Below are 288,358 nucleotides of genomic sequence, written 5' to 3'. Positions count from 1 at the left end.
CATTTCCTTTAATTTACTGGATATTGAAGGCAGATAAAACTAAATTAATAGCCCTGGCTGGTTTGAGTTAGCAATTAGAACATCAGTCCACGGAATCAAGGGTCTCAGATTTAACTCTGGGTCAAGTGTACATACCTCAGTTGGAGGTTCAATCCCTGGCCCCAGTCAGGGTCGGGCAGGAGGCAATCAATTGATCTGTCTCTCTCACAGTGATGTTTCTTTCTCTCTCCCCCCACCCTCTTCTACTCTATCTATAAAAATATCAATGGAAAAATATCCTTAGGTGAGTATTAACAACAACAACAAACTAAGTGCATAGGTCGACTTGTAATTATATCAAATGGTAAAAACTTACGTTTGCCAAAGAAAGCAAATCTATGACATAGAAGGACTAATAGCAATGCTTTTGGCCAAGGTAATTTTTGTAATGTACACTTTAAGACAATATCTATAATTATGATTGATCACATTACATGTCATATATTTAGAAATTTTATATAATGTGTGGAACATTTATATTAATAATAATATGCCTACACATACAACATAATTATTATTTCTTATTTCACAATGCTTATTCTGTAAGGTTAACATATTAAATAGTCTAATTAATTTAACATCCCTCTTTTATAAAGAGAGAGAGAGTGATCCTTTGAAATGTTCCAGGAACCCTTCTTGAAAATCTGAAAGTTATTTGCAGGTTAAGAAAGACTCTTTTAAAATTCAAATTTTTGAAAGTTTGTCAAAAACATCAAAGGTTTTAAAACACTTAGTCAAATGGAGTCATAGGTCATCGTGAGAAAATAGTTATTTGTTGAACCAGAGTAACAAAGACTTTATAGACAAGTACAGAAAGTTAAACAGTTATAAGCAAAATTTAACTCTTTTAATATTAAGAAGACTCAGTTTATGAAGTAATTAAGGAAACTGATAATAATGAGCACAGAAAATTATTTTAATAAAACAATCTCTGGATTTTTTTTTTTTTTTTTTTTTTGCAATCTCTTATTAGAAGCATACAGTAGTACAGAAAAACTTTGTCCTTTGATAAGATAGAATAATTTTAAATTTTAGTCTTGCATAAGCACACCAATGTATTAAAGCTTATAGCAAATTTACTTAATTTTATTGAGCTTGATCACACATAAAATTTATTATGATTCCTTTTCACAAACCTACGACTTTCTCTATTCATTTTAGTTCATCTCTAATTTTCTTACTAAGAAAGAATTAAGTTTATTTTAGGGCAGAATTAATTTATATCCCTCAAAATGCATCTCCATACCTTATACTTTCTTTCACCAAAAACATATAGGGTATCCCAAAAATGTATACACAAAAAAGTATAATTATAAAGCCAGTGTTTATTAAAATATATTTCATTTTCAAAATGTAATAGAATCTACAGAAACCCTGTAAACATTTTTGGGGAAACACTCTCTATATAAATTTATATGTATATTAATTAGAATTCTTAACCCTTAAAATTCTTAATTGTCCAGGCATAAATTCTACTGACAAATACATTTCATAATTTTTAAAAAATTATACTTCCTCAACAAAGTATAAAATATTTGTATTACTAGTTCCAAAGTTATCTTTTAATTTCTCTGTATTAAGAAGTTAAAAATAGGTCATCTTAGACCTATTTAGCAATAAATGTTTCAGGATTTTATTTGGAAATAATCTAGATATTCAATAAATTTTAATATCTAACTCAACTTAGCAAAAGTCTAAATCTTTAAGTTACCAAAAAGACTTTGAAGCTATTTTTAGCTATATACACCATAACACATAAATATTGCATCTCAAAACTTTTATCCCATTTACATTTATTTAATTTAGTTGTTTTCAACAATGAGGTTTAGGTAATTTATGTAGTGATAACTACACCAAGTTATTTCTCTTACTAAGAAATAACATAAACTTATTTGTTTTCTAGCACACCTAGATAAAATAAAATTATCATATTAAATTTTCATAACTCTAAAACATCTATTTTAAATAACACAACACATTTAAATTAACTCTAATGCTACATATTTTTCCAGAACTTGAAAAACATTTGGGTTTATTTTTATTATTTTCTTAATTTATATGTGTTTAATACCTTTAAGTTAATTAAACAGAGCTCTTTACAAACCAGTTTTAGTAATATCTTCCAGAATTAGAAAAATAGCACAGTTCTACAATGCATATATCTACATATATGACAATATAGAGACATAAGACTGAAGGCCTGAAAGTTTTGTTTTAAATTTTTTGCCATGAGACAGAGACAATAATGAAAACTCAATATTTTATCTTTATAAAGAACAATTGAAGTAAGCTAAGTTTATTCATTCAGATTGCTAACATTTTTACTATTTGTGAAGAAAATTTTCAAGATTAATATTTGTCCTTGAAAAACAATTTGAGGGGGAGGGGCTAAATTTAGACAAGAGAGCCTTTTCAGCCCCATATGCTTCTGAAACGGTCTCCTATTTTTGGTTTTCCTTTGGTTTCAGGTTCTACTGATTTAATTAACTGATCAGTTTCAGACAGCTGTGAGCTCTGTTTACTGATTTAGTAGATATTTACAGAACAAAGGTTTTGATCTATTTCCTGATTGTATATAAGAGAGCTTGGGGAATAGGTTTAGAGGTCAAAATATTTCTATCAGACTGAATATCAAGTCTGCCAAACATTTGATCATTTAGTGATTCCTGAAAGAGAAAACATAAATAACTAATTGGTTATTGATTAGCTTATTACTGCAAATCTTTCAATGAAACTATTTAAAAATATCAAAGCTTTATGAATACTATTGCTTTTAAGTGACTACCTTAAGGTTATTTACTTAGATGGCCAAAATGTTTTACTTATTTATTTTTTCCTTTTATTTAAAGTTGATTTTACAGACAGAGGAAGTGAGAGGGAGAGAGAAAGAATCATCGATGTGAAAGAACATCGATTGGCCACCTCCTGCATGCCCCCCACTGGGCATGTGTCCTGACTGAGAATCGAACTGGCAACCTCTTGGTGCATGGGTCAATGCTCAATTACTGAGCCACACTGGCCAGATGGCCAAAATGTTTTAAAATGACCCTTTTAGAGCTTTTTTATTCCATCTGTCATTTTGTCTTTTAGAAGCCCTGCATATCAATTAAATAATCTATTATCTCCAAGACATTTGAAATCCCCTCCTTTAAATTGTGTGTGTGTGTGTGTGTGTGTGTGTGTGTGTGTGTGTGTGTGTGTGTGTGTGTATGCTTTTGACCTACTGGATTCAGCTGCCTGGAATCCCCAGTCTATTTGTTGTCAAATGTACATCAATATGTGTACCGTCTAGATGGCAGTGACCAAATAATGTTTTCTCATGAGGCAAAAGCCAAATCCTCAAGACTAAAGGAAACACTTTATCCAATTTCTTATACACACATTAACAATAAAGAAAAAACTTTATCCAATTTCTTTAGCTAAGGCTTGGTTCTCTTGGAACTAACTGACACCTGAAGGGCAGAGTACCATAGGCGTGCTTGGGGACCATGTAATATTTTACCAATACCTCATTGTTTGGAAATTCACTTGAGGCTGGAAAATGACCTAATGTTAATCCAACCTATTCTGTGACCAACCTTTTCTATCACAACTTGTATCCATTAATTCTGTAGCTTTGGCTTTCAAGTTTCCTTTAGCAATTGATTTATCTCATGTACATATAACCCATAATGAATTTCCTTCTTATGACAAATGACACACAGACAAAGAAAATAAACAAAAGTGTGTGACAAGAATGAATGCTCTCCACCCATGCTGTTGCAAAGGGTATGCTTTTACTCCTTTTTACAGCAGAGTAGTATTCCATTATGTAAATGTGCCACACCTGTTTTTACTTATTTTCTTTATTTTTTCATTCATCTACTGATTAAAGTGTAATAACGCAGGTCAGAGAAAGACAGATACTATAGAATTTCATTCATATGTGGAATTTAATGAATAAACTGAACTACCAAGCAAAATAGGGATAGACTTAGAGAGAGCAGGCAGACAGCTCTGGGGGGATAAGAGCAAGGTTTGGGGTGCTGGAGGGATTGAGCAAAAAGGAAAGTAAAAGAGGGAGAACTCACGGACATGGACAACAGTGTGATGATTACGGGATGGAGGGGGATGGATGAAGGTGGAAGAGGGCATAAGAGGAATAAATGGTGATAGAAAAAGTAAGTTCAATTACATATTTAAAACATGAATGCTCACCCCTGCCCCCAGGGAACTTCTTATAAGCATGAGAGTCATGGAAGGAGCCCCTCCTGTGGAACAATCCCCATGCCCTAGCAAGCTCTTGTGGCAGAATTCAAATGCTGGCCCCGAGATAATAGTTCTTGGGACAATCAGTAACGCTGAAAGAAACGCCTTACCATTTTCTAAAAGGCACCTGACCTCAACCAAAAAAAGAGAGAGGTCTGAGCTTGAAAGACTCCCGGTAATGGGAGATGGTGGTCCCTGAAAGGGGAGAGTGAAAAAGAGTATCACCTACTTTCAGGGTCTGCCTGTCCTTGAAGGTGAGATCACTTCAGGCCCCCATTCTGATGCCATATATGTATGGGTGAAAAAGGGGCCACACACTGAACCTGACAAGCTCAGGGGAGGCCTGCATGGTGACCTTACAAACTCAGGGCCCTAAAGTAACCACACAGGATGGTCTGAAATGGAAACTTCTCAGCTAAAGGAGTCATGGCAGGTAGTCATTTTCTAGGCTAGTATTTTCCTTGCCCAAGGTCAGTCTTTACCTTAACCAAGCCTGTCTATTATCTTTTTTCATCTACTATAACATACCTTTAGAATGTCAAGGTAATTTTCTTTTTGCAGACATCTCAGGGCACAATCTCCCACCAGAAGAGGTGGCCATAGGACCCGTGATTGTTGTTGTTGTGTTAATTTTTGACAATTAACTATCCTGTATTCACCTATGTTTACTTTTTATCCAACCCCAGAGACCTCCCTGCTTTGCTTTCTCCCGCCTCCCTAATCTCCCGCCGATGGATTTCATGTAACCCCCTTACATCTTCTCCTTTTTTCTAATGTGTAAAATAAGGTGTAAAACTGCCATTTTCCATAGCATTCCCTCAATCTGTTGAGATTTTGCGTCTCAAAAATTGTCATCAGTTTGGTTCAAATAAACTAAAAAAAAAAAAAAAATTCTTACAAGTTTGAACATTTTTTATATCTATATCTATATCTATATATCTATATCTATATCTTAAACTTAAAATAAAAAGCCAAAGTGAGTCCTAGCTGGCTGGCTCAGTTAGTTGGAGAGTTGCCTTGTGCACTAAAAAGTTGAGGATTTGATTCCCAGTCAGAGCACACATGTAGGAGGCAGGTTCGATCTCAGGTCAGGCACGTACAGGAAGCAACCAATCAATGTCTCTCTCTCTGTGTCCCTTCCTCTCTCTGGGAATCAATAAAAAACTAACAAACAAATAAAAAAGGTTCTTAAGTGAGGATTTTAAAAAAGAAAAGAAAAGAAGCAACGTACTAAAAAAAATAAAAAGCCAAAGTGAAAGGCAACAAGCATTTATTTGAATAAAAAATAACTGCAATCCAGGGCCATAGATTCAGGTAGAACCCAAATTATGTCCTGATTTCAGGGTGAAGGTTAAGGAGTTTTTAGGAGAAAAGAAAAGGAAATAATTACATGAAAAAAAAAAAAAAAAGGAATTTCTATTGGTATTAACAACCTAAGTTACTCTTTAGCTATACATGGCTGATTACTGATTTTACCACATATTCATAATCATCAGTTTTTGTGGTCAGGGTGATGAGTTGTTTGTAAGACAATGTTGGTTTGGCCTTGCCCAAAGTTTATATCATCCAAAGACTCAAAGAGTAAGACGTGAAAGGCATTCTGGAAAAAGATTTTCTCTGGGATGTTTGCTCTCCTTCCTTCCTGCCTTCCTTCACGTATTTATTTATTTTATCCTCACCTGAAGACATTTTTTTCATTTTTTTGTTCAGATAGAGTAAGAGGGAGAGAGAGGAAGAGAGATAGAAACATCAACATGAAAGGGACACATCATGTGGCTGCAACCTGCACGACCAACCAGGGCCGGGGACAAACGGCAACCGAGGTACATGCCCTAAGCAGGAACCGAACCTGTGTCTCTCTGGACTGCAGGCCGGCGCTCTAACCGCTGAGCCAAACCAACCAGGGCACTCTAGCTTTATTTTTAAGTGGTCCCACTTGTGCCAGCTTTTTATGGAATCTTGTAATGCCCTAGGAAAGCAGCCATGCTTCTCACTATGAGGCAATAGTGAGCCCTCAATCTATTTTGTCTAAAGTTCTCTAAGCATGAACCTCAGATCAGCAGTTATTAGCACTACCTGGGAATGTGCTTGACATGCAAAATTTTAGCCTTAACCCTGAATCAAAACTCTGGGTTTTGGGCCCAGCCATCTATGTTTAAACAGATGATTTTGATGCATGTCAATATTTGAGAAACAATGGAGTAGTCGAAACAGATACCTGGTACTCAGGAGAAAGAATCCTGTCAAACAGCATGCCTTGAGAGGTACACTAATTTCTAACTGAGAAATGAAGCCCAAATTAGGCTGACTATAAGTGCAGGTTTGCCTGGGCCTGGTAAGGTTTATATCTCTTGTACATGTGTAACCATTAGTAATGCCTCTTTCACTTTCAAATATGTCCCCGTTTGGAAGAAAAATCCTATAGTCATCTCAACCTAAGTTGTATTCCAAGGTAAGAGCCAGGGAAACAAATATCTATTTTTTCTGCCTTTCCTCTCTCTAATCTTTTTGGCAGGATCCTCAGTGCCCAAACACGTTTAAAATCCCAGTGGCATATGAACTCTGGGGATATGATTCACAAGTCAACTAGAATGGACATAAAGCAAGATAGAGATGGTTAAAAAAATGGAACTGAGTGGCAATTGGAATCAATTTGTCACATCTGTTTTTATTTATTTTTGTATTAATTTCAAAGAAAAGTAAAAAAATAATGTATTCATTTATTTCTTACTTGACTTCTTTACTTGTTCTACTACTGAGTTCTCAATAATGCTACTTCATTTTTCTCAGATTGTAAAATATTCACTTCTAAACTTTCTTTGTTCACCCACTTATGAAACTGGGAAATGGAGACAGAATCAAGATAATACAATGTTTCCTAAGATGCACTTCTTATACATTAACTTTGTTTCACTTTAACTCTCATACCCTCCAAATTCAGACAGTACATTTCATATTGTTTCATAAAAGAAGACAAAAAATTGTAATCTCTTTACTACAGATGTCCACATCTTTGCATGGATTTGAATTAGGAACTGCAGTATATGACCTGATTAAGATTTTTTTAGATAAGTTATTTAGATACATTTATTCATTCAAATGTAGACAGTTATGTGTGGCTCCCTTGTCCCTTAGAAATATGGATAAAATTGGCCCAAACTTTATTTTCTAACCTTAGACCAATACAGAACGATGTCTATAGTTTCTATCCATTTCCATGATTGTTCTCTATTTCTTAACACCTCTTGCACCTTCTTTTGTCCTGTCTTCATTCAGTTGATAATAACCTTTGGTGTAGAACTCTGCTTTTATACTATCATTATTTTTTGTATAACTTTCATTCAATATTGAGAAGTAAGGAGATCACATATCCCTTCCCTCATAACATAATGTAGCCTTCCAGAGTATGTTCTGTCTTTTTCCATTGGACACAGCACAGCGCTATTTAAAATGATATTGTTCACTTACTCAATTTGTTTTATATATTTGTATTACTACATTGTAAGCCGTGATAAAAATCTTATTCTGTTTTGTTTATTGTTGTAGCTCCTGTGCCCAGCATATGGCAAACTGCAATAAATAGTAGTTGAACAAGTGGATGGATGATTGAACAATTGAATAAATATCTTCCATATTTGATAATCCTTTGAATGTTAGCTTCCACAAGACGTACTTATATAATTGTTCTAAAAGGGCTCTCATAGTTTACAATATAATAATATAGGGGGGATAAATGGTGATGGAAAACATAAAATAAAATAATAAAGAAAAAAATTAGAGTTTTCTCTAAATAGAATTCTCATGGACAAAATTTTATCTATCTCTTATGCAGCTAATAGTTATTATACCAGCTCTATGTCAGGGCTGTACTAGGTAATGGGGCTACCAGGAGGAGCAAAGCAGACGTAATCATCACTCATGTGGGGCCTCAACATGGTAGGAAGGAGAGATATTAGTCAAATAAATAATTATGCATTTGGATCATTATTGCAAACAGAGATTAGTGCTATGAAGAAAAGTGATAAGGAATCAGGAAATTATATTAAAGGGAAAGAAGATATAATCTAGAGATTAAAAGAAGGTTTCCCTAGGCAGTGCTTTTTAATTGAGAAATAAATAGGATACTTTCATTAAGAAAAAGAGGGTAAAAGCACATGCAAAGTCCCTGATGTGGGAAGAAACATGGTTAATTAATAAAAATAAAAAGACTGGTGGGGACTGAGAAACTGTGAGCAGTGTTTGACAAAAGCAAAATCACACCAAGTGTTGAGATCAAGTTATTTACTTTAATCTTATTGTCAGAGATATAGAAAACCATATAAGGCTCTAAATATAGACCTTTAAACTAAAATATTTATTCAGCTACAATATTGTATAAGGAATGGATTAAAAATGATCATAAATGGGTTCATAGAGACCAGTTAAGAACTTTTGTAGTTGCCCAGGTAAAAGCCGATGACAGCTGATGATTACAGAAATGAAGACATGTAAACATATTTCAGCAATAATTCAAAATAAAAATAAAAATGGCTAAATGAGAAATTTACCTCTGATATGGCTAGTTCCTCTGAATTGTGGATTCCAGAAAACATAATGTCGTTTAAAGCAGCTACCTTGAAAGGAACAACGGACTTTGTCAACCAAGGTTAGCTGCCAAAAAAGTTAGTATCATCAGGAGTCCCCAATCTCAGGGACAGTAAAGGGAGACTCTATTCAAGTGCTGCAGGCTCCAGTGTACAGTTTCAGTGTTACAGCTCAGGGTTTATAGTTCAGGTGTTACAGTTCAAGCCAGGAAGCAGAGCCCAAAGTGGGCTCCAGTGACAAAGAGAAGGCTGGGTTAAATTTAAAAAAGCCCTTCCCATCCCTGATTAGTCCATTTCTATGCAAATAAGTACTCTAAATCTGCACAATTTGATGGGTCCAAATAGCACTTTCCTGACTGGCCTCCTCCGCATGTTCTGACTGATGGTTGTGAAGCTACTCTGATTGGTCTGCAGAGATGCAAATGAGGATATGGTTGTGCTTCTCTGATTGGATGGAGAATTCCTTTAAAAGTGTTGGCTCAGATAGCAGGAGCACAGTGCAAGAGGCTTGGCAGCCTCTGTGCATGAGACACCTTTGTAAACAATGGCTACTGGGTCATGGTTATGAATTTTGGACCATTGGAAAAAAAAAAAAAAACACAAGGAGTTCTCCTTGGCAGGTATTTAGTTTCTGAGGTTGACTCCTTAGGCTGAAGGATGTGCCACCTCAACGCTACCTCACAAGGCCTAGTTTTCATGAATGGTGTTTGTTTTCCTAACATATTATAACTAAATATTTAAAAACATAAAAATAATACAGTGATTACACAAACCTGTCACTAAGATTAAAAGATAACTTATTGCGCCCTGGCCGGTTTGGCTCAGCGGTTAGAGCGTCCGCCTGCGGTCCAGAGAGACCCGGGTTCGGTTCCCGCTAAGGGCATGTACCTCGGTTGCAGTTTGTCCCTGGACCTGTTTGGTCGTGCGGGTGGCAGCCACTCGATGTGTCCCTTTCACATCGATGTTTCCCTCTCTCTCTCGTCCTCTCTCTCCCTCCTACTCTGTCTGTACAAAAAATGGAAAAATGTCCTTGGATGAGGATTAAAAAAAATAATAATAAATAACTTATTGCAAAAAAACCCAAAAAACTAAAAATAAAATTAGTATGCTAGAAGCATTTCATTACAGGTATAAACAATAATTACTTTTTTATGGTTTTCATGAGAAGCTTGAGGTTTTCTTTGAAAATAATATGTGTATAAAAATTATTTTCTATATCTTATGAAATGCATATATGAAGGTTTTAAGTTTTATACCTTGGTGCAGAATTGTTGGTGACAGTATGTATATACCTACATTCTTACTAAGTATTATCAATTTGTTTCTAAAACAGTTACACCAATTTGCCCTGTAGCAGTGTATAAGAGCACATGATGCTTTACATCTTCCTCTACCCTTGGAATTGACATTAAAAAACTAAATTTGCCTGGCTGGTGTGGCTCAGTGGTTGAGCATTGACCCATGCATTAAGAGGTTGCAGGTTCGATTCCTGGTCAGGGCACATGTCCAGGTTATGGGCCAAATCCCCAGTGGGGGCAAAGAGGAGACGGCCAATCAATGTTCTCTCTTGTCGATGTTTCTATCTCTCTCTCCCTCTCCCTTACTCTCTAAAAATCAATAAAAAAGAAAAACTATAAATCTAATAAGAATAAAATTATATTTCAGGTAATACTATTTTTTCATGACTAATTTAATTATTTTGTACTTGCATGTTTACTACTAAAGTTTTGAATCTTGACATGTATTTATTGGCCAACCACATTTCTTCTATGAATTGCTTATTTTCTATGTTTGTGTGTGTGTGTGTGTGCTTCTTATTGCTATGTAGTCTCAATATATTCTGGATTGGTATCTTTCTCATAACTGTGATAAATATTTTCTCCCCATTGTGAGTTGTATTTTCACTTTTTCTGTTATTTATTGATTAATGGCTTTTTTTCATTAAAATTATATGCATTCATCTAGTATCTTTCTAGGGAAAATAATTGTTATGCCCATAGGTAATAATGTTGGAGTCCACCTTTGCAATCTTCACATATTTATTTTACTTGCCTCCATTCACTAAAAGAATGTCTAGTATAGTAAGTACAAGTTAAAAATATAACATTAATAATTAAATATTATCTCATCCAATCAGCTGAATGCCTAAGTAGAAGAAAATGCTGATCTTTCTACAATTAAGAGATCATTCTTTCTGCCTAACTTCCTTTCAAATGGGACATAGGTTTTTCTTACCTTCAAGTTCAAACTGAAGCATTGGTTGTTCCTAGGTCTTGAGCCGACCTGTCTTTTGATGGGAACTACAATGGTTCTTCTGGTTCTCAGGACTTTAGACTCAGATGGCAAATGCACCCTTAGCTATACTAGGTATCCAGCTTGAGACTCTGTCTGCAGATTTGGGGATTTGTTAACATCCATTATCATGTGTGCCCATTCCTTATAATAAATCTGTTTCTTTCTTTATATGTATATGCCATTAGCTATTTTTTTTTACTGGAATACTCTGACTAATATATATAGCAACCTCGTCTGATTTTGGTATAGGTTTATACTTGCTTCATAAAACTAGTTGGAAAGAATTTTCATCCAGTGAAATCATTTGCATAATATAGAAATTATTTCATCCTAGAAATGTTGTGACACTGTCAATAGAACAAATTAGACCTTTAGGTGCTTTATTGTTTTTTTCTGTAAAACCCTCTCACCTGAGTTAGTGAACACTATACAGTCTTTCTTTGCTATAATGTTCATCTCATCTATATTTTCAAAAGAGTTTTTTAAGTTACATACTCTTTTATTCCCCTAACACTTATCTTTTTTAACTATATCTGAACTTTATAACAATGGCTATCAGAGTCTTCTTCTTATTCCTGATCAAACTGCCAGAAGCTTTTCTATTTAGTCATTTTAAAATGCAGACATATAACTATTTGAATTAGTTACATATCTGTTCTATGAATTATTATTATTTAATTACTATTTATCATTATCTTTTTTCTTATTCTATTTATTCTTGTATTTTTTACTGTTTTTATTTTTCTAACTTTTTAATCAGATGGTTGTTTCAATAGCACTTAAGCTAAAATTTCCTCAAAGTACTGCTTTGGCTGCAACTCATATATTTTGTTATATAGTATTTTAATTTTCTTTCTTTTTAAATTACATATATACATTTTCTGCAATAATATTTATTATCTAATCCAAAACTTATTTAGAAAGTACTTTTATAATTCTAAAATATAAGAACTTTTAAATTATTTTTTGATTCTGAGCATTTAATTTAATTATAGGTGTTTCTTCCAATTTATTGAGCTTTAACGGAGTACAACATGTCCCATTTAAAAAAATACATATATATATATATATATATTCTAAATAATTTATCTTTTAAGTATCTTATAAATTATCACTAAATATATAGAATCTATATTCACTTATCTTCTACTAGATGTATGCCATTTTGACAGATATGGGCATTTAAACACTGGAATATACTCTCTGGCATTGACGCCCTAACAGTCTGCTTGTTTAGGCAGTTTATGCATATGAAAATATATAATAATAAAATAATTCTTTAGACTTCTATATGGTAAGTTCCAAATAAGTGGTCCACTTAGAGAGGACATTAGCAGCCTTTTCTTCAAGCAGATATATATTTAATTTTTATAGGCCTTGGGGTTAAGTGTTTGTAGTTTTTCTCTATATTCAGCACTACTTTTGAATAGCTGGAGTAATGTTTAATATTTTTAAAAAAAAAAAAAAAAAAAGAGAGAGATTATCAATATCATCCTGCCAGCAGCTGGGTTATCTGTTAAAAGTGGTTAAAGTTTCAATTTTAGTTGATTTGAGTATATTAAATTCCAAACTAATTCAAGACAAAGAGTTTCTCTAAGTAGAAAAATATTTAAAATTTTATTACCTATAAAACTTAAAAGTAAAAGAATCTGTAGGAATAGTTATTTTTTAAGTAATGTGCTCTTTGATATTTTCAGTAGAATTTCAAGTTTCTTTACTTCTGATATATATTAACAAGTATAAGGCAAAAAAATGAGTAATAAATAGTAAATGAACAACAAGAACAAATTTTAAAGTTGTTCATTTTAATATTTATAAAGTTATTCTTTTAATCTATTTATCTGTTTCTTAAATAACATACTGTGATGGTTAATTTTATGTGTCATCTTCACTGAGCCACAGAGTGCCCATATATTTGGTCAAACATCATTCTGGGTTGTTTATGAGGATGTTGCTGGATAAGACTAACATCTGGATCAGTAGACTGAATAAAGCAGCTTGTTCTCCCTAATATGGGTGAGCCTTACCCAATCAGTTGAAGACCTAAACAGAACAAAAAAGTTTACCTTCCCTCCCTCAAGCAAGGGTGCATTTTTTTCTATCTTTGGAGTCAAACTAAAACAAGAGCTCTCCTGATCCTCAGGCCTTTGGACTCCGATTGGAATTACACTATCAGCTCTCCTAAGTCTGTAGCTTACTGATTCATTCTATGGATCGTGACACTTGTCAGCTTCCATAACCATGTGAACCAATTCCTTATAATACATACATACATACATACATACATACATCCTGTGAGTTCTATTTTTCTGGAGAAGCCTAAGTAATACACAGATACACAATTTAATGTTAAATAAATTGCCCCTTCTTCCTCAACATATACATTGTACAAAATAATTTACTGTATAACAAACTTTTTAGGGTCTACCAGATCATTCAACCTCCTATACAGATTTTAAAAATATAGCTATACATTTGGTAAGTCCTTTATGTCTACTCTGCCACAGAATTGTTTTTCTTAACAAGGTATGAGAACACTACAGCAATTGTCTCTCATTTTCTCATCCTGTTTACTTTTAATTTTCTTCTAATATTTTTGCAAAATAGGGCTTGGGTTTAAACATATTTTCTTGTGTTTTCTATCAAGCAATTTATTTATTTTTTTATTTTATTATTATTTTTTTAATCCTCACCCGAGGACATTTTTCCATTTTTTCATTCAGGTAGAGTGGGAGGGAGAGAGAGGAACAGAGAGAGAGAGAGAAACATCGATGTGAAAGGGACACATCGAGTGGCTGCCACCCGCACGACCGACCAGGGCCGGGGACAAACTGCAACCAAAGTACGTGCCCTTAGCGGGAACTGAACCCGGGTCTCTCCGGACCGCAGGCCGACGCTCTAACCGCTGAGCCAAACCGGCCAGGGCTATCAAGCAATTTATTAATCTTCCACCTTGGGATTTGCACAGTTAATTTAGTGTATGGATTTTCTTTACTTTCATTTCTTAATTTACTCTTTTCCATCACTTACTTCCAAACTCAGGGCACTGGATCCCTCGCTCTGTGAACCTGTCAAGTCATGTCTTTTCCTTTCACTGTCCATTTATTTTTCCCACATAAAAAACACTGAGAGGTAATATGGGGACATCTATTTGATTTCTTTGACATTTGGATTGTTCTTTTTGTTTTGTCTTCTACTCAATATTGGATTACTGAAAAAGAGAGTGACTGCCCATGACTCTACTCTTTAAGTAAGAAAAAAAAATAGATTGATTTGAACCCTAAAGAAACAATGGTTTTCTAGTGTCTTAGTTATTTTAGGCTGTTAAAATATTACAGATTCGCTAGTTTATTAACAGTAAAATTTTATTGTTCACAGTTCTGGAGGCTGGAATTCAGAGATCAGGTGCCAGCATGGTTGGGTAAGGACCCTCTTCAGAATCTCAGGCTTCTCTTTGTATTTTCACATGGTGTAAAGGTCTGAGGAGCAATGTGGGATCTGTTTTCTAAGAGCACTAACTTTATTTGTGAGTGTTCCAACTTTTTAATCACTCCTCTCCCCTCAAAGACCTCTCTTTCTAATGCCATCAACTTTGGGGATGCCATCAGCAAAGGGATTTTGGAAGGTCATAAACATTCAGACCATGGCACCTAGCTTCAGATAAAGCTGTTTCATTTTGGAATTTCCTCTTCTTTTCATTGCTTTACAATCAGTGACTCCTTTCTGTTTGCTATTATGCTGTTCATGAAAGGAAGACAAGGTGGTCATATTAATAAAGACATATGCCTCGATATCCTTGACCTGGCTTTCTTTCTTTGCTCAGAAGAGTTTAAAAACATTTTTAGAATAGGAATGCTCTGACTCAGATAAGCAGTTGACTACTGACCTCAGCACAGGATACAGTTGCTTCTCTAAAATCCACAAATAATACAAAAAGATTCAGGAAAAGACTATGTCTGTGAACAACTGTTGTTAGCATCAGAGGTGAGCAGAGGTTGAAATAGTTGGGAATAAAGATTATCCCTCTTCAAAAGCAAAAACAATACACAAAAGAAAGAGAATTTATGCCAGTATATGCATATGTGACAAGGCACCCAAAGTTCTATGTAATCAAGCACAGGTGCTGTATTTTACCCTGAAAATATAATTTTAAATGTATTTTCATAAAAATTATTGAAGCATTTTTTATTTTAAATGCATACTGCTCCTTTATTCTCATTAGATTTCCCATTGTTTCAGAAAGAAATATAGGCATCTTAATTCTGAAAATAAGAAGTCCAGGAGAAAATGATTACTTGAATTAGGTCAAGAAAAAGAGAAAGAAAATATATAGCATAAACTTCATCATAAAAATCCCAAGATGCCAGAGTAATTTTTAAAGTAGGTCAAATAAATGGGGTATTTTTATAGTGAGAAACAAAATTAGGATGCTTGCCATACCCAAGAGGTTGAAGAGTCTAGGGAAAAAAAATATCATTAAAGAAATACTTGGATTAAATATTTTAATGCATTTTTATTTAAAGCAATTTATGATTTTTTTTTTGCAATTTATCAAACAACTTCACAAAACATGTGCTTTACTTCACAGTCTTAGGTATTTCTATCAAAGATTATAATTGTCTTAATTAAGTAAATCATTTCTCACCAGCTTAATTTATTCTATGAGCACATTTTATCATTGGAAAATTAATAATTAGTTAACTAGATAATAATTTTATTAACTTGAAAATATATTTGATAGTTATTTGTAAATTTGGAAAAGAGTTGTGCACATTTGGTTGGAAAGGGAACAGACCTAAGACAATGGAAGCCAAGCATTGTATTGGTCAGAAGATGGACTTTGATTCCCACTAATTGACTGCTTTGAACCCTGGCTGGATGATTTAATTGCAATGATTAATATGACTGAGCATGTTTCTTAACCTTTCTGAGCTCAGTTTCCTTATCTATAAAGTCTGATAATAATAATACATGAAAATGTTGCTTAGCACAGTAATTCACAATTATTATGTGCTCAATAATATTACCATACCCAACAAGTCAGCCTTTTTTTATACTAAAGGTATTTATATCTCTCTAGCTTACTAGTCAATGAAGAAAATAATTCTGGTTGTAATCTCTAATTAGTCAAATTGCTGTGAATAATAACATACACCAACAAAGTCCTTTTTGTGACAGGGTTGTCTTAACCTTCTTTCACCTACATTTTACACCAAGTATTTAAAAAAAAAAAAAAAAAAACAAACAAAAAAAACTTATTCTGTTGTAAATCACTATCAATGTATAGTTATTATAACAAAAAGGTTGGGAAGAAGCATGACCTAACATTGCAACATAGTTTGGTGGGTGAGCCATCCCAATCCTTCCATACACAATTTCTTTGCTGGCAGAACCTACTGAGCTCCTAAGGAAGAAACCTGACTTATAATAAAAGTCAGCAAACATTGTCAACAAGGTTAGTTGAACTAGATCTGGGGCCTGCTTAGCTCTGCTCTGCTCCTGTCATCACCGGCCCAGTTCTCCTATCTTTAACTCCCTGGGTATTTCCTTCCAACCTTTTATTTAAACTCTGTAGACAATACTCAAATTATGTTACTCATCTACTCATACTTTCAAATGGCTTCCAAACTCACTTTCAATAAAGGCCCAGATCTTCATGGGGCTTACAAGGGTTTCTTCATGATCTCCCACCCACACCTCCTCCATCCTTCTGACCTTGTCTCTACCACACTCCATCTGCTCATTTCATCTACACAGGCTTCCCTGCCGAGCCCTGAGTGGTTTCCAACACAGAGGCATTTGTATGGATTGCTCATTTATTTATGTTTTAAGTCCAAATCTCCACATGGTTTAATCCCAGTAGAAGAGATTATTTTATTTCATCATATCAAGTGTGGAAAACAGAATAAAGCCCCTCAAGATATCCACCTTTATCCCAAACTGTGTATCTGTTACCGAATATGTCAAAAGAGACTTTGCAGGGTGATTGAGTTAAAGATTTGAGATGGAGAGAGTATTATAGATTATCCAGAAGGGCCTAATATAATTCTAAAGGATACTGATAAAAGGGAAGAAATGGGGTCATAGTTGGAGAAAGTCAATAACATGATGAAAGCTGAGGGAGAAAATACAATGTGATATAAAAGCTATAAACAGAGGAAATCAAGAGAGTTCCATAAGTTCTGAAAGTCAATCAAATGAATTCTCAAAGCTTCCAGAAAGAATACAACCGCCAACATTTAGACTTCTGACCTCCAAACTGTAATACGATACATTTGTGTTCCTATAAACCACTAAGTTTGTGGTCATTTGTTACAATAGTCATAGAAAATGAAAATCTCAAGTGTTTCCTGATAGTCCCTTTAGTGGAGGATGCAGCCATGTGAATCAGTTGTGCCCAACAGGCTGTGAGCAGAGGACATATGTATGACGTTGGGGCTAAACCATTTGAAATCTGATGTGTGACTGTCTCATCTCTCTTCCCACAGCACAAAGCTGCCCAAGGTTGTGAACTCCTGTGCAGTCCTAACAAGGTGGAGCTGCTATTAGCTTTGCTGCCTCATCGACTGTGTGAGGCATAGCACCTTGCCCACCCTCACTGAACATGCAACAAAAGCAAGGAAAACCTCTGGTTGCATTATTGCACTGAGAGTTCAGTTAATTAGTTACTGAAGCATAGACGAGCACCAATTGTCACCTCTCAGAAAGAAACTTCCTGAATATATAATATATATAAATTAACCCCTTGCTCTGGCAATAAATTTCCCTCTGTCCTTGGTTGATTTCATCATCTTTCTTTCTTATCCCCGCCCCCATGGCAGTTTTCATTGTCTTATACTCTACATGTTTCATTTTTCATACACCTAACATTTGTTAGTACCATTATATATAAATAAGTTTTAATCAGTGTACAATATGGTAAGAAATCTGTATATACTATAACATGTTCGCTACCAAAAGTCTAGTTCTATCCATCACCACACATTTGCCCGTTTTACCCTTCCCCCATCCCCTACTCCCATGTCCTCTGGGAACTACCAATCAGTTGTCTGTATCTATGAAGTCTTTTTTATTTTGTTTTGTTCACTTTTGTTTTGTTTTATATTCCACAAATGAAATCACAAGTTCCGTTCTTTTCCACATGACTTATTTCACTTAGCTTAATGCCCTCAAGGTCCATCCTATTTTAAGTTCTATTTTTATAGAACTTAAAAAAACAAACCAACAAACGAAAAAAAAGGTGAAAACAAAGAACAATGATATTTGGGTCAAAAACAATTTATATGCTACTAGAGATTGGGGTACAAAAATAAATGTAGCTCACCTTCAAGGAACTCATGACCTAGGGGGTCGTATGCAATTAAGTAAAAATTATAATTAGTGAGTAAATACATTTATTAACTTTTACTAAAATACTGAGCTTAGGACACTGCCTAAATAAAATTTTCAGGAGTATATGAAATTTAAATTGGGTAATTTGTCACTTATTCAGAAAACTTCGTAACTATTCACTCTGCAGAAGTCACTATAATAAGTGCTGGGAATATAAGAGTGAGCTCAGCCCTCACTATCATTGTCCTCATGTAGCCTATGGGATGTGTAGAGACTTGTGAAAAAAGGAAGAGTGACATTTGTTTTAGAGAAGATTGAAAGAGGAATTGCATGTGGGCCATAAGAAACTAAAGATGGTCTGGAATGTTAGGGGTCATCAAATCATTTAAACAGAAGAATGACATGTTTCTAAGTGCAACTTAGAAAGATTGTTCTGTAGCAAATGCAGTACGTAGATGAGAAGAAGACAAGGCTATATATAGGCAGAGTGTCCTTTCATTCAAATATTCAAGAAAAAAAAATAACATTTTTAAAAATCAGGCATGGCAGTGAAAATACCATAGAAGTAGTTGGATGACACGGCAACATTTAAGCTTTCACATCTCAAAGAAAAAGATTGATTCAGAAATAAAGTAAATTAAGACACTGAAACAAACACCTTATTTTGAATTATCCTTCTTGAAATGAGGCACGTGGCAATCTTAATTTAATTGGTGTTTTCTATGTGCCCTAATAACGATTTTCTTCCTCCTGAATCTCAGGCCATATGCTTAGTTTTAAGTGCTTTTATTTATTTATTTATTTTTCATGGCCTTCTTAGATAATGCCTGTTAATTTTATTAAAAGGTATTCCGTTTAAACCAAATCCAATTATTTCAGTCTAAAAGGAACTTAAAAACAAAACAAACAAACAAACCAAAAAACCTGTGAAAATCATAATGTGTGACAGTGATGGAAGTCTGCTTTGGTTTTAAATTAGAACATATGTATTTCCATTGATCACGTAACTTGCAAAGTTCTTATCCCACCACCACTTATTTTGCTCAGCAACACTTTTTTGTTTGTATCTCTTGATCATAGACGGAACTATACCGAGACTCTTTTCCAAAACTGAATTTTTGTTGAAATAAACAGTGATCTCACCCAACCTCAAGAGTGTCCTGAGAAAAAATAAAAGCAATTATTCAGAGAGACACTGAAACGTGACACTGAAACACTGAAATTAGATGCTCTTATCTTATAATCATGCTCATAAAATAGGCTTTGATTTAAAGAGTGGTTACTTGTGCCCTGGCCAGTTTGGCTCAGCGGTTAGAGCATTGGCCTGTGGGCCAGAGAGACCTGGGTTTGGTTTCCGCTAAGGGTGTGCACCTTGGTTGCAGTTTGTCCCTGGCCCCGGTTGGGTTGTGCGGGTGGCAGCCACTCAATGTGTCCCTTTCACATTGATGTTTCTCTTTCTCTCTCTCTCCCTCCTGCTCTGTCTGAATAAAGAATGAAAAAATGTCCTCGGGTGAGGATAAAAAAAAAAGTGGTTACTTGTGCTGGGCCTGCACATTTTCACAAGCCGTCTGCCTACTAGCCCTATACACATGTATTTCTATATTAACAAAGGGGGAAATAAACCTCACACAACCTAAATCGTGATACCCATTGAGGAAGTAGAAGAACAGGATTTGAATTCATATCTTTCTGACTCCTTCAATTAATCCCCGGCCTTGGTGGTGTGGCCTACGCTGGGTTTTAACCCAATGTGTATCTGATGAATTATTTCTTCTGCTCCCAGAAAAGGCTTTGAACTTTGCCTGTATCATTACTTGAAGGTACCATGATAACAAAGGATTGACATAACAAAAAGACCACCTAGCTGGTTTGTCAAGATAGGATTCCAAAGAGAGACAAAGATGAACTGAATTTGCCAGAAGTGGGTTGAGTCGGAAGGTGGTGGCCATGGGGGCATTCTCAGTAGAGGTCAGTATGGGCAAAAGCAAGGAGGCATGAGTTATTGACAGTCAGCCCTATTTTTCTAGGCCATATCTGCTGTGACTTGTGTTCCGAGCAGCTCCAGGACAGAAGCACGACAACCAACATCACAGGCAGGTGCTTGAATACATGGTGATGCATCCAAGGACGGTGGAGGACAGTCGGACTTTAGTACGTATGTGGACTGGGATTACGCCTTCTCTATACATGATGGGTGAACCACAGCTAGTAAATAGTCATTAAATATTTATCATCTGAATGGCATTGGATCCCAACTACAGCTGGGAAATTGCAAACAAAATTCAAAATTAATAAAATAACAGCCCATAAAAGAGCGCGTTTTGGGGTGCCAGGTAACAGCCGCAGCAAAAGATAAGCCAAATGGAGAAAAACTCAGTAAAGAAAACCGCCGGCAAGAGAAGAAAGGAAGAACAAGGAGGCAAAATAAGCAGGAAAACTGGCAGCACCTCAGAGATTTGTTTTGTTTTCTTTTCCCCTCAACTGAAAATAAAGTCCTCTTGTGCCTTCAATAAAATTTAAACTATGTGTCCTTCGACTACTATCATCCCCACATGAAAACGGTCATATCCTGCGACTAAAACTCATAAACGTTGTGGTCCAGAATGTAGGGGACTGTTGTATGTGTGCTTATCTGTTTCCTGAAATACCTTTATTTAATATTGTTTCTACATCTTCGTCTGGAGTCTTCGATATTGTTCTCTTCCACGGCCCATCTCACCATGAGGGCACCCAGACCGAATAGCTATGCTTGGAAGATGCCTGCTCTGACCTTTCCATAATAAAAGCCTTTCATAGCAACCTCATTTAAACTTCAAATTCACTTAATAGCGTGATTGCCTGTGGCTGCTAAGGTAAGCCACTGCATTTCCAAAGAAAGTGGAGGTCGGTATTGGTTGAATCAAACAAATCTAATAAGTAAAGCACCAAGAAACAAACAAATAATGAAACTTTTCTTTCATTGTGGGTAGAGGGACCATCGTGAGACCCCCCACCCCACCCGATAAAATTTACTTTGGCATACAGTCTAAGGGATGTTGAGAAATTAAGTAACATGATAAGAGTTATTTTTGCATGAGGATTTAAGGGGCATTTAAGGAAGAATTAGGAAGAATCATAGCAGATATGTGGATAGGCTCTGGACCAAGACTTTCCCAGATAAAACTTGAGAAAATATCTTTTTCCAGGGCCCAGAAATGGTCCCTTTGAAGTGCCTCCTAGGAGCGAGAAAGATGTTCTCCAGCATGGGACTACGGCAGAAAGTGTTTCTTTGAGACAATGTACGGTACCGATTTGATATTCTTTCCTAGGTGGGGATACCTGTTGAAAATTTATCCAGCAAAGTTGATCCAAAAGTGAAGAACCAAGGTTAACGTATATTTGTGATCCCAGAGGTTGTAGGGAAAAGAGAAAGAGAGGAGCTTTTTTTGAATCTTGGTTAAAGAATCCAAGAGAAAATACTCTCTCACTTCTGTGAGCATTTCTGCAGCTCTGGGGAAGCTAGTAAAATGTACAACATTAGCAGAGGCAGAGAGAGCGATGGCCACAAGGTAGGCATGATCACGAGGTTTAACTCTGGCGGGTGGGAGCAGGAATAATGTTGGCAGTGACTTGATCAGGGACCATTGGGGCTCTTAGCAATGACCATCAATGAGGCCTGTGGTTCTGCCTAGAGCTGCAAAAAGTGGAAAACAAGCCTGTGCCACCTGGATGGCACCAGCAAGAAGTGAGCTGCACTGTGAACACTGGATAGGGACGAAGTAGAAGGTAAGAGCTACCGTGCCACGGGGACAGCACAGAGAGCTGCCAGCGAGACAAAGCACATCCAGTCAATGGCTACTGTACCTGCTCTCTTTTTGTTCTCTTCCTAACTAGCCTGGGCAGGGAACCCACTGGTTAGTCTAATAAGAACAGCAAAGGAGATTAATCAACCCCAGTATTTATCCTCAGTATTTCATCAGAACCCCTGGGGTGTCCCTGTAAGGAAACCAGAGGAGTTTTTGTTGTTGTTCGTTTGTTCTTTTAGTTGAACGTTGGTAACAGAATTGCGCAAAGTAGAATTTTGGCTATTTAGTAACTATTGGATGTGGAACAAAAGTAACTTAAAATTCTGATTTTACATAAAAGCGGTCATACATAATATTCAGGGACATTCTGAGGATTAGGGTAGACATGTGTGGTAATATTTACATAATGTTTTATTCATCACATATATACACACAAAACTCATAGATTTTCTTTTTCCTTCCTTGTTTGAAAAGAAAGACTGGGTAGTAGCATTCAGATTAACAGTGGGAATAACATAAGAAGAACATTTGCCTCGGTGATTTGGTTTCTGGAACTTGTTTTGCTAATAAATAGTTCAAGGCTAATTGTAGATTATGTTTAATCTACAATTAAATTTAACAGTGCTATATACAAGGCCAAGGCTAACAGAACCCTTCCAGATTTCAGTACCTGTTTAATTGATGAATTAATTGAGGTGGACAGATGTCTTTGTTGTCACTGATGTTGGGATTGGTGTGAAGTAATTGTGCCATGGGATAGACATGCCCTCATGCCTACAGAGACGGCCCAGTATTCGGTGAGGCTAGTCTGCGCTAAAGAAAAGCTAAATGCTCTCACCAAGCTAGAATCGCCACATACTTTATAGATTTGTAGGCATTTAAAAATATATAAAAGCAAATATGTTGCCAGGCATGTAAAATTCACCATCAGGTATTTGCAGTTTCAAGGTTCTCTGGAGGAAATTGGTTGAATGCTACTCAATCATCACCCTGAATAAGAAAAGCACACATATGGTCGTCGATCCACAAAAAAACACGGGGCAAGAAATACGGGGCTGTGGGGGCTGTGCTTCAGAGCTTCAACAGACTGCTGACTGTGGTGAGGAAAACAAGTATCCCTTTTACATCTCACAGTAAAGTTAGTCCAGACTGTTCTGTGAACTCACTCATTTCTTTACAACATCTGGAAAGGAGGCGGAATATTGATCTCTCTGGACTGCTAGGTGTGCGGAGGGTACGGTTTCTACATTCAAGGGAAAGGTTATTTGAGAATAATGAAGACATTTCCCATAGCAAACCCCTATACATGTCTAGATAAAAAGCTGAATGCTGTTCTCGGGTTGTGCAAGTGAATACCAAAGGTAAAACTAAAAATGCAGTGATTACTGTTGCTCTGCGGCCAATGCATCAAAGAAATTCTGTGTCATGGCTGCGGGCTGGTATCATCTGTAACATTGTTATTTGCTGGAGGAGATGTACTCAGGTCAAAGCCAACAGCAAACCTGACTTGGCCCCTTGATGTCCTTTCTACACCATTTCAAGTGCATTGCCCTAGGGTTGTGTAAGCTTTTTGCTAACACTACATGTTCATCCCGTAGAATGCATGGTTTTAAGGACAGCAAATACTGTGTTATACTGCCGCTTTTTCCATTAATTAATCAGTTATAATTGAGAGTCAAGATTTACCCAGATGTGACTTTAGAATTATTCCAAGTACAAGACTGTCAGCACTCATCATTGATCAGTAGGCATCAGTGTGTAATTAGTCATCCATTTAAACTTTAATGCATCATAAACTATTGAATGACTAATAAAAGCCTGACCATTCTGTAAACAAAGATTTTAATTGTGCAGGCCTTACGTGACCAAATATTTGGACATTATATTCCTTTTTCCTTTCTCTTCCCCTTCAAAGCCATCATATCAGCAAGATCATTTTCTCTGCTGATTTTCACAAATCAAATACATTAATAACATGTTTCAGTATCTATCCAAATGTGATTATGTTATTGAAATTAGAGACTGAATGAAACTTAGAGTTACTATTAAAAAAACAATGATGCTTATGAACTCTAAGGTTCAAATGTCTAAATGTCTAGATGTAAAATATTATTGGTAAGGACAATCATTTTAAAGCACCTTATTTTTCTTCTGCTTTTGTGGACCCAGTACTTGAAAACTTCAGAATGTAGGAGATGGAGCAACTGCCTACTCTGTCTCATACATTCTTGTTTTTCATTAAAATTATTCAATGCATAACAAGAACAAATAGCATTATACGATGATTCAAATATACTACACAATATCCCATGAAACTGAGTAGCCATAGCATTTGTTTATTCATTCATTGATTTCACACAGATATGTTTAGCACCAACTATAAATATGATTCAGCTTGTGTGTAGCCTTTTGTTCTATGAGGTTATAAATATTTCTTAAATAATTACTTGAGATCTGCTTTAAGGATTCCCAGTTGCATCCTCACAATTTGATAAGTTGAGTGAAACACTCCTATCACCCAACCTCACTTCACTTGAGCAGTGATGGGCTTACATGAAAATACACTATCCATTCTAACTCAGGCATCCTCATGTCATTAGTCTTCAGATTTATAAAAATGAACTTCTCAAGTGACCCAGACCTCATTTAACTGCCAGAGTCCTTAGTTACTGGTTAGACAAAGCATTAGGATAAGTTCAATGAAGGCCACAGAAAAACTGGGGTTTCTTTATTAAAATAGAAAACACTGTTGTTTGTACATATATGCAACTAGGTCATGCTCCCCTCTCTATCCTGTACCCTCTTCACCATTTATATGAAGTAAAGAGGAGGCAATGATGTTAAACAGGCAGCATGTGTTTCCAGGTGTTCTCTCTTTTATTGTCCATCACACATCTTTTATCTCAGCTCTTAATTCAGGCCATAAGTACCCCTCGGACTCTAAAAGATTTGCTTTCTTGAAAAAAATAAAATAAAATCGAAGGTGTCATAGTTTTTAGGCCTTGATGTTCTAAAAACATTTTCTCCCTATTATTTCACTCTCTTTACATGACACTTTTCTCCAAAAAGTACTTTTGCATCAAATACTGACCTTAAAAAGCTGACATGAAGTGGTATTTTCAGGCCAAATAGCATCCTCTTGTTCACTCAATGATGGTAGCCACTTACTTTGCTTAGTTATATGGCTCACTCTGGCAGGGACTTGAGAGACCCAGGGTTAGAGGTAATCTCCCTTCCTCTGTTCTGATTGTATGTGAATGTGTGTTTACTAAATATTCAACCAATAAACAAATGAATACACACACACACACACACACACACACACTTTTTAATAAGAAATAGGGCTTGAATAAGCTAACTAGATAGTGAAAAGCTGCAGAACCACCAGTATTCATCAAAAAGCACAGTAATAAGTACAAGTAATTCTATTATGTCTGGTGCAACAAAATTTAGAGCTTTATTTATTTATTTATTTGAGCTCCTTAAAAAATTACATGGCTTTTCTGTTTTGAAATGAAAATTTCATCACCTTGGCTTTAAAGATATATATATATATATATATATGGACCTGGGGAAAGGAAAGCAATCAAAGCAAAACATAATTGCTTTGAAGAGGGTGTGAAAATGAAAATACATTAACATACTTTTTGACCAAAGTGAAGCAAACTAGCTGGATTTTCTGAGTCATAAACTTGAATACCAAAAAAACAAACAAGCAAACAAAAAAACAACAACAAAACCATACCGAGGTCAGTCTGTGGAAAGCAATTAAAATACTAGCAAATGTTTACTTAATGCAGAATGCTATACTAAAGACTTTAAATGTATCATGCATTTAATTCACACAGCATCCTGTTAGCAAGTACATATATAGTTCCATTTTAGAAATAAACAGATTAGTGAAGTTTGAAATATGCACTAAGTCACACAGCCAGCACATGGTGGGACTGAATTTATTTATTTATTTAAAAAAATTTTTTTAACTTACCTTTATTATTACAGATGTTTCTCCCTTTTTTCCCCATTGACCCCCTCCTCCCCATCCCCGCCCCCTCCTGCCTTCCCCACACTATTGTCGGTGTCCATTGGTTGTGCATATATGCATAGAAGTTCTTTGGTTTATCTCATCCCACCCTCCCTCCCCTTTCCCTTTGAGGTCCATCAGTCTAACAACCAATTTGTACTTCTTAATTCCTTTATCTTTTTCACCCATCCATCCAGCCCCTACCCATCTGGCAAGCAACAAAAGTTCTCTGTATCTATGAGTCTGTTTCTGTTCTGCTTGCTCATTTTGTTTGTGGATTCAATTGTTGATAGATATGTATTAATTGCCATTTTATTGTTCATATTTTTGTTCTTCTTCGCCTTCAAGAAGACCCTTCAACATTTCATATAATACTGGTTTGGTGGTGATAAATTTCTTTAGCTTTTTCTTTTCTGGGAAACTCTCAATATGGCCATCGATTCTAAGTGATAGCTTTGCAGGATAGAGTAATCTTGGTGGTAGATCATTGCTTTTTATCACCTTGATTATCTCTTGCCACTCCTTTCTGGCCTGCAAAGTTTCTTTTGAGAAATCAGCTCAAAGTCTTATAGAAACTCCTTTGTAGGTAATGAACTGCTTTTCTCTTGCTGCTTTTAAGATTCTCTCTTTGTATTTAACCCTTGGCATTTTGATGATGATGTGTCTTGGTGTGGACCTCTTTGGGTTCAACTTGTTTGGGACTCTCTGTGCTTCCTGGACTTGTATGTCTGTTTTCTTCACCAAGTTAGGGAATTTTTCAGTCATTATTGTTTCAAATAGTTTTTCAATTTCTTACTCTCTCTCTTCTCCTTCAGGCACCCCTATAATGCAAATGTTGCACGCTTGAAATTGTCCCAGAGGTTCCTTACACTATCCTCATTGTTTTGGATTCTTTTTTTCTTTTTGCTGTTCTCGTTGAGGGTTTTCTGCTTTCTTATATTCCAAATCCATGGTTTGCTTCTTGGCTTTACCTATTCTACTATTGATTCCCTGTAAATTATTCTTTATTTCAGTTAGTGCATCCTTAATTTCTGACTGGCCCTTTTTTATGTTGTTGATGTTCTCATTAAGTTCTTCAGAGGTCTCCTAAAGTTCCATGAAAGTCTCACTAAATCCCTTGGATGTCTCACCAAGTTCCCTGAGCAACCTTATAACCTGTGTTCTGAACTCTGCATCTGTTAGATTGCTTATCTCCATTTTGTTTAGTTCTTTTTCTGGGGTGTTGTTCTTTTCTTTCATTTGGGACATGTTTCTTTGTCTCCTTATTTTGGCTGCTTCTCTGTGATTGTTTCTATATATTAGGCAGAGTTGCTATGCCTCCTAGGCTTCGTAGGGTGGCCTGCTATTGTAGGTGTCCTGTAGGATCGAGTGGCACAGTCTCCCTGATCACCCCAGCTGGGCCCTCGTGGTGCACCTCTAGTGTGGACTGTACACCCTTTTCTTGTAATTGAGTCTTGATTGCTGTTGGCATATCAATGGGAGAGGTTTACTCAGGCTGGTCAGCTGCAAGGACTGGCTGTCCCCACTAGCCACTACCTTGGAGGATCAGCTATGTACAGAGCAAGACTTACTTCAGCAGGGCTCTGGTACCCACTGAGTCTACTCATTGAGTGTGTCACTTGTGGAGGTGGTGGGGTGGTGGTGTTTTGATGTGGTCTGAAGCTGTCCACCAGGTGTGCTGGCTCTGGGGCAAGGTCAGCATTGCCTGTGTTCTATCCAGGGCCACCCGGCATAAGCTACAAAGTGAACTGCAGATGGCTGCTTTTTGTGCTGGTCTTGGAGGTGTCCAGGAAAAGCCAAGTTGTGAACCAAGACTAGGTGCATCTAGTGCCAGGCCTGGGGCCACTTAATGAGAGGTATGGGGCTCGCTGAGACTGGTTTCTCTTGAGCCCCAGCTCCACACCACTCTTGTGGACCACTGGGTCACACAGGTCTATTCAGAACCTCGGCTCCACACCGCTCTTGTGGGCCGCTGGTTCGAATAGGGCCCTATGGGGTCCCCGGTCCTGCAGCTGGTGTCTGAGAAGTGCTGCTGCCCAGTGGGGCTCAGCTTCTGCTTAGCCTTTGCTATAATTTTTTTTGTGGGGAGGGATAGTTCTCTGCTGCTGGTCTGTGCTTCTGTTGCCTAGGGATGGATGTCTGCTCTCCAGCGTCTGTTACTGGGGGTATATCTCGACTCTGATCGGCTGCTACTGCAGGGGATGGTGCTGGGCTCCTGGCAGTTTGCAGTTTCTGCAACCGTCACCTTGACAGCTCTACTACTGTGCATTGGTCTATGTTAACACAGGATATCCACTGGCCCAATGGTGCCAGGTGCACAGGTGGGCTCAGGTACCATATGCTGCTTGTTTGAGTGATTTTAGGAAACTCTGAAGCAGGATCCAAGGCAGGCCAATCCTATGGTAAAGCCTTTGGAAACAGCTTGAGTGGGCCCGAAAGTTAAGTGGGACAGGGCCTCAGGGAATCACCAGGGCGGGGCCAACAGTGTGAGCTAGGTTGCTGGATTCCCAGCTGTGGCAGATGACTGCCTGCCCTGTGGGGGAAGGGCTCACCAAAGGAAAAACGGCCTCCACCAGCACATCTGTCCAGGAGAAAGCTGCCCCTCCAGCCCTCATCCGGAGGCCAACAGCTCAGTTCTTCCCTGTTCTCTGGTGCCCCTCAACCTGCCTCCCCTTGGAGCTCAGAGGGAGAGGGTCTGAGTAAGTCTGTGCATCGGGCCCTTTAACAGGAGCTGCTGGGGCTTCCACAGCTGCAGCCTCTGGCTGCCTTGGTTCCCGCTGGTTTTCCAGCCAGAAGTTATGGGGACTTTTCTTCCTGGCACTGGGACCCTGACCTAGGCACCTGGTGTGGGACTGTGACCCCTCACTCCTCAGGGAGGACCTTCCCAGCTGAGGTGTCCCTCCTGATTTTTATCTGACACATGTGGGTGTGGGACCAGCCCATCACGCCTCCGCCCCTCCTACCAGTCTCCATGTGGCGGCTTCTTTAATTTTGTAGTTGTGGGACTTCCATTCAGCTCGATTTCAGGTGGCTCTGAATGATGGTTGTGTTGTAGTTTTGTTATAATTTTGATGTGGTTGTGGGAGGACGGGATACCATGTTAACCTACGCCACCATCTTGACCTCGTTCTCCAGGACTGAATTTAGAACCTGCATCTCTCTAGCACCTAAAACAGTGCAAGACCCAAAGTAAGTGTTTCATGAATACTGTCAGTGCTATTTAAACATGACATTCTGCTTCTTTACACACGGCTGTAGCAGACCATGCACATAGACCTGGCTGCCACATAGCGATTGTGGTCTTGTAGGTTCTACAGGCTCTACTCTTCTGAGTAACATATTTGTGTCTCAAACTTAATTTAAAATACCACTCTTGGACTTCCGGTCAAGATGGCGGCGCAGGTAAACGCGGTATCGCGTCCTCCCACAACCACATCAAAGTTACAACTAAACTACAGAACAACCATCATTCAAAACCGTCTGAAATCAAGCTGAATGGAAGTCCTACAACTACGGAATTAAAGCAGCAGCCACATCCAGACTGGTAGAAGGGGTGGAGGCGCGAGGGCCGGTGGTGAGTCGGGCTGGTCCCACACCCACGTGTGGCGGATAAAAATCAGGAGGGACACCTTGGCTGAGAAGGTCCTTCCTGAGGACTGAGGGGTCCCCGTCCCACACCAGATGCCCCACTCAGGGTTCCAGTGCCAGGAAGAGAAGTCCCCATAACTTCTGGCTGGAAAAACCAGCAGGAACTGAGGCTCAGGGAGGCTGAGGCGGCTGGAGCCCCAGTCAGCTCCTTAAAGGGCCTGCGCACGAACTTATCCAACTCCTTCCCTCTAAGCTTGGAGGGGAGGCAGCTTGAGGGACACCAGAGACATACAGGGAAGAACTGAGCTGTTTGGCACTGGAGTGAGGGCTGGAGAGGGGGCTTTCTCCGGGACAAACCTGCTATCAGAGGCTTTTGTTCCTTTGGTGAGCCCTTCCCTGGGGCGGCAGACAGAAACCATATCTGGGATTCCAGCAACCCGGCTCACACTGGTAGCCCCACCCTGGTGACTCCCTGAGGCCCCGCCCCACCCCACCTCACCCCACCTCACCCCACCTCACCCCACCCCACCCCACCCAACTTTCAGGCCCACCCAAGCTGTTGCCACTTGCTTAACCATAGGATTGGCCTGTCTTGGATCCTGCTTCAGGTTTTTCCTAAATTCTTTCAAACAAGCAGCATCTGGTCTCAGCTAGCCCCATACTGCTCATTAAGTAATACACAGAAACAAACACAGGGAGGCAGCCAAAATGAGGAGACAAAGAAACAGGTCCCATATAAAACAACAGAACAAAACCCCAAGAATAGAACTAAGCGAAATGGAGATAAGCAACCTAAAAGACGCTGAGTTCAAAATACTGCTTATAAGGATGCTCAGTGAACTCAGTGAGAACCTCAGTGAACTTAGTGAGGGCCTCAAGAGCATAAAAAAAGACCAGTCAGAATTCAAGGAGGCATCAACTGAAATAAAGAATAATTTACACAGCTTCAATACTAGAGTACATAAATCCAAGAAGCAAACCATCGATTTGGAATATAAGGAAGCAAAAAACGCCCAATCAGAACAGCAAAAAGAAAAAAGAATCCAAAAAAATGAGAATAGTGTGAGGAGCCTCTGGGACAACTTCAAGCGTGCCAACATTCGCATCTTGGGGGTGCCAGAAGGAGAAGAGCAAGAACAAAAAATCGAAAACCTGTTTGAAACAATAATGGCAGAAAACTTTCCTAACTTGCTGAAGGAAACAGATATACAAGTCCAGGAAGCACAGAGAGTCCCAAAAAAGATGAACCCCAAGAGGCCCACACCAAGACACATCATCATCAAAATGCCAAAGGTTAAATACAAAGAGAGAATCTTAAAAGCAGCAAGAGAAAGGCAGCCAGTTACCTACAAGGGAGTTCCCATTAGGCTGTCAGCTGATTTCTCAAAAGAAACTTTGCAGGCCAGAAGAGAGTGGCAAGAAATATTCAGAGTGATAAAAAGCAAGAACCTACAACCAAGATTACTCTATCCTGCAAAGCTGTCATTTAGAATCGATGGTCATATAAAGAATTTCCCAGACAAGAAAAAGTTAAAGGAGTTCATCACCACCAAACCGTTATTATATGAAATGATGAAGGGTCTTTTTGAAGAAAAAGATAAAATATATGAACAAACAAAATGGCAATGAATACATATCTGTCGACAATGGACTCTACAAACAAAATGAACAGGTAGATCAGAAACATTCTCATAGACACAGAGAACATTTTGTTGGTTGCCAGATGGGAGGGGGTTGGGAGAATGGGTGAAAAAGGTGAAGGGATTAAGAAGTACAAATTCATTGCTAGACTGACAAACCTCAAAGGGAAAGGGGTTGGGGGGGTTGGAAGAAATAAACCAAAGAACTTATATGCATAACCAGTGGACACAGACAATAGTGTGGGAAAATGTGGGAAGGTGCTGGGAGTGGGGAGGAGGGGGTCAAAGGGGGAAAAATGTGGAATATCTGTAATACATTCTACATTCAACAATAAATATTAAAAAAAAAAAAATACCACTCTTGGATTTTATCCTTTTGGCATAATTCTTTAACTTGCAGAAAAGTTCAATTTACCCTTAGCAATATAAACCATAAACCAGAAGCTTCATTGAGACTATGTTGAAATTATGCTGGGGAGGTGGGAATCATGAGCATCTTAACAAGCAAGAAAACTTACTTTATAGATACATTCCAATCCCATGCCTCAACCTCACACCCACCAAAGACCAATAATAAAGAAGCCATAGTAAATAAGTCAATGTTCACTGATATTTCTATGAACATTAGTATTTCTCTAAGAACTACTAATACAGACTTTGTGAAAATTAACAATGCTTTGGGGATCCCATACAACCCTGTTCATCAAAAAATAAGAGGCAAGAAATATATAATGGGAAGTTGGTAAAAAAGAGACTGGAGAAATTAGAAACTAGAAAGTAGCTTGAGTGGGACAGGGAGAGGTATCCTTGTCTTCATTTTGGAAGTAAGTTTCTGCATAGCTAGATCATTGTCTAAGACTAAACCAGATAGTGCAATAGATGGGGCTATGGTTTACATGTTTCCCTTTGCCGCATAATAAAATATTATAATGCAATGTAGCAAAAATAAACATCAAATTGAAAAGTATAGAAAAAGTGAGATATCTAAAAGATATCTGATGTCGTGGTTTGGAGATTTGGCTGCCTATCACGTTGATATTGCCTATGGATACAAATTTCCTGGCCCACTGTTCTCACACCTACCACAAAGATGGTATTTACTTTGCATCTCGAATGTAAATGTGACATCTATCTTCACAGCTGTTGAGAATTTCCAAAGGAGTTTAGTTGAATACACATGAGAGGAACTCTGCAAAATTGAATCTATCAGACATTTTACATGAGAAATTCTACTGACCATTGATGTGTCTTATTCTTTTGTGCTTTTTAATTTTCCATGTTTTTAACAAAAAAATAGTACATTCTGATATAAATGCAAATAATTATTGAAATATAAAAAGTGAAGCTTTACTTCTTTCCTGAACATACATTGATCACAGATTTTTTGCATTAAATGTATTTTTACAAATGCATGCAAATATGTTTAAGTATTTTAAAGCAGGAATATACTATCACATCATTCCATAGCCTGATTTTAATTTTTTTTTTTTTAATTTATTTGTGGTAACATACACATAACAGCCTTTGATTTCAAGTCTGACATAAAAGGCTTGGAAGTCTTTTCACTCCATTCTAACAACACATAAAAAAAGCTGAACAAATTGAAAAATAAACAACTCTCAAATCTGTAAGTGAAGTCACAGGAAAAACTGTCTCTCCTACAATTAAAGAGACTAGTTAGGTCACCACAGAGAATTACAGCTTATTGAAGTAGAAAGCCACAAACAAAATATTCTGTTAAGGGAGAGAAGCAAGATGGCTGAAGCCTAAGGAAGTTCTGTGTGCTTGCCCCTACCTCTGGGCCAGAAAGTTATTAGGGCTAAAGAGGGGCATTACATAATGATAAAGGGTTCAAACCTTCAACAAGACATAACAATCCTTAACGCGTATGCCCCTAACAACAGAGCATAAATATATGTATTGTAAAAGCCAATAGAAATACAAGAAGAAATAGATGAATTCACTAGTATAGTAATAGATATCAACAACCACCTATTAGAAATGGACAGATAAAGCAGACAGAACATCAGTGAAGACTTAGGTGAACTCAAAAACATCATCAATCAACTGTGTATAATGGACATCCATTAACTACTTCATTTAACAAAGCAAAATATATGTATTTCTTAAGCTTACATGGAACATTCACCAAGATAGAATACATTCTAACCAATAAAAGACATCATAACTAATGTAAAAGAATACAATCATACAATGCTTGCTATCTGACCACAATGAAATTAACTAAAAATCAATAACGGAAAGATAAAGTATACGGAGGTTAAACACACACACATAAATGTGGTAAAATAAAAAGTCTCAGGAGAAATCCAAAGCCATTTTGAACTAAATAAAATTAAAAATACAACCTTGGCTGGGTGTCTCAATTGTTTAGAGCTTCGTCCTCTACACCAAAAGGCTGTGGGTTCAATTCCCAGTCAGGGTATGTGCTTATGTTGTGGGTTCAGTCCTGATCCGGGCACAAGACAGGGAGGTAACCAATCGATGTTTCTCTCTACATCAGTGTGTGTTTGTTTGTTTTTTGTCTCTCTCTCTCCCCCTTCCTCTCTCTACGAAATCAATAAAAACATATCCTCAGGTGATGATTAAAAAAAAAAAAAGAAAATACAACTTAATAAATTTTGGGGTAAAGTGAAAGCAGTGCTAAAAAAAAATGTATGGTATTAAATTCATATATTAAAAAAGATAATAGATCTAAAATTAACATTCTAAATTTTCCCCTTAGGAAACTAGAAAAGATCAAATTAAAACCTAAGTAAACAAAAGAGGAAATAATAAAAGTTAGAATACAAATCAATAAAATTGAAAATAAGAAATAAAGACTATCAATGAAACCAAAAACTAATTTCTTGAAAATAATACAATTGATATGTCTAAAGCCAGGCAAACTAAGGGAAAAAAAAAAAAGATGGCATCACAAATGAAAGAAAGAACATCACTGTATATCCCATGGAAATTGGCTGGATAGGAAAGAAATGCTATGAACAATTCCATGTCCACAAATTTGATAATCTAGATAAAATGAATAAATTTTTTGAAAGACACAGTATGCTAAAACTCACACAAGAGTAAATGGACAATCTGAATAGGCCTATAACTATTAAAGAAACTAAATCAATAATCAATATATTTTTTCCAAAACAGAAGTCACTAGGCCCAGATAAGTTCATTGGTGAATTCTACCAAACATTTAAGGAAAATGTTAAACCAACACACTCATGCTTACCATCTTTTTCAGAGTTAGAAGCAAAAGGAATATTTCCTAACTCATTTCACGAGAACAGAATTATCCTAATACCAAAACCAGGCAAAGTATAAAAAGTAAAATAAAATAAAACTATTCATCAGTATCTCTCATGAACCAAAATGCAAAAAATTTCAATGAAATATTTGCAACTTTAATTTTAAAATTTATAAAATTTGACCTAGTGATCCCACTTCTAAGAATATAACCTAAGAAGCCTGAAACACCAATCAGAAGGAATATGTGTACCCCTATGTTCATAGCAGCACTATTTACAAAAGGTAAGATCTGGAAACAACCCAAGTGTCCATCAGTAGATGAATGGATGAAAAAACTGTGGTACATGTACACAATGGAACACTATGATGCTATAAAAAGGATCTCTTATCATTTGAGAAGGCATGGAAGGACCTGGAGAGTATTATGTTAAGCGAAACAAGCCAAGCAGAGAAAGACAAATATCACATGATCTCACTTATTTGTAGAATATAATGAACTAAACAAACCGATGAACAAAATTGATCCAGAGACATAGAGGTAGGATGCAGACTGACAAACCCCAGAAGAAGGGAAATTGGGGGGGGGGGGGATAAACCACAGAACATATATGCATGTACGCATAACCAATGAACATAGACAACAAAGCTGAGGAAGGGGCAGGGGTGATGAGGAGGGTGTTGATGGGGAAAAAAGAAACATCTGTAACAAAAACAAATTAATAAAAATAATTTTAAAACAATAAATAAAAAATTATAAAAAGAATTATACACCATGACTAAGTGGGATTTATCATAAGAATGAAAAGCTGGTTCAACATTTGAAAATCAATTAATGTAATTTATCACATCAACAGGCTAAAAAAAAAAAAAAAAGAAAGAATTATATCAGTAGATGCAGAAAAAGTATTTGACAAAAACCCAATGCCTATTCATGATAAAAACTCTATAAAATAGGGATAGAGGAAAACTTTACCAATTTGATAAAAAAAAAATATGTAAACAAACAAACCTGATAGCTAACATCATACTTAATGGTGAGAAACTTGAAGCTTTTCATTTAAGAATAAAGCCCAGCCAGTGTGGCTCACTGGCTGAGTGCTGACCCATGAACCAAGAGATCACTGGTTCAATTCCTGGTCAGGGCACATGCCCAGGTTGTGGGCCCAACCCTCAGTGGGGGGTATGCAGGAGGCGGCCAATCAATGTCCTCTCTCATCGATGTTTCTATCTCTCTCTCCCTCTTTCTCTAAAATCAATAAAGAAAAAAAAAAAAAAAAACTTCTAGAACATACAACAATACCTAGATGACTTTGTATGTGTTGAATTTTTTTTAGAAACAACATCAAAGTAATGGCCAATGAAAGGCATAAAAGAATGGATAAGTTGAAATTCATTAAAATAAAAATGTTTGCTCTGCAAATGACACTGTCAATAGAATAAAAAGACAAGCTATAGATTGAAAGATAATATTTGCAAAAGGAATATCTGATAAAGGACTTTATCCAAAATATACAATGAACAATGAACTCAACAATAAAAATACAAACAACCCAATGGGGGAAAAAAATTGAGCTGAAGACCTTAACAAACAATCTCACCAAAGGAAATGTACAGAAGGCAAATCAACATATTTTTGAAAAGATGCTCCACATTATATATTATCAGAAACATGCAAATTAAAATGACAATGAGGAACCTCTATATAGATAACAAAAGGACCAAAATCCAGAACACTGACTCCAAGTGATAATGAGAATCGGGACTAACAAGACTCTCATTCATTGCTGGTGGAATGCAGATGGTACAGCTGCTTTGTAAGACAGTGTGGCAGTTTCTTACAAAATTACACATATTTTACCATACAATCCAGCAATCACACTCCTTAGTATTTGCCCAAAGGAGTTGAAAACTTATATTCATGGCAAATTCCTGCACATGGATGTTTATAACAGATTAATTTTAATCGCCAGAACTTGGAAGCAACCAAGACGTCCTTTAGGAGGTGAGTAGATAAATTATGGTACACTAAAAAATGGAATATTATTCAGCACTAAGAATAAATGAGCTTTCGAGTAATAAAGAGACATGGAGGAAACTTAAATGCATATTACTAAGAAAAAGAATCAATCTGAAAAGGCTACATATTATATGTCTGCAAATGCACGATATTCTGTAAAAGGCAAAACTATTGAGACAATACAAAGATCAGTGGTTGTCAGGGGGAGAGGGGAGGGGAGATAAATAGGTGGAACACTGGATTTTTAAGTAGGTGAAAATATTCTGTAAGATAATATAATGCTAAATACATGTTACTGTACATAGAACCCATAATACATGTTACTATACATGCAAACCCATAGACTGTACAACACCAAGAGTGAACACAAATGTAACTATGGACATTGAGTGATAATAATGTGTCCATCGATTGTAACAAATGTACTGCTCTGGTGGGGGATGTTGTAATGGGGAAGAGGTTGTGTTGAGTGTTGGGGGCAGAGACTTTATGGGAGTCTCTGCACATTCTGCTCAGTTTTGCTGTGAAACTAGAACTACCCTAAAAAATGATGACTATTTTATAAAATACAAATAACATAAAATGTTGTCAAATATGTGATTTGCAAATATTTTCTTTCATTCCTGAAGATTTTTTTTTTATTATTATTATTTTGTTGATAGTGTTCTTTGATCCACAAAATTTTTAATTTTGATGAAGTCTGGTTTATTTTTTTGTTGCTGATTTATGCCTTTGGTGATATATTTATAACCTACTTTTAATTTACTTTATAATACATTATAGGTATAATTTCTTACAACTTTATGTAAGTATATATCACTCTTTTCAATTGCTACATGGGGTTTAAAATATTCTTGTAAAATAATTTATTTTATTTATTCTTTTATTAAAGGGCACTTAGGTTACTTCTAACATTTTATTATTGTAAGCCTTGTTGTAATGAATATCATTTATACACATATCTTTTTTACATCTGTAAATCTTTCTATATACTATGTTATTAGAAAGAATGTCAGGGGATCACAGTAAAGTACATTGTTATTTTATTTTACTATATTCTACTAATTGTCCTTAAAAATTCTGCCACTTATAGGATAATCTATGTGCTTATTCCCTTGACTACAATAAATATTATCACTTCAATTTTTTAAAATCAGATGGGTCAAACATGATATATTATTGCTGCCTGAATTTGAACAATGATGATTATTGATGTCTAAATACTATTTTATTGGTATTATTTCAATAAACTGCTTGTTTATTTTTATTCTTTGTCCTTTTGATTATTTTTTTTACTTTATAGATTTGTAAAAGTTATTTTTATATTATGAATATTAGCTCTATTCTGCATATTCTTGAACTTTTTTTTTCAAATTCTGAGATTATCTTTTAACTTTGTTTATGGAAAAGGTTATGTTTACCTTTGTTTTGTCATTTTACCCATTAATGTTTATATATGTAGACCAGAGAATCAATATTTTGTTTCAGTTTTGTTTATAACTTCTAAAAACTCTCCCTACCTATAAGGTTAGAACAATATTTGCCATCCTATCATATGCTAATAATCATATCTACCAACCATGGAACAATGTGGGAGGGGATGCACCAGAGTACGAAGCCAAGATATGGATCACCAGAGCCATCCACCAGTCTGGGTAACGTGCTAATCCAAGCAAACCACAGGGCCATGGAAAAACTTTAACTGTGAACCACGCAGGTGCTGTGGTCTTCGCCCTGGAAGTAGCAGTCATCTACTCCTCTGTTTACAGTCTTCAGGAGAGAGCTCGCTTCCATCAGCCCTGCTAGGGACTCCGGGCTTTCTCAGACCTTCTAAGAATGTGCTGGCTCACACTTCTTGTTTCCTCCTGTGGCAGAATTCTTAAGTTTGCAAGCTCTTTCTGCTAACAGCCTCCCTATTGTTTTCCCAAGTGTGGTGCTAAATGCTGTCTAGTTTGTAGCCTGTCCTTGTCAGCAATTTGGGTGGCTTTGTGCATGTCCTCCAAAGCTCATCCTCATTGCCCTCAGGACCCTGCACAGGGAACTCGCCACTGGGTGAAGTGTACATGGATAAGGCATACAAAGTGTTGTGTGTGCCAGTGGGCCAGTTGGGGGGATCTGTAGACAAGGCATCCCGGAAGCTTGTGGGTGAGCCTCTGGAGGGAGTCAGTGCCTCAGTTTGTAGGAATAGGATCCTGATGCCTTTCCTGTGTCCCAAGCCCTGGCTGCTCTTCTCCCAGCTACTCATCGTGCTCCCCTGGCCCCACTTGTGCAGCTCGTCACTCAGTGCTCGGGATGGCAAGAGAAAGAACTGTTTTTGTCTGTTTGCTTGTTTGTTTTAAGCATAAATTTCCACGGCCGGGAAGCCAGGATTATTCTCTTTTCCTCACAGGAGAAATGGTGTGTGAGACTGCCTGTCTTGGTGCCTTCTTGAGGTAGGAGTGATGCAAGTGAATCACCCTGTTCCTTTGATTCTCCTCCAATGCTTCCAATCTTGCTTTTTTTTTTTTTCTTTCTCCATCCATGCATGGAAACTCGTCTGCTGGACTCCTGGACTTCCACAATGGCTCTCTTGCCTTTCGGTGATGCTCTAAGTCAGTGCCCTCCAGGGTTTCTCAGACGACCGCCCAGTAGGGCTGGAACTAGTTCCTGCCACTTCAGGGTCGACTGTCAGGACCAGGGTTACCTAGAGTATGAGTGGAGGAAACTGCCTGGAGCACCCTGGCTTCTGCCCCTGAATCCTCCGAAGGCACTTTTGTGGGTAGATGGCAAGTTGTTGACTTTGAGGGTGGGGCTTGACAAGGGGCATCTTACTCAGCCATCTGTCTGATACCACTTAGCCTCAAAATGTTGTTTGACCCTGGTTCTCCAGGAAATTGAAATCTCAGAAGATGCTGTAAATTGCCTGAACACAGGCAGTACCTGCAAGAAAATCCTTTTTGAAGGGATAAATTCTCAATCCAGACTTTTCATAATTCCCACAATAAAAGCCCTAGGAAATATGAGCTCAAACAGAAGAAAACTCACTGTATAAAAGGATGGAACATAACAAAGTAGAGAAACATTGAACAAAATTATTAGGCATAGACTATAAATAACTATGTGATCCAGGTATTTAAAAAAGAAAACATAAAAATGAAAAGCAAGAAATAAATAATAAAAAGATTGAGTTGTGTTTATAAAAAATATTTTTAACTAATTTTTTAGAGAAATATTTAGGGAGAGGAAGAGAGAGATAGAAACATTGATGAGAGAGAAACATCAGTTGGCTGCCTCTTGCACGCCCCCTACTAGGGATCAAGCCTGCAACCCAGGCATGTGCCCTGACCCGGAGGCCAACAGGGACCTCTCAGTCTATGGGATGAATTATGCAGTTGTGGAGGCTGGAAAGTGTAAAATTTGTATAGCAGGCAGCAAGCTGGAAATGCAGGCAAGAGCTGTGTTTCATATTTAAGTCCAGATTCTGTGTGGCACATTGTCAGGATTCCTGAGTTGTACTTTTTTTGTTTTTTCATCACCATTTATCCCCACCATACCCTCTTCCACCTCCACCTGCCCCCCAAGATCACCACACTGTCTATCATATCTATGAGTTCTTTCTCTCTTTTTTTTTCTTTTTTGCTCAATCCCTCCAGCTCCTCAACACCCTCCTACCAGAGCTGCCTCCCTGCTCACTATCTATGAATCTGTCTCTATTTTACTTGTTAGTTCAACTAGCTCATTAAATTTCACCTATGAATGAAATCAGATGGTACTTGTCTTTCTCTGGCTGGCTTATTTCACTCAGCATAATACTTTCCTGGTATATCCATGCTGTCACAAAGGATATATTTCTTCCTTTTTTATGGCCAAGTAATATTCCACTGTAAACGTACCACAGCTGTTTTATCCACTCATTTATTGATGGACACTTAGGCTGCTTCCAAATTTTGGCTATTATAAATACGCTGCCATGAACCTAGGGGTGCATATATTCTTTCTGATTAGTGTTTTGTGTTTCTTTAGATCAATTCCCAAAAGTTGAATTGCTGGGTCATGCGACAGTTCCATTTTTACTTTTTGAGGTAACTCCATACAGCTTTCCACACTGACTGCACCAGTCTGCATTCCCACCAACAATACACAAAGGTTTCCTTTTTTCCACATCCTCGCCAGCACCTGTTGCTTGTTGATCTGTGTTGCACTTTGGAGGCAGAATTTCTTCTCCTTCAGGAAACCTCAATGTTGACTGAACAATTAACTAGGTACCATAACCTCACCATTTTGACATGTAAAATTAACCATCACAACCACTTTCTAGTAAAAGCTTTCAAAGCCACAAAACACTGGCCCAGTCCAGTCCCTTTGTTAGAGTGATGGAAGAAACACATTTTGTGAGAACGCCTTTGTCCATCCAAGATCCTGACAAATCCATGTTGGACATAATAGAGAGTAGTTAGAAAGATATACCATTGGTTATTTGGGGATATTTATTTCTGTAGGGCAGTCTAGTCTATTCCATGTGACAAAAATTGCATACATGTGTGATATTCTGTACTCAAATTTTTAAAAATATACTTTAAAACAGAGGCATTCTAAGAGATGTAAAAAGGCCTAGATATACAACACTGTAGCAAATCTCATAATAATGAGATTTAGCCTGTAGTAAGAGTATATCTTAAACTATCCAAAGTTGTCCATGCCCTGAAATTCATCAGATTGTTCCCAGGTACATTTACTCAAGGGACATCTGAAAGACTATTTATTCAATGCAAGGATGTTTCACTTACATGAGTGTATGTGTCTAGGAAATATCACAGTAATATGAAAAACGTATTGTTGATTTTAAATATTTGGAGAGCATTAACCTACAAAATGAAGGAACACAGTATAAGGAATATATTGGACTAGGATTTAATTATTCAACAGTATTATTGGGAAAAGCAAAGATAAGTAAATTACATGTTCCTCTCCTATACATCTCAAAAATACTAATCCATCAGAACAGCAATGTTAAAGTCTGTTTGTTTTCAAAAAGAATAAGTCTTGGTTAAAATCTACCATTACAATAGACTTCCCTTAGGCCAGTGTTATTAATATTATTTTCTATGGCATAACAAAGATCTCCATACCAGGAATAATATGGAGTGTACTCCTGCTTATATTATTTTGAGAACTTTCTTATCTGGTATCTTACTTAAAATATACTTACAAGACAAAAATATCTGTGTAGTAGTTGAAGAAAGCAGGAGATATATCTGGGTAACTCAGTTCAAAAGGACTCAAATGCATCTTTTTATTTATTTATTTTTTAAATATTTTTTTCTTTATTGATTTTAGAGAGAGAGGAAGGGAGAGGGAAAGAGAGATAGAGACATCAATGAGAGAGAACATTGATTGGTCACCTCCTGCATGCCCCCTACTGGGGATCCGGCCCACAACTTGGTCATGTGCCCTGACCAGGAATCGAACTGGCGACCTCTTGGTGCATGGGTTGACGCTCAGCCACTGAGCCACACCAGCTGGGCTCAAGTGCATCTTGCAGGCAGCATCCATAAAGCCAGTCAAGCAGGAGAGGTCACTTCTTTTATGCCTTGGAACAGCATCACCACACACTAGTCAAGTGCTACACTAGCTTCCTTCCTAATATGGGGGGATAATCTGTGACAATTGCAGTAGGTAGTATGTAAGCCACGTCCCCCTTCTAGCATGTCTTGACTCCTCAAACTTTGCCTGTGGTGTAGAGAAATAAAAATGTTCAATTAACATAAAAACTCTTCAATATCATCAAAAATAAGGGATGTACAAATGCCTTGCTTTTAAGATTTGTTAGGATTTTAAAAGTTAGGATGAATGGGAAATTTCTTACACTACTGGTAAGAGTAGCATATCAATAAAATACTTCTTTCCAGACTATTTGGTAAGAAACAAACAAACAAACAAATAAATAAAAAAAAACATACTCAATTGTTAATTCAGAAATTCCACACAGTAAATTATCCAGAAAAACTATATAATCAGAAATAATAATGTATATACAAGGATGTATCACAGTATTGTTTGAAGTTGTTGAAAATGGGACAAAACTTAAATAGTTATTTATAAATATTAAATAAAATGTGATGTAACCTTTTTATAGCTATAATTGCAGGCATAAATTAGGTCATGTATATATGAGACCCCGTTTTGTCAGAACTCATTTGAATGTATAAGCATGTACACATAATATAGTCAAACAAATAGGTCACACTGACTATCAAAATGTAAGAGCATTAAATACAGGCAATGTGATAATATAATTATATATAATTAAAATGTTTGCTTAATTCAGTATTTTCTTTAAATGAGAATGTACTATTTTCAAATTAAAATAACATTCTTGGGCATATTACTTAAGTCACGCACAGGTCATATCTAAGTCAGGTTATATTTTATTGTTTTGTTGTGATAAAAAGGTGACTTATTCAAGAGTACAAACCTGTAAGCACTGTGAAACTAAGTTTAGATAATTATAACATAAAAGGTATACATTATTCTGCTGACTAAATACGTTTTCACCTAATTCATGTTTTACTCATAGTAGTACTATTCCCATTTATTTCAACAAGACTGAGTGTGGTGAAGATAAAGAAGATTTCCAAAGCAGGAAAAGGGTAATCACAGTAGCATGTCATTTTATTATTCCTGCCAGTTTCTTAATATATAATTCTGTGAGTTAAAAAACAAAAACAAAATGCTGATACACTCTATTCTACAATTTAATCTCCAAATATGTGGTGAAAAAATGCTAAATATAAGGATGTCAGGAAACACAAAAAACGATTAATAGTACCTATCACCAAAGATTGTTATTCAATTGAGATAAATGTTCTTGGTGATCTAATGGTTCTTTATTGCTCTTCCTCATCTTTTTAATTCTAGTAGGAAAAATGGGCTATGTAGCATTTTGTATTGTAACTATTCTGAACATTTAAAAGAGACTGAAAATTAATTTAGCAACTACAGTGATTGATGTAAAATCATTTTTATTGCACATTTATTCTCAGACACTTTTGGTGGTTTTATTAAATGAAAATTTTTGAAAGGTTGGGACTATTATGTTGATGATAGAGGTAGTACAATTTTGACACCTTAGGACATATTTGGTGGGTGTGCTTTTTTCTACTTAAAATGGGTTTAAAGGCCCATAGCAAACACATTCAAATTATTTCAGGCAGGAAGGAGAAAGCTAAGAAAATAAATAAATTTCTGGGTCAAGCCTCTACTTCAATGAAAACAGACCCAATTTGCTCTGATATTAGGCAAAAAAACAAAAGTTTGAAACTATTAGGACTCTATGTTCAACCTATAGTAGATAAAGGGTCATGCATTTTACTGTAGTTCCTGGTAGAACACATACAAGGTAACAGCATGACCATCTTCCAAGCACAGAGAACCTGAAAAACAATTGTATTGATAACAATGAATTTCATACTCAAATTAATACTTTTCCTTTAACCTACAATTCACTCATAACTAAAACGTGATAAAAATCTTAGAATAGTTTATTAAGTTCTGCAAGATTTTTATTAGATCCTTTATACCTCATGAAGTCCTGGTTCTAACCTCATGTCGTCAAAGCAGTAATTTTCTAAGATAACTCTCTTCCGAGCTGGATAGTACCGATCTTCATCTGCATGACATCTTTAATTGAATCACCCCTCAATGTGCACTGCTGGTGTAGTAAAGGAAGAAACACTGGCCTTCAAATTAAAATACTTAAATTTAAATCTTAGTTGTTATCTATGTATATTTGAGCAAATCTATTAACTCTCCCCAGTCTGTTTCTCAAAACAACATGTGAATGAAAGTATGTACACCACAGTTATAAAAACTTACTGAGAACTTCCGGTCAAGATGGTGGCGTAGGTAAATGCGGTATCGCGTCCTCCCACAACCACATCAAAGTTACAACTAAACTACAGAACAACCATCATTCAAAACCGCCTGAAATCAAGCTGAATGGAAGTCGTAGAACTACGGAACTAAGGAAAAAAAAAAAAGCAGCTACATCCAGACCTGTAGGAGGGGCGGCGGCGCGAGGGGGGGCGGCGGAGCGCGCAGCGGCCAGACAGGCTGGTCCCACACCCAAGCGTGGTGGATAAAAATCAGGAGGATCCCGCGGCTGGGAAGGTCCTTCCTGAGGACTGAGGGGTCCCCGTCCCACACCAGGTGCCCCGCTCAGGGTTCCAGTGCCAGGAAGAGAAGTCCCCATAACTTCTGGCTGGAAAAACCAGCGGGAACTGAGGCTCAGGGAAGCTGAAGCGGCTGGAGCCCCAGGCAGCTCTAAAGGGCCCGCGCACGGACTTATCGGACTCTCTCCCTCTAAGCTTGGAGGGGAGGCAGCTCGAGGGGCACCAGAGACACACAGGGAAGAACTGAGCTGTTTGGCACTGGAGCGAGAGCTGGAGAGGGGGCTTCCTCGGGGACAAACGTGCTGTCAGAGGCCTTTGTTCCTTTGGTGAGCCCTTCCCGGGGACGGCAGACAGAAGCCATATCTGGGACTCCAGCAACCTGGCTCACACTCGTAGCCCCGCCCTGCTGACTCCCTGAGGCCCCGCCCCGCCCCACACAACTTCAACAAGCTGTTGCCACTTGCTTAACCATAGGATTGGCTGGTCTTGGATCCTGCTTCAGGTTTTTCCTAAATTCTTTCAAACGAGCAGCACCGGGTCTCAGCGAGCCCCATACCTCTCATTAAGTAATACACAGAAACAAACACAGGGAGGCAGCCAAAATGAGGATACAAAGAAACAGGTCCCAAATGAAAGAACAGAACAAAACCCCAATAAAAGAACTAAGCGAAAGGGAGATAAGCAACCTAACAGATACTGAGTTCAAAATACTGCTTATAAGGATGCTCAATGAACTTAGTGAGAACCTCAGTGAACTTAGGGAGGGCATCAAGAGCATAAAAAAGGACCAGTTAGAAATCATGGATACACAGTTAGAATTAAAGGAGGCATTAACTGAAATAAAGAATAATTTACACAGCTTCAATAATAGAGTATGTAGATCCAAGGAGCAAACCATCGATTTGGAATATAAGGAAGCAAAAAATCCCCAATCAGAAGAGCAAAAAGAAAAAAGAATCCAAAAAAATGAGGATAGAGTAAGGAGCCTCTGGGATAACTTCAAGCGTGCCAACATTCGCATCTTGGGGGTGCCCGAAGGAGAAGAGAGAGAACAAGAAATTGAAAACCTGTTTGAAACAATAATGGCAGAAAACTTTCCTAACTTGGTGAAGGAAACAGACATACAAGTCCAGGAAGCACAGAGAGTCCCAAACAAGATGAACCCCAAGAGGCCCACACCAAGACACATCATCATCAAAATGCAAAAGGTTCAAGACAAAGAGAGAATATTAAAAGCAGCAAGAGAAAGGCAGCTAGTTACCTACAAGGGAGTACCCATTAGGCTGTCAGCTGATTTCTCAAAAGAAACTTTGCAGGCCAGAAGGGAGTGGCAAGAAATATTCAGAGTGATGAAAACCAAGAACCTACAACCAAAATTACTCTATCCTGCAAAGCTGTCATTTAGAATCGATGGACATACAAAAACTTTCCCAGACAAGAAAAAGTTAAAGGAGTTCATCACCACCAAACCGTTATTATATGAAATGATGAAGGGTCTTTTTGAAGAAAAAGATAAAATGTATGAACAAACAAAATGGCAATGAATACATATCTATCAACAATGGAATCTACAAACAAAATGAACAGGAAGAACAGAAACATTCTCATAGATACAGAGAACATTTTGTTGGTTGCCAGTTGGGAAGGGGGTTGGGGGAATGGGTGAAAAAGGTGAAGGGATTAAGAAGCACAAACTCATTGCTAGACTGACAAACCTCAAAGGGAAAGGGGTTGGGGGGGTGGGAAGAAATAAACCAAAGAACTTATATGCATAACCAATGGACACAGACAATAGTGTGGGAAAAGGTGGGAGGGGGGCGGGAGTGGGGAGGAGGGGGTCAATGGGGGAAAAATGTGGAACATCTGTAATACATTTTACATCCAACAATAAAGATTTGGGAAAAAAAAAAAAAAAAAACTTACTGAGATAGTTTACTAATAAATTAATTCAACAAATGCATATTGTGAAACTACTATGTGCCAAACCACTAGTAGGCACTGGGGATACAAAGTTGAACCAATCAGAACAAGGTGCAGTCATGTAGAAGAGAAAAAAAAAAATTATGCAAAAGAATTACATAGGATGCCACCATTAAGATAAAGAAAAGCTTGTATTAAAAAATGATACTTAAGCTGAGATCTGAACAGTATTATGACTGTCAGGCACACACTGGGAGGTAAAGCTATATGAGGCAGGTCTGACAAACTAAAGTGAGAAAAATAAATAAATAAAGTCAGAAATAACTAAAGGCAATTAAGATAACCTTCAGTAGGTGAATGGTAAGCTAATTGTAGTACATCTATACAACAGAATAACATTCGGTGATAAGAAGAAATCAAGCCACAAAAAGACATGGTTAAATCTTGAATGTATATTACTAAGTTAAAGAAACTTGTCTGAAAAGACTTCCTAAACAATGTAATTCTAATTACATGACATTCTGGAAAAGACAAAACTATAGAGACAATAAAAAATATCACTGGTTGCCAGGTTTGTGGGAAGGGGAAGTAGATTGGCTCAGTCAGCACAGGGGATTGTTTAGGGGTATAACTATCCTGTATGATACAATAATTATAAACATATTACATGATATATCTGTCAAAACTCATTGACCTTTATAGCAAATAGAGTGAATTTAAATATATGCAAATTTATACAAATATTTAGGAATTTAGTAAAAAAACAACGTTGGAATGTAGAAATGCAAAAAAACAAAATGAAACAAACAAACAAAAAAACTATAAATGTAAAGAAACAACCTCTTTGAATGGGGTCGGAGAAAAACCTGCTGACCTAAGTACGTTTGCAAAGTAGAGTCTGTAAAACTAAGAGCGAAAGATGTTGTACATAAGCACTGTACTCCAGTGGATAATGTTGCATGGATTAAAATTTTTGATGCTTTCATACATACATCCTGGAAAGAAACAATTAAGTGATTGGTTGGCCATGGTGGTAGGCAAGTGTGTTTTATTATTGTAGCAGGAAGTTAAAGATAAGCAAGGGGAGGAGGTTGTAAAAATCCAGGTAGTAATGAATTAGAATTGGAGACATCAGAACAAACTCATTTTTAGCTTAATGTAGATACTGATGGCATTAGATACACATAGATATAGATATATTAGTATATACACACACACACATATATATATTTTATCCTCACTCGAGGACATTTTTCCATTTTTTTTTCAGATAGAGTGGGAAAGAGAGAGAGAGAGAGAGAAACATCGACGTGAAAGGGCCACATTGAGTGGTCACCACCAGCACGACCCAACCAGGGCCAGGGACAAACTGCAACCAAGGCATGTGCCCTCAGCAGGAACTGAATCCTGGTCTCTCTGGACTGCAGGTGACGCTCTAGCCGCTGAGCCAAACCGGCCAGGGCATACACATATATTTTCATACTTTGTCAGCTGACAAAATTTAGAAGTAATGACACCCCAGTTTTGGTTTCGAATAATATTCTATAATAAAAAGAACCAGGGCTCCTTGGAGAAATTGCTGAGTCTAAGACAGTAGCACTAAACATACAAGATGAATCTGGAGCATCTTATGTACAAATAAATAAAGAAATGCACAGAATAACAAAAACAAAACCTCACAACAGTGGGGATATATGAAAGGGAAACAAGAACAGACAAAAAGAGCACCCCAAAGCCAAAGCTGGAAGAATTTGACCAACAAAATAAAAGAGCACTGCATTGAAACCTGAAGTATAAAATAAATATTCATGAGTCCATATTGATATAGATGCATGATTGATACATAGAGGAGAAGAGACAAATCTCCTAGTCAAAAAACTTTTTGAAAAATGAGAAAAAGAAGAGTAAAAAATGAGAAAAAGTTGAGTGGAGAATGCTGATGAACACTAGCTTAGTCAGGTTATGTTGAAAGTAGGTATCCTTGATATAATGTGATGAGAACATTTTATCTCTGTTATCTTTCTCCCAAAAACCCTAATTTCAAGTCTAATCATGGGGGGGGGGGATCAAACAAATCCCAATAGAGGGCCATTTTACAAGATACCTAACCAATATTTGTCAAATCATCAAGGTCCTCATAAACAAGATAAGTCTGAAAAGTGGTCACAGACAGACATGAGGAGCCTCAGGAAATGTGATGACTAAATCTAATGCAGTACCCTGGATGGCATCTGAAGAATAAAAATACCATGTCACAGAAACTAAGACAATGTTAAAGTATCACTTTAGCTATTAATAATGTATATTTAGTTCATTAATCATAACACATATATCATATTAAGGTAAGCTGTTGATAATAAGGGAAACTGGCTGTGGGTTTATTGGGACTTTTATATATTTCTCAATTTTTGTGTAAATATCAAACTATTCTAAAAACGAATGTTTATTTTAAAAACTGAAGGAAAAACACCTGGAATATAGTAAGTAATGGAGAAAATAATTACTTGGTAAAGCTGAAAAGTTAGTTAAGGGTCTGACGACACAAGGCTTTGCAGTCCATGGAAAGATGTTTGGAATTTCTTCGCAGTGTGATGGGAGGCCAGGAGATCATTTAAATCGGGTGTGTGACATGATCCCATCTTGGTTTAAAATACTAGTAAAACTCTAGCATTTGTGCAGAAAAATGGATAGGAATCGGGGGTGGGTGGGACAAGGGCGTGAGAATTAAAACAGGGTGGCACTAAAAAGTGTTTAATAGAACAAGACAGATAGGATAGTACCTGCAAAAATTTAGATGAAAGTACATTGAGTGTATTTTAAAAATAAAAATGGAAAGACTTGGTTATAGATTGAATATTAAGTTGGGGTAGAGTGAATTGCCAATAATGACATAGTTTTCTCATATTCTTGTAGGAGAAAATATACAGAGATGGATAAAAATACAGGAAAATGGAGACAAACATCTAGAATTTTATTTTGGACATTGAGTTTGGGAAGCTTTGGGCCATCTAAGTGCATATATCAAACAGTCTATTGAATATCCTCAGAAAAGAGGTCAAAATAAGAAAGAAAATGTTGGCATTTAATTGTATTCACAGCACAAAAATGAGTGAGGTAATCTAGGAAGATAGAATACAAAGCAAAGAGATGAAACCAGGAAGAACTCAAGCACTTGGATAGAATTGTACATGTTGGTGGGGAAAATAAAGAAGTATTGATAATCAGGGAACATGGAAATGTGTTTGAGAGGGGAAAATGTTCAACACTATTATATGCTGCGATGAGCTCTAAAAACAAGACAGAGAAAATCTTCTACTGGATGCTAATATACAGTTGTCATCTTTATGTCTTAAGGGCACTTTTTGTGTAATAGTGTGAACAGGAATCATGCACTGAAGAGTCAGTGGTAGATGTTGAAATATTTCTTTCATAAACTGAGTGTGATGTTGAACAAGATACAAAGCTATAGCTGAGAGAATATATGAAACAAATGTGAGATATTTTGTGATAGATAAACTATTAGAGATTTGAGGAGAATACTGGGTTCATTGAGAGCATTAGAGGTGGAATCTGGAACACATGTGAAGATATTAATATTTACAAAGAGAAATATATCCTTCATGGTAAGAAGGAAATTAATGAAAGAAGGCAATATTGATGTAGAGAATAATACTTAATTTGTTGGATACGAAAATTTCTTTTTTAATTGTTTCTATTTTATCCCAATAAAAAATAAGCTTATTAGCTGAATTTTAGTTTTGTGATTCAGATATGCAATAGCTATTTTTTCATGTGTACACACTAGAGAAATCAATTATGTTGGAATGTCAAGTACTCCTTTTAAGGAGGTAACCCTGACATTATAAAGACAACATTCAGATGGCTGTGTGTAAGAATAGAGAGTACAACCGGTTTATTGCATCTCAGGTTGAGGTTATGACAGAAAGAGAAAGAGATGGGGTTAATTTCCAATATATATAGAGTGCTCATACAACTCAACAAAAGGAAGACAAAGAACCCAATTAAAAAATGGGCAGAGGAGCTGAATAGACACCTCTCCAAACAGGACATTCAAATGGCCAAGAGACATATGAAGAAATGCTCAACATCACTAATCATCAGAGAGATGCAAATTAAAACAACTATGAGGTATCACCTCACACCTGTCAGAATGGCCGCCATCAACAAATCATTAAACAACAAGTGCTGGCGAGGGTGTAGAGAAAAGGAAACTCTAATACATTGCTGGTGGGAAATGCAGACTGGTGCAGCCACTATGGAAAACAATATGGTGTTACCTCAAAAAATTAAAAATTGAACTTCCATTTGACCCAGTGATCCTGCTTCTAGGAATATACCCTAAGAAGCCTGAAACATCAATCAGAAAGAATATATGTACCCCCATGTTCATAGCAGCACTATTTACAATAGCTAAGATCTGGAAACAGCCCAAGTGTCCATCAGTAGAAGAATGGATAAAAAGCAGTGGTATATATACACAATAGAGTACTATGCAACTATAAGAAAGAAAGATCTCTTATCCTTTGAGACGGCATGGAGGAACCTGGAAAGTATTATCCTAAGTGAAATAAGCCAAACAGAAAAAGACAAATACCACATGATCTCACTTATTTGTGGAATATAATGAACATAATAGTCTGCGGAATATGGTAGACCCAGAAACATGGAAGTAGGGCACAGACTGACATCCGTCAGAAGAGGGGGTGGGGGGGTGGGAAGAGATAAACCACAGAACTTATATGCATGTATACATAACCAATAGACATGGACAACAAAGCCGGGGACAGGGTGGGTGTGGGGTGGGGAGGGGGGTGCCAATTGGGGTAAAAAAGGAGAAACATCTGTAACAAAAAAATAAATTAAAAAAATAAAAATAAAAAATAAAATTCTGAATATAAGTATGTTCTATAAAATGGCAGCTGGGTAGAAAAGGAAGTAGTGTGTTAAATACTGCATAAAAGGTAAGGGAGTCACCCTGGCCTGTGTGGCCCAGTTGGTTGAGCATCATTCCATTCACAGAAAGGTCACTGGTTCTATTTCCAGTCAGGGCACATACCCAGTTTGCAAATTCAATAGCCCATCCAGGTGCATGCAGAAAAAAAACAAACTCTCTCTCTCCCTCTCCCTTCTCTCTCTAAAAAACACAAAAACAACAAATCTATAAAAACATATTTAAAACAAGATAAGGGAGTTAATAGTAAATGAGAGCATATTAGATTACTAGGGATAATTAACACTAGTTGCCACAACAAACAAACCCTCAAGTTCTCACTGACTAGGATATGACAAGGTAATTTCTAAGAAAAGTTTGAAATGTATTAGTGAGGACATTATTCCATCTACTGACTGGTTGGTTTAGAGTCCCTCCACTTTCGGATACTATCATCTCAGAGCATGGGTTCCAAAGTTATCTAAGCAGAAGAAGCAAGGAACAGAAGGTGCACACTCTGTCTTTCCTGTCTATACTTTCACCAGAGTTAACCACATGAACTGAATTATCTCCAAAGGAGTTTGTTTGGGAATATTGGACAGACACTTTGCCACAAAGGCCAAAGGTTGCTTTCAATGTCATCCTAAATTAGATGAGCTGGAAATATAGAAAGCTATACACTGAAAGTATTGTGTTAGCAACTTGCAGTGTTTATTATTAATTACACACACACACACACACAAAAAAAATTTGGCATGACCCTGGAGTTGTGTGGCTGAGATAGACAGGATACAAAGGACTTTGGAGATGAGGTTGTCAATAACCGAGCACAGACAAACATTTCAATGAAGAATGCCTATAGGTTTCAGCAACCTGATGGGGAAGCAAAGGTTTTTAGATATATGACATCAACTTGGAAAGAATTGAGAATTTTAGAAAATGAAGGGGAAGGTTATGACCTAGAAGAGATGCTGAGGAATGAGAATGAAGACATTCCCAGCTCCCGACCATCAGATATTGTGGGTGTGGGAAGATGTGAAGTCTCCTCTGAGAGGGGATTTGATGATTTATCAGAGGAGAGTCAGATTTTAGGTAAAGCAAGATAACTGAGGAAATGTTTCAGGAACATTTGAGAAATCTAGAGAGCTGGTATATGCACAAGCCAGCAGCTTAGAGATAAAATTTGGGAGAAAGGGTGTGGTAGAATCAGTTGCAATGATAAAGGTATGTATAGGTTGTTATGTGGATGAGATTTTAGCAAATAATGAATAACCAAAGTCTAAACTATCACTGAAGTTGCAGCCTTAAATATTGTAAAAACATATAAAAGAAAGTAAACTACTTTGACAATAAAATGCGCAGAAAATAAAAATATAAATGTATTCTGTGATTACTTTTTCTTTTCCTTCTTATACTTTTTATTCCTTTTTGCCTTTCCATTTAGTCCCCAAATTTCATTAAACAACTGATCATATTGTGATTTTTTCTATATTTTTCATAATAATTAGTGAATATTTCTGGACATATTATCTAATTCATTCTAGCACAGATTAACTTACCAAAGTAGTCATAGCTTATATTTACCAGGCCACTCTTGAATTAATAGGTCTTTCAGAGACTAAAGTAAAAATATAAAGGAAATGTCAATGTGATTATTTAAAGTTTATCATTTTTCTTAATAACTAAAGCTATTTTTTCTGTTCTTTTTCCCCTGCCTCCCCCCATTTTCTATACACAGTTTTGAAGAAACAAACCTTAAAATTTGGTATGTTTGGTATAGGAAATGAGGTATTGATATAGTTGATCAAGATGTTGTAGTCCAAAATAAAATTATCTTTGATTGCTCAAATAAGTTTTTTGAATTCTTTAACTCACTTGATTCATAACTATACACACACACATACACAATCTTTCTGCATTATATCTCCTTCATAGGCAGGAGTGGAGATAGAAAAAAGAGACTGTCAAAAATTTGATAGAACCCAAGATATATTACAGTAGGCTGTTAAAGAAATTAGTTAAATTAAACTGAAGCATAATTGTGAGATGCAGAAGAGCATTAATATTTCTGAAAATGAAAAAAATAAATAAAACTTGCATGATGAAAACTAACAAACAAGAAAATGTATGAACAACGTCTTCTGTCCAAGATTAACAGGCTTCCTATCCCACACTTAATCCACCTCCCAATCTAGCATTGTCAAGGATATTATTTTCACTGTTACTTTTCTGCCTGGAAAGTAAAAGAAAGCAAGTTTCAGTGAAATTGGAAAACATAGCTAAAGCTGTCCAAGAGTAGAAAGAGCTGTTTTTACCAAAACAGAGTCCCCCAGACCTGGAAATGGTAAAGTCCACATGACCATCTATTAGTTACCAAGTAGAATAAGGTGAATCTTCCTTAGGTTGATAGACCTCAGTGTTTTCCTCTTCTTTACTCCAAGGAGTTTAAATCAGTAACGTGACTACAGATGCATTTCATTTCTTCTGGATTTACTAGCCTGAAATATCAGTTTAACTGAATAATGGGTGATTGACACTTTCTTTGATTTAGTGTCAACACAACATATATCCAATACTCCCTTTTTTTCTGTCTGAACTTTGAAGGCTACATGTTGATGGTTTGCTTTGAGATTAGTTGCTGTAGAATTCATGCAGCCTCAAATAAATTTCTGTCTACTTATAGGCTTCAACCCAACCCAGGACTGCTGCTGATTGCTAAGGAGAAGAAGGAGACTCCATAAAATGATCCCCCATACCCCTGCCTCAGCAACCATCCTGCTGTTTCTATAGAAACATTCACCAGACAGATGCATGCTGCACTGTGCAAATGAATGAGAAGGCATGTCCTTTTCATCACCACATCTCCTAGACTTCAACCACTACTCAGAATGAAAATTGCTGAACACAATTCTTTATTCTGACAAATCCATTGTTCAGGAAGATGTGAGCTCTATTCAGAAATCATAAACTACTACTCATTTATTTGTTTCTTCAGAATGACTTATAGAAGATTAGGAAAAGGAGGAAGGAAAAGAACTCATATTCATAAAGTGCCTACTATGTACTAGACATTTTGCACACATTTATTTTAAACATTTCTCCAGGAGGAAATGGAGATTTAGAATTTACATGATTTGCCTTAAGCAGCAAGCATTCCACTTGGAAAGCTTAGATCAAAATCAATCTATGATCATAAAGTCCTGTGTGTTCATTGTACCTTAGTAGAAATGAAGGCCTCTGGGAAGCAAGCCGGCAGATAGTAGGAAAAGGGCACGAGTTTAGGATTCAAAACTCTAAAGCAATAAAAAAGGATCAGAAACGCAGCAGAGAGGAGTGGTGGAGTGGATTGAGAATGGGCTGAAAAGCTGGAAATAACGTCAGAGATCTAGGAACTGGTCACTCTAGAAGGTATTGGTATTGAAGTTCAAAAGCTGGTAGTGGGCATAGAATCCAGATGGTTTGGAAATAAGAATCAATGTGAGAGTTTTAAACTCATGTCATATATTTCAAGAATGCTTCAGTCTTTTGCTGCCAATCACCACTCACTCTGGGGACTCATAGAGGAATATCAACTATAATGCATTATTTTATTAATAGTAACTACTGTTCATCTCAGGCAAATGAGCTTAGGAAAGAGTCTGAGTTGACGCCTGGCCCCAGTGTGAAGCCTACGTAAGGCTTTAATATCAAATCTATACATTACTGGCACCATTCTCAAATTTTCTGAGAGGAAAAAATAGTGGTTGGTAAGTCAGACCAGCCATTCCCTGTCTTAGCTGCCCCTTTGAAGAATGAACAGAAGTGATTTATCACACTGTATTCCTGCCATTTCTGAGGTTCATATAGGTGTTCAATCTGACATCTAGTACCACACACATTATTTGTTGTCCTGGATTTCTGATGCGCCCTGGAATCAAGAGATCTCTGGGCCTCTTCTGCATTTCCTCCAATTTACTTCACAGAGTCTTCTCCAAGGAAAGTCTCAGCACACTGTTTGGGACAATGATAAGGTCATAATTACTATTATTGCCTCAGGTTCCCATGTCTAAAAAGCAGAAAACCTGTTTCAAACATCTGTGTATATTCTTTCTCTGTATGTGGGGGTTTGTCCTCTATCTCTACCCCTGTCCTGTCCTCTCAGCAAATTTCTGAATGCCTCTTCTCATGAGTCACATATTCACATTAGCCATTTAGCTGTCTTTTTAGGTAGATTGTAAATTCCTTGAGGCCAATGACTTTGTCTCATTCACACTTATATTCCCACAATCTGTCAAAGGACATGTGATGCCACAGATGTTTTTTTTAGTGACTTGTGAATTAAGTTGCACTATCCATGTCATTGAATTCTTCATTGCCCTCTGGATCTACATAAACAACTCTAATCCTTTGTCCACATGACAGCTTTTGCTATATATACATATAAAATATTTAATAGGTTCTCCATTATTAATCTTGTTTTTGGTACTCAGATCTTTTACTTCACACATTGTTTTCTTATTGCAAAGCTTTGAGTTTGTTCATCATGTTGATGTCTTGTTTTCAGTATTTGTTTAAGAGTTTGGCACCCTCATGAAGAATGATGAGGGTGGGCCACCAGTCAAATTCATTTTCCCATAAGCACGTGTGACTCTAGCTCTATTTTATGGAAGGCTGTTTCTCACAGACAGGTGCAAAAGCCGAAAATCTTCATGAGGACTGTCCTGTTCCTTTCACTGTGTCTCTATTGAACCATTTTCTTATGGATTTCAACTTTCTTCTTCCTTAAGATATCTTTATCTTTGGTGTCTGTATCCTCCCTTTATTCCAGTTTTCAGTTTGTTGGTTTTAACAAGAATCTTTCATTTTTAAATGCTGATGCGCATTCATTTTGTCAAGTCTGGATAATGCCTATTATTTGTTCATCCCTCTTCTCCTGGTCAGGTTACATGTGGCAAGCAAGACAGAAAGCAATTTTCACTTAAAAGCAGAGCTCAAACTAATCAGTTTTACATCTAAGGTTTTCTATCATCTTTCTCTAATGTATTTTTCTAGCCTACATCTAGATACTTCACCTGCCCCCATCCTGTGCTCCACACTAACTAAAAGTGATTTTCCTGTTCTTCCAAACACGTATACTTCCATTCGTTTTAAATACTCATGATCATTCTCTCTATAGCAAATCTAAATATGCTTGATAAAACCCTATCAAATCTTTTTGTTTTTACTTTTGCCTTTTCTTGCTTTCTATTGCCACCAAAATACGATAGATAGATAGATAGATAGATAGATAGATAGATAGATAGATAGATGATAGATAGATGATAGCTAGCTAGCTAGATAGATAGATGACAGATAGATGATAGATAGATGATAGATAGATAAGATAGATGATGATAGAAAGTTCAGGCTATAATAAAAGCAAATATATATATATTTGTTTTTGATTAACATATATATATATATATATATATATATATATTTATCAATGTTCTCAGAAATGTTCCTATCTGTACTTAAAATTTCTGGATAACAAAATATCATTTGTTTTTCTATCCCTGCAAGTCTGTGTTAGGTATCTAATATTGCATCACCAAATGCCCTAATTATAGCAACTTAAATTTAAAAAAAAATTATAATCTACCGTTTCTATTTATCGGGACTATGAGCATGGCTTATTTGGGTCCTTTGCTCAGAGTTTCTCACAAGAGTTTATTCCAAGTGTCTGTTGGAGATGAGTCATCTTAAAGTTTAATTTGGTTAGTACCTGCTTCCAAGAGCATATCATTGTTAACAGAATGCAGCATATCAGGAGTTGTTCGACTAGTAGACAGTAGAAGCTTCCCTCCATTCTGTGTGGACCACGTGGGCCTCTCCAATACAGACGTCTGCTTATCAAAGAGTATAAGCCAAGAAAACAGTAAGGAAAGAGTGGCAGCAAGAGTCATTATCTTTCAAACCTAATCATGGAAGTGTCAATTGTTTACCTTTACCACACAAAGGAACAGAATTAAATGCCAAGAGATGGTTATTGTCAGGGGGACATTATAAATCAGTCCACCACACAGGTTTTGGGTAGGATCCTATACCTTGATAACTTAGTAGTGTTAAATATAAGCTTTCTAAATTGAATTGATGTACTTTTCCACATGAATCTATTACTGGATGATCATTTAAAATGTGAAATTGTCAAAGTTATTTTATTTTTTTTTAAAAGACCCTTATATCAAAGCTTTAAATGATAAAGATGAGAGATTACACAGTTGTTTCATATTAATTTTATCTGATATCTGTTTCTATCAATCTATTTCTAAGCAGAGATACATTTCTGCATCAATTTATCCTTGCTGGTTCCCAATCATTTCTGTCCTTGCCTGTCTAAAACAGGGGAATAGTAAGAGCCTGTGGTGTATCCTTTCTTGACCTTTATTTGTTGCTATTATCAATTCTGATTACTTCTTAACCAGTTCAATTTCTAACTGCTTTATTTGCCTTAATTAATATTGTTAAAATGGTATTAAAAATCAACTTAAATTAGAATTCAGTGATAACAATACAGTATAGCAGTTTCTCATTAAGGTTTCTCACACTAATATGAGCTCCTGCATCTTTTAATTTACATACAACTGCTTCCTATGCTAAATCAAAATAGAACTCGTTATAGGCATTATAAAATGTTTGGTCATTCTGTATCTGAATATCTTCAAAGTCATAAATGATGCCCAAGTTGTAATGACCTACTTGGATTTTGCATGCCTGATTGCTCACATTCATATTACTAAGCTACTTAACCTCTATTCTAAGGTTTATTTCTATCCATCCCAAATTCTTGAGTTCAAAAGACTACTCAAGAAAGATCCTAAGGACTTGCATGATGTAAACTCAAGAATTCAGTATTACACCTTATAGCCTAGTATCTCAGTCCATGCTGACTGAGTTCTGTTATAATTTCTAAGTTTGCAATACATTTGTTCTATGGGTCTCTCCTTTAGAGAGAATTCCTGCACTGTACTTAGTCATTCAAGTTTCTACCCAATGAATCTCTACTTTGAATTCAGTCTTAGAGTCTCCAAGCTAGACTCTCTCAATGGCTGGATTTCTTATGTTGAATCCCAGTGTCCCTGTGACTAAGTTTCCAGCATCAATTTCCCTGTCACTTTTAAGTATCCTTTTTACTGGATAATTATCAAATTTTTTGCTAGATGGATACTCCAAATACAGGAATACATTTATGTCTTTGACGATATATTGATTTATAACTTGGGAAGTTCATAGTTCAATTATCTTAGCATATATTCTTTTTCCTCAAAGCAATAGAACATTCTTGCTTTCAATTTCAGGTCTCTGATGATAAGATATGCCTTAATTTCAATGCACTTTTTATTTTATGAATTTTTTATTTATTTTTTTGTTACAGATATTTTACCTTTTTACCCCATTGGCAACCCCCACCCCACCCCACCTCCGCCCCGTCCCCGGCTTAGTTGTCCATGTCCATTGGTCATGCATACATGCATATAAGTTCTGTGGTTTATCTCTTCCCACCCCCCCACCCCGCATCCCCTCTTCTGAGAGATGTCAGTCTGTGCCCTACTTCCATGTGTCTGGGTCTACTGTATTCCTCAGACTGTTATGTTCATTATATTCCATATATAAGTGAGGTCATGTGGTATTTGTCTTTTTCTGCTTGGCTTCTTTCACTTAGGATAATACTTTCCAGGTCCCTCCATGTCGTCTCAAAGGATAAGACAACTTTCTTTCTTACCACTGCATAGTACTCCATTGTGTATATGTACCACAGCTTTTTTATCCATTTGTCTACTGGTGGACACTTGAGCTGTTTCCAGATCTTAGCTATTGTAAATAGTGCTGCTATGAACATGGGGGTACATATATTCTTCCTGATTGGTGTTTCAGGCTTCTTAGGGTATATTCCCAGCAGTGGGATCACTGGGTCAAATGGCAGTTCAATTTTTAATTTTTTGAGGTAACACCATATTGTTTTCCATAGCGGCTGCACCAGTCTGCATTCCCACCAGCAGTGTATTAGAGTCCCCTTTTCTCCACACCCTCGCCAACACTTGTTGTTTGATGATTTGTTGATGGCGGCCATTCTGACAGGTGTGAGGTGATACCTCATTGTTGTTTTAATTTGCATCTCTCTGATGATTAGTGATGTTGAGCATTTCTTCATATGTCTCTTGGCCATTTGTATGTCCTGTTTGGAGAGGTGTCTATTCAGCTCCTCTGCCCATTTTTTAATTGGGTTCTTTGTCTTCCTTTTGTGGAGTTGTATGAGCACACTATATATACTGGAAATTAACCCCTTATCTGATACATCATTGGCAATGATGTTCTCCCATACGGTGGGTTGCCTTTCCATTTTGATGATTGTTTCTTTTGCTGTGCAGAAGCTTTTGAGTTTGATGTAGTCCCATGTGTTCATTTTCTCCTTTATTTCTGTTGCCTTAGGTGATGTATCAGTGAAAATTCTGCTCCATATGATGTCCGAAATTTTGTTGCCTACATTTTCTTCTAGAATTTTTATGGATTCATGGGTCACATTTAAGTCTTTTATCCATTTTGAGTTTATTTTTGTGTATGGTGTAAGTTGATGGTCTAGTTTCATTTTTTTGCATGTAGCTGTCCAATTTTCCCAACACCATTTATTAAAGAGGCTGTCTTTACTCCACTGTATGCTCTTGCCACCTTTGACGAATATTAATTGAGCGTATTGCCTAGGGTCCATTTCTGGGTTTTCAGTTCTGTTCCACTGGACTATATGCCTGTTCATGTGCCAGTACCAGGCTGTTTTGGTTACAGTCGCTTTGTAGTATAACCTGATATCTGGTATTGTGATCCCACCTACTTTGTTCTTCTTTTTCAAGATTGCTGTGGCTATTCGGGGTCTTTTTTGGTTCCATATGATCTTTTGAAGTATTTGTTCTAGTTCTATGAAATATGTCGTTGGTATTTTGATGGGGATTGCATTGAATCTATAGATTGCTTTGGGTAGTATGGACATTTTAATTATGTTAATTCTTCCAATCCATGAACAGGGTATGTGCTTCCACTTTTTTATATCTTCCTCTATTTCTTTTTTCAATGACCTGTAGTTTTCTGCAAATAGGTCCTTTACTTCTTTGGTTAAGTTTATTTCTAGGTATCATAATTTTTTTGGCGCGATGGTAAATGGGATAGTGTTTTCAGTTTCTCTTTCTGTGAGTTCATCATTGATGTACAAGAATGCCGTTGATTTCTTGATGTTAATTTTGTATCCTGCTACTTTGCCAAATTCATTTATTAAATCTAATAGATTTTTGATGGAGTCTTTAGGGTTTTCTATGTACAATATCATGTCATCTGCAAATAAAGACAGTTTCACTTCCTCCTTTCCAATATGGATCCCTTTTATTTTTCTTCTTGTCTGATTGCTGTGGCTAAGACTTCCCGTACAATGTTAAATAGGAGTGGCGAAAGTGGACATCCCTGTCTTGTTCCTGTTCTTAATGGAAATGTTTTTAGTTTCTGTCCATTGAGTATGATGTTGGCTGTAGGTCTTTCATATATGGCCTTTATTATGTCGAGATATGATCCCTCTATTCCCACATTGCTGAGCGTTTTTATCAGAAATGGATGCTGAATTTGTCGAATGCTTTTTCAGCATCTATTGATATGATCATGTGGTTTTTATTCTTCATTTTGTTTATGTGGTGTATCACGTTTATTGATTTGCGAATATTGTACCAGCCTTGCATCCCTGGAATGAATCCCACTTGGTCATGGTGAATAATTTTTTTGATGTATTTCTGGATCCGATTTGCTAATATTTTGTTCAGGATTTTGGCGTCTATGTTCATCAGGGATATTGGCCTGTAGTTTTCTTTCTTTGTAGTGTCTTTTTCTGGTTCTGGAATTAGAATTATGCTGGCCTCATAGAACGTGTTTGGAAGTCTTCCTTCTTGAATTTTTTGAAATAGTTTGAGGAGAATGGGTGTTAGTTCTTTTTTGAATGTTCGGCAAAACTCCCCTGTGAAATCATCTGGGCCTGGGCTTTTGTTTCCTGGGAGAGTCTTGATTACCTCTTCAATTTCCTTAGTTGTTATTGGTCTGTTCAAGTTTTCTATCTCTTCCGGGAATAGTTTTGGGAGACTGTGTGTTTCTAGAAATTTGTCCATTTCGCTTAGATTGTCGAATTTGTTGCCATATAGTTGTTCATAGTAGTTGTTAACGATCTTTTGTATTTCCGTGGTGTTGGTTATTACTTCTCCTCTTTCATTTCTGATTTTGTGTATTTGGGTTCTCTCTCTTTGTTTCTTGGTGACTCTAGCTAAGGGTCCATAAATCTTGTTTATCTTTTCGAAAAACCAGCTCTTTGTTTCATTGATCCTTTGAATTGTTTTTTTGGTCTCTATGTCATTTATTTCTGCTCTGATCTTTACTATTTCCTTCCTTCTACTTGCTCTGGGGTTTTCTTTTTGTTTGCTTTCTAATTCTTTAAGTTGTGAGGTTAGACAGTCAATTAGAAATTTTTCTTGTTTTTTTGAGGTAGGCCTGTAGTGCTATGAACTTCCCTCTCAGAACTGCTTTCGCTGCATCCCATAGATTTTGTGTTGTTGTGTGTTCATTTTCATTGGTTTCCAGGATGTTTTTAATTTCTTCCTTGATCTCCTCGGTGACCCATTCATTGTTTAATAACATGCTTTTTAGCCTCCATGTGTTGAAATGTCTTTGCATGTTCTTGTTGCAATTGATTTCTAGTTTCATGCCATTGTGATCTGAGAAGATGCTTGATATGATTTCAATCTTCTTGAACTTGTAGAGGTTTAGTTTGTGTCCTATCATGTGGTCTATCTTTGAGAATGTCCCATGTGCACTTGAGAAGAATGTGTATTCTGTAGTTTTGGGGTGTAATTCTCTGTAGTTATCTATTAAATCCATTTGGTCTAGTGTTTCATTTAGAGTCTCTGTTTCCTTGCTAATTTTTTGCCTAGAGGATCTATCCAGTGCTGTCAACGGGGTGTTGAAGTCCCCTGCTATGATTGTATTGTTGTCGATTTCTCCTTGGAAGTCCTCCAGAAGTTTTTTAATATATTTTTGTGCTCCTATATTGGGTGCATATATGTTTATCAAGGTTATATCTTCCTGTTGGATAGATCCTTTCAATATTATGTAGTGGCCGTCTTTTTCTTTAGTTATGGTCTTCATTTTGAAATCTATTTTATCAGATATGAGAATTGCTACTCCAGTTTTTTTTGCTTTCCATTTGCTTTGAAAATTTTTTTCCATCCCTTCACTTTCAACCTATGTGAGTCTTTTGTTGAGAGGTGGGTCTCTTGTAAACAACATATAGATGAGTCATGCTTTCTTATCCAATCAGCTACTCTGTGTCTCTTTATGGGAGCATTCAATCCATTTACGTTTAAGGTGATTATTGATATGGACTTATTTATTGTCATTTTTGTTCAGTGTGGTTCTATTTTTCTTCCCATTTCTCCTGCTAATTACAGCAGTCCTTTTAACATTTCTTGCAGTGCTGGTTTGGTGCTCATGTGTTCCCTTAGCCTTTTTTTGTCTGGGAAGCTCTTTATTTGATCTTCTATTTTGAATGATAGCCTTGCTGGGTAGAGTAGCCTTGGATTCAGATTCTTGTTTTTCATGACTTTGATTACTTCATGCCATTCCCTTCTGGCCTGTAGTGTTTCTTGTGAGAAGTCAGCTGAGAGCCTTATGGGGTTCCCTTTGTAGGTAACCTGTTGCTTATCTCTTGCTGCTTTTAGGATTCTCTCTTTGTCTTTAATTTGTGGCATTTTAATTACTATGTGTCTTGGTGTGGGCCTGTTTGGGTTCTTCTTACTTGGGACTCTCTGTGCTTCTTGAACTTGAATGCCTTCTTCCTTCACCAAATTAGGGAAGTTTTCTCTCACTGTTTTTTTGAATATATTCTCTATCCCTTGCTCATTTTCTTCTTCTTCAGGGACTCCTATGATGCAAATATTATTACGTTTCCAGTTGTCCCATAGTTCTCTTAAGCTGTCTTCCTGTTTTTTAATAGTTTTTTCCTTTCGTTTTTCTGATTGGTTGATTTTTTCTACCCTGTCTTCTAATTCACTGATCCGGTCCTCAGCTTCCCCTACTCTGCTTTTTAAACCTTCCAATGTGTTTTTCATTTCTGATATGTCATTTTTTAATCTCTTCTTGTTGGTTTTTAATTTCCATTTGGCTTATTTTCAGTGTCTCTATGTCCTTACTCATGCTGTTCAGCTTCCTCAAGATCATGGCTCTGAATTCTAGCTCTGTTAACATGACTAATTGGTCCACATTGATCTCATCTTCGGTGGACGGGTCTTGCTCTTTCATTTGGCTTCTGTTTCTGTGTTTCACCATTTTGGCTATCACTGTGGGCTTTGGAGCCTGTCAAGTTCTCCCTGTGGGTGTTGGTGTTCTGCTGTTTGTGGCTCCCTCTCCTGTGATTAGATGAGCGAGGGAGGACCCACGTTGAACACCACTGTCAAGTGTTACTTTCCTGGTTAAAGTTGCCAGCCCAGGAAATGTACTGTTATCCTCTAGCTTTTTGCCTGGAGGCTAGCAGTCTAGGTTAATTGATGAGTTTTGGGTTGTTAGTTGATTGAAAAACTCCCTCTGGTGCTCAGCCAATGGGCTTTCACGAGGGTGGGGCAGATGATGGTTGTTAGTGAACCTGAATTAGCACTTCAATGGCCTACAGGGTGGGGTTGGACCTCCGAGGGAGGGGCTGCTGCCTCTCCTCAGAGCCCTGGGAAGGAGCAATGTGGCCACCGTCCTGAGTGGCTGCACTCAGCCAAAGCTCTGAGAGCCCTCCAAACCCCGAGTGTCCTGACACAGTACCAGTCCAGTCTGCCCTCCCTCCGCCGGAGCCCAAGGTGAGTGGCTGTGGCTGTTTCAGCCTCTGTCCCAGCTGCACTGTGGAGCCGCCTGGGAGTGTGACCCGAGGGTGCAGCTTACAACTAAGGCCGCTGCTGAGCTGCGGACCGTGGGCTCCTAGCCCGGTCTCGCCCTTCGCAAGCCTACCGGGATGGAGTCAGTGTCCCCTAGTTATATGGTCCTCGCAAGCTGCTTTTCTGTTGCTTTTTCCCATCGATTTGTCTGTGTTATAGTTGTAATTCCAGTTTGGTTCTGGGAGACGGTCTGTGTAGCTTCATTCACTCCGCCGCCCTTTTTCGGTTTCCTCAATACACTTTTTTTTGAGAGACACATTGAGTGGCTGCTACCCACACGACCCCAACCGGAGCCGGGGACAAACTGCACGGAGGTACGTACGTGCCCTTAGCGGAAATGGAACCTGAGACACTCTGGACCGTGGACCAACACTCTAACCACTGAGCCAAACCAGCCAGGACTAAATGCACTTTCTCTTCCACTGTTGCCTGATCAAGCTCTACCCTAGCAGCCAACATGAAGGCCTGCTCTCTAAGATCCAGCCCTATGTCCCAAGATAATGAGAACCCAGCCTAGCATATTGAGAAATTATCTTCTACTAGTCAGGTGGAGTCAGGTCTAATTTTGCATAGTGAAATCTAGTTTACAGACCTTCTGTCGTTGATGAAACCCTTAGACAGTATATTTCTTACTTAAGCATTGTGTTCTGCTTCATGTAATGATGAAATGGAATTTGTTTTGTGTTTGTTTGTTTTTTATATTAGTCTAATTCCGCATATATAGTAGTTGCTGACATTGGTTCAGTGACTTGAGGAAAACAGGGCTGAAGTCTGAATGAGTTTCTTGGATTTTCTTGTCATTGTGTCAGGATGTTGTTTCTACTTTAGTCATCATAGGAAGAAAAAAATGCTAGATTGCACAATTTGCCCAACTTCCATTTCTCTGTTTCTTCTTTATTAAGAGAACTCTGATTTTGTTGGGGGGCAGCAATGTGCCCAACTTAAAAATAAACAGAAAAGCAAACAAATAAGCAAGGGATTAAAAATAAACAAACAAAAGCTCCATTTTTATATTTGTTAGACTCTCTTGTAGCTGGATTTTGTGATGCAACACAATTTGATCTATGAGATGTGTGCAGAAGTCACAAAGTATTATTTTGGAAAAAATTTAGAGTAAGTACTGATTCAATTAACACATGTTATTTTGTTGTTTTCTCTTCTTTTTTTCTACCAGAATCATTGATAAAAAATGTGAACTGCAGCCAGAGCTGATATTTAGCTGCTATATCCTGATGTTCAGATGTACTGGTTGGTTGTTTATGCCCAGAAACCATTTGATTGGCCAGGTATCTGTTCTGATTTTCTTCCAAGCCCATGCCACACTGGTAGTTGTGTATGTGAATACCACTGCTGGTTTTTGCCACATCTCTTGAATACAGTGACCAAAAGAAGTCCCATGAAAACTGCAGTCATCTCAGCTCTTAACTCTTGAGCCATCACACCAATTCTGTATTGTTTACCTTCCAAATATTCTGTCATCTGATTAAGATGAACCTCTTATCTTGTTTAAGTCTCTGATGTTTGTTGTTTCCATTGCATAAAGCTAAATGCAAATGCTGACTAATAGAGATAATTAGTTGAACGTTGACTCATTGTCTCTTTACAGACTCTTTCTGAGTATACATAATCTGTTTAAAATACCTATTGCCTAGAGTGCTAACATTCAAAATACATTCTGGGTTTAAAGTCTGACCCTGAATCCCAGTTTGGCCTGCTATGTAACTCTAATCCCACCATCCAGTTCTTGAGAAATATTCACATTGATCTCTGCATTTTACCTAAATCCCTTGTAGTCACAAGCAAGTTCCTTCATCAATATAAATATTTGACTATGCTCTTTTTCTGATGTCAATTTTTTTTTTTTTTTTTTGCTGCTCTGGAACTCTTTTTATTACATGTCCACTACTTCCTGATTTACCTACTTTGGACACTGAAAGTACGTTATGTCTCAGTAGTTTGCTAACTGAACACCTGCCTTATGTAATTTTCAGGTCTGACCCACAGTTAGCACACCGACAGACAGAGCAAAGCTTTCCATTCATGAATAATGCTCTTTTAAATATTTTGTTCCTGTCCTGGGAGTACCACAATTATCCTGTTGCATTACTTTGATGTAGCTTGGGTAGTTTTTATTATTTCTTTTATTTAAAAGAAGAGGAAACAGAAACCTAGATGGCTTGTTGAAGACTTGTCAAAGATAACACTGTTAACCAGTGACAGAGCTAGAATAAAAATCACAGCAATCATTCCATAAACTAGCACATGTTTACACTGAAGCATTTTGCATAATACAAAGTATGGTAACTAAGCCTATAAAATAGGAGATCACTATTGTATAGGGACTATAAGTAGTATAATATCTCTTGGTTTTAATTTCCTATTATTCAAAAATAAGTGGGTGAAATAAGCCATAATGTTTTCGTCTTGACTCAGTATGATGTTTTTTTAGTTCATTTGGTAGATATTTAGTAAATTATTAGTGATAATCTCTTGCACATAAAAATAATTTTCACATATTTAAATAGTGTATATATGTTGAAATATGTTACTGTGAATTGTATGTTGATTAAAAATCAACATCACATAAAATCCACAGTGACATATTTCAACACACATACATAACACACATCTACCACAAAAAGGGAAGAGGGCTTGTTTCTCCTAATTAAATCAGAGACATCTTGGCAGGAAAAGTTAACCTTTGAGCAGAGTTTTGGACAGACATTTTCTAACAAAAGAAAAAAACATGGATTGACCTTCCTTGTGGATGAAGCCACATTCAAAGAGCAGATGGTTAGAAGGAGGAAGAGGAGCCTAAGAAGGAAGAAAGAAAATAAGAAAAACAAAAGGCAGCATGCTGTCTTCAGAAGTTACACGTGTGTGTGTGTGTGTGTGTGTGTGTGTGTGTGTATTCCCATTCAATATACGGTGTTGCCATGAGGCTGACTGGAGTATATACCTTAATGCATCTTCCTCAAAGAGAAAGGTTTTGGCTATATGTATCTACTGATTATCCTAAGTCAAAAATCTGGGAATTATCTTCCATTAAAAGTATCTTCCTACTAATTGTAGTCACCCACCAACTCCAGTAGTTTTTGGTAAATATTGCTTCCAGTAACATTGTCATTATATCCTTCTGCTTCCACCTTTATTTGGATCCTTACCACATGAACCACTAGAACATGTCCCCTAAATATTTTCTCCTCAAGTTTCTTCTTTCTTCAGGCTATTCTTCACTGAATTGTATGAGTTGCTTTACTTAAACATAAATCAAAACCTTTTCCATAACTTAAAGTACTTCAATGGGACATTTCATTGCCAAATATACTCTGTGCACACTTTACACTATCTAAATACATCTGTGGCATCACATGTCCTTTGACAGATTGTGGGAATATAAGTGTGAATGAGACACAGTCATTGGCCTCAAGGAATTTACAATCTACCCAAAAAGACAGCTAAATGGCTAATGTGAATATGTGACTCATGAGAAGAGGCATTCAGAAATTTGCTGAGAGGACAGAACAGGGGTAGAGATAGAGGACAAACCCCCACATACAGAGAAAGAATATACACAGATGTTTGAAACAGGTTTTCTGCTTTTTAGACATGGGAACCTGAGGCAATAATAGTAATTATGACCTTATCATTGTCCCAAACAGTGTGCTGAGACTTTCCTTGGAGAAGACTCTGTGAAGTAAATTGGGGGAAATGCAGAAGAGGCCCAGAGATCTCTTGATTCCAGGGCGCATCAGAAATCCAGGACAACAAATAATGTGTGTGGTACTAGATGTCAGATTGAACACCTATATGAACCTCAGAAATGGCAGGAATACAGTGTGATAAATCACTTCTGTTCATTCTTCAAAGGGGCAGCTAAGACAGGGAATGGCTGGTCTGACTTACCAACCACTATTTTTTCCTCTCAGAAAATTTGAGAATGGTGCCAGTAATGTATAGATTTGATATTAAAGCCTTACGTAGGCTTCACACTGGGGCCAGGCGTCAACTCAGACTCTTTCCTAAGCTCATTTGCCTGAGATGAACAGTAGTTACTATTAATAAAATAATGCATTATAGTTGATATTCCTCTATGAGTCCCCAGAGTGAGTGGTGATTGGCAGCAAAAGACTGAAGCATTCTTGAAATATATGACATTAGTTTAAAACTCTCACATTGATTCTTATTTCCAAACCATCTGGATTCTATGCCCACTACCAGCTTTTGAACTTCAATACCAATACCTTCTAGAGTGACCAGTTCCTAGATCTCTGACGTTATTTCCAGCTTTCGAGCCCATTCTCCATCCACTCCACCACTCTTCTCTGCTGCATTTCTGATCATTTTTTCAAGCAGCCTCTACCAAACCAGCACTTAATTAAATGCCTAGTATATGGCTGGACCCTCCCAAAAGTGTTGACTAAATTTATGGAAAGATATCAAGGAGAAAGGAAAGACAGCTGCAAGGAAAGAGTTGCAAAGTCTTCTTTTATCAGTGAACTCTTCAAACAGAGTAGCTCACCAAACCTGTAAACCAAGTCTATGCAAGTAGAGCTACAGTTAAACATTTCTCAACCCCAGATATGATTCTATTTATCACAAACTTTTTCATATTGGGTGGTTAATATAGTTGGAATTTCAGAGACCCCAGGATGGTTTTCATACATTTCTGGATGGCATAGCAGCATTTTAATCTTTTTTAAATTTTTTTTAACTTTGTGATCAGAGGTATATTAAGTACAAAGGAAAGCAAGGTGCAGAATGGGAAGCACCATGTGCTATTATTTGTGTGAAGGAAAACTATATATGTTTCAATGTGTAAGTGTGAATGTCTTCATTTGTATATGCATAGAATAGCTTTGAACTGTGGTTACCTTTGAAGGGAATACTATATGTCCCAGGCCAGGAATAGGATGCTGATTTATTTTTCACAACTTTTACAATATGTTTACTAATTCTAAATATTATTTTATATAAATATGTACATAATTAAACATTTACTATGGAAATGTTTGTGATATAGTCTGCAAAATTATGTTGAAATACAAAGCATGGAACGCACTGAAGAATCTCAGAGAGAAAGGGGGCATGAAGAGATTAACCAAAGAATGTATATGCATATTTGCTTAACCCATGGACACAGACAGTTTAAGGCCAGATAGAGGGCATTGGGGAAAATGGGAAATATCTGTAATAGTCTCAACAATAAAGATAAGTTTAAAAAAATAATAATGAAAATATAATATATAATATAATAAAACATTAAATGAATGGATAGGTTTTTGGATTTTTATTGAGCAGAATCACCAGGGTTTACATTGAGTACCATGAATTTTAAGTCTCACTTAGGTTTAATTTTTATAGGACCACTGGACCTCCTAAACAGACCAGTAGATCTGTTTTGCTGATTTTTCCCCTCTGTAAATTAACTAAATTCATTCATTTACAAATTACTCTGTTGCCATGTACATGTAGTTCAAGCTTTCATCTGTAAGAAAAGTAAAGTCGAGTTTGTTGCTTCATTTAATTTGTACTGACAACTTTCATGGATCAGACCAACCAAGATAGTGGGAAATGTCAAAGGGAAGCAACATTATCCAGACTGAAGATGAAAAAGAAAAAAATACTTTGTGTTAACTCTTCTATCAGTGGCAGATTATTCCCAGCAGAGACATATTTCAATATGAACTTAAAAGTTAGCTTTTGAGATGATTCATAAAGCAGAGGTAGGTCATAGCTATCCAAAGTAAATCCATTGAGAAATATTGACAAAGCAACCATTGCCTACCCTTTCATCACATCCTTGTGCTAAAATGGGAATCTACTCTTCTCAGGAGGACACTATTGGACTGAACTGCTGGTTCTTTGAATGGAGTCATAACGTAGCTGGTGTGAACTCCTCCTTGACAAAAGTTTGCTGTCTGCTATGGATCTTCATTTACTCCAGAAAACCTGTAGTTGATGAAGTACCACACTACAGCTCAATGGGTTGCTATTGACAATGAATCTTTAGCAATAAGAATAAAATAAATAAAATTCCCCCAGGCATAATTATCACAGCTTAGATTAAGTATAATATTGAAATCATTAGTGGAGGCTGAGTGGTTGGGCTTCTTACCACACCCTTCCAAAAAGGACTAAATCACTGACACTTCCTTGGAGATTGGTTTCCTCCACAGAACTATCGATAAACTGACCCCCTATCATATCTCAGAACAGCTCCGAATCCCAGATATAGCATGACTTTTAGCAGCGACTGACCTCTAATTATAGCCACAAACAGAACATATAATATGGCCACAGGCTACCATAATGTACTCTTGCACATGATAACTGTGCTTAAAGACCAAAAAATAGCAATGGCTCCAAACCTACATACTCACATTCCTGAAAAAATTACTAAAAGACCATAAGCATTCTACAAAGTACTTGTTGCACAATAACTTTAGAAAATGTTTAATTAAATGAATTATTTAAAGATATTTAGAACATGAAACAGGGGCTGAAAATAAACTATGATCTATTGTGTCTATGAGCACCTACTTATTTTTAAAGTTTTATATTCACCCTTGCCTTCTTGAAATCTCATAACAAACTTGAAGACTCCTGGGTTCTCCAAAAGTGATTCTGAGACTACGTTTAATGATAGACATTTTATGAGAAGCTACCTCGTAATAAACACATCTGGAAGAGAAAAGACATCAAGATTGGACAAAAGAGAAGTCCAGCTGCATAGCAGGTCCAAACAATGATAGGAACCCCAACATAGCTCTGAAACTAATGTGTCCCATCAGAGTGGTCTCATATTGGCCTGAAATGGCCAAGGCTGTAAGTCCCTGTGTCCATCTGTCATTGCATATGGACTATCCTCAGAGGCATTTACATCTGGGTGAGGTGGTAACTGAGGCAATCATTGAAGGGGCTAATGGCTGAAGGCTGCCTGCAGATATCACTACCATCAACCAGGGCAACATGTTCTTCTCTGGAGAATAATCTTGGCAACATTATAACTTCTTTCTAAAATACAAATAAGAATAGAAGAATCAGAGAGATAAGAGAAATGAATATGTTTGAGACCTCATAGCAAGTGGAAGATCTAGAAATCACAAAAAGATTTTTTTATTCTAAGTCCGTAGCTCTTCCCAATACTCCCAAACTGCCTCTTCAGAACTTAAAAAAAAAAAACTGAAACTTTTTAATAGCATCTTATTTAAAACTACTTTTAGCATCCTATTTACAAAGCACCTTCCTTTCTTTCTATCCCAACAATTCACAGAATGTTCATCATAAAGACTTCCTTTGTCTCAGAATAATAGTCTCTGCTCCTTTTCGAAAAATCCACCACCTGAAAATTTTTGTTGTCTATTTTTTAATATCTCTGAAAACTTGCCCCATTAATTATTCCCTCTTCCTTACCTTCAGTTCGCCCACCCCGTGGTTCATTTTTCCCATCACATTTAACATGCGTTCAAGGTTTCTTGCTTCTAGAAGAGGACTTCCCAGAATGGCATTCTCGCTACACTGCTTCCACTTGCCTCTACTTGATGCCTGTTTCTAGAATCCCGGAAATCTAGCTTTGCCCCCATTTTTTATACTTAAAATCTATATGTAAATCTACCTATGTCCCCATTGTCTACTCTTTCTCAAAGTACACTGCAAATAAAAATTTGCGAATCCAATACCCCCTTTTTTTTTCCCTTTTGACTTCTTCCTGAAAATTAAACTTCCTTCCTGTGCTTTCCAAATCTGTGTACCTTCACGATGCCCCGTCACCTTCTTCTGCAGTTCTCTGGCTCTGGAAATTTAAATTCTCCTGGACCTCTCCTTGCTTGTGCTGCTCTCATGGTCATTCATTTTATCGACACCTCAAGCTATGATCACATGTTTTTTAGTTTAGGACAGGAATTTACAACTTTACTGTTATACAAATAGAGTTAATTTTGAAACAATTGATAGTGTAGTCCTCTTACTAGGAACTGACCCAGCAATGCACTTTAATTGTTTAATGTATTTAACTTTGTTGGGTCTTCTCCCAACATTTTATTTTTTACTTTATGAAATTTACCTTTCAAATGCTGTGAAATCCCAAGTCACTTATTTTATTTATATATTTTAATTTAATGTGTATGTAATCATCTTATACAGTCCCTGGAAACTCACTGTCTTGTAATTGCCAGAGTATATAGAATATAGAAGGCATTCAACATGTTTGTTTCATGACTTAGATAAATAGAACAACATTGATTCAGTGGCCATATGGGATGGTCCCCTGACTGAAGATGAACTTAAGCAATTCAACAAACAGTTTTAGAGTGGCTATTATGTGCCAGGCACTGAGCTAGTTGCAGAGAAGACAAAAAAACAAGGAGGTATTTCTACTTCAGGAATGTATGGATTGGATTGTGTGGAGACGGACATAAATCGTACATCATAGTGCAGTTCAATGGTAGAGTACTAAACAAACACAAGGAAGTATCTTATATTCCAAATGGGGTAGTCAGCAAAACTTGTATTTATTAAAAGAGAATAATGTACTACATTGCTTTCTAATTTTCCATTGTCTAATTTTGATTTTATGACCTTAGTTTTATAGTAGGCAGTTACACAGGCATGGACAATAGGCCGTGTACCATGGGGTTCTAACCCACATCAAATGCATCTAGGCCTCAGTAGTGTTTCAGCTCCAGGCCCAAAAGAGCAGCAAAACCAGACAAGTAAATCCATGATGACCCAGGGTCAGCTGCATTGACCAATGACCTCCTGCCTTGGTGCCTTAGAGACTGGGACCCTGATAGGACACATTGGGAGAGCTGATGAACATTCTATTGAGATCTTTCCCTGAGACCTCCAGAGGTACATGCCCTCAGCGGGAACCGAACCTGAATCTCTCTGGAATGCAGGCTGACGCTTTAACCGCTGAGCCAAACTGGCCAGGGACTTTCTGTGTACAATTTAAAGTATGTTTATAATCTCTGATGGTGAAATGCAAATGATTATATCCTCTTTTCAAAGAGAATAACTCAAGTAAGGGTCAGAGCTACACAGTGGGAGAACTAGCTTCACCTAAACTTCAGATGACCATAAATGAATGACGGAAGCATAACCATACCTTGCCAGTTAGTCTGTTTACTTACCTAGGCCAAACCTGTAGCTTTCCCCTAAAATTCTAGTTAAACTTTAACCATCTTTATTTGTTTGTTTTGATTGCTAAGAATCCTGAAACTAATACCATTGTAATTAACTGGTTATAACTAATAGAAAAAGAGAAAAGGGAAGGCCAAGCATTATAGGCATGTTCCCTACAAAACAGTGGGAGACAGATCCAACAAAGGGAAGAAAGATGCATGCCAAGTAAAGTTGGGATGACATGGGGTGTTGTCAGTCACACCTGGTAACAGAGGTCATTGGCCAAAATGGGCATGGCCACTGCAAAGGTGAAAACATCTGGGAATATATAATCCCCTAAGCAGAGAAGTTTGCTCTCTTGGTGCGTTGAACTTGATTTTAGACTTGCATGGCTTTTTCATTCTTGCTTTCCTGCATTCACCTTCATGGTCCACAGCCATAACACCCCACACACAATGGACTAATGGACTTCAGCTAGTCTGATGCTGTACTGAATCCTGCTCTAACATGGAATGGAAACTGGACACTGGCTCTGCTTCTAGCTCTACTGAAACCCCAGCTACAGTTCCATGACTAGACTAATGGAAACGAGACTTTGAAAACCTAGGGGTGTAATTCCATAAAAATACAGCTTTCTACCATATCTCATTCTCCCATAAGTTTCAGAAAATTCCTTTTCTTGAGATATGGCAAGAACTCCACCCCAGCAGAATCCAGGGGAGATGAGCCATGCTCCTCTATGGTATCAAAACCATGAGTTTGCAGTATGTCCACAATTCAAAACAAGTTTGCTACATGTCCTTAGGCCAATAATTCATGACCCACTGGTATTTTATTGTATTTTATTTTCATAGAAGGAGATATAAGAAAAAAAACCTTGAGGCAATGATTTGTGAGCCTGCTTTGCAGAAAATAGATACCACCCTATCTATGCATGTGATTATCCAAAAAAGTCCCAACTTCTACAAGTTGAGATCTTATCAGAAATCTGAAAACCATAGAAATTTACCCTAACTCCCTCTTCCATTCCCCATTCTCAATTTAAAAACCCTTACCTGTTACCGCACCAGTCTGTGTGCCCAAACTCAAACTGTCAGAGTTTAGAATAAAGAAAGGATTAATGCTTGAGAAGGTACCAACCAAGAAGGTGGGAGACTTAATGGTGCCTAAAATTCATTTTGCTTGCTGGACCAGGCCAAGGGTTTTTAGGGGGCTAAGAGAAACAGATATGCTGCAAAAGTGCTGGCAGGGCAAGATTCAACCGGAAGAGCTTGGAACTTGGCCATTTATGATAAGGGGTGTCAACACCAATCTTCCTGGACAATGGTCCTTTCACTTCTAAAAGGATTCTTGCCCGGCTGGATTGACTCAGCGGGTTAGAGCGTCCGCCTGCAGTCCAGAAAGACCCGAGTTTGGTTCCCAGTAAGGGCACGTACCTCGGATGCAGTTTGTCCCCGGCCCTGGTTGGTTGTGCGGGTGGCAGCCACTTGATGTATCCCTTTCACGTTGATGTTTCTCTCTCTCTTTCTTCCTCTCTCTCCCTCCCACTCTACCTGAACAGAAAAAAAAAAAAAAAGAAAAAATGTCCTCAGGTGAGGATAATAAATAAATAAATAAATAAATAAATAAATAAAAGGATTCTAGTGTTCAAGTTTCGATTATGTACTGAAAGGTCAGTTAGTTCCACATTGGGCGGGGGGTGAAGTAGAGTGGAGGGTGGGGGATGGGCACGGCACTTTGGTTCCAGGTGCAGTTAGAGGTCAAAGTTCACTTCTCTCCTTTAAGCATGTCCAAGCTGCAAGATTTATGGTTTTGGTCTATTGTCTCTGAAAAGCAACTTAGTGTCTTGTTAAATAAGATGGGACCATTTTGACCTAGTTCTGTGATTATAAACTAAGCCTAGCGAGTAAAATGGATTTGAGGCATTGTTATGTCTCCCATCTTCTTGTTCAGCACCTTTTTGATCAATAAACCTTTTGTGCCTGGCTGGTGTGACTCAGTGGTTGAGTGTCAACCCATGAACCAAGAGATCGCTGGTTAGATTCTTGGTCAGAGCACATGCCCAGGTTGTGGGCTGGATCCCCTATGGGGGACATGCAGGAGGTGGCCAATCAATGGTCTCTCTCATCGATGTTTCTATTTTTCTGTCCCTCTCCCTTTCTCTCTAAAAATTAATAAAGAAATAAAATAAACCATTTGTTACTCTGAATTTTGATACTTTGGGTTTTGGCTTTTTGAAGAATTGGACACAAGAACCAGAGTTTAATAAAAGAAGCCTCTATGACAGAAAGGAATTCAAAAACATATGTTGTATTTATGAGCTATTCTTGGTGCCAGCACAGTCATAGAACTAATCAATAGAGTATGTAATGGAACCAATAGCATACGAGTTGTGAACACTGCTCTCAAACTTACAAGTAAATATACACATAAATAAATCTGCTTGGAAACAGAAGACTAACATAATAAACAAACAGCACTCAGTTATTTTCAATGTTTTTTTGAGTGCTCACTGTAGTGATGCTCAAATTTTTTTACCAAATTACCAGTGATAGAAGAGTGGTACATATGAGACACACAAAGAGAGAAAACAATACTATTAAAGAGTATTTTTCCTCTTCTCTCTCTCTCTCTCTTTTTTTGGACAACATTGTTAAAAGGGTGTCCTGAGACACAGGTTGAAAGAATGGAATTGGCTTTTATAACCCCCTTAACACTTTTTATTTTATTACTTCTAAATTCTCCTCCACCAACCACCTGTAATTGCATATAAATCCATTAAGAAGCATGGCCTTCAGCATAAGTAAAGAAATGGAAATAAACACTGAAGAAAGGTGTGGTGTGAAGGTAACTTTTTTTCAATTTGCAGCCATGTCTGAAGTGGGAGGATGTCCCACAAAGCATAGATTGATGGGAGTGAAATTGGACAACAGAGGGTCTGGGCTGCCTGTCACTACTTGAGTTAATTAAGCAGAGACAAGGTTGAATCGTATATGAGTGTTTATTCCAATATTGCTGGCAGTATGGGAGAGCAGCAAGTCATCCTGCAAAAATCTGCTTTCCACTCCCTCCATATGTTGGGTATTACATGGGGAAGTAGGCAAAGGGGATAACAGTGGGTAAACAGTTACAGATTACAGGCATGGGGATGTAATGTGGGCTGGGGAATGTGGGCTGTCTCCAGTGTACCACCTCCAAGACTCCAAGGTTGTTAGTCTTTCCATGATGGAGGAGGGACGGTAGTTCTCCAGTAAGAAGAAGGAACAACATTCCCAAAGTAAACTCCCAGGATGTACAACTCCCAACCAGGTCAAAATGGACTGTCTTTAATCAGCACAAAGCAATCATGATGAACAGAGTAAGGATGTACAACATTATGTATAACTATGGCTAGCATCCCATTAAGATTAGTTCTTTATTCTATTATTCTCTCCCACCACCCCTTTCAGTAGATGTTAAAGAATGAAATAAATTAGATTAAAACTCTCTCTTTATCTTTATGCCCTGGAAATTTGGGTCAAAAAGTACATTAAGGGCAGCTTGATGGGTAATATTAATTACAAAAATTACCTCAATATAAATTGCAGCACTTGTAGATGGAGGGAGAATAATTGGAGAAAAAAGAAACAAAGAGGAAGAATGGAGCTTAGCAGAACTTCCTCCTTTTAATATGCTAATAGGTGGTCTGAGGTGCTGATTAATGCTAATACCCTAAGAGTAGTTGCCTCCACAGGCTCACATTACGTTTTCCTGAATCAAATGCAGAACAGGAAGTTCTCTCAATTCTTTACAATGCAGGCCTGGAGTTGTCATGTGTATCTTGGCTTAGAGTCATTTGAGTTTTAAAAACTACAGACATTTGGGCTCGACTTAGTTCAATAGTTGTGGGATGGAACCTAAGTGCCTAAGTGTCTGACATGTGTGATGCTGATGATCCTGGTTTTGGACCTTCGCTTGAAGGACAAATGCTCCTTGATTATTTTTGTTGCTATAAAATAGGCATATACCATTCCCAAATCCAACTGAAAGTTCCTTTTCCAATAAGACTATCTTTGTCCAGTTCCACAGACCAGTCTGCATTTTTGAAACTAGAATCACAGAATACTCATTTATTTTCTTATAAATACATACCTATTAATAATCACTTTATTTTTATTTATTATTATTATTTTTTAATCTCAAACTAAGGATATTTTTCAATTGATGTTGTTGTTGTTGTTGTTGTTGTTAATCTTCACCTGAGGATATTTGTTCATTGATTTTTAGATAGAGTGGAAGGAAAGGAGGGAGAGTAAGAGAGAAACATCGATGTGAGAGAGACATAAGGATTGGTTGTCTCCCAAACTACATCTGCCAGGGCAGGGGATGGAACCTGCAACCCAGATATGTGCCCTTGACTAGAAATCAAACCTGTGACCCTTCAGTCCTCAGGCCTATGCTCTAACTGCTGAGCCAACTGGCCAGGGCCAGCGTATCTTAAGAAGGTAACATTTATCCAATCTTGGACCATTGTCTTCATAAATAAGAAATAAATTTATTCCAGTAACCCATTGTAATTACCTGTCTTTGTTCATGCTCCTTCATACCCCAGGTCAAAATGAAAAAGTAATGAGGCCAATATGAAAAGTTCCTTTGTAAAAATCAACCAAATCAACCTCTGATCGTATAAGATTGAATTACGTTTATGTATCAGAAACATTCTGAAAATTGAGGGACACAGGTAATAAAGAATACAAATACTTGCATTGAGTTGCATTTTCTTTTTGGCAAAAACCTTGTTATATTACCTATCGGCATCTCGGCATCATTCTACCTGAACTCTGCCATCTTCTCTGTATTGCAGAGGCTGGAGTCCTAGAAAACACATTTTCTAGACTCCCTTTTCCTATAGAGCTCTGGTTTATATTGCATCAATGAGAGGTTCTTGCATAAAATTTGAGGAGGAAAATCATTCCTATTCCTACAGGGGCAGGGGAGTGTCTGGCCCACTGAACACAGGTATGAGGGCTTTGGTGGATGGTAGGTGTGTGAGCTTTTGTTAGCATAGGTAGCTAATTAGGTATTAAGAAAGGAGAAGGAAGCAAAACTGGCTATGTCTGATTAAGTTGTGAAGCTACAGCTTCACAGACATCAGAGTGGAGAACAGCGAACCAAAGGGACATTAATCCCCCAGCAAGCAGGAAAACCACTTTCCCATCATCCTTGAAACAACCAGCCCTTTGGCCAGGATTACCACATTAGCAGGGGGCAGAGATAAACAATAAGGAGAAATTCCTTTGCTGGGTTCTTGCCTGGTGGAAGCCAAGATAGCACAGGGGGAGGAGGTCCTTTTCCTGAGCACAGGCACACAGGAGAAGACAGATGAAGAGCAGAGCTCTGAGGCATGCACAGTAGACACCTAAATGGTGACCACACAGGAGAGGAGTCTTCCCTGGGAAACTCTGAAGAAAGGACTGGATAGGATAAGGGCATGAAACTCTAGAAGATCCAGGAAGGAGATTGATAGTGGGAGGACCCAATACAGTTCCAGGAAACCCCAGAAACAGGTTGGACAGTTTGGAAGACAGCCTTCTTGTTCCCCAAATCACGGAAATATTAACAAGGACCTCAGGACAGCTGTGACTAGAGACCGCCTGCCCTCTCCATCCCGAGGGCAGTATCATTTCTTCTCACCTCAGAAAATCTTGTCACTACACTTAAACTTTTCCCATGCATGTGTCTTTGAAAGTCTTTTCTTGAGACATCTGAGGAGCCTGTTTTCTCCTGCAACACTTTGATGAGGGTGAGGGATAAGATTTTATCAGTAATTTCCTCTTTTTTTCTTTCTTTCTTTTTTTTTTTTTTTTGTTTGATGCTCAGGCTATAAATCCATCTCTGGGTATTCTCTGCAGGTCCAGCATTTCTTTCATTCCTGCACAGGAGCAGAGTCTCTCTCCCATTCTCATGGTTATTGCAGACCATTTTTTAAATCATCTAGATTTTAATTTTGTCATATATTTCACTGTGAAGTCTATTGCAAGTAAAATTTTATGAGAATCTCCTTACTGACGCCTTATACCAATGAAAGCCAGCTACATACAGATAAGATGGTGTTGCTAAAAAACAAAAACCTACTGAGTACATTTCAGGGTCTAATTGGCTTTATTTAATGATTCATGAGTCAGGCAGCATCCCACCTAGTAAATGGAAGCCGAGGAGCTGTATAAAACAAGAGGTATCTAGAGACATAAAGAGGGCAGGAAAAGGAAGTTAAGAGAATGAATTATTTTAGGAAAGTTCACCTCTCCTTAAGGGGAAGGCAGGGATTTATCAGGCAGATTACCTCTCTAGTGCTGACCCTGAAATCCCAGATTGACTTCTTAAAATTACAATCCTGTGGGAGACTGCAATTGCAATTAAGTTAAGCGTTAAGCCTTGTTTTGGTGACTCATTTTGGGTCTATTGTCTCTTCTTTGAAGAGTATTAAATAAATTTGACTCTAGTGATATCTAAAGCTCATTGTAATCCTGGTGACATGAAAAATATACTAGTATTCATTTGTTTTCTTTGAAAAGTTTTAGGCACAAATAACCTATACTTGACTTTGACCCTTTCTAATTGCAACTATGTTTCCAATTTCAAATGTTCCTCTCCATCTCCTTAGTTGGTATGACTGGTTCATGCCAATGGATATACGTACTGGGGATAAGACTTTGGGACATTTACTGTCATAGAATCCTGAGTCACATTCATGGTTGATATTTCTTGTTTACTAACACTAACAGCCCCAGCCTTTTCCACCTTAGAATCTTTATTTGATTCCTGAGATTATGTCATGTTTAGTCCTCTGTTATGGGTCTCACAGTTTCAGAATGTCTACCACTAAAAATATTTCGCTTAAAAAACACATTTATCCCAGCAGGTGTGACTCAGTGGTTGAGCATCAACCCATGCTGGTTTGATTCCAGGTCAGGGCACGTGCCCAGGTTGTGGGCCAAATCCCCAGTGGAGGGCATGCAGGAGGCAGCTGATTGATATTTTCTCTCATCGATGTTTCTATCTCTCTCTCCCTCTCCCTTCCTCTCTCTCTAAAATCAATGAAGAAAAATAAAAGTAAAAAACATCTAGCAACTTATCTAAACCATTTCTAAAGCTACTTGAATACTATAATGCACAGTTTTTTGATATTTATAAACCTGATTGGTACTTTTAAAATTGTCCCAAATTAGATTCTTCTTAGACCTTGAGATACTTTTAAAATCTGATATCATGGATAGAGTATGATAGTACGTATTCTGAGATGATTAATCATAGATTACTTAAACCTGATCTATAATTCTTCAACAAAATGATTAGCTACAACTTCATTCGGTCTCAATGTTCTGTTCTGCAAAACAAAACTGCTTCTTAATTATAAAAAATATATATCACAACTATAACATTTTTAATACTTATAATAATTTCATAATTTCACTTGGTATAGCCTCATTTACTTTTAGAATTCTCTTTTTTTTTCCCCAGTTTAAACCTTTTATTTTTTTTAATTTAGTGTATTTTTTTATTATTATTTTATTTTATTTTATTTTATCTTTGTTACAGATGTTTCTCCTTTTTTACCCCATTGGCACCCTCCTCCCCATCCCCCCTGCCCCGTCCCCGGCTTTGTTGTCCATGTCCATTGGTTATGCATACATGCATATAAGTTCTGTGGTTTATCTCTTCCCACTAGAAATCTCTTTTAACAGAAATCCTGAATGTGATTCTATTTCATTGGAACAAACCTGTGCTTTTTTTGTTTTTATCCTCACCCGAGGATATTTTTCCTTTTTTTTTTTTTTTTTTGTTCAGATAGAGTGGGAAGGGGGGAGAGAGAGAAACATCGACGTGAAAAAGACATATCGAGTGGCTGCCACCTGCACGACCCAACCAGGTCCAGGGACAAACTGCAACCGAGGTACATGCCCTTAGTGGGAACTGAACCCAGGTCTCTCTGAACCACAGACCGACACTCTAACCACTGAGCCAAACCCGCCAGGGCCAAACCTGTGCTTTTATAAACGTATTCCATTATATAAATGCAATACGACTAATATTCAATCAAAGATAAATTGTTCTAAGCAAAAATCGTACTCCTATATGACAATTGGTTCATAGTGGTCCCTTCGTAATGGTAACATCACCAGTGATGAATCACTTTCAAATAAATACCGACTCTGTATGGAGTGTACATAACTGGGATTCACAGAAAGCTGTGCACTTGGAGATACCAACTTGCATTTACCATGACAGTTAGATTCAGAATTAATTGTCACATTTCCCCAGGTTTGCTTTGGACATAGCTGCAGAGCTTTCTGAAACATTCCTGTACATCTAAGACCAGTACAGAAAGCAAGCCATCTTTCACGCACTCTACAAATAATGCCGGACACCCTGGATTACACAACAGAGAAACACTGTCACTCAGCCCAGGACTGACTTTTATCTTTAGGGTGACCTTTTCCTTAAGACAGTGCCTTGATGGTTACTGACATTTAAAACAAAAACTTCAAAAAATAAAACAAAATCTAAAAAGGTTAAAAGTTTTCTAAAATCATGTTGTGTCAAATGTTTAGATCTTGCTAAGTGACAGCTGAAAAGAACTCCGGGTGCTGTTAAAAGCAAACATTCTCTTTCCCTTGCTTTAATGCAACATTAAGATGGTTTCAGTTAGAAACAAAAGTCAGAAATGCAAAGAGATATTGTTCCCATAGCAGCAATGTTTTTTGTTTGATTTTTTTTTTCTTTTCCTTCCATTCTCTGTAGATGGTTTGTGAGATTGGTAACCTGTCAGCTAAAAATAAATTCAAGTATCCAAAGGACTGTGGAAAGAGAATTGATATTGGGATGTAAATCCAAGTCTTAAGTGTCAGTTCTGTGAGACGAGGGATAATTTTAGTTCAATTACACTAAAGAAGGATTTTGTTTGTGCAACGGTTACTCAATATTTACCAACCCTAAGAGCAACACAAGGAAATATTTTTCTCCTGAGTTTGTCGTGGGGATCGTTCTCCATAAAAATCTATATACTTCTTATCTTCAGTACAAAAAATCACTAAAAAGGAATTGATTGATTTATCAGCTAGTCTATAAAGTAAACAACAAGTTTGATTTATGTTCTCTTCTCATCTGGGCAGCCAATTCATTCAGCAAAGTCAAATGGATTTTCTAGAAGACATGCATTCATTGGGTCATTCATTTGCTAGATGCTTAGAGGATAAATGAATAAATGAAAGAATGAGTGCCCCGAAGGGAAAGATTGGAAGAGCAGAGATTATGCACCATATGCCACCCCTATAATACCTTTGGCAAAGCACAATGTGTGCCCTCATCATGCTCAGGCCAACTGGTTCCTACCCTGCTCCATGAAGGCAGAGCAGTATGGATGCAAGGGAATCATCTGGGTGGGCAGACATGCCACCCCCAACAGGTACCAAATACCAGTAACGGAATGAAACCTAGAGATTACAGATGAGAAACCTGAGGTGCAGAGACATAATCCAGCTGATACAATGGCCAAATCAGCAACAGAAACCAGATCATTTGAAACTCAGGCAATTGATGAGACAAAATAAAGTGGGTGGAGGGGAAGTGGAATAAAAAAGTCAGGTTTGGTTGACAGGCCAAAATATTGAGCTGTGTTGGAGAGAAAGTATGGTTAGTGACTACTGGTTTGTTTATTTTCAAGGCCATTTTTCTTTTCATGAAAGTGACTAATATATACTGTAATAAGAGAGAGAAGGTGGCAAGAGAGATTAAAATGGAAGAAGATGCCAGTAGGCATAACGGAAATCAAGAAATAAGAAAGTAAATGCCACCTACTAGTAGTCTGATAGATCTTAAAGGGGTGATTTGAGATCAAAATATTTTATTCAGAGTTATGTGAATTAATCCAACAGTGGTGTTTGCTTGGCTTTTTAAGTTTATTTAACATCTTCTTTGCTTCTGAGTGAAAAGAAATAGAATGCACACAGAATCATCAAGGAGCAGTAAGGAAAGATACCTCTTTCCATTGTGATTCTTGATCTCAATTCTGAAGCTAATTTAATTCTTTGTTCATCAGAGCTCTTGGTAATATGCCTTTTTATTAGCCATTCCCTATATGCATTCATTCATGAAACAATCAGGAGGGATTCCCAGGCTTTTAAAGACAAGTGTGGAGAAGTTCAAAATAAATAACTCTCTATGTGAGTAATTTTTTATAAGGGAGGAAGAGTATCTGACAATCACCTGCTGAGAGTATTTTAAGTGTATATGGCATCTCCCCTCTGGCTCTTCTTGGGATTCTCTCCCCAATCAGTCCCTCCCCTGTCAGAGGCTGTGGCTGTCGCTTTCCTGGTGATCTGTTGCCTATGCAATTAGCTAAAGCTTTGAAGTCTATGGGCGAAAATATTTAAAACTGACCTGAAGTATACAGTTAAAAGTAGAAGCTTATTTTCTTTTGTCCTGAATTCAACATTCAAACAAACAAGTAAAAAAACATAACAAAACTTCACAATGATTGACTTTTTTTTTATTAAATATTTTAAACAATTAATGTACTTGTAAGACTAGCTTAAAGAGTTTTGGAAAAGGATGAAATGGAGGTATCTCTTATTAAGTCTTTTTTTTTTTTTTTTGGCCAAACCATTTTATTCTAGCTGATATGAAAAAATAATAATAATAACACAATATTTATTTGTTATTCTTAATATTTTGTTCTAGGAATAATACAAATGCATCCCACAGGACAAATTTAAGAGGTGATAGAAAATGGAGAGAAACAGGTCCAATGGGAAATGCATCCTGAATTGGACAGAGATGATTTTCTATGGTCTAGCTGCATTTGCCATGTCAGAGTATGGGTCCAACATTATTGAAAAAAAGCCAGCTATGCAAATCAATGTAAAATCTTACATTTAAAATACATATTAGTGTGAAATCTTACATTTAAAAATATTGGCAATTAAATCACAGCTTTAAAGGAACTTTGCTGTTACACAAAGTATACCTGTGGGTCATGTAGAAATTGCAGACTACTATTTTTTTAAATCTTTGTGTTAAAAAAAGTTTGTCTTTATTTTCATCTTATCTTGGCTCTTGCAAGAGGCTGCCTAATTTGAATTAGTTCCATGGCAATATGTGTGTATGGATCCCAGAATGCTACTATTCAAAGTTCACTGAAGGAGAAAAAGGATATACCTGCTCTGCTCTACCAATAGCAGCCCTGATTTTCAAGTATTGTTACCAAGCAAAGAAATTTCAAAATAAATTGTGAGAACTTGTCAAGGTCAAGAACATTAAATCAGAACAAGAACTAACTAAAATGCCAAATACAATAACCATAATTAAATTAAAGGGTTTAAATATCCTTCATTAGAAAAATGAGCCATCCTTTGAATGAAAAAAAAGGGGGGAACACTAACAATCATCACAACAAAAACTTCTCCTATTTCCTCTTGAAAACTTCTCTTATTTCCTCTTGTTTTTTGCATTTGTTTCTTTTTTTCTTTTTTTTTTTTTTTTTTTGCCACAGACTAGCGATAACTTGGACACCATGACTGTTCAGAAAACCCTGTTTTAAAACTTCCAATATCTCAGTTGAGATTGGTAGCTTTCCATCAGAAACCAATTTACCTCATGTACGTCCAGTAAAATCTGACCAGTGAGGAGGGTAGGTCGCTACTTATATCTACTCCTAATTGGTAGAGGCCAGAAATTCTACCAAATATCCTACAATGCATAGGACAGTCCTCCTTGAGAAGGAACTAAGTCAGCCAGATGACAATTATTGCTGAAGTTGAAATATCTGCTTACTCAGAATTGGTGTAGCATTGACAGGAAAGTTTAAACAGTGCAATTGCGAGTTTAGGAATACATGGATACACGTATTTCTGAAAAATCAATGTGCTTAAAAATTATATTTTTAAATTATAAATTCAAAATTAATAAATATATTTGAACAGTATATACTTGCTGAGTCTTCTGCATTATTGACATGAAATTCACATAACAAAATTAACCATTTTAAAAAGTGAACAATTTAATAGTCTATAGTATGTTCACAATATTGTGCAACCATTACCTCTGTTTAGTTCCAAAACATTTATCAACCGCAGAAGAGAACCTGTACCCATAAAGCAGTTACTCCGCATTTTCTCTCCACCACCCTCTCCCCAAGTCCAGGCAACCATCTAGCTGCATTCTGTCTCTATTCTGGATTTTTCACATAAATAGACTCATGTGTGACCTTCTATGCATGGTTTATTTCAGTTACCATGTTCTTGATGTTTATTCACATTGTCACATGTATCAGGACATCATTTCTTTTCACAACTGAACAATATTTTATTTTATGGATCTACCACATTTGTTTATCATTTCATCCATCAATGGAAAATGGGGCTGTTTACATGTTTTGGCTATTGTGAATGATGCTGCTATAAACGTGTGTTTACATGCATTTGTTTGGGTATTTGTTTTCATTTCTTTTAGTTATATACTAAAGATTGTAAATGCTGGTCATATAGTAATTTTGTATTCAACATTTTGAGAATATGCCAAGCTGTTTTCCACAGAGGCAAAACCATCTACACCAGCAATTTACGAGGGTTCCATTTATACCACATTCTTCCTAACACTTTTTTATTTCCTGTTAATTTGACCATACCCATGCTGGTGGGTCTAAATCATTATATTTTGGTTTGCATTATCTTAATGTCTAATGCTAATGTCTTTTCATGTGCTTGTTGGCATTTGCATTTCTTTTAATTGGATTGTTTATCTTCTGTTCTTGAGTTGTAAATGTTCTTTATATATTCTGTATAGTATACCCTTACCAGATATAAGATTGTAAATATTTTCTGCATTATGTAGGTTGTCTATTCACTTTATTTGTAACACTCTTTAAAACAAAACAAAAATACATAGTGATGAAATCTAATTTATCTATTTTTTCTTTCATTGCTCATGTTTTTGGTATGATATCTTAGAATCTATCACCAAAGCTAAGATTGCAATAATTTACTCCTATGTTTTTTTCTAAGAGTTTTATGGCTTCAGCTGTTATATGTAGGTCATTTATTCATTTTTAGTTAATTTTTGTATATGCTGTGAGGTAGGGGTGCAACATTATCCTTTTGCTTATGGATATGCAGTTTTTCCAGCAGCTAAAGAGACCATTTTTTCTTCATTGATAGGATGATCTCCTTGTCAAAACTTGCTGACCAGAGATGCATGGATTTACTTCTGAACTTTCAGTTCTATTCCACATATCTACCTGGTGCCAGTACCACACTGTCTTAATTTTTATAGATTTAGTGTAAATGTTGAAATCAGGAAGTATGAGGTGAATACTTTTATATAAACAGCACTGTACAAGGTACTGGGTAAAGGTTAAAAAAAAAATTTAAAACTTAACAATACGTTTCTGATTGAGGAAAAAGCTTTATAATAGTGAATAAAAAATATTAACACAAGATAGTATGTAACTTAATACTAAGATGTGTTGTTCATATAATAAGAATCTCAGAGTCAGAGAATGAGGAGATACAAGCCCAGCTGGTTGAAAGTGTCATGGACGAAGTGAAAGCTGATATCCCCTTTCAAGGAAAGGTTAGAATGTATACGCTGAAAGAGAGGAAAAATTTTAGAAGTTTACATTGAACTTTTCTTTATATATTTTCTAGTTCATCATGACCTGCTGTTACTCTAGATTTTATGTACTAAGAATGTGGCTACTAAGTAAGTAAGCTTAGGAAAACTAGCTTCTTTTGAGCTGTGTAGATCAGCAATTTTCAACCATTTTCATCTCATGGCACACAATTACTAAAATTCTGCAGTATACCAAAATATATATATTTTTGCCAATCTGACCCCCCAAAAAAAGTATAATTTTTTTTTTCTATCCTCACCGGAGGACATTTTTTCCATTTTTTTTTTTTGTTGTTGTTGTTGTTCAGGTAGAGTGGAAGGGAGAGAGAGAGAGAGAGAAACATCGATGTGAAAGGGACACATCGAGTGGCTGCCACCCACACGACCAACCAGGGCCAGGGACAAACTGCAACCGATATACATGCCCTTAGCGGGAACTGAACCCGGGTCTCTCAGACCGCAGGCCGATGCTCTAACCGCTGAGCCAAACCGGTCAGGGCAAAAAAGTATAATTTTAATTTATTCACCCTGGACAGCTATTTTTGTGTTTTGTTTTGTTTTGTTTTTTAATTTTTTTTTTATGATCTAAGGGAAAAGAAGTCAGTGCTCCTGACTAAAAAGTTAGGTATTGCCTGTTTTATAAATTCTTGTCACACACCATTTGAAAATCACTGATCTAAATTATGAGTAGTAATGAATTCTAGAAGCAAAAGACTCATGCATATTGTCAATATTGGTGGTACAGTCAAAAACACCTTTCTAGTAAGTCCTAATTTATTCTGAAAACCCTCATTGTGCTAAAAGTAACCTAGTTTGCTCTTCTTGCTTACCTGTAGCATATCTGTATTGTGCATGCCTTTCGATTTTACATGTCATAGGAAGAGAACAAGTATCTACATTCGCAAGCTTACATGGTCGGAGTATTTGGTAAAAATAATGAACAGCAATTCAGCCTCTCCCAGTTTTGTTTTGTTTGTTTTTGCCTATCAATACATAGTTAACTTATGGCTAGTTTCTTCTGTTAGCTTTGATTCTTCTTCCCTTCCACCATCCTTTCTTTCTGCCTTTCTCTTTCTTTCTCTTTATCTTTAGAATTCATTTGTCACCTCATGCACTCCCTGCTTCTACCACAACTCTAGGCTTTTTTCCTTTCTCACTATTTAAGGGCGGTTAAAGCTCAGATTTCATGTAAGTATTTCTTCCCTGTGTTTGCTGAAAATGTTATTAAGGAGGGTGGGTTTAAGAATTAGGGCATGTTATCCTCAATCAGTCACTTTGTGCCAACTGTCTAAGGCTGAGCAGAATTATTTTCAGTCTAGTCTACATCAAAGCCCCCATCTTCTCTTCTAAAAAAAATTGGAGAAAGGCATTGATGTTGGTTTGCCCTAACCCTGCAACATATCTGAGGTAGGTATGTTTCTGTAGGTAACTCATCGAACACAAAGAAACCTCTGAGTTAGACCAGACAGGGTCTCTCACTCTCAAAAGACAAATTGAAATAAAATTTAAATGCAGAAAAGTTTTAATCAATGGATTTATGACTGCCTATTCTTTCACATCAAGTTGAAAATCAGTCACTTGCTGAGTTTTTTTTTTTTTTTTTCCTGAATATTTTTTTTTTGATGAAGATTACTAGTCTATTTTCTATCTTAAGGGAGAAGTATGTATGGGTATTTGTGTGCATATATATCCACGCATGTGTGTGTTATACCTATAAAATTAGCTATTTGTAAGGTGAAGTTTTTTAAAAAAAAATTACTGAAGAGTCTAATTTTATTTATTTATTTATTTTTTATCCTCACCGAAGGACATTTTTTCCATTTTTTTTTTGTTGTTGTTGTTGTTCAGGTAGAGTGGGAGGGAGAGAGAGAGAGAGAGAAACATTGATGTGAAAGGGACACATCGAGTGGCTGCCACCCACACGACCAACCAGGGCCAGGGACAAACTGCAACCGATATACATGCCCTTAGTGGGAACTGAACCCGGGTCTCTCAGACCGCAGGCCGATGCTCTAACCGCTGAGCCAAACCGGTCAGGGCAAAAAAGTATAATTTTAATTTATTCACCCTGGACAGCTATTTTTGTGTTTTGTTTTTTAATTTTTTTTTTATGATCTAAGGGAAAAGAAGTCAGTGCTCCTGACTAAAAAGTTAGGTATTGCCTGTTTTATAAATTCTTGTCACACACCATTTGAAAATCACTGATCTAAATTATGAGTAGTAATGAATTCTAGAAGCAAAAGACTCATGCATATTGTCAATATTGGTGGTACAGTCAAAAACACCTTTCCAGTAAGTCCTAATTTATTCTGAAAACCCTCATTGTGCTAAAAGTAACCTAGTTTGCTCTTCTTGCTTACCTGTAGCATATCTGTATTGTGCATGCCTTTCGATTTTACATGTCATAGGAAGAGAACAAGTATCTACATTCGCAAGCTTACATGGTCGGAGTATTTGGTAAAAATAATGAACAGCAATTCAGCCTCTCCCAGTTTTGTTTTGTTTGTTTTTGCCTATCAATACATAGTTAACTTATGGCTAGTTTCTTCTGTTAGCTTTGATTCTTCTTCCCTTCCACCATCCTTTCTTTCTGCCTTTCTCTTTCTTTCTCTTTATCTTTAGAATTCATTTGTCACCTCATGCACTCCCTGCTTCTACCACAACTCTAGGCTTTTTTCCTTTCTCACTATTTAAGGGCGGTTAAAGCTCAGATTTCATGTAAGTATTTCTTCCCTGTGTTTGCTGAAAATGTTATTAAGGAGGGTGGGTTTAAGAATTAGGGCATGTTATCCTCAATCAGTCACTTTGTGCCAACTGTCTAAGGCTGAGCAGAATTATTTTCAGTCTAGTCTACATCAAAGCCCCCATCTTCTCTTCTAAAAAAAATTGGAGAAAGGCATTGATGTTGGTTTGCCCTGACCCTGCAACATATCTGAGGTAGGTATGTTTCTGTAGGTAACTCATCGAACACAAAGAAACCTCTGAGTTAGACCAGACAGGGTCTCTCACTCTCAAAGGACAAATCAAAATAAAATTTAAATGCAGAAAAGTTTTAATCAATGGATTTATGACTGCCTATTCTTTCACATAAAGTTGAAAAAGCAGTCACTTGCTGAGTTTTTTTTTTTTCCTGAATATTTTTCTTTTGATGAAGATTACTAGTCTATTTTCTATCTTAAGGGAGAAGTATGTATGGGTATTTGTGTGCATATATATACACGCATGTGTGTGTTATACCTATAAAATTAGCTATTTGTAAGGTGAGGTTTTTTTTAAAAAAATTACTGGAGTCTAATTTTATTTATTTATTTATTTTTTATCCTCACCCAAGGACATTTTCCTATTTTTTTTTTGTTCAGATAGAGTGGGAGGGAGAGAAAAGAAAAGAGAGAGGGAGAGAGAGAGAGAAACATCAACGTGAAAGAGACACATCGAGTGGCTGCCTCCCGCACGACCCCAACTAGAGCCGGGAACAAAACTGCAACCGAGGTACGTGCCCTTAGCGGGAACTGAACCTGAGTCTCTCTAGACCACAGGCCGACACTCTAACTGCTGAACCAAACCGGCCAGGGCAAGAATCTAACTTTAAAATGGTGGGTTCCAAAATAAATAGTTTTTGCCCCAGACTCAGATCATTGAAGAGAGGGTGTTCTAAAGAAGTGTATTTTAAAAACTCCATTCTGGCATGTACTTGAATTTCTATACTAATTATCACACAGAATTAGTCTTCCCATACTTGATGGATAGCCTTATGAATATCCAAAGACATCCTCATAACCACGAGCTGTGTAAAAGCATGTGCATTGGGTATGAAATATAAACATCTTGGGATGCTTCAGTCCTTAGAGGCTGTGGAGGGTTGATGGAACAGAGAGGGAGCACAGATTTATTGTAATGCTAAATAGTGTACCATGAATGTCTGTGACCCAACTCTGAAAATACAGAGCTAAAGTAAAGCATAGACCCCTGAGGATTGGACTCCAGCAGCAAACATGGAAAGCATTGCTGATGCCATCGGGTTTTCTATATTTCCGGCATCCAGGCATCCACACATAATTGAATGTCATGTTGGGCTTGTGGAGGCACAAGTGCATCCACACCTGTAGCAACAGGTGTAGCAACAGGTGATGTTACAACTGTGTCAGCACATCTGAGCAAACTCTCTGTGCCTAATCTCTCTGTGGAGTAGAGTGCCTAGTTCTGGGATAACTTTTCTCCATTGCAATGCACTTCTGATCTGAACTATCTGTGTGGGTTTGACAAAGCTGTTAAACCTCTCTGTTCTGTTTGCTTAACTGTGAAGTGAGATACTTCAACACGATGCTATTTACAGCCTAAACGCATGCAAAATCCTGTGTGTAACTGTTCCGTGACAAGGAAAATGAGAGAACGCTTGTGTTTCAAAGGACTTAATTACAATTTTGTTCAAAACCTACTATTGAGAATTAACAGCAAGGTTCTTCATGTACACAATGAAGCTGACTACCTCAAAAAGACATTCTAGCTCAATGCTGCTTCACTGAACTTTCTATAATGATGGATAGATACATATGTTGTTTCTGTGCTGTACAATATAGTTGTCACTACCCACATGTAGCTATTAAGCTCTTGTAATGTGGTTAGTATGAATGAGGAACTATTTTTTAAAATATTTTTTCTTTATTGATTTTAGAGACAGAGGAAGGGAGAGGGAAAGAGAGATAGAAACATCAATAAGAGACACATTGATTGGCCACCTCCTGCATGCCCCCCACTGGGGATTAAGTCCACAACCTGGGCATGTGCCCTGACTGGGAATTGAACCAGCGACCTCTTGGTGTATGAGTCCACACTCAACCACTGAGCCACATCAGCTGGGCAGGAACTATTTTTTTAAGGTTAAAAATGTGCATTTAAATAGAAGTAGCCACATGTGGTCAGTGGCTACTGTGCTAGCATAAATTCTAGCTTCTGTCTTAAAAATATTGATACTGTATACAATTATAAAGCAACTGCTTGTTTAGCATCTTCTTAACCACAGTTTAAAGAAACAGGTAGCCTCTCAGTTTACTGTTTTTATTCTTGCTATTGTTTTTAGTATCTCTTTGTGCCAGGGACTGTGGTAATGACTTGATGCAGTATGTTATTTAGGACATGGCCCATGGACCTCAGGTAGTGTATTGCCTAGCTGGTATAGGCATTAGAGATCCCATGATAGTCATATGTGGCTTATTGGGTGAACATAGGGTGCTACTGGGATCCAGAGAAAGTAGAAAGTCATTTACAGGGGTGATGAATGGTGATGGAAGGAGATTTGACTTGGGGTGGTGAGCACACAATACAATAAACAATTGATATATTATAAAATCGAACTCCTAAAACCTTAATGATTTTACTTTCTAATATCACCCCAATAAATTCCATTAAAAAAAAGTCATTTACAACTGACTAAAAAAGAAATGCTTCCAAAAAGAGGTGAAACTTGAATTGAATTTAAAGAATAAAAAGAAGTAATGGAATGCCGTTACTAGAAAAACTTCCAGCAGTCAACACTTAGAATTTCAGATAACATCAAACAAGATAGTTTTAATAGAATGACAGTGCTTACAAAAACAAAACGCTTTTCAACTTTTTAAAAAGGAAAGGAAAGCGATAACTAGGTGGGTAAATACATGAACTAAAACTGCATCTGACACGGGACTTCATGGACCCTGGAGGGTTCTGCTGTTTGTGGTCTAAAGGCTCGGGGTTTGTTCTCCCCAGGATGCTAAGCAAGGTCACGGCACTGGAGGCAGAGACCTCCATAAAGCCAGGGTCCTGTAAGAAAGGACTGCAGCCCAAGCTGCTTTTCTGTTGCTCTTTCCTGACATTTTGTCTTTATTTTCGTTTTAATTTCAGTTTGGTCCTGGGAGAGGGTCTGTGTAGCTTCCATTCACTCTGCTGCCATTTTGGAATAAGACTAACTTTTATCTTTTATTTCTAGGTTTTTTTTTTTTTTGGTAGAACATAGCTTTCCGTTGCATTGTTGCTAAGATAATTTTTCCATGAGTATTTAACAGAAAATTCATGGTATTTCAGAGAAAACAGGACACTTAGAACATATAGCCAGCCATCATTTATACACCTTATTAGTTTTGGGACTGTTTCTCTGGAGAACCCTAATGCGTATGGTAAAATGCATACTGGCTCTAATTCTCCGCTGTTTTCTATAGGCACATCATTTTGCGTTTGACTTCACAGTCTGTCCTGCTGCATACGGAAGGTATTTTCCACTCCATAAATTTGAACTTGGTCTAGTGAATTGCTTTGACCATAAGCTCTCAACAGACTAACTCTAGCAGAGGCTTAAAAACGTGCGTGCCTCACCGAATCTACTGTCCTGGGCCTCTACCATCGTCACCAAAAGGATGCATTCGGTGACGCACGCTCGAAGGGGGTGGAGACACATGGGATGGGACAGAGCTGACTCAGATCATTTGAGCCATAATGTGGATGACTAAAGTATAGATGAAGAAAATGATGGAAAGAGGACTGGGGCCTGTTCTATAAGTCACCCACGTGAATATTAAAGTCCTACTGATCTTGTCTGGGGGTTAGAGACATGATCGGCCTCTCCTGGAAAGAGATGCGAGTCCTAGAGGTCAGACGAAGGTAAAAGCATATTGTGTCAAGGATCAGAAAATAAATGTATGCTTTAATGATTTCAAATATTACATTTTAATTAAACAGTACATAGTTCATAAAATGATTAAAGTACTCCCTACTTAGTCATGCTGGCAATATAGTAAATAAAATTTATTGAAAATAATCTTGAATCTTTGTCTTTGAGATAACCCAGGGAACTTGATGAATATTAAATTAATATTAATCTTAAAATATTTTTCAAAATGTATATAATCAAGCAAGATTGGATTCTGAGAGCATTCCTGTCCCCAGAATACTTCAGGAAACAGAGCAGTAGATACATGTTTTTTTGTTTGTTTGTTTTTTTAATTAGAGAATAAGTCAACTAAGAAATATTAATTTTTGGCAAAGCCAGAGACCTTTATAATTTAAATGAATTATTTACTGTATGTTTTTTTCCTCTTTAACTCTCAAAATTTCCTGTGTTCCATTCAGATCCCAGACCTAATTGCAGAACTCTGGAATGAATCTGTCTAATGTTGGACACCAAATTTTCTGTGTATCAATTGTGTGACCCTGGGCACCTTATTTAATCTTCATAAAGCCCAGCTTGCTTATTTGGTAACATGATGGTAAAAACACAAGGTATGAATACGATCAGGTGCACATAAAAATCAAAAAGCATATCACAGAGCTTAGAGCCTGATGTGGGCTCAGATGTTAGCTATTACAATCCCAGCCTGTCACGTTGACTGAATCTTCATAAAGTCCTGGGAGGTGAGCATCCTCACTTTCGTTGTTTTCTACACACAACTTGGCATACAAAATGTGTTCAATAAATATATATTGACACAATGCCCCGCTGGTGTGGCTCAATGGTTGAGTATCAGCCTATGCACCAAGAGGTCACTGGTTCAACAACAACAAAATGCCCCATATGATGATTAGTGACATACCAGAAAAAATATATATACAAGATACAGTGAGGGGTAGCAAACCTCATCAGTAAGCAGATCTCAGAGGTCTTCTGAAAAAAGCCAGAGGAACTCCTTGAACAATAGCATGAAGGATGGACATAGACAGGCACAGGAATTATAAAGCCAGGAAGCATGGAGCTTAGGTTTTAAAAAAGGAAGAATGTGGTCTGCAAAAGAAATAGTAAATGCAAAAGCTTCTGGATGACCATTACAGATTTCAGGAGAGTTTCTCCAAAAGCAGAGTCCCATATACAGCATTTACAGATCATACTATTTACCTAGCTTAAAAACTAGAAAATTACAACAGCATTATACTCCATGAAAGTTAGAATTTATATGTGAGAAAAGAAGTAAAACATGCATATGAAACATACATATAAGCATCTGAAGTTGCAATGATTTGAGATCATTATTTCAGACATTTAAGGGCATATCTTTTCAGGCATTGTTCTATGTAGATACCTTTAGGGACAAAAAGAAGTGGATCAAACTTTTCCCCAATTTGTCAATGTCCTTTTAGATATCACAATATATTTTAAACATATCTCTCCAACTGTATTATTTTAGACAGCATATTTTGTATGCAATACTTTTTTATTCCATCCTTACTGTTGAACTACATTTTTTTTTTTTCAATTTGTTGTATCTTTAAAAAAATTATCTGTCTCCCATAAGTCCATAGATGTCTGGTTGTTGGGTCAGAGGAAACTATTAAACATATTTTTGTGTCTTTTAATAATTTCCCCACTGTATTGTTTTATAAATACAAATGTGATGCATAATACTCTTTGAAGTTGTATTTTTTTAATGAAAACTTCAACCCAGAAACATATAAAATAAAACATGAAAAAACTGCCATTCACAAACACACTCTCTCAAAGACTTTCTTTTCAGTCCAACCCCAGTACTGGTGTACTATTGTTTAAGTATTTGGTGTGTACTCTTGCAATCCCCTGATTGATTCTATGTACATAGGTATCTCTTTCTCTCATCGTATATATATTTTTCATATACGGGAGTGGGCAAAAGTAGCTTTTCAGTTGTTCATATGGAAATTAATATAATAATTTATAAATAATACAAGAATAAATTCTGTGTTTCATGTACCCATGATTGTAAACCTACTTTTGCCTTAATTGTGTATATATATATAGGTATATATTATTGCCTGAACATAATTTATCACTTATAAAATATTAATAATTGTCTTTCAAATAATTCAGATCATAGGCATTTTTATTTAATACCAGGATCTAAAACTGAAACTGATTATTTTTAACTGAGGGGCAGTATTCATGGTACAGATTGTCCAATTTCATTAGCTCCAACCCTGGTTCAAATAATCTGAAAGAAGTTTACATTGGGAGAAATTAGTTAAACTATTTTCCAAAGGTTTTAGACTTTAATCCTGAAGTCCACTCAGAAATTATATAGTGGATACATTTTCCCACTTTTACTTAAGCACAGAAATGATTAAAAATCATAAAAAATATAAAAATAGTACCAGAATGGCTGGCAATCTTAATATATTATAATGTTTCAAAATAGTAATATAGGCCCTGGCTGGTCTGGCTCAGCAGTTATAGTGTCACTCAAGGACCAAAGGACTGTGGGTTCGATTCCCGGTCAAGGGCACGTACCTGAGTTACAGGTTTGATCCCCGGCCTCTGTCAGCGTCGTGTGGGAGGCAACCAATCCATGTCTCTCTCTCACATCAATGTTTCTCTCTCTCTCTCTCTATTTCCCTCCCTTCCACTCTCTCTAAAAAAAATCAATAAAAAATATCCTCAGGTGAGGATTAACATCAATCAATAAATAAATACATAAGTAGCAATAATGTGAAAAATTAAATATGCTTAAGGTAAAAAATAACATGACAAGATGACAAAGCATTTCAATCATGGTCTCTCTGAGGAAGCACCCCAGACACACACACACACACACACACACACACACACATTTTGTGATTTCTATAGCTGTGGTGACTTTTTTTCTTTTTTTAATCCTAACCTAAGGATATTTTTCCATTTATCTTCAGATAGAGTGGGAGGGAGAGGGAGAGAGAGATAGAGAGAGAAACATCCCTGTGAAAGGGACACATCGAGTGGTTGCTTCCCGCACAACCCCGACCAGGGCTGGGGAAGAACTGAAACCAAGGTATGTGACCTTGGTGGGAATCAAACCTGTGACTCTTTGGTCTGTGGGCTGATGCTCTAACCACTGAGCAAAAACCGGCCATGGCCTGTGGTGACGTTGGAGATCCATTAGCAATAGTTAGAAATAAAAGACTGAGCTACAGTATTAAAGGGACTTCCACATACAAGCATTTGAAAGACTGCAATAATTCTGTAGAACTGCCTTCTTATTAGCAAATAATTTTTTTTCTTCTAATTTTCAATCTCTTTATAAAAGTGGAATCATAATAATAATAGTAATATTTGTTCTGTCTTATAGAACTGTTGTGAAGTTCAACTGTTAGGAATCTATAGGATAGTTCATATATAAGTTAACGCATTATCCAAGTATAAATCTTGCATTGAAAGTTGATATATGTTTGTATGTATAATAATTAACATATATGATTGTTAAATGATATAGATTATAGTAATGCCTTCACTATATTTAAGAGGGCAGGCTTCTTGTTAAACATTCTGTCCCAAAATTATGTGAAATACAAGTCAATCCCTGTGTTATGTTTTTGTTGTAATTTTTTGCTTCTACATTATAGTCACTTTAGCTAGAAAAATCTGAGTATTCAGAGGGTATTTTTTAAATTTGTTTTTATTGATCTTTTTAAAAATAAAGGAAGGAAGGAAGGAAGGAAGGAAGGAAGGAAGGAAGGAAGGAAGGAAGGAAGGGAGATGGAAACATCAATCTGAGAGACAAACATCCATTGGTTGCCTCCTGCACGCCCCCTACTGCGAATTGAGCCCACAACTGGGCATGTGCCCTACCCTGGAATCAAGCAGGGATCTCTTATTCCATGGGACATACTCAATCTACCTAGTCATGCTGGCTGGGCTCAGAAGGTATTATATAATGATACAGTCAAGGTTTCATATTTCATATGGTCAAGAAATATTAGTAACACATATTAAATTTCTTCCTCAACTCCAAAGCTTTGTGTTCCCAAGTAGGCAAAGACATATATGGGCCATTCATAAGATTATTTAGTAGGTGGAGACATGATTTTCAAATCATGACCTTTTCTTATTTGAGTTTTTGTTTCTGGTTTATTTGTATTTTTATTTTATTTTCGATAGCCCTAGAAAGTGTAATTTGCTAATTTACATATATATATATACACACACACACACATATACACACACACACATACATATATATGTATGTATATATATATGTGTGTATATATATACATATATGATGCTTTCTGCTTCCCTAAAATATGAAAAATTTTGAAAATATTTTTTGGTTATTCTAAAGAACAGGTCTGTAAATCATATTTGGTTATTCTTACTAAATCAAATTTGTAACAAAGCCAAATTCTATTCTCACCAACATCATTTTTTACTTTTAGATTAAATGTGTATATTCTCTGTAATAAACAGTCCTTACATACCTGGAAGTATTGGCATAAATTACAATAAATATAAAGTCAAAATGCAGAATAGACTATAAGAAAAACCATGACTAACAGTATAGAAGTAGCATTTACAACTACATATTTATTGTTTAAAAAATAAGAATAATAAATAAAAAAGGTGAGTAAGTAAGAATAGATAGAAAGAACAAAGTTTCTATAAAGAATAATAATAAGTCACAGGAAGAAAATATGCAGTGCCTTAATTATAGCAGCAAATGTCAGATCCAGTCTGCAAAAACAGGTAATTTCACATATTCAGCCGCAATTTGCCAAGATAGGCCAAACTATCATCCACAAACTGTTAAAGCAATGATAAAATGTGTGTGTGTGTGTGTGTGTGTGTGTGTGTGTGTGTGTGTAGGTTGAACCCTAGGAGACCCAGTATTTAGACAGAGAAGGAAATAAAAATAGTGTTCAAGTTTGGAGAGCTAATGAGCACTCAGAGGAGTGGATGTCCATGGGGGAGTTGGCCAAATCAATTCACTTATTGTGTATCATTTAGAAAATTTACATTAGGAGAAGATTAATTGTATGTTTCTCCTTTCTAATACCCAACATAGAAGAATAATAATGCATTCAAGAATTGAGTAATGTTTCCTCAGCTATTCATGTAAAACCATTTTAACAGTGAACATGGCAGAGAAAAACAATTCATAGATGCACAGGACAACTTGCAAAAATGCATATTAGACTCTACATTTAAAAGAAGAGCCATTTGGTCTGGTTGGTGTGGCTCTGTGGTTGAACATCGACCCAAGCACCAAGAGATGGCTGGTACAATTCCCAGACAAGACACTTGCCCAGGTTGTGGGCCCAATTCTCATTGGGGGACATGCAGGAGGTGGCCAATCAATGTTCTCTCTCATCAATGTTTCTATCTCTATCTCCCTCTCACTTCCTCTCACACTAAAATCAATTTTTAAAAAAGTTAAAAACAAAAGAAAAGAGCCATTTGGAGAGTGTACAGGTTTTAAGTTCAGAAAAATAGCATAAATGAGCCACATTCCATGTCTGCCTCTGTCCTTGATAATGTCACTTGATGTATACTCTCTGTACAGTGGCGTTATCAGTCATATTAATAGGCTATAGTAAATGGTTTGGGGTGAGATTAAATTATTTACTACCTTTGTGATAACTATGTATGATGCCAGGTGGGTACTGGAAATATCAAGGGGAACACTTTGTAAAGTATGTAATTGTTTAACCATTATGTTGTGCACCTGAAACTAGTACAAAATAATATTAAATTTAAACTGTAATTAAAAAATAAAACTCAATTTTTTAAAAAAAGTATATTAAAAATTAAAAATTATTTATTTTTAATTATTTTATCAAATTATTTTTGTTACAGATGTTTCTTTTTCCCCCACTGACACCCTCCTCCCCACCCCCCTGCAAAATTATTTATTACCAATAATAGTTCAAGCATTCATTCACTAAAAGTACATTACTCATTTCAAATGACTCAAGGTAAATTTACATTACACACTTGCATTTAGATACCCTTATTTGGAAGAAAAAGCAAATATGGAGTCTTTAACTCATCAGGAATTGGACCCAACTTTGAATAGAATAATCAAAAACATAAATACACTGGAACAGCAATAATAATGTTCTCAGTGACACTGCCATAAGTATTGCTCTCTCAGCCAGGCAGAATCCCTTATCGTTCTTTGAAATACTTTCATTCCTTAAGCCTTTCCTTTGTAGTAAATGTCTTTCTTTTTGATCTGTGCTACCTCCCATCAAAATATAATCATCTTGATGGGGATTGCATTGAATCTATAGATTGCTTTGGGTAATATGGACATTTTAATGATGTTAATTCTTCCAATCCATGAACAAGGAATGTGCTTCCACTTTTTTATATCTTCCTCTATTTCTTTTTTCAATGTCCGGTAGTTTTCGACAAATAGGTCCTTTACTTCTTTGGTTAAGTTTATTCCTAGATATCTTAATTTTTTTTTGCCACGATGGTAAATGGAATTGTTTTTTCAGTTTCTCTTTCTCTGGGTTCATCATTGGTGTATAAGAATGCCGTTGATTTCTTGATGCCAATTTTGTATGCTGCTACTTCGGCAAATTCATTTATTAAGTCTAGTAGATTTTTGATGGAGTCTTTGGGGTTTTCTACGTATAGTATCATGTCATCTGCAAATAATGACAGTTTCACTTCCTCCTTTCCAATTTGGATCCCTTTTATTTTTCCTTCCTGTCTGATTGCTGTGGCTAAGACTTCCAGTACTATGTTAAATAAGAGTGGTGAAAGTGGGCATCCCTGTTTTATTCCTGTACTTAAGAAAAATGCTTTAATTTCTGCCCATTGAGTATGATGTTGGCTATAGGTCTTTCATATATTTCACAGAACTAGAACAAATATTTCAAAAGTTCATATGGAACCAAAAAAGATCCCAAATAGCCACAGCAATCTTAAAAAAGAAGGACAAAGTAGGTAGGATCATAATACCGGATATCAGGTTATACTACAAAGATACTGTAATCAAAACAGCCTGGTACTGGCATAAGAACAGGCATATAGACCAGTGGAACAGAACAGAGAACCCAGAAATGGACCCAAGACATTATGCTCAATTAATATTTGACAAGGAGGCAAGAGCATACAATGGAGTAAAGACAGCCTCTTTAATAAACGGTGCTGGGAAAATTGGACAGCTACATGTAAAAAAATGAAACTAGACCATCAACTTACACCATACACAAAAATAAACTCAAAATGGATAAAAGACTTAAAATGCTAGAATAAAATGTAGGCAACAGCAAAAGATACAACCATCAAAATGGAAAGGCAACCCACTGTATGGGAGAGCATAATTGCCAAGGACACATCAGATAAAGGTTTAATTTCCAATATATATAGAGTACTCATAAAACTCAACAAAAGGAAGACAAAGAACCCAATTAAAAAATGGGCAGAGGAGCTGAATAGACACCTCTCCAAGCAGGACATACAAATGGCCAAGAGATATATGAAGAAATGCTCAACATTAGTAATCATCAGAGAGATGCAAATTAAAACAACAATGAGGTATCACCTCACACCTGTCAGAATGGCCGCCATCAACAAATCATCAAACAAGTGTTGGCGACGGTGTGGAGAAAAGGGGACTCTAGTACACTGCTGGTGAGAATACAGACTGGTGCAGCCACTATGGAAAACAATATGGTGTTACCTCAAAAATTAAAAATTGAATTGCCATTTGACCCAGTGATCCCACTTCTAGGAATATACCCCAAGAAACCTGAAACACCAATCAGAAAGAATATATGTACCCCCATGTCCATAGCAGCACTATTTACAATAGCTAAGATCTGGAAACAGCCCAAATGTCCATCAGTAGATGAATGGATAAAAAAGCAGTGGTACATATACACAAAGGAGTACTATGCAACTGTAAGTAAGAAAGATCTCTTATCCTTTGAGATGACATGGAGGGACCTGGAAAGTACTATCCTAAGTGAAACAAGCCAAGCAGAGAAAGACAAATACCACATCTCACTTATTTGTGGAATATAATGAACATAGTCTGAGGAATAGGGTAGACTCAGAGACATGGAAATAGGGTACAGATTGACAACCCTCAGAAAAGGGTGTGGTTGGGGGAGGGAAGAGATAAACCACAGAACTTATATGCATGTATGCATAACCAATGAACATGAACAACAAAGCTGGGGACAGGGTGGAGGGGATGGGGAGGAGGGTGTCAATGGAGTAAAAAAGGAGAAACATCTGTAACAACAACAACAACAAAAATTTAATCATCTTTCCCCATATGTTTATGATTATAAGTACTCCTTCCACCACTCCCTATGCAGAATGAGTTTTCCTCCCAAATATGTTAAAGTACCTTATCACTGGACTTACTGCACTGGTATTATTATTGTTTATTTTATTTATCTCTTACAAGACTAAAAGCCGGTTGATGTTTGCATCTTGCCTAATGCATCTCCAGAGCCACAAAGTTTAACACAGGGCCTTTGTATATTATGTATGAAGTAATATATGTATGAAGTAAAATACAACTAGTTTTCTTGATTTTATGTAATACAAAGATCAACAAAACCAATTTCTTAAAATAGTTTTCTATTAGGACCGTCAGTTGAATGACTTTGCCCATCACAGTGGTAGAGAGTAGCGCATTATTTTTTTTTTTATTTTTGAGTCTTCTGTGTTTTGGAATGAGTTTGTGAAGTGATGATGCATTTACCTTGTTCAAAAATAAGAGACTTGGCTATCTGACAGGGCCAGTTAGTTTCTGTCTCTAGGTAGCACTGGAACAGAGGCCCTAGTTAATTGACAGCAATTGACCAGCTGATCCTGAAACCTGACCTTGGCCAGCAGTGAGCCACCCTGTTTATTCTTGTGCTTCAGCATGTCAAAGCAAGGAATCCCAGGTCCTGCTCTGATGGAGCAGTTCTCCGACTTACAGACTTTGGCAGCCTCAGTCATTTGCAGTTAAGCCTCCTGCCACCCCTGCTCTTCACAGAGTGATGAGAAACTACAAGAAACAATGTAATAAAACAAAATGTCATCTGACTAATGTCAACATTCGTTTTGTGACATTTGATTTAGCCAGAAATGATCACTGATGTAAATTTAGCATGGTAAGTAGAAATTATATGTCTCCAAATGGGAATTGATAAAAACTAGAAATTTATCTACATACCCTTATTTTATTGCCCATGTATGAATGATAGACATGAACAGAGTAGTTAACAATATTCTTGGAGCCAGGCTAGTATGGCTCCGTGGATTCAGTATCCTCCCATGGACTGAGAGGTTGCGGACTCGATCCTCAGTAGGGAGTGTGCAGGAGGCAGCCGATCAATGTGTCTCTCTCACATCAATGTTTCTATCTCTCTCTCCCTTCCTCTCTATCTAAAAAATCAATAAAAAACATATATTTTTTAAAGGAATATTCCTGGATGTCTGAGATCAGTAACCAGTCCTGCATGTATTACCCATGCATGGGCCTTTAGTAGGTGGCTTTTGCCTCCATAATAGTAACTACTTTATGTTTTAGTTGTGAAAGATTAAAAGAGATAGTGTACACAATAAATACTGTTACTCAGTTTGATTCTACATATGACTTTTTAAAGCACTAATTTTTTTTAATTGAATTTATTGGGGTTATACTGGTTAATCAAATTGTATAGGTTTCAGTTGTACAATTCTATAATACATCATATGCATATTGTATTGTGTGTTCACCATCATAAGTCTCCTTCCATCACCATTTATCTCCCCTAGATCCTCTTCTACCCACTTATCACCTTTCCCTCTGGTAATCACTGTATTGTGTCTGTGAGCTTTTTGTTTGTTTTATTTAATTTTGTTTTGTTTTTGCTTAATCCCTACACCTTTCTCACCCAGCCCTGCAACCCTCCTCCCCTCTGACAGCTGCCAGCCTGTTCTCTATCTATGAGTCTGTTTCTATATTACATGTTAGTTAATTTTGTTCATTGGCTTCTACATATGAGTGAAATCACATCATACTTGACTTTCACAGATAAAGCACTAATCTTTATTGAGCTTCTATTATACTGCAAGTAGTGAGCTAAGTTGTCTGCATTTACCATCTCATTTTACTCTCACAATATACTATAATTATTTCCTCTTTTCAGATACTTCACTGAAGGTTACAGACATTTGGTGACTAGTGAACTCCCTGAGCTAGGGAGTAATTAATATACTTTCTACTTTCAACACAAATTCTCTGACTTTAAAGCCCAAGTCTTTAATAACTCTACTATAAGTATATGAGTAAATATTACATCTCTTTAAAAATATTCAATTTATTATGTCCTTTAATGGCTAGGAAACTTACAAGCAGATTTTCTTTTATCTACTAATTACTCATAGATTTATTTTCCATTTCTGTCACCTTATGCTATTATCTGTGTTTCTTTAAACCATCTTAAATTATATGTAAAAGAATAAATAATATAAGAATTAAAAATATTTAACCTATCCATATTTACTAATAGAATTGTCAAGTCACTGAGAAAAGCTCATTAAAAAAGTCTACCCTTTGCAACATCATGGATGGACCTGGAGAATATATGCTAAACGAAATAAGCCTGTCATAGAAAGACAAGTACTGTATGATTTCCCTCGTATGTAGAATTCCATGAACAAACTGAACTACCAAGCAAAATAGAGATAGACTCATAAAGAACAGGCAGAGAGTGTGTGTGTGTTTGTGTGCGGGGGGCAGTGTGGGGTGAATTGGGGGCGTGTGTGGAGGGATTCCGCAAAAAAGAAAGAAAAAGGGAGAGAGAACTCATGGACATGGACAACAGTGTGGTGATGGAAGGCGTTGGGGAGGTGGAGGTAGAAGAGAGCATAGAGGGGATACATGTTGATGAATAAAAAAAAAAGAAAAGAAAAGAAATTCATAGCAGTTTTACAAAGACTCCTATAACAGAGTTAAAAGGTAGGCACATGAATACAAGTCATCTTACTGTAAGAAGTAGGTAGCTGGAACTGTCTGAAGGAGCCCTCCAAAGAGCCAGCGATTTACAATGCGAGGAGCGCTGACGCTGGAGTCAGGGGTCTTGATGTGAGTCTCCCAGTGTGACCTGGGGTATAAAACTGCCACTGAGTGGGGCGCCAGTTTCCTTGTCTGCAACATTTTCTCATCGGAGAGTAGTGCCCTGTGCATACTGCGAAGGGAACTTTTTAAATAAGTGTATGAGCCATAATAAGCCTTTTACTATTGTTATTTTCTTTTAAATCCTTATTTGAGGATATGTTGTTTTATTTTTTACTGATTTGAGAGGAAGAGAAAAACATTGATGCTAGAGTGAAACATCAATCGGTTGCTTGCCAGGCCGCGCCCTAGCTGGGGTTCGAACAGGCAACTTGTTGGTGTAGGGGATGACACTCCAACCGACTAAGTCCCACTGCCAGGGTGCTGTTGTTCAGGCTGTTGTATTTAAATAGAGAAAAGAGAATGACCGGTTTGGCTCAGCGGTTAGAGTGTTGGCCTGGGACCCAGAGTCCTGGGTTTGGTGTCCGCTAGGATCACGAACCTCAGTTGCAGTTTGCCCCGGCCCAGGTTGGGGTCGTGTGGGTGGCAGCCAGTCGATGTGTCTCTCTCACATCGATGTTTCTCTCTCCTCCCCTCACTCTCTCCCTCCCGCTCTATTTGGAGATAAACAAAAAATGTCCTTAGGTGAAGATAAAAAAATAATAATAAAAATAAATAAATAAAGAGAGAAAAGATAAGAAATCTCCTAGGTTCTCTTTAATATCATATTAGAATTATAGGTCCTAATCTGAATTTTCAATGTACTTCTACCTTATTTTGATCTTTGTATTACACAAAAGCTTACAGTAAGAGGAGATTTTGCCAAATACCAAAATCTAGCCAACTTTCTAATTTGTATAGCACCAAAAATGTAACAAATCTGAGATTCAAACAAGGTATGTGATAAAACGCTTGTATTGATATAAATGGACAAAACAGTGTTTAATTAAATTATATTTGTGTGTTTGTAGTAGAATTTGAGTTGCAGAATCATACATATTTAATAATTTTGATCTAATATCAAAAGTAAGATGTCATTAAATATGCACAACACAATAAAACAAGCAACAAAACATTAAAAATGGCACCTTGTTTCAAAAGTGAAGTAAAAAAATCATAAAATACATTTTCAACTGTTTTAGTTAATACACATGGAACAAGACATTGATGCTCATGCTATATCTTACTTCCAAGAGGGTCATTGGGTTGGAGTGTTTTCCAGCCTGGGCTAAACATAATGTGGGAGAAAATGGGGAAGAAATATCCCACAGTGAAGAAGACGTCTTAAAAGGTATCTGTGCCTCTATAAAAGACCTTAACTTTATTCCCTCTTTTGGCAAATATATGATAGCTAGCTATTTTACACTGCCTGAATTTTCTGGCATTTCTTAGGATAATTTCAAATATCACATCTATCAAGACCTGACAATCCCATGGGTGCAGGTGGGAGGGTGTTGAGTGGCAGGAAAGGGACATGTATAAATAAGCAAAGGTGTCGTTCTCCTTTAAATAATCCCCATCATTGTAAGGTGTTAATTATTCGTGTGCTCATTTGATGCCTGTACACTCCACAACAGCAGAGAAGATATCTATCTTTTTATTTGTGTATCTATTATGTCTAACAGCGTTTGTGACACACGGAAGTTACTTAATAAATGGATTTTCATTAGAGGAGTAGTGGAGTGTATAATTGAGCTAATGAATGAATGTAGTCTGGGAATGGAAAAGTGGACAAACAAAGCTCACTCACAAAAGAGTCATAATTGGAGAGTCATTTTTAAAGAGTCATGTTGGGTGGTGCAGAACTAGATTTCTGTGATCTTGAGAGCCAGGCAAGGGGATCTTAATTTGAGTAGGTAGAAATAAAAAGCAAATAGACAGGATGGTAAGAACAAATTGAGAGACAAAAGTGAAAATTATTAGCAATAATCAATTTAGTTTATTCCATTGATTACAGTATTTTTCTTAAAAAACAAACAAACAAAAAACTTGGTAGCCTTAATTGATTTCTCTCTCTCCAGAACAGGAAAGAATAATGGAAATGTAAGAGGCTGGCCCTGGCCAGGTAGTTCAGTTGGATAAAGCATCATTGTCCTGATACACTAAGGTTACGGGTTCAGTCTCTGGTCAGGGCACACACAAGAATCAACCAATCAATGCATAAATAAGTGGAACCACAAATTGATGTCTCTTTCTCTCTATCCCATCCCCACCCCTCTTTCCCTTCCTCTCCCTCTCTAAAATCAATCAATAAATAACAAATTTAGAAAAGTAAGGGGCTGAGAAGAGACTTACCTGATTTAAAATAAGAGTACAAGGAGAATGGGTGGCATATAACAGGACTGGAAGTCAGAAGCTGGCAGTCCTGCTGCCCACACTGTATCCACACAGCTAAAGCTTCCACTGGGGAGTGCCCCACTGCGCCCAGGGTCACAAGACCACCGTCCGGTTAGATGATTTTCTAGAACCACTCTAACCTTACTATGTTCATGTTGATCCCTTATGAGAGCAAAAGAATGTAGATTTGGACCAGCAAAGGAAAAGATGCACAAGGCAGAGTCTGAAGGAGACCAGTTGCAAGCTTTCTAGTTTTCCCTTCTGGTGAAGTCATATGGAATGCATTTCATTCCCCGCCCCCCCCCCCCCCCCCCCCCCCCCGTCACAATGTATGACAATACACATAAAACATGTTGTCAAACAGAAACCTCATCCTCGTCTTTGTGTCCAGAGTTTTTACTGGAGGTCAGTTACACAGGCCTTCATTCAGCCTTTGTGCCTGACCACAATTACTCAAACTCCAGACCCTCAGATAAAAAGTTGTGTTCACCGTAAATCACATCATTAGTATAACCCATCTGGAAAACCAGTGCAGTGTGGCTCAAGGCCTCAAGCATGCAAACACACTCTTATCAAATGAAAAATTTCAGAAGCTCAGTTTCCAGGAGCCAGCCAAGAGCCAGCCCTAAAAACAGGCCTTTCCTGGGAATCTACCTGGTTTGAGCAATTCAGCCCTGCAGAGTTGACTCTTTCTTGTGCACCCACATTTAAAAACTGTCAAAATGTTTAATAAACATGATTGTCCATGCAAATGAAGGTAGAAAAAGGTATAAAGAGAAGAGAGAAAAGATTCAGTCTACCCTTAAGCTCTATTTAAGAAGCAAAGTGAGAAACAGGGAATAAGAACCCAATACAGTGATACCTCGGTTCTCGAACGCCTCGGTTTTCGACCAAATGGAGATTCAAGAAACTTTTGTCTCGGAATCCAAACAAATATTTGGAACTCGAACTTCCGAGATGAGCCGAATGGCGTTCATTCGGCCCAGCGCGCCTTGCTTGCGTCATCAGTGTGAGTGCAGAGAGAGAGTCACGCTTTGTGGAGTCACGCTTTCCTATTGGTTTCACTGCTTCGGTTCTCGAACAATTCGGTTCTCGACCATCCTCCTGGAACGAATTATGTTCGAGAACCGAGGTATCACTGTATTATAAAAAAAAAAAAAATGCATATAACTTTTTTTAATGCCTCTACTTTACAAATTAAAGGGGGAATTACTTAGCAAAATTCAGTTGATAGTTGACTGAAATGATGATGCAAGGCACTTGATGAATACCTGGGAAGGAGGCCCTTTGTGTGTCTATCCTTGAATCATGAAAAGAAATGATTAAGTCTTGCCCTGGCTGGTGTGTAAAAAATATCCTCAGGTGAGGATTAAGAAACAAACTAAAGATAGGTTATAAGGTATTAGTTGAACCTCTATGGATGCTCTGTTTATGACAGCCTAGGCCAATGACAGAAGATATGTTTAGAAATCAAGCTGGCAAATATATGATTATTTTTAAACATTTCCTAGTCATTCCAACCCACCAATGGCCCCAGACTCCCTTTGACTACTTCAGTTAATATTGAAATTGATGACGTAGTAGAAAACACCCAATTAAAAAAAAATTACATAGATTGTGGAACTATAGGTTCATACAGTTTTGCTTAGTGAATGTGTCTAAAAGGCACTTCAAATTATGAATTTAAGGATGTATGATGCTGATGTAGAAGCAGATAAAATTAATTCTTTCTTAAGAAGTCTGAATAAGGTTGAAACTTAAGAACATATTGGGGAATAAAATATAAAAGTGAACCCACATGGTCATCTAAACATACCAAGAGACAGCAATAATACTCTACCACTTACAAAATTCAGTGAGCATTCCCACAATCAATGTTCAGTCTGTACTGACCCTCTCTTTTGAAGATAGATGTATCTGAAAATCATAGGCAGGCTTAGGTAGAAACTGAGGAGTTACCCATGGACCAGGCTGTCTTTATCCTCAATTCATATCCTTTTATGGTAAAATCAGTCTGACTAGAGAAGAGATGGTGTGTTTATCACATTCTTGCTCATGATAACATTTTATATAGAAACGTTAATTACATATATAGTATCTGTATTGCCCTGGCTGGTGTGTAAAAATTGTGAAGAACAAATTCTGCCCCAAATCATTTCCATTGGGTTGGTATTATGCCTTAAATTGCCTAATATTGATCCACTGGCATCTCCAGCTTTCACTTTTACTTTTTCTATTATGTCATAATCTGAATGTGAATCCATAAAATGATATTCCGTAGCGTGTGATGTACAGTGGCTTTATTTAAAGTTTTACTTTTCTGTCTAGTTGTAAACATTGCCGACAAATTATAAGTACTGTAGCTATCAACATCTGTTCCTAATTCATCTCATTAACTGAGACAGTACGTTAAGGGAAGGGTTTCTGCACAGTCTTCACTTTCACTTGTGAAGTGAACTATTTTCTGTGAAAACTTTCACCAGCTTGAGATTTCCCCAAAACGTAATTTTATTTTTTTTTCTTTTTATTGGGCATAGAGAAAGGCAGGTTTTATGATGCTAATGCAAAAGCAATGAAAAAAGAGACATCTCCTTCAGGTTTGATGTTAGAGCAAAACACAAGGCAACTGAGGTCAAGTAACAGGTGGCCCCATAAAATAAGCAGTGTCGTTTTCTACCACTCTCTTGCTTTCTTGATTTGAGCTGGCTCTGATAGTGCAGTTGCTCATTTGTGAAGAACCCTTCAGAAATAAAATCTCAGGGTGTTTACATAAAATAAAATAATGAGTGAAAAGGGCCAATGATTTCACTCTTTGAATCAAAACAGACAATTGGAGCAAGTTTGATGGTGTGTCAAGATTTGTGAAAATGTACCTATTTTTCCAAAGTTTGCCTTTAAAAATATGTTTTATGAATATTATTTTGGTATGCATGTGTTGATTTTAATAAAATTTTATTGTAATTAAAAAATAAGGCAAAAGGAGGCTTGTTTTTACATAAACATGACTATAACAATTGTGGGTATGTTATACGTGATACTGTATAAATATATAAATAGGGTGCTCTGGTCATTGTCTGGTGTGCTTGTATTGTTTACTCGAAGTCAAATGTCATTTCAGATGACTACCTTCTTATACAACTGCTTCAGCCACCATGACCATTTACTGAGCAGTTACTGTGTGCTAGCACTACTGAAAGTATTTTGCAGGCACTGTCTCATTCAATTCCAGGAACAATTGGCAGAGAGCATATTATGCCTATGTTAAAGAAATTATGATTCAGTGAAGTTAATAGAAATGCTCAGAGTCATTGCCAAAGATAAGTGACAGAAAATGGATACAAATCCAGCTATGTTTCTGAAGTCTGTGCTCTGACCCTCCTGGCTGTCTCTTCTCATGCACTTTACTTGTGGCTATAATTTTATAATTGCTACTTCTGAGTCATAGGTCTATGAAGCAAGAAAATGAGTTGGGGAGGTAAACAGAGTGTTTTGCTCAGCAGATAAAGAGAGTGAGGTTCAGAGGACTCCAGCAGCACACCTAGTGTTATGCAGTGTAGGGGTATTAGAAAAGCCTCCATACCAAGTTCCCCTGATCCCAGGTCCAGAGCTTTGCTCATTGGCTCTGCCATTTCAGTCTTTGTCTATGTACCCTGCACCACACAAAATAAAAACATTGTATCAATGGGGTTTCCTATTTTCTTCCACCTTCCATCCCCAATTTAAAGCCAAAGTTCCATTTGCTGGTAATTGTCATGAAATACTATGACAAATGTGGTAATGAAATGATACATTCTGTTCAAATTAGACACATAAAGGAACAAAGTTAATTTAAAAATTAATAACTGCCTAGCTGGTGTGGCTCAGTGGTTGAGCATTGACCCATGCACCAAGAGGTTGCCAGTTCGATTCCTAGTCAGGGCACATGCCCAGGTTGTGGGCCAAATCCTCAGTTGGGGCCATGCAGGAGGCAGCCAATCGATGTTCTCTCTCGTCAATGTTTCTATCCCTCTCTCCCTCTCATTTTCTCTGTGTTCAAAAGAAATAAAGAAAAATTTTTTTAAAAAAAATTAATTACTGCTATGCTGAGGGAACACAAAAACATTGTTGTAGAAGTGGAGAGAAAGGTACAATTAGGTCTCCAACTTGCAAGAGGTGACATCTGAGATTAGTCTCATAGACTCAGTTTTCTTTAGGGAGGAAAGAAGAGGAAGGAAATTTGCACAAAGACAGAATGAGCAAGGTGTGAAACTCTCATGGGTGTGGTATATGAATAAAGACAGTAATTGGTACAATTTGCTAGGAAAAGAGTGTAGGAATTTGAAGGGATCGAGTGGAAAATATGAAACTGGGATATCACTGTATGATAACGGCATTCTACCTGAGAAACTGAAGGACCTGCTCCTTACTGTCTCAGTAGATGGGAGCTACAGAATGTAAAAGCATCTCTCAGGTGCAAAAATATTCTAGGGTGTTTCACAATATAGTACAATCAATTTCTGTCTGAATTCAGCAATATTTTTTCTTTGATAACTTTTAAGACTTTTAAAATTTTTTTAAACCTTTTATTTTTTTCCATCACCATTTACCCCCTTTATTCCCTCTTCCACCGTCACCACCCTCTACCCCCACAATCACCACAATCATGTTCTTATCCATGAGTTCTCTCTCTCTTCTTTTCTCTTTTGCTGAATCCCTCTAGCACCCCAATAGCCCCCCTACCCAGAGCTGACTACTCTCTATCTATGAGTCTGTTGCTATTTTTCTTGGTAGTTCAGTTTGTTCATTAATGAATTTAGCAATTTTACAGAAAAGTGAAAACAAAACAAAATGAGCTCTGGCAAGTTTTGCTCAATGGTTAGAGCGTCGGCCCACAGACCAATGAGTCATGGCTTCAGTTCTGGTCAAGGGCATGTGCCTTGGTTGTGGTTCATCCCTGGCCCTGGACAGGTTGTGCAGAGGCAACCAGTCAATGTGTCTCTCTCACATTGATTTTTTTTTTTTTTTCTCTCTCTCTCTCTCCTTCCCTCCTATTCTATCTGATGACAAATAGAAAAATATTCTCAGGTGAGAATTAAAAATAAAACAAAACAAAATGGCTGCTATTGAATTGTTCACGTTTTATAGTTTCATAGAATTTGTGCTCAGTGTGTGCTTGGTGAGCATAACTTAAGAAACATAAACATATTTTGGTTGCTAAGAATATTTTATATGATAAAAACTTTCACCACAGTGACATAAATGTGTTACATACTTTCACCTGTTATTCAATCCATTAAGGCAAATGCACAAATAGAAGAAGTATTTGCAAAGGGAGAATGAAGGGAGTAGGGGTGAGAGAAAAATGTCGGCTTAATGGAAGAGATATAATAAAATTGGAAACAGAATCAATAATTAGGCACGACCTGGTCCACGAATGTAAAACTAACATAAAACATTGGCATGTAACATAATGCATGTTTTCCAGGTCTGGTTTACAATATTAGTGCCTAAAAGAAAATAAAAATGGGCATTAATTTGCTTTGCACAGACCAGAAGTGTTAATAAACTAAAAATGGTACGTGTGACATTCAAATGAAATTTTACTTAAAAAGGAGTGTTTCTCACAGACATGATTAAATGGAACATTTAACAATGCTTAATCTCTCTACTACTATAACATTGTTAACTGCTGCAAAGTTTACCTGTTATCAGGGAGAGGGGTGCGCATATGCAGAGTTTATTGCAACTAGTTAACAGTATTATTTAAGTTCAGAAGTATCACATACCACTTAATAATTTACAGTCCATGTGGAAGACGATATCATATATTATGTATGCTAGCAAAAGCTCAGGGACATAACAATACAGAATATATTTCTCAAGCTCCAATTATTGCCTTTTGGGTCATTTTAGAGTGAAGAATGTTTGATTTGCTACTTAGGGAAGTCACTATTCACACCAGCCACTGAAAGAAACATCCTTGACGGATGGCGATCTCTGGAATGAGGCTAGAAAACAAAGTGAAGGGGGAGGTGGACGGCGAGCTGCAGTGGTCGTTCTAGCAATGCTCTCGAGCCATTCCGATCTGGAAACTGTCTTTAAGCAGGGCTGAGCCTGAGCCATTAAGGATAAATGGTATCTGTCTAGATGCCAAGAAACCACTCTTTCCCTGCCAAAAGTATCTCTTCCACCTAGTTCACTGAAGCCACGGAGGAACGATCTGTAATCACATCTCATAATGTGATTTTGTGGAATACCACAATGATCTTAGTCACTTCAGAACTAAGACATTCACTCCCTCAGTTTCTGGACAGGTTGGCATCATAAAATGTCAACTGAATCCCTCTCTGGAAACTGCGCTATTCAGAGAGCACTGGCTTGAGTCAGGTTACATCGCCTGGATGAGGAGCTGCCTACATCCAATGATGGGTCAATGTAAGACAATAACGCCCCTTTGCATTAAGTAAACAACTCTATAAGATTATTCCAAGTCCAGAATGTCCCTCAGAACTAGCTGAACACTCTGCGGTGACTGTGTCGCAGTTCAGTGCATCCCTTTGCCCCGCCCTTCATGCTCCCACTGTTGTTGATCAGAGAGGCACTCATCAATTCCACCCACAAATATCAGCTTCAGAATCTTTCCCGGGGAGTCTGACCGAAGATAGTTCATGCCAAGAATGCCTGAGGAAGATGACTTGAAAGTTCAGGTTTGACGCTGCCACCAGCCCGCTGACAATGAAAACTCCATCACTGCTAGAATGTGGAATGTGCCTTACCTGTATGAGCAGTGCAGTAACTGAGACTTTCACCCTGGTAAACCAAGAAGGGCATAGCTCAGGTATTTAAGAATTCTGAGAAAGCTGTAACCATTAGGACAGTCAATTGAGTGGTTCTTACTGGGAACTATTGATGAACTAGATAAAAAATAAATAAAAGGCAGAGTATGATTAATGACCAAGTGCAAGTTAGAAGATTTTATTGGAAATATATACCAACTTTCTCTTTTTCAGAAGTTGGAGGATCTAAAAGGTCTTAACATCAAGCCCAGGATTTAAGTATAATAGTAGCAAAGTTGTAGAAGAAGTTGAATTCTCAAACTTGGTATATGTCTTACCAAGATGAGGACCTTAATTAGGAAGGAGTGAAACCCAGAAGTACATGATAAAGCTATATGGGTAAATGCACTCTAAAATACAAAATACTCAAATACTTCTGAAGAATCAGGGCCCATCTAAGAGGCCCACTACTCCTTGTCAAAATGCTAGAGCCCTTCCCTTGATTGAAATCAATGTAGGGGTCACTACCTTGCAAGAAAGCATGCACCCAATCAGGATCTATCCACAAGATCTATAATTAGGATCAGGTTACAACATAACCAAACTGGGGAAGTAGAGGGTCTACTACAAGAGGAAGGTAACCACATCCTGGATTCACTGCTGGGCTTAGTCCACATTTACTATTAGGAATCAGGGACTCCTCATAGGATTAGCTTTTGAAGATGCTGGATTAAGGAGAAAACAAAGTTGAAAGAAGAGTTTATGATGAACTCCTATAGTGTGAGATTTAATGTCTTAGCAAGGTACTTGAAAATGATGATGGCATAATGCTAAGATTGTTTTTTGAAGCTTGGGGAAGGTGATGGCCCATACTGAATGATATAAAAATGCAAACAATGTAAGACCGGAAAACTCACTAATGGGGAGACTAGAAGACACTTGGTTTTACCCATATGATAAGTTGTGCTGGAGATAAGGGTGAAACACTGTTGAGAAGCTCAGTGGTTGTCTTCTGCAGACTAGAGCCAGCAGTTAGAGATGGCTTGAAAGTGGCAATAGGGGTAATAAGATTGTAAATAAATAGAAAACTTGTGGTGGACAAGAGGTACAATCATCATAAAAAGTAAGACTATCTGAGAGGTAACTAGAGAATATCATATATAAACTAAAGAAGATCTAAAGAACCTCTCAAAATGCTTTAAAATACTTGAAGTCCCTAAAGAAGTAGTTTTCAACCAGGGGAAATCTTACTTCTCAGGGGACATTTGGCAATATCTAGGGATATTTTTGGTTGTTCCAACCTGGAAAATGATGCTACTGACATCAAAGAGGAAGAGGTCAGGGTTGCTACTATACATCCTACAGTGCACAGAATGGACTTTCACAAGAATTACCCGGACCACATACCATATCCATAGTTCTGAGTTTGAGAAACCCTGCTATAGGAATAAGGCAGATAGAATCAAAATAAATTAAGTGATCTCACTTATATGTGGAATCTAATGAACAAAATAAACTGATGAACAAAATAGATCCAGAGACATGGAAGCATGGAACAGACTGAGAAATCTCAGAGGGAAGGGGAGGTGGAGGGATTAACCAAAGAATTTATATACATATATGTGTAACCCACGGACACACACAATAGTGTGGTGAAGGCCTGGGGGGCAGCAGGAGCAGGGTGGAGGGGGTCAATGAGGAAATAAAGGAGGGACATCTGCAATACTTAAACTATAAAGGATTTTTTTAAAGAGTAAAAAAGTTAATTAATTAAGGTTAGCTCATCAAGAGAGAGAGGGCAGACATTACCAAACAAGTTATAATTCCTCGATTAATTTCCAAGTTGAGGCCAGTTTTCCAGATCCAGAACTAATGACTGAAGGAAGCATTGAGCATCCTAGGGGAAAGATATTAAAATGCCACAGGTGTTATATAATGTAATGATTCACATAGTCCTTTCCCAAATAGACCAATAGCCATTCACGCAGGTGACTGCATACTGGGAGAAGGGAATACACAAACATTCTGAAGATTACTGGGCAGAGAAATCAAGCTGATACTACTATTTATAGACAGAAGGGTCATTAGGGCTCCTGGCAGAGGCTTGTGTTGAGGGGCAGCTATTAAATGAAGGTTTGGCACATGTTGGGGTCTCAGTGTGTCTGCTGTTTCCACGGATCCTGTCAATAATTATTTTTCATGTCCCCAAAGTCTATTTGAAATTAACAAATATAAGACTTGATAGAATTAAAACATTGGTCATTGGACCTGAATTAGTTACGTTTTAATAGTGGAAGCCTCTATAACTACTCTTCACTGTCCGTCAAATAGTAATCCAGCAACACTGTGTCACCCCTAGAGAGTGGTAGAAATTATTTACACCTTTAAAAGTCCACCAAAAATGCTGTAACAGGGACGACTGCAGGAAGCAAAGAAAACAATGAGAAAATTTATATAAAACAACAATCTTCCAAAAATGAGATACCATGAAACAAAGACTGCTCTGTGAGATATGGAAAACAGATAAGGAGAGCCCTAATGCCGTCCACGTTCCCTCCCCTTGACAGAGTTTTCAGGCTCAGCACAGGAAGACAGAGCCCAGGAGGAGTCTGGCAGACTGACAGAACTGAAGACATGGAATTGAGAATTCGGGGAGACTGAGGTCAATAGAATTTTAAGGACAGGATAAAAGAAAGCAACATAAGGAGAGAGTTCTAGAGCTCTTCAGAGGAAGAACTCCAGAGACTGGCAGAGGGCTTTCCTTAAATTTTCAGCAGAGTAGTGATCTCCACATGAGTATGAGACCAAGAAAAAAGCCATCTTGAAAGGATCAAGGAAACAATATCTAATACTCCCTCAAAGTACTCTCTCAAAACTACGGATCTCATAATCCCTGATGTAGAGTAATCAGAAAGCTTTTTCCTTAGTGGTAATACTGGTCTGGCTCCACCTTACAGATCTTAAAAGCTAGACTGAAAAGGATTAATATTTTTCCAAATTCTTAACAACATCCCAAGGTCCAATACCCAAAAAAGTAAAATGTACAATGTCTGACACCAAATGAAAATTACCAGACATTCTAGTGCTAGAATTAGCAGATGTTGTTAAAAGTAAAATACACCTAAAGAAGACTTTGTATACTTCATTCCTACCTCCGCCTAAAATAAAACTAATAATAATAATTATAATAGCCTGAGAAAGTCAACCTAGGACAATTTCATCTAATCACCAAATCAGGTACTAAATGTTCTCATTGGGTCTTTTCATTAACTCACATAGTTCTCATAAAAAGAGGAAAATACAAGGTTTCGATTTAGGCTTAATGTAGAATCAGTCAGATCAAGCTTTGGTCTATTTTATGGTTTTTCTCCACTGTCGAATACTCTACGAAAATAATATGACTCACTAATTCTTAAATGATGTACTGCTGCTGTCCATGTATTGCCCTAAGGCATCTCACAGAGAAGGATTCCCTATCTCCAAGAGTCTTCTAGATTTTTTTAAGTCTATTGTGCAAATACATACCTATTTCAACACAACTTTATTCTAATCAAATATTACTTAACACATGAAAGTTAGGGTCTGCTTATATGAACATTGTGTTCTTTCTTGAAATAGACTGAAAACAGCCTCCGTCTTCTCGAGAGCTATCGTTATTAGCAGGGGGACCTGGAAGGTGGTTCTCATCAGAGAAACTCACATTCTCCCGGAAATTCTCTGCTTGAAATATGGCATATGTATTATCTTCTTTAGGTTTGGATACGTGCATAAATAAGACCACAATTCCTCATAAAGAAAAAAAAAACGTGTTCAAAACTCTAAAATAATTATCTGTGTTTGGAATCAGGTAGATGATCAATTTTGCATCTGTACATTTAGACTTTTTTAAATGTCATTAAACTATCACAGTTGAACTATGAGAAGCAACTTGCTAAGAAGAAATTTGAGGCTTGAGGATATAAAATACAAAAACAAAAACAACAACAACAAAAATTCTAATATGGAGTAAAAAAAAAGTCAGAATTTGACACTTTAGTTTTCAGATTATAAGAATGAAACACAATGACCAAGTAATAACCTAAGCAGCAAAGGCTGGAACTGAGTAACTGTTTTCATTCTTTTTTATAATCCTCACCAGAAGATATTTTTCCATTTATCTTCAGATAGACTAGGAGGGAGAGAGAGAGAGAGAGAGAAACATTGATGTGAGAGGGACACATTGACTGGTTGCCTCCCAACCAAGGCTGGGAACCAAACCGCAACCAAGGTATGTGCCCTTGACCAGAATCGAACCCGGGACTCTTTGGTCCATCGGCTAACGTTCTAATCGCTGAGTCAAACCAGCCAGGGAAATTTTCTTAATCTAGTTTACTTTCATCCTTACCATGTGTAGTTTATTACAGAACAACTCCCAGCTTTCATTCATGCTATAAAACCTACCTATAGTGCATTTTCTCTCTCTCTTTTTTTTTTTTTTTTCAGATACAGTGGGAGGGGGAGAGAAGGAGAGAGAGGGAGAGAGAGAGAGAGAGAAATCGATGTGAAAGGGACACATCGAGTGGCTGCCACCCGCACGACCCAACCAGGGCTGGGGATAAACTGCAACCAAGGTACATGCCCTTAGCGGGAACTGAACCCCGGTCTCTCCAGACCGCAGGCCGACGCTCTAACCACTGAGCCAAACCGGCCAGGGCTCTCTTTGAATTAATTATTTTAAATATTTACCTTAATTAAATTCATTGAATATTGCCTTCTTTCAGAGACAGGTCTGCCAGGGCATGGTCTGGAAAGCGTGGTCAGGGCATGGTCTGGGGTTCTTGACTTTGTGTGGAAAAGATTTCACTGTATGAGTCCAGGTGATTTTGAGAGTGCATTTATTAAAGCTGGGTACAGTGTAACAACAACAACAAAAAGGGGTTAAGATAGAAGAGGGAAGATCATACAAATAGGAGTGAGCCTATGTGGAGCTGCCTTGGCCATTTAGAAAAAAGTCAGAGACAGAAGAAGTGAGTCAGCTGGGCTTTGTGGACTCAGGAAACAAGTAACAGAGGTAAAATAAGGGCCCTTGGAGACAGTTTCAAGGATTTATCTAGTAATGAGCTATGTTGCCTGCTGCTCCCCTGGTTGCAAGTCTCCTGGGGACCTTCGGAGCTTAGCAGGAAGAAAGCAAAGATACGGGCCTGAGAAAAAAAGAAGAGAAGGCTTGGGTATACCCAAGGGAGAGATGTACCCCAGTATGTACTAGGTCATTGTCTTTAGGATTGTCATCTGTTTCTAAAGGCAGGAGTTTTAGCAGAGGTCTCAGGGGAGGATCTCAATAGAATATTCATCAGCTTTCCAGGTGTGTCCTTAATATGTTGATTCATGAAAATGAGCATATAGGTCATTCTCAGGTGAGTTTCACCTTCAAAGAATGTTACCAAAGAGGGACCAGGATGGTCTGGAATGTGTAAACCATTTACTCCTAAGTGTCCTTGGTTAGGAAAGATAAAACCTTGTCATTTATTATCTTGCCATAAACAGTTTGGTCCTTTAACTATCTTACTCAGTTTCCTCATTCCACTTGTCAAGGAATTTCCCTAGTTCCTTTCTATCCTGCCTCATTACCATCATTCCATTCCAGTCCCACACTGATTGCTCTTTTTTTGTGTGTGACTTCTTTTTAGTGGAATTAGGTAACATATTTTCTCTAGTTGTGACCTTTATCTACATTTATCTCGATTTCTGGGGAGACCTCTTGAAATGTAAACTCAATGTACTGTGCTGCTGTTACCTCTTTAGCCTTCCACATAGTCTCCTTGTTGACACTGGCTCGTTCCCCTGACTTCCTAAGTATATGAGGCTTTTTTCGTCACTTTGAATTCTCTGTGTATTTCTCGTATTTCACTGGCAGCTAGACATGTTAGAAAGCTGGTCAATTCTCCTGACTATTTTTGGTTATCTTACATTCCCTTTCTCATCCTCCTGTAGTTAAGATTGCCCCAAATGGAAAATTGAAATGCCAACTAAGGTGTTCAATTATTCATCCACTGATATTTTTTTCTGGGTCTTTTTTTGCATTTCTTTCCATTTTGAGATTATAAAGTATATCTGTAAGAGCTAGTTCAGATTTTTTAAAATGTTTCCTTATTGATGCCTCATAATATAGAAGTTAAGATTTGGGTTCTGAAGTCAGGTTTTAGTCACTGTTCCACTGGTTATGTGTAGTTTTTGAGCAAGTTACTTGCCCAAAATTCAAACATGTAGGTTAAAAATCAGAATTTTAAAAAGAACCTGCTCCAGCCCAGCTAGTGTAGCTCAGTGGTTGAACGTCGACCCAGGCACCAAGAGGTCGCAATTTCGATTCCCGGTCAGGGCACATGCCCAGGTTGTGAACCCAATCCCCAGTGTAAGGCGTGCAGGAGGTGGCCAATGGATGTTCTCTCTTATTAATGTTTCCATCTCTCTCTCTCTCTTCCTGCTCTCTTTCTAAAATCAATAAAGAAAAAATAATTTATAAAATTTAAAAAATAAAATATAAAGGACCTGCTCTACAAGGTTGTGGTGAAGATTGCATGAATGTGTAAAACGATTGGCATAAAAAAGTGAGCTGTAACTGTTTCTTATTATCTATAATTGGTTTACTCTTCCCTCCCTGGGCTTTCCCTGAGGTGCTTTGGTTTAAAGTCTTTGAAAGAGAATATGTCAATGTATTTGTCTTTGGGACTATTAATAAAAGTGGAGGTAAAGAGAGAAATGGGGGACATTTATAATACTCTCAACAATAAAAATAAATTAAAAAAAAAAAAGAAGTATCACACGATCTCACTTATTTGTGGAATATAATGAACAAAATAATGCGATAAACAAAATAGATCCAGAGAAATAGAATTAGGGTTCAGACTGACAAACTTTAGGGGGGATGGGGGGAAGAGCGATAAACCAAAGAACTTATACACATAATCATAACAATGAACATAAACAACAATCAACAATGCTGGGGTGGGGGAGGCAGAACAGGAGGAGGATGTCAACAGGGGGAAAAGGAGAAACGTCTGTAACAGAAATAAATTAATTAAATAAAACAATTAATTACAGCAAAAGAAAAAGAAAAAAGAAGAAAATTGGCAATTATGGTTATCTTTAACTCTGCTATTAGAGTTTTATTTTTTCAGAGGCAAACAGTTGCATGCATGTTCTGAAGAGGTGATGGTTGAATAAATGAGTACAGACATGAAGCAGAATGGGATATTAGGAAACTGAGAAACTGAGAAAAGGACTAAAGAAAGTCAGGGTTGCACCCTGGCCAGTTTGGCTCAGCGGTTAGAGCGTCAGCCTGCGGTCCACAGAGACCCGGGTTCGGTTCCCGCTAAGGGCACGTACCTTGGCTGCAGTTTGTCCCCGGCCCTGGTTGGGTCGTGTGGGCGGCGGCCACTCGATGTGTCCCTTTCACGTCGATGTTTCTCTCTCTTCCTCTCTCTCCTTCCCACTCTATCTGAGTAAAAAATGGAAAAATGTCCTCGGGTGAGGATAAAAAAAAAAAAAAAGAAAGTCAGGGTTGCACCCAGTTGGACAGCTGTGGGTGTCTAGTCCAAGAAATGCAGCATCATGAGGAATACATAAAGGTTTTAAAAGTACTGGAACTGATGCCTGCAATAACTGGTCAAGCTATAGCTCCATTTTTCAGGTAAATTCATCTAATCTAAGTCTTAGGTGTTCTTCTTTTACTTAGCAAATATTTTAAACTATAGCTAAATATTCAGGATGAATTTGGATTCTTCAAATTTGAAAACTGCAAATAACTAAACATGAACTATATATCTCTCTAAAGAATTTTGTCAATTTTATTTTTCTGTTATCAAACCCATTTTTTTTCTTTATTAATGTTAGAGAGAGATGAAGGGAGAGGGAGAGAGGGATGGAAACATTGATGAGAGAGAACATTGATTGGCCACCTCCTGCAAGCCCCCCACTAGGGATTGGGCCCACAACCTGGGCATGTGCCCTGACTGGGAATCCAACCAGCGACCTCTTGGTACATGGGTCGAGGCTCAACCACTGAGCCACACCGGCCGGGCTCAAACCCAATTTTAAGCATTGGCATGCAATATTTGTAAAAAAAAAAACAAAAAAAAAAAACCCTTTAATTTTTATATTAATATACAACTGGAATACATTGCAATTATGTGATCACTAAAAGGCCCAAAAGTATAATAGTGATGTTTAGAACAATTTAATCCATCAAAAGCTCAGTTAGGCAAATAAAGAAAATACTTTTAACATATGATTATAGTAAAGAAAGAATTGGTAAATATTTTAGTACAATGTGATATTTTTTAGTCATTTCAATTTGTCTCTTAAATCAGTATTTTCAGAAAATGGAAAGATTTTAATCATGTAAATTCTAATTTTTAACAGCATTGTGTCTAACCTCCATGAAATATTTTTTAAAGTGTTCTACAGTCTTTTTTCCTCTGAACTTAAGTTCATATTGTCTCTTAGTCTCTGCAGCACCTGTAATGCTGGTCTGTCACTATTTTCAAAACCCAATGTCTTTTCAATGTTTTCCTCGCTTTTCTCTCAAAATTGCTCTCTAGGCACCCCTTTTCTATTCAAGTTCAGCTTATTCCTGATGTCCAACTCCACAGTCACTCTCTCCTGATACTACTGCATATTTATTAATTACTGTATTTATCATACTACCTTATTTAGTTCTAGCTTTTGACTCATCTCCTTTATCATGACTCATGATTGTGTCATGAAATCTTAAAGTAATAATCACAGGTTTCACCTTTCCTTTTCTCTTCTTCCTGACTTCCTATCTCAGTAAACTGCTCTCATTACCTATATATGTATTTTAATTGCCCAATCTTCTGTGTATAATCAACACAGATTTCTAACTACCACATTGGATCATTTCCACTGCCTCCACTTTTATGGTTTGCTGGTCTTCTTACCTTCTTAACTATTCCTTTTTTTTCTAGTTGATTCTTCTTCAAGGGCTTCTTTTTAAACGTTTGATATCCAACTTGTAAATACAACCTGTCCTCATATATAGCACCATTTTGATGACACACAAAATTGAATACTAAAAGCATTACCTCTCTTTGTCTTTAATTGCATTTGAGATATCTTCACATGAATCACTTGCAGGCACCTTAAATAGAGCATTGGCAACACATCATCTTACCCCAAATATTTCTCTTGTTTGTTTCCTAATACAATGAAAGGCACCCTTATCGGCTTACAGAGCTACCTAGGACACCTAGCATGGATCCCCAATTGTTTGCTATCACTTATCTGATATGTTCTCTCATTTCTTAAGTCAAGTAAATTACACTTCTTTAATATTTCCTGAAAACATTATATCTTAACCCTTCCCACAATCACTGCTTAATTAAGATAGTTATCACTTTTCAAATTCCTACAAAACTCTTCTAATTGTTCTTTTCTGTCTTTATCTTATTTTATTTACCATTCCATCATCTTAACTCCCAGTAGTCTTTCTAAAATTTAAATCTGATCTGTTTCTCCTCTGTGCCCCCAATTTCAAACTCTCCAAGGGCTCTCCAGTCATTTTAGCCCCAACACCTGAGAACAGAGTTGAAGAGATGGAATTGACATGTTAAATGAAAACCAGGTGTTTTCCTTCCTTTACTCACAAATTGCCTTCTTTTAATTGCTTAATAAAACTTTCTAAACATCTTACTTATGATCATCCAAAAGCAATTAAATTATTAATATTCTTTGAGAGGAGTAGTAAGTTTTTTGTTTATTTTTTGTTTTAAATAACTGAATGAGCAAAAGGAAAGAGTGATTATTGTAACTTTAGACCTTGAGAAGGAACTAAATGACTTTGAAATGTCACTGAACTAGTTGCTACTTATCATCCGGACAGAAAGTTATTAGTGTGTTTTTTTCTTTTTCTTGTTTTTATGATTTTTAAGATACCAATGGTGGGTAGGAATATTCCTAATATTTACAAATACGTGTTTAGTTTTAAATCATATGAAAAAGCTCTACAGATGACAGAGTTTTGCAGAAAGCAGCAATAGTTATACTGTAAAAAATGCGGAAAATGATCAAAATGAAATTTGTAACTAGAGGTTGTGAAAGTAAAAGGAGGGGTCAAAATGAGGTTAGAATGCCAATGGGTTAAAAATAGATTCAGTGGCCAATGTGAAGGTACTTGACATTCTTTTGCTAAGCTCTATAGGTGAAGAGGGAAATTAACAGCCAAGCTAGTATTCTTTTTTCTTTTAAATCTTCCCCAGAGGATATGTTTCCATTTATCTTCAGATAGAGTGGAAAGGAGAGAGAGAGAGACAGAGAGAAACATCAAAATAGGAGAGACACATCAATTGTTACCTCCCCGATTCGACCAGGGCCAGGACCAAACCACAACTGAGGTATGGAATCGAACCCAGGATTCTTTGGTTCATGGGCCGATGCTCTAACCACTGAGAAAAACTGGCCAGGGCCAAGCTAGTATTCTTTTTTTTTTATGTATAAATGCCTGCAAACACAAATAAAATTATGCATCTAGTCATTCCCCTCCCTCCCATTATTTTGAGGGAAATTTAAATAATGTGCAAGGAACATTTGAAATCTTATTCCCTGGCATAGGTCCTCAGTTTGGCACAAATAAACCCACAAAAATTCAAATAAATAAATACAGTATCAAAATAAATTCAATGGCAACACTGAAATAAAATAAATTAAACTTGTATGTGAGGTTCCTGTTTCCACCCTTTCCTGGATATCTGCCTTCCACCGACTGAAGCCTCCCATTTCCCAGTATGTCCTGTATGTTCTCCAGGCTAATGTTTCTTAAGAACAGATCTGATCTCTCCTGAAGGAACAATAAAATTCTGCTCTGCAACCCCAACCCAATTCTACCTTTTAGTTGTTAAACGTCTTTTTATGTATATGTTTATTTTCTTACAGATTCTATCAGTAAATATTTTATGATCATAATATTTGAACCACATAGTATTTCACAGCTAAATTTTTAATTCAGAAGGACTAGAGAAAATTATTCATTCATTATCATACATCCTCACAATAAAAGAGAACACATGGAATTTTGTTGTGAGGCTATACAATATTCAAATAAATTAGTCATTTTCTTTTTGTACTTTTCAATTGTTTCTAGTTAATTCTTAATATAAACTGTATCATTTTGCATTTTAATAAATGAAATTGTAGAAATAAAGACTACATGCATTTAAAATATTGACAAATTGACATCAAAAAAATTCAGCCAGCCTTGGCTGGTTGCCCAGTGGTTAGAGCATCGGCCAGTGTACCAAAGAATCACAGGTTCTATTCTAGTCAAGGGCACATACCTCAGTTGTGGTTTGATCCTGGCCCTTGTTGGGGTCATGCTGGAGAAAACCAATCTCTCTCTCTCTCTCTCTCTCTCTCTCTCTCTCTCTCTCTCTTTCTCTCTCCACCCCTCCCTCCCACTGTATCTGAAGATTAATGGAAAAATATCCTCAGGTGAAGCTTATAAAAACAAAACAAAATATTCAGCCAACTTATTTTCTGATCACCTCTGTAAGAGAGTGCCTGTTTCCCACACCTTTTCTAAGTAGGGTATTATCAAATGCCTCTCAGTTCAATCTTATCTGTAAAAGATGAAAAGATGGTATCTCACTATTCTTTTGTGTTATTTCTTTATTTATGTTAAAAAAGTTTTAACATATTTTCTGCTCATTTGTCATTCATGAGCATTTCTATAAAATTCTATTTTCTACTAGATAAATATTTTTTAGTAGTTTTATGAAAATTATTTATGTTAAATAACAGTGCTTTATTTTATATTTGCATTGCATTTTTATATTTGAAGTATTATCATTATTGTAATTAATATTATTTTCAGGTAAAAATGTATATAATGATCAGTTTTGTCTTTTGTGGAATTTTGGGATATGGTTTTTTATTTATAAAAATCTTCCACATGCTAAAAGCTCACACATGTTTTCTTTGCTTAATGTACAGGTTAATTATTTTTATATTACCCTTATTTATTCACATATAATTTATTTTAGATAGAGAAGGAAATCAGAAACCAGGTTTACTTTTTCTCTATGGACAAGCAAGTGGTCCTAAAAAGCATTAATGGAACAATTAATTTACGTATTCATCCATATTTATTTAACACTTGTCATGCATCAGTCACAGCCAGGAGAACGTTAATTACAACGAAGACAGGAACGTTTTTTCTTCCTGATAGTAATGGGAATGCTTGTCATGTTTACATATAAGGCCAATATTTATATCACTTTAAGATTATATTTAAGGAAATTTTAACCTATACTGATATCTGTTTATACTGAATACACACACACACACACACACACACACACTTTTATAATAGTTGAAAGTAATTCACCTGTGAATAAATATGGGCCCATAACATATGGAAGACTCTTGCATTAAAAAATTACCTTGAATCTTGAAGGATATTTAGTAAGTTTAGGTTTTCTATCTTTTAATAAGACAAAATTAATGACTTAATGACAAAGGGAAACTGTGTTTATGTTCTTTGCACCTTCGGTGAATGTACTGTTAAGTGTCTAGGCTTTTTTCTTCTTACAATTTATTAGCTACTAAGTTGTTGATCGATTTTAAAATTTTAAAATATCAGTTATTGCATTGGATTGTCATTGTCCCTTTTATTGTTTTTCTAAGCCCTTGATATCTCTTTGGGACTTCATTATTTTGCTTGCTTTTATGTTTATTTTATTTTCATTGTCTTTGCTTCTTGAATATAATGTTTTCATGGTAACCACAGTTGATCTCTGGTGGAACTAATGCAAATATTAACCAACACATAAATTCAAAGTGAAATTTTGAAGATGAGGTACAGTTACTAAATAGTAAAATATATGAAAAATTATTGAGACGAGTTCCAAAGTAAGAAACCACATAGCAGAGATCAAGGCTCCCGATGGACTCCAAAGTTCATAACAGGTGTTGCTACTACCAGCAGGGGGAGGATCACATCCAGGGCGAGCTTTTCTAACATTTGTTCAAAGGGGTTCTTATTTCTTTTTTCTCCCTTAAACTCTGTCCCCTCCCAGTCCAATCATTCTAAAAGCTATGGCTATTTGGTTCTAAGCTCACTAAGAACATTAACTCTATAAAACATTGCCAGAATTTATTTCAAGACCAGATGGGTCAAACAGCAGTATTTCCTGTATAGCATTGTCCAAAGTCCCAAGTTGGTTGGATTCCATTCTGTAGTCAATTTCCCCATCTATGATTCATTTTAATTGGGATCTAAATTAACTGGGTCTACATACCTCAGAAACTAGTATTAATTACTAATGTTATAGCAAATACTTGAACAATTTGTTGGTGGAATGTGGGAAATACAAATTAAACAAACAAGGTATTGTACTTAAAAATTTAATAACTAACTTTTGACAAGGAGTGCTAAGCGGAAAAGTTTGACTTCCATTGGTATCACTTTTCTCCAGTATATTTGATATTATTTATTTATTTAAAGTACCATCGAGGTTCTTAACAAACTTTACTGGCTCTAGTTAATGATAAATATTTACTTTATTTAATACTCATACATTTACTACTTGGTTTTTCCTTCAGGGTAACTTCTTTTTTTTGAAATATTATGCCAGGTGCTTTTTTAAAACATTGTTTCTTTATAAAGACAAGATTTCCCATACTTATTTGGAGATTTTCTAACCCAATGTTGAAATTTATGGATGAATAATATTTTGTTGAGTGAAAAGTGCCAGATTAGAAAGAAAACATTTTATACAATTTTAGTCATACAACATTCTAAAAAGGTAAAAACTAAGGAATAGAAACAGAGAAATGTTTTCTAGTCATGACAAAAAAAATGTCTGATATAAAAGGATACACAAGAGAATGTTTAAGGTAATAGAACTGTTCTGCATGGCACCGAGGTAGTGGATACATGGATTTAAACATTTATCAAAACCAAGAGAAGTGTACATCACAAAGGGTGTGTTTCAATGTACGCACATTTAAAAACATCTTTCAGATGCTGCCATTCCAGAATGCAATGCTGGCTGTGACATATAAATTGAACTGAATAGAAAATTAATGACATAACTTTACTGTAGGGATTAGAGGTAAAAGAGAGAGAGAGAGAGAGAGAGAGAGATAGAAGTTGATCTAATTAATGCTAAAAAAAATGGTGTTTAGACTGGAAACTGTAAAGCTAAAGATAAATGAAACTGTGCAGAAACACTGCACTCTATTCGGTAAAGATATCCCATATTGATGTATGGCAGCGATTCTCAACTGGTGTGCCATGAGAATTTTAAAAACATGCAGTACCTGACTATCTAGTCAGGGGCACCAACTTCTTTTTCTCTTAGATTTTCAAATAAAAACAAACAAACAAACAAAATAACAACCGACAATAGCCAACACAACAATAGCCATTCAATGTGAATGAATCAAAATTATACTTAATTTTTGTCAGATCAGTAAAAAATATATTTCTTGGTGTGCTGAAGTATTTTAATTATTAGTTTATGTGTGCCATGAGATTTAAAAAAATGATTAAAAATTCCTGTTATGTGGTGTAACAATTTTGAATCTGCTTTAAGTGCTTGTTAGGTTAAACAAGTAAGAAAGTGGGTGAAGGGTTGTGGAGACAGGTTCCTCACTGTTGAACAGGGAAAATACAGAAAAGTAAGAGAAAATGGCTAGAAAAAATGATGTGGTATTAGATTGGAGTAAGACACATCAGTATAAAATCAGATTTAGTTTAGTATAGATACAGATAGCCCTGGCCAGTGTGACTCAGTTGGTTGAGCATGGTCCCATGCACTAAAAGTTACTGCTTAGTTCCAGTTGTTCAGGGCATGTACTTGGGTTGTGGCTTGATCCCTGTAGGGGGCACACGGGAAGCAGCCTATTGATGTTGATCTTTCACATCAAATATGTTGATCAATGTTTCTCTCTCCCTCTCTCAGCCTTTCTCTCTTTCTGAAAAATCAATAAGCTATTTAAAAATTCTTAAAAATATAGATGGACAGATACAGAAATAATGATATATATGTGTATACATATATTACTAGTATACATGCATATCTAACCTAGAGAGTTTGCTAAGAGATTCTGGAAGCAATAACAACCCAGTAGCTACGAGCACTCCCAGTGCTTAATTTTTGGTTTCTAAATGCCATTATTCAATGAAAAGGACAAGGGCTCCTTGTAGAAATGGCTGATTCTAGGGCTGAGCTAGGTAATGTGCCAGGTGAGCCTGATACTACTTTTAGTCTCAGAAAACAAGAAAATGTTCAAGGAATTAAGAAATATAAATTGGTTGTTACAGAATAATTCTGGGGATGTTAAGTACAGCATAGGGAATATAGTTAATAATAGTGTAATAATTATGTATGGTGTCAGATAGGTGAGAGATTTATCAGAATGATCACTTAGTTAAGTAGTGTCTAATCACTGGGGTGTACACCTGAAACTAATATAATAATGTATGTCAACTCTAGTTGAGAAATAAAGAGTTGATTGAAAACCAAAAACAATCTAACTAACCAAAAAAAAAAAAAAAAACCTCAAAAAATTAAGGAGGGGAACATGTCAAAAAATAACATACGAGAAGCCAATTTGAAGAGCTACTAAAAAATGACAGGAAAAAAAAAGAAAGAAAGAAAGAGTTACTGATGTTCAAAGCTGGAACAATTTTAGTAACAAAATGCATAGAGTGGTATTGGACTAAAAACTATTGTTTACAATAAATATGAGTGAGTCTGTACTGATATTAGTAAATGATTGAACAAATAAATAAATAAATGGAGAACAAGGGACAAATCCTCCTTACAGAATTACAAATAATGTAAGTAAATACTGCCCCCTCCAGGAAATGGAGCTGAATTCCATGCCTACTCGTGTTAAAACACTTAGAAAACTAGATTAAAAGGAAACTTTTTTTTTCTTTTTCTTTATTGATTTTAGAGAGAGATGAAGGGAGAGAGAAAGAGAGAGATAGGAACATCAATGAGAGAGAACATCGATTGGCTGCCTCCTGCATGCCACCCAACTAGGGATCAGGCCCACAACCTGGGCTTGTGCCCTGACCAGGAATTGGATTGGCGACCTTTTAGTGCATGGGTCTACGCTCAACCACTGAGCCACACCGGCCGGGCTAAAAGGAAACTTTCTTAATCTGAATGAGTATATCCAAAAATCTACAAACATCATATTTAGTGGCTGATATTAAAACCTTTCCATTTGTAAATAGGAATGAGACAATAGGAATACTAGTCAGTGATGCAAACAAACAAAAAATTAAATACCTACACAATAAAGAAGGAAAAAACATGCTATTTTTAACAAATGGCATGACTGTGTACATAGAAACTCCAAAATAATATATATTTTTTTAATTTACTAATTTAGTGATTCAAGGTTGTGATTCAAGGTCCCTATGCAAACCATATATTTCTATGCATTAATGACAAAAATAGAATATAAAATGTGTGATGATATTGTTTATAATAGCATGAAAACATGTTCAACACATGAAAATAAATTTTATGAAAGATATTCAACATTTCTACACAAAACATTAACATTATGAGGAAAATGAAAGGAAAACTAAATATCAGAAAGGATATGTCATTAGATATTGAAAGAGTCAAAGTCATAAAGATGTAACTCCCAAAACAATAAATCCTGAACAATAACAATAAAAATTTTGCAAGCTCCTGAGAGGTCAGGGAGTGCTGATGGTATGCATTGATAAGCTTATTTGAAACTTTATATGGGGAAATAGCCAAGATAAACACTGACCAACAATATTGATGAAGGCATCTACTAGATACCAAGAGCTATTTAGAATCTGTCTGTGCAAGGACAGACAAACAGAGCAATGGAGGAGAATAGAGACTCCAGAAACAAACACAGTCATTTGATGTAGGATGATGATCCTAGAATGCAGTGCAGTGGAGAAAAAGTGATATTTTCAAGAAACTGTACATCTCTTCTTCTATCCTTTTGTTAATAAGCCTTTCAGTTTCTCTTAAATCATTCTCTTTTTCCATTTCCTTGTCTTACATTTCAGAAACTCTGATGTCTAAAAAACAGACGCAAGAAGCTTGACTTTCACATCTCCATGAAGAACATGATATTTCTTCTCTTTCCCTAAGGTGTAACTCTTCTTGAGATCTGGGTTTTGTGCTCACTTGTGTCTCATCTCCAAGTAACTGTTGCAAACAAAGACCACAAAAACAGTTTCCGTAGTGTTGATTGCAAACCTGGATACTCTGAAGGGGAACTTTTCAAATGTAGTATCCCTAACCATGAAAAAATTAATTTCTGCCATGTTTCACTGATTATTTACATTAATTTTTGCCTATTAAATGGGTATTTAAGTTTATGAATGTTGGTTTTAGTGGAGCTACAGACATTTCTCACAGGTTAGAGGTTTTAGAACTTTTATTAATTTGTTTTCTAAGTATTCTATGATGTAAACTTTACTTTATGTATATTTTTTTACCCATTAGAGCAACAGGGAAATGTATGCATGTGGGAGAGCTTGTGTATCTTTCTAGGTTTAAAGTATCTTGGTTCCCATACTAGATATAGTGAATTAGGTTCTCAAAATTTGATCTTTATTTTCTTTCTTTCTTTTTGTTTTGTTTTGTTTTTTTGTTAATCCTCACTGGAAGATATTTTTTCCATTGATTCTTAGATAGAGTGGAAAGGAAGGGTCAGAAGAAAGAGAGACAGAGACACTGATGTGAGAGACATACATGGATTGGTTGCCTCCCTCATGACCTTGACCAAAGCCAGGGATTGAACCTGCAACCCAGGTTCATGCCCTTGACCAGGAATTGAACCCTCGACCCTTTGGTCTGAGGGCCAATGCTCTAACTGCTGAGCCAAACTGACCAGGGCTAAAAATTTGATCTTTCCTCTTTCTCTAATTTAAATTATCATTGTTTTGTTTATAGAGTTTTCTGTTATGGTCTTTTTTTTATTATAGTTTTACTTAAAAGCTAAAACTATACCTTCCCCTAGCTCTACTTCTTAAGTAGGTCACTGATGGTTTGAAAGAATGAGCTTTTTGAAATGTTACAATATGGTCTGTATTTACGTCCGCCTTGTCATGTTTTGTTTTTATCTCCAGTGAGTTCTGTTCTGTTGTGATATAAATCTCCATTACTGGTCTTCTGCCTCTTTTTCTGGTGAACTGTTTTCTCAGAAGTTCTTCACTGAACTGATTGTAAAGATGAGCGTTGCTGTCGTGTATCAAGTCCAAACTCTCCATCTACTGCATATAGGGAGGGCTAATTAACCTTCGGGATGTAAGAAATTTGGGGTCTCTTAGTGAGAAGATGAGATATAGGTGGAGCAGTGTATAGTCTCTGTCCATTTGTGCAACCACGTTTAAGCTTGCCTTAAGATGATAGCTCAGAAAAATCCAGATTAGTTATTATTGTTATCAACTGCTTTTATTTTCTGTGTATTTTTGAGTTTTTTTTTTAAGATTCAAGAGGTCAGATAATATCGTAAAGGGAATAAAAACATAAAGTCGAATGTTTCTGTTTTTACTTATAAAAATTACTTTTATATTTTATTTTGAAATATTTCACACTCCACATCGAAAGTCCTAGGTTAATCACACCAGTCTAAAGGCCATCTGTAGTGTGAGTTTGTATGTGTGCCTTCCTATGAATCATTTCATTTTGTTGTTGTTGTTGTTATTGTTTGTTTGTTTTTTCATTAATCCTCACTTGAGGATATTTTTCCTATTGATTTTTCTTTAGAGATAGTGGAGGGGGAGAGAGCAACATTGATGATTGGTTGCCTTCTGCAGGGTCCGTGATAGAACCTGAAACCCAGGAACATGCCCTTGATCAGGAATCAAACCCAACACTTTCTGTGCATGGGCTGACTCTTCATTTAGATTTTTAATGCTTGCCCAGCTGAAATCCAATTCTTTTTTTTTTTTTTTTTTATCCTCACCCGAGGATATTTTTCCATCTTTTGTACAGCTAGAGTGGGAGGGAGAGAGAGGAAGGGAGAGAGAGAGAGAAACATCGATGTGAAGGGACACATCGAGTGGCTGCCACCCGCACGACCAACCAGGGCTGGGGACAAACTGCAACCGAAGTACGTGCCCTTAGCGGGAACCGAACCCGGGTCTCTCCGGACCGCAGGCTGATGCTCTAACCGCTGAGCCAAACCGGCCAGGGCTGAAATCTAATTCTTAATCCTTTTCCACCTTGCACCATCTTTCAAAGCCAAAAGAACAAAAGGAAAATATTTGAAGGACAGCAATCCCTTTGCTCTTGTCACTCTACATTTTAACCATGGCTTTCTCTGAATATGTGTTAATTTCACTGTATCTCTACAGATCAAAGCTAACCTTGAACTGCAAGAGAACTATACTCTTCAACTACTTACCATCATGCCAGTGCAGACTCATTGTTAATCTACCAGAAATTCTAAACTATAGGTTTATGGAAAAACCAGTGTAACCCAGTATTGTTGATGTACAAACTCAATGAACGTATCTCAAAAAGATCATTTTATCATAAGGGTTTAACATTTCTTGTTCATTTGAAAAAAAAAAAAAATCTGAGAAGGATTCTCCAAAGAATAAACTTGCTAAGATTCTAAATCATAAGGGAAAAAAAAATCAGAACAGAGGAACTAAGCTAAGAAAATAGATTTGGGTATGAGGCTAATATGATTATAAGCTAAGAACCAGGTATAAGAAATATTGACAAATGGAAGACAGGACTTAGAGATTGAGCAATTTCTGGAGCGACTCTAAAGGCATTCTATAGACTGCTTGTGACCTTACAAATGGATAGAAAGAAAGCATCAAATGAAAGTGAACCTCATATTTCTATTGATGCTAAATGTGGAAACTGCAAAGCCATGTTAAAATACTTTGCAAAATATCACTCACTCTGGTCATGAATTCAGTGAAAATTTGCTCAGAAAAGAAACAAAGACATATTATTTCACAACTCATGTGAAAAATAAAGCATTTTGGAGGTTTCTGTCTCATGCCTTACCATCAAAAACAAATGCTTATAAAGAAGAAGATGCCCAGAATCTCAAGTGAATATGCATATATTGCTTCAGAAAATGACCACAATTGTTTTTATTAAAATGCTGATTCAGGAAAATCGGAATGTTACTTAGAGAATGTGTGTAAATGCATCTTACTGTCCACCCAGGAAACATCTTCTTCCACAATCTATTACTAATCTACTGATACAACCTTCTAAATGCTGCTCACCATCCTTATTTTTATTATAGACCAAACTATCACACTGCTGCTAAGATTTTTGCGACATTCTAAAACTCTTCTCATGGAGTTCAGGAATGCTACTCTCCAAACTTATCTCAATAAGACAATCAGACTGGTATAAATATCAGGCATAATTCTACTCAAAACACTTCTAGCATTTTATTATCGCAAAGCTTAATATCTTTAATGTGACTAAGAAGGCTCCCCATGAACAGCTCTTAGTGTATATTCTTGTAAAATTGTTTATATCATCCATTTTACCTTCAGGTTTTTACCCTGTCTACCAAATACTTAGCACAATTCTCATGTCATTGTCTAGTCCAACATCAAGGCTGAAAGACATCATAGCTATAGTAATTAAGATTAAATATTTTACATAAAAGACAAAGAAGATATAGAGAGTCATTTCTTAGTGAGTTTTCTGTGGTGTAAGAACCTTGTTCTTAGTTCTGCAGCAAAGAAAAAGTGGCCACACACCCCTCCAGGAAAACAATCAATATTGGACTTTGACTGAGACTTAAAGGATTACAATTTGCAGCATATTTAAAGTTACCATTATGAAAATACATGGTCTGATGAGAACCCAGGCTAGTTCAACATTTGAAAATAAATGAATGTAATCCATTACATCCACAGGCTAAAATAGAAACAACACACAATCATATCAAAAGATGCAAAAAAAGCATTTGACAAAATCCAACACTCATTCATGATAAACACTCTCAGTAAAGTAGGAACAGAGGGAAATGTTTTCAACTTTTTAAAGACAATCTAGCAAAAAATTATAGCTAATATCCTACTTCACACTTGTTTTCTTCCTTAGAATTAACACTTTTATTACATTAGTTAAGATAGAAAAGAGGAAGATTTATTTGCTTTTTCAGGCCTTGATTTTTCTCAGCTAGAACTCCAGCTCCTTGCCTTCCAGGAGCAGAGACATCTGTTCAGCCACATCGGCCTGGTCTTGGACTGATGCATGCAAGAAGCTTGCCCTGCTGGACCAACTCTTCTAGAAGACTGCTTTTTCCTTTCATCACATTTCTTCTGAATTTTCTTTGATCATTTTTTGCTTAAAATTTCTTTCTTCTCAGGAGTCAACTTGGTCCCCTACTTGCACCGGGGGGCAGTGCATGGTGGGGCTTGTACCACTGTCGGCACCATGTGCCATCAATGAGCTGCCTCCATGCATGCGGACTGTGTGTATGCAGCGGTAATTTTCGTGTTGGCAGCAGGGCATACCAACTCTTATTCTTCCTTCTTGTAGCAAAGCTTTCTCTTGAAGTCTTGAAGTGCTTGTGCCAATTGTCCCATTAGATGCCCATGACCTGGCGCTGGCTGTAAAAGGTGCTATCATCATACTTACTGGTGGAAAACTTGAAGCTTTTTCACTAAGTTCAGGTACAAATCAAAGATGTCTTCTATCATCAGTCAATTTCAGCATAGTACTAGAATTCTTTGCTGAGGCAATACAGCAAGAGAGGAACTAAAAGGTATACAGCTTGAGAAGAAATTAAAGAAACAGTCATTGGTTGCTGATGACTTTTCTATGTAGAAAATTGGAAAGAATTGAGAAAAATCTCCTGAAACTAGTAAGTGAGTATAGGGGGCTGAAGGATATAAAGTTAATATACAAAAATCTGTTGTTTTTCTATATACCAACAATAAACACATGAAATTTGAACATTAAAAACACAATTATATTTACATAGCACCCCCCAAATGAAATACTTAGGTATAAATTTAATAAAATATGTGAAGAAAACTACGTCTCTCTAATGAATAAAATCAAAGAATTAAATCAATGGAAAGCTATCCCATGTTTGTTGATAGGAATACTCAACATTGTCAAGATGTAATTTCTTTCTCATTTGATCTATAAATTCAACCTAATTTTATTTAAAATTTCAGCATGTTATTTTATGGACAAGCTTATTTTAAAAGTTATACAGAGAAGCAAAAGTCCAAGCTCTACCCTGGAAGAATATATTTGCGAGAGATACATCTGATAAAGGACTGTTATCCAAACTGCACAAAGAATTCTTAAAACTCAACAATAAGAAAACAAACAACTCAATTTAAAAATGGGCCAAAGGCCTTACCAGACACCTCACCAAAAAAGATATACAGATGGCAAATAAACATATAAAAAGATGTTTCACGTCATATTGTCATCAAGGAAATGTTCATTAAAACAGCAAAAAGTATTGCTACACACCTATTAGAATGGCCAAAATCTGGGATATGAACACCACCAAATGCTGGCAAGGATGTGAAGGAACAGGAGCTCTCCTACATTGCTGGTGGGAATGCAAAACGCAACAGATACTTTGGACATAGTCTGAAGTTTCTTACAAAACTTAATACAGGGTGGGACAAAAGTAAGTTTATAGTTGTTTGTATGGAAAATAATACAATAATGAATTAATAATAATGCAAGAATAAACTCTGTGTTTCACATACTCATAACTGTAAGCCTACTTTTGCCCCCATCCGTATACTCTTACCATATGATTCAGCAATCACACTTCTCGGTATTGACCCAAAGGAGTAGAAAACTTATGCTTACACAAAAACTTGCATATTGCTTATGAAAGCATTATTTATCACTGCCAAAACTTAAATAAAAGTATGCCCTTTATTAGTTGAATGGATAAATAAAGTATAGTGCACCTCAACAATAAAATATTAGTACTGAAAAGATATAAGCTATCACCTCATGAAGAAAACATGGAGAAATCTCAGATGCATATTACTAAGTGGAAAAGGGCAGTCTGGAAAAACATATACCCTATATAATTTCAGTTATATAACATTTTGGAAAAGTATGGAGACAATAAAAAGATCAGTGTTTTCCAGGGAGAGGGAGGATAGAGATGACTAGGCAGAAAACAGAAGGTATTTATGGCAGTGTAAACACTTTGTATGATACTGTAATGATGGGCCCAGAGCTATTGCATGTAATACACCAAGCATGAATTATAATGCAAACTATGGATTTGGGGTGATCATGATGTAGCAATGGAGGTTCATCTTCGGTAGATACACTATTTTGGTACTGATGTTGAAAATGGGGGAAGCTGTGCATGTGTAGGGGCTGTGGTATGTGAGAAATCTCTTGGACTTTTTTTCAATTTTGATGTAAACCTAAAACCACTCTAGAAATTGTCTTAAAAGAACACTTTGCAGCAGAAAGCTAAAGAGTTTTTAAGAAGTCATGCTCTAATGATAAAATATGGGAAAATGACTGTGGCTAAATAACAATGACATGGAAATAACTGTAAGAAATAATTTGAGGAAAGGTGGGAGCTGCATCATCAAGATTATAAATTCCAAACTAGGAAATGTGGATATGGTCTAGTTAATGGAAACAATTTTAAACAGTAAAGTGATGTGATGACATTTGTTAAAGTTAACTCAGGATATCTTAGAAGACTCAGTAGATCGCGGAGTGTTTCAAAGAGACAAGAATGTCAATGAACAAAGTGTATTCATTCAAACACAAGTCTTAGTAAGGCAGAACTGTGTCAGGTATATTGATTAGAAGGTTTGCTCTTTGTCTCACTTTACAAAAGATGATGTAGCATAAACCTTGGAGCCTGATAACCCTGGGTTCAAATTCTGTCTCCAAATAACGCTTGTTGCGAGACTTTAGGTGAGTTATTTAATCTTGTTAGCCCTTGTTTTTCATCCATGAAATAGGGATAATAATAGTGATTTCATTAAATTTGATAAATATTATGGGAAATAGTAGATGTTAAGCTCCTAAACTGAAGTAACTGGCACAGATTAGATGCATAATAATTTATATTTGTTATAAGTATTTTGTTTTAAGGACAATGCTTTTCATGATTTGTTTCTAAAAATGGTTTTAATTTCACATATAATCAACAAAGTGTTATTCATCTGTTTTGCTAAATAAGATACCAGCAGTTTTTCTGCCAATAAATTCAACTTTAGTGTTGCTTGTCTGTGTTTTTTCTGTTTCTCAAATTATCTTTATCACAACATCACAAATGATGTGGTCACAGTGGGGAGGAGGTTACATTTAAACCACTCTGACAGAAGCCAATTCAAACAATAAAGTATGTTATGGAATTCTATTAAATTTTAATGTTTCTCAAGAAGCCTAGTTCTACTTGAGATTTAAGACGGAAATTGGCCCTCCTTGATATGGCATGATACCCTCTCTCTCTCACTGTTTCTTGTGCTTGATGGTAGCAAATCATGTGATGCTGATACCAAATGGGCTACCAAAAGATGTCACCATAGCTTAGGTGTAGACATGATGAGATTACAGTATAATTGTGTCTATGAGACAGATCTGAACATTTATGGTGATGTATTAATAATCTTGCTAGATAGGGACGATGGAGTGGCAGAAAAAAGGAATTGATTTTCAGGCTTTTGGCTTATTCAGTTGTATACTTTAGTATTATCTAATTGAGAAGTTATCTATCTTTCATATTTATTTGTATTCTTTCTGAGGCATCTCACTTTTTCCTAGCACTTATTGGAACCCACAAGTCAGCATTTCTTAAAGTATTCTCTAAAGGATACACTTTTGCATAATCATCACTGGAAAATGTGGGATTTACTAAAGACCAAGGAGAGATATTAGATCACATATTCTTAATAAATAAAAAACAACAACAAATAAATAAATAAATAAATAGCAACAAAAACAAGCTCTGGCCAGTGTGGCTTAATTAGTTGGAGCATTATTCCATGCACTGGAGGTCATAGGTTCAATTCCCTGGCTGGGCATGTACCTTAGGTTGTGAATTTGATGCTGGTTCAATCCTGTACAAGAAGCAACTTATCAATGTATCTCTCACATTGGTGATTCTCTCTGTCCTTTCCTCCTTCTCTAAAATAAAAATAAAAATGTAACAAGAATTGTCAAAGTTGTGCCAAAACATAACTACTATACTTTACTAGAGGAAATGTAAGTTAGTACAATCAATCTAATCTATAGCTAGGAAGAAATTGAAAATGTTTAGCAAATACTAGAAAATGTGAAAATGTGTATATTCTAGAACCCAATAGTGTAAATTTATAGCCTAGAGAAAATCTCATATAGATGCATCAACTGACATTTACAAAAAAAAGTTCTGACATTAATCAGAAAACACAAAAATATCAAGCAACAAAGAACTGATAAAAACTTGTATATTTATACAATTAACACTAATAAACTAGGGACAACATGTTAACTTCAGTGCATTTCATATATATTTAAATAGAATATATATGAATGGAAAAAATCCACAATAATATATGCAATATGTTTTTATTGCACACAATTTGAAAACATGTATAAAAGACTGTTCTTTTAAATAATATGTGTCACAAAATTATAAACCAGAGCATAAGAGTGGTTAACAAGTCATGATAGGAATTACTGTTAGTATGCAAGGAGGGTGCAATTCAAACAATAAAGTATGTTATGGAATTCTATTAAATTTTAATGTTTCTTAAGTTAGGTTAAATATACTGGCATGTATTATATCATTTACATATATTTATATTTTTTAAATTATAATAAATACATAGTTAAAAAGAGCAATTGAAATCCTCCACCTCTTCATTCTAATTTGTACAGTTACTGTCTTTATATTGAAATTATGTTCAAGATCACAAATGATCTCATAACTTCTAAGTCAAAACCTAAAGTAAATCTTCATCTGAATTTCCTTGATGATTTTATATATGATTATTTACTTACTTGCTCTTTGTTATATAAAAATGTATTTAAATATACTTCATGGACATGTATTTGTGTGTTAACATATTGTTTCAAATTCCTTTTCTTTCCATATTCTTCTTTTTTCTTTTTTTTTCTACTTGAGTTCCAAATATAAGAATGTTAGACCACTTATTGTTATGATTTGTTTTATATGATTCCCTCAAACTAGTCTTTGTAAATTCTTGTATTTGATTTTTGATATTTTTTCCTGTGTTTTCAAATGTACTGATTTTCATTCTTTAGTGTCAAATCTACTCATATGTTCGTTCTGTAAATTTGCTTCATTTTATTATTTTGCATTGTTTTTTGATCTAGATTCTGCATTAGGTTCTTTCAAATAATTACAGTTTCTTTCTACATTATGCTCATGCTTTTTCTTAAAATTCTTAACCATATTTGTAATAAAAATGTTTAAGTATGTTCTTTTGAAATCCACCTACTAAGTCATAGCTCTTCTGGAAATGTCCTGAATTCCACCGACGTTTGATGACATCTTTTCGTTCTGGCTGATAGCAGAAACTCTCCATATCACACTCATCAAATAAGCATCCTTTTTTTTAAGTTGTCAAAATAACAAATGTGTTCAAAGATGTGCAGCAACCAACTGTTACATCCCCTTAGAGAAAATGTTAATCAGTGAGCTCTGAAAATTGGGCAGTTACTTCCCCCTGATAGCAGTTCTTTTCACAGTAATTGTTATATGCCTGTCCCTGCGTAGCTGACCCCAATCATGTATACCTTAGCGTTCAAATAAAGGCTCAAGAGGAACTCTAATCAGATTTCTGAAGCTCTGATAATCTGCCCTGGAAAATCTATCCACCTCAATTTTTCCTCAATTCTATTTTCAGTCTTCTTAACTCAACAAAACCTCCATATTTGCTTTGCCATGGTCTTAAAAAAAAATGACAAGCTGGAAATCAGTGTGATAACAAGGCTTGCTCAATCTGTTTGCCTTATCTCTGGGGTCATAGGCTGTGCTGCCTGATACATATTATCTGAAACCAGTCATTACATATATTTTGGAGTTGTTTAGAGTAAAAGGATAGTTCTATACCACTTACTCTATCACAGCTAGACTTTTTAAATAGTCTAACGTCATTTAAACATCTGTTTAATAAAAAGAAAGTAGTCCAAAGTACACATTTTAGAATTAACATAGTATTAGTACAAGTTATATATCTATTCTGAATTGTATGTACAGCATAAAGCAACATAAACTCCCCAAAGGAATTTGTAGGTAATTAGAAAGTTTTGGATAATAACAAAGTGTATTGAATACACTGTGTAATCCACAAATAGATAAAGTTACATTAAATCATATGTGTAAATATGTTTGTTGACCCAGATTCTCTTAATTAAAAAAAGGCTTCACTGTCTACTGCTTCTGAATCAAATAAATTCATAAATCTCTTGAGAAAGTTTTATTTGATTTTTACCTACGTCAGATTTACATTTACCAAAATTGTAATGAACTTCTGATTATGATGGGATTCAGCTAAGAGTACTGGTACTTTTGAGAAACCCATATTATTTTAATAATCTTTATGCATACTAGCTCTATATTTAAATTTTCTTTAAAAGTTTATGAACATTTACTATTAGAATTATCTTATTTAGAATTTGATTAGGAATGCCGACCCTTGATCCTAATTATTTGATATGACTAATTTAACCGGAAGAGATTAGTAGACCAGTGATCAGCAATAAAGAAACATAGACTCAAAGTTTGAATAAGGTGCAGATGTACTTAACCACCATGATGGGAACAATCACTACTAGTACATATTAAGTGCTTAAATATAGCAGGGACTTTTCTGAGTTCTAGTGGCAGAAAATTGGCACCAGGTGTTAGACCTTGTTTCAGCAACCTCGAAACTTGAGTTCTGGCTAAGAAAGAACTCAGAGTCAAGACACAAACTATAAGATGAAAGAGGGAGGAGAGGTACAGACAGACATGCTCTAGGAAAGAGAGCGAGCACACCCTGGGGAAAGAAGGGGGTGGGCAAAGATGCAGGCATGAGCCACTGATGGAGCCACACAGGGTCCTCTATAGAGGACTTTTATTTGGAAGCCTTAGGGAAGATCCCCAATAGAACACTAATCAGTTGTTCAAGTGTTCCCCTTACTGGTTTCCACTGATTAGTCAGTGCCAAGGAGTCATCAGTCAGTGCAGCTAGACCTGATGTCAGCAAGGGCATTAGCTCCATCAAATTTTGCTGCTTGTGTGGGTTTGGAGCTGAAACACAACTAAAGCCTGGATGTCATATTCCAGGGATTAATACTTAAGAGAGTGGTTATGCAAAGGCTTATAATTTTATTCCTTGCTAGGCATCCAGGCTCTCTGCCCTTGTGACCTTCTGCACCTGTCCTATCCTGCTCACGCCTGTGTAACTGCCTACTACATGAGTACGTTATGAATTCTTTTAAATCCTTGTAATCTACCTTTGAGGTAACTTCTGTTTCTATTTCTATTTTATTGATGTAATAATAGGGGCTCAGAATGATGAATATTTTTGTCCAAAGACCCAAGACTAGGAAAAACTAGGATTCAAACCCTGGCAGGCTGATTCTAGATGACATCTTTTGAATAAACTTGATGTCAACACTCAATTTGCCACAGAGAAATATCTAGTAACATTACTATGGTGTCCTGTGCCTATTTACCCTACAAGATGGTGAATACTGGATTAACCAAAATTTAATATTTTGGAAAAAAAATCAAACTAATTGTCACATTCTTGTTTCTCTCTTTTGATGTGAAAGATACAAATCTTACTATCTGATATGGATGCCTTTTTAGGACTTGATACTAACTCTGCAGTGTACTTGGGGTTTATTTTCTATCTATTTAGAGGAAAGATATCTATTAAAGATCTTCAATTAAAATGGCATTATAATTATTTGAATGTATGTACTTTGCTCATAGAGATAATTTGATCAATACAGATTAAATTATTAACAAATATGCTTTGTCTTTCCTTTTGCAAGCATTTTTTTAATGACTTTGCAAGGAAAATGAAATTATTAAACCAGATAAATGAATTCCAACAGTGACAGTGCACATGTAGGTATACAAAATAATTGGTATTAATAATATTATTTATTTAATTGATACATATTTGAGATCTTTAAATATGGTCAAGTATTTCATACTTGTTCTGCCTATAAGTAAAAGCTCTGTGCAGCATCAAACACACAGTTTATGAAGTTTAGGACTTCAATATTTGTAATTTAGTAGGTTAGTGCTGGAGGAGGGCATTGACAGGACATGATGGTGAGTGACCTGGGAGCTGGACCCTGCCTGGTCCTGCGATGGGACCATTTTGCCCACCTCCCCACAGCAATCTTTTTCAAGGACACAGCCTTGGGAGAGCAATGTGCTTTTGAGATCATCTGAATGGCATACATGACTGAACCTAATTAAGGCCTCTATATAAAGTTTTAAGATCATAGGGAGCAAATGCAGAGATAAACTCCCCTTTCAGATAGATTCCCAAGAGAGTCTCTTGTGTAGCTCGCTTGATTATCAAACCTGCCACCTCCCAATCTGGAATGATTTGCCTGTTTCTTCAGTCTTTCTTTGCCCTCTTATGCAGGGCTCGGTTCCAGATTTATCCAGGGAGCCTCTCATGCTTGTGAACCAACAATTAGTATTTTAGTATTTAGAATATTAGACTTCCTTCTTTAAATATTTTTTGATATGAAAAAAATTAAATCAAATTTTTTTTGATTTAGAAAATTAACTACAATTTTTTTTTAACTTTAATACATATAGAGTATTTGAGTTATCCTTTTATTAGTAGTATGTTTAGGCCATTTGTTTCTAAGTATTTATCCAATTAAATGGTCAAATTTACTATCATAAAACAATTCATAATATTTCTTTATTAATTCTCTCACCCCCATATTAGTAATTTCTCTCAATCTCACACTTTCTATTTTATAAATCTTGCTAGAGTTATTGATCTTCTGAAAGAACCAACTTACACTGATTTGATTTTCTTTATTATTTTCTGTTTTTTATTTTATTAATTCAAAATTTGAGCTTTCTTTTTAGTGCCGTTATTAAGTATATAAACATGTAAGATTGTTATTTTTGATGAATTAAGTCCATTATTCATAAGAAATATTCTTCTTTATCCCTGGTTAATGTATTCTGTGCACTTTGTGTTTAATTTTCTCTTTTATATAATTTTTAATGTGGAAATTTAGGAAATTCATTTGAGACTTTTCTTCTACGTACCCTAAACAAAAGATTTTACTGCTAGATATTTCCCACAAAGCCCTGTTTTACTCAGCTTTATGGGTTTTAATATATTTTCAATTTATTATTAATTCAATTTATAAGAGATTTTAATTCTCTTTTGATTTATTCATCCCTCCAGGTATTTAGAAATATGTTATTTAGTTTCATATACTTGGGGATTTTCCAAATATCTTTCTGTTATTTCTAATTTAATTTCATTGTGATCAGAAATATTCTGTATATCGTTTTAGTCTTTTTGAATTTATTGAGGATTGTTTTATAGTTTACAGTGTCAGTCATATCTTTCATACCTTACTTATTTTCTATCTCCTTGTATAATTATTGACAATATGACATAAAATACACAAATAAAACTGTGGATTTGTATATTTCTTCATTTAATATTTTTGTTCAATTAAATGTTTCATGTATTTATAAGTGCCGTTATTAAGTATATAAACATGTAAGATTGTTATTTTTGATGAATTAAGTCCATTATTCATAAGAAATATTCTTCTTTATCCCTGGTTAAAATTTTAGCTATGAAATTACATTTTATATGCAAATGAGTATTCATTTTATTGTATTAGTGTTAGCATGGCATATTTTTCTAATCCTTTTACATTTATCTATTTACTATAACCCTATGTTTAAAATAGGTTTTTTCTTTAGTATATTCTTGTCATTTAATTGGCATGTTTAAATTATTTTCATTAAGTTGGCTTTGATATACTTGTGTGTGTGTCTGTGTGTATTTATATTAGTTTCACATGTTCATTTCTCCTCAATTTCTTCTTTTCTGTTGTGTTGTATTAGTTGTATATAGTTTAATAACTCTATTTTACCTCCTTGGTTGACATTAGCTAAAACTTTTTCTTTAATGCTTACTATAGAGTTTATGGTATATATCTCTAACTTATCTCAATCAACCTTCAAGTAACAATATAATACTTCACCTTAAATAAATCTACCTCACCTCAGTGCAATTCCAGTTTCTCCTTCTACCATTTGTTATGTTATTGTCATGCAATTCGATAAACTTTACATTGTATCATTCTTGTTTTTGCTTTGAATACTAGTTTTTAACAGACTTCAAAATCAAGATAAACACATTGATTTTTATTTACTAGCTATTTAGTTTTGTTTTGTTTTGTTTTGTTTCTGTTTGTGCGTGTGTGTGTGTGTGTTCATAATTCCTTTGGTTAAATGGAGATTTCCACATGACATTATTTTCATTCTAAAAGAAGAAATATCTTGAATAATTCCATAGTATAGTTATGCTAGTGACAAATTCTTCCACTTTTTATTAGATCTGAAAAAGTATTTTATTATATCTGGAAAAGTTTTTATCTTGCTCTTGAAAGATATTTTTACTATAAAATATGTTTTTGTTAAGCTGACTTTTTTTCCTTTCAATAATTTCAAGATATTGCTTTAATGTCTCCGTACTTGCATTTTTTCCAATAGAACTTTGTTGTCATTCTTTTTTTTTTTAATCCTCACCCAAGGACATTTTTCCATTTTTTTGTTCAGATAGAGTGTGAGGGAAAGAGAGGGAGAGAGAGAGAGAAACATTGACGTGAAAGGGACACATCGAGTGGCTGCCACCCGCATGACCCAACCAGGGCCAGGGACAAACTGCAACGGAGGTACATGCCCTTAGTGGGAACCAAACCAGGGTCTCTCCGGACCCCAGGCCAAAGCTCCAACCACTGAGCCAAACTGACCAGGGCATGTTGTCATTCTTATATTTGTTCTGCTGTGTGTGAAATGTTTCCCTCTGATTCTAAAATATATATTTTTCACTGTTTTTAAAGAATTCAATATCATATGCTTTTTCTATAATTTTATTCTACAAAAATGTGCTTAGAATTCTTTGAAATTTTTGGATCTGTGGGCTTATAGTTTTAATCAAATTGAGGAAACTTTTTATTCATAATTACTAAATATTTCATCTGACCCACCTTCTTTTTCTCCCTTTTCTATGACTCTTATTATATATATTAGGTGACTTGAGATTGATCAACATTTCATTGATGCTCCCTTCATCCTTTTTTTTTTTTTATCCTCACCTGAGGACATTTTTGCATTTGTCTTCAGATAGAGAGATGGAGGAAGAGACAGAAACATCGACATGAGAGAGACACATCAACTGGCTGCCACCCACATGACCCCAACCGAAGCCGAGGACAAACTGCAACCTAGGTACATGCCCTTAGCAGGAACCAAACCCAGGTCTCTCTGGTCTGCGGGCCAATGCTATAACTGCTAAGCCAAACCGAACCGTGCTCCCTTCATCCTTTTAATGTATTTTTTTGTTTCAATGTGTTTTGTTTTGATTAGTCTTGCTGTGTTTTCCTGTTCATTAATATTTTTATTCTGTGGTGTATAACCTACCCATTCATATGATCAAGTGTATTTTTTATATCAGAGATTGTAGTTCTCATATCTAGAAGTTTAATTTGGGCCTCTTTAAATTTCTTCTATGTCCTACTTAATATTCTTATTTCTTTATCCCCTTGAAAATATGGAGTAAAGTTATAATTATTTAATATCTTTATATATCAGTTATAAAATCTGTGTCATTCCCATGTCATTTTGTAATAATTTATTTATTTCTCATTATAGATCACATTTTCCTGCTTCTTTGTATGTCTGGTGATATGTCACCAGGTGCTAGATATTGTGAATTTATCTTGTTGGGTCTTAGATATTTTCACAGTCCTACAAAAATTATTGAGATTTGTTTTGAGATACAGTAGTTACTTGGAAAAACTTGATATTTTTTTCCCCAAAAAAATTCTTTTTAAGCTTTGTTAGTTAGGACAAGAGGTACTTTAAATCAGTACTGCATTTGTCCTACTAATGGGGCAGTTTCCTTCTGACTTACTTAACCCATTGCACCTATTGCCCAGTGTATTCTAAGACCTTTCCTTTAGCTGTTGGGAATGTAAAATAATCCTGGCGCTGTGTGATTCCTCAGAGCTGTTCTACCTGCTCCTTTTGGGTTGGCCTCTTCCAGCCCTTGAGTAGTTTCCTAACATGCACATGCTGATCAATGCTCTGCCCCAGCATCCAAGTCTCCAAAGCCCCCGCTCTCTCTTCACTGCTCCCTTTTCAGCCCTGTGAGCTGACTACTTTGATCTATTAGGATTCCCAGGTCTGTCTTCTCAAGTTAGGGAAACTGTCAGACTCCAGCTATTTTCCCCTTTCTACACTGCAGTCTGGAAAGTCTCTCTAGCTCATAAGCTAAAGCAATAAAATGGCCCAACTTATTTGTTTCCTCTCTTTCAGTGTTTACTGGCATTTGCCACTTGATGTCCATTGTCTGGAATCTACTCTTTCATTTTTTTGCCTTTTCTTTCTTTTTTTTTTAATAATTTTTAGGGGCAGGAAACAAAAACTAAGTCTTGTTATCCCACATTGGTCCTAAGAAGAAGTTTGTAACTGTAGTTATAACTTTTTTTTTCTTTACTGATTTTAGAGAGAGAGGAAAGGAGAGGGAGAGAGACATGGAGACATTGATGAGAGAGAACATCTGGCTGCCTCCTGCATGCCCCCCACTGGGGATCGGGCCCACAACCTGGGCATGTGCCCTGACCAGGAATTGAGCTGGCAACCAACCTCTTGGTGCATGGGTCAATACTCAACCACTAAGCCATATGGGCCAGGCTGTAGTTAAGGCTTATTATAGAAAATACTTTTTCATGGTTATGTCAAACAGGATGGATAGCTTCTATATTTTCTTGAGCAGCAAAAAGGGTAATTTTTTCTCATCTCTTTTTAATGTGAGGAGAATAATGCCAAAGAATACGATAGTTGTGTCAGTTTTGCTTTTCCTTTGCCATGTAGACAAGAACCGATTTACTTATTCAAGTGGCAATATGGTCATAGTCCCACATATCCAGATCCTTTGAGTCACTTACCCTATGAATTCACACACCATGAACCAGCATGCTAGCATGCTTATCTCTCTGACTCTGATTTTCCTATTCATTTTCTTAAAATTTTTTATGTATTGACTTTTTTAGAGAGAGAGGAAGGGAGAGAGAGAAAGAGACATGAATTGTTATTCCATTTGTGCATTCATTGATTTATTCTTATATGTGCCCTGACCGGCAACCTTGGCGTATCGAGACGATGCCCTAACTGACTGAGCTACTCAGCCAAAGCACCGTTTTCATGTTAACATTGGGGATTTCCTTGTCTTTATTTAAAGTTTATTAACTTAATATAAATGTGTCTTATTTTATCTCATATTATATAGGATTGTAGTGGTGGGGAAGAGGAATACAAATTAGCTTTGTTGTAGTTAAATTTTTTCATCTTATTTTATTTGTGTTACTTTTTATATATGTTGATTGTTTACACATTTAGGGGCTTTCTGAGAATCTCATACCTTAGGCTACATAAAAAAATATAAGACAGCTCACTATTCAGAAATTTTTCAATAGAACTGTGGATTTTCTGTGTATAGATAAAAAGAACACACAGAAAGTTGAGAGCAGTTTCCTAAGGTCCCTTTTGGGGATGACTGTGTTGAAGAACATAAAGTAGAAGAGAGGAACTAGACCAAAAGCCAGTAACAGTAAAATCAGCAAAGAAGAGATGGGAATAAGAAAGGTAGTAAGTGTGTGACTCTAATACAACTAATGTTGTTATAGCAGACTAGCCACGTTAGGTAAAAGCAGTAGATGAAGCTTGACATGTTCTTTTTTGCACAGATGTAGTCTTAAAGGCAGAAAAGCAAAGACCATGAAATCAGATTATTCATATTCCAACTCCTTAAGGATCCGAAACTAGCTTGATTAGTATATTTTACAGCCATAACAATGTTTTTATTCCAAATGGAAAACAAAGCTTAATGATCTTATTATCTGCTTCTTTTTAGCAAGTTGGGTTTCAAATACCTCAAAATATCTATGATTTTTAAGACAATTGTTTCTTTAAAATAGTCAGAGTAATTATAAACTAATTGGGCAAAGACATATCTCCTGAAAAATACAGAATCTGATGAAAAAATTTTTTAAAAACAGAGAAGAATAAGAACAAAATTAATTGGACCTTAACAAGAGCAAATACATCTTACAATTGGGACACATTCTACCTCTAAGTAGACATTGGCTTGATGGTTAGTTTTCTGTACAAAAATTTTGAACATAATTATTAACACTTTTTCAGAAACAGACTTGGAATTCTTACACAGTTCATGTTTTATGTGCCCAAATATACACGCACTCAAATATAAACATGCATCCCATAAGAATAACGAAATGTTAGTGATTATAAAATACACAGACTTTTGTAAATTTGATCATTTATATATTCATTTCCACATCATAGTGGGCTGTGAAATATAACAGATAAGCTTTCAGACTCACATCAAACACAAATATGATTTATTCAAGCCCTCAGTAAGTTTATCCATACAATGATTCCCTCCTACCCTCTAATATATTCTGACCATACTTTACCCATCTAACGTAATTTCCCCTGGTTCCCAAACTAAGTCTTTTCTCTTATTTATATCAATGTCTACCTTTTACCCTGAAGTCCTTTCTCTCCTACTGCTTATCTCCCTCTCTGCTTGACATGAAAGGAACATGCATTCTTATAAGTTCAGTTTAAATTATACCTCCCTGAGGGAACTCTCAAGCTCTCTCTTTTTTAGCTCTTTGCTCACTTTTGACTATAATGTTAGACCACACCATGAATTATTTAATGATTATTTATTTTTCTCTTATATCTTAAAAATGTTTAAATTATCAAATACATTTTTTTCATTTCTTTGGAATAAATGATCAGATTTACTCTTCTTTTCTGCTTTTCAAAGAGCATGATGCAGAAATGAACCAAAGGTAAATATCCCAAATATACTAGCTATATGATTGACTATATTATATATAGTTCAGCCTAGAAGCAAGACACTCCTAGACAGGTCTTCCTAGATAATCCTATTTCCATTTTTGTCTTATTTTGAGATGGCCAAAGGGATCCAAGACAAATATCTCCAAAGAGTTCTCTGTGTGACTGAATACTCTAAGCTTTTGATCCTTCCAAGGCACTAGAATTTGAAGTAGGCCTTTCTTTTCCTCTCCAGGGCATGCTTTTCTGACAGCGTAGCTCTTAATTTTAGCATCCTTTGCTATTTTGATAAGCTGATAATTTCCCAAATCATCAAGCCCTGGTTCTTTTTGCTTAATAGTTTTTCTCTCAGTTTATCCCACTTAACTATAAGCAGGAAGCCAAGAGCCTGCTACACCCTCAACATTTTGCTTAGAAGTCCCTTCAGCAAAATTTCCACATATATTGCCTTGAGTTGTGCTTTCCACTTAACTGTGGGACACAGTTTAACTAAGTTTCTGCCTTTAAATAACAAGTATCTCTGTTCCTATATTTTAAATAACATGTTCTTTACTTCCTTCTGAATGCTCACAAGCAGTGACCTTAATGTCTACCAACAATCTGTTTGTAATCATTCACATGCTGTCTAGGACAATGCAGAATGTCTCTACTGCACACTCCCTTTGTTGAATCCTCACTAGCAGAGTCATTAGCATCCACATTGCTGCTAACAGTCTGCTCAAGGCAATCAAAGCAGTTTCAGCCATGCTCCTCAAGATTCTTCCAGCCTCCTCCCATTATCCAATTTCAGTGCCATTTTCACATGTTCAGATATGTGCCACAGCTCCATCCCAGTTCTGTCTACTAAAACCCACGTAGTTTCCTATTTTGACTGTAACAAACTACCACAAAATTAGTTCACACAACACAATTGTATTGCTATATAGTTATGGAGGTCAGAAGTCCAGAAAGGGTTGAAAAGACTAAGCTTCTTCTGAAAGCTCTCGGGGAGAGTTTGTTTTTGCATTTCTTCCCTTACACATTCAGCATTCCTTGCCTCATTGTCCCTAACACTTCAACCTCCGCTTCTATCTCCATACTGTCTTCTCTGATCTGACCCTGCTGCCTTCTTCTTATAAGGACCCTTGAGATTACATTAAACCCACCCAAAATATTCAGGATAGTATCCCAAACTCAAGATCCTTAATAATCACATCTGCAAAATCCCTTTTGTCATGTAAAGTAACATATTTATGGGTCCCAGGGATTAAGGCATGTATATCAATAATGAGCCATAATTCAACCCATCACAGAGTTTTAAAAAGATTTAATTATGTGTAAGATTGTTTCAAGAATTAAAATAAATTCCTGTATGTTAAGCACTTAAAAAATTCTTGACCTGTCACATCTGCTCAATAAATAAAAGATGTTTGTATAGCCAAGCTAGTGTTAGAAAAAATAAATAAAATAAAAATTAAATATATGGCAACAAGTATTACATATGTACTAATGTATCCACAACATTAAGTGTAGTGCTCAGAAATGAACATGCTGAGATGCTGACTTTGGAATATGAAATGATTCAGATTTTCTGGGATGGGGTGCTGATGTAGTGAAATGTAATACTTCTCTCTGTTCTTCGCATGTAGCTATTTCATAGTTAGGTACTGTGTTAAGAAAATGATTTATTTTTAGTGAAAAGGTAAATGTTGTGCTTTATATAAATGTCTAACTACTATAGTGCACACCTGAAACTAATATAACATTGAAAGTCAACCATAATTTTTTAAATGTTTAATGACTCCTGTCAAGTTGGACTCAGTGGTTAGAGCAGTGACTCACAGACCAATGAGTCAGTTGTTCCAGTCTGGTCAAGGGCACGTACCTCAGTTGCGGTTCATCCCCCGGTTCTGGTCTAGGTCATGCGGGAGGCAGTCAGTTGATATTTAGGCCTGGCCCTACACCAGCCAGGCCTAAACAGATTTTCTGACAGTTTTAAGCACCAACTCAGATTAAGAAACTTAAAACAGCCTGGCTGGTGTGGCTCCCTGGTTGAGCATCAACCCATGCACCAAGAGGTCACCAGTTCAATTCTGGTCAGGGCACATGCCCAGGTTGTGGGCCTGATCCCCAGTGGGAGGCATGCAGGAGGCGGCCAGTCAATGTTTTCTTTCATCAATACTTCTATCTCTCTTTCCCTTCCTCTCTCTCTCAAAATAATAAAGAAAAAATAATTAAAAAAAAAAAAAACTTTAAACACTTTATGAAAAGTGAAACTATAGCCCTGGGGGCGTGGTTCAGCAGTTAAAGTGTTGGCCTGTAGCCCTGGCCGGTTTGGCTCAGCAGTTAGTGTCAGGCCCGCGGACCAGGGAGTTCTGGGTTTGGTTCCCGCTAAGGGCACGTCCCTTGGTTGCAGTTTGTCCCTGGCCCGGGTTGGGGTCGTGTGCGTGGCAACCAGTCGATATCTCTCTCTCACATCGATGTTTCTCTCTCTCTTCCTCTCTTTCTCCCTCCAGCTCTATCTGAAGATAAATGCAAAAAAAAAAAAAAAAAAAAATGTTGGCCTGTGTACCAGAGGGTCACAGTTTCGATTGTTGGTCAAAGAAAGGCATGTGCTGACATGTTCATAAACCCATAACTGATGATTGGTAAATTATTGTGCTGACTTTTTATAGCTCCATAATTGATTGGGAAAGTCACTGTGTGCCCTCTAGCTGAACCTGTTTTGTAAATAATTTAATCAACAGGATAGAGATCAAAATAACCTCAGTAAATTGGAATACTCCCTCAACCAAGAAACTGTTGGGAGTGTCTGACAGAGTCCACAGAGCCTGAAGGTCTTGAAAGACCTCCCCCACAATCTCAAGAAATTAGGCTTGCGTTGTGTTTGTGCAGCTCGGGGCTAAGTGTGACCCAATGTACCTTAAAATGCCTGGGTATTCCTGGGTGTGCCTGGGTGTGCCTGGGTGTGCCTGGGTGTGCCTGGGTGTTCCTGTTATCCGAAAGGCAAACTAATTCTATACAGCATTGTTGTAGCCCTGGGCATTATATCAAGAAGATCCTAGTTTCTTATATCATTAAACTTTTGTTGTAAGGTATAAAAGGCATGTAACAAAACATATCGAGGCTGATCTCCAAAGACTCTGTCACAGAGGTGTTCAGAATCAGACGCCGGCCGGCGAATAAACGTTTTTTTTTTTGGACTTCAATTCTCTAGTGGTCTTTCTTTGACTTTGTCATGCCACAGCAGTACTTGGGTTGCAGGTTCAATGCCCAGCCTTGGTTGGGGTGCATGTAGGGGCAACCAATCAATCTGTATGTGTATCTCTCTCTCTCAGTCTCTCTCTCCTCTCTCTCTCCCTTCTACTCTCTCTAAAAAATAATGGAAAAAATATTTGCTGGTGAGGATTACTAATAACAAAAAGTAAAGCTATAATATGCAGGTTCCAGAATTATTAAAGAATGGTGTTGAATTTAAACACAGGATCAATAGCTGTCTCAAGATTAGTTCTGTATATAGGAGACCAAAATAGTACTGACATTTTTGCCCATAAAAAGATGTTCAGATTTCTTAAAAAGAAAAAAGAAAACATTTTGTAAGTTGTTATTTCTTCTTATACAGGTTCTTTACTCCAGGCATATTAGTCGTTTTGTTTGCCTTTACAAAATGCTTCACTTTTCATTCCTTTCTCATTTTACTCCATTTTTATCTTCCTGAACTGTCCATCATCTTCACCACAAAGCAAAGATTACAAAATGAGAATTTATTCTGGATTTCTTGAACAAAAATTATTCCCTAATTGTCTAAATATGTTTGGATTTTTATTATATTGTGCTATATATACACATACACATTCTGAGTAATTTTAAGGTGCTAGTACCTTTTGCCTTTAGTCTCATAGTCTAAATTCATTTTCATATACAATGGAATATTTTTTGGCCATAAAAAAGTAAAATCTTACCATGTGTCATAACACGGATGAACCTAGAGGGTTTTATGCTAGGTTCAAAAAAGACAAATGCCACATAATGGCATTTATATGTGAAATCTAAAGAACAAAATAAACAAACTCATAGATACAGAGAACAAACTGATGGCTACCAGATGGGAGGGGAATTGAGGAGGAGATGGGTGCAAAAGATGAAGGGGTTAAGAAGTACAGATTGCTGGTTACAAAATAGTCATAGAGATATAAAGTCCAGTTTAAGGAATGTAGGCAATACTATTGAAATAACTCTATGTGGTGTCAGGTGTGCACAAGACTTATCAAAATGTTCCTTAGAAAAGTAACCAAAGGTGTCAGCATAGGTATTAGTACCCAAACTGAAAAGTAGGCCCTTTAATATTCTGAAACATGAAAGTCCCCTGATCATTGACCCCTTTAGGCAGGATTCCCAGATACTGTGCTGGGTAAGACCTCCACAAGGGTCATTCTAGGCGAGCTACTTACTGTTTAGTGCGACACCACAACTGCATTTCCTGACAGAGCAATGATCTTAACTACAGCATAAATAGATTGCTCTAAATACAAGTAGGTGTTCTGTGATAGAATAATGAGTGACAGATGGGAAATGAAATAGGAGCATGATGACCTCATTCCTAGTGCTTGCAGGCTTTCAGTCTTATCTTGCAGAATTCTGGAGCTGCGAACCTCCTAATATAGGAGCCACTGTATCAAAATTATGCAAATGATTGAGGAACCAGCATTGCCCAAACCTTCGCTGTCACTGCTGAATGAAAGGGAGAGACATCTTCACTAGGCAATCATGGTAAAAGGTTCACACTTTCATACAGAGAGTGGTTGAAAACCACCATACACAGGTATGGACAATCATGAAAATGAGGACAAAATTCAGAGATGTGAAATGAATAAAATATTAACACACTTAAAAGATGTTTTTAAAATAAAATATGCTAACTATTTTTAGTATCTTAGGATAATAACTAATGTTATTGTCTTTGTGGACAATGAGGTGTGAAGCATGTTACGTAATAATAATCAAATTAAAATTCCTTGCAATTGAAAAGACAGAAAATCCAGTATCACATGATCTCACTTACATGTGGATTTTTATGTACACAATTAACTGACAAACAAAATAGATCTAGAAACATGGAAGCATGGAGCAGACTGAGGAGTCTCAGAAGGAAGGGAAGTGGGGAGAGAAGATTAACCAAAGAATCTATATGCATATACGTATAACCCATGGAGATAGACAACAGTGTGGTGAAGGCCTGGGGCGGGGGGGAGTGGTGAGCAGGGGAAAGAGGGTCGATGAGGGAAAAAAGAGGGGACATTTGTAATACTTTCAACAATACAGATATGTTTAAAAAAAAGAAAAGAAAATCTGAATTTTGTAGGGGTCTCATGTAAAAATAATAAAAATATTACCAGTGAGAAATATTGCGGTTAAGATATTTATTTGAAAGGGTGAGATTGTATTGGGCAGTTGTATGGAGAAAAAAAAAAAGCAAAATACACTGCCTCAGACACTCCACGGCAACATTCAAACTGTATGACAAATATATGAAATAATCTCACTGAGGGAAGATAGAGAGAAAGCTGCTCACCTACTCGATTTTGGAAATGGATTTAGACTATGAGACTAAAGGCAAAAGGTACTATACGTAAGCATTTTACTCTTGGTGAGGGTGTTTTTCACAGGGATATAGGTTAATAAATATTAAGCCATTTTTCATTTATACTGGAATCGATCACAGAACGAATGACAGAGTGTCCGATGCAGGTTTCTCATTGTTAAAGTGATAGTTTACAAATAAGCAAGGTAAGAAGGCTAGAATGACTCCTGTGGTACTGTATTTGAGTTGGAGACATCAGTATAAACTTGGGTTTAAGTTTTTATATCATACAGATGGGCACTTGTAGAAATATTTATAGGTATGTATACACACACAATTTGGTATACACAAATATATTTCTTTACGCTGTCACAAGGGTCAAGAATCAATGACAACTCAGGAACATTAAACGTATACAGTATCTAGATCTTGTTTTTTAATAAAGAATAAAAAGATTCATGGCTCCTTAGAGAACTGTCTAATTCTAAGACTGGATCAGAGAAATACAAGATGAGCCTCTAATTTCTTACAGTACCAGAGAGTAAAGAGGGCTAAAAAACAAAACAACATTGGTGGGGGCATATCAAGAGTCAACTGAAAGAGCTCCTTAGCTAGAATAATTTGAGCATAAAAATAAAATAATATTGTATTAAAACCCAAAATGTAAAATAATCATCCATGAGTCTATACTGAAATAAATAAATGATTGAATAAAGAAGAAAATGGCCAAGAGTAGAACAATCTCCTATGTAGTATTGCAGACAATGTATGCACATATTTCACTTTTAAGGAAATGGAACGTATCTCCTAATTCCTTAAGGAAGACTGCTTATGGTGACCTCCTTCTAAGAGGAATAGTATGTAAAGAGAGTGGGGAATGTAACTTTAGAGTGGCGAAAACTGGCCAAACACTACCTCAGCCAGTCAACTGTCTACATAAAAAATCAGCCACGTAATCATGTTGAGAGTATCCATCCTTGGCATGATGTAATGAAAATGGCACTTTTATCTCTGTAGTCTTTCTTCTCCATAGAAACCATGAAGAAAATATCAGACAAATCTCTATCTCAAAGCCAGCAACATTGGGCCAAGTTCTTGTCATACTGACATTCCTCTGAGTCTCTCTTCTGCCTCTTTTTTTCTTTGCTTCTAACCATCCTTTCATTACAGTGAGTTTATCTGAACAATTCTAGATAATTTTTCTATTTTAAGGTCAATTTATTAGCAAATTTAATGTCATATACTACTTTGATTATATATTGCCATGTAAAAAAACATAATCACGAGTTTCAAGAATTAGGACATGTATATTTTTGGGAGACCATTCTTCAACCTACTACACAGGGAGTAAATCAGTTCTACTCGGTATTAAGACACGTTCAATATATTCTGTAATCTTTTTCTTTTTCTTTTAAATATGTTTTTATTGATCTTTTTTAGAGAGAGAGTAAGGAAGAGAGAGATAGAAACATCGATGTGAGAGAGAAATATCGATCGGCTGCCTGCTGCACACCCCCTACTGGGGATGGAGCCCACAAACCCTGCACGTGCCCTGACTGGGAACCAAACCAGGACCTCTCAATCCATGGGATGACACTCAATCTACTGAGCCACATCTGCCAGGCTGTAAATCTTTTCTTAATCTTAGAAATATGTTTTAGAAAATATTATGCTTTGAGAAAAAGAAATATTTACCTAAAATTTAACAATTTAGTTTTTTTCTATTTTTTTTATAATATTGAAATACATACATTTAACATATTAAACATTCTGTTTGGGGTATTTTCAATCATTTCTATGACTCTATCTGTCACCATACCTATCTATGAATGAAATATTATATATGATATTACATGATGAAAATGTCATGAATAATTTGTTTCATGTAATATTGAGCTTATTTTATTAATTTTAGAGTTTAGATATTAATTTTGAATTAATAAAATTTATTTTCTTAATGTCAATTAAATTTTATTTTATTTATTTTTTAATTAAATTGTTAATAGAATTTTATTTTTAATTTAATTTTTTTATTCTGAAAGCTTTGTAAAAATAATATTTATGTATAAAATTTACTCTTAAATTCTAAAAAATTATCTTGAATCCAAAGCTGTCACTTGTTAGAGGCAAAAAGAGAACTCGTAGAATATAGTCCACAGTTGATAGTTCGGATATTCTTATTAACTTGAATTTGCAGAAGGTAAGCCAGGAAATATTTGACTAAGATTCTGATCATTCTAATTAAACTAAAAAATAAAAATAATTGAAATATGAAGTAAAGTTTAAAAATTTAAATTTGGAAGACAGATGCTATCATTTAACAAAAGATAAACAAAAACCACAGTTAATTAGTTGCAGTGTTAAAATAGAATCCTAGACCTCTAATTTTAACATATTTTTTTCCTATAATTATCATTTACTAGAAAATTGAGTTGTAATACATTTTGGACTACACATTTCCTTGGAAATTTGATCACATATCAAAACAGATTTATTTCTCTCAAAATTAAGCAAATATGCTAAGTTCTGTATGTAATGTAAAGATGTTCCTTGATCCCAAGTTAAAAGCAAAAAATTTAGAACCAAGTATGGCAAGAGGAGCCATTAGTAATGGGTTTACATTTAATAATAAAAATAATATCTAAAAGCTTATAAACTTGAATAATGATTGGTATCCTTACTGCCTATTACATAAAGTTGGTCAGCTTTCATTAAACATTAATCATACTCCCCAGAGCAAGGTTAAAGCTCATGAAATACACAAAAAGAAGAAAGTTATCTCTTCAAGGACTTCATAATAAGCTTTGATATATATATATAAGGGAGGTATATATGAAAGAGGCAAACTATATTTTGTGTAAGAGTGAGAATCTCCATCATCAATCAGAAAATTTTAAATCATAAACTGTTAGTTCTCATCTATCTAAATTTCTCTCAGTTAAAAATGGTGTAGACTAGAGTATCTCCAACTTCGCTCAAGCCTTACAATTATGATTGTATCAATAGCATTGGGTGGCAGCATTTCAGACACAGGAGGCAAAACCGAAAAAGACTTGCTTCTGTCCAAAGGTCAAAGTTTACACTGCTCTTTTTGTTTCTGCCTTCTTTCCTTAAATCTAGCAGCCTATAGATCACTCCTGTTTATCTCTAGAAATGTAGCATCTTATAGAATGTTTTTCCTTTCCTAATGCTTAAAAAGTTCCACCTAAAGAATCAGACTACGGTTCCCTTTATGGTGAATGCAGGAAATCACCCTCAAGGAGGAACATCTTCTGCAGGGTTTATTGAGTGACCACAATTTAGAACAATGTGTTCTACCATTCATTAAATCCCCATTATCCCTCAATTCTTGTAAGAACAACACTCAAAGGTATTCAAATGTTTGGTGTGGGCATGTGCGGGTTTCTAGAGGAAGGACTATTCCATTTATGAGAGCCCCTGTTGGAGTGAGAACTGCAGAAATGTTCTCCAGCAGCAGGGCAGAAGCACTCATGTTTGACGATAAATCAGACTTTTCAGTGTCCTCCACTGAAAGTTGTTGCACCTCTGGGTCTTCAGAGTGCCTGAGACTCCTGCAGTATAGAGATATGGAGGAGTTAAGAGACAGGACGTGGGTGGGGGTGGGGGTGGGGGTGCAATTGCTCTTTGCTGTGGCTTAAACAGGGCTTAAGCCAGAATCAATCGGAAGATTGGAGTACCTGAACTTGAGCCATTTTCCTTTAACTTACCAAGAGAACTAGTCATTGAATGAAGGAGAAAAGCAAAAATAGTGTTGAGCTGTATAATGTGTGCTCACCTCTCCAGATATACTTTCTCTTCTCTGGGCAATGGCATAGTGCCTCACATGGGCTCTCTGGCCCTCCAGTGTCTACAGGTTCTTCCCATGAGAGATGTCTGTAAGGCATACGAATGTGGGAGCACAGAAAAGGAGAGGTATTTATTCCCCAGCACCATGGCTGCCATACCTGGTTTGGCAATGACTGCTCCTAAGCCACAGCATCTGTCAAGGGGCCTTTCCCCAGTGACGAAAGCCATAGCCCTACGAAACAATTCCTTCTGCACACTCCAGCTCACGCTGAAATTCAGTAACTCTTTCTCTAGTTTGCTCTCTTCAGAACTGTAACAGTTTTTAGATAACTCTACTCCCTGTATACATCACCATCCTTTGTTTTTCCACTGAATCTAATGTATAACTATGTAAATAATTTATTCAACTTTTTCATTACTTTTGAGTCCATCTGTTCTCTGATGAAAACTTGATAAGATGCTGTGACATAGCAGAAATATATATATGTTAGTCTCTGCCTCGGGTCCTGGCACAGAGCTCCTGAAACCTGGTAATTTTTAATATTATAAATGATAATTTATAATAAACGATCATTTAATATTATAAATGATAAGAGCAATAGGAGCATGTTTTGCGTTAGTATTTGGTCTTTAACCCTGGTTCTTGATATGGAGCTCCTAAATCCCTTGAAATTTCCTGGGTGATAGGAATGTCTTTTGTTCTAATGAGGTGACCCTTGGTGGGCTACAGAATGAGAGTTGGTCACCAGAAACACCAAACCTTACCCCCTATCTTCCAAAAAAGGAGAGAGGGGCTAGAAATGAAGGTAATGATTGATCATGCCTACATGACGAAGTCTTCATACAAATCCTCAAGTATGAGGTTCCAGGCTGGCAAACACTTGGAGGTGCTGGGAGCATGGCTCACTCAGAGAGGGCATGGTCGGTAACCCTTCTCACATACCTTGCTCAATGCACCTGGATGTTCATCCAGTATCTTATCATTTTATAATAGGCTGGAAAACAGTAAGTAAACTGTTTTCCTGAGCCCTGTGAGCCACTCGAGCAAATTAATCAAACCAAGGAAAGGGTTGTGATGACTTCCAATGTATAGCCGATTGCTCAGGAGCAGAGGGGACAACTTGGACCTGCATTTAGTATCTGAAGAGGTGGGGGCAGTGTTATGATATTGAGAGCCTTTAACCTGACACTAACTATCTCCAGGTAGATAGTGTCAGAATTGAGTTAAACTGTACGACACCCAGGTGGTATCACAGAAATTCTTGGTGTGAAAAATCTCCAAGTACTTGGTATCAGAAGTGTTTTCAGTGTGGCAGTAGTGTGATAGTAAAGGAGAAACACATGAGGAAGAGTGAGTTTTTCTACAGATGCCCTGTTTTCCACTTATTCTTAGGCAATAAAAGTTTCACAATCATTTTTAGTTACAAATCATAGCTTTAAATCAATAAATAATCTCAGAATAATCTTAAATGGTACTATGATTTAGAATTGAAACTTCTCTAGTCCCCAAATTAAATTCTCATGCTAAGGAAAGCTTTGTTTAGTAAAGAGTCAAATGATTAGCCCAGCCTGTGTGGCCCCGTGGATTGAGTATCCTCCTAAAGACTGAGAGGTCCCGGTTCAATTCTTAATCAGGGCACATACCCGGGTTATAGGTTAGATCCTCTGTAGGAGGTGGACAGGAGGCAGCCAATCAATGTTTCTATCTCCCCCTCCCTTATCTCTCTCTAAAAACAATCAATAAACACACACACACACACACATATATATATATATATATTTTTATAGTCAAGTGATTAGCTTCTTACTTTTCTCACCTAGTACTTCTGTTCCTTCTTTTACATCTTACTAGGACTGGGACCTTCAAGGGAGCAGGGATATTCTTCCTTCAAAGATTATTAAATAAGCTGATTTTAGTAACATTGTATTGGAGATCTCTCTCTGGATTTTGTAGACATTTAAATCCACCCTCCCCCACCCCACCCTCATTTGGTGCTTTTGCGTATTCTTCAGAAAAATAAACCTGTGCTGCAGGTTCTTTGAAATGGTCGAGTGGAACTCTATACACAATGTTGGTTTAAAGCTCTCTTTCCTAAGCAAAACAAGCCAAGCAGAGAAAGACAAATATCACATGATCTCACTTATATGTGGAATACAATGAATATAATAGTCTGAGGAACAGGGTAAACCCAGAGACATGGAAGTAGGGTACAGACTGACAACCCTCAGACGAGAGGGTAGAGGGGGGAAGAGATAAACCACAGAACTTATATACATGTATGCATAACCAATGGACATGAACAACAAAGCTGGGGATGGGGTGGAGGGTGGGGGAATGAGGAGGAGGGTGTCAACAGGGAAAAAAGGAGAAACATTTGTAACAAAAATAAATTAATAAAAAAATTAAAATAAAGCTCTCTTTTCACAATTTTCATGTGAGGAGGGCAGAATAAATCCACTCCAGATTTTTACTTTCAACCATTTTATATCCTCAACCTCAAAATGGATAAGGGGGTTGATAGGCATGGTTTCTTAAATTTTCATTGCAATATTATTTTAATTGCCTTTAAATCTCATCATAACTATATTTGCTATATGTAACTGACGTGTGGCATTATAAGAGTTCCTCACAGTGTTGTAGGTTGACCCTTGTGTTATAGACCAAATGATTTTGTGTCACCCCAAAATTATATGTTGAGGCCTTAACCCCCAGGGTGACAGAATCAGAGGGGAAGCCTTTGGAAAGTATTAGGTACAGATGAGGTCATGAGGGTGAGGCCCCTATTATGGGATTTGTGTCCTTACAAGAAGAAAAAGAGAAAAGAAATTCCACTCTCATTCTCTCCCTCTCTCTCAATTTCTCTCTTTACTTCTCTCTCTCTCTCTCTCTCTCTCTCTCTCTCTCTCTCTCTCTCTCAGAGGTGACCATCTGTAAGCCAGGAGGAGGGTCTTAACCAAGACCTCGATCTTGGATTTCCCAACCTCCAGAACTGTGACAAATAAATGCCTTGTCTAAGCCACTGAGTTTGTGATATTTTGTTTTAGCAGCCCCGGAAGACTAATACACCCTGGGGGCAGATATGCCCCAAACCCCACTCTAAGGAATTGTTTTGAAGATATTGTGGTTTCTCTGCTCCCACACAATGAGTTTTCTTTCCTCATGGGCTACACTGAAGTCAGTGTGGTCCACCTCTGTGAGGAGTAAGAAAGATGGGGTGCAGCAGGTGCACACTCCCTGCCTGGACTCCTTTCTCATTGTGGACACTGTCTCACCACTGGAAAGTTAGAGTTGGTTTGCAAGCTCAGATCACCCATTTATGGCTTACCCAGCACACTAGAAATTAATTTAATTCGAATTTTACTTCTGTGGGTAGTTCACACTAACTTGGGTGAGTCTGAGGTACCTTTATAATCATCCGTCTTCTGCAGGAGGGACAGTTCTTTATAAACCATACAGAAAACTCAGCTCGATGGAGAAAATGTCAATTTATTGAAATAGCAACTCAGACTGTATTTTCCTTCCAATGAGATTGGCTACTTGATGGATCATAAATAAGTTTGTCAAGTTAATTGACCTGTGGTAGAATGGTCAGTGGAGTCCTGTTTTTAGAGCTAGTGAGTAATCGGGGTCAGGGAGAAATATATCCTTGTCCCACGATTAATTAATTACATTAAAAACACAGGGGTGGGGAAAGGCTCAGTCTAACTTCTTTCACTGAACTTATATCTATTTTATAATAACCTCTTAATACTTGTGTCACTGCGTGTTAGTCATAAAAATTCAGAAAATGCATTTTTTCCTTCCCTAAAGTGTTAGAGAATATTTTTAATATTTTGCATATTCAGGACATAGATTAGGTCATACAATCTTACAGAAGACACTGGAGGCTTTTTGTTTGTTGGTTGGTTGGTTGCTGTGTGTGTGTTTTGTTTTTGTTTTTTAATCTTTGTAGACTTGGTTCCCATTACGGTATTTAATCACTAGCATAAACTCATTAAAGACTTGTTGAGTGAAATAAAATGTAAATTGCATCCATTCACACTAAGAGTGCCCCTCGTTTTAGAAGCCATCTGGTATTGTAGTAATTGCAGAGTAAACTACTTAATTTTGAGTTAATTTCATGCAAGAAGAGAGAGTTAACTAGCATGGTTCTCACCTTCTTTCACGATCAGGGCTCTTTTGAAGTAGAGGCCAGCATATAACTATTGTCCCCTGTCCTGCCACTGTCTCAGCTCCAGCCGAGATTGAAGTTGACCAGACAATTCTTCAGGTGCAACGGTATCAGGAGACTGGATTGTAGGCTGTGGGCAACCACTGTCTTATATTTATCAAGGAATTGAACACAAGATAATGATGTTTTGAAGATAAAACAGAACATCTAAAAGCAAAAGTAGGTGATGTGAGCCACCGTTTAGGCATAAATCAGTCCCTTTAAATGGGACAGAAGCACCTATGACCAGAAATTTCTTTTTTTTAAAAAAAGTAATGCATTTTTCTCAATTAATAGCAATTTGATATTTTAGAAAGATGTTTAAAAATACTTGGCCTGGTGAGCCAAGGTGAAGTTGATAACCTTGTATATAGATATGTATTAGGGCAAATATATGAGGTAGAGCAAATCATCTCCTCACTCAGTCTTATTTGCATTGTCTGTACAATAAAGAATATTGTGTTTAATGATATGGAGCCCTTTTCTGGTCCCCAAACTGGATCCATTTCTTTCCTCCTCAGGTATGCAGCAGTGCGTCCATGAATGTTAAGATTATTTTTGTCCTTCAGAAATCAGAGAAATCATCCCAATTGATAAATAATTATTTTTTTCTGATCAAAATTGAAGTCTACAGAAGGAAATACTTAATACAAAATTAGGAATCACTGATAGTATGATTATTCAGGTCATGCAAAAGGGGTGAAAGTTTTCTGTGTGGAGGAGTCTTTCTTTGTCTTTCACAAAGTATCTGGTATGGAGAGCTGTCAACTCCAGATTGGCAAACTCCATTAAATGTCAAACTAAATTCAAATATAGTTTTGTTCCCTGAGGTGTAAGATTAGTTTTCCCACAGTAAAACTCTCAAATAATGTCATTTCTGAGGACACTGAAGTTTAGGTAGCCATAAATAAACACCTGTAAATTCAGAAATAAACAAAAAAATGTATTTAGAAATGAGGATTAAGGACAATAGATATCAACAAAGAACAGATACATCTCCACATTTTTTAAGACCCAAAGCATTTAAATAATTGAGTTTTATATGATTTATTGGGTTTTTTTAGGCCTTACTATCTGTTTTAGTTTTGTTTGACCTTATTTCAAATCTAATCTAAATGACAATTATATGAGATAAAGGAAGGTATAAGAAAAATTAGAGATTTTAAACATGGCAAGGGGTTCGAAGAGTGTGTGAGATCTGATGAAAAAAAGTGAAAAGAAGGTAGCAGAGAGGACAACATATAAAGTGAGGGGGAAAGAGAATCTACGGGAAAGGACTTTTTGGAGGGAGAAAGATTAATACCTTCCAGATATTTTAGAGCATTTACATATATGACTTCAGACTCTGGCACCCAAAGGCAGCCACAACAAGCTATACCAATCTAAGACCAACATATTCAAGTTTCCCAAGTATAAAATCCCTAAATTTTCACAGCTTTATGACATTTATTTCTACCTCAGCAATAGCTCACCAACTCTTTGAAGGTGCTGGAGGCAGAGTCTGATGTTGCTCAGAAGAGGATGTACTCCACAGAGATGGCCTAGCCCACTTCTGAGAGACAGTGAGCCTTGTGTCTACATGACCATCATTGAGACACACCTAGAAATTAAGATACTAGGGTCTTCCTCCACTACCTGAAATTAATATATGAGTTAGAGGAAGGTTGAGATAGATGTATTTTCTATTGGGCAATATTTTGTTGTGGTGAATAAATTTGCAGTCAATAAGCTATTTGGAAAGACTACCTCTGGTTGATGTCCACATAATTATGTCAAAGTGAGTGGAGTGAATGTAACACAATGTATTTAAGGAATTAAACCACATTAGCTTGGATATATACATACCATTATCTAAAACAAGATTAAATCATGAGTTCCACTTCACATGTCCACCATCAATTAATAATCCCAAAGCAAAGACAAGAAGAAGGATACCCAACTGAACTACTACCACCTTTCCTCTCTCTTAAATTCTTGTAGGAAGATTTTATCTTTTTCTTGACCATTTCTTCAGGTTGAAGGTGGTGTGCCCGAACCGGATTGTTCATGCCAGTTCATATTTTATGATTCCTCTTGTTTTCTTTGGATCTCCTGATGAGTTCTGTGCTTCCTGCTTGCCCCTTTCTGAGGCCACACGGCAATCACCGATCTTCCCCATTCTCACGTGTCTGTGGCCCTTTTTCTTGAGCACCTGCCTGTGGGTGTGTATGTGTGTGTGTGAGAGAGAGAGAGACAGAAAGAGAGAGAGAGAGAGAGAGAGAGAGAGAGGAGAGCGAGAAAGGAGGGATATCAGGGGTGATTTATCACATTAAGTGAAACTAAGTTAGTCTATTCTGTCACTTGATCCCTGATCTAGTGCCTTTAGTCAAAGATAGTTGTCCCCTCCCCAATTATGTTAATGTTAATATAGTTCAGTAACCCTGAAGGCTTACTTATATGTAAATACAGTTAAATAATTGATGCTTATAAGTTTTAACTTACTTATCAAGAAGCTATGATCAGTGAGATAGGTTTAAGGAAGTAATTTAGAAATGAGTTGCAGGGGAAAATTTTAAATAAAAATAATTTAATTTCTTCGGCTATAGTATAAATTACATATTATATTTTTTCCTAAGAAAGTTTGAACTCACAAGATATTAACTGTGCCTAATACACTTATTCTTTCTGTCTTTTTTTTGTTGTTGTTAAGCTTCACCTGAGGATTTTTTTCCCCATTGATTTTTTAGAGGGTGGAAGGAAGGGTTGGGTGGAAGAGAGAAACACCAGTGTGAGAGACCCGCTGATTGTTTGCCTCCCACACATGCCACGACCAGGGCTAGGAATTAAACCTGCAACCCAGGCACATAACCTTGGCTGTGAATTGAACCCATGACCCTTCAGTGAGCAAACCATGGCCCTTCAATGTGCAGGCCTGTGCTCCAACCACTGAGCCACACCAGCCAGGGCTAAGACACTTACTTATATAGTGGTACACACACAGAGACCCACACCCAACCAGAATCATTAGAGACTGTCTTAATCACTTTAGGCTGCTATACCAGAACCATAGACTAGATGGCTTATTAACAATAGGAATTTATTTCCTATAGTCCTTTGAGAAGAAGTCTTTTACATGGTGTCCTAAAGTCCTTTACAAATCAGATACCACAGGATGGGAATCGTGATTTATTTGAGTTGAGCCACTATGTGATGTTTAATTAAGAATTCCCTAGAGTCAATTATAGTCCAAAATGCATTACACATTTTATGAGCCTAAGACAGGGAGAAGGGCGCAGTAGTGATTTTAAACTATCTAAATTAAAATCTTTTGTTGACTGCTGATCAGATTGTCAACTTTGGTGAGTTACTTAAGCACATTAAGCCTCAGTTTCCTAATATACAAATGGGATTATAGTATATAGTTTGTGATACATCATATATGATAGCTATTATTGTCTTTTTATACTCTGTACTCCGGACTCCTTCACATAAAAAGTCAGCAAAGCATTTGTGTTATAAAGTGGATTCATATAGAAATGAAAGGATACTGGCCTTAGATGGTTTTTATATGGTTAACAAGACCACCACTTGAATTGGTTGTTTAGACCAGCCCTGCCTAATAGAAATATAATGTGAGCCATGCATGCAGTTTTAGTTTTTCTTGTGTCATTTATAAAGCAGTTTAATCTGTAAGCTATATAAAAACTGTTAAAGAGATATTTACATGTTTTTAATTCTAAGTCTTTGAAATCCAGTGTATGTTTTATTCATATACTCATCTCAGTTTGAACTTGCCATACTACATGTGCGTAAGAGCCACAGGTGGTTAGTGGCCACTTTTTTTGGACAGTGTGGTGCTAGAACAGATCACCTAGATCACCTAAAACAATGATAAAATCCCCCTTTTGTGCTCTTGAAATTACTGTCATTGTTTTCTGCTCTGCCTGTTCTTGACCTCAGCATCTGCTCAACCAACACCCAGGCAGCTACTACCCATTACTGAAAGTTAGCATATAAGATGAACCTTAATTGTAAACCCCAAAATCTACACAGATGTCTATAAATTTGTAGCTGTAGAAACATTTTTTTTTGTCACAAAGTTTTTCTCTAACTGGCAATAGTGAATCAGTAATCCTGTAAACAGATGATCAGGTATCATTAGTTTTGGAAAAAAGAATAGGTAAGGCTGAATAATTGGTTTACAGAAAGACTGTCTCTAAGAAACAGTATCCTAAGATTGTGTGTTGGGAGGGTTTACTTGTAAACATTTATTAAATTACATTATTACTGAAGACTAAATACAACATGAATGTTTTCTGAACAAATATATTAGAGTCTCTAGATTAGCAAAAGTTTAAATTAATAATTTGATAAAGTGGTATCTTTTTCCTAATCTTTTCCCTCTATCTTCTCTCCTCCTCAACGCTCCGTTGTTATTCCCAGCAGTGTATCAATAATGATTTGTAGGACCCTGACACCCACAAAACCTGAGAAACAATTTCTCTATCATACACCTACTTCCTGTGGATCATAAATACATTTATATTAGTAAGCAGAGTCTGACCATTTTTATAGATGCTTTTGATTGGCATAGTTTTTATGACTGTCAGAAAAGTCTTTCTCTACAATGAAATGCATGAAATGGAGAAAACTGTCTCAGGACTATGTTAATTTCTTTCTAAAGGATGGTGGATTTGTAAATGCTGTGAGGAGAGCCTCCAGTTGCTGAACTGAACAAGGCAACTCTTTTCACACTTCTTATGACACTGACCTTTTACAGTATAAAAAGTATATATTCGTGTGCTTTTCTCTGCACTAGCAATTTCTTGCAGGTTTTGAAACTGGCATTGTGTTTGAGGAGGAAATCTTACTGAAACCACCAAGCAACTCATTAGCTGAGGAATGTGTAAGTGTGTGTGCTCCAGGGCACCAAAAGATGATTAAATTGGTTACAATATTCCAGAAGGCTATGTGGAGATTGACAACATTTTCATCCAAAACCCAGGTGACTATACCTTTATTAAGAGAAGAAAACATCAACCTAAATAGAATATGTGAAGTCAGGAAAAGAGGCCAGGCTTTCTGTGACCTGGGATGCCTCCTTGGCTTGCTCATTGATGCCTCAGCTTGTAACCACGTAGATTCATTGCTGTGACTTAAGTCTTAGCCCTTGCTGAAATGTAACTTTCCTTCCAGGTTTCAACAAGTTAAATATGAATGACTATTTACATCCTTTCCAATTATTTAAAGTTGTAGCCTGCCCTCCACTGACCCCAGACTCAGATAGATCTTATACTAATAATAGTAGGCATGAGAAAATAATTAGGAGTAAAGATATATTCTAAAATAAAATATTTGCTTTTCCTCAGCCATTAGGTCAGGACAGTTTTTGTGTTTCTTAAGCATATATGGTAGTAATGGCTTAGGTCTTCTTAACCAATGTTTTCTCATTTACCTATAAACAGAAGTGGGATGGAAGAGGACCACACTGGCAGAGAAGAGAATTCACAGTCAGGAAAACTCACATGCAAATTGACTGATATGCTTTGTTCGTATAAAGAAGTTTTGATATTTAAAAAAATGATCCATATATTATACCTTTGCTTAGGTTATCCAGGGAATATCCAGGTGGTTTTCCAATGCTAAAACCTTCCATTAAGGTCTTAGAGCCAAACCATTGCTGACATATTATTTAACTCTTTATAATTTATTATTCTTAAGTACCTTCTAATGGGTTTCATCGATTTGTTCATTGTGCTTATCACAGGGCAGGTTGGCCATTTATCCAATGTGCTGACATTCATATCGATTTTTGAATAGCCTTCAATGTCTTTCTTCATTTGGGCAGGGTTGATGAGCCCATTCTCAAATAAACAAGTAATTGAAAAGAGGATCTTTTCTATTTATATCTAGTGTTTAATTTTTTTAATTAATTTATTTTTTATTTTATTTTAGAAAGAGAGAGAGAGAAACATCAATGAGAGGAAAACATCAATCAACTGCCTCTTGCATGCCTCCTATCTGGGGATTGAGCCCCAACCTGGGCATGTGCCCTGACTAGGAATCGAACTTGCAACCTCTTAGTATATGGAACATGCTCAACAAACCGAGCCACACCAGCCGGGATTGTATCTAGTGGTTTTAAAACACACACACATACACACATACAATCCATGGAGGTGGCTGCAATCACAGAAGAAGACATCTTAGGAAGCACACGAAGGTGGGTCCTAATAACAATTACTTACACTTCCATAATGCTTGCTAGATTCCAGGCATCCTTTTAATGTTGTAAGTGTAAACTCACGTATTACTTAAAACAACCCTAAAAAGTAATTGTTATTATTACTCCCATTTTACATATGAGGAAATCGAGGCAGAGAGAGGTTAATTAACATTCTCAATGTCAAACAGTATTTCTCCTTGTTTATTCGTAAACTGAAAGGTTTAGGAAACAGAAGATTAGTAGATAATTAAACACCGAAGAATACTCCCCCTACCTATCCAGCTAAGCTTTTTAAGATTACTCACTAGAACTTGATCTGACTATAACTTCCATTCAGACAGGCGAAGGGGGTCTGTGGGGTCTTGACTGGCTGAAGCTGCAGGAGTTGGCATCAGGAAGGAGAGACTCACATACTGCTGTGAGAAAGTGACATATGTGCCTAAAAGACTGAGTAATTTAACTATCGTTACTGGCAGTTAGGCTATGACGACTGAAAAGGGAAAGTAAGAGCAATGTTGAGCTGAAGAAAAATCTGCAAGCAAAGAACCGTGGCAGAAGATTGAAGCATCTCTGAGGAAGCCCCTTCAAGGAAGAAGGTGCATAATTAGGACACAGTTCTTGCTCTACTGATCCCTGCACAAATTCAATAACATGGATCTTGAAAATCAACCATGTGTATTTGGAACAAATGTACAAAAAAAAAAAAAAATCAGCTCAAGTTACAAGTACCAGCATATGTGCTCAGATATTATCTGTCTTGGGTTCTTCTTCAAACAGTAAAATCTAAGGATAGTTACCATTCCCAATTTTTTGCATTACTGATTCATTGATTAGACTACATATATATGTAGGCACTGAACAGTGAGACCTACAGTTTATTAATCCTTTAAGACCTTGCAACATGCATTTATGTATATTATGTCATCTTTACCATCACAACCTCTTAGAGCAAATCTGTTAAGAGAAGGGTGCTATCTCCAAGGGCACTGAGGCCCAGTGTTTCCATAATTGCCTTAACACACAGTAGCCAATCACACAATATCTAGTGAGATCAGAAAGTTTTAAAAGGGCTTGATTCCACCTTGTACTCCTAATTACTTCATTAGAAAACTTTACATGCCAAAAGCAAAAGTAAAGTTAGGCTTCTAATTTTTGAGAGCTCTCCTGGGGTATCAAACACACTGAAAACACTAATAATGTTAATTCCTTGGGAGTCCCAAATTGCTGGGGTAGGCATCAGCCCAAATTAACCTATCCAATAACCAAATATGGTTGAGCCATTTTTCTATTTTTATACATGACCTTGCATTTGCCATGTAAGATGAAAATCCACTTGAGATTTACATAATCTATAAATTAGCTAAGATTTTGTCAACCAAATCACATTGTTTTTGTTGTTGTTACTTATGTTTTGGGGTCATGTTGAAAACTGCCAAATCTAAAATCATGAAGATTTACCCCTATTTATTCTAGAGTTTTATGGTTTTAGTTTGTATATTTAGGTCATTTGATCCATTTTATATATGGTATTCGGTAAAGGTTAAACATCACACTTTTGTATGTAAAAATCGTATTGCCCCAATACATTTGTTGAAGAGACAATTCTTTTTCCATTAAGTGGACTTAATATCCTTATCAAAAATTAATTGGCCATACTTATGTAAGTTTATTTCTGGATTCTCAATTCTAGTTTATTATTCTACATGTCTAATCTTGTACCATTACCACACTGTTTTGATTACTATAGCATTACAATAACTTTTGAAATACAGTCAAACCTCACTTCTTAAACATCTCCTACCTCAAACAACTTGGTTCTCAAAGAAATTGTTCACAGAAAAAAGTCTCACTTGTGGACCTGACAACCCTTTCATGCTGACACATCATCGTGACAAAAAGCGTCTGTCAGGTCACAAACAAAGAAGAGAATGTGCCAGCATGAACCTTGTCTTATTAACATCTCAGAAAATTGTGCTGTGAATATATTTTTGGGTGTTTTGTTTTTTGTTTTTGTTGCTGGTATAATGGATGATTAGCACAATTTTAAAACATAAAGAGGCCATCAAGAGTGCTGATGCTGCCAAGCATGTGAAAGTGCTTACGAAACAATGACCACAAGCAATTGAAGAGGAAGAAAAATTGTTGTTAATTTGGATACACAAAAAGTAGTTAGCCAGTGATAGCATTTCAGAGGCAGTGGTATGTGAAAAAGCAAAGATGCTGCATATTGACCTAAAGTGATTTGTTTAAGGGTAATAAAGTGTAGTTTGATAAATTTAAGAAAATAAGTGTTTGTTTATAGATTAAACAGTACTTTATTTTTTTAAATATTGTTTTATTGATTTTTAGATAGAGAGGAAGGGAGAGAGACAGAAATACCAGTGAGAGAGAAACATCCATCAGCTACCTCCTGTATACCTTATAGTGGGGATGGAGCCTGCAACCTGGGCATGTGCCCTGACAGAAGGGAATGAAACCATTGACCTCTTGGTGCATGGGACAGCACTCAATCCACTGAGCCACACTGGCCAGGCTAAATAGTACTGTGGACATTTATGATATATAAGAAAGGTTATAATGAAATCATTTGGGGGTCAGGAATGAATTAATTTCATTTACATTATTTCTAAAGGAAAAAAAAAAAGATTTGGTTTTTGAACAAATTGCTTCTTGCACAGCCTTCCAGAACTAATTAAGTTTGAGAATCAAGGTTCCACTGTAGGAAAGTATGAGTCCGAAAAATTTTTCTAGACTGTTTTGAATATTCAGAGGTCTCTTGAAATTCCATATGAATTTAAGAATTATAATTTCTATTTCTGGGGTTAAATAGGGCTGTTGGAAGTTTGATAGGGATTGCATTATATCTTCCTTGATCATTTTGGAAAGTATTGACATTTCAACAATAATACATCTTCGAATCCATAAACATGGAATGTAAGAATTTAGATATTTAATATCTTTCAGCAATGTTTTGTAGTTTTCATTATATAAATTTTTCAACACTTGGTTAAATGTATTCTATTTCTTTTTTCTTTAGATTCTATTATAAATGGAATTATTTTCTTACTTTCCTTTTAAAATTGTCATTGCAGGTATAGAGATACACAACTGATTTTTATAAGTTGATCTTCTATCCTTTTTGTCTTGTTCATTAGATCTAGTAGCTTTAGGTAAATTCTTTAGTGTTTTCTAGGTATAAGAACATGTTATTTATAAAAATTTTAATTATTTTTTTCCAATTTGGATTCTTTTTTACTTATTTTCCTGTTTAATTGCTCTGACTAGCACTTCTTGAATAATATCCAATAATAATGCTGCTGTTTTATTATATTTAAGTAAAAGTCATTGCAGGTATAGAGATACACAACTGATTTTTGTTGCAGTGAAATATCATGAGTTTTGAGACATAAATTATAACTTCAAGACTCATTCTGCTCAATTGCTGTGTAACCTCAAGAAATTGCATAAACCACTTCTGCTTCAATGTCTCCATCCAAACTATTGCGAAAGTATTGTAATACTTACATTATTGAGATTTAATAGAGACAATGCACTTAAAATGCTTGGCATTTATGTTCATTAAATTTACTTTCTTTTCTTTTGAACAGCTTTAGTTGCATCAAGGGAACATTTAAAAAAAAAACCACAAAAAAATTGCCTCAATACCTGGAAAGGGGCCTCAGGTTAGTTATCTAAGGTAGGATTCGGGCTGACAGTAATGCAGTGACCCCTTTCAAATCATACTGTAGTAGTTAAACCACCATATGTCATCACAGATGGCACACTGGCAGGAGGGAACCGAGATATATCAGATGACAAAATAGAGTCAAAAAGACTTTAAAAGGTTAACAAGAGCACCTAAAATCCTTGAAATTAAATCTAACAGCATTATATACAAAACATATTGCTTTGGATTTAAAAGCAGCCACAAAGGATTGAAAAAGGAGAGATTCACAAGAATAATTTTGCTACAGAAGGTCAGCATTGTTATTAACCACAATATCACTTTAAACCAGTAAAATAATGCATGTGAAGATAGTTTGAGGTGACCAATCAAAGTTACAAGTCTGTTTCTCTTTGCAATGAGGATCTTATAAATGATAATAAAATGATAATAAAAATAAACACATAAAAACAAATGAGATAGGAGATAGCATATTTGAGAATGAAAAATGCCTGCTTATTCACGGATAAAGTAGATTCATGAAACCAGAGATCAGCATCCATAGGTGCCAAGTGCAATGGAGGAGAGAGCTTCTCTGGATGACAACAGAAACACAACAATTCTAGCACAATGTGAGTGGGAATGGTAGCTGTAACAGGAGTTTAGTTGAAATAATAAATGTTAAATTACATTGCCAGTCTAATCCCTGCATTCTTAACAACCACCATTTCATCACCCATTCCCCAAGCAGACCAAAAGAAAACCACAACATTTTAAAACCATGCATTATCAAGTGAGAGCTAGTATTTAAAGAAACTTAATCCTAATCCTAAAAAGAATTAGGACTTCTAGGGTGAGCTCTGAATTCCTAGAAAGTGTTATACACATGCTCGAATTTAGTTGTCTAGCCTAGTCTAAGATGAAGTCTCTATCTTTGATTTTGAAATGAATATTTCCACCTTCAAACCTCACAAAAATTTTAGGAGATATTAAAATAATTTTTTACTCATGGGAGTGTATTGGGAGAAAAAAAAAAAAAACACAGAATTTAAAAAATACAGGTACAAGTAAACAGTTATTCCAAAAATTTTTTAAATTCTTAACTCTACTACAGATGTCCCCAACTTCCCCCATTATCCTCCCCTCCACCCAGCCCCCATCCCTTTCCCTGGACTTCACTTTGTTGTCTGTGTCCATGGGCTATGCATATATGCATATATGTTCTTTGGCTAATCTCTCCCAGTAACTCCACTCCTGCTCCCCTCTGAGATCTATCAGTCTATTCCATGGATCTACCTCTGGCCCTATTTTCTTGCTCAGTTTTTATTCATTAGATTTCACATGTAAGTGAGATCATATAGTATTTATCTTCCTGGGACTGTGTTGACTCACTTAGCATAATAATCTCAGGTTCATCCATTTTGTCACAAAGGGTAAGAGTTCCTTGTTTTTACAGCCATGTTGTATTCCATTATGCGAATGTACCATTACATTTCTTATCCATTCATCTACAGATGGGCACTTGGGCTGTATTTAGATCTTGGCTATTGAAAGTCATGCTTCTATGAACATAAGGGTGCATATATTCTTTCTGTTTGGTGTTTAGGATTCTTAGGCTATAGTTCCAGAAATGGGATCACTGGGTCAAATGGCAAATCCATTTTTACTTTTTTGAGGAAACTCCCTACTGTTTTTTGCAGTGGTTAATCCAGTCTCCATTCCCACCAACAGTGCACAAGGGTTTCCTTTCCCCACATCCTCAGCCAACACTTGTTGATTGTTGACTTATGATGGTAACCATTCTGGCAGGTGTGAGGTGATGCCTCATTATAATTTTAATTTACATCTCTTTGATGATTGGTAACATTGAGCATTCTTTTCAAATGTCTATTTGCCATCCGTATGTCCTTTTTGGAGAATTGTCTATTCAGGTCCTTTGACCATTTCTTAATTGGACTGTTTGTCTTCCTTTTGTTAAGTTGCATGTATTCTTTATACATTTTAGAAATTAACCCCTCGTCAGATGTATCATTGGCTAATATGTTCTCCCATACACTGAGTTCCCTTTTCATTTTGTTGATAGTTTCTTTTGCAGTGAAGAAGTTTTTAGTTCGATACAGTCCCATTTATTTATTTTTTTCTTTGCCCTAGAAAATATATAAACAAAAATATTGTTATGTGATCATGGGTTGAGCATTGACCCATGCACCAAGAGGTCGCTGGTTCAATTCCTGATCAGGGCGCATGCCCAGGTTGTGGGCCCAATCCCCAATGGGCGGCATGCAGGAGACAGCCAATCGATGTTCTCTCTCATCGATGTTTCTATCTCTCTCTCTCCCTTCCTCTCTCTCTAAAGTCAATAAAGAAAAAAAATTTTTTTTTAAATATTGCTATACAAGATGGCTGATATTTTACTGCTTATGCTTTCTTCTGGGACTATTATGGTTTCATCACTTACATAAATGTTTTTTTATCCATTTTGAGTTTATTCTTATGTATGGTATAAGTTTGTGGCCTAGTTTCATTTTTTGCATGTACCTGTCCAATTTTCCCACCACCACTTATTGAAGACACTGTCTTACTCCATTGTATGGTCTTGCCTCCTTTGTAAATATTAATTGACCATAAAGACATGGGTTGATCTCTGGACTTTCTGATCTATTCCACTGATCAATATGCCTGTTCTTGTGCCAGTACCATGCTGCTTTGATTACACTGGCTTTGTAGTATAGTTTGATATTCAGTATTATAATCCCTGCAACTTTGTTCTTCTTTCTCAAGATAGATAAGGCTATTCAGGGTGTGTTTTTTTGTTTGTTTGTTTGTTTCTTTGTTTTTTTGTTCAATGTAAATTTTGGAATATTTACTCTAGATCTGTGCAATATGCCATTGGTATTTTAATATAAATTTCATTGAATGCATAGCTTGCTTTAGGTTGTATAGACATTTTAATGATGTTATTTCATCCAATCCATGAACACAGTATGTTTTTTTTTTTCAGTTGTTTCTCTCTTCCTTTATGTCTTTTTTTCAATGCACTATGACTATAGTTTTCTGAGTACAGGTCTTTTACCTCCTTGATTAATTTTCTTCCTAGATACTTTTGTTGTTGTTGTTGCAGTGGTAAATGGGATTGTTTTCTTGGTTTCTATTTCTGTGAGTTAATTATTGGTGTATAAAAAATATCACTGATGACTAAATATTAATTTTGTATCCTGCTACTTTACTGAATTAATTTATTAAATCTCAGTTTTTTTGGTGACATTTTTAGTGTATTTTATGTACAATATTATGTCATTTGTGTGTAATAACAGTTTTACACTCTTCTTTTCAATTTGGATGTCTTTTATTTCTTCTTGTCTCATCACTGTGGCTAGATCTTTCAGTACTATGTTGAATAAAAGTGGTGACAGAATACATTTCTGTCTTCTTCTTGATCTTAGGGAAATGCTTTTAGTATTTGCCCATTGAGTATGATATTGGTTGTATGCTTTTCATATATGGCCTTTCTTATGTTGAGGTATTATTCCTGTATTCCCACTATGCTAAGAGTTTTTATCATAAATGTGTGTTAGATTTTATCAAATGCTTTTTCTGCATCTATTAATATGATCCTGTCATTTTTATCCTTCATTTTGTTTATGTGATATATCACATTTATTGGTATGGGAATATTATACTAACCATTTATTCTCAGAATAAATCTCACTTGGTCATAGTGTATGATTGTTCATCTTTGAATCTTTGGTAAACTTCATCTGTGAAGTCATCCAGTTAAGGATTTTGTTTGCTAAGAATTTTTTTTTTTTTTTTTTATTACTGTTTCAATTTCATTAGTTTGTATTGGTCTATTCAGGTTTTCTGATTCTTCATGACTCAATGTTGGCTTATTTGTTAGCATGTAGTTGTTTATAGTATTTTCTTTGCATTTCTGTGATGTCAGTTGTTACTTCTTCTCTTTCGATTTTTATTTTATTTATGTGGATCCACTCTCTTTGTTTCTTGGTAAGCCTTGCTAAGGCTTCATCAATTTTGTTTATCTTAAAAACAAACAAACAAACAAACAAACAAACAGCTCTTGGGTTTATTGACTTTTTGTATTTATTTATTTTTAGTTTCTATGTCATTTATTTCTGCTCTCATCTTCATTATTTCCTTCCTTCTACTTACTCTGGGCTTTTCTTGTTGTTCCTTTTCCAGTTCTTTGAGGTGTAGGGCTAGATTTTTTATTCGAGAATTTTCTTGCTTCTTGAGGTAGGCCTGTAATGTTATGAACATCCCTCTCAGGACTTCTTTCACTGTGCCCCATAGATTTGGGGTTATTTTGTGCTCATTTTCATTAGTTTTCAGGTAATTTTTTTATTTCTTCCTTGATCTCATTGGTAATCCTATTATTGTTTAATATAATACTATTTAGCTTCCCTGTGTTTTAATGTTTTTGTGGTTATTTATTGTAGTTGATTTCTAGTTTTATGTCACTGTGATCCAAGAAGATGCTTAATATGACTTTAGTCTTTTTGAATTTGTTAAGACTTATCTTGTGTCCTAACATGGTCTTTTGGAGAATGTTCCATATGCACTTGAAGAGAATGTATATTCTGTCACTTTGGGGTGAAATCCATCTGATCTAATGTGTAGCTTAAAGATGTTGTTTCTTTGTCAATTTTTTGTCTGGAAGATCTATCCAGTGATGTTAGTGAGGGGTTAAAGTATTCAGCCATGATTGTATTGCTGCAAAGCTCTCTCTTAAAGCCATCAAGACTTTTTGTTTTTTTCTTTTAATTTAGAGGTTTTTAATTATTTTTTAATCCTCATTTGAGGATATACTTATTAATTTTAGTCAGAAGGGAAGGGAAAAGAGAGAGAGAGAAAGGAGACATCAGTTTGAGAAAGAATATCAATCAGTTGCCCTCTGTATGTGTTCTGATCTGGAAACAAATTTGTAACCATTTGGTATACAAGAAAATGCTCCAACCAACTGAGCAACACCATCCAGGGTAGTACACCAAGGCTTTTCAAATATATTAAGATAATCCTGTGTTAGGTGCATATATGTTTACCAGGGTCATACCCTCTTGTTGGATAGATCTTTTTAGTGTTATGTAGAGTTCTTCTTTGTCTCTTTTTATGACTTTTGCTTGAAATTCTATTTTGTCATATACAAGTTGCTACCCCAGCTCTTATTTTTGCTATTCCATTTACATGAAATATTTTTTTCCATCTCTTCACTTTAAGCCTATGTGAATCTCTTATTCTGAGGTGAATCTCTTGTAGAGAGCATATGTATGGATCGTGTTTTCTTTTATTAAGCTACCCTAAGTCTTTTGATTGGACTATTTAATCCACTTACATTTAAGGTCATTACTGAATTGCAGGGAGCCTGAGACCTTAACACCAGGAAACAAATTGCCTTTTTTTTTTTTTTTTTTATACCTTGAGTATGTCTCCCTTGAAGGTTTTGTCTGGGACCAGGAGGAGGTGCTTGGCTCCCTCCTGTGGGCTCTACTGGCACCACCCCCAAATGGAGATGCTCTTGATCTGTCCTCCGGAACCCTGATGGCTTCACCCTGTTCAGCTTGCTCCCATGATGAAACAACTGGCTGGACCCAACTTGAACCTGAGGTGCACTCCACCTGGGGAAGCTAGAGTTGGAGACTCTGGTAGAGACTAAATGGCTTGGCTCTAGAGTAGGCACCACTTTCCCCTCACTGAGTGCCTGTCTACATGGCCTCCAAGTAAGGGAGCCACTAACCCCAAACTCCCAAACCTGGTTGCCCCACCCTACTAAGCTTTGACCTTTGGAAATGTCTGTCAGTAATGGCCAGTTTGGGCTCACTCTACAGTTTCTTCAGAAGGCTCTGGAGGAAAACAAGGTGACCTCAAGGGGAGGTAGAGTAGATGACAGTTGGAGACGAATAACAGGGAGCCGTCAACCTTAACACCAAAAACAAACAACCCAATTAAAAAATGGACAAAGGACCTGAACAGACACCTCACCAAAATGGATATATAGACAGATGGCCAATAGACATATGACAAAATTCTCAATGTCACTAATCATAAGAGAGATGCAAATTAAAACCTCAATGAGGTAACACCTCACACCTGTTAGAATAGCTAGCATCAATAAATTAACAAACAACAAGTGCTGGCAAGGATGTGGAGTGAAAGGAAACCCTCATATACTTTTAATGGGGATGCAAACTGGTGCAGCCACTGTGGAAAACAGTATGAAGTTTCCTTTAAAAATTAAAAATGGAACTGCCTTACAACCCAGCGATCTCACTTATGGGAATATATTCAGAGAAACCCAAAACACTAATTCAAAAGAACATATTCACACCTTTGTTCATTGCAGTGCTATTTACCACAGCCAAGATCTGGATGCAGCCCATGTGCCAACAGTAGATGAATGCACAAAAATGCTCTGGTACATTTACACAGTGCAATACTACATGGACGTAACAAAAAAAAGAAATGAAATCTTACCTTTTGTGACAGAAATGGACGTACCTGGGGAGTATTACGCTAAATGGAATAAAGCAGTCAGAGAAAGACAAATAGCATATGATCATAATAATGTATGGAATCTAATGAAAAAAATAAACTGAAAAATAAATTAGAATAGAGGCTTGGATAGATAAGATAAACTGACAACTGTCAGAGGGAGAGGTTTGGGGGATTGGATGAAAGAAGGTGAAGGGATTAAGCAAAAAAAAACCCAAAAACATAAATATAGCACACAGACAACAGAGTGGTGAAAAACAGGAAAAAGGGGGTAGGAGTTAGGTAGAGGTGAGGTAAGGGGAGAAAAATTAGGATGGAAAGAGACTTTGCTTGGGGCGTTGGGCACAAGATGAAGTATGCAGATGATGTTTTGATCAGTTGTACACTTGAAATCTATATGGTTTTGTGAACCAATGTCACCCAATAAATTCAAATAAAAAAAAAGTCTAATAAGTTTGATAATTACAGAAAAAAAAAAAAAACAAAGACAAAACTGAAGACAATACTGACCTGTACATGTAGTGTCAAATTACAAATACATCTTTATAAAAATAAACCTAAAACTGCAAAGACATGATACAAACTAAGAGAAATTAATTTAATCCATATGGCTGAGAAAAGAATGACCCTATATCAAGAATATATAAAGCTAACCTGCAAATCAGTTGTTTAAATGAGGCAGAGGTTTGCTTCTTATCACCTTACATTCACAGATAAATAGGAAGTTCAGGGCCAGTAGAGCATTTCGTTGCATTCATTATTCAAGCACCCATGTCTTTTTCTGTGTTCACTCATTACCTAGCATGTTTTTCTATATTGAATGATCAGCACTGGCTGGCTCCCCAGTACTCATGGAAAGTAAGATGTGGTAGAAAAAGAAAGGAAGCAATTCTATTCAAGGAAATGATGGAGAGGGTGCACACCTTATACCCATTTAAAATTCTCTGACAAGAAATTAACCACATGGCTACACATATTTGGCAGGGTATCTGCTTCCTTTTCCAAATTTATATGATCATTTATCATTTAAAATAGACGGGGAGAATGGATATTGGTTGAAAATGATCAGTGTTTGTCATGGTGCTGGGCTTTTAGTTATCATAATGTTATTCCTGCATAATGTAATAGATAGCCTTGTCATCAGAGACATGGGTTATATAATAAAAATAATTTTAATTAAATGTTGCATTTGGATTATAATAATGTACAAGATCAATGATTATAAATCAACTCTGCAAACATGAAAAGACTGCACTTTCCAATTGTTCAGTTCAGAACTTTCTATATGCCATTACATTATATAAAGCTTATTACTTTGACTTTTCATATATAATTTTTACTAATATTTAGTACTTTTGATTTATAAATAATAAAAAGAACTCATGTTCTAAAATTATAATAATAATTTTATCAATTTCTGCATTAATTTTTATTCTGATTTATTAATATGATTTTTATAAGGACATACAAATTTAAAATGATAATATCTACTGATGACTTGTATTTGAATGACTTGTCATTATAGAATGACAATCTTTAATGCTAATAATTCTTCTCATATTAAAGTCCAATGTGACTAAAAGTACTATAGCTACACCAGTTTCATTCTGATTATATTTTCCTGGAAAAATAATGTTTGCATGGGGAGATTTTTTATCTATAACTTATTTTTATTACCTCTATTTGTTAATTTTTTTTTCTTCCTATAAAAAAAAAGTGTAGCTGAACTTTTTTATAAAATCTGAAAAGTTATTTCTCATAACTAAGTGCACTTATTTTCTTATAAATAATAACTGACATCATAGAATTTATTTGTCCCCATTGTTTTTTTTACCTACTGATGTCTCCTTTTACTTTTTATACCAATTTCATATCTACTTCCATTTTTTTCATGCTTACTCTAAACTGTTGCCATATATTAGCAACAAAGTTAATGGTTAAGCAGTATTTAACTCTTCTGTCAAGTAATATGTGGATCTCAGACAAATCTTCTTGATTAGATTCCTCCTGGGTTGCATGTTTTTGTCAAACAGTAAGTTCTTCTTTAGTTTATAATTCAAACTTTGTTATTATTTCCCACAAAAAATGGGTTTGATTTATGTCAGCATGTATTAGTTACTTTGCTAGTATTTTCCTTTGAGCCTTATACCTTTATTGGGAATAATTTTCCTTTTTCTTAAAATATATATTTTAGAAATTTTTTTAATAAATTAAAAGAATGTCACCATTTGTCCTGAAATAAAGCTTTATTTTGACATAGAGTCTTAGGTTGAAAATTTGCTCATATCTTCAAAGATATTATTTTACATTTTTCTAACTTCTATTGTTGCCGATGAGCAATTTACTGTCAGCATGAATATTACTGCTTGGTTGGTGATCTGACTTTAAACCTTTGACTTTGGTGTATTATAGTTTCATTAGATATGTCTTTTTGTGGCTTGTGGTATTTTTGTGGCTTGTGGTTTTCAGTGCATTCATTTTATTTTATATTGTTTTCCCTGACTGTATAGATTTATGTAATTTTATACAGAAGATACTGAGTAAATAAAGTCAGATGTATTAAAAACTAACACTAAGTTCAGGAAGCATGATAGATGAGTGTATTAGAGCTTCTGTTCATATGAAGAGACTTGCTACTCCTGGAAGCTGATAATTATTGCCACATGGAAATGCGAGCATTTTTTAAAATATATTTTTATGTTGAAATGTATAACATTATGTTATGACATAATTTCAAACATAGGGAAAAAGTGCAAAAGTAGTTCAAGAAAATCTCATTACTCTATTTATTTATTTTATTAATTTTTTTCCCCTCACCCAAGGATATTTTTCCATTTATCATCAGATAGAGTGGGAGGGAGGAACAGAGAAAGAGATAAACGTCGACATGATAGAGCCACATTGACTGGTTGCCTCCCACACAACCTGACCATGGCTGGGTATCAATCACAACTGAGGTATGTGACTTTGACCAGAACCTAACCTGCAACTCATTGGTCCGCTGGCGGATGCTCTAACTGCTGAGTCAAACCGGCAAAATGCCATTACTCTAACCAAATTCATCAGTTGTCTATATCTTGTTTTATTTTCTCTGTAAGTCTGTCATATATTTATGATATGTATTTATTCTATGTGTAATCTCACCACACAACATATTATATACTGTATGCATACATGTGACTATTTAGTAAATATATTATTTTATCATGCATTGGTAGAATGATGATATTTTTTCTGAAACATTTAAGAGTAATTTGGAGGCACAAATTCCCTTTACACGCCCCCAACCACAATTTTCTCGTTATTTTCTAAGAACAATAATATCATAATATTATATTGCGTGAACACAGAGAAATTATTAAATTAATAAATTTAACATTAATTTAATACTAGTATAAAATTCAAATTTCTATTCAAATTCAACTAATCATAAAATTATTTTCTTTATAGCTTTTTTGTTCTTTTTTTATTTTTTATTTTAGGATCCATTTCAATATCAGGCATAATATTTAGTTCATTTAAAATCCATTATAGAAATATTCATTATTAAAATATGCCACTATTTCTAGCCATTATTTGTTATTTTTGTTTTAAATATGTGAATTTTTCAACATTTATTACCCAATTGTTTGCCCAACTTTTTCTCTTCTTTCTAGTTGGGATCAGTAACATGTATGATGAAAAATTTTACATTCCCTTTGGTTCACTGATATTGTTCACTTTTCCCAGATTTGTTTGTTGTGGTTGTTATTTTTGTTTAGCTTGTTGTTTTCTATACTTCTGTTAAACTCACCCAGTCAATTTTTAATTTTAGATATTTACTTTTACTTCTAGAATTTTTATTTGTTTCTTTTAGAGTTTTTATTTCTCTACTTAAAGTTTTATCTGTTCATTTGTCAAATTCATATTGCTTCTAAGTGTGTATAATAGCTGTGTTGAAATTATTTTATGCTGATTCCAACATTCTGTCAGCTCAGAGTCTGTTTCTATGGACTGCTTATATTCTTGCAATTATTTTCCAGCTTCATTTCCTGTCTAGTAAATCTGAATTCATGCACGACATTGTTATTTTCAGCTTCTTATAATTAATATCATAAGAGGACAAGTCTGCTACATTACTTTTTCATGGTTAAATAAGGAAGCCCTAGAATATAGATGCTTTGTTTTTTAAGTAAATTCTTTTGGTAGTTAAATGATGATAATTAGTTCTGAAATATTAAAACATTACATCCAATAATACTGTGCAGATCTAGGGAGCTCTAATGTGTGACCTCTATTCTTAACATAGCTTATGTCACACTCTGTTGTCATATGCCATATAGCACAGGTGAAATTATATCTAATATTACATGCATATGTATTCTGTTTCCCTACCTGCAATACTGACACCACATCACAGATGTTTATATATCACAGATTTTATATAACCCCAAGGACAAAATGCATTACTAGTTTCTTTCAGATGGTTCTTACATTTTTTAACGATACTCAAATAAAAAATTATTCTAATAAAGCAATAAGCATTTAATAAATTTTCTGATAACAATGATGATAAATAATTTTTTGTTCAATGGTCAATTCTGATATGGCAATTCTTGAAGTATATTGAGTTTACAACATTTTTCAAATATTGGACATTTTTCTTACATTATGTTTGAGCTCATTCTACTCTTATAATATGAAATAGACAACAAATATTATTTTGGAATTCTTCAATTTACCATATTGCAAACATACTCCCCCCATCCCCAACACACGCCCATCAGAAAACATGATAATGCTGTTCTGATCATTCCATTTTAAGGATGGGGATATGCTTGCACTTAAATTATCTGAGGGATTACCTCAATTATTTGCTTGTGTGAAGCTTCACAAGGGTCCATGTTGGGATTTTCTCTCTTTTGTAGTCTCCATTAGGTAGCACATTGTTAAGCATCAGAAAATATTCTATTGTGAAAATACAGACATAGTAGAGTGAAGGCTCAGGAAACTCTGGAACCTGTTCTTAAGCACAACTTGAGAAATAGCCATATTATAAATTCAAAACAAAACAAAACAATAAACTGCAATTTTAATGATTTGTATGCCATTTGTTGGCTAAATTAATTGGAGCACATCAATGATCTTTGAATGTATGTGATGATTCAATCTCTGTTACCCTCACAAGCTTAAAATAAAAAGGACACACAAAGATATTTAAATATTGTGAAAACTGAAACATAAATACAACTAAAAAGAATCTGTACTTGTTGCCCAGAGGCTAAGATAGCATATGACTGAGAAGAATGCTTTCAAGGATGCCAGGAATGTCCTCCTTTACATAAATATCAAATTTGCTAAATATGCTGGTAATCATTTTTCCAGAAAACCTGGGAAATAAGATTTAGTGACTGATGTTGACACTAAGATATAAATGACAGTAGAAATTCTCCTGGGAGTTGGTTTTTTTTTAGTGGGAAAGTAAAAACCAATAACTTAGGTGGGCTGAATTGCATGCAGTTTGCCTCTATATTTGGGTTTTTACTGACTCATGGATAGTAGCTGATGGTTCAACTATATGGGCAGAAGGGCAATGGAAAGCAAGTCTATCAAAAGGATGCTAATATGGGGCACAACCCTATGAAAACTTAAGGATTGCACTAAAATACAACATGCCCATGAGGTATTCCTTCCAGGTCCAGAAGATGATTGGAATTGGTGAGTGGATGTCCTGGTGTGGTCACTTGAAGTGACCACCTGCGTCCATAAAATAAAAGCACATTGAGAAGATACAACCTGGTAGAGATTGGCTGAAAGTATATGTATCTTGTGACTTCCAAGGGATAAAATGCCAGTAAGAACTCTTCTGTCAATTAATAAGACAGACATAGATTGCAGATAGTCCTGGGGGAAGACGAAGGTCGCAGACATAGCTGGTACTTGAATTCATGCTGGTAGCCCTGGGAGGCTACAAATGAGTCCTAAGAGGAGTAGACCCTGAGGATAAGGCATTGCTTACCCATTGCTAGATGCTTCAAATACTATGAAAGCACTGAAACAGCTTTGGACTGCTGAGTCTCATTTCATCAGGATGAGAAACACCATTCATCCTCAAAGTAATGATTAGAGAAAATTGAAATGAGCAATTAAAAGTTTGTTGTCTAAAACTGGGGGAGATAAAAGTATGAAGGATTTGCATACCTTCACGGGTATATGCTTACTCAACCTGAAAATGGAGCCAAGGAGGGTCCCCGTAGATAGTTTTCTCTATATAGGGAGGATGGGGATGATGAGGTAGGGTAGGATGTTGGTATGACTATACTAAGTAGTTTTCTTTTTTTCTCCAGATCACTTCAATTTTCTTTTCTGGTACCTCATACCCCGATGTAAATTAAGGAGCACATAAAAATTGCTCAGGTGTATCCACAGAAGCATTGCTCCTATTACTGAAAAGGACACGAGGGAAGATCAGTAAATCCATGGAAATAATCCCCAGACATAATTTGACAGTGAACACAAAAGATGACGCCAAACAACGAGGCTCAATATTTTGTGAAATAATAGTCACAATACCAAATTTAGGAGAAATAATAAGTTATAGAGAGATATCTGTTTTAAAAAACAGATAAATATAACAAAATCATAATGGGTGAAGGTAATTACTCAAATACAAAATAGTAAAAAAATTAAAAAACAAACAATAAGGAAAGATAAAGCAAAGATATGACCAGCTTTACTATCTTGAGTAGGGTTTTGTGTGTGTGTGTGTCAATGTACCATATAATGACCCAGATTTATCTGTATATGTTTTTATTAAAGTGATCTAGAATTTCCAAATGAAATGTAGGTAAATGAAGTAATGTAGGTGAATAGCTATGAATCTAGGGAAAAAAAAGAAAACTAAAAATCAGCAAGATGTACAAAGTTTCTTATAAATTTACACAGTAGGTTACCCAAATAAGTGATCCTAATACATTGGCTTATTTTTAAATGTTAGAGGACATAAAAGGAAACTTAATACTAATGCTTTTATGGAGATTGATATATAAATATATGAACATTTTAAATGAGAAAAATAAGGTAGACAAACTAAAGATATAACAAAGTTGAGTCTTTATTACCATAATTCAGATCACCAGCTCTCCTGATAAAGAATTGGAACTCGCCCTGGCCAGTTTGGCTCAGTGGTTGAGCATTGGCCTGCAGACCAGAGAGTCCTGGGTTCGGTTCCTGCTAGGGGCACGTACCACCAAAAAAGAGAAAAAAACAAAACAAAACAGAACAAAAAAATCAAAACTGGGACTCATTATTCTTATACACCAATAATGAACTCACAGAAAGTGAAACTGAAAAAAAAAAAAAATCCCATTTACCATTGTGGCAAAAAAAATTAAGATACCTAGGAATAAGCTTAACCAAAGAAGTAAAGGATCTATTCTCAGAAAACTATAGGACTTTGAAAAAAAAAAAAAATAGAGAAAGATATAAAGATAATGGAAGCATGTACCTTGTTCATGGATTGGAAGAAATAACTCATTGAAATGTCCATACCACCCAAAACAATCTATAGATTCAATGCAATCCCCATTAAAATACCAATAACATATTTCACAGAATTAAAACAAGTACTCCAAAAGTTTATATGAAACCAAAAAGGAACATGAATAGCCACAGCAATCTTGAAAAAGAACAAAGTAGGAGGGTTCACAATACTGGATATCAGGTTATACTACAAAGACACTCTAATAAAAACAGCCTAGTACTGGCACAAGAACAAGCATATAGATCAATGGAACAGAACAGAGAATGTGGACATTGACCCAAGACACTATACTCAATTAATTTGACAAAGGTGGCAAGAGCATACAGTGGAGTCAAGACAGTCTCTTAAAACAATGGTGTTGGGAAAATTGGATAGCTACTTGCAAAAAAATGAAGCTAGACCACCAACTTACACCATATGTGAGAATAAACTCGAAATTGATAAAAGACTTAAATGTAACTTGTGAGTCTATAAAAATTATAGAAGAAAATACTGGCAACAAAATTTCTGACATCATACGCAGCAGAATTTTCACGATACAACACCTAAAGCAAGAGAAACAAAGAAAAAAATGAAAAACATGGGAGTACATCAAACTAAAAAGCTTCTGCACAACAAAAGAAACCACCATCAAAACAGAAAGGGATCCCACTATATGGGAGACCATAATCGCTAATGATGCATGAGATAAGAGGTTAATTTCCAAAATATATAGAGTGCTCATACAACTCAATAAAAGGAAAACAAAGAACCCAATTAAAAAATGGGCAGAGAACCTAAATAGACACCTCTCAAAGCAGGACATACAAATGACCAAGAGACATATGAAGACATGCTCAACATCACTAATCATCAGAGAGATGCAAATTAAAACAACAATGAGGTATCACCTCACACCTGTCAGAATGGCCACCATCAACAAATCATCCAACAAGTGCTGGCGAGGGTGCGGAGAAAAGGGGACTCTAGTACATTGCTGGTGGGAATGCAGACTGGTGTGAAAAACAATATGGTGTTTCCTCAAAAAAATTGTAAATGGAACTTGTAATTTGAACCTGAAACACCAATCAGAAAGAATATATGTACCCCTATGTTCTTAGCAGCACTATTTATAATTGCTAAGATCTGGAAATAGCTCAAGTGTCCATCAATAGATGAGTGGATAAAAAAGCTGTGGTACATATACACATGGAATACTATGATGCTGTAAGAAAGAAAGATCTTTTCCTTTGAGAGGATATGGAGGACCTGGACAGTATTATGCTAAGCAAAATAAGCCAATCAGAGAAAGACAAATACCTCATGATCTCAACTTATTTGTAGAACATAAGGAACAAAATAAGCTGATGAACAAAATAGACCCAGAGACATAGAAAGGAGTAGAGTTCAGACTGACAAACCTCAGAGGAGGAAGCAGGGGAGGATCGAAGAGATAACCAAAATAACTTATATGCATAACCAATGGACATAGACAATAATGCCATGGGAGAGGGGGTTGGAAGGAGGGTGTCTATGGGGGAAAAGGAGAAACACCTGTAACAAAAATAAATAAATTAATAATAATAATAAAAAAGAATTGAAACTCATAATCTCAACTTTCTTCACAGACTTAGAATGTGATTGACCTGATCTGATATGACAATTATATTCATTATCTGCAAGGCATAAATCACTTTTTAAATCGCTTTTATAGTTAAGGGTCTATTTTTTCTAATATTTTCTTTCTAAAGGCTATTATAGGGAAAGCATACAGACTACAAACTCAATTACACATATGGGTTAACTGAGATCTTGAGATAGCAAGAATAATTTGTGTCCTTAACTTGTAATTACTAGGTGAGTTTTAACTTTTATTTTTTAAAAACCTACCAAAAACTATAATATCATCTCCAAATCCTTTATTATTTCTCAACAAATAGTAACCTTTCTATTTGATCATTTTTTCTAAGACGTTTTCCAATTTTTTATACGTAGTAGATTAGAACTAGAATTTTAAAACACTATCAGTTAAAATTATCCAATTAAAATAGTAAAGACACTGCCAGGTGTGATTCATTTTAACTTCAGGAAAATAAAGTTGGAAAAAGAGAAAAAGAAATAAAGCTTGAAATGAATTTGGCTTTTGAAAGGGCAACTTCCCAGTCAAATTGAAAGAATCTTGCTTGACATCAAGGTCAGATCCAACTCTAAACTTGATTTCATTTAAATTGATTGGAACCTAAAAGTTCAGCTGAGTTCTACCTGATAAAGACTTTCAGATTAATAACATGTAGCCCAGTATACTGCATAAAATTTAGTATGGAAACTATCATGTATTCATTTACAAAATACATTAAAATACTAAAGAATCCATTGTACTGAATAAAATTCACTAACATATGAATTTTTCCAACAATATCATTGCCAATCTGACACTAATTTATAAAATATAAAATACACTTTGTTGCTCTAAGACACAGGATTTTAACACACACACACACACACACACACACACACACACACACATACACTGATGGAGAGAAGAAAAGAGACGGTGAGAGAGAAAATATTTGAATATCAATGTTTATCAAATAGTTTTTAGAGATACATAACACTTTTGCAGGCAAATAACATTCAAGTTCAGAGACTGAAATCTCAAGTGGAAGCATTTTTTGATCCAGGTTGGTAAGTCAATAGTCCTCACAAGAAAACAAAGTGACAAATAAGTTTTGAGCTGTTCTGACAGTTCCAGAGATGTAGAAATGGAAATATCCCTTCCTGGTGATGAAGGACAAGCTTTCAAAGTTGGTGGTTGTTTAATCTCAGGAGACAATGAACTAAATTAAATATTTATATCTCCTCCCAAGTTAAATAGCAATGATCTAGCATAGCTTGCATGTTGAGATTTGCTTATTGGTAGGAGTTACATTCATTAAAAAGGAACCAGCCCTGAGGATACAGAAGTGGTTTTTTTTTAACTTGCCGAAAGATACAAATCACCTGGAAACATTTGATAAAACACATCACACATAGCACATAACTCTTCTTCTGAGGTTCTGATTAAGTAATCTTCAAAGGTGCTGGAATTGGTATTATTGTTCCAGGTGATGCTAATAATTAGATTGGAAAACTGAGGAGTAAGGTATTGTATAGGTTTGCAAACAGTCTCACAAACTCCAATTGTTTTATATTTGTTAAAAGAGTTGGCTCAAATCAGACTGGTGTTGAATCCCACCATTGCTTACTTTACAGTTATTTCAATTTGAGGCCAATTTAAAGACATATTTTACTTAAAGCTTTTAATATAATGTCTGGGCTAGAGGAACACCTCATTAAATGTTAATACCTTATTTTGTAAAACCTAAACAGTATTATTTTAACATAACACCAAGATACTGCCTATTAAATTATGACACAATAGTAAGATTACATCAACTGTAAAACGCATCTCAATCTAAAAAACAACATAAGAAAATTTTATCTTAGAATAAACAAAATATACAACTAGAGAAGCTGATGAAGTAATACAAATGAGTAAAATAACATGGGTGAGAAACATTAGGGTGCAGAATACCTGTCGAGGCCCAATCCTTCCTAAAAGAACTATTGAAATAGATAGGACAGCAGTAATGAGGAGATAGCAGTTTAGGCAGTGAGGGATGGGACCATGGGAAGGAAAGGCTTAGACATGGAGGACGTTTAAGATGATTTGGAGCTCAGCACACAGGCAGGCAACCAGTACACAGTATATTGGGAGGTTTATTTGGACTCTACATACCCCAAAATAAAATTAAAATCAACATGAGATATTGTGCCCCCAAGGCCAGAACTCCTAGCCCCGATTTATAGAAATGCAAATTAGAAGCTCCTGGAAGGAGCACAGGTCAACTACATAATACCAACAACAAAAAGCAAAATGAAACAAACAAACAAAACGGAACGGTTGGTTTCCATCAAGGCAATAGGACTGCTGAATGAGTTCTGCTGCAAAACTACAGAGTGTGTTTCTATTGCAGAAAGCCAGGTTACCTTCGAAAGGACTACAGGAAACCAAAATTGGATTTAGAAGAGAAACCAAAAGCAAGCATAGGGTTGCTCCAAGGGCATTTCCCCTCCTCCTCACTAATTACCTGGGAGAAGTTGAAATTATCATAAAAAGGAGAAGCCACTAAGGCCCTATAGATGACCAAGGGCTGAACCCAGTCAGGTGGGAAACACAAGCTTTAAAATGTATGGATGTTGCTAAGGCAGAATTCCTTGAAAGGACCAATCAGAGGTTAGCAAAGTATTTACTCCTAGACAACAAAGCCCCACAGGCACCTACTTGGGTGCCCTCCTTGCTGTGGGGAGTCTGTCTATATTTCAAATAATCTTTCCTTTGTTAACCCCTTGGTCAGAGAACTCATTATTCAATTTAGCAATACAATGAACCAGAACCCTGCCACTTGGTTTCAATAAAAGATGTAAACCAAGATGAACAAGTGGTGAGCACAGGAACAGAAAACTATGTGGTTAGAATCAATTAAGTACTTTCAAAATATTTTTTGAAATATATACTTACCTGTATCTGTGATTAGGTATGTATATATACACACACATACATATAATGACCAATAAATAGTGTTTTGGAAATAGTTGACTTAATACTCAAAAAAGCAATTACAACGATGAATGGCTAAGAGTGTTGTGCAACTGATAACCAAAACTTACTAAGAACTTTATATGGTGTTAGAAAGATATTGTTACATGTTTTAAAATCAATTCAATGTAATAAAAGTGCATAAAGCAAATTATACCTTTCAAACCAGTAAAGGGTAAAAAAGAAATGTTGACACATGACAGATTTCCTTCATTTTTATGGTTGAAGAACATCATGTCACACTGTGCACCTTACTGTTACATGTCATTCTATGTCAGTATAGCTAGAAAAAATGTGGCAAAATATTTTTAAAGTTTACAACAAGTATGAAATAAAAGGAAAAAAGTATACTTAGTTTACATAAAATACAAAATAAGATCACAGTTATAAGTAAATATGTACTAATAACAATGCATTAAATTTACTAAGCCCACAGCAAAAATTTTAAATTGGATTTTATTCAATACAGTTTTATGGTCTTCAAAGTGCTATACCAAAAATGAAAATGGAAAAAAAATTTGAAAAATAAATTAAAAACATATAGTAAAAACTAGTTAGACAACAATATATAATTTAAGGCAGAAAGGACACATGGGGAAAATATAAGAAATAAACCATTATACAGCTATAAAAAGATGATAGATTTTATGCATCTAATAGTATGGTTTATATATATACATATACATGTATATGTATATATTATATGTACATATACTTGACGAAATAATAAATATAAATTATCTAATATCCTAGTTATTTTGTTACATATTTTCTATAAATTTACAGATCCATCAGACTTAAATAAATGTGCATAAAATTTTGAACATGGCATTAATAAATTTTATTTAATATAGACTATACATAATAGAAACACATGCAATTTTTAAAATATTGACTGAATAATATGCTGCAAAATAAATCTATATTCTCTGACCGTCATCTATTTACTTAGAAAAATAACAAATTTTAAAACAATTTTTTGAGGCAAAAAATAAATGAACCAAATGCTTGGAAACTCAAATTTAACTAAATAACTCATAGGTATAAGTAAACATGTTTAACTTTAAATGTGTTTAAAATGTAACAAAATTGAAAGTATTACTGTAGGAAGATGCTAAAATGTACTTAGATGAAAGTGTATCATCTTAAATGTTTTATTAAAAAATAAATATACACACATATATATACAAAAACACATATACATGCATTGCATACTCACACATACATACCTTTTTATATACATAGATAATTATGATGCTATCTTTAGAACATAATAATTAAACTATTAGGCTTTCCTGTCAATGGCTATACCATATTTCTCCATTGATTTATGTTCTTTTCCTATCTTTTCAAAACATTCTATAAATGATAATGAAGATCAAAACTATCTCTTTAGAAAAGTTAGCCTCAATTATATTATTGGTATCATGTATTATAAATTGTGTATTTTATATTGGATTTCATTTTGTTTAGATATCTGTAAGTACACACATACTTATGTGTGTATTTTTGTGTTTATAAAATGTTAAGATGCTTGTGGCATTTTTTCTTATCTAGTGTGTTAGTCCTACTTTTTAACTTACCCAAACATAAATTAATTTCTGGCATTTTATATTATTCATAGATATCTATAAGTTTACCGGTTCATTTGCTCTCATTTCTTCCTTCCATCCCATAATTTTTTATAACAGTTTTTGTCTTGCAATAGTGTCTTCTGAAGTTTCCTTAGTGAGGTTTTATTGTTTGTGGCAAGTTCATTTATTATAGTCTATTCTGAAAATTAAAAGCAAATCAACTCACCTTTGTGTTTGAGTGGAAGTTTAGCTAAATATGCAATTAGTTTGATTTTCGTTTATCTCATCAATTCAAAACTATCAATCTACAGTCTTCCTGTTCCCTTTTTTGTTGTTGTTGAAAGAACATCTCTTCTATTCTGTTAATTGCCCTTACCTGCTGAGAAGTTTGTGTTTTACCAGTCAATGTTAGGATATTCTTTTTACCCCTGATAATCTCTATTCCTTTGTAGAGTGTGTATTCTTTGTGCTTATAAATAGTGAAGATTTAGATCCTCCCCATTATGTACTCTAATTTTTATTTTTTTATTTTTTGTGCTCTTCTCTATCTCTTTGTACCATCTGATGCCTTGAATTAATTTCTTTAACTTTGTTTTCCATTACAGTAGTGTTTTCTTCTGCTACATATTAAGCCTTTCTAAAATGTTTATCGATCTAGTCTTTCTAGTAATAATGAATTCCATTTCTTAAAGTCCTGTTTTAAATCTTTCTTATCATTCTTATATTTTCTTATTACTTGTTCACATTACTCATTAATTTATTAAAACATTTTAAACAAACCATTTTATATTTCTGAATCCTCAAGACCATACCCAAGTTTGATAATTGTTTAAAAATGTGCACAGGACTCAGCCTATCATCATATCATAACTAGGAATGATTACAGTGAAAGGATACAATAAAACCATCATAAGAGTAAAGGTTCATGGGGTGAAACCTGGGGAAAACCAGGAGTGAGCTTCCAAGAGTCCTTCTCCAGTTTAGTCACAATGGGATATGCTTAACCCAGATACACAGAGGTGGGGTACAGACTGACAAACCTCAGAAGAGAGGTGGGGGTGAGAGAGAAACCACGGAACTTATATGCATGTGTGCATATCCAATGGACATGGAAAACAATGCTGGGAATGGGGCAGGGGGCGTGGATGGATTGGGAGGAGGGTTTCAATGGGGAGAAAAGGAGAAACATCTGTAACAAAAATAAATTAATAAAAATAATTTAAAAAAATAAAAATTTCTGTAAAGTTACACAATGGAATTCCATGAAGCAATTATAGTGAAAAACTAGACTCATATTTATAACATGCTTAAACTTTGAAACATTAGGCTTAGTAACTTAGTAGTCACACAAGTATTATATTTTTAGTATGTTTTTCATCATACTCTGAATGCTTTTGAATTTTAATTTCTCTTTAATACAATTTATGTTTTCCAATATTAGTGTTAGTGCATTTGTTTTCATTTCTTCTTATTTAATAATAAATATGTATATGATTATACATTTTATTTTGAGTTTTGGTTTGGAGCCATACTGAATTTTGATGTGTGGTATATTAGATATGCCTTTTACTGCACTTTGTTCTATTGTTCCTTTTTCTGAAAGAGCCATAGAGGAGGAGAAAGGGATTTAGGGAAGGAGGAAGGGAGAAAGGAAGAAAAAAGAAATAGAGAAGAAAGAAAACCTTCACATCGCTTGTCATTTCTTTTTCCTTTTTTTAATTGATTTTTTAGAGAGAGAGAGAGAGAGAGAAACATCGATGAGACAGAATATCGATTGGCCGCCTCCTGCATGCCCCCCACTGGGGATTGACCACAACCTGGGAATGTACCCTGACCAGGAATCTAATCGGCGACCTCTTGGTGCTGGGTTTTCACTCAACTACTGAGCCATACTGGCTGGGCAAGTCACACTGCTTTTCAAAGAATCTATTCATTCATTCTATGTTCATGGACAATAGGAAAACCTGGGGAATAATTTTTGACTATATTAAATTCCATATCACATATTTGTTTAACTCTATACTACTCCTTCAGAGTAGTTGCTTCTGCAGAACACTGTAATTTTACTTTTCTGTGTTTATTTCATAATATCTGTTCCTTGCCCGGCTGGTGTGGCTCAATGGTTGAGTGTCGACCCATGCACCAAGAGGTCGCAAATTTGATTCCCGGTCAGGGCACATGCCCAGGTTGTGGGCCCAATCCCCATTGGGGGCATGCAGGAGGCGGTCAATCAATGTTCTATCTCATCAATGTTTCTACATCTCTCTCCCTCTAAAATCAATAAAGAAAAACAATTTAATAATAATAATAATATCTGTTTCATATGACATGGCAACTCATGTATTCTCAGAAATAAACTTATCTATTTGGTGTTCAATAAATATTTTTGAGAGGATGGCTGAATAAAGAAATAAATTAATAAATTAATAGTTTAGTTTTTCAAAATTTTGTTCCATTAGAGAAAGGTAGAAAGGCAATTTAGTTCCAGAAATGTCGGTGAATTGTTATTTTTTCTCTTTATTTTTAGAACTTTTTGAATAGCCTCCTGATTTAAACCTGTGGACTCAATTAGAAAACATGTTTTTTCATACCCAAATCTAGTAGACCAACTACACATAATTTGGGAAGAGACGTATTAAAATTTAGAGCTTAAATGATGTGCCAATATAGAATTTTTTCTATAATAACAAAGGTTAATGTAAAAAAATCTTGAACAAAACAAAACAAAATTAAAGAGCCAGAATTGTATGTCTATCTATGAATTATATACCTTGTAGTAAAGTGAGAGAAAGATCCTGAAAATCCATGTAAGATACAATGTGACTGTCAGATAAATGGACACACCAATTTTGTGTGCAGGTAATGTTTGTAATATTCAAAGTGATCTGTGATAGTAGTTGAGCAGGGCCCAATAATAGGGAAAGAAAGAAAAAGGGGTTTCATGGGTGTGATCTTGTATAGACACAGACGTTATAATGAATGCCACGTTTTAGAGGCTAGTGTATACCAAAGACAAAGTATTTAAAATACATAAATATAAATACACTTTAAAACTGTGATAAGTTGTCAGTTTTTACACAGAACTTTCAAACTTACACTGTGAATAGAGTTTCAGTCGCTATTGTCACATTAACAACATGAAATCAAGGTTTAGGTCATGAATATATTTAAGGGCATGGGTCTTCTCTTTTTCCAGTGTTTATTAAGGTTTCATGGACACAGAGTTAATATTTTATCCAGCTAAATATATGCTGTGAAGACTGTCAAAGTCTTGCTATAGGGGAACTCAAACCAATGTGCCTTTTACTTTAAGCCTCTTATCATTTACAACAGTTCTTGCAGTTATCATTGTGTAGAAATAAATTGAATGGTCTCTTATCATGCCATCACCAATCATTTAATATTTTACACATAAAGTTCAGAAGATGTTTGCAGATTTATTTTCAGTTACCTACACAACCTAGTAAAAGAATTGCTAATGTGTTCATTCTGTGGGCTAATTCTTATTAACGAGTGCAGCTTGCAACAATGAGTGTCTTGTTAAATTATTAATACTTGCTATGAGTCCAACAGAGGGCTAAATTTATTTCTTTCATTGTATCACTGTGAAGCAGCTTTCAAGTATTATTTAATCTTCATAACAAAGAGTTATGAGGAGGTGCATCATCATCATCATCATCATCATCATCATCGTCCCGTTATCAGGCGAGGACAGTGAAACAAGGAAGTTGACTAGCTCATAGTTTGATAGACGTGATTTGCAAAGTACTTAAACACAAAGCTTGTATCCAAACCACTATCCAGTGTTAACTCATGGCATTCATTCCTCCAAACATTCACTATTACATTTACCATTTTAATAAATAAAGACTAAATAAAGATTAGAGATGTCTCGTTAACCTCAATTTTACCTGACTATAAAAGCTATTTACGAGCTTAGTGGGAAATGGACACAGTGAAAAACAATTACTCAGACAAAAAATAAAAATGTACAGTTAGGTTTCACACATGGTGTATGTTAGGATGCATTTGGAGGATAATTAGTTTCTTTGACCTCTTATGTTTATAAATTTGATATTCCTTGAATCTAAGAATCTAAGTTTATAGATGCAGAAACCTCAAACTCTATTTTTACAAAACAATTTTCTCAAATTGAACCATTCACTTATTTTTTTCTTTTTTAATTAAAGTAATATTGCTTATACGTGGCTAAAAGGCAATTGGGTTTTACTAGTTGAACAGGGAATAACAGCCAAGCCTCCGTTGTAGTGCAACAGTTTTTGTGTTTTTTTTTTGGCCCTGGTGGTCTGATTTATACGTATACATTTTTGAACAGACATTGACATAAAGATATTTTTCTCCATTAACCTGCTTGCTAAATTGGTTGGAAAGATTCCAGAATTAAGAGTACCATATTTGAGTAATTCATCAGTAATTAAACTCTTGAAATTTATAGGAGTTTTACTTGAATATTTTTTTTTGTCCTGATACCTTAATGGTGTACTGACCAGTTTAAAGAGAAGACTTCCACTCCAAATGAGCTATATTGATTTTATTTAATAGATAGTGTTGGAAGAACTGATTATACATGTGTAGAAGTACAATTAGGTTCATCTCACATACCATTAATATCAATAAACAATAAGGGGATTTCAATATTATAGAAATGCCAGGAAAAAAGAGAAGAAAATACCTTTACAATTTGGAGGGTAGGAAATATTTTCTTAAAATATGAAAGGAGCTCACCATGAAATACAACTGATGGAATTGATCTTATAAGATTTTTAAAAATCAAGTAAACAAACACTATGCACAGGAGAACTGGATGACGTTTGTGGCCAGATTCTATGTTAATAATATTATAGGCATCAACTCATTTACCTGTGGATAAACTTGCCCCTCATCACAAAACTAGTAAGTGATGAAGTGATTTGTCTCCATTGATTTTAGAGACAGGGCGCTTTACCACAACACCAAGAACAAAGTAAAAGAAAATGTATTTAGGCTCTGTGTACATTTTCACTTAAATTTATCCTATAAGAAAAGTTGGCTTACATAGGACATATATGTGTGTGTGTGTGTGTGTGTGTGTGTGTATTTTAATCCTCACCTGAGGATATTTTTCTATTTATCTTTAGATAGAGTAGGAGGGAAAGAGCAAGAGAGAGAGAGAAACACATTGACTGGTTGCCTCCTGCACGACACTGACCAGGACCAGGACGAACTGTAACCAAGGTATATGTCCTTGACCCTTATTGAACCTGAGACTCATTGGTCTGCAGGCAGATGCTCATACTGCTGTGCCTAACCAGCCAAAGCCACATAAGACATTTTTAAAGAATTCCTTGCACTATTATTTCTTAGATGTTCAATATGGTAGTTTTAAAAACTCTAAAGCCTTTTTTATTATATTCTTTAATCATATTTAATGCAACTTACTAGAATATATCTCACAGTTAAAAAGAATATAACTTAGTTTTACTTTCTTGAATTGTTAGAGCAATATCCTCCTTGGCAGATACTGCATAGTAAACCCCTTTACCTAAAGGCTTTTCCCTCACAAACGTTTGTCTACTTGATAAGGAATAAGAATAAAAATATCTTGTAATGGAAAAAAAAAATACTTTACTCTAAATGCTAAATGAGCAATATTGATTTTACTATACCATTTTTAGGACATAAGTTTTTGTTGTTTTTATGCTTGATTTAAAATTTAACCTGGTGTATACAATGTAGTTTATTTTAATGGTTTAAAGGCATTACATTAAGATAATTTGCTTCCTCTGTGCTAAATGTTTTTCACTCCTTTTAATTTGCTGAATCACTTAACTGAATATGTCATACTCAGTTTCTAGTAAAATCTCTGTATATTTCAGTAATTTATTTATTTTATCAAAAAGTCATGTTCTTATTGCACATAGTATTCACAAACACACACACTATATTATAGTATCTCTGTAAATTGATCAGTATGCATTCAATTTTTAAGTATATATTACTGGAGTATGGTGAGTATCATTAATTTTTCAGGACATGAACAAGAACAATGTATATATATATATATATATATTTATCCTCACTCAAGGTCATTTTTCCATATTTTGTTCAGATAGAGTAGTAGGGAGAGAAAGGAAGAGAGAGAGAGAGAGAGAGAGAGAGAGAGAGAGAGAGAAACATTGACATGAAAGGGACACATTGAGTGGCTGCCTCCCACACGACCCAACCAGGGCCGGGGACAAACTGCAACCAAGGTACACGCCTTTAGCAGGAACTGAACCCGGTTCTCTCTGGACCGCAGGCCAATACTCTAACCGCCTAGCCAAACCAGCCAGGGCAAAAACAATATTTTTAAATGTAAAATGCAGAACATAGAATGATGTGCATTCTTTACTTCTATTAAAACACATCAATTTATATACATACCACGCAAAGTTGTAAAGTAGGTACATTTAGTCGTTGAATCTCAGTACTTTAGCCAAATGCAATGCGATGAGATGCCATTGTCAGTTCTCATTTTCCTGTTTCACGCATAATCAGATTTCTATTTTTATTGTAACTATTTCATTTGACAGTGATATGCTAAGTGAATGAATTAATAAATACAATGTTCAAAGGAGACATTCACTTTAAAGAAGAGTTTTCCTTTGACTTTTAAGGTGAAATCATCAGAGGTTTGGGGCAGGAGGTTAACTAACATGCAATAATAAGCTTGTACCACATTATGAACTACACACACAAGCAAAGGGAGAGTTTGTCCAAAAGGTTCTTTCATGAGAAGGACAGAAAGCAAAATCAGGACAGTTGAACACCATGGTCAAGAAGAAATTATGGATTTCTCAAAAGGGATGTTTTCTTGAATAATGTCATAATTATAAATTTCATGATCATGGACAATTTTACTTTTTCAGGCCTCAATTTTTTCATCAATAAAACACAAAATATAATTATAATACTACTTCATACACACTCACTCATACACATACACACACAGATTTTTATATATTTACTGATCTATAAGGATTAATTTAAGCAAGGAATTTTCTGCTTCACATTTTTTTTCAGGTAATTTTATTGGTCATCTGATGTTTCAAGTACCAGGAATGCAAGCGTGTCCAGTTTAATGCTAGAATCAACATCAAACCTGTTTTAGAAACACAAACCTTGGAAGTGATTTTTTGAAAGCGAGTTTTGCAAGGTATAATTGACATAGGGTTCATCTTGTTGAGGTGTACAATCCAGTAGTTTTTAGTATATTCACAAAGTTGTGCATTGATCATCATCTCATTCCGAAACCTTTAAATCCCTCTCAAAGACCCTATACCCATCAGGCACAACTCACATTAGCAGTCAGCCTTCTTCCCAACCCCCAGCCTTGGTAATCACTAATCTATGTTTATCTCTGGGGATGTGCCTATTCTTGATATTTCATACTAAACTGAATCATATCAAAAGTGGCTTTCTGGGTCTGGTTTCTTTTATTTAGCATGTTTTCAAAGTCCATCCAGGTTGTACCATGTCCCAGTGTACTTCATTCTCTTTTTTTTGTTTTGCTTTGTTTCTCACTTTGTTAATAAACCAAAGAGTTCTCATATATCCTAGACCTGATTTTTCCTATCATCAACACCTTAGATAAGTGTATTTGTTAACAACGAATGAATAAATATTGATACAGTACTGTTAAATAAAAAAAATACCTATTGTTTATGTAGATTTCCTTCGCCTTTATACCCAGTGCTTTCTGTTACAGCATCCCGTCCAGCACACTACACCGCATCTCGTTGCCATGTCTCTCTTGCCTGCAAAAGTTCCTCCGGCTTTTCCCCCACCATTCTGGTGGCCTCCACAGCGTTGAGGACAACTTGTCAGGTGCCTCATAGGATGTCCTGTTCTTAAAATATGTCTGATGTTTCTCTCATGGAAAAATCAGTGTTCTGGGTTACTGGAAGGAAGATCACAGAGGTAAAGTGTAACTTCATTAAGTATATGATATAATCAATGTGATTTATAATGTTGGTCTTGATCACCTGACTGAGATCTCTACAATGTAAAGTTAATCTTTAGTTTCCCATTCCATACAGTACACTTTCTAAGGGAATCACTATCTGCTGCCCATACCTAAGGTGTGGGAGGTATGTTCCCCTCCTTGAGGAGTATTTATCTAGATTATTTGGAATTATTCTGCATAGGAGATTTGTCTTTTCTTTCTCATTTATTAATTTATTCAATCACTTATACAGTGATACCTCGGTTCTCGAACGCCTCGGTTTTCGACCAAATCGGTATTCGACCAGGAGATTCGAGAAACTTTTGTCTCGGAATCCGAACAAATATTTGGAATTCAAACTTCCGAGATGAGCCGAGTTGAGCCGAATGGCGTTCATTCGGCCCAGCGCGCCTTGCGTCATCAGTGTGAGTGCAGAGAGAGAGTCACGCTTTGTGGAGTCACGCTTTCCTATTGGGTTTCATTGCTTCGGTTCTCGAACAATTCGGTTCTCGACCGTCCTCCTGGAACGAATTATGTTCGAGAACCGAGGTAACACTGTATATAGATAGATCATTTATATAGATCATTTTTATGTATAGATCATTTATGTATATCATTTATATATATATGTACTCAGAAATATATATTTTTTTAATTTGTCTTATAATTCAACACTGTTTTACTTTATTGGCCAACTTTTTAATGTATTGGTAATAGAAGCTCTTTCAATTGGTCGCTATGCACCTTTCACATGCCTTCATCAAAGCAGGGGTTGGGTTCTTGGAACACTTCCTTTTTGTACTGGCTCTGTAAGATGTTTAGGCTCATCTTGTACAGTTTCTGCCCTAGTCCTGGAACCAACTATTTCTCTAAGGAGCCCTGGTTCTTATTAGTGGACAATGGTATCAGAAACCAATATCTAGATGCTGATCATGCTCATTGCTACAGGGGTGTCATTTATTACAGGCTGTCTTAGGTAACTAAACAAAAACTACATGTGTGTATACACATATCTGTAAATTTTCCTATATGTAACCATCTGTGCCTATAATAAACTAAACATCAGTTCATACTGATGTGTCTAGCTCCAATATATTTCCTTGGATCATTCTAGTTTCCTCCCCCAGCTATCTTTAAACTGCAACTTAGAAGTGTGAAACCTGCTGGCTCTTGCCTTTTACCATCCATTTACTTAATCATTCTATCTCAGTCCACATGAACAGCATAACAGAATTGTTTACACGTAGCCCCTGGAAAACAGCTTTATTAACTAGAGTAAGTTATTTGCACTTGCTTTAGCCTTTACTTATAGTGCACTCATTTCCAGTATTACTTAGGTGAGCACTTTTTTTTCCATCCTGTTCATATATATATATGTGTGTATATATATATTTAATCCTCACTCAAGGATATTTTTGCATTCATCTTCAGATAGAGTGGGAGGGAGAGAGGGAGGAAAAGAGAGATAGAAACATTGATGTGAGAGAGACACATCGACTGGCTGCCACCCACACAACCCCAACCGGGGCTGGGGACAAAATGCAACTGAACAAAGTGCCCTTAGCAAGAACCAAACCTGGGACACTCAGGTCCGCTTGCCGACGCTCTAACTGCTGAGCCAAATCGTCCAGGGATATATTTTTAATCTGCTTCAACTCAGTTATTAAATTTGTAAACAGAATTGTTTACACTATACCTTCATTATTCTTTTGAGGACTATGGGCTATGGGATCAATAGTAATTATCTCTCATTTCTAATAGTGGTAATTTGTATCTTTTCTCTTTTTTTCTTGTTTAGCCTATATATAGATTTGTCAATTATAATTATCTTTTTTAAAAAAACAACCTTTTTGTATTGTTGACTTTCTGCATTGATTTCCTATTTTCAATTTTACTAACCTGTGCTCTAATTTGTATTATTTCTTTTATTCTGCTAGCTTTGAGTTTAATTGCTTACTTTTCCTAGTTTCCTATGGTGGAAACTTAGTTTATAGATTATATCTGCTTTAATAATAGTGCATTCAATGTTATAAATTTCCTTCTGAGTTCTATTTTTACTGCATCCAACAAATTCCACTTTAATTTTATTTTTAACTATTTTAAAATTGCTCTCGAGTCTTCTCCTTTGACCCCTGTATTCTTTGGTCATATGTTGTTTGATCTTCAAACATTTTGTGTTAATCACCTGTCTTTCTTTTTATTGATTTCTAGTGTAATGCCACTATGGTCTGAGTACATATATTGTATAATTTTTGTTCTTTTAAATTTATTTCAGTGTATTTTATGGCCCAGAATGTGGTCTATTTTGGTGACTGTTCTATATAAACTTGAGGATAATATGTATTCTGATGTCATTGGATTAAATATTCTATAAATGTCAAAGAGATCAAGTTGATTGATGAAGCTGTACAAGAAAACTATATTTTCACTGATTTTCTGTTTGCTTCATCTACCAATAATGGAAATAAAACTGCTAAAAATCCCAACTATAAAAATAATTTATTGTCCTAGCGGGTAGAGCATTAGCCCATGGACTGAAGGGTCATGGGTTTAATTCCCAGTCAAGGGCACATACCTGGGTTGCATGTTCCATCCCCAACCCTAGTTGCTCAGGGTCATGTGGGAGGCAACAAATTGATGTGTCTCTCTCACATCGATATTTCTTTCTCTCTCCCCATCTCTTCCACTCTCTCTAAAAATCAATGCAAAAATATCTTCAGGTAAGGATTAATAAAAAATTTAAAAAGTTTAAAAAATAATTTATTTACTTCGTTTTGCATTTCTATGAGGTTTTGACTCACATATCTTGATGTTCTCGTTTTAGGACTATAAATGTTTTGTTTTGTTTTAATTAAATTTATTGGAGTGACATTGGTTTGCAAATCCACACAGGTTTCAAGTGTACAACTCAATAAAACATCATCTGCACACTACATTATGCACCCATTGCCCCAAGGAAAGTTTTGCCGTACCCCTTTGCCATCTCCACCTATTTCTCACCCCTCTTTTTCTCAGCTGTCACCACATTGTTGTGACTGTGTCTGTGATATATATATATATATATATATATATATATATATATATATATATATATATGTTTTTTGGTTAATTTTATCACCTTCTTTTATCCAGTCCCCCAAACCTCCTCCACTCTGGCAGCCATCAGTCTGTTCCATGTATCTATGTCTCTGTTTCTATTTTGTTGGTCAGTTTATTTTGTTTATTAGAGTCCACATGTAAATGAAATCATATGGCATTTGTCTTTCTCTGACTGGCTTATTTCGCTTAGTATAATTCTCTCCAGTTCCATCCATGCTGTTCCTTATTTTTTACAGCCATGGTGGTGTTCCACTGTGTAAATGTACCACAGCTTTTTTATCCACTGATCTATTGACGGGTACCTGGGCTGTTTCCAGATGTTAGGTATGGTAAATAGCACTGCAATGAACATAGGGGTGCATATATTCTTTTGAAATCATGTTTTGAGTTTCTTCTAATATATTTCCAGAAGTGGGATTGCTGGGTCATAAGGCAGTTCTATTTTTAACGTTTTGAGGAAACTCCATACTGCTTTCCACAGTGGTTACACCAATCTGCATTTCCACCAACAGTGCACTAGGGTTCCCTTTTCTTCATATCCTCACCAGCACTTGCTGTTTGTTGATTTATTAAAGATTGTCATTCTGGCAGGTATGAGATGATATCTTATTGTGATTTTAATTAGCATCTCTCTGATATCTAGTGATGTTAAGATGAACTAACACCTATCCTTCTCAAACTACAGTGATACCTCGGTTCTCGAACATAATTCGTTCCAGGAGGACGGTCGAGAACCAAATTGTTCGAGAACCGAAGCAATGAAACCCAATAGGAAATAATGGAAACTGGATTAATTCGTTCCAAGCCCCAGAAAATGCCTATTTACTGGCCTAATTTGTATATAATATGTAGAAAAACATAAGTCTCAACAAGAAATAAAAGTGTACAGTATGTCTAAGGGTTAAATTCAGTGTAAAGCGTGACTCTCTCCACAAAGCGTGACTCTCTCTCTGCGCTCACACTGATGACGCAAGCAAGGCGCGCTGGGCCGAATGAACGCCATTCGGCTCAACTCGGCTCATCTCGGAAGTTCGAGTTCCAAATATTTGTTCGGATTCCAAGACAAAAGTTTCTCGAATCTCCTGGTCGAATACCGATTTGGTCGAAAACCGAGGCGTTCGAGAACCAAGGTATCACTGTATTCCAAAAAATTCAAAAGGAGGAAAGATTTCCAAGATCCTTTTAGGAGACCAGCATTATCCTAATTCCAAAACCAGATAATGACACTACAAAGAAAGATAATGATAGGAGCATAAATGTTGATTGTTATGTATTCTTGTAAACTTAACTCTTTCTCATTAGGTAATGCCCTTATTTATCATAAAGTGGTATGTATCTTTGTAAAACTTAACTCTTTCTCATTAGGTAATGCCCTTATTTATCATTAAATGTTATTCTTGTTTTAAAAACTCATGTGTGAAATTAGTATACTACTCCAGCTTTCTGTTGATTAGTTCTATCATGATATAAATTTCTTCAGCTTTTTACTTTTAACATACCTATGTCTTTATTTAAAAGTGGGTTTCTTGTAGAAAACATATATTTGGGTCTTTTTTAAAAAAATATTTCACTCTGGCCCTGGCCGGTTTGGCTCAGCTGTTAGAGCGTCTGCCTGTGGACCAGAAAGTCCTGGGTTTGGTTCCCGCTAAGGGCACATACCTCGGTTGCAGTTTGTCCCCTGCCTCGGTTGGGGTTGTGCAGGGGGCAACTACTTGATGTGTCTCTCTCATGTAGATGTTTCTCTCTCTCTCTTACCCCCTCTCTCCTTCCCACTTTGTCTGAAGATAGATGCAAAAATGTCCTTAGGTGAGGATAAAAAAATTATATATATTTTACTCTGATAGTCTCTATATTTTAATTGGTGTATTTAGACCATTCACATTTAAGTGATTTTGATAGAGCTGGTTTAATAACTACTATCCATTGTACTAGTTATTTATTTTTTCTCCCTTTTTATGCTTTCTCTGGTTTTAATTGTGCATTTAATATGATCCAGTTTTCTTTCTTCTCTTAGCCTATCAATTATACTTCTTAAAAATTTTTTTTTACCCATTGCCCTAGAGTTTCCAATATACATTTACAACTATAGACTCGGCATTTATAACTTATCTAAATTAAATATATTTTACATTAGTGTATTTTAATATGTATTTGTGTAATATATAATTGCATATGATTTGATGCATATCTACACAACACAATTATATCTGTTCAATCTTCTCTCCTTACAACAAACAATAAATAAGGACTAAGATACAGACAATCCCCCTTTGAGTCCAAAGAGAAATGCATGCAATGCTGAATCAAAAAGAATAATATTTATATGCCCAGGTAATCTAGACTATTCTTTATTATTGCTCAGTAGCTCATTGCCCCATTATTCCTCTTCCAATCAAGATCGATGTAAACCCATCCAAAATTATTTTAGCTGGTTACAATTTGTGACAACACAAGCCAGGACAAAAACGAACATACCTTTTTGAACTTTTTATTTTTCTGCCTTTTCATTTTAATTTTTAAAATACAACCTTTCATCTCTTTTAGAAGTGATTGCTGTGCTAGCAGGTAAGCTATAGAAAAAAGCCTCACATAGTATGATTTGCCTTGCTAGATTCTGTCTTTCAATTTCACGTTCATATGTGCTTAGGAATTTGCCTAGATTTTTGTGACCCTTATACACATTCATTTTCATACTTATGCAACATTCATTCTATTGTCATAACGCTTGTCAATGTTTCCCTCCTTCCATGGGTTGATAGGAAAGAACTGTGTGGGTGGCACTACATTTGAACAGTTTTGTCTTTCTGGTTGCTTTGAATAACCCCATCTGGAGAGGAATTTTTGCCAACACAATGTGTTAAACTATATCTGTGAAAAGGTCACCTACACAATTATTACTTTAAAAGAAGAGAAAACTGGCATATTATTTAGAGAAAGGTATAAAACACGAAAAGTGGTAAAGACTATTTAGAGACTGACACATTTTCTCTGAATTGAGAGTGGATAACACACACAAAACCATGGGTAAGTATGTTCATAAATCGGCTAACTGCTGGTTCTAACCAGAAGGACTGGAATCTCACTATAGAATTTAGAATACCAAAAGCAGTAAGAACTTCAAAGTTACAGTGATTGTATCAATTAAGTAATTGTAATTTCTCCTTATGTTTGAGAACCCATTGGAAAGATAAGTAGCCCAGCAGCTGTGGCTCAGTGGTTGAGCATCGACCCATGCACCAAGAAGTCACCAGTTCAATTCCTGGTCAGGGCACATGCCCAGGTTGTGGGCCCAATCCCCAGTGCGGGGCATGCAGAAAGCAACCAATCAATGTTCTTTCTCATCAATGTTTCTATCTCTCTCTCCTTCTTCCTTCCTCTCTCTCAAAAATCAATAAAGAAAAAAAAAAGGTAAGTAATAGTTGTTTGTGTTCAAAGCCTGGTTACAGTAATTGGTCAAATAGGACAAATTTGCATTAGATCTCTTCCTTGGTACCTTTGTAAAGTGTCTTTCCTTGGCACTGTTTCTGCTTCATCTCCTAATGCCCAGAATCTGTTTTACACAGACTTGCATTGTATAGAAATTCACAATCTGAGGGTCCCTTCTTGGGAAACAGTTGGGTGAAGATCAAATGATTTTGTATGTTTACCAAAAAAAAAAGATATAAATTAGAGCAGTGGGCCCTGGCCGTATTGGCTCAGCAGTTAGAGCATCAGCCTGTGGTCCAGAGAGACCCGGGTTGGTTCCCGCTAAGGGCACGTACCTTGGTTGCAGTTTGTCCCCGGCCCTGGTTGGGTCGTGAAGGTGGCAACCACTCGATGTGTCCCTTTCACGTCAATGATTCTCTCTCTCTCTCTCTCTCTCTCTCTCTCTCTCTCTCTCTCTCTCTCTCTCCCTCCCACTCTATCTGAACAAAATATGGAAAAATGTCCTCGGTTGAGGATAATAAATAAATAAATAAATAAATAAGAGCAGTGATTAAATAGTATAAATTTTAAAAAAATAGTAATGACAGCAACTACAGAGGAAAAAGATATGGTTTATTTGTTCTTTTGGTTTATAAGGAGACCCCAGCTACCTGGATATCTAGTAGCATCTCGTTTAAGAAAAATGACTCTGACTATTTGTTGACATAGGATTAATTCTGTCTCATATTGGAATAAGGGAGAATTATGAATGAAGAGCTAAGAATTACCAAGAAATAATTTCAATGGCAAGCTGTGAAAAAGTAGAATTAGATAAAATGGTTTTAAGGTCATTTATACAAACTAGCTTCCAATTTGCTCACTAGAAGAATATTTAGCATTCTTTCCAGGAGGATACTCCAAAATGGGAAGAGGACACTCTTCCCTGCTGCTTTCTCTGGAAATGAAGGAAACGACATGGTGAAATTTATCCTGAATGGGGCAATTACAGGTTAGATGACTCCTTGCGGTTTACATCTTTTCATTTGTCCGCTTAGTTCCTTGACTTCATTTTTTTGAATAGAAGAACTTTTCATTTGGGTAGTAGTGTTATAATCAAGCATTGGTTTTAAGTTTCTAGTGTTCTCATGAAATAAATAAAGAAACTTTCTATTTTTGGCTGCATGAAATATTAAAAATTACTTTCTACTTTCTTTTCTCTTTTAAAGTTAAACTAGAATTTGGCTGTGATTCCATGTGAATAAAATATCTTTCAATTGTATATCTTACCTTCTTATCATTATATTCTACAGGAAAAGTATACCAAGTAAAACAAGAACATAGAGGAAATGAATCATCTGAGAAAAATATAAGGTCTCAATTTTTAACATCTTAGTACCAATTGAGAATTAAAAAAAATAAAATGCTGGGTTCCATTCCTACATACCCTGATTTAATTGACCTGAGGTAGGGCCTGAGCACTGGTATTTTCTTTTTCTAAGTTCTATTCAATGGTTGAAATGACCATTTAGAGTTGAAAATGTTAGATATATATTTGTTAAATAATTCAAGCATCTCCTCTAGATATTTTTAAATTTTTGGAAGTCAAGTTTTACTTAGTATTTTTAATAATTCTTAATCTCTTCCGTATCTATAGTTATATCTTCTATTTCATTTCTTTTTTATTCCTTTATTGATTTTCAAAGAGAGAGCAAGGGAGAGGGAGAGAGATAGAAACATTGATGAGAGAGAAACATCTATTGACTGCCTCTTGCATGCCCCCCACTGGGGATTTGGTCCACAACCTGGGCATGTGCCTTGACCAGGAATCAAACCTGCAACCTCTTAGTGCATGGGTCAACGCTCAACCACTGAGCCACACCAGCCAGACTTCTATTTCATTTCTAATCTTATACATTTCTACTGTCTGTTTCTCCAATCACACTCATAAAGGACTAACTGGTGTTATTAATATTTTCAAAGCGGCAACTTTGGAAGTATACATCTAATTCTTCCTATATCTTTTAGGTTACTAAATTATTCTTATTTTACATATATGAGATAAGTTCCATGTGTCTTTAGTTTTACTCTTCCCTTCTGTGATGAAGGCATTTAAGTGTGTTAGTTTATTTTAAGTTCAGATTTTCTCTTTACCATAGATTTTATTTTAAAGTGTCGATGTTGCTTACTAATTAATTTGTAGTTTCAGTTTTTATTTATTTTATATTTCAAATTTTTTAAGTAATTTTGCAAATGTCTATTTCCAAATAAAGATTTCTGATAAAAATTTTAAATGTACTTCACATTCACTGGATTATAAACAGACTACAGACTCTAAACCCACTACTCTTTTTATTTAAATTGTATTGATTTTTGTCGATGTTTCATAGACATAAGAAATATACTTATTCTTTCTTTGAAGTACTAGAAGTTCTATATATTTCTATTAATTTCAGTTTTTAAAATTAATTCTATTATTGCCTTAAAACACAATTTCTTTCCTAAAAACAATTTTATCATTATTTTAATTTTTTTCAATTTAATTGAAATTATTGGGGTGACATTGGTTAATAAAATTATATAGGTTTCAGTTGTACAGCTTCATAATAAATTATATATACACACATATATACATATATATGTGTGTGTGTATGTATGTGTGTGTATATATATATGTATGTATATAGAGTATTGTGAGTTTACAACTCCAAGCCAGCTCTCCTTCCATTATCATGTATCTCCCTATACTCGCTTCTACCTCCCCCTGGTAATCACCATACTGTTGTCTGTATCCATGAGTATGTTTTTGCTTAATCCTTTCAAATTTTTTCAACCAGCCCCACAACCTTCTTTTTTCTGACAGCTGTTCTTTGAATCTATGAGTCTATTTCTATTTTGTCTGTTAATTTATTTTGTTCATTAGATTCCACATGTAAGTTAAATCATGTGGTACTTGTCTTTTTCTGACTGGATTATTTCACGTAACATAATGCTCTTCAGGTCCATCTATGATATTGCAAAAGGTAAGATTTCCTTCTAGTATTTCATTGTGTAAATGTACCACAGCTTTTTTATCCACTCACCTACTGATGGACAGTTGAGCTGCTTCCAAATCTTGGCTATTGTAAATAAAGCTGCAATGAAAATAGGGATGCATGTATTCTTTCAAATTAGTGTTTCTTTCAAATTAGTGTTTTGGGTTTCTTCAGATGTATTCCCAGAAGTGGAATTGCTTGGTCATAGGCAGTTCTGTTTTTAATTTTTTGAGGCAACTCCATACTGCTTTGCACAGTGATTGCACCAGTATGCATTCCCACCAACAGTGCTAGAAGGTTCCATTTTCTCCACATCCTCACTAACACTTGTTGGTTGTTGATTTATTGGCGACAGCCATTCTCACAGGTATGTGGTGATGCCTTATCGTGGTTTTAATTTACATTTCTCTGATTATTAGTGGCATTGAGAATATTTCATATCTATTGGCCATCTATGTGTTCTCTTTAGAAAAATGTCTATTGAGGTCCTTTGCCCATTTTTTAAAAAAATATGTTTTTATTTTATTTTTTTAGACAGAGAAGAAGGGAGAGAGAGATAGAAACATCAATATAATAGAGAAACACCAATCAGCTTGCTTCCTGCACACCCCTTACTGGGGACTGAGCCCACAACCCAGGCATGTGCCCTGACTGGGAATCGAACCAACAACCACTTGGTACATGGGTCGACACTCAATCACTAAGCCATTCCAGCTGGGCTATTTTCAATGTTTAAATTCTTTTTCTTTTTGCTGCTTTGATTGTTTCATTTCTACCTTGTCTTTCAAATCACTGATTCAATCCTCTTTTTCCTCCAACCTACTGTTTATTCATTCCAGTATATTCTTCATTTCAGAAATGTTATTCTTCATTTCTGACTGGTTCTTTTTTATAGTTTCTTTGTCCTTTTTCATGCTGTTGAGCATCCTTATAACCAATGCTTTGAACTTTGATAAATGGCTTGCCTCCACTTCTTTCAGCTTTTTTTTTTTTTTTTGGTAGATTTCTTCAGTTCTTTTATTTGAGGACTATTTCTTTGTCTCCCAACTTTGGCTGTTTCTTTTGGTTTGTTTCTCTGTGTTAGATAGATCTGCTATGATTTCCAGTTTTTGTGGAATGGCCTTATGTAGTAAGTGTCCTGTGGGGGCCCAGTGATTCAGTCTCTATGATCAGCTGAACTGGGTGCTCCAGAAATTTCCCTTGTGTGGGTTATGTGCATCCTCATATTGTAATTGGGTCTTAATTGCCATGGACCTGTTTGTGCATGGGATTGACCCTCTGGCTGGCTCACTGTGAGGCTCAGTTCCATCCATGGCATGGGGTATGCTGTGCTGGTGCTAACCATATGAAGCAGAATTCTCCTCAGCAGCATCTGGTGTCTGCCAGGATCTCCTTTGGATATGCTGCTTGTGAAGCTATTGGATTTTTCTCTGATGATGTCTAAATTTGGCGACTGGGTGTGTTGGTTCTGGCTCTCTTGGGAGGGACTCTGGTGCAAGCCAATGTCATACACAGCTTGTGACTGTCCCTGGATAATGTGGTTGGAACTATAAATGATCCAAAGTTTGTAACCTCCTCAGCTGGTCCTGGGTGCACACCAGCCCCAGGCCTGGGGGAAGATGAGTAAAAGTCCCAAGGCACTCAGAGATCTGCCTGCATCTGCCTCTGCCTCCATCTGCCAGCAGCTTGTTAGGCTCAGTCACTGAAAAAGCCTCTGGCAGTACTTAAGTTGTACCAGGTAGGTTCTCAGTGAATCACCAGGTAGGGTTGAGTGGTGCTTTTCTCTCATGGGAGATCTGCTAGAGCCACCAACCAGGCTTCCAGCCCACCTAACACCTAGTGGCTCCACCTTACCAAGGTCGGAAAAAACTGGAACAGACTGAGTAGTGTGGCTGTGGGGTAGAAGGCCACATGCCCCCACCTTCTCCAAAGCCTGACTGTCACCTCTCCCTTACAGGATATCAATCTACTAGACCCATCCTCCCCAGTTCAGGTGGCCCCACCCTGCTAGCTTCCTCTCTTCACAACAGAAACCAGATTGATACAGGTTCAAACTTGGTGCCAGTGCTGGATCTGATGTCCCCAGGATACCAAGTCTAGCTGCCACCTGCTATGTGTTTACAAATGTTTATGTTGGGATGGGGTCTCAGGGAGTTGTCAGGGTGAGGTCAGCAAAGTTTATCACACCCAAACAGACCCCAATTTGGCCATGTGAAGAGAAGGCTCTGCGCTGATAAGTCATGAGAGGGAACAGCAGCCCTTCCAGGAGCCACTCAACTCAGTAGGTCTCAGTTTCTGCTATAAGGAGAGGCAGCTAAGCAGGGTGGGGCCACCTGGATTAGGGAAGATAGGTCTAGTAGATATTCTGTAAGGGAGAGGTGACAGCCAGGCTTTGGAGAAGGTGGGGGCATGTGGCCTCCCACCCCAGAGCCACACAACTCAGTCTGTTCCAGAGTTTGACTGGACCTTGGTAGGGCGGAGCCACTAGGTGTCAGGCAGATGGGACCTAGAGGCCAGAAGCTGGATCTGCCAAAGCCCATAGGGTACGTGGGCTGGAAGCCTGGTTGGTGGCTCTAGCAGATCTTCCATGAGAAAAAAGCACCAGTCAGATTCACAGGAATGTGGGGTGAATGGTCCTAGCTTCAAAACACACAACTCAGTCACGACAATCCGAGTTTGTTCAGACCATTACATCCTTGCCAAGACACTAACTCTTTAGTAGGTGTGATCTCTGCAAGGTGAGATAACAGGGGTTCAGAAGGTGGGGCTATTGCTTATTCTCAGGCTGATGCCACCTGAAAGTGAATGCTCTACCCAAGAAAGATGCCATTTTTGGTATGGGAGAATGACTCGGCACCAATATCCCGGTGGCTGTCCCCTCTGCTTACTCTCCAGAGCCACAAACCTCGGACTCTTCACATGACTTTAGTCTGCTCTGCCCTACCTCTGCCAGAGCCCAGGGCGAGTGGCTGCAAACAAAATTATGTGTGTTGGCCCTTTAAGAGGGTGCCTGTGTCTCTAGCAGACTCTTGTGTCTCCTTGGTGGACAGAAACCCCACTGCTTTTCACAAATGGATGTTATATAGACACCACTTCTTGGCTCCAGTGCTTTGAGCTGGGGAGGCCAGCTTGTGGTTGGGACCCCACACATCTCAGGGGCAAACCCCTAAAGCTGAGACCTCCCTCTATAACATCACCTGCTGCCCTTGGGAGTGGTGCCAGCCCTTTTGGGTGTCTCTGCTCTTCCTACCAATCTCAATATGGTTTCTCCTGTAAATCCTTGGCTGTGGGACTTCTCTTCTGCTAGTCTTCACTCGGTTATTCAGGTTGGTTGCTCTCTTAGTTGTAATTCCAGTTTGGTCCTGGAAGGATGCGACTGTAGCTTGCATTTACTCCACCGCCAGCTTCCTAGAGATGATATTAAAAACAAGATGTTACATTAAAATCTGTTACTATAATCCTATTTTAATCAAGTCAATATTATGTTCTAAGAGGTTTTTTTTTTTACATGTTATATGCTTTCAGAGTGAACATATATCTTTTCCATTATCCTTTCTCTTTGATTATAGCCAGTACAGAATAGTACTTAATTTTGTATATTGATTTTGTGCCCAAGACTATGCTGAATCATTGTAGTTTACCATAGATTCAATTAGATTTCTATGTAATTGAATATATCATCTACAAATAATGTCATTATTTCTGCTCTGCTATTTTAATTCCATTTCTTTTCCTCCTTTATTTATTTGCCAGATTCTCCGATTTTATGTTATATATCCATTATTAACTATATTAATGAAAATGTATTTCCAGTTTTTTTAACAACTTATGATTTTTCTTGAGACTCTTGTTGGTTGTCCTTCAGCTGTGACTAAACTATTAAACTAGCCCATTAAGTTCCTATTTCAGGTCATTTTATTCTTTTATCCTTATTTGTAATTTTTTCCATCATTTAAGTTATTTTTCAAAAATATTTTTTTTTGTTTTCTGCTTAATGTTTAAGCTTGGCTTGTGGTCCATGCATATTGGTAGTAAATATCGTTTGTTTTCTAAATGTGTCTGACAAGGCAAGTATTTCTAGTACTTGTTTTCTTCTTACTTATTTCTGCTGACACTCACTCATGTTTGTGTTTATTTTTTTCTCTTTGTATATCTGATTGCCTTTTATTGTGTTTTAACCACCACATAAAAAATAATTTGAACTAATATTTTGAGTCCCTGATGATCTTATCCTCCCTTACCTTTCCAGGTACCAGAGGACTTACATAATGAATGATCACTTTAGTCCTATTTTAAGTCTTGAAGTTTTCCTGGTTATGCTAATTCCATGAAACTGGTCAGAAAGTCTTATCCTGGCTGGCTTCCTCCCAATTTCTTTTCATTTTTAACAGCCCTTTGGGGTTTGATCCCAAGAAATGATCTATACCAATTTCTGGCTTTTGTCTCTCAGTTCCCAGTTGGCTATCAAAAACACCAATCAGACTCTCAGCTTTATTTTCTACCTTGTCAATCTCAGAAAAAGGTAACCAAGCCATATGTGGTGGCATATTCTGGAATCCACATCTTTTCTAGATATTTGTTTAGTAAGTCATAACTATTCTGTTAAATATGTTGGGAGATTTTTTAAAATAATATTTCATCCTTTTTTTTTCAGTGTATTCAGCTGGAAGGAGGACATCTTATGACAATGATGATTAGTACATCATCACCACCTTCACCCTTAGTATTGCTTTTTAATTCATATTATCATCTTTCTCTTCCAGAAGTTTTAATTTTCTGGGAGCTACATGATCTGTGCTTATCTTTTCTTTCTTTCTTTCTTTCTTTCTTTCTTTCTTTCTTTCTTTCTTTCTTTCTTTCTTCTTTCTCTCTCTCTCTCTCTCTCTCTCTCTCTCCCTCTCCTCTCTCTCTCTCTCTCTCTCTCTCTCTCTCTCTCTCTCTCTCTCTCTTTCTTTCTTTCTTTCTTTCTTTTCCTGGTGTGAAGCCCTTTGGGAGACATTGCAATTATTCTTTGTGCATTTATGGTGACACAAGTGCAATGGTTCCATCCCAGAGACAGACTTGAGAGAGAAGTAAGTGCTTTGGACTCTAACATTGTCAGGAGCTACATTGCCACCTGGCAAGTGGTTAGTCTATTGTCAAAGGTGAAGAAAGAACTATCTTAAGATAGTGAACAATGAGCAGCCTGAGATTTTGAACTTCTGTCTATCACCCTGAAAGTGAAACTGACATAATCTTGAAAGAGGATAGAACCTAAAAATACTATGATCAACAAGTTGGGAGAAATTTTTATTAAATAATTGTATGCCTTGACTCAATTGGTTGGAGTGTCATCCTCTACACAGAAAGGTTTCAGGTTCAATTCTAGGTTAGGGCACATACCTAGGTTGCAAGTCTATCTTGGTCGGGACACATATGTGAGGCAACTGATTGATGTTTCTCCCACATCAATGTTTCTCTCTCCTTTGTTCTCTTTTTAAAAGTCAATAAAAACAGCCCTGGCCAGTTTGGCTCAGCGGTTAGAGCGTCGGCCTGCGGTCCGGAGAGACCCGGGTTCGGTTCCCGCTAAGGGCACATACTTAGGTTGCAGTTTGTCCCCGGCCCTGGTTGGTCGTGCGGGTGGCAGCCACTCGATGTGTCCCTTCACATCGATGTTTCTCTCTCTCTCTCTCCCTTCCTCTCTCTCCCTCCCACTCTATCTGTACAAAAAAATGGAAAAATATCCTCGGGTGAGGATAAAAAAAAAAAATAATAAAAAAATAAATAAATAAAAGTCAATAAAAACATATCCTCAGGTGAGGATTAAAAAATTAAAAAATAAAAATGATTTTAGTCTGGCTGGTGTGGCTCAGTGGTTGAGCATTGACCCATGCACTAAAAGGTCGCCAGTTTGATCCCCAGTAGGGAACATGCCCAGGTTGTGGGCCCGATCCCCAGTGGGGGGCATGCAGGAGGTGGCCAATCAATGTTCTCTCTCATCCATATTTCTATCTCTCCCTCTTCCTTCTTTTCTCTCTAAAATCAATAAAGAAAAATTTTTTTTAATGATTTTGCATTTTATGAATATGCATAATATTGTATTATTTGTGAGACTTTAATGTGACAAAAGCTTCTTTTTTTCACTTTTACCTTTTCTGAATGGCTGTTCTACTGATAATTTCAGGATATCTTGTCCCCATTCGTTATTCCTTATTCCTTATTGAAGACAACTTTCTCATACTCCTCCCTTTGCTCCAATATCATTGCCTGGATATTTTTCCTAGTGATATTTGTTTTAAACCTTTTTTTAGATTAATCATTAGTATTTCAAACTTATGTGGACATTACCTGCTGTAGAGTGCTTGCATAACTAACTACCACAGGAAATTGGTGTTACTTTTTCTTACAAACACACCATGTTTCATGCAATAAGAAGCTTCTTGGGCCTGGCCAGTGTGGCTCAGTGGTTGAGCATTGACTCATACACCAAGAGGTCACCGATTCCATTCCTGGTCAGGACACATGCCCAGGTTGTAGGCTTGATCCCCACTGGGGAACATGCAGGAGGCAGCCGGTCGGTGTTCTCTCTCATCGATGTTTCTATATCTCTCTTCGTCTCCCTTCCTCTCTCTCTAAAAAACAATAAAGAAAAAAAAATTTTTGAAAAAGAATCTTCTTGGAAGTGTAAAATCTACTAATGATGAACAATGTAGTATTCTTATTATTAATTATGAGTGCAATTATGTGTTTCATAAGGACTTATATTCCTGGCTCTTAATAAATAGCTCTGTAACTTAGGCAAGTTACTTCACAAATCAGGTTTCCATTTTCCTGATCTATAAACTAGGGATAATAACTATACTCATCTCATAAGATATTTATGAGTATTAAATTAATAAAATCTATCTGACCATTTAGAAGAGCACCTGGCAATTAGTAATTGCTATTACGTAGGTGTCGATATGAAAGATTAGGTAATAACTAGCATCACCGAGAATTCATTTCATTTTTCTTTTGACATGCTTATCTTAAATGTATGCCTAGAATTTGGAAACCCTGAAATCTCTTCTACCTCTCCACCCTTTCCCACCACACCCAACATCAGGTAAGTATTTGCCAGGCCAAAGAAAAATGTTCTCTTCTAAATCTTGGAGATCCCTCATCTACATTCAGTTTTTTTCTCCTTTCTGTTTTTGGCAACATGATGTTGCCAGAGGGGAATAGGGGCCAAATGCCTCTAACACTCATGGGCCGGAGGATCTTGGGACATCTTTAGAAAATAATTTTCTAAGACTCACAGGGGAAAATGGATGGTTTATGCTGGCATGGAATTACACATCTAGGGTTGTAGAATCTTCTGTCCCTCAGTCTAGTCCTGGAAGAGGGGCAGATGCAGAATCAGCAGGACTAGAAATAAAGCCAAAGTTTAGATTGTCTTCTCCATGATACCGTTGGGTTCAGATCAGAATTAGTTCGGATTTAGTCTATTAATCTATTGCATGGGTTCCACATGGCTTTGGGCCACATGACTGCAGGCCACACAGTGGGTGAGGGCATGGGGACCCCACAAACTGGAAGTCTGGCTCAAGAGGCAAGAGACAGAGAGGAAGTGAGGAAACGTCTTGGTCTAGGAGATTAGATACTCAGTTTCACTTGCTTGCACTGCTACACCTATTCTGGCCACTGACTGGCTTCCAAGTGTGAAGGGCAGATAGGCACCTCCCACTTCACTCAGACCTCACTGGGCATATGTCTAAACTGTCTTTGTCCATATCCTTCCCCACTTTGGGATAAGACCTGGAATATTAAATTAGCTAATTTTCCCTTTACTCCTTTCCTGTTAGATAATAACCAGGTACAATGACAGAGCAAACAAATCACATCTCTAGTAAGTGGTGACTTTGTTGAATCTACAGTTTGCAACTGAGCAAAAAAAAAAAATCAAGACAGCATTGTCTTGCTTTGCTTTACTTCAGGATTTTTATAGTACTTGCAGTTCCCCATTAGTGTGTTATAAAACCAATTTAGTGGATCACAATAATCATTTAAAGAATTAAATCAATTTATAAGCAAATAGAATAGAAATGACTTTGAAATTTAAATATAATTTCATTACAGTCTATTTTCAGCGTGTGTGTAATTTTTTCTATTACAGACTGAAAGTCTTTCATTGTGGCTTATGATCAAGAAATTGAAAAGCACTGCTTTATTTCGTTTATGAAAAAAAAAATTTCATTTTTTATGAGAGGAAAGAATTACCTGTGGATAAAAAAGCAGCCACAGATTAAACCTGACAAGCTCAGGGGAGACCTGCATGGCGGCCTTACAAACTCAGAGACCTACCTTAACAATATAGGATGATCTGAAATTAAAACTGTCTAACTAAAAGTAGTTCATGTCAGGCAGTCATGTCTTAGGGTGGTATTTTTCCCTACCAAAGGTCAATTTACACTTTAATTAAACCTGTCTATTGTCTTTTTGCATCTAAGATAACATACCTAATAACACACCTTTGGAATATTAAATCATTTTCTCCTCTTACCCATCCTCTGCAGAGGCCACAACTCCCCTTATTGTCATTATTACGCTCTTAATTATTGACTGTTAACTCTCCTGTACCCACAAATGTAAAACAAGTTTGTTTCTATTCATTTTACTTTTTATCCAATCCCAGAGATTTCCCTGATTTGCCTTCTGCCCCCTCCCTAATCTATCACCATTGAATTTCCTGGTAATCCCCTTATGCCTCTGCCTTTGATTGTAATGGATGAAATGAGATGCAGAACAGCTGTTTTCAAGAGCATTTTCTCAATCCTGACATTTTGCTTCCTGGCAATTGTCAGTTTGACTCAAATAACTCATAAAAATTAACTCTTACAGATTTTTGACGTTTCTTATGTTGACAACACAAGCATTCATGCTAGCTGTAGGGAAATTGCTTTCCAGGACCCTGAACCGGTGATGTGTGCAGGGTTTCTGGGAGGCAGGAGACACTTGAGTAGTGACCATGATTTTGGTGCATGGGTTGACCTTTATCCACTGAGCCAGACTGCCTGGGCAGGACCATGATTTTGAAATCATGGATAATGTTTAAAGAACCCCCAAATCCTGATGCTTATAAATATTTACTTAAATAGAAATACTAAAAATAAAGATCTCATAAAATCTTTATAAATAGTGATTAATACTTACATGTTTATCTCAGATGTAGCAAAACATTTTCAAATCCCCCAGCAACACACACTTCTGCTGGAAACTTCTTGGGCTAGGGAAGCTATCCTGCCCTGAACTGGGCATTCCAAAGCTCTGCCATATTTTTTTACATCAACCACTTAGGATAAGATATGCTAACTATGAGAAAATATATTGAGAATCTGATACAGTTATTGAGTACATACATTGAGGGCAGAGGATTCTTCCAGCCAGTCCATAACCCACCTGAAAACTTTTGCAGACTCATTCGAAGAATGGCTCAAGGGGAGAAAAAGTGATGGTAACAGAGAGTAAAGTATTGTGGAGGTTCAGAACAAGCCACCCCAAGAAGTGCCTCACTGGTATGCAGATTATTTTGAGCTAAAGGTAATTTACCTATAGGCTCAAGAGAAACATCTGCCCCTCCTTTTAACTACCTAGAAGAATTTGAATCAGGGGCCTGGCCCATAATAAGGGACTATCAGAGATAACCTCTTTCACCTATCAAAAGGGCAGGGCAAACTTCTGTTTGCTAAAGGTCTTCTTATATCCTACAATGACCCTTTAAAACCCCCAAGGTATATCACCTCATCCCTCACCCCATCAGGATACCTTATAGCTTCAATGTTCCTGAATGTTTCATATACCTAGGGTCTCTAACTTTCTCATGTATGTGGAGTTCCTATGCACATGAGATTAAACTTGATTTTGTCTTCTCAGACCGGCTTCAGGTGATTTGATTATTCAACCAGCAAAAAGAACCAGAGGAGGGAAGGGGAATATTTCCCCTAACATACAGTATCATGTATAACTTTATAAAAGGAGAAAAGAGATGATCTGATATAGGCATATTTGTAATATAAACTTAAATACAACCAAGCATAAAAATATAAGAATGAGGACACAGGTGTAATTAAGTTAATCTTCAATGTATAGAAGTAGAGGTATGACTGTCTGGAAGTGATACTGACAACGGTGCTTTTTATGTACTTAAGCTCTCAAGTTTATTGTACTAGCTTCAGATTTTAAATTCTGAAACTGATATAAAAATGCTAACATGCTTAAGTCAACATAAACTGGAAATTGCACATATTATATTGAAATTCAGATTTGTTAAGACCAGTTCTTATCCTTTTTCACTCCACTGTTTTAAAAGAATACATTTTAAGTTGTTGTCCAGAGGAAAGGCAGTGGGAACAAACTCACCACTCAGAATAAATCTATAAATGGGTAAAGGGGTCCATAACAGTAATAGGAAAATTCCGTCTTTATCCCACAAAACTAATACAAGCAGAAAGTGTGGCATCAGACAGTGGCTTGGAATGGCCCCAGCTCTCTGAGCTAAAGAGATTTGAACACCAATTGAGAACTTTGATCTCTGAGTCATTATTCAAAATATTGACTCAATATTTCAAAGGTGAACAATGAAGTGTTCATTGATGAATAAATGAAAACAGGAAATATGCTCAATATGGTCAATATGAAAAAAAAATTATAAACCAGAAGCCTAACAATGATGTGTAGGACTGAAAATAAATAGTAGCATTGAGTCAGGTTAGTAAGAGGCTAGGGAAATTCCTCTGCAAGTGGATTAGGTAAACAGAGACAGCTAGCTGAACAAACAGGTAGAGCTACTTATAAACAGATAATAAACTCAAGGTTTTATCTTCCCTAAACGAGGACTCTTACTTAGTTGCAAATAGTTTACACTTTCCAGATGAGTGCCAGGGAAGACCCTCTTCAGTGATATTTTTGAAAGTGAAACTGACTAGAAAATGACCCCAGTTCCTCTGCTCATTTTGGTACATCAGTATATTAAAAACATCACCTGAACAGCTGATGAATATTCTGCTGAAACCCTCTCCGGTGACCCCCTTCTAGGATTCCTGCCTGTGGAAGACAAATAGAAGCCCGCAAAGCAAAGGATGCAGGTGAGCCCTCCTTGGAGGGCAATCATGCCCTTCTCTCAGGCATGTACTTTAAAAGAATAAAAACGAAACTCTAAGGGCCCCACAAGATTGCAACCAGGAAAGCAGCAGACAGTGGTAGCTGGTCCTAGGCTTACCCCCTGAACCTTTCTCCGAGTCTCCCTTTTCTCTGACGTCTCAGTGAGCCAACAGCTCCACCTTGGCTCACTCCTGTCACTGTGACTGACTTCCTGGTGCGCTGACAGCAGCCCCCCTGCCGTGGCTCATTTCTTTCCTGTAATGTTTCTAGAGTCTAAGCAGTGCTACCTAGGTTCTATCCTGTGGCTTCTACTCCATCCCTTCCTTTGTTGCACTGCCCCCAGCTTTAATACACATGCTCACAAAATCACCGGGACTGGTGTGAAGTATTTCCTGCATGGAGTCAAGAACCCACACACCACTGGCTGGCCTGGGGCAGATGTGCTCTGGCGTGGTCCCCATCCTGTTATAGCACCACAGCATGAGAGGCTCAAATATTATTGTAAAGAATGTGAGTTAATCTGGTGTGCAATGGAGAAAACATACATCATCTTTGGACAGCAGAATTAATTGATTCAAAATGCATTTCAGGACAAACATGTCAATGCTAGTAAGGAAGTTAGAATATAGTGAGAGAAAATGTAAAGGTCTACTTTGCCCCAAAAAGGTGGATAGATTTGGACCCAAAATAAAAATATTTAGTGTTTATAATGTATCAGACATACGAATGCATTTTCTTGAATTTCATTACAACTATGTCATGTGGGAAGTATTTATATCATTTTATGTATGAACAAATCAAGCTTCAGAGACTCTAGATAAACTGGAACATATTTTAAAGCCACTAAGGGGTAGAATTTTTCCTATCCTACTTGCCCCTCATTTCCATCAACTTAAATGGCATTTACTAGAATAATTAAATGGTGTAACCATGCAGAAAACTTATTTTCTTTAATCCAACCTTTACTTTCTTTTTTCTCTCTGACTCAAACTGACTTCACCTAGTTCCCTGTTTCACTCACCTCCCTCCCTCGCTCAATCATTAAGCCTTCAGGATGATGAGGTTTCAGTCAGCATCTCGTAGTCTGAGAAACAAGTTCTTGCTTGGGTCTATTGACCACAAGAGTTTTCAATCAAATTGAAGATAACATCTTGTCCTCAGTTGTGTTTCAGCTCTGGACCCAGGAAAGTAAATGATCCCACCAAACCAACCCTTACGAAATCAGACAGAATAACTTCATGCCTGATCAATTATCCCCAACCCTCGTGCCAAACAATCAGTAGAGACCACTATCTTAACTGCTTTAGTCACCATAATTAATACACTTTTTTTTCTATATAATCTGTCTCCTGGAAGTCATCAGGGAGCCAATTCTTTGAGCATCAGCTCACTTAGGACTTTGGGTGTGGCACCATCTCTTGAACTTGTAGATGAAAAGGGCCATGTACTCAGGGAAGGCCTGTGTGTCAGCCTTGCAAACTCAAAGACCTAAAGTAACAACACAGGATGGTCTGAAATGAGTACTTTTTAACCAAAAGCAGTTTGTGTCAGGTAATCATATCCTAGGCCAGCATCTTTCCTGTCAAAGGTCAAGCTTTATCTTAACTGAGCCCGTCTATTGTCCTGTTGCATCTACTATAACATATCTTTGGAATGTCAATGCAATTTTCCTTTTTCCAGACCCCTCGAAGCACAAGCACCACTCTTCAGAGACCAAAAATCAATCCCCTTATGGTTATGGAGTTAATTGTTGACTGTTAACTATCCTGGACCTATCTATGCAAAAGATGTATGTGTCCATCATTTTACTTTACATCAAATCCCAGTTTTCCTGCTTTGCTTTCTCCCGCCTCCCTAAGCCATCACCAATGGATTTCCTGTAACCCACTTACATCTTCTCTTTTGACTGTAATGTAAACAATAAAGTGCAAAACTGACTTTCTCTGGAGCATTATCTCAATCCATTGAGGTTTTGCTTCCCGACAATTGTCGACAGTTTTGGCTCAAATAAACTCACAAAATCTCTTCACAGGTTTGAATGTTTCTTACGTTGACAAACTAATAAACCTGAACTTCCTTGGTTGCTATTGGGCTTTGATGCATGCAGGCAAATGGACCCCTTCAGTCCAGTAACAATGGCAATGGGACTTCTACAGTAGCTAATGGAAGTTGTTTTCAGATTGATCAAATGCACTGTCATGAGCAAGAACACCTTTAAGCTGAGCCATAAAGTCAACTATTTATTGTAAACAAAAAAAAGAATGCTCTCTTGTACTCAATTTGAATTACAATGAAGGTAAAAGTTTCTTGAAGCCTGCAACTTATCCATTTTTCATTATTTATCAACACGGTAATGTTATTATTAGCAAATTGCTTTTCTTTCTTCTTTTTTTTTTTACCAACTTAATCCATCTGACTTTTTCTGTTTGTTTCAATTGTAGAAAAAATAATTTAATGCATGCTAATGATTTCTAAATTTACATAAATCATTTTCCTATGTGATTTATAGTATTGAATTAATTATATCTCAAAATAACTAGGGTGCCAAAAAAGTCTATTTTACGTGTAGGCATAGTTCTAATAATCATGCAATTTATAAGCAAAAAAAAAAAAAAGATTACATGACCTCAAGCCACTCAGAAATAAGTCTGTTCTGTTACTTTTCACTTCTTTATCATTCTGTCCATTAGAGAAATTAGGTATGTTTTTATCACGTTGTACTTTCAGCAGTGTATTAATATTGGATGAGTAAATATTTTGCAAAATTGGTTTGATTTTTTTTATATTAAGAAAAGCACATATAAATATGAATTTACTTATTTATTCCTTTTACAATACATTTTATGACAGCTTAATAAATTCCAAGCACTATTTTAAGGGCTGGAAATAAGACAGTGTATAAGAAAGTATATGTATATACTTTCTGTTACAGAACTTACAGTCTATAACAAGAGAAGAGGTAGGATAAACAAGCAAATAATTCAACAAGCATGCTAATTTAGGTTGTGTTAAGAAAGGAAATCACGACATGATATAAAGACTTGGTGGTGGGTGGTGTTTTTCTGCTTTTTGTTTTGTTTTGTTTTGTTTTTTTAGTGGTGTGATTAGAAACGTTGTCTTTGAAGGAGTGACATTTAAGCTGAGACCCGTAAAACCGGGACAGGTAGCCCTTCAAGGATATAAGCCAGGCATGTTTCTGGCACAGGAAAGTTAGGTACAAAGGAAATAAGACAGGTTCAGCTCATCTCAGGAACACCAAGGACAGTGCCACTGTGTTTGGTGAGGAAACAGTAGATGTAGTAAGGGTCTGATCACCTCAGATCTATATACTATGGTAAGGTGTTTAGACTTTATTCTAGGTGTGGTGGAACCCAAGGCAGGTATTAAGCTCCATGATAGCCAGGATCTCTGATTTTGTTTATTGATATTTCTCAAACCTCTCAAGCATTGTCTGATATGGAATATTTTCTCAATTAATATGTACTGAACTGAGAAAGAAAAAAAATATATAAAGGTTTTTCTACCAGTTTTGGATAAGGGAGTAGTTGAGACAATGTTTTCTGAGCCAGATGTTCAGCCTTAGCCTAAGTAATTGTGATCAGGTCCTTCTGTCATTCAATGTCTAGGGGCTATATTAGCTGATAACACAAAACAGAATAAACCAATTGAATAACAGGCTCACCACAGATCTCTTAAATCCCTGTGACACTATGTATAAAGTGCTATATTTTTCCTTGAATTGTATAAATTTGTACTTTGTGACAGGGAAAAATCCTGAAATAACCAAGGTTTCTTAGGCAACAAAGTAACAGGAATGTGTACTAAAAAACACACAAGAAGACAGGCTTGTGAGTAGAAATGCAGTACACTGTTGGACAGGCAAGAGCAGACTATGACCGGTAGGCCAGTTCAGAAAGCCTCAGGTACCCAGCAAAACTGAGAAAACAAGGACCTTACCCCCAGGCTAACCTTCCCTCCCTTAGCATATAGGTAGTCATGCAATTCTGTATGTACCCTCCCTGACCTTTCCTTTCCCAGCACATTGTTAGGCAGGTGGCAGACCCTCTCAGAGGAACAACAGGAAAGCCAGAGAATAGACTCACAAAACTCTCATACAAGCCCTTGCACAACCACTCCCTAAGCATGAAGCCCAAGAAATAACATCTAGGCTTCAGTTGTGTTTCGTCTCTACGCCCCAAAAAGCAGCAAAACCAGATGAAGTGGTGCTGACGCCAGGACCAGACGCAATGACTCATGACCCCCGTCCCTAGCACTGATCAATCAGTAGAGACCACGAATTACAATTTCTTGGAAAGGGGGTGTGTTCTTCTCGCTCTTTGGAGGCTTTTGCAACTGTTTCCACTTTGAACACATTGTGGATGTTTCTCTTTTTCCTCATGCATCATTCAGTAAAAAACACATAGCTCAAGATCCCCCCAAAATCTCAAAGCTGACTGACTTTCCTTCACACACACAGTTAGGAAGCACTGCTCTCTCCTTACTTGTCTAGTTGTTTCAGTTTGGCAATTGTTCAGGGTCTTCAGTCTGTCATTGGAGTAGAAAAAGAAATGTCAGGCTTTTGCATTAACTCTAAACTGGAAACCATTTTCTTTTGTTTTTTGAAAGAATTGTATGATCACATAGTAGTTTTATAGAAAGTACATGGCATTGTCATTTATTCCTTTATTTGTTCTTGTAGATACTATGAGCTTGGCATATGTTTGAATTGTTAAAAAAAATAATAATAATTTAATCTTTTAAGGGCTTTCAAACCATCAACTCGATTTCTTAGAACATAGAAAGATTTACTTTTCTTGATTCTCTCCAGGGAGAAATACAATTATACTGTAGGGTTGGTTGTTTATTTGCTTGTTATCAGAAAATAAAAAAGGGAGCATTCAGCAGTGGTAAATATGCTATTTCTAAATACTTTGTGTCATCAGGGTGGGCACCTGTGTTTACTTTTATGGTTCCTTCTTATTTGTCTGTCTCAGGGATGTTGTTAGCCTCAGAAAACCTAAGTAATGATGGTTCCACATGCAATTTTCAGACTCGAGACTGGCTAATGTTCAAATACTTTGTCAAACCTCTTTGTAATATTTAGATTAAAGTAATGAAAATGAAAGAGAAGGCAATGGTGAGAGAAATTTGCAGGCTGTAAAATCAGAACTTGCAAATGCTAATCAGCTGTATAAGTTAATTGGATTTTGAAAAGAACCAAAATGAGAATGTTGAAAGTAGATTAAGTTCCGACTTAATCAGGCTAATATTAATTCCGATCAATTTACCTAATAATATAGCTCCTCTCTTCCTTAAGAAATGGCACCCCAGCTTACATGGAGATCTTCAGAATTGTAGCATATGGTGCAAGCATCTGTACGTTGCAGCTGTGAATGTGAGCTGCCACTTTGTGGTTTGGGCAAAACCACAGTTTAAATAACTATTTCTGGAGCCCTGACATAATGGGAAACACAGTGCAGAATCAGAACTTAAACACACAAGGCGTATGCACAGGATCATCTCTTTGCATATCTGGAAACTAAAAATGTTCGAATATAATGCCTTTCTCTGTCTTCTGTGTCAGGTTCCACAACTCTTATGCTCACAGTGACCTTCAAGAGCCCTTTGACTCCACAAGCCCATCTCTACGCCCCAATCCTTGACATCGAACCCTAGACATATCGATTATTTACACCTTCTCCTCTCACCCTAGCATTAAATCTTTCTCTTCTGTGTCCCATGATCTTGGGCTTTCAAGCTGTGAGCTAAGTAACTGGATAATCAAAAAGTTTCAAAGTGTGTTTGTTTTATTGATTTTTTGTTGTTGTTGTTGTTTTTAGATAATGAGTCCCTGTCCTTGAAAACTCCTGAATTATTTTTTTCTACTCTGAACATCAAACCAAAGAATATCATGAAAGAGTTGCATGACTCAAAGAAATATCAGATGTACTCAGCATACATGCTATGGCTGAGTAATTGTCAATTCATATTGACCAACTGTAGTCTGTACATAGTGTCATAGACTTCTCCCTTGATTTGAAATTGAAAGGGTCCATTGAATTATGTTTATTTTATACATAAATATATAATAACTTTTATTAATATTATTAAACTATTAGAATCTTGGCACTTGGGAAAACACCTTAATAAAGTAGAAAATTCACTTACATGTGAAATTCAGCCCTAAATAATGCTGTATATTTAAAGTTCATTATTTGTCTGTAAAAGACAATGTGGAAAGATGGAGATGGAGGGTATAGAGTGATATTAAAATTACAAAAAAATAATGTTTTTAATAGAAAACATTTGGGGGGGTCTATGTTATCATGATTGAATCTGAGAATAAAATAATACATTCAGAGTTAATAGTTTCATTCTTAATGAACCATTCCAGATTCTCTTCCTGGCAAGATCACTCATTCTGTCTGTTTAATTTTGAAAGATTACAATTACAGTAAATAATTTCATCTGGAAAACTAAAATCAAACGAATATTGAAATCTGTAGAGATTTCTGATGTCTCATAATTTCTGGGATTGAGATCATGTAAATTCAAATTAGAAAAAGACCCATAAACTAATCTCATATAAGCACATGTGATTTCTTTCCGCCATGAAATATTAAGCTTTTCATCATTTTAATTCTTTTTATTTAAATTATGAGATGGTTTACCTGTGGACTAAGTAGTAGGTAGAGGAGGGTCTTGAGAACATTCTGTAGTTACTTAATATTTTAAATAATTATTGGTCTTAATTTTAGCTTATTGCAGAGTTATTCAATCAAATCAATTCATTAAAGTCTGAGTTAGTGCCAATGTATGAAAGAAATAATCTAAAACAAGTAGCCATGAAGTATAGAACAATCAATTATTTAGAGCTAAATGGTATACTTTTCATAGTAAGTGTTACAGGAGGTCAAAGATCAAAGCTTTATTCAAGAAGTGGGATTGTAATTGGCCATGATTTACATGAGAGAAAAGATATTCTGAAAGAGAGAAAAGATATTTCAGCTAAGAGAGTGTTTCTCAACAAAAGTGAATCAGATATGATTACAACAGGGCTATGTACCAAAAATCTCAAGTTTCAAAACTCCCATTATTTTGTGGAGGCCTCCAGTTAAAAGTATCATTTCCTGGTGGTCAATAGCACAGGTTCAAATTCACATACAAATTATAGCTCTACCGATCAGGATTTGTGTGAAATGGGGATTCATTTAATTTCCCTACTCCATTCTGAAATTGACAATAACAGTATTTACCAGATGGGAGGCGATAAAGAGATTAAAAAACTCAAAAACATTGCACTCTACCTGGTATATGTAAACCTTTCATTTCACTACATTTATTTCAGAAGTTTGCTAGTGATCTTAATTATAGAGGGAGGAGATATGTGCCTTGGTGTGTCTCTCCTGATATTAAAATTTTAGCATTAAAAATGTATCCTCATGAATTATGCCTGGACCACTTTTTTTTTTTTTTTTTTTTTTTTTAATTAGCAGGAGGAAGAGAGAGAGAAAAACATCGATATGAGAGAGACATATTTACTGGCTGCCACCCACACGACCCCAAAAGGGGCCGGGGACAAACTGTAACCGAGGTACATGCCCTTAGCGGGAACCAAACACGGGTCTCTCTGGACCACAGGCCAATGCTCTAACCACTGAGCAAACTGGCCAGGGCCCACTTTTTATATTGTGTGTAATGGCAAATGCACATATTGGAATATATTATTTCTTGTCTTATATGTTTTGTCAATCCATTTATTGATTAAACATTTTCAACTCCTACCATTTTTCATGGCACCTTGTACATGTTTAGTGAGTATAAAATGGTTGAACCATAAAATAGCTATGCTGCTGTTAGGGGACATGTTTAATAGCATCACCTAAAGTTGTTAGGGAACATGATTAAAAGTATTACCTGAGAAATGTTATAGTATCTATATTTTAGCCACATATACCACATTTGTGTGTGTTTTAAACCATACAGCTATTTCTCATTGTAGATGTCACTTAACAATATGATTTTCAATGAACTCCTGAACTAATTTCTGCATTGCACCCAACAGTTTTATCCAATTTTGTTAGGAACTCCATCCAATTGTTCAGGTTAATTAAAACCTGGAGTCATTCTTAACGATTCTCCTCATTTCATATCCTATATCTAACCTGCAAATAAATAAGAAAAATAAAGAGGAAATTTAGCTGATTGTGCTACAGTATCTGTTCATTTTCCTCTATCTTCCCTGCAACCTCTGTAATCCTAGCTTTCATCATTACTTGTCTGGATTGTTGTAATTACCTCATAACACATTATCCTGTGTTTACCCTTGACTTTCGATTGCCTACTCCAACAGCTATAACAGGGATTTATTTAAACTCAAGACTACATAGATCCTCTTCTTAAACTCCACCAATGGATCTTCTTTCCACTTGATAAAAACAGAGTACTTTAGGCCCTAGTTGATCTTGTCATCCATTATAACTTTGATTCATGCGATAGAGCAAAGTCGTATATCCCATGCATGGTTCCCTCCATTCCATTCCTACAGACTTCCCTATTGTTCTCCAGACAATGACCATGCTCACACCTTATAGCAAATTCTCAGGTTTTCTCCTTTACCAGGATGGAGCTTTCCATAAATATATACATCTGATATCTTCACCTTTTTCAAGCTAAATTCTCACTTTTTAAGAGAGGCCTAAATCAGATAACTGCCTTATGTCGGGCATTTTAGGGAATGATCTCTGTGTAATGTATACCAAACATAAGATGTAGGTAGCAATCTCGCTCTTGCTCCTAAAGATCCCTTAGATTAGCTGCCTCTGCATTTTCAATTAAACTCAAGTATTAGGAGCATTGGAAATGATTTCAAAATGCCCAGTCTCCTGCTTTCAGGAAGATAGAATACATTTCTCCCCACTTTAAAATTTTATATAATGAGTCTCAACCATATTAAGTAACCTGCACATAGTCACACAGGTAGTGAAGGACAGAGTGACTTGTGCCACCGTGTCTTCTGCCTTCTGTTTATAGTACATAGAGCTCTGTACTGATGAACTTGAGAATGGACCCCTCCGTAGCATTTGGAAAATGTATCAATGGTACCCAGAGCCAATCTAATAACAAAAGTTATTAATCTACAAGGATCTCTTTGAGAGAGAAAAAAAATCCTGACCTGGATTTTTCACAAGCGCCAATATAGTCTCAAAAGCCATTCGGCTTCTCTTTTTCCTCTTTTTAATGTCTGATTATGAAACTTTTAAATATAAAGCTTTAGCATGAAAACCCTGACATAGCCTTAACTGCTATAAAACAAGTGGACACAGCTATAATAATTTCACTTCTGTAATATAATCTGAAATTGAATTTCTCTCATTTCATGGAAAAGTCAATATTGCTAATGGATTAGAAACATGGCTGATAAAAGTGTTATTGAGTTCATGTTTGGAGAATCACGTGAAAAAATGATTTCTCTGTGGTCTCTGGCACTTGAAATTTGACACTTGAAAATAAACTTTATGGTATGGACCACCTTAGTAAGTAAATGCTTGATGGTCAAAATAAATGACACTAAAGTTTTTGTAGATCTTTCCGACACTCCTCATTCTATTACTAAACTACTACTGGAAGCCTGGGGGCCAACTGTAAAAGGCCTAGTCTACCAAAGTGACAGTCATAGCAGGTGCTATCCGTGAGACAGAAACCTGTGATTTCTGCAAGCATACAGATATCGGCCAATGGAACAATGACTTGAGAATCCTGGATAAGAGAGTAAGCTATGCTACTTTCATAACACTGTCAATTTGGGAAAATCATCCTCTCTCTAGGTTTGCTTTGTCTACCAAATAAGGGGATAATCTACAGGAATGAAACTATTTTATGCTTCTGTAATTCTACAATATCCAGTAAAGGTACCATGTTCCCTCCATTTAAAATGTTCCAAATGTTAAAACTTTCAAATGTTAAGAATTACCTTGTGGAGTCCTGCTTTAATATTAGATGCAACCTCTTGGCTTTAAAGACAAAAGTTCCCCTTTTCCTTATCAAAAATCATACACCTTAAAGAGTAAAACTCAATTTCTGAGAGATTAGAGGTTTCTTATGTTAGTAATTAATTATGGAGTAGTGCTGAATGTTTTCATCAGAGAAACAATTTTAGCTATGTCATAATGAAATGTATCTTTTGGAAGCATGGTTCAAACTTTCCATTTGACACATTTCTAATAATTTCATATTTATTTAAAATCTCAGGCCATAAATAAACTATCCATAGTACCTATAGTTAGTGGTAAGAGCCTAGAATTAAGATTAAGAATCCTCAATTCAATTCTTAGTTCTAATTTGTCTTCTGTGCCACATTTTATCTCTCTATATAAATGTTTTCCATCTTGTAAAACTTGTATGAATTGTCACCGATCAAAATATGATAATTATGTTCAAAATGTATGATTTGAATGCAATCCTGATAAAAGAATTATTGTCACACACACTCATATATAAGCCTGCACTTTTAAAAAATGATAGTCTTAAAGAGTGACATTCTATTAAAAAAAAAGTGCTGAGAACCATTCCAAACTTTAAAAGATTATAAAGAAATACAAACTAAATGAAATGTATAGCTCTTGATTGAATCCTGGACAGGAAAAAATATCTTATTAAGACAGAATTGAAACAATTTGTGAAGGTTGAGAATCGACCATATATTAGATAACAGCATTATATCAATGGGACATTTTCTTTTCTTTTTAAGTACAGATATTTTTTTAATTAATTAGTTTACTTTTGTTACAGATGTGTGTCCTTTTCCTCCCACTGATTCCTCCTCACCCCCCTCCCCATGCTGTCCCCAGCTTTGTTGTCCATGACCTTTGTTCATGCACACATGCATATAAGTTCTGTGGTTTATCTCTCCCCCTCTTTGGAGATTGTCAGTCTGTACCCCACTTCCATGTCTCTGGGACTACCCCATTCCTCAGCCTGTTATGTTCATTATATTCCACAAATAAGTGAGATCATATGATACTTGTCTTTCTCTGTTTGGATTGCTTCACTTAGGATAACACTTTCCAGGTTCTTCCATGTCATCTCAACGGATAAGAGATCTTTCTTTCTTACAGCTGCATAGTACTCCATTGTGTATATGTACCAAAGCTTTTTTATCCATTCGTTAACTGATAGACATTTGGGCTGTTTCCAGATCTTCGCTATTGTAACAGTGCTGCTATGAACATGGGGGTACATATATTCGAAAAGGAGTTATTTTGATGAACAATAAGGAGCAAGGGAAAGACTGATTCTCTGAGGTGGAGGGGGTTTGCTACTTTTCCCCACAGCTCTGGGAAGGAGCATACGGGCCACCATCCTGTGTGGTCTCAACTCAGCAAAAACTCTGAGTGCCCTCCAAATTCCGGGTGTCCCCACAGAGTTCCAGCCCAGTGTGCCCTCCCTCTGCTGTAGCCCCCAGGTAAGTGGCCATGGCTCTTTTAGCCTCTGTCCTGGCTCTCTGCACTGTGGAACGGGCTTGGTCTTTATTCCCCAAGGGCGCTGCTCGCAGCTAAGACTGCTGCTGTCCGTGCGTTCCCAGCCTACTACCCTCTTGTGCCTCAGGAGATCATACCAGTGTCCCTGGTTACATGGTCCTGTCCTGCTGTTTTTCAGTTGCTTTTTTCTGAGAATTTGTCTTTATTTTATTTATAATCCCCATTTGGTCCTGGGAGATTGTTTGTGAAGCTTCTATTTGCTCCACCTCTGTTTTTTACATCGTCTATGCCTATCTTGTGTGCAGCTGAGTAGCACAGGCCTTCCTGGTGCCCCAGCACCCTGCAGGTCCTGTGGGTAACTGCATCACACAGTTCCTTTGGGGACCTGGCTCTATGTCTATGTTATGGGCTGCTGGGTCACACAGGCCTCTCTGGTGCTTCAGCACCCCGCAGGTCCTACGGGTAACTGGATGTCACAGTCCCTGCTGGGTCGCAGGGGCCTCTCTGGTGCTGAAGCACCCCGCAGGTCCCGAGGGTAACTGGATCGCAGAGTCCCTGCCGGGTTGCACAGGCCTCTCTGGTGCCCCTGCACTGTAGTTTTTGCGGGCAGGCAGCTGGATCTCACCAGACTCTCTGGGACTAGGGCTTCCCACTGCACTTGTGAGCTACTGGACAGCACAGGCCTCTGTGGAGCCCCAGGCCCCGCAGCTGGTGGCTGGGGAGTGCTGCTGCCCTGTGGGGCTCAACTCCTGCTTAGCTTTTGCTGTAGATTTTGGGGACAGGTCTCATCTGCTGGTCTGGCTTCTGTTGCCTGGAGGTGGATTTCTGCTTCCCAGCCTCTGTTGCTGGGGGTATATCTGGACACTGATCAGGCTGCTACTATGGGGGATGGTGCTGGGTTCCAGGCTGTTCACGGCTTCTGTGACTGGCACCTTGGGAGCTCCACTACTGTGCACCAGTCTGTGTTGACACAGAGTGTCCACTGGTTCGATGGTGGCAGGTGCACTGGTGGGCTCAGGTTGCTGGGCCCTAGCCGCTACCACTGCCTCCTCCCAGGGAACACCCGGGATCTTCCAAAATGGTGGGACCTCCCTGTGGTGCAGGGAGAAGCCCCCTGCAGGCCGCTTACCGAGGTAGCCGGCTGCTCCCGTCCACAGCACAGGAACTTTCTGCTCTGCATTTCTGCACTGCAGGGGTTTGGTGTCCACCTTCACGTCCACTCACACTCTCTCACACACTCGCTCACTCTCTCATAGTTCACCCTCCCTCAGGTCCTGCCCGCAGCCATCTTCCTCAATGCCACATTTTCTGCATTTAATTTTATTTCTGTGTTTATATAAGAGTATATATACATATATATATATAATTAGTAGATATGTGCTCATGCTCTTAGGTCGAAGGGTTATGATATCTGCAACTTATTCTCAAAAGTTCAGCAAAATAATAAGAATTATAAGAAAAACAAAGGATTTGCCAAAATATTAACAACTGGTGAACCTAGGTGAAATGTATTCAGGAGATCATTATACTGTGTCTTTAAAATTTTTGCAGATTGGATATTTTTTTTAAATAAAATGTTCTAAAATAACCCCACCTATTTTCACAACTTAAAAAAAAATCTCTGTCATTAAAAGAGGCAAAGAAACAATTGACACCACAGAAATATAAAGGATTATAAGAAAATAGTATGACAACCTGAGAAAAATAGACAAGTTCCTGGAAACATGCAATCTTCCAAAACTTAATTAGGAAGAATCAGAACACCTACATAGGCTGACAAAAACTAATAAAATTAAAGCAGTAATAAAAAAAAACAAAAAACATATAACAAGCAAAGTCCTGGACCAGATGGCTTCACAGGCAAGTTTTAGCAAGCATTCAAAGAACCTATCCTCCTCAAAGTATTCCAAAAAATTCGAGAGAAGGCCCTGGCCAGTTTGGCTCAGCGGTTAGAGCGTCGGCCTGTGGTCGGAGAGACCCGGGTTCGGTTCCCGCTAAGGGCACGTACTTCGGTTGCAGTTTGTCCCTGGCCCTGGTTGGTCATGCGGGTGGCAGCCACTCGATGTGTCCCTTCACGTCGATGTTTCTCTCTCTCTCTCCCTTCCTCTGTTTCCCTCCCACTCTATCTGTACAAAAAATGGAAAAATATCCTCGGGTGAGGATAAAAAAAAAAAAAAATTCGAGAGAAGGAATACTACCAAGCTTATTTTAGAAGGCCAGCATTATCCTAATTCCAAAACCAGATAAAGACACTATAAAGAAAGAAAATTGTAGGCTAATACGCCTGATAAACATAGATACTAAAATCCTCAACAAAACATTAGCAAATTAGATCTAGCAAAACATTGAAAAGATCATACACTATGACCAGGTAGGATTTATTCCAGGGATGCAAGGCTGATACAAATATTAACAAATCAATAAATGTGCTACATCACATAAACAACATGAAGGATAAAAATCACATGATCATATCAAGATACAGTAAAAGCATTTGACAAAATCTAGCACCCATTATTGATAAATTATGCCAGGGATGCAAGGCTGATACAAATATTAACAAATCAATAAATGTGCTACATCACATAAACAACATGAAGGATAAAAATCACATGATCATATCAAGATACAGTAAAAGCATTTGACAAAATCTAGCACCCATTATTGATAAAACTTCAAGCAGAGTAGAAATAGAGGGATCATACCTTATCATAATAAAGGCCATATATGACATTCCTATAGCCAGTATCATACTCAATAAACAAAAGCTAATATCATTTTCATTAAGAACAGAAACAAGACAGGTATGTCTGCTTTCACACTTTATTTATTTATTTATTTATTTATTTATTTATTTATTTTGTAATCCTCATCTGAGGATATGCTTACTGATTTTTTTTAGAGAGGATGGGAGAGAGAGAAACATCAATGTAGGGACAAACATTGATCTGTGTCCTCCCATACATGCCCCGACCACTAATCAAATCTGCAACCTAGGTATATGCCCTGACTGGGAATTGAACCCACAACCTATTTAGGTGTATTGGATCCATGCTCCAACAAACCATCCTGCTAGGGCTGCTTTCACCACTCAGTCAATATAGTACTGGAAATTGTAGCCACAGTGATCAGACAAGAAGAAAAAATAAAGGCATCCAAATTGGAAAGGAGGAAGTGAAACTGTCATTATTCACAGATGACATGATATTTTACATAGAAAACCCTAAAGACTCTACCAAAAAAAAATACTAGATTTAATAAATGAACTTGGCAAAGTAGCAGCATAAAAATTAACATCCAGAAATCGGTGGGATTTTTATATACCTATAATGAACTCTCAGAAAGATAAACCAAAATAACAATCTCCTTGCTCAGCCAATGTGGCTTAGTGAATTGGACTAAGGGGCCCTGGTTTGATTCTGGGTCAGGGCACATGCCCACATTGCAGCTGGATCCCCAGTAGGGGGTGGACAGGAGCGGCTGACTGATGTTTCTCTCTCACATCAATATTTCCATCTCTCTCTCTTCCTCTCTCTGTAAAAATCAATAAAAATATACTTAAAAAATAAATAAATAAATACATAAATACAAGTATAAGATACCTAGGAATAAAATTAACCAAGGAGGTAAAAGACCTGCACTCAACCCAGCTGGTGTGACTCTGTGGTTGAGCGTCAACCCATGCACCATCAGTAGATGAGTAGATAAAAAAAGCTATGGTATATTTACACAATGGAACACTATTTGGCCATAAAAATAAAAGATCTCTTACCCTTTATGACAGCATAGACGGACCTGGAGATTATTATTCTAAGCAAAATAATCCATTCAGAATGTGAAAAATATCTTATGATCTCACTTATATGTGGAATCTAATAAACAAAATAAACTAGAGAACAAACTAGGTACAGAGACATGGATGCATATACAGACTAACAGAACTCAGATGGGAGGGGGCTGGGAGGAATATGGAGAGATTAACTAAAGAAGTTATATGAATATATGCATAGCCCATGGACACAGACAATAGTGTGGTGAAGCCTGGGGTGGGGTGGGGGGCTTAGTGGAGGGGGCATAGGGGAAAGGGAAATGGGGGACCTCTGTAATACCAACAAAAAATAAATTTAATAAAATATCTCTTTCTTTAAAAGCTATGGTCTTTGAAATGCATTTTGCTTTCACATTTGAGCTTAAATAAAATATATTTGTGTTTATGTATGAGCTTACTAGCAGAATGCTAGGGCCTTAAGGACAAAGTCCTTTGCTCATTTTTACGTACTTTTTTAGTATCTGATAGTGTATTTGCATATAATATGCATTGATTCAACAATAAATAGGTAAACTAATTCATTCAATTCAAATATATTGAAGTGTACTATATGCCAGACAGAGGCCTACTTTTGGGGATTACTTAATGCCTTGCATAGACCTTTCAAAGTTTTCCATGGCACTTTAAAACTTCAAACATCTTCCACCCATATTTTTTTCTATTTATATCCATCTCTGACCTTATCATACCTCTCTTCTCCTTATCATCTTTACTCACTATACCTCAGTTACATGTGTCATATACCTATTTATAAATAAATACATCCTTGCACACACTATTTTTTAAAATTGTTAACTAGTTCAAAGAAGAGCCAGGGCAGGACACCCAGCTAATGATCAGAGAAGTCATTCTTCAGGAGCGATTACCAAATGGTGTCCTTCAAAAACGGTTTGTGCCAAGTCAAGGGCATGGTGTTTTCAGGACTTTAGGGTAGTCGAATGTGGCAGAAACACGCACAGTAAGCGTGGAAGACTGAGAGCTGACGTAGCAGAGATAAGCACGAATCCATTCATGAAGAATATTATGTATCATGCTAAAGGGTTTGCATTTATGCTGAATGTTATGGAGATAGTTCAAAGAAATTTAAGTGGGGGAGTTACAAGTTTGTACTACAAATTCAACAAATACGTAGATATTTAGTGGCTGTTAGTGTCACCATGACCGTGATACTGTGGAGATTAATTTATGCCAACATTAAATAATATAACCTTGTGCCGTTCAAATTTTGTAAAGCCAGTTAACCCAGCTGTGTATCAGAACCTGTCATCCTTATTATCGCTCAAGTTCAAATTATTATAGTCGTATTTCCTCAGGACCCTCATGCCCAGGCCCTGCAGAGCTTTCTTTCCCTGGGTCCCAGTGGTCTGGAGATCCCCTTGCCCTCTGCAGCCCTGTACAATTTTTTATGCATGTTTATCAATTGTCCTTTAATGCTTTAACAGGTTCAATTCTTGTGACCTTCATTCTATAAATGAGCACTATCCAGGGTCTTGTTTTACCTGCATCCCCGTGCTTCTGTTATATCTAACATATCATATTCTGACTGCAGTCTTTGAAGCTCAAGCTTATTCTTTGCTTCTCACAATAATACATTTTCTGACTGTGACCTATTTCTACCACTCTTACTCCCTTTATCCTGCCTTATTAATTATTTTATTTGTGGTGCCTAATTTCCTATGTGTTAAGTTTAGCTACCTCTCCTTATCTGACAACTTTGTTTATTCAGGGGGACTGCGTAGTCTATCATTTTGAATTCACATTTACGAACTAGCTCAATCCCCTTGTCCACTTGCAATTCCATAGCTCTCCCTGAACCAAATTGCACACATGGGCCAATATAAATAGTTGCCTTATTCCATTCCTTTGTAGCTAAAAAAAAAAAAAAATCACCCAACCATAATTTCCTCCCCAATTCAATGCAATGACAATATCAGGATTACCTGGGGAGCATTAAAAATGTCAGTACTGGTCAGTAATCAGTTCTCAATATATATTTGTTGAATTGAATGGCATGTTCTGCCTTTTGAGCAGTGCTTTTTCACGATAAAAGACAGTAGTCAAGAGAATGATAAATGTACAATCTTGCATCTCAATAATGAAGACATGTTGAAGTATTACACTGATGTACACATGATCGATTAGAATACATCAAGGTACTTTTTGTTGATAGAAGTAAAATAAAATAATAGGATTTTTCTATGGCAATGAAAAAAATTGAGATTAGAATTAATGTTAAGTAATCATTCATGTCTGTCCTTTCCACTTTACAATTTGGCAGATTTTAAATAATATAGATGCTAACACGCATTTTGTGGATAAGATTCTATCAGTAAGATGTGTATGTGGTGAATTTATGTCCATTAATTTGAAATGTGAGTTTGGGAAAAGAAAATATAACTAATGGGATAGATTGTCTAACTTGTAAGATTTATTATTTCATTTTGAATTGATTACTTCTATCAAACAGCATAGATTTACTTGATATAATTAAACAACCAGGACATTTGCTGTTATTTGGTAACCCTAGCATATTTTCAGGGCATGGGCGATGGATAATCGATCTTACAAACACAATTACACCTGTTCATTGGGCTTATAAAAGAGTGCTAAGAAATTCCAATAAGTAATTTCAGTCTCTTCTTATAAATGGAAACTAAATCTGAAAAGCTGTTGGATCTGAGACAAGAAAGAAAAGAACAAAGTTTATTTTGTTTTGCAAGTTTGTACTTTGATAGTTCTTACATTTATCCAGTGACAATAATGTAGCACACATCAGCCAGGCATAAAAGAGTCAAACGTAGATTTTTTTCCTCATGTTGTACAGTTTTCAGATGTTGAGTAATTATTGTTCTCCATGCTTTCAGCATAGTGAAAAAAAATTAAGCAAGGCTATTTTCAAAGAGGAAAGATTACACTGTGAAGATAGGAAAAAGCTTCTTGAATTTCAGTGATGTGACCAGGGTCATCTAGCCCAATGTATCCTCTAATGGTAATACAGATTCAAGTTATTTACTGGGTCATCGGTGGGGTGAAGACAGCTGCTTTCAGAAGTTCAAGAGCAAGTGAATAATGAGATAAAAAATTATGCATGATATTTTGTCACTTAGTAACATGAAAGGTACAATACATATAAAATGAGTGTGCAGTGCTTACAGTTGCAAATACAAAACAAATCAAAACCAAAGCAACTAAGTCACTTAACTAATGGGTTGTTTATTTTGTTTTGTTTTATTATTTTTCCACTCAAAAAGAAGTCTGGAAGCAGGTAGTCTCCAACCAAGGCTGCTACTGAAGCTTAATAATGCTTTTGGGAGCAGGGCTATATCAATATTTTTGCTACACTATCTTTAGTGCATAAACTTTCATTTTTATGCTTGCCACTTTTATTACTTAAGATAAAATAGAAAACGCTGTGATATTTAAGAATGCCTATGCCTAAGAGGCTCGGCACCATCAACATGTATTTTGCTCACACAAAGTCTACTGTGCATCCGAGTGAATCTCCGTGGCATCACTCTTCCATGCAATGACAAAACAATTCAAGCCACTTTGATTTATTGGTGAGTACATTTCAGCGAGTCTATGATCCCCAGTGCAAAGGAAGAAAGAACAGAGAATGGCACAGGGGTTTTCACTGCCTCAGCCTGAAAGTGACACATTTTCATTCATATGTCATTGAACAAATTCAATACAAGGAGCAACGAGTATAGGTTTGCATGAATCGGTGACATGAGGAGTAAGATACTGAGAGGAATCGTAATGGACAACTTAACTCATCACTGTATGGTTAGATAACACTTGTACCTTCAGGCTCTATGTATGCTTCCCAAAGATAAAGGGCAGAGAGAGAGGGAGAGAGAAAACAAAAATGCTTTTACCTACTCACATTTACTTTTTATTTTGAGAAGCACATTACTACTAAGAAAGCCTGTTCATAATAGAAAAGCTGGGTTGTGCTATTTTGCAGAAATAATTTTGTAAGACTATTTTGCCTCAGAGAACATTGGAGTGTTGTCCAGATGGTGGTGAATGGACTATTTGATTTGCAAATATTAAGGATAAATTTTCATGTATTATCTAGCTTTGAGAAGAAGCTGTCCCTACTGTCCCATCACACGGAGGTACTATGTATTAATGTTGACAGCATCAGACTCTTTTATAATATGATTCATGAAGCTTGGAAGTGAGTCTTCCTCCCACGTATCACGACAGGCCAAAGTTACAGTATCCACATAGATGTAATAATGGCATGTTAGAGGCCAAGAAATCTTATAAATTGTAGAGAATTTTACAGTTTGGAATGGAGTTAAAGAAATTGCCAAGAATGAAGCTTGAGAGGTGAATGCCACAGGATGCTGTGAGCGTGGGCTGACAGCAGCCAAAAGAACACCTGGTGAAGAACTGATCTGAAAGGGGCTTGGAGTCTCTAGTGACTTTTAAGCTGGAACAACTATAGTTACACTTCTAGAACCTTCAGAGTGGTCAGTCTGTTGGTAGAAAGGTGTGTTTCTGGCTAAGCTTCAAGGGGACCAGCAAAAGCCTATCCAATATCCAATGGTGTATTTGGCAGGAAGAGAAAGCCCTGAGGGAAAGTTAAGAATGTCTGGGGGATTTCTAGTACCAATAGCAATTAATGTCCCCAAATTATTGTTTGTGGCATTATTAGTGTTAAAAATAGAATAATGAATACAAGAAGTAAACATTTCTGTTCTTTACAATGGCAGGTCATATATATATATATATGTTTGAGAAAGAGATATTACAATTCATATGTAAATTATTTCTATTCAAAATGTAGAAATTCTTTGAAAGCAATTGAATACACTATTAAATTTTGTTTTTCAAAGTACTTTATGGTTAAAGGGGACTGATAAGGTCCTCTACTTCCATTTCTTAAATGCCATTTTGAGAATATAATTATTAAAATAAAGATATACTCTTCTTTACCTTGCAATATTGAGGCTCCTATAATGCTCTGTTCAGTTGGTCAGACTCAAATATCAATCCATGATGTATCCAATGGGTTCAGTCCCCAATATCAATAATATAAGAATGGACATCTGCTAGTCCACTGGGCAAATAAAAGGCAACACAAAATGATGTTTTATACCTAGAAAAATAATGTTTACTCTAAACATTTTATTTACTATGGCATTCTAATTATTTTCCCCTTGTATTGTGTTTTTTTAGGGAATCTGTTAAGATAACAGATATCTTTGAAATTTATTAAAATTATAAGAAGCTTTGCTGTTATCATTAATAAAATTATATAATACCATTCTCTGTCAGGTACAATGCCAAACCTTGTAGGTATTCTCTTATTTAAATCCCATATCTGCTCTATAAAGTCAGTATTATCCCCACTCTCTGGAGAGGTTGAATAATTTGAGCCACATTTTCTACCCCATTGTGTGTATTCCTAGCAGTTGTACTATTTAAAACCATTTCTCTTTCTACTCTGTGCCTGCTAGGCATATAATGTTTTTGTTTCTTGGTTGAAAAAACAAATTAACAAAAAGATCTAGCAAACAGAATGATTATAATTTTACTATGAAGGGTTACCAAACCAAAATAAGTCTAACATTTATACAGTCAATCATACAGTAGAGCTGGGCATATATAGAAAAGTGAATTATTAAACAACTAGACCATGGACTGAGAAAATGATGCATATTTAAAATAATTAAAATAAATAAAAGTGACCACATTTTCATTCAGTTGAGATTGTTAGTAAGCAGTGACATGTCACTGAAAATTGCTTTCATAAACCATACTAGTATATTAATATTTTATATGCCATACTCACTTTGATAAAATAAACAAAAGCAATGATATTTGTTAATGTTAGGTAAATTTTTTAAATAAATTATTATCAACAAATAAAGTTGGGCCATTGTGTATATATATATACTATATATATATATATATATATATATATATACACATACTACTTGGCTCATATACAAAAAAATAAACTAAAAAAATATTGATTTCTAGAAGAAAATATAAATAAAAACTCCAAAAAAATTAGGTTAGACAAAGATTTCTTAGATACACACAAAACATGATCTTTAAAGAAACACATAGATAAACAGTCTTAATCAAAATTTAAAACATTTACTCTTTGAAAGACACTGCTAAGATAATAAAAATATAAGCCATAATCTGGGAGAAATCATTTGAAAATCACTTAGAAGACAAAAAACTCATATCCAGAATATATATATAAAGAAGTCTCAACATGCAATAATAATAAATAAATAATTCAATAAAAATGGGCAAAAGATTTGAATAAGTACTTTGTCAAAGATGGTAAATAATCGCTTAAAAACGTGGTTGCATTGCATCTTTTTTTACAGCTGACTAGTACTTCATTGTATATATGTGTCACATCTTCTTTCTCCAATCATCTATCAAAGGACACTTTAGTTGTTTCCATGTCTTAGCCACCATGAATAATGCTGCAATAAACATAAGGGTGCATATATCTTTGGGAATAAATGTTTTCAAAAATTTTAATGAAATACTGTTACTTGGGATAACCTGGTTGGATCTTGAGAATGTCATGCTAAGTAAAATAAATCAGAGAAAAAATTAAGAACCACATGAATTCACTCATATGTGGGATATAAAACGGAAAGCAACAAATGAACAAACAAGAAAAATAAACAAACAGAACCTCATAGGCACAGACAACAGTATGGTGGTTACCAGAGAGAAGAGGGGTGGGGTGTTGTAAAGGGCAAAAGAGGTCAAATATATCATGACAAAAGGAGACTTGACTTTGGGTGGTGACTTGTGTGATGGTCTGGGGATGAGAGGAGGGAAAGAAAGGAAGAGATTACAGAAGGCACCAGCATGCTTTTGAAATAATATGTATTATTATAAAACATAATAAATATGTTTGTTATCTTGCTTGATGGTTTTATGGGTGCATCATACATGTCAAAGTTTATAAAATTGTACACTTTAAATATGTGTAGTTTATTGCATGTCAATTTTACCTAAATGATGCTATCTTTAGAAACTCATCAAACTCTAAAAATTTGAATTCTACTTAGTAAAATTAAACTTATTCTAAAATAATATTCAATAAAATAATCACTATAAGTAATATGAATAAGTAAATATAAGTATAAATAATAAATGGAGTAAGCTTTTCAAACAGTGCCTTTGTGCTTTGCGGGAGATGCTGCGATGCGTCTGGAACTTGAGAATTTCAGTCTAGAGGACTGAGCCTACTTAGAGATGCTTAGCTTGCTGACTTCAAAGCACTATCATGAACTATCTTTGTTCTCTTTTAAAATAACTCTTCAGATTTATAAAGCTCTTTATAGTCAAAAAGCTCTAAGAAGCTCATGTATATGTGTGCACTACAAGAGGTTCAACTTTGTGAATAACATCACACTTGTATAGGCCATTATGTTTTCAAAGGACTCCTACATACATGGTCTTGTTTGATCCTCAGAAATCTCCTCACTCAGTCTCCTGGCTCCCTGCTCACAGACAACCGGTTCCCGGTGTCCTGGCAGGGGCTCCCTTGTCACTGCGCTGTCACCTATCAACAGAATCCACATCTGGATCCATCTCCACCTCTGCCTCCAGCCAAAGTCTTTCAGGCATGATTATTGGTGTTAAAACCATAGGATGCCAGAGTTGGAGACACATTTGGAAATCAACTCAAATCTCTTATTTTACAGAGGACAGTGAAGCCCATAAGACTTTGTCTTATTTGGGAATCCAAAAGGACCTCTCAAATATCAAGTCCTCTACCTGACATGTAAAACATTCTGTAGTTCCACCATGTCATCTTGACCATACTGCCCTTGTTTCCTGTAAATTCTTTTCTCTTGGTGGCATGTATCATATTCATAATTTTGGACAACATATTCATTTCTCTTCTATTTTATTTATTGTTATTATTTTCTCTCACCGGTGCACAAGACAGTAAACTCAATGAAGGCAATGCCTGGATTTGTTTTGTATAACACCAGCGTCCAGCACATTGCCTGGTACCAAGTACAACATAGTAATTCTTTGTTGAGTGATTGAAAGGATGGCAAATGATGCTTGGTCTCCTCACTTCATGTCAGACACATGAGGCTCTCACTCTCACAACATTCCATGTTCAGACACTCTTTTTTCTTTTCATGTAGAATGCTCATTTAAGGGTGGAATAAGTACATATTATCTCCAATTGAAAGATGAAGAAAGTAGGCCAGCCAGTGTGGCTCAGGGGATGGAGCATCCTCCCATGGACTGAGAGGTCACTGGTTCGATTTCTGGTCAGGGCACGTGGCCAGGTTGTGGATTGATCCCCAGTAGGGGGCGTGCAGAAGGCAGCTGATCAATGTTCCTCTCTCTTCTCTCTTACATCGATGTTTCTCTCTCTCTTTCCCTTCCTCTCTCTCTAAAAAATCAATGAAAACATATTTTAAAAAAGAATGAAGAAAGTGAGGATTAGAGTATTTACTCAATTAATTATTACTTAGCCAGCACTAGACATGGTATTTCTTGATTAAATCATTCCCCTTGAATTTCTCCCTCATACCATGGAGAATCATATATGAAATTCTCTCCAAATAAAATATAGGAACCCCACAATTTTCACATATTTTAAGTAGCTGATTGTGACACATAGTGAAATCAGGCAAACAAATTTGAAATGGTTCAGAGTCATATACATAAACAGTATAGAATTTTACATTACGCACACATACCAACCATTTTTTTCACTATCATACAACTACAATCTTATATTAGGCAACCTCAGCTGTTTCACATAGATCTCGTGTGAACATGTGCCTGAAAAGATGTTCAAAAAAAGCTTGACAAATATTTTCAAACCATATCTATTTGCTTTCATTATATTCACAGTTCTAGCAAGTATGGATATATGCTTTTGCAGTACAGAATTTTGAAACATTAAGTTGGAAACACTGGAGAAAGACACTAACTAGAGTCTGAATGAATGTATACAATCAGCCTAAGGGCTTTGGAAAGAGACCTCACCCAAAAACACTAGCAGAAGCAGAATCAAGTGTAGAAGAAACCCAGACTCATAATTACCACCAAATCGAAATGTTTTTATCCTTGAAAATCTTCATATAATTTCAGACTTACAGAAACCCACAAGCATAGTACAAATTTGTGAAACCCTTTCACCCACATTTCTCCAAATGCTTACATTTCACTATATTTGCCACGCTCCTCCCTCTCCTCCCCACTTTCTCTCTCTCATTGTTTTTTCTCTGAGCCATTTAAGATTAAGTTGTAGACATAATGCTCATTTATCCTAAATAATTATGTGATATTATCTGAATTAATTACAGAACATTTATCAAAGTCAAGAAATGAATATCAATGCACCTGCAGACCCTATTCTAATGTCATCATGTATCCTAATATCTTTTATAGTCTGTTTTCATCTGTAACGGTTCCGAATCCATCTTTGCACTTCATGACTGATATTTTTTGACAGAGCAGGGAAGTTATTTTGCAGAATACCTCTCAATTTTAGTTTGTCTGATATTGTCATATGGGTGGATTCAGTTTTGCACATTTTGACTGTGAAAATACAGCATGGAGCCCAGCGCTTCATGTTAAGAGGCACATGTTGCTAATGGTTACAGCTGGCAATGTGAACTTTGATCACTTGGTTAACGTGGTATCTGCTAGTGTTCACTGTGTAGTTAGTAATTTGTATTGATAATTTATACATTATGAGATATTTTGAGACCATGTAAATGTCTTGTTGTTCCCTGCACTTTCAACTCTCGAGTTTCTGTATTCATCAATGACTCTTGTTCGAATTATTATCATAATGCTTGTCGAGTATTGATTTTCTGATTTCATCATTTCTTCTACATTTATTCTCGATCTTTATGGCAAAGAGAAGTTTTTTTTTCACACACACACAGATGTGTATATACACTTAGATATGTATAAGAATCTTAGAGCCCTGGCTGGTTTGGCTCCGTGGTTAGAGCGTCGGTCTTTGGTCCAGAGAGACCCGGGGTCGGTTCCCTCTAGGGGCATGTATCTCGGTTGCAGTTTGTCCCTGGCCCTGGTTGAGTTGTGCAGGTGGCAGCCACTCAATGTGTCCCTTTCACATCGATGTTTCATTCTCTCTCTCTCTCCCTCCCACTCTATCTGAACAAAAAATGGAAAAATGTCCTAGGACCAGGATAAAAAAAAAAAAAAAAGAATCTTAGAATATGTGTCTGTGTATATGTATAGGTGAATTTGGTCAGTAAAATCCCCTTCCAATGGGCTCCTTATATTCTTTAATATGTCCCCATAATTATTTGAGCACTTTTTTCTTTCTGGGTTAATGGCCCAGGCTTCTAATCAGTCATTTCTCTGAAGAGCCCTGGTTCCTTTTACCTGAATATTGGTTTGGAAATCAAGATTAAGGCATTAGGTATGCTCATTTCTATATGGATTTTATTTTTTTTAGGTGCATTAGTATAGATAGAGTAGAAATACACACACACGTATGTTTGATATATATATATATATATATATATATATATATATATACACACACACACACACACACACACAGACATTTTCATTTATTTTTATATCTAACTTGTAAGTTCACCTTGACATTTCTAATTCTATTGCAACACCTCTAAGATTAAGAGCAAAGACAATATATTTCTACTACTATCAATATTGCATTAATCAATGCAATTAGGCAATAGCTAGAAATCAAAGTATACAAATTGGGGGAAAATAACTTAAATTTGTTTCTATTGACAGATTATATTATATGTACTTCAGAAGAACTACAGGATCAATAATAAACCTAACTCAAATGATACAAAATTTCAATAAAGCAGCAAATTATAAAGTTAGCATGTATAAATCAATAACCTTCACATACACAAATAGTAATCAGTTAGAGGATATGACGGAGTTTACCTTACTCTGTTTAAAACAGCAACAAAAGAGTGAAAAAAAAAACTTAAAAACACTCTATTTAAAGATCAATTTTCTCTTTCAACCAAGAATTAATAGAAAGTTATTAAATTTCTAACTCAAATGGATTTTTAAATTTTGTTAAAATTTTCTAGTTTTATTGCATTGTAATCTAACAGTGTTTTATTTTTACTTTATAAATTTTTCTGTGTTTCGTGACATGATGTATGGTTAACTTGGGAGGCTGCTCCAGGCACACTTGAGAAGAGGTATGTTCTCAATAAATAGTGTATATAGTTCAATATATAATCATAACCTTATTCAATCTGTCTTATACTGAAAGTGAAGTGTTAATGTCTTTTTAGTGCTTCTATATGTCTTCTTGCATCTCTGGCAAGTTTTGCTTTTAAAGGTGGTTGCTGCATTTCTCCATTGTGAAATGCAAATTTTATCATTAAAAGTTTATAACATTTTTATAACATTTAATGCTTTGTGGTTCAAATTTTAGTTTGTTTAATAACACTGTCACTGTCCTTGGTTGCTTATTATTTCAACTTAACAGGTATATCTTTGCCCACACTTTCATTTTTAGCTTTTTAAATGATTGCTATAGGTATATTTCATATACACCACTTAGTGTCTTTTTTAACAATATTTAATTTTTTTTCTTTATTAATTTTTGAGAGAGAGAGAGAGAACCATCAATTTACTGTTCCACTTATTTATGCTTTCATTGGTTGCTTCTTGTACGAGCCCTGACCAGACATCAAACCCTCAAGCTTGGTGTATTGAGACAGCACTCTAACCAACTGAGCTACCTGGCCAGGGACTATAGTTTCTTCTTAATAGATGAGTTAAACCCAGTCATATATATTGATACAAGTAATATTAATTTATTTTTGTTCTACTGAATTTATTTTAGAAATGTGATCGTTGATGTGTTTCTTCAGTCTTTTATTTATTTATTTAATTTCTTTTGGTAATTAAGAAGCTTTATATTTTTGTTCTACCTTTTTAATACCCTTCTTTAACCTTCTCTGGTTTGTAATTTTAATAAGACATTTTTTGTTGTTTGTTTAATTTAATAAAGCCATTTTCTATAGAATATTCAGCTAATATTATTTTTGGTACCCTCAAGGGGTGGAAATGGTCCCCAGACATTGGTTATAAAGAAGAGAAACCTCAAAAACAAAGGTTGGCAACCAGTATCTTTTGAAAGTGTGAGCCTCGGCCATCAAGTGGAGACTGGAGTAAGGACTAGAACTATTGTCGTTAGTAAGGGGCTCGTTCGTTGTCTCCTTGACAGGGACTCTTGTCCCCACCTGTCCTTGGGGCTTCATAATGCACAGATTGGGCACACCCAAGCCAGTAGGTAATTCTTCCTTTCTGGGGCTAAGGGTATCTTCATCCTTTTGTTTTATAGACCTTTAAATTTCTCAATATAAATGTAATTTTAAAGTGTTAGCAAGAAAGATGATCAGATGCTCATGTCCTTCTTATAGCAGATTTATGATATATAAGATAGCACCTCATTTATCAAAGACACAGTTTAAAAATATACATTTTCACATTTAGCATGTGATTTCTTCTGCAATAGTATTCACTCCATCTTCACACAGAAGCATATATAGCACTTTAGTACATGATTATCATTCTCTTGTGTTTCTTACTAGGTAAATACCTACACTTTTAAATAATATATTGCAGTACTGACATGTTGAGAATTTGTGTAAATGGAATTATATTCTATTTTGCTATCATTGAATGTTTTACTAAGTATTGTATTGCAGAGATTCATTAAAGCTGTTGTGTATAGCTGTTTATTGAATTTAAGTGCTCTATGAGATTCCATTTGATAAATACTATATATTTATTATGTAAATACAATTATACAACTTTTGTTACAAAACTCCAGTCACCCATTTACCCTTTGCTGAATCCTTAAAAATTGTTCCAAATTGGATGTGAACACCAAACATGGTTTTGGGATTGCCTGGCACTGTGTTAATTCACACTGTGTTTTTTGTTCCTAAAATTCTATGGGGATTTTTACATGTCTCTCTACTAAGATATATCTGCTCTCGTCTTTATAATGATAGGCTTCCACAGATCAAATGCATTTACTTTTGTTAAATTACATATTATTAGAATTGTCTCTTGTCCTAGCCTGTTAGGAAATTTGAATGCCCAATCTGTCATCTAGCAAATTTGTCTGTCCTTTTAACACATTTATATTTGGTCATGTGGAATCACTGGGCCAGGACAGAATGGAGGTGGTGGCAGCCCTGATTCACATATTCAGAAACATCACTCAGGTTGACGGAGCTCTGCTAATCAATATCATCTGAGTGGTTATTGGGTTGTATTCTTTTCTACCTAAACACCCATCCCCCCAGCCCCTGTTATAGACTGTACTATCCCTAGACTATGACAACTGGCTTCACTGGAATTCAGTTCTGTTTATTGCATCTTTATCACAGCAATATGTGAAGTCTGTCAGAGAAGAAACTGAGATTGGTTAAAAATGACTTGTCTTTTGTGATCCCCGCTGGGTTTAATGTCAATTGTGCCATTTCTGCTGTGTAACATTCACCACTGACAGACGTCATGAAGCAGATGGACATGCATTTGGGAACTTAGAAGTCTTTTCTTTAGCTTATCCAAAGCATATTAAACATACTGATGACTACCCTGCTCATTTGCAAAGCTTCACCCAAGTTCACATGCATTTCAATGCATTCCCCTGTGTATTAGTAATTGCCCACTAACCATAAAGTGGTTATAGGAGCAGGACATGGCTATATACATTTTTTAACTCAGTGGTTTGGGTTTTTAACTGTGTTCCTCATAGATCTGTAAGTCTCTGGGCAGCCAGGTTGTGTCCAGGGTAGCTGCTCACAGAGTTTCAAACATATCCATCTGCACTTTAATCAAGATGTCTTGGATTTTTAAAAATTTATAGCTTGCATTTCTATTGACTTTTTTTTTTTTTAATTCTGCTATGATTTTTTTCCCCCTCCAGAATCCAACTAGTTCAGTTTCCTGGCCTTTTCTTCCCACTACATTGTTAACCTGAAGTTACCTTTCCACTCATGGTGTCATTATACTTGTTTCTCAAGCTGATGCTAACATCTGGGGGGGACGGCTCACTATCATCTGCAGTTCTGAGCTTGTCTTTGTCTTTCTGAGCAGGATGCAGTCATGTGGTAGAGGCAGTGGTTAGCATGATGAGCAAAAAAAGTAGAGAACATGTGTGTACACATATCTGTGAAATATAAAAGTTCACCTGGGTAGAAATTGTACTGTAACATAGGTAAAGTTAAACAATGGATTGTTGTGTATATCATTCCAATGCATACTGAAGACTTTAAAAATGTTATAAAGATGGCTGAGGAAGTTGAAATCCCCCAGAAGTTAAATCCCCAGCTTTCTTATTTAGTTCTAGCTTATCTTATGTTACCCTATTATCTCATCCTTCCTTATCTTTTAAAAGATAAGGATTTTCACCAATGATTTTTACCCTTAAGTGATTTTTTTTTTTTTTTTACTCTTAAATTGTTGACTGTGAAGGGATACTCTCTGTACAAATATAAAATATTTTCTTCATTTGGAAAGATCTGCACTGATAATAATTGCAAAGACAGAAATAAGGTGAGGTGCTCAAGATACTATTGCTCTAAAACAATCAATAGCAACTTTACAAATGTAAAGCAATCATTTTATTACATTCTCAAACTCTATGGGTTAGAATTTGAGAGAGAGAGAGAGAGAGAGAGAGAGAACGGTATGAATGTCTTCCTTCCATTCCGAATGTATGAGAGAGAGAGAGAGAGAGAGAGAGAGAGAACGGTATGAATGTCTTCCTTCCATTCCGAATGTCCGAGACCTCATCTGGGAAAACTTAAAGGCTGGTGGCTCAGCATGTGTTAGAAGCATCTGGAGACATCTTTACTCACATGGGTGGAAGTCGACACTAGATGTCAGTTGAGGACTCAGCTGAGTTATTGGGCAGCCCTTCTATGTACGGCCTCTCGGTGTTTCCATATTGGACATGAACATTTCTACCATGTGTTATTTGGGCTTCTTTTTAGAATGCTTGTTGGTTTTTAAGAATGAACATCCCTAAAGCAAAAGAAAAAAGCTTATGGCACCTTTACAATCTAACCTCAGAATTGTAGCCTTACTTCTTCCATATTGTGGAGGTTGTATGAGTCAAAAATATCCACCAAGAACATGAATGACCATTTTAAGAAAACTCAATCTGCCACAGCCCACCTTCAGATTATAGTAATTTACATCTCTCCACATACAAACTACATTGTCTCCACTTCAAGACTCTCAAGTCTCATGGCATTGTGGCATCATGTCCAGTCTAGGATATACTCATCTAAATCATGTGCAGGTACAAATGAGACTCCTCATTCTATTTCTCTCAATCTGAAGATCTAATGAGAGAAAGTATCTTCCCTACAAATGTATCATGCAGTGGTGAGAAAAGACTAGGGTAACTGCTGTGGACACAATCATTCAAAAATGTAGAAAACACATTTCCACATTTGTGGGAATGGTAGATTGTTTTTGTTTTTAGTTTAAATAAATGGAATTTGGAAAACAGGAGAAACAGAGCAGTTATTGTTTCCTAACAATTCTGATAGCCAGATGTTCCCCATTGCCAGTGAATTGACTGGAGCTCAGCTATATTTCTAAGAGGTTTTTCTCCATGGACACGGATTCCACACTCCAGAATTATAGTTCCATATTTAAGTCAGTGACTGTCAACCTTTTTAATCTCATGGCACACATAAACTAATTACTAAAATTCTGTGTCACACCAAAAGCTATATATTTTTTTGCTGATCTGACAAAAAATAAGTATAATCTCAACTGATTTAAGGTAATAGTAATAATAATAGTAGCTACCTAACTTTTTGCTCCAAAGTGACTTTTAAGAAAATCAGGTGCTTATACTTGTATATAGGATTTCTGGTAACAAGAATTAACCAATCACACTCAACCCTATTATGCAACATGACCAATAAAATATGTCTATTATATATTCTATATATTTATGGTTCAATACAGGGCATTCACACCAGACAGCTATTGTGTTAGCTGTTGTTATTTTTAATTTGACAACCTAAGGAAAAAGAAGTCAGTGCCCCTGACTATTCAAGTATTTCATGTTTTAAAAAAATTTTGCAGTTGAATATCACTGTTCTATTACACAAAAAGTAGCCCGTGCTTGCCTGGCCGATGTGGCTCAGTGGTTGAGCATTGATCCATGCACCAGGAGGTCACTGGTTCAATTTCCAGTCAGGACACATGCCCACGTTGTGGGCCCAATCCCCAGTGGGGGGGGGGCATGCAGGAGGCGGCCAATCAATGTTCTCTCTCATCAATGTTTCTCTCTCTTTCTCTCCCCCCCCCCACCTGTAGAAATTTGGGACCTAAAGCTATTTTTGTGTTTTGTACAATTTTATCCTTTTAGTCCATTTAGTATAATTTTTTATAAAACACATTATATTCTTCTAATATGATCATTTATAATCCACTCCATTTATGAAAGCCTTACCCACAACTCTCTTCAAGGTAAACCCTTCTCTCCCTGGGGCTGTATATGCAACTGCTTTGGAAAAATACCATTAAAAGTCTTTTGATTTTAGCTTTGTGACAGCATGGATGGACCTGTAGAACATTATGCTGAGTGAAATGAGCCAGTCAGAGAAAGACAAGTACCACATGATTTCACTCATATGTAAAATTTATTGAACAAACTGAACTACTAAGCAAAATGAGACAGATTCATAGATAGAGAGCAGGCAGACAACTCTGGTGTAGTGGAGGGGGTGGATTTCAGGGGGTGGGGGTGGGAGTGGTGGAGGGATGAGCACAAAGAATAAAGTGGACATGGACTACAGTGTGGTGATGGCCAGGGGCGTTGGGAGTAGATGGAGGTGGAAGAGGGCATAGAGAGGATAAACGGTGATGGAAAAAAAATAAAAGTAAAAAAAAAAAATCTTTGACTTGTGTTGGTAAACACACAATACAAAATATAGATGTTGAATTATAGAAGCTTACATCTGAAACATATAATTTTATTGACAATGTCACCCCCATAAATTCAATAAAAATAAGTTTTCCTAGAATGTGAAAGAAAGCTCTTATAAATTCTATTAATTCATAAGGAAATTAATTCTGTCAGTCATGTCCTTAATCTTTGTACAGGGCACTGTGTTTGCTTGAACAATCTTATGAGACCATATCATAGATTGTTCTGAGCATGTGAAATATAGAAGTGTACATTGCCACCATGGATGTGCTTTTGGCCTGAGGCCCTTTCTTAATGTAAGAATAATTTTCTATCAGGAGAGGATAGAAATGAGAAATAATTTCTTTTCAAACCCAGGAGGTTCTGACCTAGGAATTTAGCAGAGCACCCTTTAGGCTGTTCTGTCCTCTTCTTTGATCACAGGCAGCATAAAGAAACCAGGTGATACTTCAAATATTGTGACTTGAACTCTTTTAAGGTTAATCACCAGTCTGAAGGATGCATTTTGCATTTCCCACATTCTTGTAAGAAACAATGCTGACAAACTTCTTGCGACTACACAACAAGGGTCTCTTTTCCTCCAGATTCAAAACACATTTTTCTTACTCTTTCTTAAGTACTTACTGACACTCTTATTGAAGTATCACCCAAGTCCTTACAGCATCCTTCCCCCGCCACACCCCCACCTCTGACTTGTCCCAAAGATAATGCACATTATCTTGTTTTTTTTTCTCATAGAAATCTCCCTTTCTCAGATACCAAAATCTATTGGTTAATTATTGTTGTGTAATAAACAATCTCACAATTATATTTCTTATAATCACAGCCATAGTTAGTTTTACGAACCCATCATCAATTTCACCAAGACTCTATGAAAATGAATGTTTGCTATTCAGCTGGGTCTAGAAGATCCACTTTTGAGATGGCTGGTTCCCCTCATGGGCATGGAAGAGCTGGCTGTCAGCTGGGCCGGGCATCAGTTCTCCTTTACGTGGGGCTCTCTGTGGAGCATGTGAGCTAATTTATGAATAATAGCTGATTTTAAGAAACCTTCACAAAATACACAGCCATCACATCTATGATCATTTTCTTCAGGATTTAGTATAATGATGCATCTCACATCAACCTTAATCTCATAATATTGTGTCAAAGGCATATGCTATGTAACAGAATTAGGGGCTGGCTGAAGAACCTAGAGCTTTAGGTGGAAGAATTGCAGACCTGCCTCCTGTTACTGTATATATTCAAGGTTTTAGTTCAATGTGTACTTCTGGGAAGAACAGGCTAATTTTTCTCCCTAATTTCATAATGTAATATAAAAATATATTGAGATGTAAGAGTAGCCTCCTGGGTAAAGGCTGAATTGAGAATCCTAAAGTCTTCCTTGTGAAGTTCAACGCCATTAATTATGTTTAAAGGACTGACAAAGGCCAATTTAACAGAAAAAACAAGAGGGGCTTTTTCCGTGAGAAATAACTTGGCATTGCTTTGCTCATCTGAACTCTTTGGGGGGAAGACTGCAAGTGTGAAAGCAGAAAAAAACTGAACTATTAACACTTGAAACAATTTGAGCCAAAGAAATTTTCTTTTGAATATTTGGACTCAAGTGATAAGAAATAAAATAAATTTCTCTGTGGATCCTCAGAGAGGACTGCAGGATGAGTGACTCAGCAAAGACCACAGAAGGTGACCATGGACAGTGACGGGGACCCCAGAAGTAGTGAAGAGAGACTTCAGGGGCCACACATTATAAAGAACACAGCCCTTAGCCCTGGCCGGTTTTGCTCAGTGGTTAGAGCATTGATTTGAAGACCAAAGAATAGACTTCAAATAATTAGTTCAGAATAGTCACTCGACAAACAAATAAGAGGAATTTCAATGAATGATACTAACAAAAAATACTGGTGAGGGGGAATAATCTGAATTTAAGATTTGCCATATTATATTATTTAACATGTCCAGTTTTCAACAACAACACAAAAGTTTGAGACATTTATAGAACCAAAAAAGCATGGCTCATACAATGGAATAAATAATAAGCAATAGAAAGTGTCCCTTAGGAAGCCAAGTTATTGGACTTAATGGACAACAGTAAAAAATAAAATAACTGTCTTATGTTATGTTAAAAGCAATGAAGGGAACCATGTCTGAGGATTGAAGTAAAATATGACAATGATGTCTGATACAATAAGGAATATAAAAAATAAGATAGAAAGTATACAAAAGAATCAATTAGAAAATCTGAGTTGAGAAATATGATAACTGAAATAAAATAATATATACTAGAAGCCTTGACAGCACATTTGAGCTGGTAGAAGAAAGAATCAGAAAAATTAAAGAAGGTTCAATTGAGAATATCCAGTCTGAGGACCAGGAAACAGAAAGGATAAAAAAAAAAAAAAGCAGAGATTCAGAGACCTGTAGGACACCATTAAATATACCAACATACACATAACAGGAGTCCCAGAGGGAAAGGAGAGATATAAAGCGTCAAAAAGAACATTCATTAAAGAAATGTCGGCTGAAAATATCCCAAATGTGATGAAAAAGATTGACCTACACATCCAAAAAGGTCAATGATCTATAAGCAGTACAAATTCAAAGTGATCAATATAAATATATGTAAAAATCTAATTATTAAAAGACAAAATATTGAAAGCAGCAAGATAATAAAAATATTTATATTATAGATCTAAAGACATGGAACTAGGGAACAGACTGACAAACCTCAGAGGGAAGGGGGATGGAGGTTTGGGAAGAGATAAACCAAAGAACTTATATGCATATGTGCACAACCAATGGACACAGAAAATAGTGTGGGGAAGGCAGGAGGAGGGTGGGAGTGGGGAGGAAGGGGTCAGTGGAGGGGAAAAGGGGGAACATCTGTAATACTTTCAACAATAAAGATTAAAAGAGAGAGAGAAAGAAAAAAATAACAAGAAAGACCATTTAAGATTGGGAGAAAAAAGTATTTACAATAAACAAAGTTGAGAGAATTTGTTCCTCAGAGACAAATCATATAACATATACACAATGCAGCACTTTAGTTTGAAATAAAAGGGCACCAGGGAGTTAACTCGAACCCATGAAAGAAAATAGAGTGCTAACTGCCTAAGTAAATATACAGGGCAGAATAAATTTACTTTTCTGCTTGTAATTCCTTATTTTTCTTTCTTATTAAAAAGACATCTGAATAATGCAATAAAGTTAACACTAAATTGTTGGGCACACAATGTATAAATATGAAACATGTATAAAAATAACAGTGAAAAGGAGGGCAGTAGTAACGTAGCTATAGAGAAGCAGTATTTTTTTTTTTTTATATAATATTGAAAATAGGTTGGTATTAATCTGAACTAGGTTTTATATATTAATATTTTAATAGTAATTCTCAAGACCACCATTAAGAAAATAACTTAAAATATATAGAAAACAGAACTCATTTAGGGAGAAAATAATTTTAACAAATGAACACGTTTGGAAAAAGTCTGCGACAGAAACATGGAAGGGAGTTGATAAGTGCAGCACAGCTGAGAAGCGCATACAACATCACAAACAAACAAAAAACAGAAGAAAACAATGTTTAGTTCTCTAACATAGAACGAATAAGTGATTGAAAACAATATGGAGACCCAGCCGGCGTGGCTCAGTGGATTGAATGTCATCCCATGGACTGTGAAGTCCTGGTTTGATTCCCAGTCAGGGCACGTTCCCAGGTTGTTGGCTCCATCCCCAGTAGTGGGTGTGCAAGAGGCAGCCGATCGATGTTTCTCTCTCACATCGATGTTTCTATTTCTTCCTCCCTTCCTCTCTCTCTAAAAAATCAATAAAAACATTTAAAAAATATGAAGAAACTTGCAAACTCTCAGAAACCAGCCAAAACTTTTTTCTAAGCATAGAAATAATTGCAAATAGCTAAGAAATCCTCATTTATTATTTATTTACTAAAGCATCACATCCCTGGCCAGTTTGGCTCAGCAGAGAGACCTGGGTTCAGTTCCTTCTAGGGGCATGTACCTTGGTTGCGGTTTGTCCCTGGCCCTGGTTGGGTCGTGCGGGTGGCAACCACTCAATGTGTCCCTTTTGCATCGATGTTTCTCTCTCTCTCTCTCTCTTCCTCCCACTCTATCTGAACAAAAAATGGAAAAAAACTTCCTCAGGTGAGGATAAAATAAAAATAAATTTAAAAAAATAATAAGCATCACAGTTTGAACCAGGATACTTCTCAGACCCTTCAACATTCACAGATCTCTTTTAGGAGAAAGAAAGAACAGAGTAGCCCCATTCACTCCTTTAAAGAAGGTCAGTCGCAGTAGAACCACACAGTTCCCATTAGCAGACCCAATGGTAAGATTCAGAAATGGAAACAAAACTCAGGTCCATATGTGGGTATCAGGTCAAATGCAACAAGCCAGAGTTGATGAATGTCTGTCTTCCCATGTCTCCTAAGGATTAAACCAGACAATTGCTTATATTTCTGGAACAGAGACTTACTTGGGAAAATAGGGACAGATAGCAAAATTTGTCTCTGGTGCCCATGCGTTAATTTTACCTAGTTTCTTTCCAGGTATCTTTTTTTCTGATATAAGAGGAGACAGTGTTATGAAGATAAGAAGACAACTTTGAATAAAGTAGAATAGTTGTATATGTGGTGTATATATATATACCACATATGTATACACATAAATGTTGCTCCCAAATAACATTATCAGTATCGCCTAAGAATGTAGTAAAAATGGAACTTCTCCATCTTCACTTAAAAAAATACTCAGTCAGAATCCTTCATTATTTCAACAAGCTCTCCAGTGGTTCTGCTGTACAGTGATATTTAATAATCACTGAAATAGAGTTTGTAAAGGCACCTTCCTTTTCCTGTCAACCAGGACAGCTGGGGTAGAAATTATCTACAAAGGGTGGATTTACAATATCAACTACAAAGCTCACAAACATAAAGACAATATCCAAACAACTAATCATCCAAAACCTCTGATTTCTGCTTGAAACTATTCAAAGTCTCCACTAGTAGCAGAACAAATGATGATTTGGAGGCCAACATTCTTGATCGGATTCTAATATTAAGAATTTCGATTTTCAAATATTAGGAAATCTGTTCCGGGATTCATTAACTCCCACTTTCAGGTATCCAAGGTAATCATTTTATTTTTACAACAGTTACCTACTTGACATACTGCTATTAAAATAGCATACTATTTTTTTTTTTTTTTCTGGTAAATCTCGGTTGATTTAACTAAAACATAACACAGAAGGTCTTTGAAAAGTTTCTGGTAAATGCTATGATTTTCAAATAGAACTTAACAAACAGTTCAATGGGGTGTTTAACTATCAATGTCAAGTCTTAGGTCAGGTAGTTGTGAATAATAACAGTAGCTAGTACTTGTTGAGTGATGGCTGTAAGTCCGATTCTCTTTGGAGGCCTGTATGTGTATAATGTCATTGAATCTTCACAAAAACTTTGTAGGGCACACTTATCCCCATTTTTATATGAGAAAGCTGAGGCATCCAGAAATTACACAGTTTGCTTGAATCCATGAAACTACTAGTGTGAGAGCAATGTTTACAGCTCAGGCAATCTGCCTCCAGAGCCCAAGCTCAGAACCATGACAATGACTACTCCCTACGATTGAGCAAGGGCTCACCGATGAGCAAGCAACAATTCTATGGGGTCATTTGATATATACTACCCCAATTATGGAAAGACATTTGCTTCTCAAAGGAAAAAAAAAATATTATGATATAATCAGGCAATGGACTACGTCAGTTGAAACTTGAGAAAATTGTGTAATTACCTATCAAAATTAATATTAAAAGGAGATACATTTTTAATGTAAACAAAGACAAAAACATTTGAAACAGTGTAATGACAATAAGTAGTCTTTTGATATGTTGGAGCACTCTATGCAAAGTAATGTTTGAAATAGTAAAATGTTACAAGTTGAAACCATTTGTAATGGCAATCTTTTTATTTTATTTTATTTTATTTTATTTTATTTTATTTTATTTTATTTTATTTTATTTTATCCTCACCCGAGGACATTTTTTCATTTTTTATTCAGATAGAGTGAGGAGGGAGAGAGAGAGAAAGAAACATCGATGTGAAAGGGACACATCGAGTGGTTGCCACCCGCACGACCCAACCAGGGCCGGGGACAAACTGCAACCAAGGTACATGCCCTTAGTGGGAACCGAATCCAGGTCTCTCTGGACCGCAGGCTGACACTCTAACCGCTGAGCCAAACCGGCCATGGCAATGGCAATCTTTTTAAATCAGATTACAGACACATGAAAATCTAGTTTTTTCTATCCTAGAGATATTAAATATAAATTAGACTGTTTTTAATGTTCAGAGTTGGCATTCCACATCTTTGTTCTCATGCTGTAAGGTATTATGGAAGTTGGCAGACGTGAGACATATTTTCCTAGTCACAGGCAGCATCTTGGTCATAGTTCTTCATACAGATTAGGCATAAGGCTGGAGAAGGGGGCTGGGGTCATACCAAAGAATGCTGTTATAAATGTTAAAATTTGAATTCGATTTAACATGTCATGAGATTCACACATTATATTTTTAATCATGAGTTGTACATTAAAGGATGAATTTCAGGAGGTGCAATGCCTAAGATAGATGGCAAAGGAGAAAATAGACTCAGAAATGAATTGTGGGCTTGCTACAGTTGTCCAGATGAGAGACAGTGGAGGTTCAAATTAGAGTGTTTCGAAAGGCGTTTGAAGAAGGAGTCAGACATAAGGGGTATGGCAATTTCAGAATCAATAGCAGGTGAGAATGAGGGAGAGGGAGAAGTGAGGGATGACTGGGAGCCTTTAAGCCTTTAGGTTATCCGTGGACAATTATACGGTTGATAAGAAACACTGAAATAAGCTCTTCAGCCACTTTACTGTGGCAGTCACTCCTGTGACAACTGTTTCCACTTCTGAAAATGACAAGATGAGATGAGGTTCCTCCGAGGTCCCTTCAAGCTCTACGATTCCATAAATGTATGCAAATAGATTTGAAATTAAAAGAAACTAGGGCAACTTACCAGAAATATAGCAGACATATAGACATAGGCATTGGTACTAGGTTGGAAAATGTCCCTTTGTCAATTTTAACATCACATTTATATGCATGCATGTACAGAAAATGATCCTAAATGTGAGAAAATTGAATCAACTCGTGTTCTTAGGTCCCTTTCAGCAATTTGATAACCCCTAACTTGCTGGCAACAAGTGTATCACTTTTCTGTTACCACGCATAACAAACTTTTCTGCTAATTTCCTTGGAGAATAGCTTAAATGAACTCTTTCCTTTGCACATCCATTGGGCAATGTGATCTTTAAGCCAGTGATTCAAATAATGAATGTAGTTCAGAGAAAAGAATCTAACTGAGAGTCAAGAGGTACCAAAGTATTGTTCTTTCCTAATAATTCAACATCCTGCTGCTTGACTTTCTAAATTCATTTAAAATTTTATGTAGTAGAGAAAATGAGAACTTTGGAGAATATACACATATTTTTCCAGGAAAATAAAAGTACACTGCCAGGGATGAGGCCAACCTTTACAGCAGGCCACCGCCTAGCACCTCTGCTATGATTGTCATTTTCTCCCTCTCCAAACAACTAAAAACTCCTGCTAGAGCACGTTTTATTTTTACTACATCACTCTGTGGTCCAATATTTGCCTGTACTTTCCTGTTTCCATGCAGACCATTTCTAGAGTCCTAGTTGGCCTTCAAAGTCCCCCAGAATCTGATCCTACTCAAATGATGCAAATTCGCCTTATTTTGATTTTGATCTACTTCCCAGTTCAACTCCCATTCCACCAACACAGGTCACCCTCTGCTGCCAGTACGTGTTCTGTATGCTACTTCCTCTACCTGCAGTGACTCCTTCTCCCTCCTCCTACCTACAATCTACAGGGTTTTCAATGTGCTGCTTGAGATCCACCTCTTCTATGATTTCTTCTCTGTTCTGATAAACGTATCCATGCTTAACGCTTTCATTCGTTTCACCATTTTAGTTCTGCAATTTTCCCTAGATTTTTTTTTCCCCCTCAACATAAGAATTAGATCATCTTTTTGATTCAACAATTTCAGTCAGTACTTGGCCAAGTGTTGGAGACACATTATAATGCATTTACTGGTTTTGGGGGATATTTTGTTTGTTTGTTGTTTAGGGATAGTTAAGTTTGGAGTGTCAAGCCAGGTAAGATCCCACAGAGTTTTGCATGTTGTGTTTAGGGACTACTATTTTATCTTATATGTGGTATGTTGTGGTTAGAGGGAGCCACGAGAAGATGTCTTTTGTTTTGTTTTACATCATAATTTTAGGCACTTAAATGATTTCTTACTTTTTCTATTAGATAATATTATGATAAATATTCTTATAGCTAAATGTTTTGTGCTCATAATTATTTCTCTAAGATAATTTTTCCCCCTAAAGCCTCTGTATTTCAAATTTCTCACCTCTAAATCAAGATAAAGTGGTTCATAATGCATAGAGGAGTTGCTATAAGGACAATATGTGTAAAGTATTTAGAACAATGCCTGGCCTGTTTGAAGCACTGGAAAGTATACACTCTTTTTATTTATTTCTTTTTCACCTTTATCCTCACCCTTTCTTCTGTTAACCACCAGCTATATATATGGGTCTATTTCTGTTTTTTTAATTTTTATTCTATTTCTTTAGATTCCACATATAACTAAAAAAGTTTGAGATTTGTCTTTCTGTTTCACTTAGCATAATACACTCAGGGTCCACCCCTATTGTTACAAATGGCAAGATTTCATTCTTATCGCTGAGAAATATTATATGATAATGTCACATGTTATATAATATTATGTTTTGTATATCACACTTTCTTTATACATTCATTCATATTCATTGATGGAGACCTAGGTTGCTTTCATATCTTGCTATTGTAAGCAATGCTGTAAAAAATATAAGAATGTATATATCTTCAAATTAATGTTTCTGTTTTCTTTGAATACATGCCCAGAAATGATTGCTGGGTCACATGGCAGCTCTACTTTTAATTTTTTGAGGAATCTCTCATACTGTTTTCCACAGTGGCTGCACCAATTTACAGTCTCACCAACAGCATGTACATCCTCACCAACATTTGTTGTTATTTGTTGATTTTTGATAACGTCTGTTCTGACCCCGGTGAAGTGGTATCTCATTGTGGTTTTGGTTTGCATTTCCTTGCTGATTAGTGATGTTGGACATCTTTTCATGTGTGTGTCAGCCATCTGTGTGTCCTCTTTGGAGAAATGCAGGTCATCTGTTCATATATATATATATATGTGTGTGTGTGTGTGTGTTTTATTGATTTTTATTGATTTTTTAGAGAGACAAAAATTGATGTGGGAGAGATACATCCATCAGCTCATCGGCTGCCTCCTGCACACCTTCTGCTGGGGATTGATCCTGAAACCCGGGCATGTGCCCTGACCGGGAATCGAACCAGGACCTCTCAGTCCATGGGACAATGTTCAATCCACTGGACCACACCAGCCAGGTTATCCAAATTGTAAACTGGGTTGTTAGATTGTTTTTAGGTTAAATTGTAAGTTTCATAAACATTTTGAATGTATTGTTTTCAAACATCTCCCATTTAGTAGTTTTTTTTTTTTTTTTGTCTTCCTGATGGTTTCCTTTATTGAACAAAAATTGTTAGTTTGATATAATTCCATTTGTTTATTTTTTATCTTGTTGCCCTTCCCTGAGGAGATGTTTCTGAGAAGATATTGCTGACTGACAGTGATGTCAGAGTTGACTTCCTATGTTTTCTTTTAGGAGTTTATTCAGGTCTTACATTTATGTTTTTAATTCATTTTGAGTTTATTTTTGTATATGGTATAAGAAAGTAATCCAATTCTATGTTTTGCATGTATCTGTTCAGTTTTTCCAACACCACTCATTGAAAAAATTGTCTTTACTGTTGTATATCTTTGTTGTAGATTTATTGTTCATATAAGTACAAAGTTATTTCTAGGCTTATTATTCCAGCCCATTGATCCATGTGTCTGTTTTTTTATACCCATGCCATGTTTCTCTCTCCCTCCCTCCCTCTCCCTGTCTCTCTCTCTCTCTCCACCTCCCTCACTCCCTTCTATTCTCTCTAAAAAAAAAATCAATGGAAAAAATATCCTCAGGTGTAGATTAAGAAACAAACAAAAATATTATTCCTAGGTTTGTTTGTTTGTTTTTTATGTAACTGGAACTGGAACTGCTTTCATAATTTCTCCTGATTATTCATTCCTGGTGTATAATGTCTGGATATTGACTTTGTATCCTGCAACTGTACTGAATTAATTCATTGGTTTTCTTAAAAATTCCCATCTTTGGTCATAGTGACTGAGCTCAATAGTATCTGCCCAACATACATGTATTTGTTTGTTTCTTTATTGGGTCAATTTAAATCACATATTTAAATTATGTGCCCTGGCCCATTTGGCTTAGAGGTTAGAGCATCAACCCACAGATCAAAGCATCATGCGTTCAATTCCTGGTCAAGGGCACACACCTGGGTTGCAGATTCAATCCCCTGCCCAGGTCGGGGTCGTGCAGGAGGCAACCAATCCATGTATCTCTCTCATATTGATGTTTCTCTCTCTTTCTCTCTCTCTCTCCCTTCTCCTCTATCTAAAAATCAATGAAAAAAATCCTCCAGTAGAGATTAAAAAATTGTTTTTAAATAAACAAATTAGTCATTTTGTTTATGCTTAAAAAACACTGAAGTGCCTACTATGTTTTAAACATTGCGATAAAAATATAGTCAAATATAATGCTGCAGCCCTGGCTGGTATGACTCAGTTGGCCAAGTGTTGTCTTGTGCACTGAGAGGTTGCTGGTTTGATTCCTGGTCAGGGCATGTTCCTGGTGGGAGTGTGCAGTGGGCAGCCAATTGCTGTTTCTCTCTCTCCCTCTCTGAAAATCAATAAAGAATCTTTGAAAAAAAAAATAGAAAAATACAATGCTACAAAACAAACCATGAGACAATCTCAGTGATGTACAATAATAAGCATTTATTTCTCTGTCACATGTGTCTACAGATCGCAGGTTCAAATGACCTAAACTGGGCTTAACTGGGTTTGATTCTGAGCTTTGATTCTGTTCTAGGTTTGTTCCAAGTAGCACGTATTATCCTTGGATGTGATGTAATGGGAGGTAGTTCTCTGATGCAAAAGACAAGGGGAGAATAATCGCACAAGGTCAACCATACAAGTACATTTCAGGAGTTTATTGATATCATGTCCGTTAATATTATGTTGGTCACAGCAAGTGACATAGCTAAATAAGCACCAAGTCATAGGGCAGAGGAAATCATGATAAGGGTGTAAGGGTGAGCCTGTACATAACTCCTACAGTGAATTGGCATTTTGAGAACAATAATTTACTCTATCATAAAAGGGCAGACATAGCCAATTTGTCTTCATTCCTATTATCCTGCAGTACGTAGTCACTTTAGGAAGAATAACTTAAAAGGTGATTCAGACACAGTCTATATGTGAAACATGTCAGATTCTTTCCACGCTGATTACAGTTGGTATATAAAAACCCACTGTTTGTCAAGAAAGTATAGAAAAAGTAGTAGCTGATATCAAGGCCTCCTGGTAATTGGACTCAGTCTAAGCGTTCATGCGAAGTAAGTTTAGAAGTAGCCGTATTTAGAAAGAAGGATATTGAAAGAATAAAAAGAAAAAGTATCTCGGGCAGTATTCTTATTTTTATAATTTGCCTATATACACTAAACTGGGAAAATAGAAAAACGCTTGAATTTCTGTGCATGTAGCAGGAACCTCCGGCAAAATCAGCACACTAGATACTAAGGTGAAGTAAATCCCTGGAATATTTGCTGTTAGAAACTCTTTAGTTTGTATTTTCTCCTCTCAAGGACTCTCTACATAGTTAACACATGATATTAAATTGCAGCATGGTGATCATACAAACACACCCAAAGATAAGAGGTGTTCCGATGTGGTCAATGCCATAATAAACCCTCAGGAATGCAGAATGACAAGACCATACTGAATAAAACTTTTAAAATTAAAAAGAATTTATAAATGAAAAAATAATCTTTCATATCTCTTTAAACAATTGCCTGTGTGTGTTTTGTTTTGTATTTTATTCTCACCAGAGGACATTTTTTCCAGTTTTGTTCAGATAGAGTGGGAGGGAGAGAGACAGAAAGAGAAACATCGACATGAAAGGGACACATCCCGTAAGACCAGAGATAAATTGCAACAGAGGTGCATGCCCTTGACCGGAACCAAACCTGTAACTCATTTGTCTGTGGGCTGATACTCTAACCACTGAGTAAAACTGGCCAGGGCTGTGTGTGTTTTTATTCCTTTGGCAAACACTCAGTTGTTGGCTCTGAGGGTTCTCTGCAGGAGTAGTCCAGGACAGAGCTAAATTCAATTTGGCAGTGTGAGGAAGAGGAGTTCTTATCAATTACTTTGTTGTCTTAGAATGGGAATGAGAGAAGATCAAAGGGACAAGATTAAGAGTGAATCTAAGAAAAAAAAATTGTCAATAGGTCACTGTTCTCTACTACCCCATACTTTAGTTTACAAATACTGAGTCATCTTGATTCACTAATTATCCAACCTGTTCAAAAGAATAGGAATGTGAGTTTGAAATCCCAAACAGTATTAAGACACACTCTCTGTGATGAATATAATCATGGGCTGCCATAAAAGGACACAGAATCATGTTTTCAGGAAAAGGGACTTAGAATCATATTCTCAGCAATATATCATGGTTAAACACATCCAAGTATTGAAGTAGGAATGGCAATAATTCTGGTACCTGGAGTTAGAAGAGTAAGTTTACTTAGGGCTTCTATAAACCAATATACAATAGAACTTCCTTTTCTTTAGTCTATCCCAAATCTGATTGCAAGTTTCCCTGAACTATCACAGCTACATATTCCAAATTTATGTTCAGAATAAGTTCAGCGGAAAATGTATCTGAAGCACATATCTCAGAGCATGGCTATTTAAGTGCAGGTCTTGTTAAATGCAAGAGGATGGAGTGGATTGGCAAGAGTTGAAAACTGGAATCACACATAAACATGAAAGAGAAACTCGGAGCTAGAGGAGGCTAAAGGTGTCAAATGAATCACAGTCCAGTGAGCAAGATAAGAATCCAAAGCACTTACACTAAGTTAAGAGATCTACTTACAAGAAGATATGGGTACGTCTAGATATCTAATCACTCAAAAAACCTTTAACATTCAAGATAGTGGGAAGTAGTTGGCATTGTGGAATTTATAAGCCGGTCAAGGGACAGCAGTCATGAAAAACTGGTTACTTCAGAGGGTTTTGGGTGTTATGTAGTTTTAAAGACAGAATCTAAAGCATTTGAGAAAAAATAAAAAAGAAAAGCACTTATAGGAACTAGATCCTTGCCAGGGCGGTCTGGCTCAGTGGTTGAGCATCACCTCATGCACCAAGAGGTCGCCAGTTCGATTCCCAATCAGGACACATGCCCAGGTTGTGGGCCAAATCCCCAATGGGGGGTATGCAGGAGGTGGCCAATTGATGTTCTCTCTCATCGATGTTTCTCTCTCTCTCTCTCTCTCCCTCTTCCTTCCTCTCTCTCTAAAATCAGTAAAGAAAAAAAAAAAAAAAAAGAACTAGAGCCTGGCCCTGGCTGGCTAGTTCAATAGGCTGGCGTGTCATCCTGATGCACCAAAGATGGGGGCTTGATCCCCAGTCTGGGCACATGCAGGAGGCAACAAATGAATGCATGAATAGGTGGAACAGCAAACTGATGTCTCTCTCTCTGTCTCTCGCCCCTCGACTCTACTCTCTTGCTAAAATTGATGAGAAAATAAAATAAAATAACTAGAGCCTGAACTAAAGTTTAAGTTCCATGAGCAACACAAGGCAAATCAATCAGAACTTGAGTGCTCACAAGTCAGAGCCAAATGATGTGTAGAAGGTGACAATGTTCAATTCCTTAGAACTAGGTTCTGAAGGGCTTAACTGCCTCAGTACTTGCCTTAGAAATTGGGTACAGGCTAATCTTTTGGACAACTCAAGAAGCATTAGCTATGGACAAAGAAAATAAAGAAGACGAAAGTTAGTAAACATCCACCTTATTTAAAAACAGGACAGTTTACTGCTTCAGATTTATTGTGCAGTAAATTGATTTTGATGAAAATTTCTCTATTTTCATTCCCTGCAGCAATTCCTAATCCTATGCTAGTTCAAGTGCAGCTGTTTTGCAAAGTCTATAGAATCGTTGCCTCTGGCCCAAATATTAGCAAAATGAATTAATATAATCTATATAACACCATATTGAAGTCTACTATAAATATGGATATATGATCATTAAACTTTACTTTTAAGACAATTCTCTGTATGACAATCAAAACATCCCTCAAAAAATGGGACACTGGGTTTTCATGTTTAGATAGTTTTATTTCTTATAAAAGAAGGGTTTATACCTAGGAAGGTTTAATCCTAGAGGGAAAGGTTTAAACCTAGGAAGTTAAATTATTTTTTTGAGGTGAAATGCCTATCTCATTTATTTCAATTATATGCTTTTAACTTCCACACAAATTTAAATATTAAGTACCTATGTTGCAATGTCTCACAATGTTTTAGACCTGATCTGTGATTTGTGAGCTTATGAATCCTCCTGAGAGGATAATGATGAGGGTTGTGATGATGATGATGATAGAATATCGGTAATTAAATGATAATACTATTAACTACCATTTACTGAACACAGAAATTATATTGAGTCAATTGTATCTGTTATTAATTTCATATATTGACCATCTGTAATTTAGGTATTTTTATTTTGTTTTATGAATCAAGAAGTAAGCTCAAAGATAGTGGATGATTTTCACAGCAAGTAAATGGATGTTGTTTTGCAAATTTAAGTGAAATCCTAAGAAAAAGCATGAGAAAGAGGGCCTTTTCTCTTCCTCAAAGGACTTGAACTTCTGTCCTGCATGCCTCTTCCCACACATTAGACACTTGAGGATTTATCCATGTATGTCTGTAATATGGCTTGGATATAGGTCAAGTACCAGCCCTAGCAGGAATCAGCTAAGAGGCACATGATTTGTTTCCATTACTGATGAAATGCCATAAATCTTCTGTAAAGGACACAAAAGTAAGAGCTTTTGATGTCATCAAAGAAGTAGAAAACCAGCTTGTAATTTGACTTGGTAGTAGTTGCTAATAGATAACAGATTCCAGATATAGTCACACCCCGGTTTCCATTAGATTAACCATCATGACAGAAAAATAAAGAAGAAATGCAAACAACTCTTTGAAAAAGCCAATCTCTCATAAGAGTCTGCAAAGACACTTATAATCTCTAAGACTTCTAATTATTATGTAAGTGCCCACTTCGACTGTATCCTGCAGAAAGACCGAGGAAGTCGAGCTATTTTGACGTTCTGTCCCATGCAGGCAAGCATGCATTTATTCCCATTGCCACTTCTCAACGCAGCCAGCAGGGTTTCAGCCTGACAGACAGAGTCATCTATTTGATGTTAAAGGATTAGTCAGTGGCAGCATCACTAAATGCACACTTTTTATTTACATCGTGATTGCTATCGACTGAAATGTTTACCATCCCCTTGCTCCCCAGTTGTTTTTCTTGTTGAAGAAATAATGACAATGAGAGGGTATTTAGAGATGGAGTTTTGGGGAGATAACTAGGTTTAGATGCAGTCATAAGGGTCTGGCTCTTGTGATAAAATTAGTGCTTTTAAAAGAAGACATCAAAAGTTTGCCTTGACACAGCAAGATGATGACCATCTGCAATTCATGAAGAGAGCCCACACCAGTGAGACAGGCCAGTGAGTGAGCCAGGACAAGTGAATAAGGAAACTAAGACAGGCAGCTGAACACATTGGTTGAGCAACTTACAGCCAGATGCAGGTCACCTCTGGAGATAACATCTAGGCCTCAGTTGTATTTCAGCTCCAGGCCCAGAAAAACAGCAGGACCAGCTGCAGCGAATACCGACCCCCTGCCCTGACACTGATGATTCAGTAGAGACCATGACCTTGAAAGGGCACACCTAGGAAACTGATGAATATTCTGTTGAGATCCTTTCCTAAACCCATTTGGTGTTGCTCAGTGGATTGAACATCGTCCCATTCACCAAGATGTCACCAGTTCGATTCTGTTCAGGGCACATGCCTTGGTTGCAGGCTCAATCCCCAGTAGGGGGTGTGCAAGAGGCAGCCCACCCATGTTTCTCTCTTATTGATATTTCTATCTTTCTCTCCCTCTCCCTTCCTCTCACTTTAAAATATCAATGAAAACACATTTTTTAGAAAAGATCCCACCCTAAGACCTCCCCTAAACTCCCAGGCTTTACAAACTGTCAAAACAAAAGTCCCAGCTTGTGGTCTCCCTCCCAGGCACTGGCTTGCACCTTTCTCTTCCTCCTCTTCTTCCCCCACAGGTGTGCATCTCCTGAACCCTCAGGGACCCCATGGGGCTTGCAATGGGCAGCAGCAGTGAGTCCCAGGCTAACCCCTGACCTCTCAATAAGCTCTCGTTTTCTCTGACTCCCCAGTGAGCTAAAGCAGCCCAGCCTAGGCCCTCCTGTCGTCCCCTCTATGCCCTTCCTTGTTTCACTGTCCCCAGCTTCAATAAACGTACCATCATAGCCACCTGGACTTGTGTTGTAAAACTTTTCCTACAAGAAATCAAGAACCCACACACTACCATGCAGCCCGACACAGACCCACTCAGGACCAGGTCCCCTGTTCACCAGAAACCAAATTAGCCTGTTTCTTAATCTTGGATTTTCCAGCCGTCAGAACTGTGTGAAAAGAAATTTCTTTCATTTAAGCCACCCAGTCTAAGGTACCCCGGAGCTGCCTAACACAGGGATCCTTTCCCGCTACTTACGGCCCAGCCATGTGAAAACGGAGGAACCCCAGGCTGGGAAGAGGGTCTCTGAAGACAGCAGTGCTCTTCTCCTGCTGGCCTCGCATCCTTGCCTTACCCTGGCCTCACCCGCTCTCTCTCCTTTTTTTTTTTTAAATATGTTTCCATTGATTTTCTTAGAGAGAGAGAGAGAGAGAGAGAGAAATACTGATTGGCTGCCTCCTGCATACCCCCTACTGGGGATCGAGCCCACAATCTGGGCATGCGCCCTGACCAGGAATGGAACCAGGACCTCTCAGTGGACGATGCTCAATCCACTGAGCCACACCAGCCAGGCTCTCTCCTTTTTTTCTTCTCATCTGAAGAGATCCCTTCTAATAAGCTTTAACTTTGTATTGGAGGTTGCAAGATTCTGAAAAGACTCTCCAAAATCTTTCCCAAAAGCAGAAGAGATTTGATCGTGAAGTCGTGCTCTGAGCTTCTCAGGATCACTCGTATTCCTCCTGCGGTGGATCTCTCCCATTCTCTCCCGATAGACGGCACAGCCAAATGTAGCCGCCAAAGCAAGCCGTCTCCGAAATGGCCCAGGGTGTTGAATTTCATTCTCAGCTTTACTTTTGCCAAAGAAACGAGTTGTTCAGGTTATTTTGAAAGAGCACACACATCTAGATTAAAGGCCATTTACATAAAAGTTCATGTGCTTAATTAATCCTCCTGATGGCTGACTCTGGCCTTTTTACATTCTTTTTGATCTGTCAGTGGAATAGGCATAAAGAACTAGAAATATTGTTTAAAAGGTAGGGATAAAGGGAAATTCAAAGATGGAGGCGGTTAGTATTTTAAGTACTAAAAGTAAGTGTTGCTGAAGGAGAAGATGATAAAATAGGAAAACCAAGAACATGAAATGAAATAAGAAATGGCAAGGCGTTGGTTCTGTTACCGGAGGTGGACGGGTCTGGAAATGGGTTCTTGCAGTGCTGTGGGAGAGCACTTTAGGGACACTCGTTGTTAGGGCCTGGGAACCGAGTTGATAGAGGCCTCGGTTCAGAACCTGAACCTGGAACTGGCTGCAGACCACGCACGTTACCTCTTACAAGCGATACAGCAAAAGCTTCCGACGCATGCGCCAGCCCGTCTCGTGCACTGCCCCATGCAGATTCTTCCGCCACAGAGTCTATAAAAGCCATAAAAGCCATTAGCTGTATTGAATAAAGCTGCTGCCGTTTGTTGCCCACCCACCATGTCAGCTCCCTGTGCTTTTTTTTTTTTTTTTTTTAGAGAGAGGAAGGGAGAGGGAGAGAGAGAGAGAGAAACATCAGTGAGAGAGAACATTAATGGGCCCCACCTCCTGCATGTCCCCCACTGGGGATTGGGCCCATAACCTGGGCATGTGCCCTGACGAGGAATCAAACTGACGACCTCTTGGTGCATGGGTGGATGCTCAACCACTGAGCCACACGCCGGACTCTGCGTCCTTTCTTTACCTTGGATATCTCACCGCTGAAACCCCCCTTGAAACCTTTGGTCTCTGACACTCGTGAAAGAGGATCTGAGTGATAGTGGCAAGATTAAAGTTGAAAAGCATGGCTCAAGAGAGGAAAGGGCCCAGAACTCCAATACTCTAGCTCAGTATCTACTCCTGGCTGGCATCAAGATTCTTAGCTGTGTGACCTTGGGCCAGTCACTTAATTCTCTGTGCCTTATTTCCCATCTGTATGTCTGCCACCTAGACTCAGAGGCACGGGGCCACATACTGCTCCCTGCAGCAGGCCTTTGTTAAGCTTTAATTATATTTCCTTGGGTTTGGGAAGGGATAGGCTTTCTTTCAAACTACTCAATCTCGTCCCTGGCTTGTCCCAGGTGGTTCTAAGGCCTCCTTGATCCACTCCCTTTCCTAGATTTTCTGGGGTTTGGTGCCCTTATTTTATCCAGTCTTCTTCCGAGATTTTCCCAGCCTAGTCCCTTCCCCCTTTATGGTTGCCATCTGCCTCTGACAGCCTCTGCCCCATGGTTCTGCTTCTTCATTTGGCTTCTACTGTGCATGTGCTTAGTGAAAACACTCTCCCCTCCTCATTTCGGAGCTGGTTTGCTCCCTGTGGTGTTTGGAAAGCTGGTCCACTGAGATACTAATCTGTTTAACGGAGCGATATGGGCTATTCCCTGGAGTGCCACTGCCCTTTCTCTGTTAATCCGGCTTAATCAGATGTTTGCTCACTTCTTCGTGTTAATACTAACTGCCTACTGTAACAGTTCCTTGAGATGGGAGAAGCTGTAGGGTACACAAATCCATGACTGACAGTAGCTTTCTTCTTTCCTTTTTTCAGCTAAAGACACTACTCTCCAGAGTGCTGTTACTACCCAGACGTCTGCCAGAGCAAAGGCAGCCACGCAGGCACACTTCAAAGAGTGGTTCTAAAGCCAGCCTGCGGTGGATCGAGGCAGGGAAGATTTATTTTATGTACCAAGTTCTCTTCATCTTTCCTTCATTGAAGACAGAGTCTGTGTTGTTCTCCTTGTCTGTAAGGTCCTCCTCTTTTTCTCTATCCCAGTAATCCTTCGAGACTTAGTTTATGTTTCAGGCTTTCTGGGCTAACTTGAGCCTCAGTGGTGGTCTGTACATTGAACTGCAACAGCACCATGTATATGGAACTATATATAAAATTACCTTCCCCACCGACTCTTACAAAGTCTTAATATAAAGTGAGCCTTTAATTCTTCCTAGAGTGCATACCAGCAATATAAGTTTTTGTTGTTGTTTTCTATAAAATTAAATATATATCCACTGGCTACTTAATACACAAAATTGAGTGCTACGTATTGTGCGCGAAGAATTGAAAAATGTATGGCCCAAGTCTAAAGATTCCCCATCTAAGAAAAAAATAATCTATTTCACTAATACTTCTTAGGTGAGGTAGACTTTCTTTCACATATTTTTATTTTATTTTGATGAGAACACGACATGAGATCTAATAACAAAAGTTTAAGTGTGCAATGCACTATTGTTAACTATAGGCTCAGTGTTGCACAGCAGATCTCCAGAACATATTCATCTTGTGTAACTGAAACTTCTAACCCATTGGTTAGCAACTCTGCATTTCTCTCGCGCGCCAGCCTATGTAAGCATCATTTCACTCTGATTCCGGGTTTCACTAGTGTAGGTGCCTCACATAAGTGAGATCATGCAGTACCTGTCCTATGACTGGCTTATTTCACTTAGAACAATGCCCTTTAGGCTCATCTACGTTGTTGCATATGGCAGAATATCCTTCTTTTTGAAGGATGAATAATATTCAATTTTATGTATATAATACATGTTCCATGCGTTCATGCATAACATTCAAGGTGCTTCACATCTTAACTATAATGAATAGTTCATTGGAGTGCTAATATATCTTTGAAGTCCTGATTTAAATTCTTTTATATAAATACCCAGAATTGAAATTGCTGGATCTTATTGAACTTCCATTTTCAATATTTTGGGGAAACTCCATACTGTTTGTCATAGTGGCTGCATGATTTACATCCACACCAGCAGGGTTCAAGATTTTCAATTTCTCCACATTCTCACCAACACTTGTCGTTTCTTCTTTGGAGGTGATATCTCATTGTGGTTTTGATGTGCATTTTCCTAATGATTAGTAGAACTTGAGTGTCACTTTTATATGTACTATAATTTTAGCGTTATAAAAGTATAATAGAGAGAGAGAATAATTAAATATGGAGAAATGTGGGAAGGCTTCTTGAAAAAGGTGGGCTTTGTTATGAAACTTGAAGACGGATAGAACTCTAGATGAAGATAACAAATTGAAGGAAAAATGCTTCTTGATTATGTCCTATGTTTTCTTTTATTTACCACATTTCAAATGTACCTTTGCTGAGAAAGTTTTTCACTCTGATGAGTTAGAGTCTCTATAACCTATGCTATAATTGTACTATAGGTATTCATAATGTCATTTTCAAAATATTTTTACAAAACTTTGTTTTTAAAATATCTGTAACAACCATGAACCCCACTTATTGATAAGCAACTGGATAGTCAGGCTGGTTAACTGGCAGATAAAAATAACAGGCTTTGGAACTAAATCTAAGTTTTACAATTGTATGCCTAGTACATCTCTATTTCGATAGATTTTTTTTTCATTTAGAAAGCAAGTTGTCTTATTTTGTATCAGAAATAGGAAAATAATATAGACTATACCATGTCTCCTTTTCATTCTTAGAAAATGTAGAGCTTGCTCAATTTTGAATGTTATTGAAAGCAGAGATGCCTGTGTGCATTTCTAAAGGTGGGGCCACGACAGGTCTGCCTTGAGCCGGCTTAAAGTGTGTGGGTCTCAGCTTCATGCGGGAAAGCTGTCACACCCTGAGTCCAGGTGATTTTGAGAGCACGTTTATTAAAGCTGGGGGCAGTGAAACAAGGGGGGATTTAAGATTAAAGAAGCAACTGGAGAGAGACTCGGTGGGGCTGCTTTGGCTCCCTAGAAACGTTCTAAGAAAGAAAGGAGCCACGGGGGCTGCATGAATTTACGGAGACGTAAAAGTCACAGTGACAGAAGTGAGCCGAGGGGGGCTGTTTCTAGCTCAATGAACCGTCGAGGAAAGAAGCAACAGCAAAGAGCCCCGTCGGTCTCTGGCTCTCGAGAAACGTCAGTGCTGCTGGCAGCTCACCGAAATGTAAGAGTAAAGGGAGCCTTGCAGGCAGGTTCAGGGGGTAAGCCTGGATCAGCCTCCTCTTCCTGTTGCTCCCCTGGTTGCAAGTCTCCTGGGAACCCTTACAGCGTGCGAGGAAAAGAGCAGAGATACACGCCTGAGAAACGGAAAAGGAAGGCGTGGTGTGCTCCACAGGGACCCTGCACGGGCTTTCTTTGTCTCGAGGGATGATTTTATCTGTTTTCTAAAGGTGGAGAATTTTAGGGGAGGTTTCAGGAGAGGGTTTCAATAAACGATGCATCAGCTTTACAGGTGTGTCCTTTTAGGGTGATGGTTTCCACTGGTCAATGCTAAGGGAGGGGTCATCAGTCAATGCAGCTGGTCCTGAGGTCAGCCATGAGGTCACTCTGCCTGCTGTTGCTGCTTTTCTGAACCTGGAGCTGAAACACAGCTCAGGCCTAAATGTCATCTCTAGTTTAATAAAAACTCTTTCCCCATAGTCAACAGACCTGAGGCTCTGTTCCTAAGATTATTTGATGTGCGTCAGAACTTCATTTTCCTGAGGGTCCAATGCTTAAGGGAGTGATCACGGAAGGGCTCGTATGGGAGTCATATGAGGCTGTTTTCTGTCCCCTTGTTCCTCCTCTAAGGGGGTCTACAGCATGACTAGTGGTATGCCAAGGGAGGAAAGGTCAGGGGAGGGTCCTGCATGACCAGTAATTTAAAAGGTCAGGACGTTTAAACCATGTGACCCCAGATACATTAGGGGAGAAAGGGTCAACCTGGGAGCAAGGTCCACGTTCTTCCAGTTTTGCCCATTGCTGAGCATCTGAGACTTTCTGCCCTGGTGACCTTCTGTACCTGGCCCATTGTCCTTGCTTTGCTCATGTCTGTCTAACTGCCTACCAGAGGAAGATATGTAAAAATAAAGATAGTTTTCAATTATTGATGAACTTATCACATATACAAAGTAAGACACCTACACGAATCTAAAAAACATGTAAAGTAACTTTTTGCAAAGCGCTGGTTACATGTTTGTCATTAATGACGTGTGATTATTATTTAGAACTCTCCTTGCATGGAATCGTCTCGTTTTCAAATGCATGTGTTAGAACTTTCTATTTTTATAAGTGTTAAGAGTGATTCTTAAAGATACTTTATTCTCCTCACTCTATTTTTTCCTCCTTTCATCTGACCCTCTCTATGAGCGATGCCTGTTCTCTTCTATGATATCTTATAAAAGGATGAATGTGTATATTTTGTGGGGGCTAAAACAAATTAATGCTTTTCTTCTACTTTCTAAGTTCTTCTGGCTGGCATGCTAACCAAATTAACAGAAACAGATGAACAGGAGAATATCAGATTTAACACTTGTGCATGGAAAATTCACATAGACACAATAAATTCGTGAAAATTCCAAAGTCAGTGAGGCAACATTGGGTATATAAGACATTTTGGACAAAGGAGAAAAGCGGGTAACAGGGTATTAGATTTCAGAAGTGAGAATAGGCAATTTACAGGTAGAGCTGAACACACAGGGCAGGACAATTCTGGCTGGACGACTCAGAAACAAGGGGACACAAGGGGTGTCTAGCTAACAGTCAGACCTGTCTGAAGTCCTCTTGTTTACCATACTTAATTCAATTTAGGCTAAGGCAGCACCCTAAGATCTACTTCCTGAAGCAGCTTTTTCTGTCTGCATCTCTTGGACACCAAAAGGGGTGGGGGGTGAGATTCTTTCTGAGTCTTTTGTTTCCTAATAAAGAGCTTAAAGATATTATCCCCAAAAGCAGATTCAGGGTGCCAGAATTTGAGTCCTTCCAATTTTCAATTTTAAAATGTTTGAAGCTGAGCCCTGGCTGGTGTGGGTGTCATCCCCTGCACCCAAAGGTTGCCCATTCGTTTCCAGGTCAGGGCACATGCCCAGCTTGCAGGCTTGATCCTCAGCAGGGGTCACGCAGGAGGTAGCTGATGCTGTTCCACTCTCACATCAGTGTTTCTCTCTCTCTCTTCTCTCTCCCTCTTTCTCTAAAAGTCTATATATATATATATTTAATCTTTGAAGCAGAAAACAAATAATGAGTGTGTTATAATGAATGATGGGTGACAGAAAAGTTGACAGAGTTTTTTAAAATTATTATTTTTTTCTCTAGTTTTCCCCATAAAAGACTTCAATTACAATACCAGTGACAATTTTTTCCTCCATTAAAAGTAGTTAAGTGTAGCCCGGCTGGTGTGGCTCAGTGGTTGAGCATCGACTCATGCACCAAAAGGTCGCTGGTTTGATTCCCAGTCAGGGCACATGCCCAAGTTGTGGGCTTGATCCCCAGTGGGAGGCATGCAGGAGGTGGCCAATCAATGTTCTTGCTCATCATGTCTATCTCTCTCTCCCTCTCCCTTCCTCTCTCTAAAAATTAATAAAGAAAAAAAAATTTTTTAATAGTTAAATGTATACTTAGTAGCTCTGGCACAGAAAGAGAACCATTTAAAAGTCAATTTTATTTACTTTTTATAGAGCCTTCCCCTCACCCAATGTCAATACATACTGAAATATGGCAAAAGTCTTATAGTTTTTGTATCCAAAACTTGTTCAGCCTCAGAAATAGTTTTCTAAATTTATTGTTTCCACAAATGCACTTAGACCTGGATTTTTGAGTCAGACTCACTTTTCATTTCCAATGTCAACCTTTTCTCTTAAGCCTTGGATCTAGATCAGGCAATGCATTACCCAGAAGTGTTCATAGGGAGTTCATTCATCTCAAACGTGAAGATCAGACCCTAAGGACTCTGCCTCACCTTTTTCTCTTTGCACTCAAGTTTTTGTACTTAGGATTTAAAACATAGATTATTTCCGGTGAGAAAAACACCAGAATCCTGGCCAGTTTGGCTCAGCTGTTGGAGCATTGGCCCGCGGAACAGAGAGACACGGTTTGGTTCCCGTTAAGCACACATACTTTAGTTGCAGTTTGTCTCCAGTCCCGGTTGGGGTCCTGCGGGTGGCAACCAATCAATGTGTCTCTCTCACATCAATGTTTCTCTCTGTTCCTCCCTCCCTCCCTCCCCTTCTATGTGAAGATAAATGCAAAAATGTCCTCGGGCGAGGATAAAAAAAAAAAAAATACCAGGAATCCTCTATATTAATATTTATATAGTGAATTTAAAAAATCAGTGTACTTAAAACTACATCACCGAGTATTAAATTCTGTGATTTTATACAAAAATAATTGTAAGATATAATTCAAATAAATTTTAAGTCCACTCATGTTATTGACCAAAATAGGGCTTTTAAAGTTGCAAATAGACACATAGAGGTTCATAGGCATGCATAAACATGTGTATACTACAATTGAGTTACAATATTTTTTACTAAATTAAAATTTTAGAAATAGTTTAGAAAGCATAATTCACTTGTGTATAACAAATGTGGTCTCTGACAATTATAGCATGATTGACTAGAAAATGCTGAAGGCCTGATTTCTTTTTCCACCACTAATAACTCACCATGTGTGGACAAGGATTACCTCCCTCAGTCACAGTTATCTGTGAACAGAAATAACTTCATCTATGTCCAGTGGCGGCTGGACCAGCAGAAGCTTGACTCCTCACCTCTGTGCTGTGATCTCTTGGTATCATGTCAGAATTAAGCTTCTGATCAGCTGTGTACTTATTATCTCTTTGGTTCTTATCCCATTTCTGTCTTTTTTCCATAATTTGCCACTTTTCTTTTCCCATGAAAATGTAAGATGATAAATTATTATTCTTTTTATCATTATAGATATGATCTCCTTCAGATTCTTAAAGAAGCTCGACCCCAAAAAAGCTGCTTCAGACCAAAAATACTCACTGAGATACTTTCCATCTCCAACCCTAACATTCTACATTTTACTGCTTTCTTCATCCAGTGAGACCAACCCACCTTCATGTATTTTTTGTTGCAGAGATGTCATCAGATTGGAATAAACAAGCATAAAGGGCTTTGATCTTCTGAAAAGAAAAAGCCTACTAAAAGTTTTTTTTTAATTTATTTATTTTTGTTACAGATGTTTCTCCTTTTTCCCCCACTGTTTCCCCCCTAAACCCTCCCTTTCCGCCCTCTCCCCAGCTTTGTTGTCCATGTTCGTTGTTCATGCATACATACATATAAGTTCTGTGGTTTATCTCATCCCACCCACCCCCCGCCCCCTCTCCTGACGGATGTCAGTCTGTACCCCACTTCCATGTCTCTGGGACAACCCCATTCCTCAGACTGTTATGTTAATTATATTCCACAAATAAGTGAGATCATATGATACTTGTCCTTCTCTGTTTGGCTTGTTTCACTTAGGATGACACTTTCCAGGTCCCACCATGTCTTCTCAAAGGATAAGAGATCTTTCTTTCTTATAGCTGCATAGGACTCCATTGTGTATATGTACCACTGCTTTTTTATCCATTCGTCTACTGATGGACACTTGGGCTGTTTCCAGATCTTAGCTATTGTAAATAGTGCTGCTACGAACATGGGAGTACATATATTCTTTCAGACTGGTGTTTCAGGATTCTTAGGGTATATTCCTAGAAGTGGGATCACTGGGTCAAATGGAAGTTTAATTTTTAATTTTTTGAGGTAACACCATATTGTTTTGCATAGTGGCTGCACCAGTCTGCATTCCCACCAGCAGTGTACTAGAGTCCCCTTTTCTCCACACCCTCGCCAACACTTGTTGTTTGATAATTTGTTGATGGCAGCCATTCTGACAGGTGTGAGGTGATACCTCATTGTTGTTTTAATTTGCATCTCTCTGATGATTAGTGATGTTGAGCATTTCTTCATATGTCTCTTAGCCATTTGACTGTCCTGTTTGGAGAAGTGTCTATTTAGCTCCTCTGCCCATTTTTTTTTTTTATCCTCACCCGAGGATATTTTTCCATTTTTTGTACAGATAGACTGGGAGGGAGAGAGAGAGAGAAACATCGACGTGAAAGGGACACATCGAGTGGCTGCCACCCGCACGACCAACCAGGGCCGGGGACAAACTGCAACCGAAGTACGTGCCATTAGCGGGAACCGAACCCGGGTCTCTCCAGGCCGCAGGCCGATGCTCTAACCGCTGAGCAAACTGGCCAGGGCTGCCCATTTTTTAATTAGGTTCTTTGTCTTCCTTTTGTTGAGTTGTATGAACACTCTATATATATTGGAAATTAACCGCTTATCTGATATATCATTGGCAATTATGCTCTCCCATACAGTGGGTAGCCTTTCCATTTTCATGATTGTATCATTTGCTGTACAGGAGCTTTTAAGTTTGATGTAGTCCCATGTGTTTATTTTCTCCTTTGTTTCTGTTGCCTTAGGTGATGTATCAGTGAAAATTCTGCTGCGTATGATGTATGATATTTTGTTGCCTATAGTTTCTTCTAGGATTTTATGGATTCATGAGTCACATTTAAGTCTTTTATTCATTTTGAGTTTATTCTTGTGTAGGGTGTAAGTTGATGGTCTAGTTTTATTTTTTTGCATGTAGCTGTCCAATTTACCCATCACCATTTATTAAAGAGGCTGTCTTTACTCCACTGTATGCTCTTGCCACCTTTGTCAAATATTAATTGAGCATATTGCCATGGGTCCATTTCTGAGTTCTCTGTTTTATTCCATTGATCTATGTGCCTGTTCTTGTGCCAGTACCAGGCTGTTTTGATTACAGGAGCTTTGTAGTATAACCTGAAATCTGGTAATGGGATTCCTCCTACTTTGTTCTTCTTTTTCAAGATTGCTATGGCTGTTCCAGGTCTTTTTTGGTTCCATGTGAACTTTTTTTTTTTTTTTATCCTCACCCGAGGACATTTTTTTGTTTGTTTGTTCAGATAGAAAGGGAGGGAGAGAGAGGAAGAGAGAGAGAGAGAAACATCGACGTGAAGGGACACATCGAGTGGCTGCCACCCGCACGACCAACCAGGGCCGGGGACAAACTGCAACCGAGGCACGTGCCCTTAGCGGGAACCGAACCCGGGTCTCTCAGGACCGCAGGCCGACGCTCCAACCGCTGAGCCAAACCGGCCAGGGCTGCATGTGGACTTTTGAAGTATTTGTTCTAGTTTTGTGAAATATGTCATTGGTATTTTGATGGGGATTGCATTGAATCTATAGATTGCTTTGGGTAATATGGACATTTTAATGATGTTAATTCTTCCAATCCGTGAACAAGGTATGTGCTTCCACGTTTTTATATCTTCCTCTATTTCTTTTTTCAATGACCTGTAGTTTTCTGCGAATAGGTCCTTTATTTCTTTGGTTAAGTTTATTCTTAGGTATCTTAATGTTTTTGCCACAATGGTAAATGGGATTGTTTTCTTAGTTTCTCTTTCTGTGAGTTCATCATTGGTGTATAAGAATGCCATCAATTTCTTGATGTTAATTTTGTATCCTGCTACTTTGCCAAATTCATTTATTAAGTCTAGTAAATTTTTGATGAGTCTTTGGGGATTTCTACATATAGTATCATGTCATTTGCAAATAATGACAGTTTCACTTCCTCCTTACCAATTTGGATCCCTTTTATTTTTTCTTCCTGTCTGATTGCTGTAGCTAAGACTTCCAGTACTATGTGAAATAAGAGTGGTGAAAGTGGGCATCCCTGTCTTGTTCCTGTTCTTAAGGGAAATGCTTTTAGTTTCTGCCATTGAGTATAATGTTGGCTGTAGGTCTTTCATATATGGCCTTTATTATGTCTAGATATGATCCCTCTATTCCCACAATGCTGAGCATTTTTATCAGAAATGGATGCTGCATTTTGTCAAAGGCTTTTTTGGCATCTATTGTTGTGATCATGTGGTTTTTATTCTTCATTTTGTTTATGTGGTGTATCACATTTATTGATTTGCAAATATTGTACCACCCTTGCATCCCTGGGATGAATCCCACTTGGTCATGGTGAATAATTTTTCTGATGTGTTGCTGGTTCCGATTTGCTAGTTTTTGTTCAGGTTTGGCGTCTGTGTTCATAAGGGATATTGGCCTATAGTTTTCTTTTTATTGTAATGTCTGTTTCTGGTTTTAGAATTAGAATTATGCTGGCCTCATAAAATGCATTTGGAAGTCTTTCTTCTTCTTGAATTTTTTGAAATAGTTTGAGGAGAAAGGCTGTTAGTTCTTTTTCAAATGTTTGGTAAAATTCTCCCGTGAAGTCATCCAGGCCTGGGCTTTTGTTTGCTGGGAGAGTCTTAATTATATCTTCAATTTCTTCTCTTGTTCAAGTTTTCTGTCTCTTCCTGGTCCAGTTTTGGGAGACTATGTGTTTCTAGAAAGATGTCCATTTCGCTTAGATTGTTGAATTTGTTGCCATATAATTGTTCATAGTAGTTGTTGACAATCTTTTGTATTTCTGTGGTGTCAGTTGTTACTTCTCCTCTTTCATTTCTGATTTTCTGCATTTGAGTTCTCTCTCTCTTTTTTTCTTGGTGAGTCTAGCTAAGGGTCCATCAATCTTGTTTATCTTTTCTAAGAACCAGCTCTTTGTTTTATTGATCCTTTCAATTGTTTTTTTTTGGACTCTATGTCATTTATTTCTGCTCTGATGTTTACTATTTCCTTCCTTCTACTTGCTCTAGGGTTTTCTTTTTGTTTGCGTTCTAGTTCTTTAAGTTGTAAGGTTAGGTAGTCTATTAGAGATTTTTCTTGTTCCTTGAGGTAGACCTGTAGTGCTATAAACTTCCCTCTCAGAACTGCTTTCTCTGCATCCCATAGGTTTTGTGTTGTTGTGTGTTCATTTTCATTGGTTTCCAGGAAGTTTTTAATTTCTTCCTTGATCTCCTCATTGACCCATTTGTTATTTAATAACATGTTATTTAGCTTCCCTGTGTTCAAATATCTTTGCATGTTCATGTTGCAATTGATTTCTAGTTCCATGCCATTGTGATCTGAGAAGATGCTTGATATGATTTCAATCTTCCTGAACTTGTCGAGACTTAGTTTGTGTCCTAAAATGTGGTCTATCTTTGCGAATGTCCCATGTGCACTTGAGAAGAATCTGAATTCTGTAGTTTTGGTGTGTTATATCTATTAATTCCATTTGATCTAGTGCTTCATTTAGAGTCTCTGTTTCCTTGCTTATTTTTTGTCTAGAGGATCTATTCAGTGATGTCAGCAGTGTGTTGAAGTCCCCTGCTATGATTGTATTGCTATCGATTTCTTCTTTGAAGTCTTCCAGAAGAATTTTGATATATTTTGGTGCTCCTATATTGGGTGCATATATGTTTATCAAGGTTATATCTTCCTGTTGGATAGATCTTTTCAATATTATGTAGTGGCCTTCTTTGTCTCTAGTTATGGTCTTCATTTTGAAATCTAATATCAGATATGAGTATTGCTACCCCATGTTTTTTTGCTTTCCGTTTGCTTGGAAGATTTTTTTCCATCCCTTTACTCAACCTATGTGAGTCTTTTGTTGTGAGGTAGGTCTCTTGTAAACAACATATAGATGAGTCATGCTTTCTTATCCAATCAGCTACTCTGTGTCTTTTTATCGAAGCATTCAATCCATTTACATTTAAGGTGATTATTGATATGTATTTATTTATTGCCATTTTTGTTTAGTGTCATTCTATTTTTCTTCCCATTCCTCCTGGTAATTACAGCCGTCCTTTTAATATTTCTTTCAGTGCTTGTTTGGTGCTAATATATTCCTTAGCATTTTGTGTGTGTGTGGGGGGGGAGAGTCTTTATTTGGCCTTCTATTTTGAATGATAGCCTTGCTGGGTAGAGTAGTCTTGGATTCAGATTCTTGTTTTTATTTCCTCGATTACCTCATGCCTTTCCCTTCTGGCCTATAGTGTTTCTGTTGAGAAATCAGCTGAGAGCCTTATGGGGTTTCCTTTGGAGGTAACTTGTTGCTTATCTCTTGCTGGATTCTCTCTTTGTCTTCAATTTTTGGCATTCTGATTACTGTGTGTTTTGGTGTGGGGCTCTCTGTGCTTCTTGAACTTGAATGCCTTCTTCCTTCACCAAATTAGGGAAGTTTTCTGTCACTATTTCTTCAAATATATTCTCTAACACTTGCTCATTTTCTTCTTCTTTGGGGACTCCTATGATGCGAATGTTATTACATTTCCACTTGTCCCATAGTTCTCTTAAGCTGTCTTCCTGTTTTCTAATTGTTTTTTTTTTCTGTTTGGTTTTCTGATTGGTTGATTTTTTCTACCCTATCTTCTAATTTACTGATCCAGTCCTCAGCTTCCTCTACTCTGCTATTTAGATCTTCCAATGGGTTCTTTATGTCTGCTATGTCATTCTTCATTTCTTCTTGGTGGTTTTTAATATCCAACTGGTAGATTTTCAACATTTCCATGTCTTTACTCATGGTGCTCATGTCCTTACACATGCTGTTGAGCTTCCTCAAGATCATGGCTCTGAATTCTAGTTCTGTTAACTTGCTTAACTGCACCTCATTTATCTCATCTTCGGTAGAGGTCTCTTGTTCTTTCTTTTAGTTTTTGTTTCTGTGTTTCACCATTTTGGCTATCACAGTGGGCTTTGGAGCCTGCCAAATTTTCCCTGTGGGTATTGGTGTTCTGCTGTTTGTGGCTCCCTCTCCTGGGTTTGGATGAGCCAGGGAGGACCCACGTTAGACTCCACTGTCAAGTCTTACTTTCCTGGTTAGAGTTGCTATCCCAGGGAATGGTCCAGTTATCTTCTAACATTTTGCCTGGAGGCTATTAGTAGTGGTCACCTGAAGAACCTTGGTTTCTGAGTTAACTGAAAAACTCCCTCAGGTGCTCAGTGTAATAGGATTTCCCGAGGGTGGGACAGATGCTGGTTGGTAATGGGCATCAATTAGTATTTCAATGGTCACCAGGTGGGGTTGAATCTCCGAGGGATGGGCCGTCACCTCTCCCCAGGGCCCTGGGAAGGAGTAAGATGACCACAGTCTTGTGTGGCTGCAACTCAGCAAAAGCTCTGAGCATCCTCCAAATCACTAGTGTCCCCACACAGTTCCAGTCTAGTCTGCCCTCCCTCTGCCGAAGCCTAAGGTGAGTGTCTGCTGCTATTTTAACCTCTGTCCTGGCTCTGTGCTGTGGAGCCGCTTGGGATTTTAACCCATGGGCGCCGCTCCCAGCTGAAGCTGCAGGTCCCAACCGAGGCTGCAGCTTTCAGCCGAGGGCACTGCTGACCATGGGCTCCTGGCCTCCTCTTGCGTCTCTGCAAGCCTATCAGGATTGAGTCTGTGTCCCTGGTTATGTGGTCCTCCAAGCTGCTTTTTGGTTGCCTTTTCCTGATGATTTCTCTTTATTTTTGTTGTAATTCCAGTTTGGTCCTGAGAGATGGTCTGTGTAGCTTCCATTCACTCTGCCACCATTTTTTCCCAGTCCTACTAGAAGTTTATTAAATCAAAATCAAAAATGCTTTCATGGTTGAGTGTCTGGGGTCTCTCTCTCTCTCTCTCTCTCTCTCTCTCCCCCTCTTTTTCTGTTAATCCTCACCCAAGGATATTTTTACATTGATTTTTAGATAGAGTGGAAGAGAGGGAGAAAGAAACATCAATGTGAGAGACACACATTGATTGGTTGACTCCCTCATGACCCCACCAGGGCCAGGAATTGAACCTTCAACCCAGGTACATGCTATTGACCAGAAATTGAACCTGTGACCCTTTGATCTGGGGACTAATGCTCTAATCACTGAGCCATACTAGCCAGGGTATGTCTGGGCTTTTTAGAATACCTTAGGCAACATAAAAATTTCAGAAGATTATTATAGAGATAGGATATCTGCATTTTGGGGGGATTTTATTATAGTCCTCAGCAAGGGAGTTTAATAACCATTCTACCCATGTTCGAACTGTATTTCAGCCTGTGTATGTAGGCATCAGGTTAGGGACTTTGAGAGACTTCATGAGGACAAATCACCAAGACATACATGCTTTGCCAATGTGTCACTCCCCCTTATAGCCACTTAGTTCCTCTCAGTGTGTTGAATAGAAGCCCTTAAAGGGGCCTATTTCCAAAGAGTAAATTTTTCAACAGTCACAACATATTGAAACCATTTTATTGCTGACATTTCTGCACGATGGTTCAGATAGAGAATAAGTGTCTGGAAGAAGGAGGCACTGACTTCCTCAACTTGGCCTTCCTGGTGAATTTTCTAACTAAATCACTTAACACCAAGTTATTAACATAGGAGTTATCATAGGAAGGCTATAATTCACATATGCAGCTCGTGTGTTTTCCTCAAAATGTAGTCACTCTTTATTTTACCAGTATTGCTTTTATCCTTCTTTTCATAATTATTCTCATACCTCTCTGATCCAGGCTTTCTTGTTTCTAACATCTATTTTGCTGCTAGAGTGAAAGTTAATGGTCTATTAATTATCCTTCAGTTACCCCCAGTGCCTCAAACAGTGGTTGTCAGAGTGAATGTACCACCCTCCTGCCCAGGAATTCACTTGTTAACTTATTGGTATGTAGGAATAAAATATTAGAATTATTATTTGTGATTTATTGCAACTTTTTAAAACATGTTCTGTTTGTGTGATTAATTTATAGTGTTTTCAATATACTGGCATAATACATGAATATCACTTATAAATACTTATGTTTACATTAAAATATTTTAATAGAATTAAAATAATAGAATACACGATCACAATAAAATACCACTGTACACCTATTAGTATAGCTAAAATTAAAATGACTGACCTTACCAAGTGGTGGTAATGAACTTTGGTAACCAAAGT

The sequence above is a fragment of the Molossus molossus genome, unplaced genomic scaffold (assembly GCF_014108415.1).
Source record: "Molossus molossus isolate mMolMol1 unplaced genomic scaffold, mMolMol1.p scaffold_m16_p_15, whole genome shotgun sequence".
Lineage (NCBI taxonomy): Eukaryota > Metazoa > Chordata > Mammalia > Chiroptera > Molossidae > Molossus > Molossus molossus.
This window is presented reverse-complemented; position numbering follows the sequence as displayed.